The sequence below is a fragment of the Phalacrocorax carbo genome, chromosome 18, assembly GCF_963921805.1.
Source record: "Phalacrocorax carbo chromosome 18, bPhaCar2.1, whole genome shotgun sequence".
Lineage (NCBI taxonomy): Eukaryota > Metazoa > Chordata > Aves > Suliformes > Phalacrocoracidae > Phalacrocorax > Phalacrocorax carbo.
The window spans coordinates 11505250-11779644 of NC_087530.1; the positions used below are offsets into that span (position 1 = coordinate 11505250).

At 51.6% G+C, this 274395-nt stretch overlaps 12 protein-coding genes, 1 long non-coding RNA gene and 2 other non-coding genes across 39 annotated transcripts; 6 read left to right on the plus strand and 9 right to left on the minus strand.

Annotated features, from left to right (window-relative positions):
* Positions 1–7604: 7604 nt before the first annotated feature.
* On the minus strand, positions 7605–10401 carry RPL12 (ribosomal protein L12). The gene is made up of 7 exons (XM_064469209.1): positions 10243–10401; positions 10078–10151; positions 9498–9596; positions 8725–8806; positions 8163–8249; positions 7784–7896; positions 7605–7694 (listed from the first exon to the last, which is right to left on the minus strand). Exons 1-7 carry the CDS (start codon positions 10277–10279, stop codon positions 7689–7691), a joined length of 498 nt encoding a protein of 165 aa, XP_064325279.1. The 5' UTR covers positions 10280–10401; the 3' UTR covers positions 7605–7688.
* On the minus strand, positions 8401–8529 carry LOC135316257 (small nucleolar RNA SNORA65). The gene has a single exon (XR_010375680.1). It is a non-coding gene; the product is annotated as a small nucleolar RNA SNORA65 (small nucleolar RNA).
* On the minus strand, positions 8959–9086 carry LOC135316258 (small nucleolar RNA SNORA65). Its single transcript, XR_010375681.1, has one exon. It is a non-coding gene; the product is annotated as a small nucleolar RNA SNORA65 (small nucleolar RNA).
* Positions 10402–10445: 44 nt separating the features above from the next.
* On the plus strand, positions 10446–38730 carry LRSAM1 (leucine rich repeat and sterile alpha motif containing 1). 5 transcript variants are annotated; one of them, XM_064469194.1, is made up of 27 exons: positions 10511–10569; positions 13075–13137; positions 13690–13867; positions 14751–14921; positions 16516–16572; positions 18209–18253; positions 18715–18792; positions 19664–19732; positions 20444–20528; positions 21761–21882; positions 23086–23176; positions 24132–24262; positions 24980–25009; positions 26052–26174; positions 26259–26398; positions 26859–26903; positions 27927–27997; positions 28723–28822; positions 29646–29733; positions 30482–30556; positions 32083–32163; positions 34447–34542; positions 35129–35227; positions 36026–36157; positions 36578–36659; positions 36958–37106; positions 37623–38730. In XM_064469194.1, exons 4-27 carry the CDS (start codon positions 14850–14852, stop codon positions 37746–37748), a joined length of 2187 nt encoding a protein of 728 aa, XP_064325264.1. In that variant the 5' UTR covers positions 10511–10569; positions 13075–13137; positions 13690–13867; positions 14751–14849; the 3' UTR covers positions 37749–38730. The 5 variants fall into 5 exon arrangements, with proteins under 5 accessions (XP_064325268.1, XP_064325266.1, XP_064325264.1 ...); XM_064469195.1 differs by lacking the exon at positions 13690–13867; XM_064469196.1 differs by lacking the exons at positions 13075–13137; positions 13690–13867 and having other exon boundaries at positions 10454–10569.
* A 4662-nt stretch (positions 38731–43392) lies between these two features.
* FKBP15 (FKBP prolyl isomerase family member 15) lies at positions 43393–69170 on the minus strand. Of its 2 annotated transcripts, none has more exons than XM_064469193.1 (29): positions 69004–69170; positions 67657–67766; positions 67263–67350; positions 66546–66615; positions 65119–65193; positions 63885–63983; positions 63262–63411; positions 62195–62263; positions 60702–60845; positions 60079–60224; positions 59552–59600; positions 58767–58886; positions 58408–58507; positions 57594–57697; positions 56013–56106; positions 55190–55299; positions 54676–54786; positions 53877–53971; positions 53113–53215; positions 49430–49601; positions 48794–48930; positions 48309–48464; positions 47467–47619; positions 47040–47132; positions 46471–46581; positions 45861–45968; positions 44885–45654; positions 44327–44417; positions 43393–43860 (listed from the first exon to the last, which is right to left on the minus strand). In XM_064469193.1, the coding sequence occupies exons 1-29, from the start codon at positions 69060–69062 to the stop codon at positions 43786–43788; spliced, it is 3762 nt and encodes a 1253-aa protein (XP_064325263.1). In that variant the 5' UTR covers positions 69063–69170; the 3' UTR covers positions 43393–43785. The 2 variants fall into 2 exon arrangements, with proteins under 2 accessions (XP_064325263.1, XP_064325262.1); XM_064469192.1 differs by having other exon boundaries at positions 67263–67353.
* A 38-nt stretch (positions 69171–69208) lies between these two features.
* Positions 69209–97100, plus strand: SLC31A1 (solute carrier family 31 member 1). 9 transcript variants are annotated; one of them, XM_064469202.1, is made up of 6 exons: positions 69261–69291; positions 84749–84810; positions 89360–89518; positions 91843–91915; positions 92315–92483; positions 93141–97100. In XM_064469202.1, the coding sequence occupies exons 3-6, from the start codon at positions 89405–89407 to the stop codon at positions 93340–93342; spliced, it is 558 nt and encodes a 185-aa protein (XP_064325272.1). In that variant the 5' UTR covers positions 69261–69291; positions 84749–84810; positions 89360–89404; the 3' UTR covers positions 93343–97100. The 9 variants fall into 9 exon arrangements, with proteins under 9 accessions (XP_064325273.1, XP_064325272.1, XP_064325271.1 ...); XM_064469201.1 differs by lacking the exon at positions 69261–69291 and adding an exon at positions 69788–69905; XM_064469208.1 differs by lacking the exons at positions 69261–69291; positions 84749–84810 and adding exons at positions 69794–69905; positions 72012–72061.
* A 1995-nt stretch (positions 97101–99095) lies between these two features.
* Positions 99096–99743, minus strand: CDC26 (cell division cycle 26). Its single transcript, XM_064468809.1, has 2 exons — positions 99589–99743; positions 99096–99501 (listed from the first exon to the last, which is right to left on the minus strand). Exons 1-2 carry the CDS (start codon positions 99667–99669, stop codon positions 99319–99321), a joined length of 264 nt encoding a protein of 87 aa, XP_064324879.1. The 5' UTR covers positions 99670–99743; the 3' UTR covers positions 99096–99318.
* Positions 99744–99759: 16 nt separating this feature from the next.
* PRPF4 (pre-mRNA splicing tri-snRNP complex factor PRPF4) lies at positions 99760–108350 on the plus strand. Its single transcript, XM_064468801.1, has 14 exons — positions 99760–99893; positions 100590–100767; positions 100974–101160; positions 101379–101466; positions 102265–102344; positions 102609–102702; positions 103653–103747; positions 104062–104120; positions 104757–104880; positions 106055–106144; positions 107281–107403; positions 107561–107668; positions 107754–107872; positions 108049–108350. The coding sequence occupies exons 1-14, from the start codon at positions 99822–99824 to the stop codon at positions 108240–108242; spliced, it is 1611 nt and encodes a 536-aa protein (XP_064324871.1). The 5' UTR covers positions 99760–99821; the 3' UTR covers positions 108243–108350.
* Positions 108351–109570: 1220 nt separating this feature from the next.
* On the minus strand, positions 109571–120230 carry WDR31 (WD repeat domain 31). Its single transcript, XM_064468805.1, has 10 exons — positions 120033–120230; positions 116759–116892; positions 115858–115987; positions 115324–115398; positions 114119–114263; positions 113938–114038; positions 113278–113345; positions 112637–112778; positions 111765–111927; positions 109571–109960 (listed from the first exon to the last, which is right to left on the minus strand). The coding sequence occupies exons 2-10, from the start codon at positions 116803–116805 to the stop codon at positions 109800–109802; spliced, it is 1032 nt and encodes a 343-aa protein (XP_064324875.1). The 5' UTR covers positions 116806–116892; positions 120033–120230; the 3' UTR covers positions 109571–109799.
* BSPRY (B-box and SPRY domain containing) lies at positions 119973–129832 on the plus strand. The gene is made up of 6 exons (XM_064468802.1): positions 119973–120278; positions 121163–121261; positions 121864–122094; positions 123916–123941; positions 125226–125350; positions 129153–129832. The coding sequence occupies exons 1-6, from the start codon at positions 120222–120224 to the stop codon at positions 129677–129679; spliced, it is 1065 nt and encodes a 354-aa protein (XP_064324872.1). The 5' UTR covers positions 119973–120221; the 3' UTR covers positions 129680–129832.
* A 1010-nt stretch (positions 129833–130842) lies between these two features.
* On the minus strand, positions 130843–131737 carry HDHD3 (haloacid dehalogenase like hydrolase domain containing 3). Its single transcript, XM_064468808.1, has one exon. The coding sequence runs from the start codon at positions 131735–131737 to the stop codon at positions 131021–131023; it is 717 nt and encodes a 238-aa protein (XP_064324878.1). The 3' UTR covers positions 130843–131020.
* A 561-nt stretch (positions 131738–132298) lies between these two features.
* ALAD (aminolevulinate dehydratase) lies at positions 132299–140733 on the minus strand. Of its 2 annotated transcripts, XM_064468807.1 has the most exons (12): positions 140645–140733; positions 137084–137229; positions 136875–136925; positions 136253–136349; positions 135612–135747; positions 135056–135139; positions 134706–134794; positions 134353–134408; positions 133553–133640; positions 132977–133063; positions 132530–132659; positions 132299–132434 (listed from the first exon to the last, which is right to left on the minus strand). In XM_064468807.1, exons 2-12 carry the CDS (start codon positions 137194–137196, stop codon positions 132355–132357), a joined length of 1011 nt encoding a protein of 336 aa, XP_064324877.1. In that variant the 5' UTR covers positions 137197–137229; positions 140645–140733; the 3' UTR covers positions 132299–132354. The 2 variants fall into 2 exon arrangements, with proteins under 2 accessions (XP_064324877.1, XP_064324876.1); XM_064468806.1 differs by lacking the exon at positions 140645–140733 and having other exon boundaries at positions 136875–137229.
* LOC135316220 (uncharacterized) lies at positions 132653–137989 on the plus strand. Its single transcript, XR_010375653.1, has 2 exons — positions 132653–132849; positions 132905–137989. It is a non-coding gene; the product is annotated as an uncharacterized LOC135316220 (long non-coding RNA).
* A 2476-nt stretch (positions 140734–143209) lies between the features above and the next one.
* On the minus strand, positions 143210–147389 carry POLE3 (DNA polymerase epsilon 3, accessory subunit). Of its 2 annotated transcripts, none has more exons than XM_064469098.1 (5): positions 147372–147389; positions 145558–145633; positions 144794–144879; positions 143920–144038; positions 143210–143434 (listed from the first exon to the last, which is right to left on the minus strand). In XM_064469098.1, exons 2-5 carry the CDS (start codon positions 145621–145623, stop codon positions 143274–143276), a joined length of 432 nt encoding a protein of 143 aa, XP_064325168.1. In that variant the 5' UTR covers positions 145624–145633; positions 147372–147389; the 3' UTR covers positions 143210–143273. The 2 variants fall into 2 exon arrangements, with proteins under 2 accessions (XP_064325168.1, XP_064325167.1); XM_064469097.1 differs by lacking the exon at positions 147372–147389 and adding an exon at positions 145754–145772.
* Positions 147390–158729: 11340 nt separating this feature from the next.
* RGS3 (regulator of G protein signaling 3) lies at positions 158730–241595 on the plus strand. 10 transcript variants are annotated; one of them, XM_064469087.1, is made up of 24 exons: positions 158730–159033; positions 161115–161258; positions 169485–169535; positions 170354–170412; positions 171095–171189; positions 172080–172148; positions 172950–173010; positions 174981–175071; positions 175759–175826; positions 180047–180152; positions 180873–180978; positions 181262–181601; positions 182051–182090; positions 186538–186728; positions 188648–188731; positions 196354–196465; positions 202802–202842; positions 215863–215985; positions 230553–231200; positions 234626–234699; positions 238510–238611; positions 239350–239411; positions 240059–240225; positions 240316–241595. In XM_064469087.1, exons 1-24 carry the CDS (start codon positions 159003–159005, stop codon positions 240499–240501), a joined length of 3051 nt encoding a protein of 1016 aa, XP_064325157.1. In that variant the 5' UTR covers positions 158730–159002; the 3' UTR covers positions 240502–241595. The 10 variants fall into 10 exon arrangements, with proteins under 10 accessions (XP_064325157.1, XP_064325159.1, XP_064325162.1 ...); XM_064469089.1 differs by having other exon boundaries at positions 180071–180152; XM_064469088.1 differs by lacking the exon at positions 158730–159033 and adding an exon at positions 159073–159112.
* Positions 241596–274395: the final 32800 nt, after the last annotated feature.

A 274395-nucleotide genomic window follows, 5' to 3' on the forward strand; every position in this document is an offset into this window, starting at 1 on the left:
GGGATCGAGGGCACCCTCAGCAAGTTTGCAGGTGACACCAAGCTGAGCAGTGCAGTTGACACACCAGAAGGATGGGATGTCATCCAGAGAGACCTGGGCAAGCTGGAGAGGTGGGCCTGTGAGAACCTCATGAGGTTCAACAAGGCCAAGTGCAAGGTCCTGCACCTGGGTCGGGGCAACCCCCGATACCAACACAGGCTGGGGGATGAAGGGATTGGGAGCAGCCCTGCAGAGAAGGCCTTGGGGTGATGGTGGATGAAAAGCTGGACATGAGCCAACAATGTGCACTCGCAGCCCAGAAAGCCAACTGTCCCCTGGGCTGCATCCCCAGCAGTGTGGGCAGCAGGGCAAGGGAGGGGATCCTGCCCCTCTGCTCCGCTCTGGTGAGACCCCCCTGCAGCGCCACGTCCAGCTCTGGAGCCCCCAGCACAAGGGCATGGAGCTGTTGGAGCAGGTCCAGAGGAGGCCACAAAAATGACCCGAGGGCTGGAGCCCCTCTGCTACGAGGCCGGGCTGGGAGAGCTGGGGTTGTTCAGCCTGGGGAAGAGAAGGCTGCGGGGAGACCTTATTGCGGCCTTTCAGTGCTTAAGGAAGGATGGGGGCAACCTCTTTAGTGAGGCCTATTGTGACAGGACAAGGGGTGATGGATTTAAACTGAAAGAGGGTAGATTTAGACTCGATATAAGGAAAAAATGTTTTACAATGATGGCAGTAAAACACTGGCACGGGTTACCCAGAGAGGTAGCGGAGGCCCCATCCCTAGATATGTTCAAGGCCAGGTTGGACGGGGCTCTGAGCAACCTGATCTAGTTGAAGCTGTCCCTGCTCACTGCAGGGGGGTCAGACTAGATGGCCTCTAACGAAATTCAGATTTTTTATCCTAATGTTTCGTACCCCAGGCGGACATGAATCCCAAAGATTTGGCTTTTCAGGGCCTGTTTTGTCTCAAGGAAATAAGAAAGCTAATTCTCCTTAAAGCGCACAAATCCCTTATGCCACCAGAGCAAAGGTCTCCTGGGAAGGGCTCAGCGCTTCTCAGTGTCCCTTTCCCTCTTTTCTCCTGGAGGTGCAGGTCACCAGAACGGGAAGAAATCCTGGCTTTGGAGCACAAATACAGTTATGAAGAAGATGGATTTTAAATGCGACATTAATGTAGGTTGTTACTATCTTTAACAAGCCCTTTGCCTCCTTTCCAAGAAGCCTGGCTTGGGAAAAATGAATTATTGGCAGAATGGTACCCTCCTTCCAAGCACTACGTTGCTTTGACCAGAGCACGTGCCATAAGGTAGCATGGGAAAGGTTAGATATTCTGCCCCCAGAGAATTTCCCTTAAGCAAAAGAAATCCTTTTTCCAATTATTTCCAGCCAAGTGGGGGAAAATCCACTGTGTGTGTGTGTGTGTGTGTGTGTGTGTACGTACTGTTAGGCAGGACAGCCCCAGGCACCCACAAGGCTGACAGATCCTGAGACTCTCAGGGTTCACGCTGAAGTGGGGGGTCAACACCAGGGTCAACACCCACTTTAAACCTCTTTAAACTAAAATTGCTGCTGAAAGGGGTGCTGCAGTCCTCTGCCAGGCTGTCCTACCTCAGGCAATCATAGAATCATTAAGGTTGGAAAAGACCTCATATCATCAAGTCCAACCGTAAGCATTTGTGCAGCTTTGTCGTGGAATTGCTACATAACTTCAGCTGGAAGGGACCCAACCACCCACCCAACAGGTAGCCAGGACAGCGTGCCCAGGACAGCATCAGGCTGAGCTTCGTGTACCTCTAAGGATGAAGACCCCACCACCCCGCTGCATCCCCATTGCAGCCTGTGACCACTTGTCACAGAAGATTTTGTTCCTCCTTTGCCTTATCAGAATTTGTTGCAACTCGTGCTTTGAGAGGTGGGGAAGGTGCCAGGTTAAGAGCATGAGAAACCACACCTGAGCTGGTCCAGAGAGCATCCAAGCACTGTTCCTAGCTTGAAACATGGTCAACTCCGAGCCAAGGAACTAAAGATGACAAGTGTCTGGGATTTCAGCCTTGTTTCTGCTTCATTCCCTAGTTGCCTCAGAAAAAGGCCCAACAAACAGCAGGAGGAAAAACACAAGAGCAAAACCACAAACTCTCCTGCTTTCTGCTTCTATCAGCCAAAGAGGCTGCCCAAAATTCTGCACTGCCTGCGTGCAGAGCTTGGGGCGGGCGGGGAGCCGAGACAGGCCAGCAAGGGCCTGGGCTGTGGGCAAAGCTGCCCAAGGTACAGCCGATGCTGCAAAGGAACAGACAGACCCATAACAGTTTGTGGGCAAAACCTTGCAGGTTCTGCAGGGAGCAGCAATTCCCAGGGACACCTGGGTCAGGCTTTGGTCACTTTTGCTTAAGAAGCAGGGCCCAGTTCCTCCCTCCACACTGTCAGTCACAGGTTAGGATGTACTGTACAATTGGCGTCTGCCATGGCTGTTTCATCTGATAAAAGCTTTTTTTTTTTTTGTCATGCTTCTCCCTATTTTGCTACTGCCAGTCCTCAATCTCCATGGCCCCCAAGCCACTGGAGCAACGTACCAGCATTTCACCAGGGAACACAGGACAAAATCGTAAATGCACCAGTCAGCCCAGCTCCTCCACCCACTCATCCCCCCCCAAGCATCACTTACCCTCTGCTAAACTGCCAGCCTGGCCTTTCTCAAAAGATCCTGCAACTCCCTTGGTGCTGTTGCGCGCCTCCCTCCCGCCCATGAGCTCAATGCAAAAGTACAGAGGCGCTGCTTCATTAAACATTTCAGACAGCAGGACCATGGTGGAAAATGAATGTGATTTGCAGTTTCTTTTGGCTGGTCTGGCCTTTTAAATCATGCAAGGACAGGCTAGGACACTTCTCCTCTCCCAGGGTCCACCTTCATAAAGTTTTACCTGCCTCACTAGCAGGTACTTTAAGAGATGCAGAGTAGATATGAAACTGAAATCTTGCCAAAGCAGCAGTTTGTTGTCAAATCACATGCACAGGTGATTTCCGAAGATCCCACTGCTAACACAGCACACAGTTTCTGCTTCACCAGCAGTACAAGCTACATTCCTAGGGCATGAGTCTACTGTGTGCTGAGAGGCAGCACTGAAGGCTCAGCCCAAGCCATGCTCCTGGCTTAAGCCAGAGCAAACACAAAGGTTTAGTTTCACCAAACCAGCCCACAACTGCTCTGCATCCAAGCTTCAACTACAGCTCCTGAGGAACTGCAGTACCTTGTATACAGGAAAACACCACATTACTTGCATATACTTAGAAATAAACATTACTACAGGTGCTCGTCTCCTCCTGTTCAGTTTGGGATGGAATTTCACAGAATCCCAGAATTCTAGGTTGGAAGGGACCTCAGGGATCACCTAATCCAACCTTTCTGGGAAGAGCACAGCCTAGACAGGATGGCCCAGCACCCTGTCCAGCTGAGTCTTAAAAGTGTCCGATGTGGCCGAGCCAACCCCTTCCCTGGGGAGATTATTCCAGTGGTGACTGTCCTCACTGTGAAAAATTTCCCTCTGGTGTCCAATGGGAATCTCCCCAAGAGCAACTCGTGTCCATCCCCCTTGTCCTCTCCATGGGACTCCATGTAAAAAGGGAGTCTCCATCTCCTTTGTAGCTGCCCCTTAAGTGCTGGTACATGGGGATGAGATCCCCTCTGAGCCTCCTTTTCTCAAGGCTGAACAAACCCAGCTCTCCCAGCCCATCCTCGTATGGCAGCTTCCCAGTCCTTGGATCATCTTGGTGGCCCTTCTCTGGGCCCCTTCCAGCCTGGCCACATCCTTTTTGTACAGCGGGGACCAGAACTGCACACAGTGCTCCAGGGGTGGCCTGGCAAGCGCTGAGTAGAGCGGGATGATGGCTTCTTTATCTCTGCTGGCGATGCCCTGTTTGATGTAACCCAGCACCCTGTTGGCCTTCTTGGCCGCAGCAGCCACTGCTCGCTCATGCTGAGCTTTCTGCCCACCAGGACCCCCAGGTCCCTTCCCACAGAGCTGCTCTCCAGCCAGGTGCATCCCAGTCTGTGCTGCACTCCCGGATTATGTTTTCACAGGTGCATGACCTTACACTTGTCCTTGTTGAACTTCGTAAGGTTCTTGCTGGCCCACTCCTCCAGCCTATCCAGATCTCCCTGCAGAGCAGCTCTCCCTTCTGGAGTGTCTGCTTCCCCACTCAACTTGGTGTCATCAGCAAACTTCATCAGGCTGCACTTGATGCCGTTGTCCAGATCACTTATGAAGATGTTGAATAACATTGGGCCCAATATCAATCCCTGGGGGACCCCACTTGTGACAGGTTGCCAGTTTGAGACAGAGCTATTTACCACCACCCTTTGGGTGCGGCCTGTCAGCCAGTTCCCCACCCACTGCACAGACCACTTGTCTAGGCTGTAATACATCAATTTATCCAGGAGGAGGCTGTGGGGAACCATATCAAAAGCCTCAGAGAAGTCCAGGTCAACAGTGTCCACTGCCCGCCCCATGTCAACCAGGCAAGTCACTTTGTCATGGAAGGCCACCAGGTTTGTCAAGAACAATCTGCCCTTAGTGAAGCCATGTTGGCTTTTCCCAGTCACGTGCTTCGTTTGACTTGTGATGGCCCCCAGGAGGTTTTGTTCTATAACAGGGATTGAAGTAAGGCTGATGGGCCTATAGTTACCCGGATCCTCCCTCAAGCCCTTCTTGTAGATGGGGGTAACATTTGCCTTCCTCCAGTCCTCTGGGACATCCCCCATTCTCCACGACTTCTCAAAGATTATGGAGAGTGGCCTTGCGATGATGGCAGCCAGCTCTCTCAACACCCTCAGGTGGATGGTGTCAGGGCCTATCAATTTGTAGGGGTCAAGCTCCTGTAGTAATTCACATACTAACTCTTCCTTCACTGATGGTGGGTCTATGTTTGGATCAGCAGGGAATTTCATTCCCAGAGCCTGGGACACCGACAGAGGTGAAGAACGCATTGAGAACCTCTGCCTTTTCAGCATTGTTGGTGACTGACTCACCTTTTCTGTTTAAATGTGGGCCTGTATTTTCCTTCCATTTCTGCTTGTAACTGACATACCTGACAAAACCTTTCTTGTGATTTTTGATGTCTACAGCCAGTTTCAATTTAAGCTGGGCTTCTGCTTTTCTAACTGCATCTCTGCACACTCTGGCAATGCCCTTGTAGCTCTCAATGGATAATCCTCCACTTCTCCATCTCTGGTGTGCTTCTTTTTTGGTTTTGAGTAGACCCAGGAGCTCATGGTTGAGCCAAGGGGGCCTCTTGCTCGGCTTACTTCCCTTTCCTTTATAGGGGATAAACTGGTTTTGTGCTTCCAAGAGAGTTCTTGAACAACTCCCAGCACTCACTAGCTCCTTTATCTTCCATGGAAGCATTCACAGAATCCCCCCCAACTAAGCTCTGAGCAAGGTGAAGCTTGCTCTTCTAAAACCTAGAACCCTTGTCTTAGTACTGACCTTCAGCATGCTCAGCAGGTTCCTGACCTCCACAGTATTTGAAGACTTGAGTTTTCCCTCTTTAGAGAGGCTCCAGCTGATTCAGCACCTGGTACATCTGACACAGCAGCAGACAATTCCCCACTGCAGCCAGCTTCACCCTCCTGCTGCACTGGCTGCTTCCTACAGAGGACTCAGGCAGACCTGGGAAATAACCCAGATGCCATTCAATGCGTTTTAGCAGCCCAGCTAGCTCAGGTACCATACTGTCTCCTACGCACCCCTAGAAGCAGTAGCAGAACTATTTTTACCTCCCCCCAGCTCTTGCAGTGCACACCGCTTTGGAGTCCTGCTCGCTATAGTAGGGCTCCAGCCAGGGAGCTTTCTCTGGGGCTGTAAGTACTATAACTTTGAGAGTCATGTGCAAAACTGAAGACACACTGGCAAGCAAAAAGTTGATCGTGTACTGTCACCACTTTGCAGAGGAAAACGTATCTTGCAGAACATTTTCCTAAGAGCAAGGCTCATACAGGTCAGCATCTTGGGAAGAATTTGATCCCTTTTCCTGTTGGAAAAATGGACCTAAATTAACATTCACGACTTTTTTCCCAGGGTGCTGTTAGGGCTGAAGTAAACTGCGATCATAATTGCTGCCATTAGTCAGCTAAAGCATTCTCATTACCAGGATGATTTCACTCAATTTCTAATGGTTTTCCACAACCTGAAAGATCATGCCCTGCACTCTGTCACCCCAAGGGAAAAGCCAGCCTTTGCCAGAAACAGAACGAGGTTTCCCCAGGATCTCTGGAGAACTTTGGTTCCGTCCACACCCCCCAGCTGTACGACAGCTAGACAGAGCTTCCAGGAGTGATAACCAAGTGTCAAATAGTGACTGTGAAGTAAAACAATTTCAAGGATCAAGCCTGAAACACAGTAACCACTCCAGAGGTTAAACAGGTAGATGTGCTAGAGCTGAGCTTAGGTTTGCTGCATCCTTGTTGGATGAGATCCCCGAGATAGTGTTTGCAAGGCCCTCCTTAAGAGTTTTGCTAGAAAAGCTCATTCTGAATAAGCAAGACTAAACCTTTTGCTCTTTCCTCACAGTGCTTTTCAATAGCTGCACTTCCACCCCTACACCGATCCAGACCACAGCGGGCACAGACACCTCTGACAGTTTTCAATCTCAAGAGAGCATCTTCCTGAAGGAAAAGCAGTTTGCTATTTGCAGGGCAAACTCCTTTTGCGTGCAAGCAGCAGCTTTTCATCAGCAGGTTAAGCTAGCTCTGCCGCAGGGTGCAGTTACTAGCAGAAACAGCTGGAATGCTCACTGCTAAACACAAGTTTTGTGGCTCAGCCAGGTTTTAGGATCTGTTTCTTGACAAGCGGTAGCACTTGATATACAGAACCACCACGCAATGGGAAAGATCAACACTTACAACTGCTTCTTCTTCTTTCAGAGAATCTAACAGGACCTGGAACATATGATGTAGAGCGGCTATAGAGCCTGCTTACCCCACTGCCCCAGTATCACCATTCAAGGAATTAGGAGACCCAAGAGACATGAGACCAGGCCCTGTACAACTCTCTAACAGGAGAGGACCACAGGATTTCACCCATAATCAAGGTACTTGTGTGGTCCCTGGGAGCACTGACTGAACAGCCACACTGTGGATTTCATTTCCAACAGGGGGTAGCTGGAGCCCTCCCATCCCACCGGCACATGCAGCTACTCTGGCATGCAGTCACAAGGCAGGCAAGCCTGCAGAGTTAATTTTCAAGCCTCAATATGTGTTTGTGTCCTGGCTGTAGTGGTTCAGGGGAAGGTGGACCTGTTACTACAGCACTTGCCCAATGAAGGGCATACCTGCTGCTCTGAGCTGCACATTTGTCACTGGCAAGAACAGAGCTCACAGAAAGCTCTACACCAGCCAAAAACTAGCTCTTTACAGTGCGTCTGGGAATGCTGGCTTGAGGAAACCACTTCTCTAAGCTCAGCATTGCTGCAAGCAAATGATTTCAGGGCAACAAATGGGTAACGAGCATGTTCTAGCTTTGAAGGTTGTGTAATAACCATCACCTTGGCTAATGCAGAGGGCAGGCAGTCTGCAGCCCAAACTCACTACTCATGCAGCATGGGCCAAGGACCAATGAAGGCAGCAGCACTGGTTGCAGACAGCTGGGTCTTTTATTAAGTATTTAAGGTGCTACAAAAAACTTGAGGACCCTTCATACAGCAACTTTTCTGCAGACTTAGCTCTGTTGAAAGAAGCAAATATGGCTCATTAGGAGAGTGCCTTGGAGTAAATGGCCTAATACAGCAACTTTGGTCATATATGGATACTTACAGCTGGGCATTCAATTGCACCATTATTGATGTCATCGATGATATCATGTGGGTGCCTGCCATCGATGCTGCAGCCCACAGACTGGGCAGTTCCAAGAATCTCCTTGATCGTCCCTACAGGGGGAGGAGACAATTTGTCAATACTACAGGAAAAAAACTTTGGAGAACACATCCTGCACTACCTTCACCAGAAGGCGCAATGCTGGCGCCCAGAGCCAGCACGTGGTTGCTCTGTGGTGCTTGGTGCCCAAGCAGCCAAGCTGCACGAGGAGCTCCACCACCACATCACAGCTACAGTGTCCTCCCAGGAGTCAGCCCAGAACCTGGCTCAGGCACCCAGAGCAAGCAGGACTCAGGGCAACACCAGCACCAGTACTTACCTGAGAGCTCTCGAGCCAGGGACCTGTGCCGCATCTGCCGCGCAATGTTCACTATCTCATCGAAGCTGACACTGCCGCTGTGCTTTACTGTGCAGCAAGAGCAAGAGCACCAGTAAGTTCATGTGAACACAGGGGGCCCTTTCAGTCCCCCCTGCTTCCTTGGAGAAGCACCATTCCTAGCACTTAGGCCACGTGCAATCCAGAGAGTTTACAACCCCAGCAGGGCTGCCAGCAGCACGCCTGTTCCCAGACTTCGGCACAAAGTTACCCACAAGAAGAATAACTCTGTTTCCTAAGTCGGCATTTTCTGTCAGCTCACCTCTGGACCGTACCAGCCAGTGCAGTACAAGACTGGTACAGTGGCGGGTGGCTGTTCTGCCCCATCTTCCAAGAAATGCAACCCCGCTGGCATGAAAACCGCTGTCTGTACTCTGACATTTAAGTAATTCCCACTGCCCATGGCACTTGTTTGCCAGTTTATCCTGACTAATCTCAGCGGCAGGTACCTATTCCCCTCTTAGCACCAAACCGCATTCAGAACTAAAACCAGATGAAAACTTACTGTTTTTCTGCTTCTTTCTGTCACGAGGAGGCTCCTTCAGAGCTTTGATAATCAGAGCAGAAGCAGAAGGAACAACTTCAATCTAAAAGAAAAGAAATTAATTTCCCCCCCTCCAAGCAGAATTCAGTAGCCAGTGAAAGCGCCCAACGAAGCAGCCGGTGCCTGGAAAGCTACTGCCAGAGCACTGCCATGCCAGTGAGCTCACTAGCAATAAAGCTTTTTTCTGATTCAGAAACATGTTCCCAGCCGTTCGGCACAGGCCTCCCCACGCCAGAAGAGGACTGCTTCCTGGGCTGGGGCTCCCTCTCAGCGCACCACTGGAATATACCAGCCACAGAATTCAGGACAGGTATAGTGGCGGGTGGCTGCAGGACTAGCTGAGAGTTTTTTTTGTTATTGCTTGAAATAATTTTTTTTTCCTGGTCAGATGCTCTGCAGAAGGAACAAGTTATGTGCAACAGGATAAAAGACCAACTTCTGCGCATGGGCAGATCACTCCCGCCGCTCCCAGGCCGGGAGCCTGGCAAGGCCCAGGCTTCACAGACACTGCTGTGGGATTCGAGCCGGAGGTGCTCGGATGGTTCACGCGGGTGTTTTAAGGTCTCTCCCAGAAGACCCCCACACATTTTGCTGTGTGGAACTCATTTTATCCACCTCGGAAGGATGAAGGGCTGAGTCGACCCTGCCGGGATTTAAGCTTGTGGTTTGAGCAAGCAGCGCCCGTCCGTGCCCGACGCTTGCACCACGAAGCCATCCCTGTTGGCGTGGAGTACCTGGGCTTGCCTGTTCTGGATGGTGAGCTTCACCGTGATCCGCAGCCCCTTCCAGTCACCTGTGGCCTTGGCGATGTCATCCCCGACCTTCTTGGGGGACTGCAGCGACAGCGCACGTTACCGCCAGCCCCGCTGCCGGTGCTGCCCTGCACCCCATCCCTGGCCCCGGCGGCCGCCGCTGCCGGCCTCCCGCCGCCCCCCTCCGCTCCCCCCCGGCCTCCCGCCGCCCCCCTCCGCTCCCCCCCGGCCCCGCCAGGCCTCCCGCCGCCCTCCCGCCCCGGCCCCGCCAGGCCTCCCGCCGCCCTCCCGCCCCGGCCCCGCCAGGCCTCCCGCCGCCCCGCGCCCCATCCCTGGCCCCGGCGGCCGCCGCTGCCGGCCTCCCGCCGCCCCCCTCCGCTCCCCCCCGGCCCCGCCAGGCCTCCCGCCGCCCTCCCGCCCCGGCCCCGCCAGGCCTCCCGCCGCCCCGCGCCCCATCCCTGGCCCCGGCGGCCGCCGCTGCCGGCCTCCCGCCGCCCCCCTCCGCTCCCCCCCGGCCCCGCCAGGCCTCCCGCCGCCCCGCTGCCGGTACCGCGGTACGTACCAGGCCCAGGGGGCCGATCTTAGGAGCCAGAGCGGAGGTGGCGCCGACCTCCCCGCCGGTACAGCGCAGGTACACTGCGGGCAGAGCAACGCGTGTCAGCCTCACGCCGCCCAGCCCCACCCCGCTCCCGCCCCGCCCGCCCAGCGCCCCCGGCCCGGCACGTACCGACTTTGATCTCGTTGGGGTCGAACTTGGGCGGCATGGCGGCAGCGCCGGGCGCGGATGGCAGCGGATGGTCGGCACCGGGGAACCGGCGCTGGCGGGAGCGGCGGAAAAGAGAGGCTAGCGGTGCGCCCGCACCGGATATAGCGGCCGAGATCTCGCGAGAGACCGGGGGCGCGCGCGGGCCCCGCCTCCGCCGGGGCGGGCGGTCTTCCGGCCGCCTGGGGGCGCGCGACCCGCTGCGCAGAGCTCGAGGTTCCCGGCGGCCGGGAGGTCACGTGACCCCGCGGGGGCGGGCGGGGCCGTGTCGCATCATGGCGGCGGGGAGCGGTGAGCGGTGCCGGGGGGAGCGGGGCCTGGCGGGGCTGGGTTTGGCGGCGATCGGCGGCGAGCCCCGCCCCTCCTCTCCTCTCCCGGGGGTGCGGGCCCCGTGCGGGTGTTGGACCCCCGCGGGCTCCTCAAGGGAGGCGCGGGGTGCCGTGTCGGCCCGGCCCTTCCCGGCCCCCGCGGGGGCGGCCGGTGCCCGGAGCGGTGGGGGCGGCTGCCGCAGGAGCGGGCGCTGCCCGGGCCCATCGTCGCTGCTCCCCTCACGTACCGGGGCGGGCTGGCAGCGCTCGGGCCGCCAGCACAGAGCGGCTCCGTGCGGGCGGATGAGAGCGTGAGGAGGAGGACGGAGAAGGCTTGCATTTGGAAGCTGTGTGAGACCTGGAAGGGGCACACGCAGGGCGTCCCTAGAGAGAAGAGAGTAGCGGCAATAAGGGAGCGAAAGGACTGGGAGGCAGAGCTGAGCTGGGGAAGAGAAGGGATTTGTTTCAGGCGCTGCCGGGGGAGGACCTTGACGGGGCCAGCACGGCCGGGTTGTTTCAGGGGGTGGTACAGCCCTCAGGACGCCTCTCCAGCGCAGAGAGCAAACCTGGTGTGGGAGAGAGAGTTACAAAGCTGCAGCTCGCCTTCTCTCCCCTTCCTGCTCCAGTGCGTGTCAGGCTGCAGGGCTGGCTGCCACCGCTGCCAGTCGCTTGGTCACCTTCCCCTCAGTGAGCAGGACCTGCTGCCCAGGTGTCTGGTGGCAGCTCTGTCCTTTGTGACTAGGCGGCCCCTCTGCGGGAGCCCTGCTCAGGTCCAGGCGCTGACTCACTGCTGCATTGCTGTGCTCCTGAGCGTTTTTTCCCAAAGACAATAAAATCTTGCTTCCTTCCAGACCCACATCTTGTCTGTTACAGCGCTAGTATTTATGGCATCCAAAATGTTTCAAAAATTGGGGTTTGCATTGGGTCTTTTTATATAGCCGTGTTGCTGCTCTGCTTGGGTTACATTTGTTTGCAAAATTAGGACTTTGTTTTTATTTCACTCTTGGCATCCAAACAGGTGCAGGCTAAAACACGCAGTGGGTGTTCCCCTGCCGTTTCTCGCCCTGTGTGTACATTGCTGCTGGTTCAGCAGGCAGAGTGTCTGCCTGCATGGACTGCTGGCAGCCGCAGGGACACGGGATTTGCAATTCATGGATGCTCACTTACTGATGGCGGGTGCTGCTCCAGGCACTTACACGTAGTTCTTTCAGTAACTTAATAAATAATAATTACATCATATAAAATATGGTCACATGGCAAAGGCCCTTCTCGTTACTGACTGCTGAGTGCTAGCCTCGCTTAAAATTGATGGTGATCAGCGGAGCACACAAAGCCAATGTCATGGAGAGAGGCACAGCTTTGCTGTTGCAGATTTGACGTGTCTTCTCGCTAAGGCACATTTTGACGTTCAAAGGCTGTTCAGTGCATTTAACAAGTCTCTGATCTTTCATCTTTTGACCCCTGATATGATTCTGTCCCTGTTTGACTGTCTGTCCTTCAGCCTGCATGTCTTTATGTATTTTCTTAGGTGAAATTTTACTGATTTTCCGTTATCCACATGGATATCCACAGGTATCTAGCTGTAATAGTGAAAGGCAGGACATGACTTGGGGATGTAGAAGTCCTCAACAAAAAGCTGAACACGTTCAGCAAAGTTACAGATATCTTGCTGCAGGCACCCTTCTCTTTCTGGTTTCTCATCGTTAATTAAAATTTCCTTCCTGTGTTTCTGTCTGTGATGGCTGACCCTTGCTTATGGCTCTTGATTGCTTTCCCGCATTTACGTACTGCAGCTACTGACAATAAACTTCCCTTGCTTTGTCTTCTGAATTTTAGCTCTTACCTCCCCTCCTGGGGAGAGGCGAGTCTGAGGGGCATTTCAGTCGTGTGAACTTGTTAAAAAGATGGCAAATGGGATGGCAGGGAAAGAGCCGTGAAACTGTTAGGGTTTGATTCTAACAGCATGAATTTGTTTGTAGCCACCTTCTGCTGTGTCTCTGGTCTTGTTCCAGCAGAGCGGTATGACAGCAGTACAGCGAGACAGGACATCTTTGCCTCCTTGTTTCTGGAGTCAAAGGAAGGGTGGTTGCTTGGATGCATTTAGTCTGAAGTTATCTTTTGCTTTTGCACTAAGGATTTATCTACATAAACCTCTGTTTAGATTTTGGCAGAGATTTCCATGCACAAGGAACGTTTCTGGCTGTATTCTGTGGCTTCATGCTTTTCAGTATAGTTTGAGACCAATTTGTAGACACTGAACCAGCAGAGAAACGTCTTTTTTTATGTACAACACATGAGCTTGACTGAGCATTAGATTAGCTGCATTGTATAGCTGTGCCATTTACTGGTGAACACACTGGCGAGCTGGTGAAGTATTGACACTTTTGTATTGTTTTTAAAATTGCTTATTAAACAATGTTTAAAAAAGTCATTGCAAAATGAACCTTTAATGCAAGCCTTACAGCGTGTATCTCAGTTTGCATTTCAGGCAGCTGTAGCTCCTGCCTGGGCCCACCCTCTTCGCTGTGTGGTGCTGATCGTGGCTCTTCAGGTTCGTCGTGTACCCCGAGGCTTCTTGCCCAGCCAGTTCAAGTGTTGCTCTTCTGCTCTTCTCTCACCTTATCCCAGTCTTATCTCCAAGCCAGATTCCCTGCGTCAGCTCCCTTTACAAGTCCCCGTCCACCAGCAGCCCCTGCTGGGACTCTTCCTGCACTGCCAGTTTTTGTCCCCTGCTCTCACGCAGCCTCAGATGAATACCTTTTCCTCCTTGATTTTATTGCTAAGCTGGTCTTTGTCCCTCTTTTCCAAGCATCCCAACTGGTACCCATCTAACTACCAGCTGGTTCCCCTGTTTCTTGTCCAGCCTTTGCTTTCTGCCCTTCCCACAAAATCTGGCAACACACTCCCTTTTTCTCCCCTGCTGCTTTAGTCCTCTTCCAGAACTGGCTCCGGATTCTGAACTTCACCCATGTCCCATTCTGATTTCAGAAAGCATCTTACTGCGATCCACTCATTCTGGTTCAAGTTATCTTCCCTTTACACTTGAATCAGCCGGTGTCTTTGCATACAGTCCAGTCAAATTAACAGAAAAAACATTCTCCAGCTCTCAGTCCTGTAGAGACCCTGAACAACCACTTTGGGGAAGATCTGGCTGCCCTGTGAGCCCAGGATGGAGTATGGCAATCTGACCTGGAGACACACAGCCTGGGAGAAGCTCCTAAGTGCCCGGGAGGGCAAATAGCACACCCGGCATGCGGTGGGGGCAGCAGCAATCAGCTCTGGTTTGTAGTCAGTATTTTTTTGAAGTTAGGTTCTTTTAGCTTTGCAGGCAGTTATTAGACAATTGGAAATTGATTTAGCTTTATTTTATTAAAAATATGACTCTATGCTATTAGGTGTTTAAGCAGAATCTTTTCATCTCAGCGTGACTAAAATAGGGAAAGTATTCCTGTGCTACTCTGCTTCTGCTGAGAAAGCAAATGAATCAAGTGTTTTGTTAACTTGAGACAACCCCTAGAGCTGAGAAGCAAAGTGTAGCTTGGGCATCTCGATTCCGATGTCTGGGGTCTCTGCGACGCCCCAGGAAGCTGGGCCAGGCTGTGTGACGTGCCAGAGGAGGCTCTGCTGTCCTCAGGAGTCATTGAGTCCTTTGAAAACAGCTATCTGTATTTTGAACTGCTTTGGGGTCTTGTTTATTCTCACCTGCCATGGAAGGGGAGGGCAGCTGTGGTGCTCTCAGGATTAGGAGTGTTTCACATTTCTAGCCTAGCTTTATTCTAGACCATTTTACTGTTGCTTATTATTGTACCAGAATTGACTTTGAGTTTAAATAGTTTGGGTTTTGTCCCTGGTGCTTCACCTCCCGATACAGTTAGAGCTTTTTCAGTTCCTATCCTAGAGTGGACCCTGCGTTTTCCTGATCAGTCAATAGCCTTTCTCTGTACATGTTCCAGCTTGACTTAATTTATCTTGCATAGGGATGACCAAGACAACCAACTGTCTCAGAGACACGGCAGTGCTTTTGCAGCTTGTGTTAACACTTCCACCATGGAGGTGTGATGGAATCTGCCTGTTTGAACAAGTCAGAGAAGGGCTTACACAAAGACAGTTGCTGAGACAGTGATTTTTAGCTTTTTTCCTTTTTTTTTTTTCCCCACTTATTAGAGCACAGTTCTCTAGTCCAGGCTCCCCAGCAAACGCATACTCCAGGAAGCCTTTATTTATGCTGATCATTGTAAGACGGAGCTATAGTCAAAACTAAAGATGCCACTCTTCTTCCGTAAGAAGAAACCCAGTGATGATGCTCGGAAGCGCCTTGAATACCAAATGTGCCTGGTAAGCAATGCCGAGGTCTTTTCCGTTCTCTGTGTCTAGTCCTGGATGCCAGGTGAATTGGTACATCCCCTGCGTTACCAGTAATCATGTTACTGATCTCACTGAGACAGCAGGTTGTCTTTCTAATGTACATCAGTGAGTTCCTGCTTTCCCTGTCCCCAGAAAAGCCTCCCATCCACAGGTCCCCTTTGTGCCATTTCCATCCCTCTCTGCTGCTGTGGTTCCACGTAACATCCTCCACCCCACCTGCCAGCCTGCATACGGTACCCCATCCCTCCTGTCCCCTCCACGCCCCTTCATTCTTATAGATCTCCCAGTTTGGTTTTCCTACCAAGGAACCTGTGACATCCCCTCTCCCATCATAACTGGCTTTCTTTGTGCCCCTCTCGCTTCTCATTATTTTGTTTCTTCCTATCATTCAGAGGGTTAACTTGTTAGATGCTGCTGTTTGCTTTCCTGGACTAGGATTTGGCCAGGATCCTCTGGGGTAGATCCTCAGCAGGGTGCTGTCATGGCAGAGAGGTCGGCACAACTACCTGCCTTACAGCAGCTGCAGATTTAAAGCTGGCTTTCTGAAAGTGATCTTCTTTTGAATTATTTCACCTATTCTGCTGTAGGAGCTCTGTGGACCAGTGCTGGCATAGGGGATCTGTGGTGGTCTATCCCAGAGGCACCCGCATTTTAAAAGTGGCAAAATTATGCCTGTTGGATGTCTGTAAGGTATTTTGGAAAGGAAGGCTTTGTCACGAACCAATAATGAAACCAGTTTTACTGAATTTATTCAGTTGGAGGGTTTCTGTTCAGCTCCTGTGGGGCTGGGGAGGGATAACTTAATCTGTTCGCTGTGGGATTAGTTCTGTATTGCATGTGTTTAGTTTAGGGTCAGACACCCAGTTCTAGAGACTTAACAGAGGGACTAATGCAAGCAGGTTTGATTGCCTTGTGCAGAACCTTTTATTTAAGAAAATAATTCCAGAGATGCAGTGCTGCTCATGGTGAGGTTTGTCCAGTTTCATTGCCATAGCAGCTGCATTGAATGTAGTTTATTTGAACATGGAAAACCACTTTTGTACAGAAGCAGTGACTCCTTGCTCCCTCTTACACAGCAGAGCTGGCTCTGCAGGTCCCTTGGAAGCAAAAAGGCAGTAGTAGGTTATATTGGTTTCTGTGTACAGTTCAGAAGCAGGTCAGTGTGCTGGGTGAGACATGCCAATGACACAGCAGGCTCTTTATGGGCTAGGATGGCACTGCTGTTGTTCCTAGGAAGTGCCTCTCTTGAGAACTCATCGTTTCCTTTCCATATCCTTTCAGTTAAAATTGCAGAATTAGGTTGTGCTTTGGGTCTTTGTGCAGAAATTAATTTACTGCATCAAAAGGGTTTTTCTGCAGTTTGGTTTCCCGGTTGCTTTGCTTGCTGCACTTGTAGCAGCACACCCTTTGCTCCTAGCATCTCCATTGGATTACACGGCTGCGGCAGAGAACTGCAATTGCATGTTCTAGGGGGGGGCCAGTTGGGTAGTTTAGTCAATATGCAGCAAGAAGCCACGTACTTCTGCAAGGTCTAATTCTCTGGGTGTGTATCTTCTCTCTCCAGGCAAAAGAAGCTGGTGCTGATGATATTCTTGACATATCCAGATGTGAGCTCTTGGAGGTATGTTCTGTACAACTGCCAGTATGAGCTCACAGGTCTGAGTTCTCTGTCTGCTGTTTGTTACCGACTGTCAGATTTAGTATCATGTCTATGAGCCTTGAGACAGAAATAACCTTGTTACTGTTCTGCTTCTTCCTATGTCTGCTGAGCCCTGGCGTTCAGGTGAGGGCTGCTTCTGCTTCTTTTTGTGGGAGATTGCCTGTCCTACCTGGTGCTTCCGCAACATTTCTGTCCTGGGAATCCTTTTTCATTTGACAAGATGGGAAGGGCAGAGTGCCTCATACCTTCTACCAGTACCTTGGTAGGTCCCCAGTTTGGGACCTCATGGCCTAGTTTTGCAAGTCATAAGGGAATTTGTTTGCCAAAGGCTGATGGTTTCTAATCTTAGAGCCACAAAGTCTGCCACCTGCACTTATTTTTCTGTGTAAGTGAAAATCCCTGGTTCCTGGCTGCTGGTTAAGGATGGAAGTCTCACTTCCAGCTTGGCTTATTTTATGGCAGCCAACTAAATTAGAGACAAGCTGTCTGCTGGAGTGTGAACAGCTAGTGACAGATTGCCAGGCTTTCAGAGGAAAGACAGCTTTTCATTCTGGCAGCCAGGCAATTCTGTTAAGCAGAAGCCCATTCCTATTTCACTTTCAGTTTTTATTCATTGCCATGTGTTTCTAAAACACGTTGGTACCTGTGTAACCTTTTGTCACAGGATGCCTGAGCCAAACAAGCTAATAGATACTGCACTGCTCTTTGGGGAGAGATTTGGGACCATCCTGGAGAGGATGGCTGTCTGCTGTGCAGCGTGAAATGGCTTTGCTGAGCTTTTGGGATGTTTTGTTCCAAGACCAGAAGCCAACGGCATCTTGTGTGTAGGTTTGTGAGCTGTGTGGGACAGTCCGCGAGCTGGTCTGGGTAAAAGGGTGGCAGACAGGATGCACACTGAGCCAGCTCCATTGATAGCTGCAGCTGGTCTTGGATCCCCAGCGGCTCCTTTTGGATTGGTACCATAAAACTCTGTCTTGCTTGTCTTCTTTTTAGCCTTTGTAGTTTCAATAAATAAAGTGGGCCATCAGTTTGGTCTTAAAATTAACTCTGGACAGCAGTTTGGCCGATGCCAGTTCCGTGCTGCAGAAAAGGTCATGGTGCTCAGAGCTGGCTGGTGTGGGCTGAATTTGCTGGAACATCCCTTTTCTGACCGCCCTTCTCCTGCAGAGTCTAGAACATATGAGGTCACTCGGACCTGCCTGTTGCTCACCTTTCTCACTTAGCCCACTGCAGCATTTGCCGAGGTTGCAAAACTGTAGAATACATTTGTGTGATGACTAACTGAAAATATGCTTGAACCCTTGAGTCATCTGCACATTGAATATTAAATCAGGCAAGACTTGGACTTCTGCCTAAACCTCAGGTTGTTCCGTGCTGTGCCTGACACTTGTATCGTGGAGGGCCATTGCAAGCTGTTTAAATGGAAGCTGACTGGGAAGTACTGGCGTCCTGCGCGAAAACCAGGGGCCAGTACTTTTAAGTATCACTTGTGTTTTCATTACAGTTAATTATTCACGCTACAGGTGGATACTGTAGAAGTGCTTACAAAGATAGTATCTTGAGAAGTCTGACATGACAATTTTTTAATTGTTTCTAGGTTCCTTATGGGGCCTTTGCAACTTGTAAAGTCTTGCAAAAAAAGGTAATGTTGCAATCAGAAATTATTAGATAGTTCTATTATTATGCTTGAGTATTATTTTTGTGTTTGAAATGACTGTATGTGGTTGTTTATATGTTGCTTCAGAAGAAGTTTGCTTATAATGAATTTGGCCACTCATACAATACTACATAGAGAGCAATTTGGGTAGGACTAATCCTGTCTGTGTGATCTAGAGCTAACGTCTGGCATGAAAGATGAGGTGATTGCTTCTGTCTTGGCCTAGCTAATGATATTTCTCATGTAAGAAACTAGGCTCTTGTTTAGATCTCATATTAAATGTTTGACCTTCTGTGAAAATCCATTTATTATTTTAGTATTTTATATGATACTGGATAAGAAATTAAGCTCTCATACAGCCCCCACAACTAAATCTCAACAAATGTGCTTGTTCTAGACAGCAGCGTCTCTTGTGTTCATGCTTCAATGGGATTTTTCCTCCTCAGGTGCTGATTATTCATACAAATAATCTGACATCTTTAGTTCCAAAGTCCTGCAGCCTCCTGAGTCTCATAACTGTGAAGGTAACTGTGATTCTTAACAGTTAATCTGCAGCTTACTTTCCTTGCATTCTAGCTGCATTAAAACGCACTAACCCAAACAAATCCCTTCTGTCTGACTGTCTTTCCCAACAACTGGTAACAAGATGAAACCTGCCCCTGCCTTCCCTCGGTTTATGTCCCAGGCAGACAGCGATCACTGAGCAGTTTGTATAAAATCACAATGAGTCCCAGGATTCATTTATCCTCTTCATAATCCTTGCATGTCCCCCCCCAGCAGCCTCTCATAGTGGTGGTCAGTCGGGCTGAGTGTTTTTTGGGGTAGATCCATCTCTTCTGCATTGGTGGGTCATGTGAATGTGAACAAAACTGGTGATGGGTGACCATGTGTGATGGGGCTGTATTGCCGTACCTGTCATATAAACACTGAGGGCTTTCAGCTCCTCCACCCTCGTGCTGTGGTTCCACAAGAGGCAGAGTCACTCTGGCAGCTCACCTCTCCCTGTGGAGGAAGGTCTCCAGGTGTAGTCCTGCCCTCTCCCTGTGCCAGCGCTGGTGTTGGAGCAGTTCGACTCACTGATCCTGCAGAAAATGTGTTCTGCCAGGCTGGCTCCATGGAGATGATTTATCCAGTTGGCTCATACAGTTTTGTGGAGCAGCTCCCTCAGTGTCACTCCTTTTCCTAGTCTTTCATTTGTTTATCGATGCATAGAGGCTTAAGTTTTCAAAAGACCTACAAGAATTAAGTACCTATGTCTGCTTGAAAACTTAAGCTCCTTTTCAAAGCGTCATTGGAAGGGAAGTAATTTTCATTGCTAGATAATTCATGACCTTTCATTCTTGCACTGTGTCTTCTTTTCCCAACCTTGTTTGGTGAAATCATCTACTCTTCCAGGTTCTAGACCTGCATGACAACCAGCTGGCATCGCTTCCTGACAATATTGGACAGCTGACATCTCTTCAGGTAAAAGATCTGCAGCTGCATCCCAAGTGTCTGTAAAAAGGGCATGTTACAGGACGGCGAGAATATGGAGTTACTGCTATTTGTTTTGTAATTAATCACAACTTAAATGATGGTACTCATATTGTCAGATCTATCTCATTGACTTGACTGTCACTGTTGAACTGGCTTGTTGGAGAGGGAGAGTGGAAGAAGAGCAGGAGAAGAGCAGGCATGCCGAATTATGTAGTCTCAGCTTAGTGCAAGGGCTGTCAGTCCAAATGCCTCACACTGCCAAGCGGGTGCTATGAGCAAGCAGAGCTCGAGCTTCCTGTCCCATGATTTTCCAAAATATTCAGGTTTTGCCATTCTCCCTGGTGTGATTGTGTTGAGAACACAATGCAGCCTGTTGTAGTGCACACTGAGGGTGCCCTCTGTGTCCCTGTGGGAGCCGGGGTTGGGGGAGAGCTGCCCCGAGCAGGAGGATACCCTTCTTCCCAGTTCCTGCATCTGGGTTCAGCACCTACTGCTGCTGTTGGTTGCAAAGGGTTTCTGACTGCATGTGGTAGCTAGATGTACCCTGTATCCAGTGCTTCTGGAAAACATTTTTTTTTAAACCCAGAAAGTATTGTCTAAAACCAATATCAAGTTGTCCTTCTGGGTCTGAAAGTAGTCCCAACAGCATGGATGTGTAGAAGACCGGAGTCTTGAATATCTTTTCTGTTAATACCTTAGGTCCTAAACCTTGAAAGGAATCTTTTAAAATGTCTTCCGCAATCTATAGGAGACCTTGCCCAGCTCCAGATGCTCAATGTGAAAGGTATGGCACAGGTTTCTTGTCGGTGCTCCGGGCAAAGCACCATTTATTATCTGGGTTGTGTTGAGCTGCGTTAGTAATTATTCCTTTCAACCAAGGCAAGCACCAAATGGTTTACACTATGAATGCTAAGGAAGAACATGAGAAAGATTTGAATTCAAATAGTTGGCAAGGCAGGGGAAATCATCTAAACAGAAAATGGGTCAAACTTGGTCCATATGATGTTTTCATTCAGCCCATTGCCTTTTTTCAAAGGAGAGGAGGTTGCATTGATTGTGCCCAATCTCCACGGCTGAAAGCTTACTTGTGTGCCTGCACATGACCAGCATTTCAGAGCCCCACCTGCCTCATTCCTGCGTTGAGGAGTGCCGAGAGGGCTGAAGGCACTTGTTTTCCTCCGGGAGCAAAAGACCTGCCTTGAGCTGGGAGCACTGTGTGTGTCTTGTAAGAGGAGTCCCAGGTCAGGGTTTGTCCCACCCTAGATAATGATTTAGACCAACATAGAGAAATCTGTCTATGCCAATTGAAGTGTAAGAAAAAAAGTAGGTCTTTGGCAGAAGCAGTTTAGTAAAGCAAGCAGAGCTTGCTGAATTGCAGCTAAGTCTGCCTGGAGCTCAGTCCTGTAAGCCTGTGTAGCCCCACAAGGTTTGCACAGCCCTAACACAAAGGTCACAACTGTACCTCTTTTCAAGTCTCCTGGGCATTTTCCAGGTACATACATTTGGGAGAAAAAGGAGACCTTGTTGCAGGGAGCTGTTACTGAAACAGGGAAGGAAATGGAGGGTGAGGAACTTGGAAGCGCAGCTCAGTTCATTGCCGTGTCTGTCTGCAGCACCTGGCCTCTGACCCCTGGATGTGCAGTCCCACCCTCTGTCTCCTTTCTCCTATCTCTGGTAGTGGCACCAAAGGGAAGATGACTCCATGTTACGAATATTCTCCTGATAAAGACCACAGATCCAGCCTGCAGCAGTGAGCTCAGCTGAAGAGGTTGTTTTGGCATGAGGAACCACTGCTGGACCAGTGCACTTGGGCTGTGTGCAAGTAGATCTTGATGCCCGTTTGCCTTGGTGGGCAATGGCAGCCTTTGGAGTCCTCGGGTGACCCATGATAGCCCCATCCCTGCAGCAGAGTATAGGAAATGAGTATGATTATGGTTTGGTGTTCCAGCAGACGAATTTGTTGGGTCCTGCTTTGCAAAAGTTATATGATACTAAATGACTTTTCTCTCTCTCTAGGTAACAGGCTGAAGGAGCTGCCTGCTACTGTGAGCGGCTTGCGGAGTTTGCGCACTCTGGATATCAGTGAGAACATGCTGCAAGAGCTGCCGCGGGTGCTGGCTCACGTCCGCACGCTGGAGGTATGCGCCCAGCCAACCGTGTCTGTCTCTCCCTTTCGCAGGCTCTTTATGCTGTTGCGGGCTGCTTCCCTTCCCCTGCTCAATACGATAAGAAATTTAGCATTAAAAAGGGGATTTTTTGGGCTTGGGCAGGACTCAGGATGGGGGACTGTAACAAGGCTATACATGGTTCATGGTGTCCAAAATAGCTTTTGCATACCCTTCCGACTTTGATCTTTTCTGATCACTTTCTGCCATGGCTTAATCATGGCAAAAGTAATCCACAGGGAGTGAACCCCCAGGTATTTTCTGCCAGGGCTATCTCTCTGAGAGCACGAATCTGTGGGCTCAGGTTGACTCAGCTGCTTTCCACCAAGGCTGATTCTAAATGAGCAGATGGGATATTTCCGATGAGGTTTTTGCCTCCGTTGCCATGACAGGTCTCTGACTCGTTTTCAGACTCTGTAGGTTGCTGGCTCCCTGGAGGCACATTCAAAATGGGACAAGCATCAAGATTTTTACAGATGTGTTACCTTCTGGCTGCCACCTGCACGTACTAAACTGTGCAAATGTCAGGCGACAGGGCTGACTCAGACACCAGCATGGAGGATGCGAATAAATCCTCTCCTGTCTTGAACACACAACATCAGCTTCACTTCTCTTGTGGGCAGTCTCTGACATGAGGGATCTGTGCAGCTTGCTCCCCTGATCTTGATAAAGTGGTTCCTTTCTGGGCCTTCCTAAGTCCTTCTCTACAGGAGGCAACATTAGGTCCTTCTGGTGGCCACAGTAGGAAAAAATAGCAAGTGGTCCTTCCAGTTGTTCTTACTGGTACCTCTCTTTTCTCCATGTCCTTTGTATCAGCATCCCTTCCATGCATCATGCTTCAGGGCTCCAGCATACAGAAATTAGTAGAAAATTTCTGTAATTGAGAAGTGCTGTGCCCTCTTATGCTGAAACACAAAGTAGACATGTCTGCATGAGGGAGGTGTTCCACCGAAGTACCAGCTCAGGAGCTCCCAAATAAGAGACAGTGGAGTCACCTCTGAAAGGTGTCAAACACCCAGCAGAAATTCAATACAAACTTGTATTTATGTCAGAATTTAGGGTAACATGAAATTATCACTCCATAAGTGAAATTTTGGGGAGTGGCAAGGCTAACTGCAGTTGGAGTCTGGCTGGGCCACCAGAATAACCTGCAGCTCTGTGTGTTCTCTTTTGGAGATGCTGACGTTGGATGCTTCTTCCATGACCTACCCATCGCCTGATATTTGCAGTGCAGGTACAGAGTCCATTCAGCAGTTCCTCTGCAAAGGTAAGCGAGCAGAGTCTGGGGGTGCTGGTGAGAATTTGCGGGACTGCTGTGCTCTCGTTAGCTGCTGTGGCAAGTTCAAAGATTGCATGAATGAAGGACAAAGATTGGGTTGGCTCTGCTTGGGATGGTTTCTGATGCTCTGCACATGTGGCAGGCTGGTCAGTGAGTGTCTTTGCTGGCAGAGAGCAAAACAGGAGTCCTTCCTTGAGACTTGCTTCTTACTGTCACACTGAAATTTAAAATGGTTTTGTTAAAACAGCAGAATAGCTGAGTCAGAACTGCCTCAGTGACCATAAGAAGTCATTGCATCTCCCTGTGATTTTATTTCTTTACTTGTATTTTCTCAAGTGGGAGGATTAGGCATTGTCCAGGCGTAGCTGCCTTGGGACAAGGAGACAGGATCAGCAGTAACTCGCAGTCCCTTCTACCCTCATTTTCTATGAGAAAGGACTTGGGGGCTACAGATAGATGGTTTGTTAACAGAAAGATGAAACCAGATGGAAAACTCAGAGAACAAAGATAATGTACTGTGAGGTTGTAAACACTGAGTTTAATATAGACATGAAGGTTTGGAAGAGGTTTTCCGCAGGGGAGGTGCCTTGCCAGACATTGTGTGCTAATCCCTGAACTAAAAGGATGGTCGGAACGTATTTTAATATGGGCAGTAACATTTGCAGCCCTGCAGAAGTCAACGTGCCTGTACCTGTGTGAAGGAAGTGTTTCTGGCTGAGCAGGTTAGCTTTGATCGTCTTCCTGGTGGGGTGGCACTGTCTCCTCTCAGAGCTTCTTGTCATTACACCTGCCTGAGCTGAAGGAACTCTTTTGGGCACTTGACTGTGTGTGGGGAGAGGGAGCACAGTTGGAAGCAGTCTCACACGCCAGCCAGCCCTCGTCCATGCTGCCAAGAAGGTCTTGAAGCACCAAATATTCTTGTTTTGTGTCTGATACCTTCCAGAGTGTGGAATTGCATACTACCCCCCCTCGCAGTATGTGCTCCCTGTCCTGGAGAGTGGTGGAGGAGGAACGTCAGTGGATAGGGTGGACAGGGCAGTGCATAAGTACTTGGAGGAGGAGAGCAAGTGGCAGGTGAGGCTCGGCTGCTTGTGAAGTTGTGTGAGAGGGTTTTGGATTTGTCTCTCAACTCCATCAATAGATCTCACAGCTCTCTTCCCTCTCATATCCCTCATCACCTTTTCCCCCATGAGATGTGTCCTTCGGGATCAAGAGACCACCTGTGCCCAGGAGCAGGCACAGCACTGTGGGTGTGGGTGGCTCATCTCCCTGACACTTGGGGATGGTGTCACCACTGCTGACTCCTGGAGCACACATCGTAAAGAACTGCCTCTGTCTTTGAAAGCAATGAAGCAGTCAGGGGACAGGGGTGGCAATGTGACATGGTGTGGTAGCATGGTAACACATGCATTTTTCTGGGGGTACAGCAAACTGCAGAACCTTGTGATTCCCAGCCAAGTGCTCAGCATGTCCAGCCCTACCTGGGAAAGGTGAGGCTAGGCATGTAATTGTGATAAGCCGTGCTAATTTCTGTGCTGTTTAGCAAGTACAGAGTAAATTTCTGTGTAACTGGGATAAGCTGTGCTAATTTCTGTGCTGTTTAGCAAGTATAGAGTAAATTTCTTTGACCCTGGAGGTGCATGTATGACTGGACTTTGTGGCTATGTTAATCTTCTTGTGCCTTTGGTTGATGTCTTTACTCAGTTGGGGGAGGATACAATGTGAGCTAATTAATACCTACAAAAAATTGCTCTTGGGAGTAAATGTCTGCTGATGTTGCTTATTTTTCAGAACAAATTCTTGGATTATGAGAAGAGGAAGGTAAGGATGAACCCCTGAAAATGCTTTGTCTGTGGAATAGATCCACTTTTTTTCTTTTTATCCCTCCCTTTATCTGGTTTCTCACCCTAAACTGAGTGTTTTGAGAACTGAGTTCTTGCAGAAAGCCCTGGCAGAGCTGCTCACTCCTCACTGCAGAAGGCAAGTGGGAGCGTGGGGCAATCTGTGCCTGGCTTGTCTGGCACACAGCTGATGAGCTGCAGTCTCTCTCATGAGTGAGCAGTTCCATTTTAAATCAGTCTGTATTTGCAGAGTTGAGTCTGGGGGCTTTCACACCAGGTGGCTTTCTTACGGCCTCTCTGTGCTGAAAGCTTGTTTTTCATGTGAGATGGGCAGACGTGTGTGAGCAGTCCATGCATGGACTGCTCCGTACGTCCCTGCCCTGAACTCCAGCCTCTCTGTGACTCCTACCTTGGTCCTTTGGCTCATAGTGCCACCATTCCTGCTCTTTCCTAGCGTTCCTTGTTTCTGTCCTCCATTCTCCTCACCTGGCTGCATTTTTAGTTTGCTCTTCTTTTTATTTCACTGGTCTTTGTCTCTTCCTCTGTGCAAGGCTCACTTTGAAATAATCAGAAGCTTCTGTCATGTGGTTCACCTCTCCCCTTAGCTAGAGCTGCTCGTAGCTGGCTGCTGCCTTCACTCTGTTGTCTTCAGACAAGGGAGTCCCCTTGCCATCTGGAATTGTAAACGTCCTTAATTTTGGGCTTCCCTTTGGGCGTTTGTCTTGGCCGTTTCAGTTGTATGGGTTGATGCCCATAGACTTCAGCTTTGTGACTTTGAAATTGGTTTGGAGACTGTCATAAAGAGAGCAGCAGCTTCTGCTTCACAGATTTTGGGTTTCTAAGGAGAGAATATTTCCATCCCCTAGCCAAGCCTCCTGTTTGCCGTTAGGTTGCTTTCTTGTAGTTGAGGGGATTACTGTGCCTTGTTATACATTTTTGCCAGAATTTGTTCTTTCTTGGGAAGGAGCAGAGCCAGCATTCTACCGATTTCTGGCATTCATCTTTCTTCTTGCTCCTTTCAGGAAAAAAAACTGCAGGAGAAGCTGGAATTTGAGCGGCGCCTGAACATGGGGCAAAGAGAACATGCTCTGCTTGTGCAGCAGATCAACAGTCAGAAGGATGAGATACTGCAGACAGTGAGAGAAGTAGGTCTCCTCTGGGCAGGCCCCGTACAAGACACTGCCTTTCCTAAACTGACCACTTTCTTCTTTGGTTCTTGCTTTGCCTAGGACCAGATGAGGCTGGAAGAGGGTCTGACAAAGCACCAGCGCTATTTGGAGGAGGAGCGCCTGAAGCTGTTGCAGCAGTTGAAGCAAGCGGAGGAAGGCATTGCCAGCCGTATCCAGAAGCTGCTAGAGGACAACCAGAGGTAGGGTCCCAGGGTGTCTTGCAGTGATCTCTGTCCCTCTGGGGCTTGTGTTATTTTGTCCCATTCTGAGTGGTTCATTTTGCCCTTTCTGAGTGTTATGGAACTGGTCAGGATCGATGTCTGTAGGTGGTGCCTTAGCTGTTGAACTGCCAAAGTCCCATTTAAAGGAAGTGGAATTTGACACCTTAAAAAACTGTGTTTCACACATGTATATGCTATTGGAGTTTTGCAGTGCTGTGGAAAAAATTTGAATTCCTCATGGATGGTGCATATTTGAAGTATTTGAAGGTACCACTGCCCAGATCTGCTGGATCTCCTGCTGGGCTGATGCTGACACAAGGTTGCCAGGCTGCTTAAAGCTGCTCTTCTGTGCCTGAGAAGCAAAGTTGTTTTCTGCCCTCTGGGGGAGTAGGATGTCCTGCTCAGCTTGATGAAAACCTCCTGTTTTATCTTTTTTTAGGCAAAACCAAAGTTCAGACATTCTGAAATCCTTGGAGAATGAGAGGTGAGTCTCCTTGAAATAAGCTCTTCTAAAAAAGGAGCAAAAAGCTGGAAAGTGGGCTGGGACCTTCCTTTCAGAGCATCCAATCTGAATCCACCTTAAGTCAGGGGAGATTCATCTCATACCTGCAGCTGGTTCTGGTCACTGTTGGAGGCAAGACGTGGGCTAGACGTGCCTGGTCTTACCCAGTCTGACAAACCCAATGGGATGGTGATTTTACCTCTTTTTCATCTCTGAATGGTGCTATCTAAGGAGTTTGGGAGCAAAACCCTGTATTCCACTATCAAGGACCAACAGGAATCCTACATCTGTTGGAAAGCAAGGCATTTATGGGGATGATCCAGTAGTGTGTACAGGTTGGGAGGAATACGTTGAAAGCAATGCTGCCATTCAGCCAACACTCTGAGCTAGCTTTGCCACGAAAAGTGGTTATCCTGAACTCTCTCCTGCCTACGTGCTGCCCCCTCCCTTAAGCCAACTGCTTGCACTGTGGCACAGTAAACTGGATGGGACACTGACCTGGCTGAAAATAATCCCTTTTACATCAGATAGTTTTCCAGCCACGCTAATTCCTTATCTGTTAAGTGGCATTGTGTGTGTTTGTGCTGGGACAGGTCAGGGGAACGGAGGCCAGGCTGCTACGTTCAGTGGCACTGCTCACTTGGGTCAGCTTTAAAGTGCTTGTCAAGCCTGAAGAGAAAGGAAAGCCAAAAAAGGGACTAGCATGTTTGGTGAGAGTGTATTCATGTTGCACAGATGTTATGTTTCTCAGAAAGATCAGCTTTCCAGTCTAAAAAGCAATTGTCCCCATGGTTTTGAGCAAAATTTATGTTGTCTCCCATAGACTTAGAGGTTTCTTACCAAGAAATCACTGAGACTTCTGTGTCCCCGATAAGCACATGGCTTTCCTGAGCGGGTGGCAGGGTGAATCTGCCCAGCCTTTAGGCTCTGAGCTGGGTGGGTGGAGGGGAAGGGAGATAGTGCTTGTTTGAAGGAGTGGCTGAATTGTTCTTGTTGGTTCGGCAGAATAAGGATGGAACAGCTGATGGCAATAACTCAGGAGGAGACAGAGCATCTACGCAGAAGGGAAGTGGCCTGTAAGTCCAGACAATTCTGGAGATGCACTGAATAGGTGACAACCACGTGGGAGGTGCTCTGTAACACACACATTCTTGCTGTGTTGCTTGGTGCAGTGGGGCAGAGCTGGAGGGGACAGTATTGCCCATGTACCATAGCTGATCCACTGCTTCCACCTTCAGCTCGCTGCTGGTTCTCCTTGAGGTGCAAGCTGTGCTCCCTGTGTAGCTACAGCGTGTCACACAAGGAGTTTGTGAGATTGGATATAAGCACAAAAAGTGCTTTGTATTTCAGAGGTGCCAAACGGATGTTAACTGATCAGGTTCATGAGGCAGGAGGTGTATGGTAAAGAAGAATGGTGCTAGGGAGCCTTTTCTGCTCATGATGACCATGACCAGATCTGCTGGGGTTGAAAGGGAAATGGTGCGTGTGTTGTCACCCCGAGGACAGGTTACTCACAGTGGGACAGGTAGAGCTGCAGCCCATCTGAGGGTCGGTGGGCAGCACTGAAGAGATGCAAGCCCAGGCGGAGTGGAGTTTGCTCAGCTAATTTCCCAATAAATAGCTACACTTCTTGCAGCTGAATGAGCCAGCTCTGAAATAAACAAAGTGGAAAAAGCAAGGACAGGTTGGAAATGAGAGAGAAGGAACTGTTAATTGCAAGTGGTTGTGGCAGCAGTGGTAGTTGAACACCTGTTGTAGACACCCACTCCTGGCACAGACTGACAGCACTTCTGTCTCCTAGCTGCCATGCAACAAATGCTGGCTGAGAGCTACAAGAACAAGATCATCCAAATGACCTACGAGTCTCGTCGGCAAGACCTTGTCAACCAGGCCTGTTCCAGGTATAGTGGGCGAAGTGTGGGGCTGATGGTACTGTTGTAAAGTCCCTTTCTTTCCAGCAGTCCCTGGTGTACTTCCCATATATTCACCTGGGAACTTCTGCAGCCACTGGAATGCAGCAGGACAGCTGTGAAAGAGCAGCTGACAATGCAGTTTATACATTCTGCTAAATATGGAGGGTGAAATTAGGCTGGTCTTCTTCCTGTTTAGTTAGCCAATTCAGTGTCAAACTCTAGTACAGAACGCCTCTCCTCACCTCCCAGGGTTGTCTCAAGGATACTGTTTGTATATACGTAGGACTTGTTGTGTTGCTGTAGGTACAGAGAGCGTTCTGGCTCGCTCTATTTACAAGAAGGTAAGAAATTTTAATCTGGCAGCATTTGGCACTGAACAGAAACAACCTTGTGTGTCTGTGACCTGCCCAATAGAGGGCAGTGGGCACACACGGTCCTGCCTTCAAGTGCAGGCAATATATAGCTGCGTCTTCTGGGTTCCTTCATCAGCATGCCCTTTCTAGTGCAGAATACCCCCGTGCAAATTCACCACCTGAGCAGCTTGCTGGGCAGCAGCAGCCCCGGTTTGGACTTCAAGCTGTGCACAGGCAGGCAGTGGTGCTTCTGCTCTGGCTTGGTCTGCAGTGCAGGTTTGGTTTGATTGTAGGGAAGAAGGTTTTAAATCCGTCAGCCTTCAGCTATGCAGTGCTTTCACCCATGTTCAGTGACAAATGTCTCCATTCCTGGATTCCCTGTTGCCTGCTTTTCCTCTTGTTTGCATCAAGAGTCTCACACCCAGCAGTAACTCTGTGGCATATCCATCTTCTTGCAGCCTCGCTGAGACTGATCAGAAGTTCCAGCAAATCTTGGCTTGGCAACAGCTGGATCAGAACAAAGCTGTTAGTCAGATCTTGCAGCAGGTAGGCAAGGGAGAAAACCGCTTGTGGGGGGGGGACCAAGGGAAAGCAGCTGCATTCAGGAGCGTGAGTGGATCAGAGGAGCACAGGAGCAACAGCGGCTCGGCTGGGCTCCATGCAAAAGTTGTTTAACACTGGGTTTTAGTGTTAAATTAGTGTTTAACACTAATTTAATATTGACAGACTAAATTTTGAGAATCTCTGGTATTCTAAAAAACTGACATGTGGTTGAAAGAAAAATGTATTTATTTTTTAACGAGACAGCAAATTTTCAGAAAAGATGGCAGCACAGACCGTGGGATGCAAAACTGGTCTGATGATTAATAGAGAGGATTTTGAGACAGAAGTCCTGTCTTTTTGGCAGGTTTGCTGAGTGACCTGGGGCAAGATGCCTACAGGAAGCATTTTCAAAGCCTCTACTCTTTTAAAATACCTCGTTTTGAACCTGAGACCTCTGCAGCTCATCTTTCAGGAGTGCTGGGCAGCCATGCCCTATTGCACAGCCTGGGTGCTCAGTGCCGCTGAAAATGTGTGTTTGAGGAACATGAATATAACTTCTGTGACTGTCTGCAAAGTGGGTTTTATCTTTTGGGCCTGTGGGATCCAAGTCATGGTGTAACCAGTGCACTGTTCCCCAGAATAAACACTGTTCAGGTGCTTGTACATAAGTCGCTGCAGGGTAGCAGGGTTTCTTAGCTCATCTGCAGCTGCATCAACAGCCTCACTAAGGAGGATTTTGCCTGTCCCTTAGATTGAGATGCAGAAAGCTGCCTTTGAAGCTCTACAAGTGAAGAAGGATCTTATGCACAGGCAGATCAGGAACCAGGTGAGTCAGCAACAGAGGAAAGAGCCACCAGCTACTCAGCTCATACTGCCATTCGATGAGACAATTCTAAGGAAGATCGAAACGCTGTGAGCATAGAGCGGGGACTGGAGTAAATGAAGAGCTCTTGTATTGCTAAAAGCTCTGTAACAAAGTGTTGGTGGTGCTGGTGAAAGTACGGTCTCCCAGCTCCACAGGAGGGAGTGTCAATGCAGGTTCTAGATTTGTGGAAGGAGTGGAATTGCTATTGCTTCGATCATCTCAGCACTAATGTGGATGAAGTGCTGGTGAGTGGTCACTAGAGGACAGACGTGCATTGACTCTGTGGGGGTGATCTGCAATTGCAGCTACAGTTTCCTTCAGGTTGTGTACTTATCAGGGCTGCTGTTCCCACAAGTCCACTGCAACTCCATCTAGCACATCGGAATGGCACCTTGAGCCATACGTTCACCTTTTGTTTCCCATTCTCAGCCTGCCTTTCTGAGCTCCATTCTGCAGAAGGTGCAATGCGATAGTCTGGGGGGGAAGAGCAAGAACTGGTGGAGAAAATAGTGGTTGATGCACAAAGATGGGCAAGTGGTGGTGGTTGATGCACGAAGATGGGTAGCTGGTTTCTGACACAGTGCTCCAGAATCTTCCCTCTTCTGATCTGACACTAGCAGAAAAGTCTCAGGTCAGGACTTGGTGGATAAGCTTAAGAGCTTCAATCTATTGAGTCACTCAGTGACCAGTCTCTGCTAGAAGCCTATGGATTGTGCATGCACAATCCAGGAGATGTGGATCTCCATTCCTTGAGTTCATCAATAAGAGCCCTGCAGCTTGCTTGCACTTGCTCTGTAAACAAACGGAATTTGTTCCTTGATACTATAGCTAGTCATTTTACTGTTGAAATCCAGCCCACCCCACCAGCATCCTGCACAGGCCGCGAACAGGCAGGAGCCATGGGTACCACCTGCTGCAGGTGTTGGCAGGAATTTCATGGTCGGTGGCAGACCTTAAGCAACATGGCCTGGGGATGATAGATGGCCTGGCAGATAGGTGAGCTGGGCTCTCATCTTGGCTTTGCTGTGGGATCTTGGGCAACTCACTTCACCTCTCTGTGTCTCAGTTGCCCCACCTGAACGAACATGTATCACTATGGGATTTGCTGGAGCATCTAGAAACCAGGACCCTCCCCCAGTTAATCTGCCATTCGAGTGGTGGTGCTAGGGGGACTTTGACAGGCAGTTGCTGCCTTCCGAAGTGGCTGCACCAGGTTTGGCTGAATGAGCTCATTGCAGTGTGCTTCTAGATTTGAACATAAGGTGTTTAGAGTAGAGAGACAGAGAGCGTGGGACGCAGCTCCTCAGGCAAAAGATGAAGAGTGACCCTAAGAGCATGCATCACGGAAGGGCATTAGCAGGTTCCCCAAACTTCTGGGTGGCTCTGCAGTGCCGTCCCTCCCAGGGCAGCAGTTAGACCTCATTTTAAAAGAGCATAAATTAAAGTCATTTCAAATGTCAGTAAAAAATGTTTCATCTTCTGTTTAGATTAAATTAATAGAAACAGAGTTATTGCAGTTGACACAGCTGGAGTTAAAGAGGCAAGAACTGGACACAGAGACGCTGCAGGTATGTAGGGCTCTGGGGCTGCCCCACCACCCTCTCTCTGCTCTGGGATCGCAAAAGCTCCACTTGCTTCTTTTGCTCCTTGCAGTTTCCAGATGGTTTTATGCTTAGTCATAAGGGTACTTACCCACAGGACACCACAAAACCCCTCTTTGTCCTGGTAATGTGGGAACACCACTGTTACTCCTAAGCATCTCGCTGCGTTTTCAGGGGAGAGACAAACCAGCTGGCCCTGATAGCAATAGGCAGTTCCAGGTTTGCTGGGTGGGGAAGGATTTTGCGATCCAGTTGCTGGCTGTCCCAGAAACACCTGCCTGCTGTGCATCGCATGGCTTCTTACATTGTTGTGTTGTGTTTTGTTTTTAAATACCTGCCAGTGGTGGCTGTCACTTCTCCCCCTCCACTTCTAAGCCTTGTCTCCCAGGCTACTCTGCCCCACCATCCCACCATTTGATGGGTTGACTTCATCAGCAGTCACACACTGAGGAGTATCAAGTTTGGCTTAAGCAGCTTGGCTTTAAGTTTTGTTATTACGCCTTTGCATCAGTTTTTTTCTTGTGTGTGCTATTTGCCAGGTTAGGTCACCTGTTTAGTGAGCCCCAAATCAGTAGTAAACACCATATACTTTCTGAGAGTAGAGCACCCAGCAGATTGGTAAGTGCTAAGACAGGATTGCCTCTGAGCCCTGTGCTGGACACCTTGAAGTGTAAGATTTGAGTTATGCTACCTTAACTCGTGCAGCTCCTCTGTATAATGCTGCAGTGTTGGAGGGCTGATGGTGGGCAACCACCCAAAGTTCATGCAGGGAAGACTGAGGAACCCCAGGCAGATGCAGTTCAAGTGACACAGGACTTGGGTGATTCCTGTTAGGTGACCACAGGAGTCCAGAGGGGTGCAGAAAACGAGACTCTGCCCCAGTACCCACCTGCAGCCCAGCAGGCAGCACGCTACATTTGCAACTTCAGCACTGGACACTAGGAATCAAGGCACAAAGAACTTTGTCTCTCTGGATACACTCTGTCCGTTTGGCAGGCTACAGCCCCATGGTTCCCTGCTGTGATGGAACCCCCAGCGCGCAGGTGGCGCCCACAATGTGCTTTGGCAGAAGCTTTTCTGCAGTCGTGCTTGATACCTCCCATGCAGCAGATGGTTGCTTCCTCCCCCAATATACAGGTGCTTTAGTAATGAGCTTGATAAATCATTGTAAAGCGGGAAGAACCAAAAGCACCCTGAGAAAGGGAGGTGTTTGCACAGGTCTCTTGCAAGGTCAGTTTGGAAGAGAGTGATCCCAGGAGGGTGTCTGCATTGTGGGTGGGCAGGAGAGCTCATCTCAAGGTTAGCTGAAGCTGCCTGGGTTTCTGGTCTGGAGCAGCTCCCACGTGTCATTAGTTGTCCTTCTGACCTCTGAGGAGGTCCTGGTGCAGAAGAGCTTTCCTGCCTCCATCAGGGCAAAGCACCTCTGATCAGCTCTGGGGTTTTGCCTGTGAGAGGCCGGCATTCCTGTCTCCTGCTTAAACAGATGACCGTGTCTCTTTGTAGGGTCCAGAAGCGAATCAATGAAGGTTTTCCCACAGTTCTTTAGGAGGTCAGCCCTGAACAATATCTTGTCCCTTTGTCCATGGCCATCTGAAGTCCTTGTGGCTGATAACTTCTGGCCTCTGCTCAGTTAATGATCCTGCCAGCAGGTAGGAGCTGCCTGGGACTGAACCGTGCAGAGATGCCACATGGTCTGACGTTCCTGAGACAACTGACCCCTCATTTCCCAGCGGTGTGGCCGCAGTGATGATGTACCATGCCGTGGTACCCGGCGATGCTTGGTGTGAGACCCCAATGAAAGCACGCTTCCCGGAGGCGTGGGGAGGTGGTTGTTTTACCTGTCCTGCATACCTGCAGGCTTCTAGACCTGGTTTCAGGTGGTCTTTCTCAGTTAAGGGGCAGGACCATGAACACTTATAATGCCATTGACTGACCTTCTCCTGGAGTGATGAAGAGCTGCTGCAGGCTGGTGTGGTCTGGGGGTGCCCGGCGTGTGCTGGGGGTTGGCACCCTCAGATAATGGTCAGTGCAGGACCAAATGAAATGGGTGCAGCTTGAGTTTGCCATGCCAGCTGCTAGGAGAGGATTCAGGCTGTCTGCTCAGCCAGGCCGAGAGCCCGTGGAGCACAGAGCTTCCACGTTTACTGTGACTGTTTTGGGTATGGTAAGTGCTTTGCTGGCAGTCGGGGCAGAGTGATTGCTTGCAGCTACGTGGTAGGAGATGTGGATGCCAGAGTCCTTCTGTTGCAGGGGGTGATCACAGAGCAGCGCCAAGCACTCGGCTACCTGCTGCAGCAGCTGCTCAAAGAAAAGAAGCAAAGGGAAGAAGAACTGCAACAAATACTGGTAACAAAGGCCCCTAATTAGGTGCTGTAGATGAGGAAGCGCATGGGCTGGCTGCAGGGAGAGAGCCTATGGGTCAGCACAGGAATAACGGGGAGAAGAGAAGAGCTCTGAGGGGTTGTGTCCAGAGCCAGAGCCTAATTTAACTTCAGAAAGTGCTAATGTAAGCTCTCAGGGGCAAAGTTAGCACCACTCTGGTGCAGCATGAGGCACCATCATCATCATCAATCTCCCCTGTCAGGAAAGGGGGCTGTAGGGGGGAATGAGCACGATCCTCTAAGGGCCGTGGGTGTGATCTTGTAATCCTGAAGGCCTCCAGACTCTCCTGAGCTTCAGGAAACCAGGCTCCAGTGTCTGGGGCAAAGTGAGTGGAGGGGATGCACGACCCTAGACTGGCTGTGGGGTGTCAAAGTAGGACCCACCTGCAGGCGGCCAGAAATTCCCATCTTACCATAGCTGAGCCCATCGCAGTGCTCTGAACTGGCCCTGCCCTGCCCAGGCTGTTGGTTTCCCCTCCTGCACTCAGGCTGCCCTGAATACTGCTTGCAACGTGATCTTGGGCTGTTGAATGAATTGATTTGTTTTTCAGCTGGAAATGGAGGCAAAGAGCGAAACCAAACAGGAGAACTACTGGCTGATCCAGTACCAGCGCCTGCTGAACCAGAAGCCCCTCTCCCTGAAACTCCAGGTTGCTGCTGCAGTTAATGCTTTCACTGTAGCCGTGCTCTGCTTTGCAGACCATGGGGCGGGGAGTGAAGGCAGCCTTGCCTGAACCCACAGGTTCAGCTAAGGCAGGGAACAGGGCACAGACCCCTCACCCAGGCTGACAAGCCGGGGGAGACCCTGGGCTGCCCTGCATTTAGCCATTGTGCTCTGAGCATGCCTGTATATTGGAGGTTATGGGGCTGCCCAGGTCTGTAAGGAGCCAACATCTCAGCTGTCTGCCCGCAGGAGCGGCCATCCTGCCATCCGACTGCTTGCCAGGAGCAGAGGGCTCTGAGCACCTTCCAGGCAGGGCTTTTTGTTCCAGCTGAACACATGAACAGCTCTGCTGGGCTCCCCAAATTTCCCAGCAAATCTGAATGCAGCAACTCCTGCCTGTTACTGCCCTAACATATTGAGCCAGGGACTTCATGCTGTTAAAATATCCACGGGGGTGGCCACAAAGGGATGGCTCTGAGCTCTGCCCATGATGCATATCAGCCTGAGTTTGTAAAGCAGGTGCTGTTGCAGACATCAGCTGCCAGAATGGTTATGTTTCATTCTTCCCAAGATACAGCATTCTGAGTTGTGCTCGTAAATGCTGAGGGCCAAAGCTCCTCTGGCTGTTGGGCTTCTGAGCTTTGGTGTCTTCAGGGATACAGTGGTTTGTGCAGGGCAGAGGGCAGGAATGAGCCCAGCGCCTGGCCGCGATGCCAGCCTTCCTGCTGCCTGTCCCCGTGCTTTCTCTCGAGCGAAGTCTGGGAGCTTGCCTTGTGTTTTGCAGGAGGAGGGCTTGGAGAGGCAGCTGGTGAACCTTTTAATCGAGCTGTCTGCTGAACAGTACGTGCCAGTCTTTGCACACCACCGAATATCCTTGCAAGTGCTCAGCACCATGACTGCCAGTGACCTGGAAAAGGTACGAGACAGCAGATACACAGTGCAGGACGAGACTGACTGCGCTGAGCCCTTGCTCTGAGCCCGGCCGTGCACATGGCTATGCCCACGGTCTGGCAGGAGGGAGTGTTGGCGTTCCTGGTGTGTCACCTCCCGGCAGGGAGAGGTGCCAGTGCCGCTCTGTGCCGTGTCAGAGTATGCAAGAGCTCTCCCAGAGCACTTGAAGGGTGAGCTGTAGCCTGGTTCCCTCTTTCGACATCCCTCAGATGCTCTTTGTAGTAAAAATGGCACCTGGGGAATTCCCTTATCTGTTGCCCGACAGAGGTGCGTCCCTTGGCATGTCTGGGACTTGCCAGTGAGGCCCAAGAGTTTGCAGTGTCTTCTTGGGGACATGCATCTCCTTTCCCCTCCGAGAACTAATGGCCCTGCTCTTGCACTGCAGATCGGTGTGACGGAGGCAGGCCTGCAGCGTGCCATCCTCAAGCGAGCTCAGGAGATACTGGCTGTGGCCAAGACGATCCCAGGTACCACCAGTTCTTTTCCACCTGGTCTTTGACGCTTGCAGCAGGTACCTGAGCCTTGAGCGGGGAGATCTGTGGGGCCAGATGCCTCTCTTTGGGGAGCAGAGCCACGCAAGGCTGGTGTGCGAGTGGGAAAGTCAGGGAGCAGTGGCAGAGCTCAGGGTGCACTGTCACACTCGTCCCAACAACTTATTTTTTGGAGCCCTGAGTTCCCATCTGCTTGCAGCCATCCCCATGTGTGCTGGGTGGGTGGGAGGTGGGCAGCTCTCCTGGTGCTCAGACCTCCTGCTTGTGGTTGCAGAGCTGCTGAGGACAGTGGACGCTGAGGTCCCTGTAGCCCCAGAACCCAGTGCTCCCTTAGAGGAGCCTCCGAGCCCTGTGGTCCCAACGGCTCCGCTGCTGCAGTGGGACGAGAAGAAGTCGGAGTGCATTGTCTGCATGGAGCGGGAGGTGAGACCCTGGCACACACGTGATGCTGGAGCAGGGCGTGGGGTGAGGGCAGTGTCCAGCACATCCCCCCATGTCTGTAACCCCAGCCTGGCCCTGGCCAGCGCCTGGATGCTCATGTCTCCAGCTCCTGAGGCTTAGGCATTGCAGCAGGGAGGGAGGCAGGGCAGGGCTCCTTGCAGGCTTGGGAAAGAGCTTGCCGAGCTGCTGTGCTGGTCTGTCCGCACAGCAGCCGCGGGAAGTGTTCGCAGCGCTGCTCGGCCCAGCCCTGGCCTGTGCCCTTCCCTCAGGCCCGTTGCGCTTGTGCTCCGCACAGCCCGAGCCCCGTGTGCGTGCACAGCACTGGGCTGTGTCCAGTGATGGGGATCAGGGTGCAGGGCTCTGCCTCCCATGCCGTGACACCCCTGGGTGATCCCCGTCTCCTCCAGCCCCATTGCCTCCTGTGCTGGAGTACGGCGGTGCTGGGATGAGTGTTCCAGGACAGCAACACTCTGTGTCCTCTCTTCTCTCTTCTCCCAGACCCAGATGGTTCTCCTGCCCTGTGGCCATGTCTGCTGCTGCCAGAGCTGCTGCGAGCGGCTGCACACTTGCCCCCTGTGCCGCAAGGATATCGCACAGCGCATCCGCATCTTCCACAGTGGCTAGGCAGGGTGGAGGAAGGCGAGGCTGCGCGGCACCACCTCGGTCACCCCTTCCTGGGGCAGCGTCCCTCTTCTACTCCATGTCAGTGTTAAACAGACACTCGCACAGCATGACCAGCACTGGCCTCCCCATGCACAGGCTGGCTGCTGGCTGCACCTAGGAGTCTCAGCACCCTCCACATTCCCTGATGGCTTCTCAGCCTCTGCCTTGGGTTTCCGCTTCATCTGCGTCCCCTCCTGCCTGCCCTCCCACCCAGTGTCCTCTTGCCTGGGAGCACTGGGTGATGGAACTGGGTGTCCCTCCTCTCTGGCTAATCTATTTGCCTTCAGACATGCCCCTTGCTCAGCAGGGACGCGGTGCCATCTCCAAAGCCACTGTGACCTTGCAGCTCCACCGCTGTGGCTGGGGCACGGCCGTGCCCCGCATCGAGCGCTGTTGCCCAGGGGTGGGTGAATCTCCCATGGAAGGACGCGGCCAGGGTGTGTGATGCTCTGGGGTGCTGGCAGTGCCTTGCACCCATGTCATGCCAAAGCTCTGGGGAGCGTGTCTGGGGCACTGGTGGGCTGCAGCCACAGGCAGCCGGTGCCAGGGCGGAGTGAGGAGCTCCCCGACCCCTAATTTGTTGTCCTGCTATAGGGGAGAGTCTGCAATGGCCCCCAGTCCAGGACTCGAGGGACCTGCTGTGGCCAGAGGAGCCCAGTGGGATCTCTCAGCCACAAGACACACATTGGGAGCAGAAAGCATTGCTGCTGTCCGACAGCCAGCACAAGCCCAGCAGCGAGCGAGCGGGTGGGCTGGGGCTGGGCCCGGCACAGCTCTGCATGCCCTCGGTGCATCGGCATGCGGTTAGTTCTCTATTGGCATTAATAAGTATCCCAGTCAGTCTTTCGTCTCTTGACCTTGAACTGTAAAATGCAGAGATAAACCAGGCCCCACCACAGCCCTTCACCCAGGAAAAGCTATTAAAAAGCAGCTGGTTTCTGCCGGTGGTTGTTTGCTGCCTTTTTCCTTCTGGAAAGGGGAGGACACTTGAAAGCCGGGGGCTGCAGAGCAGTGGCAGAGCTGCCACGTGCCCGGCTGTCCCAGTGTCACCTCCTCCCTTGTCAAACCAGCAGCAATATGAGGATCTTGGCCTTCTCCGAGGGCGTTGCTTGCTGCAGAGCAGCCCTGGGGACCTCTGGGCTGGGGCAGGCCTTGGACCGTCTGCTGAGGCCACCTCACGTGTGCTGTGGCCGTGCCAAGCATCCCTGCGGGGTGTATGTGCAGGGGCCTGGCTGGGTGGTGTGCGGAAACCCCGGGGGACGTGCCGCAGCGCGGGGCCGGGGCGCGGGGCCCTGGTGAGCCCTTTGGGGACAGACGCCGTTGCACCCTCAGTGGTTGTGTTGGCAGGTCCCAGCCAGAGATTGCTGGGTGCTTGGGTGGGGACCTGGCAAGGGGGCCACGCGGTAGCAGCTGGCGATTGGGGTACAGTGAGGGGACCCCTGGCAGGGGTGCCTGAATGGGGACAGGGAGGCTCTCGGGGGGCTCACCTACCTGCACCCCTCCCTGCTCCCTCTTGCCCAGGCAGGGTGCGGGCAGTGGAGGGGCTCGGCCTTCCCTGGGGTCAGGGAGGAGGAAGGCGCCAGCTGCTGCCCTGCCAGGGGATGAAGCGTGGCAAAGCAGCCCAGAGGTGGCAGGTCCCATGGGAGCCTCTCCCACACCCCGCTCCCCTAGGGCCCACGCTGGGAGCCCAGCGGGTCCAGCTGGGCAGGGAGGAGGGACGCCCTGGGTCTGCCAGCCGCCCCGGGACCTGCTCAGCAGCAGCGATGCCCCGGGGCCATGTTGCAGGATGTAATGAGTGACAGGAGCTCAGGGCAAGGTCCGCTGCCTGCCCGTAAATAAGTGCCAGCTTTTCCCGGCGCGTCGGCAGTGCCAGGCGGCCCCTCGGCCCCCGCAGCCCCGCGCTCAGCCATGTACACCGTGCTGCAACAGCTGGCGCGTCGCCTGGGGATGCGCCCGCTCCCCACCAAGCCGTGCCTTGTGTCACCCCAGGCTGCCGTCAGGCGTTCGCAGTGATTGGGGGTGGGCGGGGATACAAACTCAATTGGGGGGGGGGGGAAGGCACCCCTGCCCTTTGCCCACATCCAACCTCAAGCCGTGCAGGGGCTGTAGCGGTTGCAGCCGCTCTTTGCTCAGCACAACCAGGACCCAAACCCCGAGATGCTGTGCTGGTGGGTGGCCAGGGCTGTCCCCTGTGCTGGGTGACAAACAGGCCCCAGGTTTGGTGCGGAATGAAGCTGAGCGTGACTGGAGGCACTGGGGTGGGGGAGGAGATGGGGTACTGGTGTCCCCCACTGGTGAGCTCATCCTAAACCAAAATAATAATTAAAAACCCCGTGCGTTGTCTTTGGGTAATAATAAGCACATAATTGATTTGTAAAGGGAAATGGGGAAAAAAAAGTAGTTTTATTGGCAGGCGGGAGCAGCCGCTTTCTGAGGGCAGCAGCGTGTGCCGGTCCAGTGCCCACCAAGCGCCCCAGGGCTGGACTGAAGTTCAGCAGGGGGTGGCTGCCCTCACCCCCCCCCACCTCCCAGGGCATGGCCATCACCCGCCTCCCGGCTTCAAAAGCTGTGGCGGCCGGGCTGCGCTCCCCCGGAGCGCCATGGCGGTGGGGCCAGAGACCGGCGGCGAGTGCGGGATCTGCTACGAGGCATATCGGGGTGCTGGGGGGGGCCGAGCCCCCCAGCAGCTGTCCTGCCGCCATTCCCTCTGCCTGAGCTGCCTGCGCAAGCTGGTGTGCCACGCCACCGCTGTCGCCTTCGTCAGCTGCCCCTTCTGCAGGATGGTGACGCTGGTGCCTGAGCTCGCTCTGGGTGGTCCCGGGGTGATGCCAGCCTTGGGGACCCCGCGTGGGGAGGAGGAGGAGGAAGAAGGCAGCGGTGCCTCCTCAGCTGCTCGCCAAGCCACGCCGCACTCCATGGCCGTGGAGGTGGCGTGTGCGGCTCACGCCCCCATCTTTGCAGTGAGCAGCATGGTGTCCCCCTGGGGCCTCCGCCGCAGCTCCGAGGCAGCGGGCGCCTTCGTGCTGGGGCTGCCGGGGCGGGGGCTGCTGCTGGACACTCAGCCCCCCCTCGCCTCCATGGAGAACCTGCGCCTGGGCTTCGCCACCGGCATCCTCGTCCTCATCGTCTCCACCTTCTTCCTGCTTGTCTTCCTCAAGTAGGTCTGGATGGGGGAGAGGGGCTCCTGTCCCGCACCGCAGCCCCGCGCCGCCTCCCCTGGGGCAGCCCGGACAGACCCAGCGGTGGGGCAGGGACTCTCAGGCCACGGGCGGCTCGGCCCCAGCACAGCGGGCAGGGTCAGGGCTGAGGATGGGGCTGGGGGCTCAGCACCTCCTGGGATCCAGCCCAGCCCCGTGGGGGCCACAGGACAGCCGGCAGCCCTGCACATGAGCCCCCAGGGCATCAGACTCTTTAAAAATTAACTTATTGCAGAGCTTTCCTTCACCCCCCAGCATCTGGCTGTGCTCTTCTTGTGTTCATAACGTTCCTGGCACCTCCAGACCTCCCCCGCGGCAGCTCGGCAGGAGTCGCAGCGTGGGGCCGTTCGTGCTTCCTGGTGTTGCAATCCCAGAGACTGGAAAATTCCCCCGGCTGCGCTTCAGTTCGTCTCGTCAGGCAGCAAGGACGGGGTGAAAGGGGATGGGAAGGGTCCCATGTTGCTTTTCTGCAGGTGAAACAGTTCAAAAGCAATTAAAAAAGCTCTTTCCCCTTGAGAAGAGAGCCTGGTGCGGTGCACGCAGAGGGGTGCGGCAGCTCGGCCCAGAGACACGAGCCATTAAAGACAGATGTTGGCACAGCATCGCCTCCCGTCGTTTTCCTGGGTACCCGAGGCAGGGAGAGTTTTGCACCAAGGATGGTGCCACCCTTGCTCTCAGCGGCAGCACAGGGGAGGGGTGAGATGAGCCAGGTCCAGGTGTGGAGGGGGCCCTTGCCTTCCTCCAGCCCCTGGGGAAGTGGGTGTTGAGCCCCAAAACTCCAGCCAGCACCAGCCCCTCAGACACATCCCCCTGGCCCTAAAGAGCACCCAGAGGCAGGTCCAACTCCTTCATGGTCCTGACGACGGTATGTGCCCCCTCCTCAGGATGGAGCGGGCCCAGCGCTCCCAGGGCCCCCACACCTGCTGCCCCCTCAGGGAGCCCAGAGCTTTCTCACGTTCACCCAGCCCGTGCCAAGGCAGGTGTGCACATGGGCACACGGGACAAACATGGCTTATTTTAGGTCCTGAGACAGAGCCAGAAAATAAACCTGGGAGCTACAGGCCGAGGTAGTGGGAGATGCTGCTGTGGGGAAGCAGCTGTGGTACCTGCTCTGCCTACTTTATAGCGGGACAAGCTTCAAACCTCAACTCCTGCACCCCAATCCATGCCCCTGCCCACCGGCACAGCTATTAGCTAGGAGAGCTCCTGCGCAGGCCCCCTGCGGCAGCCCCAGCGCCAGCTTACAAGGGAGCAGGCTGCCACGCAGCCTTGCGAGGTGCCTGAGGGCCCTCCCGCGTACATCGCTTCTCTTTTGTACTTCAGCTTCTTACACCAACACCCTGCAAGGTGACAGCCTCACAGGAGCTGCGGTCACAGCACAGAAGGACCATCGCCTTTCCCAGGGGAAGGGTTTCACAGCAAGAATGATCCCAGAAGAGTTTCTACATCACATTAGGCCTGGGCTGAGGCAGAGCTAAGTCAGTTTTCAAGTGCATAGAGATAGTCAGGCTTGATCTAAAGTAAAAGCCATGCAAGCAAAAAATACAGGTTTAATTGCACTTTATTTTTCAAGAAGTGAAATGCAAATCCCTCAGGTTGTCTGTAAGAGGAAACAAGAAGTGGAATTTGTTAGTATTAGCAACAACCTCTGCTAGGCCCCAGCCACATCGGGGTACCCACGCTCAGACCAGCACAAAGGGGAGCCCCAGAAGATCCAGGTTTCCCACACCATCACATTCAGCACTAAATAACCATTCGGTGCTTTGACTTCTGAAGCGGCTCCCCCGGAAACCCCAGCCAGGTTCACCCCGTGCCACAGCTCAGCTATTCCACAGGCTTTGGTCTCTTCCATAATTTTAGTTGCACTTGGCAGTTTGCACAGCAACTCCAGAGAAGCAGCACGTCACACGTCTGCGTTGCTGCTTTCGCTGTCTGTGAAACACAGCTCAGAAAAAAAAAAAATAATCATCTTCCCCCCGGCCCCGGAGAAGAGGAGCTGGCTGCACAGCGAACCATTTCTGTGAGGCCTCTGCGAGCCTCGGGCTCCTCCACAAAACACAGCTGGGGATTTGGCTTCTTACAACAGCAATTACTAGACACTACACCTGAGCTTGCAGCACGGGCCTAACCGAGCCCTGACGTCAGTAGCCACGTGTGCCGCAGCTCTGAGCGTGCGACGGTGCCGACCCGAACCGCCTCAGCCCCCGGGGTCGCCAACGCTGCCTGGGCCGAGCCGGTGGCCCGCAGGAAACGCCTGCCTGGGGTCTCCTGGCCAAACCTCCCACTGTGCACCGCTCATACGCGGCGAGGAGATGGTGCCGAGTCCCCGGGAGCCACCCTGGGGACTAAGGGAAATGGTCCAAGATGATCTTCACTGAGGGAAGGAGAGATTTTAGTCTTTAAAAAAAAAAAAAAAAAAACACGACCAAAAACCGAAGTAGTTGCGTAGCGCAGGGTCCTGCCAGACTTGGTCTCCTGAAGCACTTTACAGTTTGTATTTGCATAAAGTTTCAGATTAATGAATCACAGAAGTAGGACAGCAACACAAACGTGCACTAAGACTGGGTGGTTCCTTCAGCTCGTCCCAACCTCTGTGCGGTTGCCAGGTCAGAGCGAGGGGTCTGGGTGCCCACGCGCGCAGAAGGAGCCCCTTGCTCCCAGGCCCCTCAGGCTGCAGTGCACGAGCCTGGGAAGTCCCTGGTTGCTCACAACTGACCAACATATGCAGCCTGTCAAGAGCTAAGTGCAGAGGAAGAGGCCATGCCCAGAGGAGGGGGCTCACAGGTTCACCAGCCAGCTCTTCATCCCAACCAGTCCAGATCATCATCATCATCATCACCAAAGAGTGGGGCTGGAGGGGGGCGCCCCTTCATGCTCTGGAAGGCAAACCGGAGGGAAACTTGTCAGTCTTAACAGCTTCCCAGTATTTAGCAATTGCTACATGGTTCTGGCTCCAAAGTTTCTATCAGCTTTAGGGAGATGACATCAAGAAGCCTCATTACTGAAGTTTTTGTACTTTTCATATAATGGCTTAATATTCCAGGAGAGATGCTTACAAGCTAAAAGGGATAGGAGCCGGGCAAGACACTAAAACCCTTCAATTAACCCGGCAAGTCTCACTAACTTCATGCCAGGAGTTTGTCATCACCACCTCAGCCCTGGCAACCCCTCCAAGCTCAAGAAGCAGCAAACCCAGATACTCCTGATTTATAGAGACCGCAGGGAAGCTCTGAACTCAGCCAGCAGGAGCCAGGCAGCCGCCCACTGCCACGGGGAGTGCTTCTCAGACAAGCTACAGGTTAGTGCCTGACCCAGTAGGAGTGGAGATACACAAATACATACCACTTCCTCCTCATCCTCCTCCTCAGATGGAACTCGAGGCTTCAGTGGTTTAGGAGATGCTGTTTCAAAGAAGTTGTCATCCTCAAAGAGACTAGAAGAACAAAGATGATAAAGAATTAACAGTTCGCTTGCAGATGATGGGATCTTGGTTTCAGAAGTTCTATTAAAGAGCGATGGAAAAGTTTTGTTGCCGAGACAAACTTTTAAGGCACGTACTATTCACCAGTGCAGAATGACACTGGGACCTGGCAGCCACCAGAATCCGATCCTAGAGGAACCGCCCGTCCCGCTCTGTGCTCAGCTGGGAACCATTCCCTAGGGGTAGCAGCACCGCTGCCTCCCCCCAGCGCCGAGCCTGCTCCGCAGCTGCCCCCCCGGCAGGGCGTGCCCCGCACAGCCTGGTCTCCGCCGGCGCCCGGCTCGTGCTGCGCAGGGCTGGCACCGCGACACGCTCCTGCCCCAGCGGCGCGACGACGCAGCCTGCGGGCACGCTGCCGCACCAGCCCGAGCGACCAGCAGGGACGCGGGACTGCACCTACCCCAGCAGTCACACCTCACCTGGGATCTTTTTGCCTCTCGCCGGAGCCCCCCTCCGGCTGTCCTGGGGTTTCTCTGATGATAGCAGAGCTCTGCTCTGCTGCGTTGGGTAGTGAAGCAGGCTCCTTCTCAGAGCCACCTCCATCTGATGGGTCTGTGCAGTTCTCTGCCTCGCCATTTAAGGGAGGGGGCTCTAAGCCTCCTACAGGCTCCTCTGCCTTCTGCTCCGCAGTTGGTTCTTCTAGAAGCACTGCCCCACCTGCTTCTCCTGGCTTGGCTTCTAGAACAGAGGGTTCTGCAGCTTCTGCCTGCAAAGACACCCTGGAGGGACTGTCTTCAGTCTCAGCTTTGCTGGTGGGACTGCTCTCCTGCCTTCGCGCAGCTGGGACAACATCCTCATCCACCTCAGGAACAGGCTGTCCTGCAAGCATAGGCTCCCTATCAGGACCCGGGTAGGATTCAGCGGTGGAAGAGAGATGCTCCCCCTGGACCTTTTCATCTTCCAACACCACACTGCTCTGTGCCGCCTGCTTCTCCTCGGGAGTTCTGGGCCTGGCAGACAGAGGAGCAGACTCGCCTTCCTGGTCAGACACCGTGGAGCCTGTGGTTGCTTCCCCAGGATCAGCTGGGAATGCAGCACTCTGTGCTGCACTATGCTGCATGGGCTCTTTGTGGTCAGTCTTCGCTCCAGGCAATCCCTCCTGTCTCACTGCTCCTGTTCCAGAATCCTCCTTTCTGCTGTCATGATCCGCTTTCTCCTGCTGCCTGCTGAGTAGCTGCAGCGTTACAGTCTAAAAAATTGAGTAGAGAGAGAACATAGGTTATACCCAAAACATAAGCCATCACAGATCCTCCTATCATCTTTACTACTGGGCTGCTTTGCCACCCACAACAAATTTCTGCTTCAGTTATTTCAGACTCACAACACACATTTGTTGTTTTGGCCCAAGACTCATTCTCTCACAGAGATCACCTTGTATCTTTATCGCTGTTGTACCTTAATAGTGTTCATGACAACACCCAGAACTGTCCTGCCACTGTACGTCTCTTCCAGCTCAAATTCACCCCGAAGAGACTGAAATACACCATTCATTATCTTCTTTACCTGGAAAAGAGCAAGACAGGAAACAAAGATATGATTCATTAACACGTGAAGCACCGGACTCCAGATCAGACTCTTCTCCAGGTGAAGGAACAATAAACCCAAACATGTAGGGTTTTCAAATAATTTACTTTTCAAATGGGAAATTCCAGTAATGAGGCAGAATACGTCATACCATTTTAATTCAGAACCTTTATACATGCACCAAACCCATCCCTCCAAAACTGAGGCGGGTTGCACCAACCCAAAGCAGACTACACTTATTTCTTATTATTCTTTCTATTTATAAATCTAAACTTCAAATCTGAAGTTATAACCTAAAAATCAAGCACAGTGGGCAGCAGGAAGATCACATCCTTTCTTTCTCTATAGACCCTGCGACTAGAAACACAGTGTTTCTGTGGAGAAAATGTTTTTCCTTCTTATCTCTGCTCAACGAGAAATAACTCAAGGCAAACAGAATAGATTTGCTTAGTAAGGAGAAATGTTGGACAGTCAAGCTCACTTCTTCGGTGAAGTCTGCAGGTGAAGATCCAGCCTGGTCCTTCTCCAGGTCTCGGATGCGTTCTTCATAGCGAGCCTTCAGCGCCACAATATCGGACTGCAGGGTTAAGTACTGCCAAAGGGAAACCAAACGTTAGAGCAGCCCCACAGACGCCATTACCACGAACCTTGCAATGGAGGGGAACCTGTAAACAGTTTAGTGAGGCGTGAATTGCCAAGTGGAGTTTTAAGCAGGGCTTTGACAGAGAATTGTAAAAGCTTGGCTGAAAGTAACAGCACCAAAACAAAGATATCGAACCAAGCCAAAACCCTGGAGGACCCACAACCACGTCATTAGCGCTTCAACTTCAAGTGACACAGAGAACGGGCACAGCATTACTAAGATCCTAGTGAAATGAGGGCTAGGTCTCATCATTGGACTTGTTCTGGTTTGCTGGAAGCAACGTGAAATTATTCCTTCCCTTTCATATTTGGAACTCATGTTCTTGTTATTCTGGACATAGGTAGCCTGAAGCTAGCGACCACTGCAGTTCACATTCAGTCATTCAGCCACTGTGTTATTTGCTTTACCTTCTCTTTGATAGGCTCTAGTTGCTCCAAACGTTGCTGAAACTCAGACAATTTTTGCTCCTCTGCTTTTTTCGAGTGTTTTAGAGCTGCAAGCTGAAAGACAAGAACTAGATCCCCTCAGTTTACAGCCCCTTTCAGCGTCACCCACTTCAGAAGAGTTTTCGCTCAAAAACAGTCACTCAGACCAGTGCAGACAAGCAGAAGAGATCGTAGCTGTTACTTTAGTCCGAGACTGACACCATCTTGCTCTCCCTGGTTCAGAACTGCGGTGAGTAGCCCACCAATCCAACATAACAGATGCAAGTGCAGACACAACCCGTGGAACCCGTGGACAAGACCAAATTCCATAACAGTCAAATTAAAAAGCCAAGCCACAATTAGGTGGGAGAGGACCGTTGGTTATTTGGCATACATTTCAGCCCTTTACCTTCTCTTCCAGCTGGGACACCTGCTGCTGCAGGGAATCTCTCTGCTCACACACCTCCTGGTACTGTCTAACATGCTGCTCCTTGGCCGAGGCCAGCGTACGTTCACATTTGGCTTCCCACTGGGATTCCAGCTCTGCCTGGAGGAGTGATAGCTGCCCATCATGTAAGAGAGAACATTAAGGACATGCACACACAGAGTCTGTATTTGCACAAGAAGTGGCTGAAAGCTTGGGGCTGGACAACATCTCCTGCCCTAGGCTGGAATACCTACGGGCAGACGGCAGCCCTGCGGCTGTCGCCAGCTGCTGCCCACACCCCTCAGAGCTCAACTCCGGCCTCAGGCTGGCCCGAAGGCCTGGCTCAGGCTTCAGATCTGTTGGCACATTTCTAAGCAGCCTCACTCATCAGCAGTCCTGTATTCATCTCTCTACTACGAGCTCAGTTTGGTGCCTCTCCTTGCCTCAGTTTGACACTCTCTTTAACACAGTCTAAACCTGTCGCTACGTGCCAGCCTGCATCCAAGCTGCACCAAACTCTGCAGCCACGTCAGTGGCCTGTGATTTGACTCCAAGAATGACTGGAACCTAGCAGCCTTCCTGCCTCCTCAAATCATGTGCTTCCTTAGAGAGACATCAGTACAAATCCCAAAGCCAGAAGCAGGGCCAGACAAGTATCAGCAAAGATATTTTAGAAAGACAACAAAGTGAACCCTGTGTTAAAGGTAACGCCTAAAATCAAGCAGATAACATTTTAATTCTTCCACTACCTAAGCATTTTCATGACTATCTCCTACCTGTAGGTTCCTACAAGCCTTGTTTGGGAAGCTCCTATGACTCCTCACCTGCTCTGCTGCTGCCTGGTCAGTTGAAGTCCGTGCCTTTTTCAGCAGCTGTCGAAGCTTGTCCAGTTCCTGCTGATAGGATCTGCGTATTTCTTCCATCTCTTCCTCTGCTTGAGCTCTCTCTGAGAGGGATTTCTTCTTCCTCTCTGAAAGATTCTGCAACACAGAAGGACATAGAATAGGCCAGACTGCACCAAAGTAGCTTCTCTTCCTCATACAGAAAGAGATTCTTTGAGCAGGGAATCTTGTAACTTTAAAATCAAGCTGAGATTATTTTAGAGGTAGGAAGGTTAACATATTTCTAGCTAAGATATTAAAAAAAAAATGAAATTCACATAAGCACAAAGGATCCACCAGCATGGGGATGCTTGCCTGCGGACGAGTCAAGATTTACCTAACTTGCATGTTTACAAGCAAGAATATTAGATTAAATTTCAGCAAACAACTGAAACCCTGCATCTCTCTAATGCTGGCACTGGAAATACCCTTTCAAGAGTCTCCTTTTCCACTTTCAGGTCCGTTAGCTCTTCTTCCAATGCCGTAATCTTCATGTCCAGCTGTTTGCGGCTCTGCTTCTCAGCTTTGAATCTGGTCTGAGTGTCCTCAGAGGCTTCTTGGAGCTCTGCAGAAATACACTTTAGTGTAGGTTTCAGAGCTACATATATTTCAAGTTAGTACATTTAGGGACTGAAGGGAAGGAACCGTGTCTCTTGCATGATGAAATCAACAACACTGCTTGCACCTGCAATGGGAACTAGAATTTATCGAGAGCTTCTGTGAATTGGCAATGCTTACACCTCAGCTTTTATCTTAACTTTCCAACCACTGGAGCATCTCTGGTTCCTCTGCAAGATGTCAGACAGTAATGCCAAGAGATCGCTTCTACAAAAGGCATCCCTGTGACAGGATGATTTTGGTCATTGTTTCGACCCACTTTCCTTTTAGTGGTAACAAATACCCTTCACGCATTTCAGCGCAACAATATCCTTCTTCAGTACCCTTGTAACTGATCCTCGGGAAAGCAGGAATAGATACCCCAGAAAAGGAAAACCTACAACTTACAAAAGGGGAAGAAGAACGACACAAAGGAGCTCTCATGGAACAGGCACAAGAAGCCTCACCTGCTAACTGCACTTGCAGTTTGCTGAGCTGCGTCTCATGTCGCTCTGCCTCCTGCAGGGCAGCAGACAGCTGTTTCCGCAGGTCCATCTCCTTCTTCTGGTGGGCAGTCAGCTCCAGCTGCAGCTGGGAGACCTGTGCCGTGGCAGCTGCTAACTCCTCTGCAACTTTGGCCTGCATCACAAAACGGAGCAGGAAAAATGGAGAAAAAGAAGTATACGTGAGTGTGAGGAGGCACCAGAAGTGTTCTCACAGGAAGAGCTGATAAGGTACCGGAGACCTTAGCAGGGAAGTGCTGGGATCCAGCATCTCACAGACATCTCCAAATCGAAGAGGTAATGATGAATTTTTGCCATGTTACTGAGAGTCTTTTGGCTGTAACCTGTCCAGACTGACTAGAAAGTTGCATAAGGCCAGTAACCACCTCATCACCACATTAGTTCAACTCAATGAGTTTTCCTGAAAGGCTTAAATGTGTTTTTAAGACCAGTACCAGTGCCCGGTGGCTCTGCTCAGAGTGTTCGGTCTATGACATCTATTCAAGTAAAAGCCCTGGCTCCAATATTTAATGACCTTCCATACCTTTACAAATCACTGAAAAGCCACGTAAGACAGGCTTGTTCCAGCCAAAAGAGCACCTTCCCTCCAGAGCACACAGCACATAGTCACCTTGAGGTGCCCGCACGGGCAAGGCTGCTGTTTTGGAGCATAGTTCTCTCAGTAATTCGTTGACCTGCTTAGATTTAGTACTGCTCAAAGCTAGTGATCCACATAAAACCAGGTACTAATACAGCTTGTTAGACAACTTGTAACCAATATGTTAGGAGAGGCTCAAGGCATCAAGACAGAGACATACAGTCACATTCCCAATCTTGTTGCATGACACAAAATTCAGAGGATGCTCTACAAAGACAGAACCACACCAATCAGAAACCCTCACCTGCTGCAGGGAATACCTGAACAGCTTCTAGATCTATGCCTACATTCACGTTCTCAGCAAGCTTTCACGTTCTTGTAACTGGTAAGTTCAGGAGAACTGGAGTTCCTCTCTTCTTCATCTCCATAAGAAAACTAAAGCATTTCACTGAAGACTAGGACTACCACCTTCTGGCAGAGAAGAGCTGTGAGCAAAATTCTTCCAACTATGGTGAGGATGAATATGTGCTGACCTTGCGGGATGGGATACTACACTATTAATTTTGAAGAGGAGGCAGCATTTCAACAGAGGCTGGCAAAAACTAGATATACTTTCCTCTTATGTTTCCATAAATGTCTCACTGCAGTTCAAGATACTAACTCCTAGCATGCTAAAACAAAACCAAAAGCCCATGGCATATCTAAAGGCTATTTTAACACTTGCTTTTGTCTTTAATAGCAAATGAAGAAAAATAAAAAGGAAATCCTATGCCAGGAACTGTTACTAGACTTACATTTCTGGAGTGAATGCTTCAGATCTATACTAGTTCAGCTCCAGCCTCCAGCTTTCAGGTACTAAGAATCTTAAGTGATCTGTATCTGCTCTGACAGTTATATGATCATGTCCTATTTCTCCCATGGGGGAGGTGAAATGAGCAGCAGCATGACAAAGTTCTTTCAAAGGGCTCCCCAAGAAAGAGGGGGCCAGTGGCTACACTGCCAGTTATAAAGCTCTTTTCCAAATCGAAGATCTGTGCTAATTTGAGGTCTGAGGCAAATCTTTTAATGCCAATCAGCTTCTAGCTAGTGCAAGAGGAAGCTGGGCTGGCACTACCTAGGGCACAGTTATCTGTCACCTACACAGTCAGCAGACACTGCCTCACCTGGTCCCAGCCCCGATCCACTGGCAGCATGTGCTAGGAAGAGAAAGCAGCGACAGGAAACAGGAAGAGTTAACACAACTTGAAAGGCAGAGGCATTAATCATCATCAGAAAAGCAAAATGCTTCATTACAGGAGCCTAAGACACGCCAGAGAAGCCTTTAAATTATTCCAAGAACTGTAAAAGCTTCGACAGAAAAAAGTAGTGAAGCCTGGCTTAAAAAGAAAGAAGCTAAAGGTATCCTTACAGGTACATTACACACCACAGATGTAGGAGCAGCCCTACACGTGACTACCCTTTCACTGCGCTGGAGAGTGTGGGGTATCACTTATTGTCATGGTACACACAGCCTTCATCTAAAGGTGTGATGTGCTCTGCCAGGATCAAAGATCTACAACCCCAAAAGCAGCATGCTACTAATACCTCTTCTCAGCACTCCAGGGTACAGATGCCTGGCCTGTATCACAAAATAAATGGTGAGTCCCTATTTTTAAGTAAAGGATAAAATAGCTTAAAATTCTCTTTCCTGATTCTGTCTGTCCATGGTGATCTCAGCAACTGCAGTCACAGAGCAAGCTAGGTTAGATAAAAGGAAGAGGAAGGAATACCAGCCTCTAGTTTTGTGAGAGTATTGACTGTAAAAACTAGAGGAAATCTTCTCCAGTGCAAGTCATGGCTTTTCTGGTCTTAGCCTGAAGTCTATTCATGTAATAGTGTTATCACCAGGCAGTGACTGCTGAATTAAGTGGAGTCCTGCTGAAGGTAAGGCCCAAAAGATTCCTGAAGATTATGTCTTAGACTTCTAAAAGATGCTTCCTTCCCAAGTTGCTTATCACACAAGCTGGATGTTGTGCTCCCTGACAGCAAGGAATTTTATTTATTACTTCAGTCTGACTTATTCCTGGTTAGAATCTCTCACACTCCCTACATATTATAGGTATGCAAACGTGGGCTCTCAGTGGAAAAATACAGCTCCCCTTCATTGTCTACTCACACGGCATACAATTATCAGCCATATATTGCTCTGTTCTTTAGCATACTTGCTACCGTACTTTGGAAGGCTGCAGTTTGTAATCTTTAGGTGCGCCGAGTTATCGTTGTCATGCAGAGCAAACATTTATCATCTCACATTTGAATTGGAGATACACACAACTCAGAAGGGGAGCATAATGCAAGACTAAACTTGGTGTAATTTAAGGCAGCAGTGCTTGAGAAAGCATAGAAGACACCATGCAGTTACGGACCTCAAAGCTAGCCTACCCGGGCTAGGCTGTCATGAGTAGACATTACAGGGTATGCAGCCATGCATAAGTGGATTTAACTGGTTTGAAAGCTGTTTCCCAATAGCCCCTTTCACAAAAGCACCAAACAACCAGCTTTTCATTAGTGTGTAAAAAACCAAAAGCGTAAGAAAAGTGCAATGAAGAAACTCTAGTAGGAACTAATTTTTCTTATAGCTTACATTCACTCGGTCAGCTAAATAGCTTCAGAAATGTTTTTATTCCTTTTGTCAGTGCAACTAGGTAAACAAAGTACATTTCCAACTCGACAAAGCCCTGTGACACACGCAATTCCTTGACGTGTTGGCCACATACCTACAAAGTTAACAATCAATCAGATACTTACCTGTAAGATAAGGGTATTCACACTATGACAGCATAAAGATTTACTTCTACATCCTCTGTGCTGCTTTTGTTAAGAAAGCCATGAAAACGTTCACATTGTTTCTCAGAACAACTTTCAAAACAGAAGTTCAGAACTGCAGATGTCTTGCAAGAGAACTGACTTAAGCCTTGACTAACAAGGCTTCAGCACGTTTTAGCGCACCAGCAAGCCCCTTTCCTGGCTGCAGCCAGAGGTCTATGCCTCTGCTCATTGTCACCATTACCTTCTCCTGTTCTGCATGTAACACTCTTGCCTGTGTGTTTTCATTTGTCGTTTGCAGTGAATGATTCCTCTGCTCCATTAGCAAGTTACTTTGTTCGACATACCTGTGAACAGGGGGGAGACTACATGAGCATTTAAGTAAACACATGACTTCGAGCAAAAGGCTCAGATAGAAGAGGTGGTACTTCTAAGCAGTGTCCTTCACAAGTCCCAGATAATTTTGCGTGATGTCCTGCACTAAAAGCCCAATCTCAAAAGGGTAGAATGGGCGTGCCTAGCACAGCAGAGGTTATCTCAGTTTTGATAAGTTCTTTACTTCTTTGCAACAAGTCTAATGTTGCTATCACGCAATCAAGAGTTTTGATAACCTGATATCCACTAACCTTTGCCACTTCCTTAAAAAAGTTATTCCCCTTCTTAAACTGATTGGAACACACACCCCACAGTGGAACTAGGGACACCACGTCCCCTGCAATTTCTTCCACCTCACTAAAAAGCTAGCAAAAGTAACGGAGAAAGCGTGCTCAAAGATGGCATGAAGTTTTTTTCCCCTTTTACACGTTCACATTTACTGTAAACCAGTTTTGGAGATATATCCTGCAGAGAGAGGTGGGGGAAAACCCCACACTTTTAATGGCTTAAAACCCCCCCAAAAAGTATCAGAACATGTCTCTGTGCTAAAGAACAACCCTCCTGGCGATGCCTAACCAAGTATAAGCTAGTAAGTCTTTGCAGATGCAGAGGCTGTACTCTCCCACTCCTTACCTCTGATTCCGCTCAATCAACTCACTGATCTTCTCATTTTGCTCCTCAATACGACCGCTCTTCTCAAATATCTCTTGCTTCAGCCTCTCGTTCTCCTAAAGCATAGCCCAGGATGAATATTCATCTCATTCAGATTTCCTCACAGCAGTACCTAAACCTTTGTTTTGTACCGATCCAGTACAGTGGTGAGACTTGTAACCCCCTCCGGTAACATCACAGGAAAGGAGCTAAGAGAGTAGCTAAGAGGGTAGCTAAATGCGCTGTGTTTAGTGGGATTCCTGGCATGGGACAGTAGTTGCCACACCACATTCTAGAGAGTATTGTGTCTGGTTGACTTTTTCAGCCACAAAACTCAAGATTGTAAGGCTGCTGTCTAGAAAAACTACAAAGCGTAAGACTAAGTAGTGAAAAACAAGTAGGTGGCTCTTGCAACACCGTACTTCAGCTCTGAAACTCCATTCTGCAGGATGCTGTGGGTTAAGTCCCTAACTGTTTAAGAAGGCACTGAATCTCTCTCACATGAACCTTTTGCCAAGGTCTGTTAAATACCAATGTATCAACTCTGGCTCAGAATGTACCCAAACCACAAACTGTTGAAAAGAGCTTTTTTCGGAGGGAGAGGGGTGGAGATCATTGTGTATCTCATGCTGTTACGTAGGTTGCTATTTTTGGCCACACAAAAATAGAACACATGGGTAGATGAACATTTGGGCCAAGCCAGAACAGCTGTCCTCATTAGGAATAGCACGTGGGCTCCAGTTTCTTACGGACGTAGTAAAATAAGGTTGGCCATGCTCACCTGGATTATGCGTTGGATGTTGCTCATGATCATGGAGGCTTCCATAGTAACAGAGGAGATACCAGGCAGCAATGAGCTGTTACCAGCGTTTTGTTTCTTCAACTCCTCCACCTGCAGGGATAAGCCATTCTTAAGCCACATGAAAAGAATTTATGGGTGTAGGTAAAAGTCAGACATCTGCAAAGATCCATTCCACTGTTCCATCTGATCAGCTGTAGGGTATATGCTACCGTATCAACTGCGACACCTCCTGAAGGACAGTGAATCTCTTCAAACACAGTCCATCATATGATATTTAAGACAGTAAGAGACAGCACCTTCCCCAAGCCTAGTCTTAGCTTTTTCATAGTACCTGAATTGCTATCACTTCAAAGTCCAATAATAACATAATTTTCAGGAAGTTACTACATCAGTAACAAACTTGATGCAGGTGTTTAAAGAGAGCCAACTCCTCAGACTACATTTGGAGAGCAAATAGCAGTAATGGAACAAGCCTGTCTATGCCATACGTTACCGTGGCAGCCAGGTGATCCATTTTATCTACTACTTTGCTAACGGCCATTCGGATTTCGGTGTTATGCTGCCGAGCTTCTGCCATCAAAAAGGAAGTAACATCCCCGGGTGCTTGAATGGAAAGGAGAGAGATCTATAGTCACAAGGGGAAAACGCCTGCACACAGACAAAAGCAATGCTGAGCAGTTTGAAGCCTGCCAGATAGGACAGCCACTATCTTCCCAGAAATAAAAGTGACCTGGTATCTGGAAAATAACGATGTAGGTATTTTCCAAATAACGTGAAAAGGCAGGTTTATGACTACAGGAAATTCTTGAGACACATGACAGCACTTCAGTCAACAAGAGGGAAGCACCCCCCACACTGGAACAGTAAACAAAGAGGTAAAAATCAAACAACAGGAATTAAGGTTGGCTTCTGAAACTCTGAACTGAAAAACCGTGCTCCAAGAAAGGTTCAGCTATACTCAAGTCTTCACCAACAAGGATTACCTAAATGGTACTTTAAATGCCTTTAAGTCCTTCTTTGGTTGTACCTTTTTTGGGGGGGGCTACAGCCTCTCACTCAGTAAAGGTCCCTATATGTACAATTACATTCTTTCCCTTGCTGCTAAGTTCCTTAAGGTAAGAAAAAGATGGATATTTACTGGGAAATGTCTGCCCATATTTGGTATCAAAAAAATAAGAATTTGTGAAACAGCACGGCATTACAGGCAGGATGAATATGTACATGTATACTACCACTACCACCTAAATCATCATCATCATCCAGTTTACTACAGGTATTGCAGCCTTCTGAAAAGCACATACTTTTTTTAAACATACCTTGGTAAGGTGTGGGATACATCTGTCCTACAGGCTGCAGCTGAGAAGCAGAGGCAGCAGTCTGGGTGTAAGCAAATGCCATTCCCGGATATGCCTTGCAGAACAAGTTCAATAGATTACAATATGTTTTGATATCTCCCCCCTCCCCACCCCCCACTTAAGTGGTTTTCATGTTCTTTAAGCCCCAGAGCAATGACGATATTTGGAAAGAAAAGAACAGAATTAGGAAGTCGAATTACACAACAGTCATAGTAGAGGGAAAAAAAACAACCAAAGCCACTCTTCTTTCAAGGCTTAGATATGTGTTAAAGCTACCACAGCTTAATAAGTTACCTTCTTCACTGAAGTTTAAGCAAGAGCACATTACCCTACGTTTTGAGAGGCAAAGATCACCATGTGAACAGCTCACTGCAGTTTATTGGATGTACAGTCATCTGAAGTTATGCTAACTCAAACACAAGGCTATCCCCAGGAAAGGTTCAAACAGTGCAACACAACTCAACTGCAACTTTACTGCCTAGTGCTCATTAGAAGCAGTTAAACAGACTAAAGAATGCATTAAATGCTAGGAGTACCTCACTCATAAATCTACATTCAGGCAAGAAAAAAAAATTACAATACAACTTGGGCCAAGTTTCTACAAGAATTCAGGACATCAGGGTCAAACTTTCAAAACAATACATCAAATCACTGTCAGATTAAACCTTTACTTTAATGTCTAGTTTCTATTTCATCAAACAGAAAAACCTATCTTTTTATCTTGTTACTTGCCACAACTTCCTCATTTTCAATAAAAGGAAAATGCAAAGCCAAAGCAATGCACTGGGGTTGGTTCCCCTCCCCGCGTAGTGTTTGTATTCATTATCAAATATTTTCTTCCTCTGCCTGGACCCTTTAAATATTAATGGCGCTTCTATGCGGCACAGGCCGTTGTTTGATTCCCAAACCCTCCCCAAAACAGGTTAAGTGAAAATAACTACAGAAACCATAGGGTAATAAGTTTGGGTTTAGACTTCATAGAATTGTTACTACAAAAGCTTTGTAGTAAGTCTTTGCTACCTGATGTGGCAAATACATTGTGTGTTAAGCCCCCAAAGTTTCCTTGTCAGCAAGCAGATTACATCGCTTTACAGCGGCAGCACCATGAGCCTTTTAGAACGATTATTCTTTTGCTGGATGAAAAATGACAACCCATATATAAGTGTACAAATAAGCTCTTGCAGAAAAACAGACCATGACCTAGAAAAATTGCAATTAAAACGTTTTTGTTTTCACCTGCGCTACAAGTACTTGGAGTTTTTATTTTAGCTACTACAGAGGCAGATGTTAAGCAAAGTCTGGTTAAATCTTAGTTAAAGTTTAAGAAGCTATCAGCAGGCAGAAGATTAGCCCCTTTTTGATTAAGTTCTAAGAGGCATACGATGGAAGCCTGAGAATGCCAAAGCAGAGTCACAAGAAGCAGCCTGGGATTCTCCTCCTTGCACGCTGCTATAGAGTCCTTGCTCCCAGCAACAGAGAAGACAGTAAAACTTATTAGAAAGGACAGAAGTGCCAATATTCTCCTTGATTTCATTTCAGTACCTGAAAACCCTGTGCTCCTCCAGGCAGAGCTGAATGAGGCTGGATCGTTGCAGGTATTAAAGCAGCAGAAGATACCGGGGGTGTAGAACCAGCTGCTTGAGGTACTGAAAGGGAAGGAAGAAATTCAGCATGCCATAAAGTAGCTAGAAATAATTTAACTCACCTAGTGTGAAATGGCCAAAAGAAGTCACTAAACAGACAGAAATTGAACACAAGCCTGCCTGCAGCCGTGTGAAAATTAAATCCAGTCAAACAAGCAATAAAAGGTCAAGAAAAGAGTAACCTTTCACAGAAATTTCACTTCTAGCTAGATTTACACAACCTCTTTTCATTCAAACAAAGGTGGCTCTGAAGTTTACTGACATGAGATGTTACCCAGACTGACTCTAAAGACTGCTCAGCTGACCAGCATCCATCACGGGAAGACAGGTCAGGCCCACTCCAGAGCTGCCAGTTTTCAAACAAAAAAAATTTCTGTTCACTGGGAAAGGATTTGTAACAGTTCCGATCACATGTCTTGGAAATCTCAGTGCCACCTCAGCACACACGATGACAGAGCAGCTCATGCACGGTGGCTGCTCTTCCTCAAGCAATAATGTGTGCACAAGATCACAAGGAAGACATATACTCCAAGGACTTCAGTCTTGTGCTTTATGAATTAGTCTACCTTTGGATCAGCAAGCTTTATTAGAAGCTATCTATCAGTCCCTATTTCTGTTCCTGAAAGGAATCCTCTATTCGAACAGCCCTTGTGCTCAAAGCCTGCAAAGATGTGAATTTCTCTATACCAGTCCCAGGCTTACCAGCATATTACCTTGTGCTGACACTGTGGGCAGTACTGCATGAGCCGGCTGCAACGGCCTCATGGAAGATGAGGCCACTGGTTGCACTGTCCCTCTCAGTGTATTTGGATCCTAAAAAAAATTTTGTGTATTACAATGAACACTAAAGAATGAGTCAACAGTTTGAACCCCAAATCACTTGAGACTAGGCATTATCCAATTAACCCAACTGAACTAGACAGGAACAGTAGAATCATTAAACCATTTTGCCACAGAACAGAGTATGCCTTCCCTGTACAAAGGGAGAGCTATTGCTACGGACTCCACTTCGAGGAATTCACACTGTAGAAAAAGCATCAAAAAAGACACATGTACGTGACTGGTGACGTACCTCTATTTCCGAGTCACTGGAGTCAAGCTGACTACCTGCTGTTCCGGCAAGGAAAGGCAGCATGGGCTGGCCCATTTTAGCCATCCGAGAAATTAGCTTTGCCTTTGCTACATCTGGATTCTAAAAGAAATGTTTGCAGTTACTCTTCTTCTGTCTCTCAGCCCAGGCTTTTCAGACATTACAGAGACATCTATCAGGATTAGACTCTTCCAAATCACTGACTTAATTCTGGTTCTTTCAATTTTTCAACAACTGTTTGAAAAACTAATCTTCAAGCACACACGATAACACTGTGGATTTGCTAATCCAGCTTGCTTTATATACTCTCCTTCTGGGATGACACTGCTGTCATCACATAGAATAATCTATCCCTGCACAAAACACAGCAAGAAATAAATATTTGAGTTAAGGAAGCTGCTTAGCAGCTTTTTCTATCCCACAGCGTGCACACAAAGCCTTCTCATGTAGCTATATAAATTTAAATTGTATGTTCCAATTACTCTTTGTTATCCATTTTAAATTTGTTAATTTATTTGAGAAAACAAGCAGGCTTGTGAGTATCCACATTTGCATTTAACATTAGGAACTGGGACTGAGGTCCTTCACGTTCTGCTAATCCCTTCAAAAACAAGGCCCTAATCTGCTGGTAGTAAGGTGAACATTTGAGAGTGTCTTGCTTGCACAATGTTCACTTTATCTTCAGCAACACTGAATGCAGAGGTGAAACCAACCAAGCTTCCCTACCTAAGGATTCAAATTAGTTAGGAAGAGACAACACCACTTACTGCTAGCTGTTCACTGATGGAGTTTGACTTGGCCCGAACAGCTGGCTCCCTGAAAAGCCAAAGAGGTGTATGTTGATATTGGAGATTAACAAAGATGAAACTGAATGCCCTAAAAAGTATGACTGATCCATTTAGTCAGTTTAAGCAACAAGTGACTATGTAAAATTTGCAATTAAACAAATCAGCCATTACCCAAGACCAATTTATGGCTATACTGCCGCCTGAGATGAGAAAGCTGTTGTAGCAGTACCCACACAGCTTAATCACACTAGATCTCAGTAACGCTGTAGAAGAATGACTGCTTTCATCTGTGCCCATTTCAATTTCTTTAAATCTGAAAGTCAGCATTCAAGCAGAAAATGTCCTGCAAGTCTTGTTAGCATTCCTCTGCCACACTAAAGGCACTAAGTTGGCACACAGAGGACCCACGATTGCCAAACAATGTGCGAATGCAGCATTGTGCTGGATATTTGTGAACATGGCCAACTCTTAACACAGCAAGTTGTTTCAGCTGTGGTGCTTCTTACCCAGGCTTTGGAGGTATCGTAGATGGAGGCAATAAACCGGTGTCTGCAGAGAATCCATCTGAATTGGGTACTGGAGAGGGTGCAGGAGAATCCCTTGAGCTAGCACTCTGTCCATCCGAACCAGAGCACTCCTTTACCAACTTCACCTTAAAAAGCATGTAACAAAAGAGATGTTGTTCTGGGTTCCCAAAAAAGTTTTGAGCAACTTGTTTAGTTTTGATGACTACTCCTTTGTTGAGGTCATGCACTTCAAGTAAAAGCATGCAACTGATTCAGAACTGGAGAAGCTGAGTCTTTAGATACTGTTATTCCTCACTATGAGTATTTCGATTTCCCAAGTGACTCACAAATAAGACAATGAAAAGATCCCAAGACAGTTAGAACAGACCTGTCTTAGTAAACAGCCTAGAGGGATTTTTTGGGTTTAGGGTTTTGTGGAGTGCTTTGGGTTTTGTTTTCTTTTTTTTAATTAAAGATATGTATCTTCCTGAGGTATTTGGTTTATAACAGTTTCTGAGCTGTAGTTCTTGTGCCAACAGCAGGTTTTCACCTTGCAGACAAGATGCTGCCACCCAACAGCCACAAAGCAGAGGTTAAAAAAACACTTGGCAAAAGACACTCACTCTCTTAACTTCCACCTCAAAAACTAAAGTAGAGTCTGGAGGGACACGGCCAGCCACTCCCTGAGCCCCATAGGCCCATGCTGGAGGAATAATGAGATACCTTCGTCCTCCTTTCTTCATCCCCATCATTCCTTCTTCCCATCCCTTTGGTTTTCAGAGACATAACAAAAGAGAAAGCGAACAGTTTGATCAGTGGCATTACGGTTTCTTTTAATTACACTGATTAAGACTGCTTCAGGCACCTGTTATAAAAGATACCAGAACATGTGTAGGGAAATTCTTGTAAAATCCTATTCCTTTTCAGTCTGCAACACTAAGCCTTTGTCTTACAAGTCATAACAGCCAATTATAAATTGCAACATTAACTTAAGACTAAAGATGCAGCTCCTGACACGTTCATAATGAAATCAAAACAGATACAGCAACCTCTAGCATGAAGGCCAGAGGCTTCCAGGTCTCTGTATGGTTACAGATACCTGGTTCAAGTTTTAGATACCGTAACTTAAGCAGCTATCACAGATCACACTGATATCTTGGAGAAAAGGACTGCATGCTGGGCTGTGTGCACAAATTCTGCAGTTGCAGGTGGCTTGCAGGGCACACAGCAGCAACCTCTCTCAGCATTCTGGGAAAGAACAGGACTCCACGTCACTGAGATCACTTCCGAATTACTATGGTTAGACTTACAAAGCACCCGCAGAAAACAGTTGTAGTGATGGAGAAATGAGAGCAATGCAAAATGTCAAACAGATGCCAGCATTTAACAGGATGTCTACAACACCCCGGCAACATTCATAAGACGACACATGTTAAAAAAATAAAGTGTAAAAATAATGCATCTTCAGTAAAGGACAACTTGTAACAGGTCGTATATGAATTATTTGTGTAATGGAAATGACCTGAACAAAAGCATCTCCAATTCACTACCTGATTTTATGGAATAACATAAGGGAGTACCATACCACCTGGACCAAAAAATTATCACAGTCAAAACCCTCACAATTTGACTTCGAGGGTAAAACCACTCTAGGCAGCATCTTTTACTAGATCAACCTACAACTTCTCAGCTTCTTCACCCTCCCATGCCCTTCTCCCACGTGTTGTATCAGAGCTATGTGATGCTCTGCTTCTGAGGCACAATGAGCTCTTCTCAAATTGAAATCTTCCTTTAGAGATAGGGTTCCCTGAGAACAAGGTAATGGATTAAGTAACTTCCAGAAAGACAAAACACACCCCAAAACCCCAGCTCTTGAAAACAGGAAGCTTCCTTTTTACCCAACAAGACAACTTCTTTCTAACACTGCCATTGAGAAGGAGACTCAGCTATACTGCGCAGATTAGGAAGAAAATAAAGTTTGAATGAGTCACTGTTACAGCATGTTTTCTGTCAAATGAGACATATAACAGAAATAGCGTATATGATTGCTGAAGATCTTCAGTAATCCAAAGCTCTGAGACTGCAGTTTTTATAATGAAAGTGCCAGAAGTTCTACCTTGATGACCTTTCCAGATCCCAGCTTTAGCCGCAACAGCTTGTCTTTGTTAACATTTGAGTCAAACACCTGGGGAGTTGAACAAAAACACAAAATACGTGGATTTCCCAACTGGTTCAGGGTTCTGAATGCTACTTTACACATTCCATAAACTCTTAAAATCTCTTATGTGCTATTTCCCACTCTGCTACTTCCAAAATTAATTCTCAGCAGACATAAGTCAGAGATGGCTAGAGTTTCTACTCCATTGCATAGTACAATTTCTTAAAGTGAATAATAGCTGGAAACTCAGACTTTAAAACTGCTTGGAGCTTGATGGTCAGGACAGGATTGGGCCAAGTAAAACACTACACAGCAGGCTTACATCAAGCGGCAAACAACTGTCTAGATGTTCTGTACATTAAACTAAGACACATGCAGCTGAACAGCTCTTTCAGGAGATCAGAGGTAAGCTCTGCTCTGTACCATTGGTACACAGAGAGAAGCCTGCCAGGCAGACCAAAAAAAACCCAAACAACCATAAAGATGAGAAACAGAAAGCCCTTTTTTTATAGTACAAATATTCAACTGCAGATGGATGCAAATGCAAAACCCTTTGCCATTAATTTCACCAATAGTAAAAACATCAGCAGTGTTTTAAAGGTAATGCTTTGAAACATCAAAGCATTTATTTTGCTCATTACCAAACTGGATTGGACACAGCTGTAGAGGATATAAAAGCAATCTCATTCTTTTAACATTTGGAGATATACTTTGTGTCAGACAAGGCATTATCACTTCCTCAAGCTTTTTCCAAAGGAACATAGCTAGCTTCATCGTCCCTTCCCACCATTTTCATTAATGTGTGAGAGTGCTTATGGAAGTGAAAATCATCTCAATAACCTCCTCCTGAACAGTAATGGAATCCCTTATTATTCTACAGGTAACACATATGACCTCACTTATGGTGCCAAAAGTGACTGAAGAAATTCCTTTACCATCAGCACCAATGCTATGCTAGATGTGGCAGGTCCTTTCCAGGGACTATCACACTCACTCAGTATTAGGAGGCAGAGAAATGCCTGTACCTGTCCAAGCCCGTGGTTCTGGAACAGCCAACCCACATAGGCAATCTCCAGAGAGTCTCCCACTCCTACTCCCTGGCCTTCTCCAAGAACAAGATCCTGGTAGAGGACTGAATCAAGTGCTGGGGAGCTGTTACATTTGGCAATGCAGACCTGCAGAAGGAAAGCCTATCAATGTCTCTGGCTGTTAAAACAGAGTGGCAACTTCCACTATTACATTACAGATCTGATCCATTTCTTACTGTACTAATCAAGCCCAGGCTATAGATGCACTTAAGAGGTATTCCATGTTTCTTAGTGCTGAATTTTGCTGAGCTATATAAGTAGTAAATACCTTCTGCTCTACAGAACTGTTGGTCTTACAGTAGCTAAGAATCTTGATTAAAAATCCTATCAGAAGATGGGAGGCCTCAGGGAGGTCTCTATTTAGTGAGCAAAACTCAACCAGGCTCATCACAGATCTGCCTTGATCAGTCATGCAGATACTCAAAGCTGAACTTCAGTGAAAAAAGTACAACTCTGACTTACAGCCTTTCAGCAACAAGGCACTCTCAGAGATACATCTTGATCTGCCTGTTGTTCTAAATAGGCCAGCAAGTCATACCTCCCACAGGGTAAGTAGTTACCTGCTTACTGAAATCCATTGCTGCCTTTTCTGACTCAAACATGATGGACCAGTTTTGTCTCTGATCATCATAGAACGTACTGTAATTGTTGGGTTGAACCTGTGGGAAAGGAAATCAGGCCTACATTGTACATTAAAAGATGCATTCAACCAACAGAAAAAAAATCTGCGCCCAAAAGAAGCGTAAAATAAAAGCTACTAAAATTAAGCAGAGGAAGAATCCTGCTGTATTACTACCCAAGTTCAGAATGCACAAATTAGCTTTTATTTGCATGCTCACGATCATGGAAGAATTATAAAACTCAAATACTTGAACAAATATTAAGTTCTTCATAGATGCTGCAGCTTTCACAAGACGGTGAAAGCTTTCACAAGCCTCTTCAAAGCTAGGTTCTATAATATGTACTGAGATTTTTAAGTGTAAGTAATCTACTTTTCCTAAGTATTGATTACATTGAAACTTCCAGAATCAATTAGAATAGTCGCTCCTTCCTCACTTTAAAAATCCATGTCACCACTAGCTGAGTACATAACCCATTAATCTTTCAAAATGTGCTTATGAAAACTAAAGCATAAGCTAGCATCCTGGTCAGAAATTTGGACTGAAATTCTACTATTTCAGAGTAGAATTTCTGTCTAGCAGACCAAGAAAGTCTATGTCACCTGATGACAAGCTAAGAGTAGTAAATCAACCTACTAATTTTCTGTAAAACTGGTAGAAAACACAGAACCTCCTAAGAGATCCCATTTTGAGGCTTACAACGCTCCAAATTGTTCTTATCAGCAGGAAAATGCTGAGTGTCAAATTTCTGAGAGAAAACATTTCCTTGCTATCACTTCCTTCTGCTTGCTCAGTCATATTCACTCAGTCACTTAACTACAGATTACTAACAAGAGGAATTTTGTTCTTTTTCTATCCATGGTAGGACTGCAAAACTGAAACCATCTCCTCTGTGATCTAGAGGTAATAATACACCTCCTACAGTGTACAAGCTTGCATTATGAAACCTACTGATGAAGTGCTCTGCAAAAGGCAGATGTAACAGTCTCTTGTGCAATACATGTTAGGAGGGGCAGCAGAGCAGTGCTCCCACTTACTGCGACACCTCTTGCTGCGTCGGTCAGATGTTTCGTCTCAAAGGCTATAATCTAAGACTTCAGAAAGCATTTGAGAGTCAACTCCTGTTTGCCGTGAACGATACAGATCATTGGAAACTTTCTCATCAGAGACTTACTGTGAGTATGAAGCCTGGATGGATCCTTGCAGTTGTGATCTGTTGCTGCTGACTGATGTAAAGGAGGATCCTGTACTGGATTCCACAAAGAATTGGGCAGGGAAGAAGAACAAACAGTAGAAACTCAATACATCTTCAATTCTAAAGTGCTTTGTCAAATTGTAAGCCAAAGGCTATGGCATTTATTTGCCAAATACACCTTGCAGCAGCATTTTTCTCAGCAAAAATACTTAACACAATTTTGTAACTTATTAAAAACCCCTTGAAAATATGCAAGCTTTATTTAGCTACAAGAATCAAGGAATTCAAACTAATTATTATGCATTAAGCAAGATGCTTTAACTAATTCCACATTTTTCACAGTTACTCTGTAAAAAGATAGTGCACTAACCCTTCAGTACATAAAACTCATAATACATGATACACATACATAATACATATGGCATACAGGCATAAAACACTGTAAAAGATTGAGCAATAATAAGTTGGAGGGAGCTTTCCAAGTGCTAAACCATGCAGATATTACATTATATTGACATATTTGGCTCTACTAGACATGATCTAGTAAGGAAAAGTGCTTTCCTTTACGCACCTGTAGCAACGGCTTCTTCGCTCAGCACAGCTAGATAGTGAACTGGGAGTGATCTGCTAACTGATCCCAGCTGTGCAGGCTGTGACATTACAAGGCAGCCTGAGGAAGGCTGTGTTACCTTCCTTCTGCTAGCCCTGTCCTTCCCAGCTCCCCCACAAATGCCACACCTGGATGCTTCTCAGACAAGTGATTAAGGAATTAGTTTACTATTTTTTTGTTGTTGTTCTTGCCAAAGCAGATGCAACTTAGTTACACAGCAAGAATTAGGAATTAGGAATTATAGGGGGATGCAAAACGCCATAAATACCAACATCAAGGAGAGATCAGAGCATTCAAAGTATCTTTTAAACACATTGATTTACCAGGCACCCCAGCGCTGTGTTCTCAGATAAGTACTTGGGAAGAAAGCTTTGGGGAGGAGAGATATTTTTGATACCAAAATAATAAAACTTAACCAAAGCATCTCTGTACTATTGGACAGAACTTTGCTTTATATGGATTTCCACATCCACAGATTTGTGATCCAGTTGTCCAAAGACATTCCAAATAAATACCAAAATCACTTCCAAAAACATTAGAAAAGGTGCAGCTCCTGAGACATTGCAAAATATTTCAGGCACACGCTGTAAGAGATCTTACAAACTCGTGGATGGCAGAAAAGAAACATGTTGCCAAGGTAAATGGTTAAGCCATAAGTAAACGCAGGAAGGCGTAAGCAGCAGTGGAACCAAGACCTCCAACATCAGAAGCAAAGACAGTCTGGTGAGCTCAGAGGAACACCGACTCATACCAGAACGCTCTCGGCATGAAAAAGTTAGTGTGAAGTGTTTCTCACCTCTTTAGTAACGTGGTTCCCCACTACAGCTGCTCCATACTTGCCTTGCTTCAAGTACTGCCCATTTGTACTGGAAGACAAGCGAGACATTCAGCTGCAGAACCACCTCTGCCTCCAATTTCTCTACAGTTGCTGAGCTTTGCTTCTTTAGAGTTCAGGTCCCTTTCCTCATGCCTAAAATGTCAGGCAGTCTTTTTTAGCTTAAAGACACTACAACTTTCTTGCTTGCCCACAGATTACAGGACCATACATTATGGAGTTTGGGTTGAAAAGTGCTCTTTTCCACAGATCCAAGGCAAATGAGTTTTTATACGATGGCAGCGTCAAATGGACAGAGAATTTTACCGCTGTCACTCTATGCTCATGCCTCAGTTCTCCACTAAGGAACACATGAGATGTAAGCACGTGACCGAGCTGCCTGGAAACAGTGCAAATGTCATGCCAGCACCCCAGGATGCAGCTCCCTGTAACAGCCAAATCCAGAACTTGCTATTTATTTGACAACTGCATAACCCCAAGGTGCAGCACAAGAACTGCAACTTTCTTTGAGCAGAAACTTTCATTGACTTGTAGCGTTCCTACTGTGCAGGCACACATCTCATCTATAAGCAATGGTCTCCCCACTCATCCAGAAATACCTTCCCTTTACAATTAGGTCTTAATCTCTCAAAGACACAGACTCTGAAAGGTCATGCAGGAAACCACGGCTGCACTTACTATCGATAAGCATGAACTGCAGTGGCCGTGAACACTGATGGTGCTCCTGAAGCTGCTGGGGCCGCAGGAGCCTTCTGGGCTGCCTGAGCTGCTGAAGAATAAGAAGGAATACCTGTCAGTGATATAGAACTGCCACATTTGCTGGCCAGTGGCAATGCCATGACACATTCCTTCCCCCAAGGAAAAAGTACCTCCAGAACAGAGTGGAAAAACAAAGACTGATATTCTAAAGTCACCAAAAGCTACTAGAGTAACCAGGAGCAAAGGAAGAGAGTCTCATTAAAGAAAAGCTAAGTGAATTATTTGCACTGCTGTTCTTCACAAAGGCTCTCACTCTCCCAGCAAGACAAATGCTGCTATGTTCCTTCCCCCACGCTCAAGCCCAGTTACTTACCAGCTGCTGTTTGACCCTTCTTAGGCTGCTTTGGTGCAGTGTACTGGAAGAATTCATTTCCATGGCTTGAGACCGTTTGATCCAGACCAAAGAGAGAGGCCAATCTAGCACTAGAAAGATAAAGTAATTAATTCACCTTATTTAACATGGACTTTATAAAGAACACCATTAATCATAAGTTATATAGGATATAAGGTGTTTACCATCACTTCAGAGACAAACAAAGGGATGTATGTTAAGCAGCTCTATACTAGTTAGCCATTTAATTTTGAATAAGCAGAACTTTTAGATGAAGAGGTTGGGGTAAGTAGTACAGCAGTGCTTCATTTCCTCAAAAGCTACTTAAACAAACAAACAAGGAGTGAAGATACACAAAAAAAGAAGTAACTTTAAAGCAATGACCAGGGCTACCCCTGTATGAGATAGCTGCTGAGAAAACGATGTGACAACAGAAGTCACCATTCAGCACTGGAATTTTTCTTTTTGAAACGTCCAGTAAACTATTCTTCCATTAAGCTTTGCAATGGCAGATGCTCTTCTGTCACATGGCTGACGGTTTAATGCTGCAGGCAAGCAAGTTATTCCTACAAGACATGTCGTTCACAGTTTTACTGCTTTAAGCCCATTTAAGCTCACCTGCTCCTGGTACAAGTGAACAATTCAAACTATGAAACAGAATCCACAGAGGACACCACCACTGTCCGTGGACCTGCAGCACTTTACACGAGCTGTTTTAAGAACAACCATTTACTAGAAAGAGAGAGGGTTAGTTTGCAAGATGTGTTAAACAGAAGATCCTCGGAGAGGGCGAGGAGCGAGCACAGCTGAAACTGCAAGAGCCACGGAATCTCTGAGCAGCAACAAGTTACGCAGCGTAAGAAAAACTGAACGTGCTACACGAATCCCCCCAGGCTGGCACTTCCAGGACCTCCCGTTCCCGTTTGTACCCTTAAGTGAAAGCACCAGCCTTCCCCTCTCTGCCCTCTCCACCACAAGCCGCAGGCCCCTTGCCGGGGGCTCCTCCGCCCCCGCCAGAGCGGGACGGGACGAGGGGGGCGCACGGAGCCGGCAGTAGGTGCGATCACGGGAGGGCAGCCCCCGCCTCCGGCCCGACCCCGAAGGGCTCTCACCGACCCCGAAGGCCCCGCGGTGCCGGCAGCGGGGGGAGGGCCCCGCAGGCCCGCCCGCCGTTCACCAGGTCGGGCAGGAGCAAGGCCCGGCCGTGGGCTGTGCAGGGAGCGGCGCAGGGCCCGGCCCTCACCGCTACGGGGCTTCCCCGGGGCCACCTCCCCCTCACGGCGGCAAGGACGGGAGGGGCGGCCCGGCCGCGACCCGACGGCCGCTCACCCGCTGGCTGGGGACAGGAAATCCGCGTCGTCCTCGTCCGCCACCGCCGCCCCGAACATGGTCACGGCCCCCCCGCCGCCGTCCCGCGATGTCGTAAACGCGTTACACGGCAGCGAAGCGCTTTGCGGCCGCGGCAGGACGGGACCGGGGCGGGAAGGCGGAAGGGAGCCGTGCGGGGGCGGAGCCTAGCGGGCACGTCGGAGGGGCGGGGCCTAGCGGGCACGTCGGAGGGGGTGGGGCTGGCGGGACAGAGGAGCCGTGGACTCGTGGACTTGTGGCGGTCGCGCGGTGAGTGACGTGCTGTGGCCGGGGTGGCCTCGTACCCCGCCGCCCCCCGCACCCCCTCCCCCCATCCCGCTGCCGCCGCCTGAGGGGGCGCGCGCGGCCACCGCCCCCGGGCGCCCTTGGCGGGACGCGGGGCCTCGGCGGGGTTGGGCCGGGAGGGGCGGGGGCCGTCGGGGGCGCCTGAGGGGCAGCCCCGGGCCGGCCCGCCACCTCGGGCAGCGGCGGCCCCGGCAGCGCTGGCCGGCGCCGCTGAGGTGCGGGGGGAGCCCGGCGGCCGAGCGGGAAGTGCCTCCCGAGCGGGTCCCGGGGCGCGGGGAGAGGCTCCCAGCGGAGCTGCCGGCCTTTGCTCCCAAGGTGACAGCCGGGCCCCGGAGCGGCTCCTTGCTGTGAGCGCATCCCACCGGTCCGCCCCGGGCCCCGGGGTCCGGCCTGGTTCCGGGGGACGGTTTGGTTCTGCCCGAGCCCCGGGGCTCCGGTGACCGGCCTGGCTCCAGGGGACTGTTTGGCTCTGCCCGAGCCCCGGGGACCGGCCTGGCTCCGGGGGACGGTTTGGCTCTGCCAAAGGACGCCGTCGTTGCTCTGCTGGTGCGGCTCGGGAGCGGCCCTGCGGATCTGCGGTAGGCTCTGGGCACGCGGGGCTTGGGCACACGCCGCTCACGACCGCTGCAGTGCTTTGGTTCTCATCCTTCTAAGTTGCCGAGGGGTGGCAACTGCTGTGTAATACACCTTCCTCTGAGCGTCAGAATAGCTCCTTGGTTTTAAAAACACCTGAGCTGGCCCTCCTTAAGCGATTTTCCACCTTTGCCTTGTAGCTTGAGAAGTGTGCCTCTTTGGTTGGTGGTTTGTGTTTTTTTCCCCTCTTCAAAAGCTGGTATCTCTAGGTGCTTTGGGAGCTCCACCTCCTTGTCTTCAAGTTCAGCACTTCAGAAACAGATGATGTTGAAATGCAGCAAAACTGAATGCGGGGGAGAGCTAAATGGCAACATGGGCTGAATAATTTCCTGGCTTTGGATGTTTTCTGGCTCTTGTTGGAAATTTGTAATAATAGTTATTCTTAGGATGTCTGAGTCTAGGCACAAATTGCCAGGGCTGTTGGAGCGCTGCGTTTGCAGTAATTTGGGGGGTTTATTGCAATGAGAATACAGCATGGTTGGGATGTCACTGGTTTAACTTCTAAAGGAAAAAGGCATGGGGAAGTATTAAGTAGCTTTTTCATTGCAGGTTGTGTGATTATTTTAGAATTAAACTTCCAAAGGGTCAAAAGCCTCATTTCTGTTAAAAAAAAAAAAACAAATACAAAAAACACAAAAATGCACACACATGATGGTTATACAATAATTTGTTGTAAATTCCTAATGGGAGCAGATAGTTCCTATGTTGATATGGAAGGTGGACACAACCTTCAAATAGGAGGCGTGGTTCCTGTGTTCCTTAGATTAAGAGATAGTTTGTTGCTTTGCCCCTTTCTATAGCTCTATCAAGTTAGGACTCAAGGTGTATTTTTTAAACAGTGAAGACCTATGTGGCTAAGTCCTAGTGTTCCACTTGAATTTAGGGTGTTTTTTTTTTGGCTACAGGTAATGTTACGTCTGTACCAAACTTATTCTTTGTTTTGGTACAAAGTTTAACTTGGACTGTTGGAAGGAGAAACACAACAGTCGGGTGCAATCAAGGATTCCTGTCCTGCGTACAACCTCTTAGCTGAGAACCTGACATGCTTTCCATACTGGGATTCATCTTTAGTGTCACTGAAGTGTGTAGGTGGCTGGTCGGAGTAGGTACTGCAGTACTACGGCAAGCATCACATCGAAGCCCTGTCTTAGCTGCTTCTCGGGTTTTTTTTTTATTTAAGCTTTGTTTGTAGCCCTGTTCTACGTGGGAGTTTGCAGTGGACTCATGGCTTCACATGACTTCACAGTCGTAGATCAGTTTATCCTGTTGGTGCTCAAATGCCAAGCTTCAGAACGCTTAATAGTATGGCATTTTGTGCAAAGGTAGATTAAACTCTCTTCGCAAGTATTTATTAAATTTACTTTAAATCTGTTTGATCTTAACTTGCCTCTGCTTAAGCCTGAAGCAAATAAACTTTTTGCAGTATTTTTAATGAGAAACTATATGTGATCTTATAGGGTAAATTAGCTTTCAGTTTAATGGTCCCAATTAATATAACTTATGATGTAATATTTCCTGAGGCTTTCATCAAGCTTTGGATTATGCATTTTTTTTCCCCATCCTTAAAAAGGGGGCACTGGAAATAACGTGTAAATATTGCTATTTAAAGGCACGTTGGCTTCGTAGCCGTGGACGTGTTGGTGAAGCTGACTGTGACTGCCCTGATGCACAATACAAAATTGAAGTGATGCTTTTTGCTACAAACACAAAAATTTTTACAGGATGCAAGTGTTTTCTTCTTCTACTCCCCCCCCCACACCAAAAGAAAAGAAAAAAAAAAAAGAAAGGATTGAAAATAAGAAAACTAGCAGGAGTTGCAGGGTCCCACACAACTTCATCCTGAGAACTGAGAAATTTTGTATGGCTGTGTTCTACTGAGATTTTTTCTGCTTGTTGGAAGTTACAGAGAATTATTTTAATTTTGTATCAGATTTCTAATCTAGAGCAGCTTTTTAACTAGGCTGAGAATTAGAATAATTTTTCCCAGTAGAGAGGAAGAATTAAATAAACTTTCCAAGGCACTTTTGCATGTTTGCTTTTTTCTTTTAAAGGTATATGCCCTGGCGCTTCCTCTGACTTGCAGTGGTGCGAGGGCAGGAAGGTTTGTGTTTTCTTTTTTTTCCTTTTAGAAGAGGTTTGTGAGGATTCGTTTCTCACTTACCCTTTATGGTGTAACTTCAAGTTTTGGATTAGTGAGACACTCTATCCCTGAACAAAAGCTTAATCCTTGAGAAGGTGTTGAGTATAGTAACCTGTAACAGTCTTCTAGTAAAGATGGATGAGAAGATCTACTGTATTCACACGGTGAGTTTTGAGCCAGGGTCCTAAGGGGCTTCCTTTCAGCTGTCTAGATTTCCAATCAGACATTAGGTCAGAGAGGAGACAGAACTTTTTGTTCTTTGAACTGAAGTGCAGTGTTTTTTCCTTTCCTTTCCATTTTGGTTTCTGTGTTTGCTATAAAGACCCCTCTACCCAACGGGAGCATTTCATGCCTCTGCAGACCTGCCTTCTCCACCGTTGACTGAAGGTCACCCTGAAAGTTAGCAGTAATTTGCATCAGAATTTTGTGAAGTTGAGCTGAAACAGACTGCCAGCGTGAGCGTCTCCAGAAGGCTGCCAGGAAATCACCGGGAGTCTTGGCAATTTTTTCTTAGGGAAGGATGAAAAAGACTCAATCTAGTTTACGTTGCTTTTGTCTGGTAAATCCAATCTTAGTTAATTTACTCCATTGCCTTTTGTTTCAATCTAATTTTCTGGAAATGTTCCCAATCAAGTGCCAGGGGACTTGAGACCAATGATTTTTTCATTAACCTTTTCTTTTCAGCTGAAAGCTGGAATATGCTAATGCAGAGAATAATGGGACTAGTTATTGTAAACAAATTAAACTCCTATTTTGCTGCACTACAAATTAACTTTTTTAAAACCTGTCATTTGTTGGAAATAGACTTTTCTGGTTTAGAAGCCAATCTGGAAGTAGGAGACTGTGATGAAATACCTCCTTTTTGTCCTCTTTCTCTGTTTCTAGAGTCTTCGATGTCATCTTCCCGATGTAGCATTTACATGTTGTTTCTTCCTTCTGTTTCACTAGTTCATATCTGCAAGGGTCTTCTTGGTTTCCAGTGGCACTTGAGCACCTGTAATTGCTAGCTAGAACAATTGCTTGTGTGGAAAGTATTTTAAAATTTTCTTTTTGCTCTTTCACTCTGCACATATATAGTGTTAGAAAATCCTGCAGTCATCGTACCACAGATGTGAATGTCATTTATAATCTGTTTAAAAAGTTGTACGTGCATATAATCGGTTCACTCTAACGTTTCTCTAAATTAATATAGCAGACCATGATAGCTCTAGATCACAGGCCAAACTGTTTTAAGTGATTGAACACCTTCTGTTCTCACTGGATGCTCAGCACATCCTGATATCAAACCTGAGAAGCTGGGAGAAAACTAGGAAAAGAACAGCTGTTCTGCTATGAAACCAACAGCAAGCGCATCAAGCTCTCTCCTGAGACTTTGTGAATGCTGCTTCGCTTACAAAGCCTTCTTTTCCCACACATGCTCATCAGTTATCAAGGATTCAAATCTCATTCCTCTGGTGAAGTACATGAGCTTGGACTATGAGCTTTGTGACATATTTAGCTGATCTTTTGGCTAACCTGGATAAGAGAAATCCTGACAGTCTTGGGTTTTTTTCTTTTTTAAACAATTAATGCATCTCTTCTTGGGGGAAGAAGTGTGTGTGGGAAATACAGTTTCAGGCTTTTTCTCATGTTAGAGATAATTTAATTGGACTTGGATTTGTAGGATTAAGAAGCACTTTCAGGCCACCTCCAAGACGCAGTGCACTTCTGAGCTTACAAGCTAATGCTTGTTAGCCAACTGGCTAGCCTGTTCCTGTGCGAGCTTGGACAAGCCGCTGTTTGAAAGGTATATGGCTTCAGCCTCCTGATGGAGATCTTGTCCCTGTGACCCAACCTGCTCCTTGTCCGATTCCTTTCAAATGTGAATGTGCTCTGTATGGGGAAGCGGGAGCTGCTCTGTGCCATCCCGGTGCGGGCTGAGCACCTGGCCTCAGTGCGCTGTGCAGCTCGGCAGCTCCAGGCAGCTTCCTGAAGCTCCTGGCTGGGTTCCTCCATGTTGTGTCTGGACAGAGGCTGCACCAGGGATGCAGTTAATCAGTTACTGCCTGAGTTACCTTTTTCTGCTCTGAAAGGTGTTGTACTAAAGAGACTTTATGACATATTGTCACAGCTTGACTGCATTTTCAAGCTTGCATCCTTTACTTGGGAAATAAAAACACTAACAAGTGTGGAACAGACTCAAAAGCCAACGCTCCCAGCAGGCAGGCGATCCCAGTTCATTTTTCTCCAGTCCTCAGGAAGTGACCACAGTGGCTGCTGTCAGTGTAGTGCTCCGTGGGAGAGCAGCGAGATACCATGTGCGTTTCCGACATGGTAAGTCAGTTCTTGTACATCAAAGTGATAAGGGAAGTAGAAGCTCAAGCTCATGAGGAACACACCCAGCCTTGGAATACTGTGGAAGTGAAATGCGACCCACAGTGTTGGTCTGGTTTTCTAGGGTGCCTTTTTTATGGTTCCCTTGTTTTGTCTGAGCTCCAGGTTGAATCGATTTGACAAGGGATTGAGTCATGATTTCTGGGTTCTTCGCCAGAAGAGTTTTATACAAGTTACCGTTGGCCTGACTTCGGTTAAGACATTATCTCACAAAGATGTATTGAACCTTAGTGTTTAAGGTGGTGTCAGGTGAGACTGAAAGATGCTGGAGGCAAATGTTACAGGTACTGTCGAACTGAAGCCTAAACAATTCAAAAGAAAGATGGTTGGAAGTTTTATAGCTGCCCTCATGATCCTGCTACAGGTTTGGCTGTACTTGTAAAGCCATTTTTGTGCTGCTCCCTTCATACAAGGCATAAACACAGGGTAGTGCCCTTGGCTGTAAGATGTCCTGCTATATGGATAGTAAAGCCTAATATGCTTTATTCTGACCGTTTTGCTTCTTTGGTAAGACACACCAGTTTAAAAAACATTTTCACAGTAGCATGACGTTTCTTAATTTGCTGAATTCCTCACGTAAAACCCTCCAGTACCTCACCATAGTAGGATCATGTGCACTGCTTGTCAGTTGATCGCTTTTTGTGCACTCTTGCTTTTGATCTTGCTTGAAAGCACTGCCCCTGCAATATGGGTACTTGTGTTGCAGAGCACAGTGCAGCTATACTTCCTGCACTACTTCTCCTTTGTCACATTTTTTCTTCCATAGCAATTGCTGACACCAGCTTTCCGATCAGAGAGGCAGCTACCCTGTCACTATTTGTCTTGTACACATTGTTAAAGAATTTCTGCACAGTTTATGATATAACTGCCTTGCCATTTTTTACCACTCCCCCAAGATCCTAAAAACTGGCCTGTAGCTTGAAAAATGTCTAATTTCTTCGTTATGGGGTAGATACTAAAGGAAGCTGAGCCTGCTTTGTTACAATATTCAAAAGCAAGCAAAATGCTAATTTCTCTGACAGAAATTAATGTTTTGAAATGTGCTTTGTGTAATGTGTTTGAAAGTCATCTCTGCAAGATGTTTAATTTGGCCAGGGAGTTCTAAAATCTCTGCATTTTTGCAAAGATCTCGTGACGAAGACTCAGGAGTTACTTTCGCTGTTACGTGGAGCTTTATGTGAGCATCCCAGTCCTTGGTCTGGTCCTAACGTGATTGGCTTATGCCTTTGGTGGGCAGCATAGTCCAAGCAGTAAATATTTATCTTGGGTCATATGAAATCTTTGGCTGTAACAATAGGGATTGTCAATATTTTGCGAGGAATGGTTTTGCCCTGAGCAGAATGTAGCAGAAATCCCTGCTGCTTCTGCCCTCACCCCTGTTTTGCACAGCTGGGAGAAGCTGAGTACGGATATTTCCCACTAACAGGGAATGAGTCTGGTTTGAAAGAGGCTGCAGGTCAGGCAATAAATAGGCTTAAAGCGGAGTAAAAGTGATCATAGATAAATCAGAGCAGTAGTTAATGATTAGCCTTTGATATAGATAATGATATGCATTCTGCTTGTCAGCATTATCTGAAAGTTTAGAAACTTTGATCCATCTCAGACTTGTTGCCTGTTTGGAGAAGACTGCTCTCCTGGAGGCAGTAGATGGAAAACCTGTCTCTGGAATAGTAAGTACTCAGCTTTTTTTGAGCTCTGAATCATTTCTGCTTTGGTTTAACAGCTCTGTGGCACTCTGAGGGTTTGAACACTAGATGAAAAAGGCCATGTTTGAAGCTTTTTCTCAGAGTGGTTTATTGTCACTCGTAACTAAAATAAAAAATTCGTTGGTCGCGATTTGTTCTAGCTTTCCATGCCCTAGGGGTAGTCCTGTCACAAGACTGTCATGAGGCCAAGGCACTTCCAAAGGCAAGCTCCTTCGCAGCGAATGGCTTCATTTGATTGCCCTTTCCCTCTTGATATCACAGGAGATCTTCCACCTTGCTGAGTTGACAAAGAGCGAAGGTGGGATTTTATTTCTGCGTTTCCAAAAGTGAAAAATGTAGCAGTGCTCTGTTCTATGGACTAGGGCTATGGATTTGTTCTCCAAACTCTTACAAGTATTTGCATTACTACCTGGAAGCTATTTATATGTCACATGTACCATCCTCTTGCTGTTACCCAAGATCACAGAGCAAGAGTAGGAAAGTGCCTCTGGTGATGTACGTTTTGGTCTTACCCATCTGCTGAAACTGAGATTGACTTCCTGGGCTTAATTAAAAACACAGTGGAATGGATTTTGCTGACGATGACCTATGTTATACTTTGCATTTTGCTCAGAAACAGCTTCAGGCTTCTCAAAACAACAGGTGTTTTGAAAAAATTGAAGCACAAAAGAATTTGATTCTTGGCTGTGGTAGAACCAGCTTTTGTTTTGAGGAAGAATCATAGATGGTGATGCAGAGTGAAATGAACACGCATTTGTTTCCCTTCTGCAAGGAGGCAGAATGTAAGTATTTTTCTAAAAGTCAGTCTTGCGAACTCTTAGGTCTTTAGTGAAAAGCCTAGGTTTAAAAGGTGACCCTGACACACCAGTGTAGGAGTTGGAAGTCCCAGCATACTCCTGTAAGAGCTGACATCAACAACGCGTGGCTATTGCGGCAACGCCTGGCACAGGCTGGAATGTGACAGCTCTAGGGAAGGTGTATGGTTGAGTGGCCACCCTAAAATGCTGCATCTGCACATGGACATGCATCTAAGGAGTAATTGTAGACAAACAGCTACTTAAATATGAAAAGAAAGGAGTGAAATGTACTCCTGGGGTTTTTACTGAAGGAAGCTTTCACATGGGGTGGAAGCTAATGCACAGTGAAGGTGTTTCTCTGTCGTGTGTGGCAGTAGTGGACAGGGAAAAACACAAATGAATTGCTTAAACCAACATGTCTCATATCATATGTGTGGAATGGATTCCTAAAACATAATTAACGGGGAGTTTTGAAGGGTGTTTTTCTTCTTGTCCAGATTCTCAAAACATTCCTGAAAGCCAGTTCAGAACTTGTACAAATGTTGCTTTTTCTGGGCTAAGTCTGGTTATGATGTTGAAAAACAGCCAGAGGGGAAAAATAAGCTTATTTTCCACATGTGCAGGTTTGTGTAAGTGGCTAGGTTGTTATCAGCTGACCCATTAACTTAAAACTATCTCTGTTACCACTGTGCTGCAGTGCCTCAGGCATTGCCTGGGTTCACTGGAGGGAAGATTTCTCACCAAAGGGTTTGTGGGATGTTCAAGATCAGGAGCTTTTTAGTTCAATTACAGGATCTGTATTTGGGTCCATAAAGGATGGCCTTGCTGTCTGGGGCACAGAGCAGCTCCTCACCATCTCTGCAAGAACTGATAAGTCCTTGATGTGTACATGTCATCAAACTACATGTGCAGCTGTCATGCTCAAGGTGTAATAGGGTGCTGACTGGGCAGCCTGCTCCAGCTGAGCCTGCTTGAGCAGGGAGGTTGGACTAGATGATCTCAGGAGTTCTCCTAAACCTCAGCGGTTCTGTGACTGCGGATCTTAACCACAGGTCCTCCTGCGGTGACATGTGGAACAAGGGCAAGCAGGGTAACGATCTGGGAATCTTCTATGAGTCTTCAGGATCACCTGTATTGATGGACTTCAAGCTGTGTTTTACGAGGCCTGTAATAAACTGATGCCATCCATTTTATTAACCTCAGCATTAGTTGTATCTACATGAGACAAAGGTATTTATGTTGCTAGATAGCATCTGTAATCTTGCACCTGTATTAAAGGCCAGGCAATGCAGTTTTAGGGCACATTGAGTCACATCGCATGTTTGCAGCTGAGGAAACTTTTGCTTGCTTACTTGAGAACGCACTCGCTGACTCCTGGTTTCATTTTATGTCTCCTGAGATGATTTTAGTCTTACACAGGGTTTGAGGCTAGAAGGCATCATTTTAAAGAAATCTGGTCAGAGCTGTTTATACTGTTTAGCCTGGTGTGTGTCCTCCCCCCTTCAGCAAACCATGTAGCAATGGTTTATCAGGTGTTAACCTGCAAGGCGTACCCTGTCTCACATCCTGACATATCTAGCGTTTCTTATAGATTGATTGCTTCTCCATGTGGCCACTGAATGGTCACAAACAATGATATAACCCCTTACGCTCTGGACAGACACACCCTTCTTGTGCGAGACAGGTGGGCTCCTTTTCATACATACCAATGGTGCGGGTGGCGTGAACCTGGAGGAATCTGTGTGATGAATTAGTGAGCATGATGGCCAATCTTGTGCACAGAAAGGGGTTGTCTGTTTTTTTTTTTTTCATTTTTAGATTTAAGTTTTCCCTTCATTTAAAAAAAGTCTGTTTTAGGTAGAAGAATGCATGCTAGAAGCTGTTCTTGATTAGGGCACATAAAATAGGAAGATAAATTCTTCACTAGGCCTGGGTTTTCTAAGGAAGCAGCAGTTGTCTAAGATACAGTTCCAAATGCTAATTTTTTTTAGATTAAAATTTTTTGGAAGAGTATTGCAAGGCTCAGGACTCTGTCCCACTTGTTCCTCAGCATTCAGTAAGGCATCAGGCTGTTTCCTGCTCTCTGGCCATATGGATCACATCTCCCTGTCACCATTCCAGTGCTCAGTTGTGTAACGTCTTTGCAGAAACTGCCACGGAGGATAAGGAAGTACCTATTTATTCAAGAAGTTGTGTAATCTTTGAAAATACGGGTCACATTGCACTTCTTTTCTGTCTCTTCTTCCCCACTGCTGTCCCGTTTCTCTCCACTGTAAGAAGGAGGGTTAGGCAGCTTTTCAGCTGACAAGTGAGTGGTAAGCATTTTTTAGTGAGAGGGTCCTCATGTGATTTTGGACCGAACGTCGTGCACGGTAAGCGGGCTGTGCTCAGCTATTCTGGCCTGTTGAGCCACTGGGATTTAAACCATTCTTCCTTATCTCTGCCTAAACACGGCATGGTCCCTGAGTGGAAGGGGAGGCCTTCAGGTTAATCCTCCCTGGATGCTGAATTCTGTGGAGTTTTGTGGCACGGCTATGTATTCCTGTGTCACTGTTCCATACCCTTGATGATCTAGGGAAGAGAGATGAAGCTATGATAAAGTGGGCTGCCAGACTGCAGTCCTGGGATAATTGCTTCAGAAGTCTTTGACATACATAGGGAATGCTGAAGAGGTGCTTCTGGAGATGCCTCCTGGGAATTGCCTTTGATGGAAACTTGTTAGTACTAGCTCTGAATTCATGCTGGCGTTGGCTATAAGGATTTTTAGTGTCTGACATGCTTTTGGTGGAGCCCTTTGGCCTGGATGTTTTATAAAGAAATTTTAAGGTAGCATCGTCTGTCAGTTCTGGCATCTCTAATGCCATGCTTTTCTCTCCAGATGAGTGCTTGAGTCGGCTTTTGTATTTCTCTGCTTTGGGAGCTGTGGGACTGGCATTCACTCCTTAGGTCTTGCATGTTCTAAGTTGCCTCAGACCTGCTGCTCTCCAGAAACTTCTGTCCTCTTGGGTGTCAGAAAAGGAGGACGACTGCCTCCTCCGGCCTGACAGAAAGGAGGACAATAAACAGTGCAGAGCAAATGTAGGATCTGAAAGGCTAGTGGTGGAAGAAGCGAAAACAGGGAGGGGGGGAAATACTGCACATGTACAGAACAGAAAAAATTGTGCTTGTGATGGGCTTGAACATGGCAAGTCGCTCCTCCTGAGTGCAAGGCCTGCTGCAGAACTGATCTTCTCTGGCTTTGTCCTTGGTTTCTGTGCCCAGCGAGAAGAGCTGGCTGGAGGTGGGTGCTTTTTTGTTGGAGCTGGAGCAGTAATGTGAAAAAGTTTTGTGACACTCAGAGATGAAGAGGCAAAGTTTGAACTACTGAAGAGATCCTAATTGTCTCTTAATTGGTATCACCTTTGTCACCATTCGAGTTCACTGTCTGCTGATATAGCATCTCACCTTTCCAGATACTGACTATAATGTTTATTGGTGTTCGTTAGCAGTAAAAAAAAACAACTTGTGGTTGACATGCCTGTTCCTGGCCTCCTGCTTCTGGTCAGCGGGTGGAAGGCTCTGGGCCAAGTGAGCTGTGCTTTGTTCCATGAACTGCACTTCTGATTTGCTCAGCTTATAATAGTCCCTCCAGCTGGGGTTGTCAAAGACAGCCAAGGGTGGAATATGCTCAGATCCTTTGAAAGTGTCCCACTGGGGTCTTAGGTTAATTTGGGCTCACTTGGGTTGAAAGTACTCCTGTTTTATCAGGATGGTAGCAAGTTATTGATGGTGTGGTAGAATATTTCAGTTCATGTAATTTCTGACATCTGTTTCTCCAGAGCTTGTTTGCTGTGTCCTGCCTGGCTGTCCGTTGTGTGGATAAGAGTCATGCACAAACTGTCCTCAGCCCCGTGACAGCTTTCAACATCTGTCTAACACCCAAAAATAACTCCCTTGAGCTACGCTTCTGTGAGAGATGTGCTCTCAGCAATGTCTGCAAAACAGACAAGTGCTGGGCTGCATTTTGCAAGCCTGTAGCCTATGGTGTTCACGGGAGCTGCCAGATCCCATTCCAGTGTCATTCCTGGTATCATGCCCTTCCTACCGTTTTGCATTTGTCAGGGCAAGGACTGTGTCGTATTTGCAACGGCATGAAAATGATCTAGTTGGATGTACCCACTGCTGTATCCTGAGCCCAAAGGCCCATTGCACACCTTCAAAAACGTTTTCATTTTTAGCACTGTATAGGGGATGGTAAGAAGCAGCTTGTTGCTGCTGTGCTGAAGTGGTGGTGTTATTGTCTCCTGTCCTGCCAAGAGTGGGGCAGCCTGGAGAGCAAGTGTAGGTGGCGACCCCAAGATTTGGCTCAACAGTTGGAGGCATGGATAGGTCTCTAAGATTGGAGTTCTTCTTTCAAAAGAAGACTTAATGTTCACTTTGTGGGCATGTGTCCAGGATTCTGTTGTAGGTGAGGAGAGCTCCTACTGATTCCTGAGCTGATGTAGTCCCCCCTGCACTGCTGACCTAGAATTTGTGAGAAAAAGAGACAAACCAAGGAGTGATGGTATTGCTTCTGTCACCTCTTGCTAAATGTCAGTGTGGCCATTGTGAAAGTAATCTTACCTGCTTTGCGGAGGCAGGGATTGAGAGGTGGCCAGCACAAGCAGAGGTGTTTGAACCTGGGCTGTAAGCATCAGACTTCTCTAGCAGAAATGGGGTTACAGCCATGAAAACACTGTCACAGACCTCTTATGCTTCTCAGGGGTATCCTTCATTTATAGCTTTTTCATCTCCTGCAGCTGCAGTATGGCTGAGCAAAAAGCTTGTCCAGAGGGGAGTCTGTCTGTTGCTCAGCCTACCTAACTCACCATTATTTTCTCCATCCGTACACGTTTCTTGCCAGCATTTCTCAGCCTTTCCTCCGATGTTACCAGTCTTGCCGTTCTAGGTTTTCTGCTCTGCAGGATTGTTTTCTGCTGCCTTTCACTTTGTGGGGCCCATTAACAATGACATGGGCTGGCATGATGCTCCGCTTCATGAAGTTCGGTGCATTGTCCTGTGAAGAACAGTCTGTCCTTAGTTGTTCTTTTGCTCTTGTTCAAAGATTTAAAGATTTCCTGAGGAGTCTGCAGAAGCTGGAAGATTAGGAATGATCATTAGGGTCTCTAACAGAAGGTGACCAGATAAGTTTGCTGTAAAAATAAACTCCATCAAAGGGACGTGATTGTAGCCATGCTGAGAGGAAGAGCTCTGGCCCATCCTCTAGTAATGGGGGTTGTGCTAAGTGAATGTGACCAGCCTTGCCTTAGTTGTATAGCCGAGTGTTGCTTTGAATCAAAGCAAAGGACAGGACCTTAAGGGTTGAACTGATGCTGAAACTTAATCAACTTACTTTAATCTTAATTTTAATTAAAAGTTGATTAATGTATATAACTGTGCCAAGCTGCCAGATAACGTTGTGCAGCTCCAGGAAGCCTGTGTAAGCCAGCATCTTACCTGGAATCCATAGTCTGAAATTGGACCGCTTTTTCTCCCCCTTCTGTCCATGAGTGCTCTGCAATGGTTACGTTTGGGGGGTGCAGCCTGTCTCCCGGGGACAGAGCAGCCCTATAATGAGAGGGACAAATGTGTATTGGTACAAGTGTGGAACGTGGGAAAGAAACACAAGGATTCAGTAAGAATAAAATAAGCAAACAGTGGCAGCCAGGAGCCCTGAAGAATAGAGATTTGCAGCTCAGATAAGTGTGAGGAAACAGCAAAATGACTCTGCTTGGCAGGGCTCTCTTGTGATCTTTGCAAAGACCCACAGACCCCCGTGAGTTACACTGGGCACCGAGGAAGGGGCATGTACTCTCAGAGCATGATTACTGCCCCTAGCCTTGTGGTCTGGCTGTGCTGCAGAGAACCTGAACTGAACTCTGGCTTAATCCTTCACCTGCAAACCTCCCTGTGTGGGTGGCATGAGGTTTTGCTCCATGCTCTCCCCATATCCAGCCTCTGGGGTTTGTCAGGATCATGCTGAGAAAGGGCCTATCTCAGCCTGGGCAGATACCATCAGTTGTGGGCATGGCTCGTGAACAACGGAGCATTTTTGATATGCCGTATTCTCTGCTGTCACCTTCAGCATCTGTGACTGTGCTGTAATGGTTCCAGCCCAGGATCCTTGGGGGAGGTGATGACAAGGATCAGTTCTCCTGTGTGGCTTTCTTCCCTCATGAAAAACTAACAGGTTATTTTTAAAAGTCCATTCTTCTGCTTGTATTGTGTACGATAGCTGCCAAAGAGCTGGTCTCTACATGCTGCCAGCTTGGCTGCATCTCCCTTCTAATGTCCCTGCTGACTGCTTTCATCTCTGCATGTCACAGTCTGCCCAGACATTGTCCCCTTTCGAAGCTGAACACAAGATGTTTTCTGTAGTCCTGCTCAGCTCTTTTTTTGCCTGTTGTTCTTCACTCCCTGCACTCCACCCTCTGGCATCTCAAGCTGGATATCCTCCAAAGTACCTGTCTTCCTTCAAAAGCTTCTGAAATCCATCCGTTTAAGTAGCTCAGCTGCATCCCTTCAGCTTACAGGTGGGGAGGGAAAACGTGCCCTTTCTCACTGTGTGTTTTTCTGCTTGACTCCACTGATGTGCCTTGAATTGGTTTGCAAGCTTCTCTGGTCATGGACAAAACCCAGGCAGTACAGACTAACCTGACAACCTGTTAGGTCTGACAACCTAACCCTCAAAATATATCAGAGCTCCTCTCCCAAGTTATTCCCCTTTCTTTCTGCTCTTTTTCTGAACCCCCCCTCTAGTATGTTGAGCTTTTAGGAAGCCTTAAACTTCTGGTAAAAGCTTTTGGTTGGGACTCTGAGGTGGTGATGCAGTACCATGCCAAGCTACACAGTTCTGCTGTGACCTTGCAAACATCCCTTAACTTCTTAATATATCACTAAGAGCTCGTTCTTCAGGAGTTGTGCAAGGGAAGAACAGGTGTGCGATTAAGAGGTGTGCTGGGCACCTCACAGTTCCTCCTGTGTGTCTTGAGTTCCAGCCTGGGGCTGCTGAAGCTGCTGGGGAGAGCTCCCAGGGGAATTTTGGCATAGGAAAACAGCAGTGTGTGTCTGCAAAACACACTATATTACATTACTGAAGAATGATCTGTTTGTTTCCAATCTTTTAAGTGTGTCTATGTAGCTTGACCCAAGAGGGCGCTGGCTGCTGTCGCTGGATACTCAGACAGTATGAACAGGTAGAATTGGCCTGTCCCTCAGCTGTGCTTTTAGGCAGCTCTGGAGCTAAGCCTGGGATCCTGGAGCAGTCATGGCAAGTCCACCCATTTGGAAAGGAAGCAGTTAAAGTTGTCAGGTTTGCCAGGAAACTAGAAGCAGTGCTTAAGTCTCATAATGACTAGCTCAGACCATTCAGTGGAGAGCACGGTTAGAGCCAGTGAACAGTGCTGTAGTGTCTGCAGACTCCCTGCCTCCCCTCCCACCTCCATTTACAGCACTTTAAAAAAAAAAAGGATTGGGCTTGAGACCACAAGCTGAGAGCCAGTGGAACTCAAATAGTCTGCCAGCTAAACTGCTGTAAGTAGAGCACCGATAACTTCTGGTTGCCTTTTCCATTACTTACGTGTTTTATATGTAGCATTCCTTTGCATCATGCAGGACTGAGACATACGTGATATGCAAGCAAGGGATCTTTGCCTTTCCAACTTGCTATTTTTAATCCTTTTCCCTTGGATTTCTCTCAGGAGTTTTCATTTTAATTCTCAGTAAATCTTACCAGGTCTTTTTCACTCCTTCAGGAGGAGAAAGGGACCTTCTGACCCTGTTCTGGCTACCAAAAGCGTTGGTGGAGAGACCCTAGGTAAGAATCACTCCAGCTGAGTTGAGACATAAGCCTGGAGGCTTCTGTGTGGGAGCCAGCCCTGTCGGTGTGCCTGGTGTGCCTGCTGCTGCTGCACGCTGAGCCACTGCAGCAAGCGCCATCTCTGTTGAACAAGTAACTAGTGTAAAGCAGACTGAAGAGGTGTCTTTTAAGGCTTCAGTCCTTTTGGGCAGAGCCAGTGGAATTATTTCTGTTTCTTGCTTTTTCAGAACTGGCACAGGAAAGATGAGGCACTGTTTTGAAGGGAAGAGTTTGCTGCTTTGCTGGGCATTGATTTAGGGCTCTGTTGTTAATCCTGTTAGACTTCTGATTTGGAAAGGGGCTTCATTCCTTTGAATGTGACTGTACGGAAGCTCTGTTTGCACACTGTGTTTCAGACCAAGCTGATTTGTAAAGTACTTTCTGGGAGCTTTGCAGATCCTTCCCATAGTCTGTCCTGTTTGTGCCTGTCCTGTGTTTCTTCTGCATTAAAAGGTGTATCTCCCTTGGGTGTCTGGGAGGCTGCTTGCCACAGGAGAAACTCTGTGATTTACTGTGGAGTGGCAGGATTCTGGATTAACAAGGCAGAAGCAATAGATTGGGAAACTGTGGTGGAGGTTATGTGTAATGGCAGCCATCTTATGGCTGAGACCTGCCTGAGAAGGCTGCTTTGTGTTTGGTGTCTCACCAGGTCCAGCTCGTTTGCCCGTTGTTTCTGTTGTGCACTGGCATAAGATATTTGCCTTTCCTCCCCTTCTCTGTGCCCTGGAGTTGTGAACGTGGCTTCCTTGTACGTGTGAGATGAGACAGCACTGGTTAGATGTTGGTGGATGGTGAACATTTAAGTCCTAATGCTGAACTTGGGCTAAGAGTCTGTCGTTGTCAGATCGTGCTCCTGGCTGCACATCTCCCTGAACCAGCTTGGTTTGCTGAGCTGCTGCCAGGGTAGCATTGTGGCAGAGGGGTAAAAACCTCTATCTGAACAGAGCCTACCTATGTGCTGAGGTCGGTCCTGCTCCAAGATGATGGCTTAAAGTATGAGAAGTCCTGTGTGTAGCTCTGAGTTTTGCTGTTTTCCTGAAGAATCTGAAGGGTCATGTAATGGAGGCTGTGGCTCCTCTGATCAGGTGTGACAGCACTGAGAGGGAAGGAAAGAAGCCCTGGAGAGAATTTCCTCATTCCTCACTCCTGTCCCACCCTCTTTGTTTTCTTATGTGGTAGGTTACTGCAGAGTACAAAAAAATCCTGGTAACACTGCAGCATGGAAGCAGGTGCAGCATGAGATCTGTGCCCTTCAGGTGTGCAAATGCTTTGAAATAGCTGATCCTACTGCAACCACAGTCTGTTCCAGATCCCCTCTCCAGGGCATGCTCAGGAATCCACTCCAGTGCCTCTATTTCTCTCTTTGCAAACACGTGGAGCAGGCAGCAGTCAAGAGATCAAGTCACCCATTCAGACAAAAATACCTGCTGCTGAAGTGCTGGGTTTGTTCAAGACTAAACCTATTTAAAGAATTTTCCATAATAGAAACTTATGCGCGTGGGTTTTTTTCCTCCAGGTATTGAGTCAGACTTGTTAAAAACAGCGCCCTTCTTTTTGTGATATACACAGCTCCATGTCAGTTGGCTTGTCTCTTAGGAGCCTGTGCAAGCAAAGCAGAGATTTGCAGCTTGAAATATTACAGAGCCATTAACCTGTGGCTGCTGCCACCCTAGATACTGTTTTTTTACTCCAAGGCACAGGTAAGCTGTAACTCAGAGAGGGACTGTACTGGGGTGTTCCACTGGAAGTGATTTATCTTTAAACAAATATTGATCCACATGTTGGTTACCTTTAGTAACACAAAAGACAACTGTAGTGGCTCAGCTAGGTTATTTCCTCTTATGCTACCTGATAGTCCATCCTTTTCAGGATCTCATAAAATGTCTTTCAGTGTTGGGTAACTGCAGTAGGGGGCTGGATTTGGTGTTGGAGCACTAGTATAGCCAGGTGGGAAGGAACTATACGATCTACCCCAAGCATGCTTTTTGTAACCTGTACCAAGACCCTGCCCATGCAGCCAGTTGTGAATACTTGACCTTGTTGTTTGTTAATACGCTGTAAGTATCTAGAGAACACATCCCGTTTCTCCCTTTCTGAAGATCAGTGGTGGTAAATTAGTGAGAAGTTGTACACAACCACGAAGGGAGTTTTTAATCTGGTAAACAGTCAGAGTTTTTGTGGAGCGCATTGGAACCTGCAGAGTTTGGTGGGAGCATGAAATCCTAAAGTGAATAAATAATCCAATTAGACAGTCGTCACTAGCAAGAATGTTGTATCCAAAGCAAAAGCAATGAATCACTCAGCTGAAAGAAGAAGAGGGAGGAGACAAGATTTCAGCTGAAGGAGAGGGAGAAGTTCTTAGGTTCCTTCTTTCCTCTTGCAGCATGCTTATCTTTGATCCCATGGTGTAAAGCACTCTGGCTGTTCTTCCTTCCCTGCTGCAAAAGATGATTTGAAGTTTGTGTGTCTTGGCAGAAGATTCTTTTCCCAAGTGTTTGTATTTTGGGACTTCAGTTCTAGCGCTTGACCATTTCGTCTCTGGAACATTATAATCTTCAAAGCTATGCTATATGAGCATCACACCATTTGTTCTGCAGGTATCTTTTGGTAATGCTTTTCTGTGCCAGGTGAGCTGCTTCTTGCATTAGTGTCTCTCTTTTTTTCCTCCCCAGAACATTTTTCTGAGCTGTTTTTCTGGACTTTAAATATTTAAGCACAAACCGGGGACAGCGTGAGCTAAAAATATTAGCAGAAATATGGACAAGGAATACATTCTGCTTTTAGCCAGTGCCATTAGATTATATTACAGGTTAACTTTCCAGGGGAGTTATTGTGAAGTTGTCTTAACACAATAAGAGATTGGCTACAAACTTCACCTGTGCGGAGATGCAGAACATACCCAAGCTGTGCATTGCCGGTGTAGCTTAAACCAGCTGACCTGGGTGCATACAGGTGCTTACATGCATTATTTAATTTCAGTGTTTGCAGGGTGTATTAATTCTTTCTCTGGAGTTCCTCCCCAGCACTGCTGACTTAGTTTCCTTATCTTCCCCAAACCTTTAACTTCTCCTATTGCTTTTTTTAATTTAGCTCCGAAGCCTTTTGAGATCATGCCTGATCTCAAACGCTCTGTGAGGCTGCAGTCAGTGGTGGTTGTGTTCCGGGCCGCTGGTGATTCCTGCACGGCTGTGCCATGAGGTCACTCTCACAAACTGAACCAGCTCCACCATCAGCTGGTTGCTATTTGGGGTTTTGTTTGCTAGCGCTGCTTTCAGTTTAGAAAGTTCTTCTAAAGTTTTATTTCCCCTTTCCAATCTAAATATATTCATACCTATCTGTTCAAGCGCTATGTTGTCTTTTAGCTTAAAAGGCTCTTTTTTTCCCAGTTGTAAGCACTCCTGATGATCTATCTGAAAGGAAGTAGGTCTCCTCTAATTTTTTTTTTAAACTTTAATTTGATAAAGTGTCTGTACTTTGCTTTTTAGTTCACTTGGTTTTACCTGAGTGCTGAACTAGACCAGGAAGGTGCACAGTATTCCAGACAGGGTCTAGTACAGCAGTGTCGGTACTTACTTGGCTTTAGTGGTATCTCACTTGGACTGTCCTAGGGTTGTCTTTGCCTGGCTCTGTCATGCTGACAGATGCTGTAATTTCAGGACTGACTGGTATTCCCAGGTTTTCTCTCCTGTTGCCGTTTCCATCCAGTGGCTTCTCATTTCACACCAGAACTTGTCCCAGGTTCCATCGCAAGGTGGGCTGGGGTGCAGAGTGCAGAAGCCATGTCCACGTCTAACCACGAGGTGTATTTTTATTTTTAACGGAGTGTGTCCAGACATACCTGATTTGCAGTAACCAGATTAGGGATTTGGACTGGCAGCCTTTTGAGTGTTTCTCTCATTGTGTGTAATGTGATTAGAGGGGAGATGTGACAATGTAAAGTTCATGGAAATGAAGTTGGATTGCCTGTGGCTATTGCAGCCCTGTGCCTGGTAATAGGTCTTATACCACCTAACGTAATTTCTTCGTTAAACATGTTCCCAATAAAATGCATAACTGTCAATTAAGAGAAATATTGTACTCTGATCCTTTAGTATATGCAATTTAAAATGGGGCTTGAGATATCTTTGCCTCTTGCATGACTGCAATTGAGAAGAGACTTGGGTTTTTTCCTCTTACAGATAAGAAGTGTTCCTTTATGCTGAGTACTTGTCCCCATGTGCTACTTCAATCAGATTAGGCTGCCTTTCTGGCAAGAATATTTAGGGTGGTGCAGCAATACGATGATGTAAAGCTCAGAGGGACACACCTCCTGAAATTGCCCTGCTTGCTTTGTTGTGTGTTCTCTGAAGTCAGAGTGCAGGACAATGAGGATGCTCCAGAAGTTTATCCAGAGGCAGTAGTTCTCAGTGGCTTGGAGTATTTTCTCTTGCAGTAGCAGTATCCTATAATAGAAACCATATTCTGTTTAGAAAAGAGCTTCTTATTATATTTCTTTTTTGTTTTCTAGGGTCCCACTTTTCTACGTGCCTTTTTGAATATCTCTGTTGTAAAGATGTCTCACAACCACCACATGAACAGCTCCATGATGCCAGCCACGCATCCTCCTGAGCATCACCACTCAGCGGCAGTCCCAGGACATGGTCATGGATCTGACATGATGATGATGGTAAGTGGAAAAGTCATAATTAACCAGAGAGCTTTTCCTTGTCTGTGGTTCAGTGTAACTTGTCATCTTAAAGACTGTGCTCTTGAGAATTGGAAATTAAACTTAGCTTTGGAAAGCATGAATCAATCCAGGTAAAACTCAGACCCTACTGTGGCTCTTCTGGAATGAAGGAGTGGCACGAGGTGATCTGCATCAGGAAATGTATTTGAGAGCTGGAGGTCCTTTGGCAAAGTGCTCTTTTCTGGCAAAATGCTCTTTCTAGTAGCCAGCCTGGTGTCTGCTCTCTAGCCAGCTAAAGGCAGAAATGCAAAGTAAGCATTTTCCTGCAAGAAATGGAGATGAATGGAGTTCTCCAGGCTGTTAGTGTTAGAAAAAGCGTTAGCCAGCACCAAAAGGACTGCACACTAGTGTGGTGGATTGTGCTGACCTGCAGGCGACCAACCTCTGTGCCCTTTTGCTTCTGAACTTTAAGTACGCACTCGGTTTGGGGAGTGAAGTGCTACCAGGGCTTTTTGCCACATTGGCATTAAGACTGTGTTGGTCCTAAATCCCGCTGCTCTAGCTAACTTTGAATTAAACAAGTTCAGACATGTGCATGCTGGCATCACTGAAGCTTTGCAGGGATCCTGGCTGGAGTTTCCGTGGAGATGACTGTAGGGTCTGTGTTTGTGTGTAGCCAGTTCTAGGGACTTTTCCAGCTTTTTCTCTCTCTTCTGAATACTTCTGGATAGAGCTTCAGATTATTAAAACATGACTCTTCGTGGTTAAACTTTGAAAGGAGGGGAGAGAGCGTGCATCTCCATTTCAAATGAGAATATACTCATATTCTGCAAGCCTTCAGTTACAGTTTGCTGGCCAGCTATGTGCCCCAAAGAAGGAATCGGGAATCGCTGCTTCTACTTATATTGCAAACAGTATCACAGCAGGAGAAGACAGGACTAGAACAGCCTTCCCTTTGTGAGCATGGCCAATACAAAGCCCAGCAGTGCTGATGGAACTTGCACTCCAACATGGTCACTGATGTCCTTGTGAAGCTCTTCATATAATCTAACAGCTAAATATTGGCTTCCTCTGATCTGTTACTTTCCATATACGTGCTGTTTCTTTACTGGTGTCAAGTGCTCTTATCTTCAATGAATAGTTACAGGACCCTGCCTTACCCTGCAACTGAAAATTGTGATTAATTGCACGAGATTTTGAATTGGCATTGCACATAAAACTGTCAGGAAGGAAGTAAATAGGTACAGCATCTTAGATTATAGAATGAACGTGTTTTAATGTATGCATATTCCCATTCCTCGCTTGCACCAAGGAACAGGCTGTGTTTCAGCTGTGGTTTATGGAACTAGACTGCAACGCTCTTTGTTTTGTGTGGTTTTTGTTTTAAATATGAAAATGTTACATTCATTAAAGAAATTAAAGTACTCTCTAAAAGGTGTTTCATAGTAAATTCTGTTCTGGGGATAATGAATGTCTCTGCTGATTCTTATGGATGCTGAAATTAATCATAACTCTGATCTTCAGCAAATAAACTTAATTAAGCAATGAGGGGATTTCGAAGAGAAGTTCTTCTAGCTTATTGAGTACTTTACATGTGAAAGCATTGTATGCAGCTGTGGTCAGGACATGCTAAACTGCAATGTATTTACCTGCATGGGAAGATTTATATGAACTCCAGCTGGCTGGGGGATCATTGATGTGCCCCCTTCTCACAGCATTCACTCTGCAGGTTCAGGACCCCTTATTTCCATGCAGGGGAAGCTGTGGTCCTGCTTTATATATAATACTCCTTGTTGTACGTGTATTTAGGCCTCTATTTCCCAGAAGATGTTAAGCTCTGTAGGGAGATGAGCCTGCTGGCACGGTGCAGGATGGGACCAGAGGATTCAGCTATACAACACTTTATTCGTGTGAGCTCATACGAGGCCCAGGTGGGAAGAATCAAGTGCCCTGTACCCCAGTCCATGAGCTCCACAGAGACATCCCCAATCCTTGACTGCTGCTGATGCTGAGGAGAAAAGGAGCTCCAAGAGCAAGGAGAAGGCACTTTTCTGTTGCAGGTACTGCGAAGGACAGTGCCTTCTGCCCAGGGCCACTGCCTAAAAGAGCTGCCCGCTAGAACTGGAACTTGGAGCATCTTTAGCCACGTCTCACTCGTGTGTGTTACACTAGATTTACTGAAGAGTTTCTATGTGTCTATCTGGCAACCAGCCGAAATGATCTAAGTTCTTGTCATAATACAAAACCCTTTGCTAAATCTTGTTGTGAGCTCCGTCTCAGGATGAGCTGTTCAGGCTCATCTTGATGTTCTTTGTTTTGGGCAGGCAATGACTTTCCAGTTCACCTATGAGAATGTGCCATTGCTGTTTTCTGGCCTTACAATCAACACTCCTGGAGGTTAGTAAAACTGTCTCGTCCAGTCCAAACAAAAAGTTTGCAATTAATGAGTGTTTCAGGAATTACCTTGCTATTTATGCCAAAAATATGCTGGCACACTGCTTTGAGTCTGTTTTAAATGGCATCTGTGGGGTGAAAGAAAAAGAAAGATGTTTGCATAGTTCAAGAATTTGACTGGTCTGACCAGCAAAAGTGATTGCTGGTTTCACTTCATGGCCAAAATTCCAATTAGCGTATGGATTAAATTCACATTTACCGTCTGTGTGTGCGTGCGCGCAGTGCCCTGCCATAGCCTGTGCAGTGTGACACGGCTGTTGAATCACACCAGCTCTCTTCTGACATGTTTTGAAGCAAATGTCTTTTGTTGCACAGCTAGAATAATGTTTCCTCTTTTGTCAGAAATGGCTGGTGCTTTTGTGGCCGTCTTCTTCCTGGCCATGTTTTATGAAGGCCTTAAGATCGCTCGAGAGTGTCTGCTCCGTAAATCCCAAGTCAGCATTCGCTACAACTCCATGCCAGTGCCAGGTCCCAATGGCACTATCTTGATGGAGACGCACAAAACCGTTGGGTAAGAATTTAACTTCATTCTAAGACAGTTTTCTTCAGCAGCTGACAAAGGCAAAAACTGGGACGGGAAAAACTTTATGCAGCCAGTATTACTTTCTGCAAAGTATATTGACTCCAGATTGGGACACTGGAGGATGCTGTGCTTGAGTCACTTGGTCACCCTTTAGGGTGGGGGAGAAAAGGAGGAAAGCAGCAAGGAGTCAGATAAGCTTGCTTTTTTTCCAGAGCAGTAACAAATACATTTGGGGAGTTCCCAGGAACAGAATTTGGGTCTTACAGCCAGGGACCCTGACAGAAAAGACTTAGGATCCTTCTGTTAACAGGTGGTCGAAGCCTGTACTCAAAAAAGAAGCCATTCTGCTTATTAAATGTGGCAGTAAAATAAGCTTGTAGAAGTCTGTGTCTCAGCTAAAAGTTTTGTCCTTCCAGCAAGTACCATGCTTGCTTTGTTATTAGTCAGCTCTGTGGGGAAAACCACAGTTACAAGTGACAGATGTATGCAGAAGTATAGGTCCAGCCCGCTTTGTTATCTTCTCTGCCATTTCGTGTCCACCTTGGCATCCTGTCAGCCTAAGAGCAGAGTTTTGTCTTCGGGGATGTGCACTTTCCCGCCTGTCTCTCATGGATGCTGACTGTTCTGTGGGTTTTGTGTTCTCAGACAGCAGATGCTGAGCTTCTCTCACCTCCTGCAGACTGTACTGCACATCATTCAAGTCGTGGTCAGTTACTTCCTCATGCTGATCTTCATGACGTACAACGGATACCTCTGCATAGCTGTGGCGGCAGGGGCAGGGATGGGCTATTTCTTCTTCAGCTGGAAAAAAGCAGTTGTTGTGGATATCACGGAGCACTGCCATTAACACTGGATGCTGCCCAGAAGCCTCTCCACCCCACTGTTCTCTTGAAGTGCAGCCATTACGAGGACTGAATCATTCCTAAGCTGAAAGAGAAACTATACAGAGAAAATCAACTGTGGTTCACCACAAGTTCCTAGCTGGGGTGCAGGGACACGAGGAGCTGGGGTATGCTTGCTCCCCCTTGCTGCAGGCTGGCAGCAGGGTTGACTCTTGAGGGTCCTGCGGTAGCCATTCTTGGCTAGGATTTGCTTTATTCTTAGATTATGCTGTGATTGAAATTAGTTGGTTGACAGAAATGTAGAAATTATTTCTTAAAAAAGAAAACAAAGCATCTTATTTTTAAATTTAAAAGCTCATCTATGAGGGTTTTATGAACTGTAGGTGAAGATCAAAGTTGCCAATGGAGCTCACATTTGCAAATGGCTATTTTAATTTTACTTTTCTTCAATACATACATAATGCCAGGGGAGGAGAGCTCCCTGGCATTGTGGCGATTGGGGCCAATGACACTTTCTGTTGCAGAAGGACTCAGCCTCTGAGGAAGACTTGGAGCTGCACATCAGACACACTCAGGTGTGCCCTGGCAAGGCAGTATTTTGACACAAGCATGTGACTCATGCGTCAGGGACGTCTAGATGAGTCTGTCCTCCAAGCCCACCAGAGTATGATGAGTGTTATTAATCTTAGGATGTATCCTGCAGCTTTACTCAGCTTCAAGTGATAACATTTGGGTTTGGCTGCTTTCACTTCCCAATCATGAAAACATACAGAGTAGACACAGGGCAAGAATTATGTATTTACAGGGCAAAAAAAGTTTAAATAAAGCATTGAACCCCGCATTTATTTCATGTTGAATTGCACTTGGATGGATCTAGAGCTAGACTTTCTGTTTACTAAAACTAATTTGTAAAGGACGCACGAGCTACATAATGATTTCATGACACTAAAGGTTAAATTTTCTGAAGAGGGCATTCCTTGACTGAGATGAAGGAAGTAAAACAACTGTGTTCCTGTAAAGGAGAGACTTAGGGAAGGGAAGAAAGAAAAGACAGGACCACAGCAGTCTTCAGTCTCTTCTCAGGTGAAATTTGGAGCAGCTTGGGCTGATTTAAAAAGTATTCCTGGCCCAAATGATTCCTCTTTGTCTTAATAATCATGCCGTGACTATGTTAGCTTGGAGGTGCAAGAGTTATCAGTGCCAGTGGTGGACAAATGTTGTAGCACAGTAAAGAACTTCCTGTTCAGTGATGTGACTGCTACACATTTCACAGGCAAGACAGGCTGTGACACAGGTAAAACCACCTTACTGCATGCACGATGCCCAGAACATGCTTTGGGTTTTCTAGGGAGCAGTTTTGGTTTAGCGCTGTAGGGAATGTTGTACAGAGTATGGTGCAAAGCTGGAGTCTTCATTCTACTCAGGACGCCCCATCTGTGCCAGTAACTGGCTGAAAGGGAAGGCGGTGGGATTTTCAGAAGGGCACTGAAAAACAGGTGCCACTTTCAGGCTGGGACTGATGTCTGGGATGTGCCGTGAGAACAGGGAAACCCTTTGAGATGAAAGTACCTGGGCACATGCAGTAGCAGTTTTTTCTCCAGAGGTGCTGCTAGTCGCTTTGTTAGCCGTAGCTATGTAAGGAAGGCTGATCTGTGAAGAGGAATTGCGTTTCTTTAGCCTGTAAGCCTTACAGGGTGAGACCTATCCCTGTGTATGTGTGTTCTTCACTGTGCTGATGCTACTACACCAGTACAGAGCCCATCCTTGCCCTACCACCCTCTTTGAAAGGCAGCGGGAAATCTGTTACTGCTGCTGCCAGGATCTTGAACTGCACCATGAAAGTCAACCGGCCCAGGCTGATGCCAGGTATTTATTTGGATACGCTGTTTTCTTTGGACAGTGCAAATAGAGAATAAAAGGACGTGAGCTAAAAGCGGGCTCAGGTTTCTAAAGAGCTTCTTTCTGTAGCAAACTTGCGCCTGGATGAATGAAGCAAAGTTATATTCATAGAAAGATTCTAGCCACCACCTGATGAGAGATGCGGAAAGCTCTGTGCCAGTCTGGTCTTTGAAGGGAGTTATGTCAGTAGCAAACTGCAGAAGGACATGCTGATGCCCTCTCTGCATTTATCATGAAGGTAAAAAGCATCTGTGCCCTCTAAGCAATCATGCCTCTCTGTGAGAGCAGAAAACTGACCCTTCCGATCCCTGCGTGAGAGCTGTGAGGAAATTGTAGTGCTTGTCAGAGAACATTGAAGCAGTTAAGTGCTGGAGATGGTGGTTTATGTTTTGGGAGCTTTATGCTGCAGGGGCTTGATCCAGGAAGGAGTTCGGAGCTGATGTTGCCAACATGGCTCTGATCGGTTTCTCTTGAATGAGGTTGAGTTGTTGCCGTTGCAGAGATGTCTCATTACAGGGTATAGACATGAGTGGTTTGTCTGGTGTCACTAGTTACTTCGTATACCTCTTGCTGTGTCTTCCTCTGAAATAGAACCTCTGCTTGGCCTGATCTTCTTGCTGTCACCTTTTAGCCACCTTTCATTGTATTCAGGTGACCAGACTTGAATTCTCTGATTGAAGTGGTCAGAGATGAATGACTTGGAGATCAGGCAATAGCTGTGGCTTTTACAATATAAATTCAGTTCTCATTAGCTTTTCTGCCTCATTCTATGTGTAGCATCTGTGCCCTTGAAATTGTGTCATGTCCCCCATCCTCCCCACCCCAAGGATGAGTACCTCTGTCTTCAGAGGCTCATCTGCCCACGCTCACACAGGAGAGGCCGCACGGCTTTCTCCAGGGTGCAGGGGGAAGCGAGGCTGACCTCGTGGGGGTCACCCGGGGAGCCGGAACCCAGGCGGGAGTCTCCCAGGTGTCTAGCAAGCACCCCAGCTGCCTTCTGGAACCTGTAAGAATGACGGAGCATTGGGCAGTACCCGTGTTAGAAATGGGAGCCCAGGCTGGGCTCTGGGGAGAGGTGCACAAGGGAAGGTCTGCGGGGAAGGTGGTTAAGGGAAAAGATGGAGGGCTGTGTCCTCTCTTCTTTTGAGCTCACTGATACAGAGAGGCACAACTGAGGAGGGGATGTTGACAGTCCGTGTCTCCCAGCCAGCTTTGGCTGTGCTTTCTTTTGATTCAGTGTTGACAATCCAGAGAAGCCACCCCCCTCCCTGTGCGCCAGCCTCCCCCTGGCCCACCAGGTGCCACTAGCTGCCATGTTCTCGGCCCAGGTCGCTGTTTGCTTTGCCAGAGTCCGGGCAAAACCTGGCCTCCCTACTGATGACTTCAACTGCCTGCTTTTGGTGCAGTCCCAGCCTTTCTACTGGCTGTATTTAAAGTTCTCCTGATAACACTAAATTCGCATTAAGTAGTGTTTGGAGGGAGGTGAGGACTCTATTACGAGACTTGAGTCAATTGAACTTGTATGTCAGGACAGGTGTAGCATGCTTGAAATATGATGTCCTGCGTCTGTCTTTGTACCACGATGTTCAGTCTGCCCCGCTGTGCCTCTGGATTGTCATCCTGGAAGACGCACACAAAGTATCTGGGGTGTGTTCATCAGCTGGCTTTTGTTGGTTGTCTTCGAGTGCCTTTTCATTTTGTCTGGACCCAGTCCCACCAAATCCAGCAGGGTTTCTAGTTTTGTTTACAGTGGACTGTCATTTTTGTTTTTACCCTTTCTCTTTGTGGAGGTAACTTGTTTAATGTTACTGTGAATATCAGAATCTCCTGTATATAATTAACCAATAAAATAGATGGCATTTTACTGTGGTGGATGCATGTTTTGGAAAGAATCCCCAATGCAGAGACTGCAGCTGAAGTGGAGGCTGGTGGCTCTTACTGCAGCATTCAGAAAGTGACTTCAAGAGTAAGTGCCCGTTTTTATCAGCAGGAGGCCCCGCAGCTGGGCAGCTCCAGCCTGGCCTTCCCCTGCCCCTTTTCTCTGGCACGACTCAGCACAGCGTGAGCAGCAGGGGCTGAGCGTCTGCCTTCAGGTGGTTGGGGATGGGAGTGAGGAGCAGCATCCTCTGGGCCTGCCCCGGCCACAAGCACCAAGCCCTGAAGCTGCTGGAACAAGAATGCAGGAGGCCATGGAGTTGCCGTTTGTTTCAGTCCAGTTACACTTTGTGGAGTGTGGGGAAAGCCAGGACGGGAAGATGAATCGGTGCCTCCCAGATGTGCTTTCACCTACAGAGGGAGTAGTCAAAGGATGAGAGTTCTAGGGAGCTGTGATAACAAGCCCCTCAGTGCATGGAAGGTGTCTGTGTACGGCAAGGAATACTAGTCTCCCTCACAGAGATTTACTCTAGATTGTATTCATCCATAGAAGAGAAATGAGTGGCTGGGTTGGTTTTTCTTCCCCTGTGCAACCACCTGATGTCTGGAACCTGCCGCTTCCCTGTCAGACCTGGGGCGTGCTGGGAGCGCCTGAGGAGCAGAGTGGTCCTGGGTAATTTTATGTGGTGTTAGACTGGAAAAGCAGCAGCTCTGCTCTAGGCCAGACTGTGGCCTTTTCCAGTTTGAAAAGTTTTTAAAGTTTTGTACATTTCCCCAGCCCGACCTGAAATTTGATGCACCTACAACACATGAAGCATGAATTTTAACAAGTCTGGCTTGGAGCATTGCTTTAGATACTGAAAAAAAAAGTAACTGAATGCTGTGCTGCAAGATGGTCCGCAACAGTCCCAGCCAGGAGCAGAGCATGCCTCCAGTTCCACCTCTGAATTCCCTGTGGGTGTCCTGGTGCAGGCCCCAGGGCTGCTGGCACCCTGCTCTGCCTCCCTCCCCGGGCTGCAGGGAACAGTTTCCTAAACACCAACAAGCTGCTTCAGTTTTTATAACTTGCTTCCATCGGGTCACCTGCCTGTGTGCTAGACTCCTTTTTGGGGCTCTGCATCACCTCACCTTTCATTACGTGCCCGGCCAGCCAACGGTGGTACAAAGCGCTGCTGTAAATCCTGGTACGTGCTGCTTAGCCTTTCAGAAATCAATGCCCCTTTCTGCTTTTTATGTGATGCCATCTATAAGGAAATAGCTGGTGACCTTTGATCGAAACAACAGGCATCGCTGGCAGCTACGTGAAACTCCATCACAGGGTGAGAAACCAGCGGAGCTGGGGTGACACACCCTGGGCTGAATGAAGTGAAACGGGTAAGCATAAAGGAAAAACCGCTCAATCAGAAAACACAGGATATCGTTCCACGTCCACGTGCCCAGTATGTCCTGCTGCATCCAGGTGTGCAGCCGTTCCCTGCCAAGGGCCTGGCCCGCATCCCAGCTGTGCCGCTGGTTGCGACGCGGCGCAGGGCCACCTCTGTGAAACATCTGGGACGGGCTGACTGCGATCAGGCCTCCTTCCTGACCTCCGGACACTGCTCAGTCATGAAGTGTTGCCTGTCGTACCCAGCTGTGACACCCACTGCCTTCCCGCACGCAGGCGTGTAAAACACTGACCAGGTGCTCCCCAGCATCTTCTCTTTAGTGGGGTCACCGACTCGTAGGGCTAAAGGTTTAAACCAACACGTTCCCCTGGCACCATTTTTAAGATTGCTAAATCAAAAGATTCCCCAAAAGATCCTGCCGCAGCGTGTTACCTCCTCGCTGTACCGGGGCGCACGCAGGCGACGGGAGCAGCGGGGCTTTGGGTGCTTCTGTCCCTGCCTGCGTGGTCGCTGCAGCCGCTTTAAAGCGGTTCGTGTGATTCTTTTTTTTGTGTTTTTTAGAAAAGACGTATTTATTTAAAACAAGACACTTGGCCAAGGGCTGTTCACAGGCGTGTTAACCAGATAAACTTAAAAAAACAAAACGAAGAAGACAACAAGAGCAAAAGCGAGGTGCGGGGGGGGGGGGGGGGGAGGCCCGGCCCGCCAGCCCCGCCCGGCCGGCGGCTGGCCGTGTCCCGTGTCCCTCTCGGCCGGGGGTCCCCGGGGGGTGCCGGTGGCCCCGGGCGGGGGGTTCCAGGGGGACCCCGGGGGGTCCCGCCGCTAGAACTCGAAGGTGCCGAAGTGGGCGGCGCGTCCGCCGGCCTTGGGCTGCGGCTTGTAGCCGATACGGTCGTTGATCATCTGCTCCCGGCTCTTGTGGTCGGTGCCCAGCGCCATGGCCGCCGCCGCCGCCTCCTCACTGGCCGCCGCCGCCTCCGCCTCCTCCCGCTGCTTCTTGCGGCTCTGCGGGGCAGAGGAGCCGCGTCAGGGCGCTCCCGAGGGGCGGCGGGCAGAGCCGCCGCGGGCGGCCGCCGCCGGCCCCGCTCGCACCTCCAGGTCCTTCCGGATGTTCTCGAACTCCTCGATGTCGTCCAGCTTCAGCTCCAGCCGCGTCGGCTTCCGCCGCAGCATCGCCGCTGCCTCCGCCGGCGAGGGCCGCGCGCCGCCCGCCCCGCGCCTCCCGCCCTGCCCCGCCCCGCGCGCCCCGGAAGGGCTTGTGAAGCGCCGGGGCCCGGGGGCGGCGCGGCTCCGCCCCTCTCCTGCCCTCCCGCCGCGCCGCTGCCATGGCCGCCGTGCGGGCTCCGGCGGCGCGCGGCGGCGCGCGGGCCCCCGTGCGGGCCCCCGCGCCTGCGGAGGTGAGCGGCGGGGGGGGGGGGGGGTGTGGCGGGGCCGTTACCCCCGCGGGAGCGGTACCGGCACCCGCGGGCCCCGCCGGGCGCTCGCGTCGCCCTCGGGCCTGTGGGTCTCGCCGTGCGGGCGGGCGGCCCCGCGCCCTCGGCGCCACCGGAACCCGTCAGGGCCCGCGGCCGCGCCGCTCGCGTGTTTTCACGCGTTTTTACAGAATCCTTTGATTTTTCGTGGGAAGCCCGTTGTAACGCGGCTGTGCTGGGGGGAAGGAGCCGCTCAGCCTCATCTCCCTCGGCCTTCCAGGGAGGGCGGCAGGAGCCGGCGGGCGGCGTCGCTCACGCCTCTTCTGGGGCTTCTCCACCAAGATGAGGAAAAGCCTCGTTTTCTAACAGTTTTTTAAAAAATAAAAAAAAAAAAACACCAAAACTCCAGAGCCTTAAAACTGAGGTCAACGCAGATAACAAAGAATCAAAAGACAACATAGTCCAGTTTAAGCGAATTATTCAACATGGTATTTTACTTTTGATCTTTGCGCTTGGGGCACAGCCCGACTTCCCAAGATCAACACCTCACATTCAATTTCAGGGTCTTCATGACGTACATACTAACTTTCTATAGAAGAGCAGTGCTTTTTTGCACAAACAAGCTGTTAATTGTCTCCTTTTTAGCCAAAACACGCTTAAAATTCTGCCCTTACCTTCCAGGCCACCAAGAGCAAGCCCGCAGAAGAGAGCGATGCTCCTCCGCCCAAGAGGGCCCCCATCTTCTATGGCAGTTTGGAAGAGAAGGAAAGGGAGCGTCTGGCAAAAGGCGAATCGGGATTGCTGGGAAAAGAAGGGATGAAAGCTGCGCTCGAGGCTGGCAACATCAACATAAGCAGTGGTGAGATGTTTAAGCACCCTTCTGCCCTCCCCCCAGCTCTGGAATGTGACACTTTCAACAGCTTCTGATCGAGTTTTGAGCGTAATTTAAAATCAAAACCATGAGGCCATTGTGTGGACTGTTGGTGCTTTGTTTGGATTTTCCTCTTTGAGAGGGATCTCTTGTCCAACCCTTGTTTTCAGTCTGATGGTTTCTTTTTTTTTCAGGTGAGGTCTTTGATCTGGAAGACCACATGAGCGAGCGGCAGGCAGAAGTGCTGGCCGAGTTTGAGCGCAGGAAGAGAGCCCGGCAGATCAACGTGTCCACTGACGACTCTGAAGTGAAGGCCTGTTTGCGAGCCCTGGGGGAGCCCATCACGCTCTTTGGAGAAGGTCCTGCGGAAAGGAGGGAGAGGTGCTGTGTCTGCCCTGAGTGTTGTGGACGGGGAACTCTCGATTTATCAAATTCCTGACTTTTTCCTTGTAGTTGGGGTGCAGTGAGTGCTGCCAGTCAGTAGTGCTTCATTACGATGCAGCAAGAGTGCTGAGGAAGAAAGAATGGCAGGTTGTGACTGTTTGTCAGGTTAGCTGAGAATTCACGGAGTGAAAACAACTTAATGTGTTTCTTTCCAGATTAAGAAATATCCTTTCAGTGGTTGGCACAGACGCATTAAAAAAGACCAGGAAAGATGATGACAGGTCTAAAAAATCCAAAGAAGAGGTAATGGTCTCTCTTGTTCTCTCGCTGCTGAGGGAGGTGGGTGTGATACTCTTTGAGGTGCCTTATTTTCACGGTCTCTTCGATGTCCGGGACTCTTGGTTTCGGTCGGTCTGTGGATTCTCATGTCATCCCTTCTTGCTCGTTCTGTGTTGCCCATTTTAGCAAAATGGTGGCAATGTGTTACCTAAATCCAGGAGTGCTAAGCCTGGCTTGTGCTGCAGGCTAAGTCCCGTGCTGCGTACAGCACACAAAGCAGGAGATCAGACGTTTCGACTGTTACTTAGTATAGTGTGTCCTTTATTGTTCTTTTTTTCTTCCCGAGTATGAAGACAAAATACGTTCCTGCTACTGCATCTGTTTCTCCTTTCTCTTTTCCTTCTGTTTCTCCTTTCTCTTCTCTGAGTCCATTTTTTCCTTATTGTTTCTGGGGCTTGCTGTAAGAAGTAAGGACAATTTCTGCAGCTCTGGGCTTTCTTCTTACTGGGTGATGCGTAAGGAAGGAGGGAGCTGTACGTCGTTAAGTAAAAGGGAATCAGTGTTCAATTGGAATATTCTCAAATGAAATGGCAGCACATCAGGATCTGATCTGTAGGGCAGAGGGTTTGACTTGTCTCTCTCAATCCCTTTTTGTAGGGCTTGTAGTTATGCGAAATGCCCTTAAAAAGAGGCTTTAACACAGCAAGATTTAAGAGCAGATGCTGTGGTGGCACTTATGTACTAAGAGGTTATTTAAGGTAGCTGAATGGATGAGCAGTACCGCTTCAGCTTTTTCTTCAGTTTTGCTTTTTTTCCTTGCAGTATCAGCAAACCTGGTACCACGAAGGACCACGCAGTCTGAAAACAGCGAGGCTGTGGCTTGCTAACTACTCGCTCCCCAGGTAGGGAAGAATAGCACAAATGAAGGAGGGAGGTGCAACCTTTTGTAAAATCTAGCTGCTAATCCCACCACAGGTAGTGCAGGAGATTTGAGATCAAAGGAATGGGGAACATACGCTGGTAGGCAAGGCCAGGTTGCTTAGGGCTTGAGTTCTCTGACTGACTGTAGTGCTAGCCCAGTTTGGGGGAGGAAGGAGGAAAGGCCTGTTTCCAGCAGCAGGGCAGGGAAAATACAGGGACTTGTTACTCCACCTTTCCTTTCACAGGGCAGTGAAGCGGCTAGAAGAAGCCCGGCTGCTCAAAGAGATTCCAGAGGCAACCAGGACATCGCAGAGACAGGAGCTACACAAATCCCTGCGAGTAGGTTTGGCAGCTGCTGCTCAGCTGCTGTGTTTACAACTTTTTGCTGATCTCCAAGGAGATCAGAAAGAGATCAGCTGCCCGGAGGTGCATGTAGTTTTCCGTGCTGTGCCTGTCACCTATTGGAAAGCTCTGCTTCTTCTGTTCCCTGATGATATGCATAAAGCATGTTCTAACTTTCTTCAGTGATTCAGAGAGAGGTACTTTAGTTGTCCCCTTGCATGGCAGAGGGGTGAAGAGACATCCCCGCATCGCCTTGCCACTTGCCTGTGAAGCTAAAGGAATTTATTCCTGGTGCTGTCACGGGTTTAGCTGGCTAGGAAGGGACTGCTCACTTTCTTCTTCCTGTACAATGGTCGCTAGTGCACAAAACCAAGGGAGATAATGACCAACACAGTAATGCAGAACATGTTTTAGATGACTCTTGAGATGCCCTTTTCGAGCATGTTAAGTCAGATTCCCAGCTTAACTGAACAGAATGGCTCAAGCACACAGTGTGCTGCCGCTCTAATCCTGTTTACACCCAGAGGCATTAGCTGCCAGAGGATTTACTTCTCCCCTAAGCACACCACACTGCCTGCCCCAGTCTTTCTGGTTGTATTAATTGGATGAGTTGTAGAAAGAGGCCAAAGCTACAGTAAGTTCTCTGTCGAAACTGTAGCTGCAAAGCAGGCCCGCGGGCTTATTTGTGACAAGTGCCACGGGTAGCACCTTGAGACCTACGCTGTGCCCCAGGGCCACGTTAGCTTACGTCGGTCAGGCTGGCTCAGAAGCTCTCGTGCCTGGAGCTGGAGTGGCTCGGAGGTAGCTCCTCCCTTTGAAACCGACTTTCCAAAGGCCTCTGCCTCCTCCTGCCTCCATTTGCCTCCTTCACCTCAGTCCTTGGCCAGGGCTTTCCCTAGGTCGTTTGTACTTTACTCATTTATCATTTTCTTTGTATTTGGTTACAGTCCTTGAATAACTTCTGCAGTCAGATTGGAGACGATCGCCCGCTGTCCTACTGCCACTTCAGCCCCAATTCCAAACTCCTCGCTACGGCCTGTTGGTAAGTTCTCTTTTACAGCACTTGCTGTAGCAGCCGGGAGAGCACAGCAGGAGTGAAGGAGAGGGGTCTTATTGGAGGTCTGTGAATTGTGAGAGTTCAGAAATGCTTTTTCTTCCTACTCAGAACTCTCTTAACTCTGTTTTAAAGCTCAGCAGCGATTTTAATCTGAGTCCATTAGTCCCTATGGCTGGTTGCCCAAAGTGTATTGGTATTTTAGCCAGTGCAGAACCCCCCCGGGTGGTTTTGCAGCTCTCTGTTTGATCTCTTCTTTGATGTTCCTGTCTACACTGACGTCTATTTCTTGTATTCAACAGGAGTGGATTGTGCAAGCTGTGGTCCGTGCCTGACTGCAACCTTGTCCACACCTTACGAGGTAGAGAGTGGCTTCCACTGAGACTCTTTGCTTAGTTCTTTTGTTCCTCTCTGGACTGAGTTCCCATATCTGAATTACTTTATGACTCAAAATGTAGTGTTCTTTAGGCAGATTTTATTCGAATGAAAGCGTCACTCAGGCTTGCGCAGCATGGGCATGTGTCTCATACTCAAGAGGAAGTCCTGGCCTTTCTTTCAGAGCCAAGACCTGAGTTTGTTGTTTCTGTTTCTGAATGATGTTCTTGTTTTGTTTCAAATGATGTTCTTGTTTTGAGCCAAATATCCGCATTTTTGGCCAGGCCACTTAACAGCAGTAAGGTTCTTTGAACAGTGGTCACAACTTTGACTAAATACAAATGTGAGGACAAATCTGTTGATTGACATGTTGAATCCTCACTGCATTTTGAGAGTTACAAAACTTGGTGTTTGATACTCTTAGTTCTACTGGAGTTGCAGTTTAGCTGTTTGCAGGACAGATGTGTTGGGTGGTTACAACGCAACTTCACCCAACCTGGGAGGACGCAGTGAAAGTGTTCACTGGTACCTGACTAATTAGTAACAAAGAAATGCTGTTTTTCTTAAGAACTGGCCAAGATCATGCGGCAGAGTATGAATTTTGATTTTCCTTTCTCTTAAGGACATAACACCAACGTGGGAGCAATAGTCTTCCATCCCAAAGCCACCGTCTCCCTAGACAAGAAGGACGTTAACCTGGCCTCGTGTGCGGCTGATGGGTCTGTCAAACTCTGGAGCCTTGAAAGGTCAGAATAAGACCAGGCATGCCCATCTGCAACACTGTTGTTTTGGGGTTTATGTTGTGTTATTTAACACTGGACTTTTACTGTCCTCCTGCAAATATAACCTTTTCTTGTAGTTATACCAGTGCAATTCCTGGCCTCAGCATCTGCCACCCTCTTCAGCAGGAAAAGAGGTCACCCTGATTAGGGGACTCAAGGTCTGAAAAGAACCAAGTCAGAATTGCTGCTGGGCACTGGTAATCTGCTTTGGGTGATGGATGGAAGATTCAGAGATTGTTTTATTCTAACCTTTTATTTAGGAGAAAATTTCCCCTCTTGGATATTAAGAAATGACCCTTTGAGTTATTGGGAAGCACCAGTGTTCAGAGAGGGACTAACCAAATACATGACCATGCACCATAGCTTTGTCCAGTAATAAACACAAGTGGCTCTGTCATTGCACAGTGGAGTTCTGGAGATTCACAGCATCTGTCTCAAGCCTGTGAAGAAGAGAACGGTGTAAATACTGAGCCCTAGCATCTGCTGTGTTTGACAGATGGGGCCCTGCAGTGCACCTGAGGAAGAGGCAGGCAGCTCTGAGATCCTCAGCTATTTATGCTTAGCTGAAAGCCACTGTTCCTAGTTGCAGAATCATACCTCTGCAAAGGGAGAGGATGTTCACTAGTCTCATGTCACCACGTCTCTTTAGTCGGTGTGTTGGAAAGAAACTCTAAATGCTGTTCAGGTGTTCTGCTGGCGGCTACTGACCTGCTGCCTGTAATTCCGGAGGACTACATACTCACTCTTGTCTCTGCGATTCCTCAGAATAGCTGCATTTGCTGTAGTTCGGGATGTGTTCTGTGGAGTCACGGCAGAGCTCCCTGCTGCCCAGGGAGTCTGCATTTTGTTTCTGCTGTTACTACTTTCAAAGTGCTGTTAACATGGGCCGTGTTAATTTTCAGGAAAAAATTATCCCAGGAGAACTTTATAGCCAACATGAGTGTGGATAAAGGGGTTTCACTTAGAGCTTTAGCTGTGTGAACAAAAGGTAGAATCCAGAGTCATCAGTTAAAACTCTGATTTTCCCATCTGGCTTGTGTTTAATTAGCAGCTGCTTGCTGTGATCATGTTTGCAAAGGCCTGTCTAGAGCCAGCCACCTCTGACCGGTGTCTGATGATTTTTGTTTCTGTTTTTCAGTGATGAACCGGTGGCAGATATTGAAGGACACAGCATGAGAGTGGCACGTGTGATGTGGCACCCATCTGGGAGGTTCCTGGGTACTACCTGGTATGGAGATTTGGTTAATTGCTTTAAGACATTACCATTAGCTGTCTGGCTGGTAGCTCCTCCGCAGAGGAGCCCAGCGTCAGTGAGGGTTGGCCATTCTTCACAACGGCTGGGCTGTTGCAGTGGAAATAACAGTGAGTCATTGGGGTTCCTTTCTCTGCCCCTCATATGAGACCCTGTTGGTCTCTAGCTGGAAATAAAATGCCCACTGAGTTAGTGAAATATCCCATTATCCTCCTTGACGATACATTTATTATTTATTATTTACTGCTGGAGGGCAGGAAGGCTCTGCAGAGGGGCCTGGACAGGCTGGATCGATGGGCCAAGGCCAGTTGTGTGAGGTTTAACAAGGCCCAGTGCCGGGTCCTGCCCTTGGGTCACACCAACCCCAGGCAGCGCCCCAGGCCTGGGGCAGAGGGGCTGGGAAGTGCCCGGCGGAGAAGGCCCTGGGGGTGCTGGCTGACAGCCGGCTGGGCATGAGCCAGCAGTGCCCGGGTGGCCAAGGAGGCCACCAGCCCCCGGGCTTGTGTCAGCCCTGGTGCGGCCAGCAGGGGCCGGGCAGGGATGGGGCCCCTGTGCTCGGCCCTGGGGAGGCCCCACCTCGAATGCTGGGCTCAGGTTTGGGCCCCTCGGGACAAGGAGGGCCTGGAGGGGCTGGAGCGTGTCCAGAGAAGGGCAGCGGGGCTGGGGCAGGGTCTGGAGCACAAGTGTGCTGGGGGGCGGCTGAGGGGGCTGGGGGGGTTTAGCCTGGAGAAGAGGGGGCTGAGGGGAGCCCTTCTCGCCCTCTGCAACTACCTGAGAGGGTGTTATAGTGAGGTGAGTGTTGTCTCTTCTCCTAAGTTACTAGTGACAGGACGAGAGGGAACGGCCTCAAGCTGCGTCAGGGGAGGTTTGGGTTGGAGATTAGGAAAAATGTCTTTACTGCAAGAGCGGTCAGGCCCTGGCACAGGCTGCCCAGAGAGGTGGTGGAGTCATCATCCCTGGGGGTGATCAAAAACTGTGTAGACGTGGCACTTGGGGCCATCGTTTAGGAGACATCGTGGTGTTGCGTTGAAGGTTGGACCTGATGATCTTAGAGGTCTTTTCCAACCTTAATGATTCTGTGATTCAGTTGGACAAATGCTTTCTTTTTACAGCTACGATCACTCATGGCGCCTGTGGGACTTGGAAGCTCAGGAGGAGATTCTCCATCAGGAGGGGCACAGCAAAGGTGTCTATGACATTGCCTTTCACACGGATGGGTCTCTTGCTGGGACCGGGTGAGTTTGCTTTGTGTCAGGACTGGACGTGAAATATTATCAAGGTTTTGTTGCTGATTGATGACAAGTGCCTCAGCAGCTTCTGCTGGTGAGGCTGAGTATACTCTGGCAGCTGCTGAAGTCTCTGATGGGCAACGCTTGGGTTCTCTCTTCCTAGGGGACTGGACGCTTTTGGCCGGGTGTGGGACTTGCGCACAGGACGCTGTATCATGTTCCTAGAAGGCCACCTGAAGGAGATCTACGGGGTTAACTTCTCCCCAAACGGGTAAGAAAAGAACTTGCATGGTTTACATGGGAGCTCCGAGTACAAACCCCAGCTCCCAACATGTTCTTCCTCCACCCTTTGGCAGATACCACGTCGCAACTGGCAGCGGTGACAACACTTGCAAGGTTTGGGACCTCCGCCAGAGGAAGTGCATCTACACCATTCCTGCCCATCAGAACCTGGTCACCGGGGTGAAATTTGAACGTAAGTGCCTCCTGTCTGACGTTCCTCATCCCTGCTCTCCTGAGCTGAAGTGGGAGGGGATGGGGCAACTCAGAAATGCATCTTCATGTCAAGAAGGCCTCTACTGGTTAGCAGAGACAATTTGTCATGGTTTTTATGTGCAAATCTCACTTCTCCCTTCTCCTCCTCTGCTGCAGCCAATCACGGGAACTTCCTGCTCACAGGCGCGTACGACAACACCGCAAAGATATGGACTCATCCCGGCTGGTCCCCTTTGAAGACACTGGCTGGTCACGAGGGAAAGGTGATGGGACTGGATATCTCCCTCGACGGCCAGCTGATAGCGACCTGCTCCTATGACAGAACCTTCAAGTTGTGGACAGCAGAGTAGCTCCGAGGTGCTGCTGATGAACTGGAATGGAGATGTGAATGGCTTCGAACTAAGACTTGCTTTTTTTTTTTATATATTAAAGATAAAAAAAGGAATCGGTTGTTGCAACATGCCGTATGGCAGCTGTCATCGCTGGCTGATCTTGTGTTGAGGTGGTTTTGAAACACCTGTGTTTGCCAGGGCTTGGCTGATGTTCTGCTTTTTAGGGCTTTGTTTGTATAAAAACTACAGCAGATACTGCTTTCTGCTGTAATTGGGAGATGATTCCATCTGCGCCCGCCCTCCCTTCCAAGTTAGGCTCACAGGTTTTTCTCCAGTCTGTTTTAAGCACTTGTAGGTAGCCACAGACCACCTCCAGTATGGTGTGTTGTACAGCCTCTGTAGGCACCCTTCTTACCTTCCATTTTCACAGAGCCTTTGGTAGGAACCTGTGGCCTCAAACTTGATTTGCATTTAAGGAAAGAAAATCTAGCTGGCAGAGTTACGGGAATGTGGAACCCTGCTTCCCCTGCCTCCGCAAAGGTAGTCTCTGTGTGCGGAGGTCTGCACCCCCTTTGTACTCGCTCGCAGTGGATGTTAAAGGCCAGGGACGTTTTTCTTTTCCACATACCACCGCACATCCTAGCTCCTTGAGCCGTCTTGTGAACTGGGCATTTCAAATCTGTGTAGGCATCTCCTGCTTACTTTTTTGCTGTGCTCACCTGAGATGAAACAAAGGTGCTGTTTCACTGTAGGACTGGCTTGTTCTAACTTACACTGTGGGGAGCTTTCTTATTTGTTGTTCTTTAAATGGAGGTTTTGCAAATGCATTGTGGAAAATCAAAACACGTCTTGAATGTGCACCCTAGCCTCTGGGTCTGACTAAGGAATGGAGAAATTACAGGTACTTCACAACACCCAAGTTTGATTTCTGTCTGCTTCAGAAGGAAGAGAAGACCGATTCTTTTCCCCGTTGCCAGCTGGAGAGCAGGACAAGCCCCCCCAGGGTGTTTCTCAGCAGGTTGCCATTCACGGACAACCCTGGCTCAGCAGTTGCCCTGCAGGCTCCCATGTTTCTAGCTGGCTTAGAATGAAATTTTGGATACCAGTGAGTGTTTTGGCGTTTGCACTCATGTAGTTCCTGGAGTGTAAATCCCAGTGCAGGGTTTCTGTCGGTGTGTTCAGCTCTGCTCAACTGGAGCAAGGGGAAGGCGGCCGAGCGTTCCCTGCCTGGTGCCCTGGTGCCATTCAGTGCTGCCCCTTGGCTTCTCACAGCTCATCTCCTCCTCCCTTTGCCCCCAGCAGGTGCAGCGTGTACCCAGGCTTTGTAAATAAAATGCACAAGGCTCTTCCAGGAGTGAGAACTTGGCCTGAACACAACCATGATCTGGCTTTTCTTCTAGACAGCTCTAGGGCCTTCCTGCCACCCACAGACTGAAACCAGTAAATGCCCCTGCCCTGCTGATCACACAAGGCTGCGCTGTAGGTACAAGGTCTCCTGGTGCTTGCAGATGGGAGGGAGCTCTCAGGGAATCGCATCCCCTCCCAGGGCAGTCTCTGCTGGGAAGGTTACTACAATCAAAAAACTGCCACCTCCTCCAGCACCAGGTCCGCATGGTCACTCAGACGGAGTACATGAATTCCTGAGTTCAAACTGGCACAGAGCAGCGTGGAGCTGTCGCAGACGGCCAGGGAGGCCAGCGGTCCTGATCCCTCGAGGCACAAGGTGGCCAGGCAGGCTGGGGAGGGAAGAGAGAAGTCGCTCAGGACACTTGGTTTGCCAAGATGAGCCACGACCACACCGACCTCCCACCTCCCGGCTCTGCCCATGTGCTGCTCACACGAGGAGTGCGAGCTGCACCCCTCGCTGTCCCAGGTCCCCATGTCCAAAGGTGTCAGGACCTGCCCTCTGGAAGACACCCTCCACCCCCATAAGCCCGACAGAGGATCTCCGCATGGCCCAGTTAACATGGATCCAGGCTGAGGTCGGGCTCTGCCCCTTCCTTGGAGAGGATGCAGGGATGGATGGACAGACAGACCCTGCTGGGAAGAGCTGCAGGGTGCATGTGGAGGCACTCCCAACATGCCTGTTTTCTCCCAAATTGCTTACAGTCCAGAAAAATTCTTTCTAAGGGCTGTACTACACTCAACATGCCGTTTTGACAAATCACTAGAAGAGAAACAGAAATAAGATTTACAATATCCAGCACCATGTCAGCCCTTCTGGTTGCGTCTATTCTTAAAAACAAATCCTGGGGCAGTACTCATGCAGAGACACCAACCCCATGCCAAGCTGCTAATAGAGCGGCGTCTAACACAGACGTACAGGCAACTCGTCGTGCCTTACACCCTTCCGAGAGCACCTGAATTAAGGCTGATGGCTGCGAAGGTCACGCAGTTATGAAGGCAATAGGATCAAAACAAAGCTGCTGCCAACCCCGCAGCCGTCGCAGCGTGCACAGGCGCAAGGGTGAAAGAAGAGGTAAGTGAAACAGAAGGTGGGAGCTTTTCTGTGGGAGATCATCAGGTTTCTATTTTCATCCTATGTTAAATAACTGCATTTGGAGAGGTGCTTAGCCACGGGGAGTGTCTAATGCTGATGAGACCTACTGCATTTGGTGCCCGTCTGTGAACCTGAACTGCTTCCCAGGAGGTCTCTGCCTTCTGCACCAGGCGTTACTAACAAGCCTGCTGCTATGGCAGGGCTTGGCAGGTAAACAGGCTTTGTGTCCAGCGGGGGGAGGACTCAGCCCTCACCAAGTACTCCAGCAAGCAGGGTTAACCCCGAAATGCCCGCGATTCTGCTTCAAGAGGATGATCAAAGTGAGGGCAGCTGCTGACCAGCCCTCTATTCTGCACTTCTATTCTTTACATCTTCCATAGAATCACCGAATCATTAAGGTTGGAAAAGACCTCTAAGATCATCAGGTCCAACCGTCAACCCAACACCCCCAGGTCTCCTAAACCATGTCCCCAAGTGCCACATCTACACAGTTTTTGAACACCCCCAGGGATGATGACTCCACCGCCTCTCTGGGCAGCCTGTGCCACCTGGGCACTGCTGGCTCATGCCCAGCCGGCTGTCAGCCAGCCCCCCCAGGGCCTTCTCCGCCGGGCACTTCCCAGCCCCTCTGCCCCAGGCCTGGGGCGCTGCCTGGGGTTGGTGTGACCCGAGGGCCAGGACCCGGCACTTGGCTGCATCTGCTGAAAGTCCTGGAGTTCCTCTGTTCTTTTTATCATTTATCCTTTCACTGCTGAACTTGAACGCATCTTTTAAAGCCACCTTGTCATTACTTCCTTTTAGGTTAGGATGGACACCCATCACCTCCAATGTTATGCACCCAAACACCCTCCTTCCCTGGAGGGTAAGCAGAAGTTCCTGGGTCTGCTCTGGGCCATATCTCCACCCTGCCCTGCAGCTGGATTAGAGTAAAACCCAGAGATTTCAGGCTTCATCGTGCCCATTACCACCAGGAGACAGGAGCAAAAGAAGTTTTTTTATCCTAGGGTAAGGCACACTGAGAGGGCAGGGCCCTCCCCTACCTCCAGTGTCTCGGTCCCAGACCTTCACTCTGCTGTCGTACGAGGACGTGGCGATGCTGGGGGCGAGAGCTGGGCCCCGTGGAAGGAAGACGCACGACGTTGTGGTCTGGAAATGCCCCTTGTACTCACGCACTCGGTTCCTCGTCTGCCGTAGGTCCCACAGCTGCAAGGCAACAGGCAGCCTTTAGAGTTTAGGCTCTGTTACTGTCACTTGCCAGCATGGAGCTGTTTTACAAAGAAAGGAAGGTGGTTTGGGATAAAAAGCTCCTTGCCAATCCTCAGAGTACAATGTCTACTGCCCTTGTCCTCCGCCCATGCTCAGAGTCCTGGAGAACTTCAAACCCCAAAGGATTTTCACCACTGGTGACTATTTGAGGATGTGACCACACCCATTAGAGCTGATGGGCTAAGACTGTGTGGGCAGATAACCACGTCTCCAGCCTGTTCCCATCCTCAGTCCTGCTCTCCCTGGGATGGGTTGATCTCATCCTCTTGATGCTCACACACAGGGCTGAGAACCTGCAGGATTGAATCCCTGGTTTGGGGATTCGAGGTGCCCCTTACAGGCTTTCTGCAAGAACCTTGTGCTCCTCGATGCCATTACTGAAACAAAAACCCAGTGCTTTAATCATGAAGAATACCTGCTCAGATATTCTCTGAGCAGAAGATTTACCACAGGGACAGACAGGAAGACACCAAGCTCTGGCTCTGGCTGGTGACACCAGCATAAGGCCAATGCAGCGGGAACACGCAGATCCTTGGAGTACTAATCTGCTGCCCTCCACTGTATGCCATGGACATTGGAGAAAACAAAACGAAACAACAACAAAAAAAAGCCAGAAAAAGCAGGACTCGCTGCCCAGCAAACTCACGGTCGCCTCGCCGCCCTCCCCAGCGGAGCCACTGCTACTGCTGAGGCAGTACCGCCCGTCCGGGCTCACGTCACAGCACGTCTGAATGTGCCGCTTGGCTGGAAACGTGTGTGCCACCTGCAGCTCCCGGCTGTCCCAGATCCTGGAAGGAAGCGGAGTGGGGAAGGGGGACTCTGATGCATCAGTGCCACGATGGGTTTCCCTCCACACCCTCCCGCACACCCTCGCTGCGCCCTCACGCTGTGCCCTCGCTGCCATCCCTCATGGGACAGTCCCCCTCCTTCCTCCCAGCAAGCCGAGCTCCCAAAGCTCTCACTGCATCCTTGCATTTATCTGTCCTGGATCAATCTTTAGCCAGAGCAGCTGTGCTGAGCTTTCTTTTTTATAAATTCTCCTTTTTACCCACAGTCGCCACCCAGTGCTGCTTACAGCCACGGGTGTCCCCATACTGTCCTCCCCTGGCAAAAGACCACGCTCCAAGACCAGGTGAGCTGGAAGGTGGCTTCTATCCACCCCAGCAGGGAGACCAGGTGGTCATGACAAACAGCCAGAGAAACAGCCCCTTGTGCACTGGCATCTTCCTTAATCTCCATGTGCCCCAGGCTGTAAATCCCTTCTCTGTGGCCACACATAGAATTTACCTGATTGTTTTATCCTCTGAGGCCTGGATGACGTAAGGCTCCCCAGGAACCCAGCACAGGTGTGTGACCTGCAGAGAGGAAAGGATGAGCAGAAGCCCACCTCTGCGTGCAGCCCAGGCTGGTGGCTGCCCATAGATATACAGCCACCAAGCTCCCATCCTCTCCCTCCTCGTGCTAGGTTGTGAGTAAGAAATGTTGGATGAATTTTTTTCTGCTTCCCACCAAAGCAGCTCCCCTACCAGGTTCAATCCCGTCGGGGTTACTGGGGGTGACCTGCAGGTAGGGAGGTGCCAGCAGCTCAACAGGACACAGAGACATGGGAATAGGGGTACCACGAGCACCAGAAGACCATGCCCACACCTGCTCCACTGCTGGGGTGGTACCAAAGGGAATGCAGCTCCCACTGCACAATGTGCTTCCTAACAGCTCTGAGTTAGAGCATTGATAAAGTGCTGTATGTCTCTTGGTATCTTTGTGCTCCTGGATTTGTTGTTACCCGGAGAACGGAGTAACCAGGTGCACGTACAACCTGTGTGGTGCCTCAAAGGCTTCTTGTAGCATCAAGCTCAGAGAAAAATCACACTACATGGTTTCATGTGTGAAATAATTGAGTAGGCAGTGAGGTGCCATGATAGGATGCAAGGAACTAGCGGCTCCTACCAGGTTCCTGGAGATAGTGGCTCTGCCCAGACACTCTCCCGTCTCTGTGTCCCACTTGCACACGGTGTTGTCTCGTGAACCCGTACACAGCTGGGAGGCATCTGCAACCACAAGTTAACAGAAAAAAAAGGTCAAGAAAAGTCAAGGAATCCCTGGGGAACGGGAGCATGTTGTCCCTCACCCGGGCTCACAGCCAGTCCAGTAACAACCAGGTCATGTCCTGGGAAGCGCTGGCTTGGTCCCGAAGTCCCGTGAAGCTCCCACATCATCACTGTCTTGTCCCGGGATGCGCTGAAGACTCTGTTTGAGTCAAGGGCAGAGGCGACCTGCCAAGGACAAGATGAGAGAAGCCGGTTGAGGCTCCCCATCCAGCCTACCTGTGCGTGGGGAGAGCACAACACTCCTGCTGTCGTGTCAAAGCCCAAGACGTGCAGAAACGTGACTGGGGAGAGCCTGACCTTCAAACTCTGTTTTGTGCATGCTGGATGTGCACGTGCCGGATCGCCCAGTGCTCATGCCGAGACTCCTGCTTGTTTCTGCTCTGCCGGATCCCTGCCACAGGCAAACCCTGATGCAGTGGGGCCGCGGGAAACTGCTCAGCCTGAGTGTGATTGCTGCAGCCCATACTGTGGCCGTGTGTGTCGTGGCAGGGAATGTCGGGCAGCTAGGTTGTACAACCTGCTAGCGGGACCCACGTCCTCTCAGAACCACAGAGCTGGATGGTGGATGGGTGTTCTCGGATCTTGTTTTCACAAACCATTAATTTTATGGGAAAAACTTCCTTAAAAACCCACTGCATGGATGCTTTGAGCATTGAGATGAACAAAGCCCCCTTCGTCCCTCCAATACCCACAGCACAGGGACCCACTGGGTCCCCAGCCGGAGGTGCACCGACCACGCTGTGCACAGATTTATAGACCCCTGCATGTTTGCTTTCCAAGTGGCACATTCAGCTTTGTAATCAAGATGCCAGAAGGACAATTAAAGCCCTGCTGTTCCCAGGCACGGCTGATTTGTAGAATAACGACAAATCCAGCAGAATGAGGCCTAAAGAAAAGTGAATAGCATCTCTGAATCAAAAACTTGACCTAGTAATTCATCCTGACTTTTTAATACACAGCCTCTTGGAGGAGAAGTCAGGCACACATCCAAGCCTCCTGGAGCCCTGTTTAGTCTGGATGCAACCACCCCGTGCTGCTTCCCTGGACAGCAAAGTGGGGACCTTGGGAATAACCTAGCACATTCTGAAACCCTGGTCCCTCTTTCTGACGGAGCAAAGCGAGCCCTGTGTGCATGACAAACCATGGCTCCATCATTCCTGGTTCCCCAGTTTCTGACCGGTAACAGTACAGGAGACCCCACTGCACACCATCGGCAGCTGCTCACCTTGGTGACCTCCCGCTCGTGCCCGATGAACCGCTGCAGCGCAGCCCCGGATCTCCAGCTGCAAACAGCCACACTCTGTGGAGGAGCAGGGAGAGGCAATCAGCAGCGGCCACAGGACAGCGGGTGAAGGAGGGTTATGCATGTTCTTGGTTATGTTATACCAAGACCTGTGCACAGTCCAAGCTTGGAGAGGTAATGGGTTCTTCTGGTTTTGAGCTCATACAGCATATACAACTGTCTTTAGAGGCCATCTCTTGCCAGGTAACATCAGAGAAGGGCCAGTCTAGTGACTCCAAGCCTGGGTGAGAGGATTTGATGTGATCTGAGCTCTGGAGAGGTTATAGAATTTGGTTCAATGTGCTTCAGTGTGTGCCCTCACTCTAAGCTCATCTTTCTTTCTAAATTCAGGAACTGACAAAGTTGTTACCATTGACAGAAATGTTTAAAGCTCTCATTTAAACCTGATTTTCCTAACGTGTCAATTCATTTTCCTGCCTGTGACTGTTTTGTGCCCCGTGGCGGGTGGTACCTCACCTTATCCCTTCCTCCTGACACACACAGGTCCGGTTTGAGAGCAGCCACAGAAGTGACGGCCTCCGTGTGCGCAGGGCCGTGCCGCTGAATGGCTCGAACAGGTCCTGTCTCGTCCACAGAGCCATTGGCCCTGCAGCAGGCAGAGAGACAGCGGCAGGAGCTGCAGGGTGCTTTAAGGCCAAGTCGGGGTGCCATTCCCCAGTGAGACCGAGGCCTGGGAGAAGGCACCACTGGTGGGGCCGGAGAATGACCACATCTGCCCTTAGAAAACTGAAGCAAAGCTGTGAATGGACAAAATGCGTCTCCTGGACTAGGTGAGATGGAGTAGACATATTCCACCTCTAGAGCTGGTAAATATTTAGATGTTTACTCATTCCATGCTGGTACAAAGAAGAAAAATTTTGACCTTACCAGCCTTCACTTCTGCTAACACCTTTCAGGCTCTGCTGCTCTCCTTTGCTCTGACACCAGCCTTGCCAAGCAGGTTGAGTCCCCCCTGCTGCCACCCTGCGCTCTCAGCTGATCTCCAGGCAGAGATCAGCCACCTTGCTGCCAGATACTGAATTATTTCATCTTGCCGATGAAGGCTGGTGACAGTCTCTGAAGAGACAATGAAGCAGTTTGGATGTTTGGGCCAACAGGCACCCCTGGAGCTGTTAGCCTTCAGAGCTCTGCCTTAGCCATCACAGAGCACGACCACCAGCCACATTTACATGCTCAGCTTGATTTTGACTTTCAGTCCCCCCGAAGAAGCTGAGCAGACTTTAGAAGCGAGGGTCAAAAATGAAAATCTGATTCATACGTTCAATAACGAAACTAAAACCACGTGCTTGCTATATTCTCTGTTCATTCTCATAACCGGTTTATTAACTTAAGACAGGATCATCTGGAGTTGTTTTACCTGTATTTGGAGGTGTGGAAGCTGGTTTTACTCTGCAGTTTCCCCATAGCCCTGCTAACGAGCACGGCTCCCACCACGGCCAGCAGTGGTGAGCATCACATCAGCATCTCGGGCACCTGCTGCTGGGACACGACCTGTGGGTGAGGAGACACAGCATTACTGGGAATGTGGAGAGGTTTCTGCTTGTTACATATATGGGGTAAGATGCTGATAACACATTATTTACATCTTAACTTCATTCAGAATAAGAGGAAAAACCTCAGAGGAGGAGACATCTAGAGCTCCCTAGTCACACCTTTTGCTTAGAGCAGAGCCAGCTCCAGAGGTGAGGTTACTGGGACCTTACAGCTGCACTTTAAGAACATCCAAGCTTGGTGAGGCCACGATAGAGGTGGAGCTGCTGCTTGTAATTCTTCTGGTGCCTTACACCTCCTCTTACTCCAGTGTCTGCTCTTGACTTCTGTATTTCCTGGAGATCCCAATCTCTGGACTGCTGAATGCAAACACCTTCATACAGCTTGAATTCAGCTGTAAAGCTCGAAGTGGTCTTTCCACAGGCTGAGGAACACTTTGGGAACAGCAGCTTCTATGTCCAAACTCCAACCCCAGGTCCAGGCTGTACAACGCCACCCTGATAACCCAGACGCATTCAACAAAAAAATACTAGCTGTCCAGGCTGAGACCAGCCTGCCTCGTCCCAGGGCACCCCTCACGAGCGGCATCACGACAGCCAGTCCCTGCAGGAGCAGCTGTCCGGGTGGAGGAGCCTTTGGCGAAGCAGGGCTCGGGCCGAGGCAGCACCTCTCCCTCATCCTCACGGGTCACACACTGAGCAGAAACCAGTTTCAATGACAGTGAGTGACTACTTCTTAGCTCAAGACACACTAATTGGATTTAGTCTGTACTAGGTGTACATCAGCATTCCCGTCTTTTGCATCGGTAGTATTTGCTAATAAAAATCAGAAAAAAACCCCACCTGCTTGTTCCAGCAAAGAACAAGCCTGCTTCGAGGCTCTGCCTGCAAAAACTTGGAAACGAACACTGGAAGCACTAAGCAAGAGGGGTTGGGTTTCTACAAAACATTCCCTTTGTAATTTTAGCCTTACAGCCTTTGTGATTAGCAATTAGTAATACCCAGTTAATCTCCGCCTGTTCTATCCATGAGCTTGCATGTTCAAAAGATGTGAAGAATGATAAAATCTCACAGCTGAGAGGAAGCGATAATTTGGCAATTTACTTCATTCAATCAGACCGAGTGTTAAAATCGCTTCAGTACGATAGGAACAAACATGATTTCTCTTTGACAACGGGAGAACTCTGGAAGATGTTTCTCCTGCAAAACAAGATTCTAGGAAAAAACTAAGACGTAAATTCTGATTTTTTAAAATTATGATGATTGCTATGCCTCCCAACCAGCAGTTAGTTTCCCCACTCGTGTGGTTAATATACACATGCAATTGTCCCTTCCCGCACATCAGCTCAAACTGAGCTGGTGAAGGCAGAGAGCTGCCAGCGGCCGCTGGAGGCTGCAGTGGAAGCAGGTCTGTCCTGTGTCTGCGTTGTCCTGCCTCTTGCCCACTGCTAAAAAGGGTAGATTTTTCTGAATCCTGAACAAGAACAGTAGCTGCTCAGCAGGATGTTCATCTGAGGTTTTACTGCCTGGCAGGCTTCCCTACACAGGTTTATCGTGAACCTGGTCCATCACAAAGCTCTCTAATAACACACAGATCCCACAGCAACCCATCCATACAGAGCTACGCCTCCAGAATGCTGAATTTCACGCTGGAGGACCTCCTGTCCTCCCTTCCCCCAAACGCGTTGCTTAACAGAAAACAAAAACTTTTTTACTACATTGTTTTTAAGAAATAACCCATGCTGCTGCCTAAGCCTGTTCAGGCACTGCAGTGAAATCCATGCCATGGAATAAGGAACCTACAGTATCCACAGCAGCGGGCACGGAAATCATAGCAGAGCCCTCTCCCCATTTCCATGGGGTGTTAAATATCCTTTAGAAGAGGAGAGACCCCATCTTTGCAGAGGACACAGGGGCAGCCGAGTCCCGTGGGGCGACCCCATGGCAATGAGGCGGATCCCCTATACCCGGGGATGACCCCAAGGCATTGAGGTGGGTCCCAACAGCCAGGGGTGACCCCACAGCAATGGGGCAGGTCCCCAAGGCCAGGGGTGACCCCACAGCAATGGGGCGGGTCCCCACGGCCGGGGGTGACCCCACAGCAATGGGGCGGGTCCCCAAGGCCAGGGGTGACCCCACAGCAATGAGGCAGGTCCTGACAGCCGGGGGTGACCCCACAGCAATGGGGCGGGTCCCCAAGGCCAGGGGTGACCCCACAGCAATGAGGCAGGTCCTGACAGCCGGGGGTGACCCCACAGCAATGGGGCGGGTCCCCAAGGCCAGGGGTGACCCCACAGCAATGAGGTGGGTCCCCAAGGCCAGGGGTGACCCCACAGCAATGAGGCGGGTCCCCACGGCCGGGGGTGACCCCACAGCAATGGGGCGGGTCCCCAAGGCCAGGGGTGACCCCACAGCAATGAGGCAGGTCCTGACAGCCGGGGGTGACCCCACAGCAATGGGGCGGGTCCCCAAGGCCAGGGGTGACCCCACAGCAATGAGGCAGGTCCTGACAGCCGGGGGTGACCCCACAGCAATGAGGCAGGTCCCCAAGGCCAGGGGTGACCCCACAGCAATGAGGCGGGTCCCCACGGCCGGGGGTGACCCCACAGCAATGAGGTGGGTCCCCAAGGCCAGGGGTGACCCCACAGCAATGAGGCGGGTCCCCACGGCCGGGGGTGACCCCACAGCAATGGGGCGGGTCCCCACGGCCGGGGGTGACCCCACAGCAATGAGGCGGGTCCCCACGGCCGGGGGTGACCCCACAGCAATGAGGTGGGTCCCCAAGGCCAGGGGTGACCCCACAGCAATGAGGCGGGTCCCCACGGCCGGGGGTGACCCCGTGGGTGGTAAGCGGGTGCATCCCGGGTCCCTGTAGATGGGGGGAGCCCCTCAAGGGGGCGCGGGGCGGCCTGGCGGGTTCAGTGCAGGTCCCCACAGCCGGGGCGGCTCCTGGGAAGGCCACGGGGGCAACACAGGTCCCGGTAGCTGGGGCAGCCCCCAGGAAGGCTGTGGGGCAGCCCCTGGGAAGGATCCGGGGATACCGTAGGTCCCGCGGGCCCAGCCCCACGGGGAGGATACAGGGCAGGCAGGCAGCCCAGCCCCGGGAACCGGCCGTGCGGGGCCGCCCCGCCGCGCACTCACCGGGGGCCGGGCCGGGCCGGGCCGGGCCGGGCCCCGCCGTCTCGTCCCGTCCCGTCCCGTCCCGTCCCGTCCCGTCCGGCTCCTCGGCGGCGGCCGGGGCGGAGCGGTGCGCGCGGGGTGCGCGCGGGGTGCGCGCGGAGCGGCCGGGCGGGGCCGCCGCCTCCCCCGCGGCAGGTGCCGGGGCGCAGCATGGCCCAGCGGGGCGGGGGGCCGCGGCCGCTGGCGGAGCGGGCGGCGGCCCTGCGGGTGAGCGGGGAGCCGGCAGCCCCTTCCCCCGGGACGCCTCAGCCGCGGGCCGGGGCCCTTCGCCGGTGCCCACCGGCGGCCGAGGGGAGCCCCGGGCGTGTGGGGAGAGGGGCTGTGCCTGGGTCTGGGGTCGTCCGGCGAGCTCTGGCGGGGCGTGGGAGTCGCTGGTGGGGTGTGGGGCCGTGTGAGTAGTTCCCGTGGGGAGGTGGGTTCTCTCTGGGGCCTCGGTGGGGTGTGGAGCCACGCAGGGTGTTCCCCGTGGGGATTGGGGGGGGTCTTTGTGGGGCTCCTGGCCGGCTGTGGGGCGGTGTGGGGGCCCTGGTGGGGTGTGGGGCCATGTGAGGGGTCCCCCGTGGGGAGGGGGAGGCTCTCCATGGGGAACCTGGCAGGGTGTGGGGCTCCTGGCGGGGTGGGGGGCCATGTGAGGGCGTCCCATGTGGGGATGGGGGCTCTTTGTGGGACTCCTGGCAGGGTATGGGTCTGTGTGGGGGCCCTGGTAGAGTGTTGGGCTGTGTGAGGGGGTCTCCCATGGGGAAGGGAGCTCTCTCTGGGGTGCCTTGTAGGGTGCAGGGCCATGTGTGGGGGTCCCCCGTGGGGAGGGGGGCTTTCTCTGCGGTGCCTAGCAGGGTGTGGGGGCCCTAGTGGGATCTGGGGTCATGCGAGGGGTCCCCTAAGGGGAAGGCGAGGCTTTCCATGGGGAACCTGGCAGGGTGTGGGGCTGTGTGAGGGGTCTCCTGTGGGGAAGGGGGCTCTCTATGCAGTGATGCATGGGTCTAGCTGGGGGCCTAGTGAGTGCTGGCTGGGCAGGCTGTGTGGGGGGCTCGGGGCCACCGTCGCCCATCGAGGCCTGGGCACTGCCGACCACTTTGTTTTTCTTGTTCCAGAACAAGATCGTGGACCGGTGCGAGCGGCTCCAGCTGCAGAGCGCTGCCATCGCCCGGCATGTGGACGAGGTGCTGCCTGCCAAGGACCAGGGCGTCCTGGTAAGTCCCTGCCCCTTCTCCCAGCGCAGGGTGGAGTGTGCTGCCTTGCATGCTCCCGTGCTCGCCATTCCCGGCGGAGATGCTGAGCTCTTGGGGGTCTCCTCTGTGTGCAGGGGTTTTCTCCCTCCTACCCCACATCTTCTGCAAGAGGAGTCCCAGGGGGCACCTGTGATTCTTGCTTCATTTTCCTAAAAAAAGTACACAAACAATAAATTTCTTGTTATTAATGTACAGCTGTCAGACATCCCACTGGGACCAGTGTCTTGCTGATTCCTGATCTTATTTGTGCCTCTCTGTCACTGAGGACAAAAGGCAGGTCTCATGGTGGCTCTGTTGCTCGCTACTCACGGATCCAGGACAACCTGCTGAGGGGTGGGACCTGGTCCCTCATATGTGGTTACTTAGGTCCTAGGGTTAGGCCAGGAGGCAGGTTTCAGACTGGTTGCCCCATTTACCTCTGCTTGCATTGAGGTGATTACTGTGGCTTGGGCTCAATAGAGCAATGTTAACAGGTGAGCCCACAGAAAGCCGGCAGCAGTGGTTGGTGCTCTTGTTGGAGTTGAAGCAAGGCTGATGTTTCTCCTCTCTCCTTGCTCTGGCAGAACGCAGCCAATGCGGCTCGGGAGCTGGTAATCCAGAGACTGACCTTTGTGGGGAATGCATGTGAAAATGAAGAACAGCGGTTGCTGGAGAAGGTGCACGTGGAGGAGGAGCGGGCGCACCAGAGCATCCTGACCCAAGAGGTGCACTGGACGGAGGCTTTACAGAAGCTGGCTGCCCTCCGAACCTACCTGGTGGACATGATCACCAACCTGGATGACCAGCGCCTGGTGGTGAGTGCTGTTCCTTGTACCGAGGGATGGGTCAGTCAGTCCAGAAGTGATCTAGACTTTTTATCATGGATATTATGGAACTTAAATAGGGTGTTCAGCAGCTTGCTGCACTGACAGCAAGGAGGCAGAGTTGGACAGGACCTACGATTGCAGGTCTAGCTCAAGGAACCTTCTTCACCTGGTCCTGACAAGTCCCTGTGGTTTCTCAGTGGTTCCTAGAGCATCTGCTCTGCCCAGTTCTGGTTTCGCTTGCAGTGAGACTCAGAACCATCCAGGGCCAGGTCTCCAAGATCTTGGCTTGAAGCTACTGGCTCTCAGATGCCCTTAGGCTTGACATCCCGGACAACTAGGGGTTGAGAGCTGCTCTTACAGGAGTGAATTGGGACACCAATTTTCTAATGTTCTGTCTAGTTTTAATCAAAACGTGACCCTTGGGAGCACCTGCAGCTCTTCTTGAAGGTGTGCCCTGTTGTCTGGCATACCTCTGTTTGGGTTATTTACTGTGCAAAGCAGCCTGTGCTTCACTTTGCGCGGTTCCTTTTCTGGCTATTAAATTGTCTCAGTTTACCTGAGCGATTCGTCTCGCTGTAGATGCGAGCAGGTAGGCATTGCACTTCCTATTCCGTGTTCTTAGCCTCTGGTTGCCTCATGTAACTTTCTGAAAGGGGAGGCCGCAGCTCCGCTTGGAAAAAATAACTGATCCCACGGTCAGAAGGTAGATGTCTGTTCCTTTGGTGGGAAACGCAGCTTCTGTCCTGCCCCAGAATCTTAGCTGGTTGGGCTGTGGCCTCACTCTAGAGAGTAGAGGATGGAAAGCAAGATCCATCATTTGCCTGTGGCAGAAAACAGCGAGACCCTCAATTTCTCCTTTTGCCATATAGTGGAGGAGAAATAGGGATCATATGTTCTCCACCTTAGATTGTTGGTGTTGCTATTTGAGTCTATCAGGAATCGCTACGTGTCATGCCACAGGAAAGTGGAAGGCACGTAGAGCACTCTGCAGCTCATATTTGAGCAGGGATCAGATATTTCCCTACCAGTTTGCTAATTGGGCTGTACCCTGAGAATGCACCATTGCCAGCAGGTACAGAAACAAGTGGGGCTGATGATGAGGTTATCTGACTCTTGGCTTAGGTCCTCTGCAGCTTCACCCCTTACTGAAAGCTTTGGGGGTTGTTTGCTGCAAGCACAGGATGTTCTTGCAGCCTGCCCTAACGGGGTGGAGGAAGAGGCTCAGGGTGGACCTTAGGGCTGGGGTTTTTACACTCTGGGCAAGGCAGGGTGCAGCGGTAGGAGCTCCCAGATGCAGACAGACTGGTGTCTACCAGAGAGTGTGGAGTCAGAGCTTGTTCTCTGTGGGTCTGAGACTTTCCACCTGCCTCAGCTCTCCCACATGTCTCCCTTGTGCCAGACGATCCAGCTGTACTTGCAGCCTTCTGCTCTCACACCACTTGCATATGTAGCAGAGTAGCGGCAGGCTCTGGATGCTCCCATGCCCTTCGCAAGCTATTTGTCACCCAGCCACCCAGTCCCACTGGTGCAACAGACATTACCCCTAGCTAGATGTAGAAGATGTATCACCCTCAGCCATTCCCACTCATTTTCTGAGTCAGGGAGTAGAAAGTGCTGCAGCTGAAGAAAATGGACATTGGATGCTCCCCCTGCTCCCCAGGGCCAGTGTTGGGGTGAAGAGTGGTTTCTCTGGGTCAGGAAGGAGAACAGTGCTCCCTGGGTCCTGGGTTTACTGTGCCCCAGCCTGTGTTTGGGGTTTTATCGGGGGGGAATTTCAGCTGTGATGACTCTTTCTCTCCTTGTCCCCAGCATGCAGAACAAGAGATCTTCGAGAGGTTGGTACCTGGCTGCTCCTGGTCCTTTCCCTGACCCCTGCTCCAAGCTTGCCTGCACTCTCCATGGCTCCCCCTGTGAGCAGCGTGCCATTGCTCAGGCAGCAGGTGACACCCCCTCTTTCCTTGCTGGAACTGCTTTTGCTGAGGACAAGGACAGAGCACAGAGATTCCAGCGTGGCCTCTCGTCTCTGCTTCACATGCTGTGCTGCAGCTCAAGATGGAGAAGTCTTGGCACCTAGAAATGCTCCATGGGCAACGTCTCCCCAGAGGCATTGCCCGATGTGCTGCCTTATATGGGAGCTTGCTTATGGGAGACCTTCTCCAGCTCCTTAGAAAACCCCCCAGGACTCCCTGGGAGATGGAGCAAGCCTGTCCCTGGCCTGTTGGCAGGAGGTAGGATTGTCCACCTGGAAAGCTGGTACGCTCCGTGCCTGGGGGGCTGCTGGCACAGCATCGCTCGGAGGGGCAGCGCACCTAAGCTCTGCATTCACGCTGCCTCCTTCCCCAACGGAGAGGCTGCATGGAGGGGAGAACCAAGCGCAGGTGTCAGCATTTCTGACAGTCATTGTCAATACTGTTGGACTGCCTTGAGAAGGCAGTTTGGTGGCTGCGTTTTTACAGGCATTTATTTCCATGGCTGCTGCGAGGGTGCTAGCTACCACTGGTTGGACTCTGCTACCCAGAGGGGTTTCAGGAGTATTTTTGCCTGGAGCCTGCCTGTAGAGTGTAAGAAATCGGCCACAGCACATCACCAGCAGCTGGTGCCAGAGCCTTTACTTACAACCATGAGTTCATGTGTGTGCTACAGGCCACAGGAACCCAGCAAATCCTTGCTCTCCTTGCTATGCCATATAAAACCCAGAGTCCCGGCTTGTTCTCCTCTTGTATCCCCTTTTGCTCTGACAGTGAGGCTTTGCTGTGAAAGAGGGGAATCTGATTCTCTCACTGCAGCCTGTTCACTCTGCTCCTCTTGTACCTTCATGGCCGCTCTCAGATGTGTTTAATCTGTGCCTGCTGAGAGAGGAGGATGTTGACTCAGGCTGCTGGGGTTGTATTTTGAAACACTGAGGTCCTTTCAGAAGGGACTGTAATAAAAACCAACCGAAAGTATCATGGGAGGAGAGTTTGTCCAGAAACCCGTGGTGCAGTTTCTCTGCAGCAAGCGCTCCTCTTGCAACTGCACCAGCTCATATTTCTGTGATACTTCCTAGTGATCTTAAACACCTCCCGGCACTGGTCAATAAATCATTGTATTTCGAAATAACTCTTGTGTTCCTTTGCTAGGACAGAGGTGGCGGAGGGAATCTTAGAGCCACAGGAGTCCCTGAAGTTAAACTTTAATCAGACCTGTGTTCAGAGTCCACTGCTGCATCGACTATGGGCCTCTGCTGTTCTCTGCTGCATTGCAGGTCAGTGTCTCGCTCAGGTCTCGTGCTCTCTGAGGGTTCCTGCATGCTCATTCCTGTTGTGCCAAAGCAACATCCTGATGCTGTGTCCTGCCCCGGCCCTGGCGTGTCCTGCCCTTGCTGTCCCAGCCTGTTCCTTAGAGCCCCCCAGCCGGGGGGGCAGCCGCAGCTGTAGGAGACTTGGGAGGCGGGTACAGTGGCTTGAAGCTGCTGGTTGTGGCTAAGAAGCGAACAGAGGTTTGAAAAGACGGTGTCTTATCAGCTCTGTTGATTAACCTCACTTGATTTCTTTTGCTGTTTCCTGGGTCACTTGGTGACAGTGGTGAAGCTGATGCTGCCGTCACAGAAATTCTTCTTTACCACATTTAGCATTGGCCTGCTGCTGCTGTTTTAAAATCTCTTTTAAGAGGGTGAACTCACCCGCGTGGCGTCTGTGAGATGCTGTGACATGCTGGAATGAGAAGCGAGTAAATGCAATAGCTTTCTGATCATAAGCTGAGATTGTGGCTGTGCACGAGTTGGTGGTTTGTTAGAGACGTTTGTGATCTAGTTCAGCTCTTGCTGTACAGCTGAGGTTGCATCGGAGGTGTTTGTCAGGCCAGTGACATGCTCTGGGTATGGTTTTACCAGGTTGGTGTCAGCTCTGTTGAGCAGGGAGAGACGTTCTTCCGGCTGTGATCTGCTTGAATTGCTGGTTGCAAAATGTTTGCTTTTACTCTTGCTTCCAGGCCATTGTTAGGGTGTTTCAAATATATTTTGTGTTCCTCAAAGGTGGCAATTTCCCTGTTTTGAGTCTTTGAGTGCTGGCAGTCATGCAAACTCCTGCAGCTGTACATTGGCAAAGTCAAATGGGTTCTCAGCAGAGCTGTCAAGTCATGCAGGAAACGTTTCCCTAATTCTCTTTGTTGTGACTTTTTTTTTTTTTATGGATTCCTTTCACAATTGTATCCTTGTCAAACATAATGACTCTAAGGCATTCGATCCTAGTAGTGGGTCTGTTGGTGCTATTATTACACTCTGGTTTGGGTTTTTGAGTTTGGTTTTGTTTTGTGGTTACATTTAACACATCATTATTGCATGCTGAGGATGCCTGCCATATCCTTGCTTATCTCAGTAGTCCATAGTCCACCCAGGACCTAGCCTTAGAGATTTAATATTAACTGCAGCGGTCCTAGCTTTCATTAAGACACAGTAATGTTATGTTTCACTTGGTGGTCCCTCCTCCCAAAGGCAGTCTTGTTTATTTGCTTGAAAAAAGTAAATTCCTAGCCTTGACAATTTGCCTGTTGCCTCTCAAAAATTTGGAAACCAGGAGGCAAAAGAATCTCCATTTCACTCTCAGAAATAAAAATGGTTCCTTTGTCTGTGCTTGGCATCCAGGCTTCAGTTTTGCTTACATTTGGGGTTGGCAGCTTCTTCCTTAAACCAAGAGATGATGTAAATCTCCTGGCACCACTGTGGGAGGGATCTTGGTTCATGGCCACCTGCATCTGCCCTGCTGGGGGGCAGGTACGCAGTGATGCTGGCTGGGGACCTGATGGAGGACCCTCTGTGGAGGTGACACAGACTGAAGCTGTCCCAGCTGGCTAAGACCTTGGGCTGCCACATGGTGCCCTTCTGCACAGGGACCAGGTTGAGTCTGGGTTCTGCCTTGGTGCCTAAGTCTAGGTACGAGGATTTTAATTTCAGATGTGTGAGTTTGGAAATAGGAATTTTGATTTTTAAAAGTAGTGAAGTGTGCTGCAGCTAACACATGTGTACTTTACAGAGATGTTAAACATGATAACTTACCTGCTCAGCACCCCTTGTCTCTCTGAAGGCCAGTACAGTACTCTGATGGGTACTGTAGACAGAGAAAACAGATCTTGGAGTGAGATGAATTCTCAGTGGAATTGTTCATCAGACTATACAGGAATATGCAGAGGGAAGATTTAATCATGACAAAACACTTGTCTGTGTGGGAAAATTTGCTGATCTGAATTACTCTGCTGTTACTCTACCAGTGCTTCCCTGCCCTCAGACGCTCCTCTGGAACTGTAATTCCACAAGGAAGCTATGTGGGCATCGTTGGGGTAGTATTCCCTCACGCAGATGATCCCTGAACACCTGAATGCAAGCCCATACCTAGGCTAGATGTGTGTTGCACAATGAGGTTTAGTGCCCTTCTTCTGTCAGAGGAAGATAAAGTCTTGTACTGCTCGTTTTCTATGAATTCATAGCAGTGTTTGGCTTCCTGGAAAGTCAACCTACAAATAGGCGGTGCGGGCAAATACAGCTGCAGAGACCTATGGAGGGCACAGTGTGGCGGGCAGGCACGCTGCAAAGCATTTGGCTGCTGTTCAGTGAAATAAATGATCAAACGAATGAGGTTGTCTGCTTCAGCTAGAAGGGGATGCTGCCTCCAGCTCTTCTTTCTGCTTGGTGTTGCCCGCAATAGCTTCCACCTAACGTGCAAGCACTTCCATGTTGTGCAAACTGATAATTTGGCCTCGATTCGTCTCCTGCCAGGGAGCACCGAGGCACGTGTCGCCCTAGGAAACCCCCTGACCAGCACTGGTGCTGTTCGGTGCTGCTCGGAGGGATGCTGACCTGGGTCTGTGCAGGTGCTGGAGCAGGTCAGGCTCTGGGATGATCCTGTTCAGGGTGCAGTGTCATAGTTTAATTTTTTTAAGGGCCTCATCCTGCCATGTGCTGGATGCTGAGCAGAGGGTGGTTGGGAAATGGCTGGAGCAGGTGTGGTATGGTAGAGCTCTTGCTGGCGGCAGGGCTGGGAGAGCAAATGACTCACCTGTTCCAGCATTGTTTCCCTGGCAGTTTAAGACCTAAAATGAATGAAGTGAGGGTGGGGGAAGGCAGGGCAAGGAGGGGCACCCGCAGGTGGAAACTCAGTCTCCCCAGGAGCAGGCGAGTCAGCTGGGCATCAGCCTTGTCTCTTTGCTTAGTGAATTTACAGAGCGAGGGAGGCACTTGTGCAGTTATTCAGCACTCACACCCCATCTGCAGGCCCACTGAGGGGTCTCACGGCGGGGGGGGAGCGTGCAGCCAGGGCAGGGTGAGCGGTGCGGGGTGACCTCAGCCCGCGGGTCTGAGGTGGAGCAGACCCCTGGCAGGTGCAGGTGTTCTCTGGCGCTCACCCCGGGCTGCAGTTCTCTGGGTTTGCGCCATGGCACACGGGCAGGTGGGCAGCAAAACCAAATCGAATCATGGCCGTGCTCATCTCTAAGGCCTGGTGCCACCCCCTGCGGCTGCCCCAAAAGTGCTCAGGGTAGGTTGGTTAATGACTTGGACTTTACTGGAGGAAAGGGATTTCCCCTGCCCAGCCCTCTCAGTTCTTCCTCATTCCTGTATTACCGGCTTTGCAGGTTTTCTGCAAACAGCCCTTGTGAAGGCTCTTGACTCTGGGGGAGGAGAAATCGGGTCCTGCTCACCCGCAGTGGGGGTGGGAAGGGACAGAACTTACATTTGGGTCTCTCCCAAAAGTGGGATGAGCCCAACCTGCTGAGTTCTGTTTTGTGGGGACGCGGGGCCAGGGACAGAGTAAGATGAGCAGCATCATCTCTGACTCTGCAGGACTTCTAGTGCAAAGGTGGAGAGGTGTCTGGTGAAATCTGGGCTTTGATGAGTCTCTGTGTTGTTCTATCCCTGCCTTTAGAGGGGAGCCTGCAGGGAGCTGCTGTCCCAGCCCCAGCCCCCAACACTGTGCCACCCTGGGGGAGCAGAGTGTGTCTCTGATGGCCATGACTTCTTTGGGCGGGTTCAAGCAGGGGCCACGGAGCCAGCGCTCACTGTATGGCTTCTCTTGCAGGCTCACAGGAGATTCACATTGACGAGAAAACTGCCAGCCCCCAGCTCAGCCTGTCAGAAGACAGGAAAACCCTGACCTTCAGCCCCAAGAAAGCAAAGGTGGATTTGGACTGCCCTGAGCGATTTGACCACTGGCCCAATGCCTTGGCTACTGTGGCTTTCCACTCGGGAGTCTGCGCGTGGAGGGTCAACGTGGAGAAGAGCTGTGCCTACAAGCTGGGGGTTTGCTACAGCTCCCTGCCGCGGAAGGGGTCTGCCAACGAAGTCCGCCTGGGCTTCAACACTGCCTCCTGGGTCTTCTCACGCTATGACAAGGAGTTCAGGTTCCTGCACGCTGGTCACCCGCAGGCGGTGGAGCTGATCAAGTCTCCGGCCGAGATTGGGGTGCTGGTGGACTTTGCAGGAGGGGAGGTGCTCTTTTATGACCCCGATTCCTGCACCATCCTCTTCTCCCACAGGGAAACCTTCTCAGAGCCTCTCTATCCAGTCTTTGCTGTGGCACACCAGAGCATCTCGCTTGTCCAGTGAGCAAAGCATTGCACTCACTGGGCAGGTGAACATAAAATTATATATACAGTGACTGTATATACACTATATGGTACCTTTTTTTGGGGAAAGGAGCACACACAGGGCTACTGGCTTGTGTACAGTGATGTTCAGACAAGACCTGCCTTCAGACTACATCTGTCTTCACGTGTTTTATGGCAGCTTTCCTCTCCTCCTGGAGGCCACACCCACCCTATGTCTGCCAGGGCGAGGGGTCAGGGTAGTGCCCGGTTCTGCTTTTAGGTGAATAATTTAATTCCTGTCCAACCAAGGGCAGTGTTCCAGCCTGATGGCAGGCTTTAGAAAACAGGAGAAATATTAAGAGATACGTTTGGAGAAATGGCAGGGAAGAGGTATGTGGAAAGGGATGTTGCTGGGACGTGGCTGGAGGCACATTTTTGGGAGGAGCCACCCTATGCCTGAGCAGGGACAGTGTGGGGGGCTGTCACCTGTGGGCGACCCACAGCAGGGTAGGGGCACCCCTGAGGGGCTGCAGCCCATGGAGGAGCCCATGTCAGAGCAGAGGAGTAAGAAGCAAGGAGCAGCACAAAGAAACCTAACCTGAGCTGCTCCTTGCCTCGTCTCAGGGAGCGAGGGGCTTGAGTGTAACGTGGTGAAAACCTGGGGAGCTGATGTTAGGCAGGGAGGAAGGAGAGGTGTTGGACCGAAGCTGAGCCAGGAAGGAGGGCAGGAAAGGTGTTTCCCTGTTTAAAATTTGTCATCTTTATTTCTCAATACCCAAATCAGTAAAGTTTGTTAATTGGCAATATATTAAGTGAAAATGCCCAACTCCAGACTGTTTTGCCCATACCAGGAGGCCCACAACTGCCTCCTGCCACTGCTGTCAGGAAGAGGGGGATGCTGGTGAGGTGGCAAAACTGGGATACACTGAGGCGTTCGTGGGTCTCTTGGGTGCTCTGCGTGAGCAGCCCTTCCCTGGGACAGGATCAACTCCAGCTCTGCTGATGCTTGAGCCCCCTCTGGGGTGGCTAAGAAGGGAGAAACCTCACTGCCTGCCTCCGTCCCTCCTGCCAGAACAAGCCTTCTGGACTGCAGCCTTGACCCAGTCCCCAGCTCCATCAGGGGAAGACACAACCACTGACCCTCTTTCAGAGTGTTTCTAGAGCTATGAAAGACAGCAGCAATGCTGAGCATCAGATACATTTTATTGCAGTAACACCCCTCCCGCTCCACAGGCTGTACTGCTCCCTGCGCTCAGAAGCGCTCGCTGCTTTTCCCTGCTCAATCAGCAGCAAGAAATCCCATGCCAGGGCCGGTTAGTTCATGGCTCAGCAGCTGCACTGGTCCTCCTCCGAAACACTGCTACCCCTTCTCAATAAGAGCCAGGAGGTGGCTGAGCGTGGGCAGGACGTGCTCAGGGGGCACCTCCAGCTCCTCGCCCTGCCCGGCAGCCCGGAGCAGAAAGCTGTGCATGCCCACAGCTTGGGCTGCCCTGTAATCCCGGGTGTAGTCGTCCCCAACGTGAGCCGCCTGCTCCGGGGGCACCCCACCAAGGCGCAGTGCTTTCTTGAAGATCCTCCCATCCGGCTTGGCAAAGCCCGCATCCTCAGAGGTGAGGACGAATTCAAAGTGGTGTCGCAGGTTGCACTGGGAGAGGACATTTTCCAGCCGGTTATCGAAGTTGGAGACCACCCCCATGTGGAAGCCGCGCTGGCAGCACTGGCTCAGGGTCTCAGCAGCCCCCGGCAGCACCTCCCAGTTGTGGGCGCTGCAGAAGTCGCGATAGAGGTTTTCTGCCATCAGTGTTAGAACTCCATCTTCGTGCACACCTGAGAGTCTGAAGGTCTGCTTCACCACATCGCCCCACCACTGCTGTGAGCTCAGCCCCTGGCCCCGGCCGTAGTTGGGGAAGCGCCGGCTCTGGGCTCCATACGCCTCCCGGAAAGAGTGACTGAGAGCCTCAGGCCGCAGCTGGAGTCCGTGAGCCCGGGCCTCGGCCGCGTAGCTCTCCCCAACCGGCTGCCGCAGCCGCAGCAGCGTGTCCTTCACGTCCCAAGTTAGTAAGCGGAGCCTAAGCATGGCTTCAGTAAAGCTCAGGACTAAGGGAAACCTAAAACGAAGGTGAGAGCCAGATGCTCTGCTAAAAGCAAGGCGGTGCTGAGCCTGGCTCACGCCGGTCGTGTCAGAGGGGTGTGGGCGCTGGCCCTTTGTCCGTCTCACACCCACTGGTGTCAGTGGCCCCCGTGGGGGCTCAGGCTCCATCTGGGGGCTGCATTGAGATACGGCAGCGGAGGGAAGGCCCTGCCCCGAGTCCCAGGGCAGGGCAGTTGCCCCCACCGTGGGTGCTGCAGCGAGGCCCTGCGTGGGGCTGCTGGGGGTGGGGTGGGTGGGGGGCACCCGGGCTGTACCCACAGTGCGCGGGGGCCGGGTGCACGGGCCGCCCCCGGGGCGGCGGGCGTGGGCGTAACGTAGGGTAACGCGGCACGTTAGGTGTGGGCGAGTGGGGCCCACGCGGGTCACACGGGGCCTGGGGGGATGGTCCGGGGTGGGTCCGGGGCTCACCGGGTTCCCGGCGCACGGGGCCGTGCGCCGGCGGGGCGCGGGGTACGCAAGGTCCCGCTCGCACCCACCTGCCCGCTCCCGGAAGCCCCGCCCCGGAAGTACTGGAGGCCCCGCCCCGGAAGTACCAGGGGGCCTCAGGCCCGTCCTGCCGCCGCCTCCTCCTTCAGCCACCGCAGCAGCTGCGGCGTGAAGTAGGTGATGATGGCGTCGGCCCCTGCGGAGAGACGAGACGCTAGAGCCGCCCCGGGGCGCGGGGACAGGGGACACGGGGTCGGGAAGAGGAGCAGGCCTCGGGGCCGCCCGCCTCACCTGCGCGCCTGAAGGCTGTCACCGCCTCCCTGACGGCGGCCTCCAGGCCGAAGGCCCCGGCCTGCGCCCCATGCCACAGCATGGCGAACTCCCCCGAGACGTGGTACACGGCCAGCGGGTGGGTGGGGTGCTGGGGGAGCGACGGGGAGGCGGGGTTAGCTGGGGGACACCCCTCCCGGTGCCCTGCATCCCCTCCACACGCACCCCGCTGTGTCCAGGACAGCAGGGAGGCACCGGAGGTGCTCTAGTGCCCACCTTGGCCTGTCAAACCAAGTCACATCCCCTCCCTCCAGTTTGGATATCTGAATTGTCCATCCCATGTGAAACCAGCAGTTGTGTCCCCTCCCGTGTGGATATCCAAATTGTCCATCCCAGTCACGCACCTCTCCTCCCCCCTCCTCCTCCAGGGACTCCCTGTGCCTTCACTGGTGTGCAGAAAGAGCTTACGCGAGTCTTGACGTCCCTCACAAGGTCCAGGTAGGGCATCCCTGGCTTCACCATCAGCATGTCCGCTCCCTCACGCACGTCCCGGTCCTGCAAGGGGAACACACGCATGACCCCAGCATCTCAGGGTAGAATAATATTTTCCAGCAAGTCCATGGTTGGTTTTCCCCAGAGGTTTTGACCTGGTGGCTGGTTTTCTGAGGAGGGATCACAGAAGGGTCTAGTGGGCTCCTAAGGGCCACACGAGCCCAGAGGTGGGCTGTGACGCGGGAGAGCTGATGCTCCCCTTGCCAGACGCACAGTGCCTGGGGAAAGCCTGCAGCTGCGTGTCCCTGGACCTGACACCCCACGTCACAGGAGGGTACAGGGTCACCAGCTCCACAGCTCCCAACACATGGCCCTCACGCCCACACTGGGGACCTGCTCCCTCCCTCTCTCTCTCAATTGAGAGGCAAAAGCCTTAGCCATTTTGGCTGGTGTGCCTCCTACCACCTTCTGCCTCCAACAGCCCTGGGCTTGCTCTCCCCAAACCCATGAGCCTTGGTGCTGCCCTGGGCAGCCTGACCCCGGCTCACTCACCACGGCACGTATCGCTAGGCCCCTGGCACCTGGGGGCAGCTGGTAGCATCGCCTGTCTCCGAAGGCAGGTTTGGAGAGTGCAGCATCCCTGGTGACGGGCAAGACAGAGGGCAGGGTATGAGGACCAGCGCAGAAACCTGTGCTGCTCACCTCGTCCAGCTTCAGAAACGTGAGGACAGACTAAGACAAGTGCCTGAGCTATCGGGGCCTGGAAAGGGGGGGCTCTCCTGACCCACCTCAGCACCCCAGGATTGCTCTGGGAGGTCCAACGGGCCCAGACTGGCCCTGGAGCTGTGCTTCAACGCCCGCTGCCCTCCCCATGCCCAGAGTCTGGGGTAAAATCATGTCAGATGTCTTCCTTTTGCTCTTTTCCGAGGCAGGTCCCTCAGGGATGCACCATCAAGGTCAGGCCTTTCTCAGACAAGGACTCTTAGATGAGCTGAGCTTGTCCCTAAAGCCATCCTTTGGGGCAACAGCAGCTCCTGTGACTCCCCCTCCTCACTACTCCTGGCAGCTGCAGAGGCAGCTTCCTCTCTGCCTGCCTTGCCACCAGCACCCAGGATGAGCAGGTGAAGGGATCACCCAAGGTTATCTTCCCACCAGCCAGCCTCTCCTGGGCAAGGTATGCTTGTCTCCCTTTTGCACTGGGAAGTAGGAGGAGAGTGCTCTAAAGCGACCAGCATGGCCCCACCTGTGGCCCAGGCTCTGGCCGAGCCCTGCTCCCAAATAACTATCAGGGACACACCTCCCGGCCAGCCCGGTGCCAGCTGGGGACACTCCTGGCTGAGGGACAGACCCACCTGAAGGGACCATAGAAGCACGAGGCAAACTTGGCGCTGTAGCTCATCACTGAGACCTGCCGAGGAGAGCAGAGCTGTGAGGGCCAGAAGCTCAGTGCTGCATCCCTGTGCTGGAGCAGTAGCAATTCCCTCCCACGGCTGTTCTATACTCTGCCCCATGTCCTCCTTCCCCTGCCAGAGGCCTGGCGCCTTGCTGTCCCTGTGTCCAGCCAAGGACATTCCCTTCCCGTGTGCCTGCAGCACATCCTGGGCAAGGTGGAGGTTTGCTTCCTCCACCGCTTGCCCAGGACCTGTTGCGGTGTGCCTCCCCATGGATGTTGTTGCTGCCTTTGGCACACAGATCCTGAGCTCACCTTGTTGCCCAAGTCATTGGAGATCAATGCCGCCTTCATGGCTGCGATGCGCCCGTCCATCATATCTGAGGGGGCAACGATGTGGCAGCCTGCAGGGAAAGAGCAGACACGCCAAGAAGTGCTTGAGGCTGTGCCCCTGCCTGCAGGGGGTGACCCCAGGGCCAAGGGGCCCCAGGTGCCTGCAGCTCTGCCAGGGCCAGCACACGGAGGGCAGGGGGAGCCTCCCCTGGCTTGGAGCAAAAGCACTCCCAGTTGGAGCTAGGGCCAGTTTGCTTTTGGGCCTGCAGAAGGCAAGAGGGGGTGAGTCTGCAAGGGTCAAACTCAGGTAGTGCTGCCAGGAGACTCCTCACCTGCTTTGGCATAGGCCAGTGCCACTTCTGCCAGCCGCTGGCAGCTGATCTCATTCTGGATGGTGCCGTCTTCACGCAGGATGCCTGGGAGACAAACCTGGAGTTAGGTGAGGGGGTGGACGGCCAGTTGCCTCAACCCCTAGGGTGGGAGCATGGCTCTCGCTACACAGATGCTCAGAGCAATGGCAGGAAACATGTTAAGGGAGCTGGATAAGGACCAGAAAACCAACAACGCAGTCCTCAAAGGACTGGACACAACACGTGGGTGCTCCCAGGAAGGGAAGACAGATGGGGTACACAGAGGGGTGCTCAGACAGACTCAAATGATCAGGAATTGGGTGCCTTAACCACCTGTGCCTCCCACCCTGCTCTGAAAATCTAGAAGTCTCTCGGGCTCAACTGCACCAGTACTGGGGAGCCATGTCTTGGGGCAGAAGCTGGCCAGGCCCCACCAGCACTAAGAGCTCAGCAGAAAATAGAAATAGAAACCCCCAGAGACTCCCAGTCCCGGGAAGGTGGCCAAGGAGCAGCCCGTGACCCCAGGCTGTGCACTCACCGCAGTGCCCGTGGGAGGTGTAGGGGCACAAGCAGACATCACAGGCTATGAGCAGCTCTGGGAAGGTGGAGTGGATCTTTCTGATTGCCTGGATGGCAGGTGTGTCCTCTGCATCAGCAGCAGAGCCCCTCTCATCCTGTGGGGAGAGAAATGCTTCAGCCCGCAGAGCTGAGGGTGTCCCACCAACTCCTGCATGGCAGCAGTTCTGCCCAAGAAATGTTTTCTGAACCATGAGACCATGTAATGGAGCGTGACCACCAGTATGGAAGAGGGTGACAGAGTAGTGCCTCTGAGCAGTGAGTGCAGGTCTTGGGGCCACCTGCAACAGCTCCCAGCGCAAGGCTGTGTCATGGGAAGTCATAGGGGAGATTCTCTCTCAAGTCATCCACCCTGCTTTCTGCAGCACAGAGCTCCCTATTCTCCTCTGCCCTACGGGGATGCACCGCTTGGTCAAAGGGACAGAGGACACCCAGAGTCACCAGGAATATTTCGGGTGTCGCTACAGTCCCCCATCCCCATCCTGCTCTGTGGAGGGGGGCGCAGGCACACCCAGAGCCCCTGAACTGCTCCTGTTTGATCAGGAGACCCCCCTGGCCCCGTACTGCTCTCCCACACCCCCTGCCACTACCACGCACACGTACCTTGTGGACCTTGCTGGGCACCCCGAAGATGAGCACACACTTCAGACCATCTTCAACGAGGGGACGCAGCATCCCCTCCAGCTTGTTGACTCCATACCTGACAAGAGGAAAGTGAAGGGGGCTGCCAGGCACCCAGACCTGCTCTGTGACTTGGATGCTGGTCTGCAACTGATCCACAAGCACTCATGCCAAGCAGCAGCTGGAGGTACAGGGGATGTGTTGCCTGAACATTGGGAAGAACAATCCAGGACCTTATGTCTGGGGCCACAGCACTGTTATCTACCCAGCATGGACACTCTTTGCCCTGAAAGGACCATGCCCTGCCCTTGGGTCCCTTATCTCAGCTTCCTGGTTGCAGATGCAGCAATGTGTTCTGAGACATCGTGAGACCCTGGCACTATCCCTGCCAGTACTGGTACTTTCCCAGCATCCCCAATATGATTCCCTCCACTTCCATGGTGGGCAAATACTCCTGCCCTGCCCGATGCTGCGTGATCCCCATGACAGGGACCACAGCAGGTTGGAAGCATCACCCCTGGCCCACGCTCATCTCAGGCCGTACATCAACCCTGCTTGGGCACAGCAGCAAGTGGCAGGCAGCTCGGAGGGGCGGGGTTCTTACCTGGCTTGTCCAGGGAGGCTGGGGATCGGCTCCACTGCATCAGGGCTGTCACTGCAGGAGGTGGATGAGACAGAGACGTGAGGACTTGGCATGAGAAGGAAGCCGCCACCCCAGGCTTCTCCACAGGGAATCTTCTGGGGAGTCTGAACCCTGAGCCAGTCAACCTGAGCTCGGTCCATCCCTAACCCAGAGAGCCAGAGCTCACTCACGTGACAAAAATGGGGTAGATGAGGTTGGAGGCATCAAAGGTGGTTGCTGTACACTGCCAGGAGCGTAGCACAGGGTGGAAGTAGCCGCTGTGAAGAAGGGAGTCTGCCTGCATCTTGGGCGTTCACTAGGAGGCTGTGGAAGGAGACTGAAACAGCAAAAGAAACCGTCAGGCTGGTTAGCGGCGGTGCCCTGGTAAGCCACAGCTACCGGTGCATGCGAGGAGGGGGCTGAGGTCCAGGCAGCCACCGCAGGACCGTCCCTGTCCTGCTCCAGGCATATGCGGGGAACGTGAGCTGCAGCCCAGCCAGCTTCAGCCCTGTTCTCCTGGGGGCTGCCCCGGCCGGGTGGCTGTTGCAGGACCCCCCATCGGCAGTCACAGCACTTCCCCTAAACAGGGATGATGCCGACTCCTCTCCAGCAAGCAAGCCAATTCTCTGTGAAACCACCAATTTACAGCCACCAGTGTCCTCCCGCAGCAGAACCACGTTCACACGGTTCAACACTACCATCCTCGTCAGGCTCCGTCTGTTTTAGCTTGCAGAGATGTAACAACAGTTTTCTAATGCCGGGATGGTCACGGCTGCATTTGTTTCAGTTTTACTTAACACTATAATTGTGTGATAGAGCTTTTGTATATGGAGTAGTAAAAAGCTGCTCTGTGTAGCACAAAGTATTTGTGGCCAAAGTGTAAAGGTGCAGTTACAGAGAGTACGGGTATGGATGAGAGAGGGCTGCAGGACCATCCTGGAGACACCAGGGCTTCAAACCCTACCGTCACACAACTCCAGTGGCCGCTTACTGCTGGATAAAAAAAACTTGGGAGTTCAGCAAAAACGAATTCAGGGGTAACAAAGAGCAATTACTCAATATAAATAAATCAAGCGTTAGCTATGCTATTGCTGAAACTTTTTCTGTAGCAGTATCTTCTTCTGCAGCAATTAGATCTAGTAATAATTCTGTGATTAGACCATTGAGATTTAAATTTCCACTAGCACCAAATTCTCACCAACATGTGGTTGGTGGGAGCGTGACGGAGGGGGCCGGGGGAAGGCAGCTGCCCCAGGATGAGGCATTTGGCTGCAGCACAGAAGAGAGCAGCTGTTATGGCTGGAGCCTCTACATGAACAAGACTGTACAGGGCGGCTTCAAGGACTTCTGCTGGCTGTGCACACAGGGCCGCTCCCCCCCCACAAACGCCCCACACAGAGGGGCCAGGGGTGCCCTGGCAAACAAATGTCAAGGTCCCTTCCAGACTACTGATTTTATTTTGAGAGCTGAAACTGAAGGGAGGTGGCTGGGAGGAGAGCTGGAGATGGGCTTCTGAAAGAGCAAGTGGGACACCTCTGCTGGCCACCTGGGCAGGGCAGGGCTTCCCACAGGAGACAGAGTGACATGAGGATGGGACCTGTCTCGGGGAGCTGCCCCACAGTCCCCTGTCCCGTCCCAGGAGGGATTCCCCACCAATAAACCTTGCTGCCCCCAGCTCTCTCTGGAGAGCAGAGACAGCCCACTTAGCATCCCAGGACACCGTCTGGGGCAGAAAGTTTTACACCAGCACCCGTGACAGCAGTCAGCAATGGAGCTGGGCAGGAGATGGCTCCACTCTTCTGGAAAACTTTTAATTTGAGGTGCTCACCTATTGTACACACACACCAGACCCTTCAGATATTCTAATGCTGAGCCAAATTGTCAGGCCACCCCTGTGCACAGGGCAGTTGAAACACAGGGGCATCATGTTCAGTCCAGGGCTTGAACCAAGCCTTGTACCCCTAGCAATTATCTCTGCTTGGGGATGGGGGAAAGGCACCTCTCCATTACTTACAGGCTTATGTGTATAAAAACACTGTCTGAAAAAATTGGCTGGTGCTTGCGGGGGTTGCAGACCAGCTGACAGGCATGCTGGTGGTGTCATGGCATCACTTGGCAAGTAATTTTTAGCCCTGGAAAGCTGCTGCTCCAGTCTGTATTTGCAGGGAAGGGGACAGCCCTCGGGTGAGCTGGAGTCGGCAGCCCCAGTGCAGTGGCTGGGCTGCTCAGGCCGCGCTCCAGGCAGGCAGCCATGGAGAACAAAGGGCTCAGTGAATAAAACCCACCTCAAGAATCCAAAAAATGCTTTAAACAGTTAATCCCACAGGAAGAAGGGGACAGGGTGGGACCAGAGGCACCTGACTCTGTAGGGGATAGATAGAGGCCACAGCTCCAGGGAAGGAGGAGACGGGCACCAGGCAGAATTGCAGAGCGGAGATAAGAGCCAGGACGGGTGGGCCCCAGTGGAGCACCCATCTGCTGCGAGGCCCGGGGAGCAGGGGCCCTCCTTACAGCCCCACGTGCAAGAGGAGCTGCTGCCAGCTCCCCTTGCCTGCTCAGGGCTCCTGGTCGGACGGGGGCACTGGGGTGGTACAGCCGCAAAGCCACCGCACGCCCCACAGCCGCCCGACAGCCGGGGAGGGATAGCAGGGATGCAGAGCAAGGACTGCGAGGGACATTGCACCACACACGTTACGCCCTAGAATGGGGCTGTGTCTCTTGAGATCCCCTTAGGGCTCCCAGCAGAGCACATGCACCTCTTTGAAATTAAATGCCCAAATCTGTATTTGCAAAGCAATTTGCCTCACATGCACCAGGGCATGGATAAGGACAAGCGTAAGAGCCCTGCGGCTCCCTCCCAAGCAAAAGGCTCCGCAGCAGAGCGGTTCCACCTGCGCTCCTCCATGCTGGGGCTGCTGGAGGACCAGCCCAAACCCGCAGCACCCAAACCTGCGCCTTCGCCCCGGCGGGCCCACCGCAGCAACCCTGGTGCCCCACTGTATTCGAGGAAAGAAGCAGCTGCAAAATGAGAGAACCATGACCATGCCACCCTCCTGTTTGCAGTAGCACAAACGAACCAAACTTAGTGGACTGGTTGAAGCCAGACCCGACGCACGCTGACGGTGAGCTGCAGGGGTCTGCTCCAGCTGCTGATGGCTGTCTGTCGCTACTGAGACACGAGGCAGCTGTTTTCCAGGATTTTGGGATACAGAAATGCACACGGCCTCATCCTTTGCTGCAGAACTATTTACCTGATGTCTTAGAGACATGAAAGCTCCCAAAATCCCAGGTGGGAGTGGGGATGGACTAGGAAAGCAGAGCTCCCCAGACAGACAACGGACCTGCAGCTTAATTAACAGTCACTAACAAAGGTCAAGGCATTAATGAAGATTTCCTCCTCCAGGTGGAAATCTGGAAATGGGGATGCCCGGGGGGGATCTATAATGCCACCACAGATGAGCGGGGGCTCAGGACCGACGCCAACCCGCACCGCTGCTCGATGCTTCCCCCGCGTTTGCCACGTTACCCACAGTAACCCTGGGGTCACCGAGCAAAAATCGCGCTGCCCTTGCTGTGGGTCACCGCGGGCCGCCGGCGGTGCCCGCACCCGGCGGTGCCTCCCTGCCCGGCAGGGCCCTGGCCCCGGCGCCGTCCCGATCTCCGGGCAGCTCTGCAAGAGGCCGGGATCGGGGGACCGGAGCCCGAAGCCGGGGCGGTCTCCCTGGCTCCGGTGCCCCGGCCCCAGCACTCACCGACCGCCGCGTCCCGCTCCGGCCCTGCGACTCCCCGCGGAGCTCTCGCGATTTGCGTAATCCCGCCCCCGATTAGCGTGGGCACGCCCCTCGGCGGGAAGATGGCGGGAAGTCTCGCGCGGCAGAGCGCGGGAAAGGGCGGGAGGGGGAGTAGGGGTTTGGGGTGCTGCAGGGGGACCTACAGCCAGGTTTTGGGGTGCTGGGGGGCCTGAAGCAGCGCTCTGGGGGACAGGAGCAGGGCTGGGGGTGCTGTAGGGGCATGGAGCCAGGTTTTAGGGTGCTTTAGGGTGCTGCATGGGCCTGCCAGGCCAAGGGAGGTGGGAGCCACGCTGCAGGCCTGCAGCACACGTGCAAGACACAGTATTGTGTCCATCTCATCAGCACTCAGGGGATGCATGGCTTGGGTTTATTGCGCGGTAACATCACCCCCTTGGCCCGCTGTAATGCAAAAAACCCAGAGCCTGTGTCTCCGTCTGTTTTAGCTTGCAGAGATGTAACAACAGTTTTCTAATGCCGGGATGGTCACGGCTGAGTTTGTTTCAGTTTTACTTAACACTGTATAATTGTGTGATAGAGCTTTTGTATATGGAGTAGTAAAAAGCTGCCTCTCCCTGGAGCAAGGGCAAGCCGAAGGCTCCTTCCACCTGGGATACAAACACCAGCACCCAAACCTCACTTCTCCAATAACTGGAAGTCTAGTTCTTTTGGATCTCCACGCTTCCCTTGCTCCTCTCGCACAAAGGCCGGGTTGCAGCAGCCTTTGTCCTCCCTTCACTCTCGGCTGCTCCATAAGCAATTTCAAGGCGAGTTTGCTCCTGCCTTCACTGCACCCTCAGATGCGCGCTTATGCAACCACAACCAGCTCATTTTATCACTGACAGAAATGAGAGACTCCATTTCTATAAAAAATTCTGGCTTTTATTTAGATATTGTTCCCTTCCAGAACACGCACCCCAGATATGTACCAGAAGAGGAAAAAAGAAGAAAAAAAAAAAGGAGGAAAGGAGCTGGAAGGCAGGCCTTTTTGTTATTGGAGATCTTGGGAAGACACTGTCAACAGTCTTCATCTGTTACTGCCTGTACGCCAGTAGAAGGTAGACGGCAGAAAGCCTTTGATTCAGTTCTTTTCAGGAGCTGGGCTTCTGTGTGTGAAGACCCCTTGTGCCAAGAGCGCATAAAGGCAGGTTTGCTCTTGCGGGTACCTCTGTTTCAGTTTTTTGGTAAAAAGGACATACTATTCCTCACAAGTGCTATCTTAAAACTGGATGTCAGCAAAACTTGTGGGTTTTACTTAAACGTACCTAAAACTTTCCTCAAGTTTCCTTCACTAGACCTCGGTTAAGTTCAAATATTAGGTTTATTAGTCTTGAAAAAGATCAAATAATAAAGCTGCTTCCCCCTCACCACCCCCCCCAAAAGGAGCTTATTCCAATAGATACTTTCTCAGAGAAGAAAGAGGCATCAAACTTAAGAACTAAAGTATAAAAGAACAAACCTGTAGGAGTACTGGGAATGCAGCTTGTTTCAACCCATCTTTCTTGAAGGAGGTATTTCAAAAACCGCAGGCCGAGGCCGGCCTTCCTAGGCGGGAACGCCCTGCCCTCCCGGAGCCCCTCGCACACGAGGCAGCACCCCCCCCCGCAATCACTGTTGGAGGCTAACGAGGGACCTCTGCCCTAACTAGTCCATTCCAGCTGGAAAAAAACCCAACCCACCAAACCCCACCACTCTGTTCTACCACATTTAACCTTGCTGCCATCACCGGCCTCTGCAGGAACTGCAGCTCTGCAAAGGGGGCGAGGAGGGGAGACCACCTCTGCTGCCCCGCAACAAACGTACCACTTGACACAGCTGCCTTTTATTGTCCTGATACGCATTTTAGCCATTAATTTTGCTTCAGATTTTTAATAAAATTCCTCTTGGTCTCCCAGGGCATTAAAGACACAAACCAAGCACTTTTGGTATTTAGTTTTCCTTGTAAGTTCTGTGGATTTTGATTCAGGTTGATCTGGGGGAGAAAGTCGGCTGAGCGGAGCACCGGTCCTTGTACGGTTGTGCTGTGTGGCTGCATTCGACTGGTAAAGTTGAAAGACACAGCATCACTGTCACAGTTAGAGCAGGAAGAGAAGGTGCAGCCAGAATGCAGGAAAATGAAGGAAAAAAAACCAAGTCACTTGGATAAAAAGCTTAAATGTTCAGCTTCCAAGCCTCCTGACATCACCATGTCGATTCTAAGCCCCAAAGGTCTATTTGATTCAGCCCCTGACTTGGCTTAACGAACTTATTCAACAGTCTCTCAAGTTCTCCTGGCCAGCTTCTGTAACGAGCATCCCGCATTTCTCTTTTTCCTCTATTTCAGAGCCAACCCAGGGGAAAAACAGCCCAGTCCCGTTCTTGTCTGCTCGGGACCCGGGGAGGGTGCCCAGTCCCCCACACAGGGGAGGAGCCGTCCTTCCTCGAGGAAAGCATAGCGAAAGTCCGGTACGTAGAAGTTAAAGCCAAAAAGGGACGGGTCCCAGAGCAACAGTACAAAGCTCTACTGGAAACAAGAGGGGACACAGCAAGGTTGATTTACAGCGTTTATATCCCTCCAAACAAAACCCAGCCCCTGCATGTCTCATCAGCAAGCTCAGTTGTCCACCTCTTCCTCATCATTTTGCTCTTCTTCCTCCATCCTTTCATCATCATCATCATTCTCTTCCTCTCGGCTCTTATCTTGCTCCTCTGAGTCTGTCTTCTTGTCTTTATCTTTCCTTGCTTCTTTCTTTCCTTTCTGTTCACGCCTGTAAACTGAAAAAAACAAAAAGAGAACACTGAGGAATTGCAAGGCAGCGTTCCCACGGCACGAACAGTGCAGGAGCTGAAGTCCAACGTCCACTTGCTCTCCAGGCTTACAAGGGGAGCAGTGAACTCAAAGCAGCAACTCACCCTATTGTTTGAGCTGTGCTGACCAGCTCCATAGGAAATCAGGTTAAGTTAGAGCAGAAAAATGCTGAAAAGGACGCAGCAGTTCACATTTACAGGCAGCACCTAAGGCTTTCCTTAGATAAAAATAGGGGAGTGACAGCAGATGAGACTTTCCCAATCCTCATCAGTTGTGAAATAATGTTATCCCAGTCCTGTTAAGGTGCACATTATTTATTCCCCAGGCAAACTGCAGTGTAGGATGCTGGGCAAAGAGAAGAGAAACAAGACAGGCAAGTAAGTGTTGCTTGTCCAGTGTTGGAGGAAAACAGGACTCGGTGCTGCTTAGACTCCCCTGACATGAACAATACCTTCCAGTGATTCTTTCAGAGGGGCTACAAATCGCTGAAACTCCATTTCCTCCATGGCAGAGAGAACATCGCCAGCATTCAGCGTTTTCCTCTTCCCTTTCATGGCAAAGTTATTTGCACTAGTCAAAAAAGAAGGAAAATAGAGTTAATTGGTCTTGTCACCAATTTAGTCTTGTTTATATAAAGTGGCAGCAACTTCAAAAAAGAAAAAGCCATCTACTAAACATCCGGGGATTTTTTTAATCACTTACTAATAGTACTTTAAGATACCTTCATGTTTATGGTGACTGTGCTTTCATCTAGTCGCACTGCTTTCCCACAACATTAGCTTTCTGCCTGCTTTTCTCCAACTGGGTGGAAGGAGAAACCCTGAACACAGGCTGTAAGGTGACAATTCCCCAAAGCCACGTGAGCACTTGACACCAGAGAAGCGACTGCCTGCCACTTCTGCCCCCGTCACGACGAGAGCCTCCCCAGAGTCCTTACCGTGTCCTCTGAGGCCAGCTCCAAGGCTGGCTGGGCTGGCGCAAGCTTGCCCTAAGGCGACTGCAATGTGAGCAGCTTGGAAAGTCAGCAAAGGGCTTTCGCCTTTGCCAGGAGAAGCCACGCAGCCGTACTTGAAGGCTAACGGCGGTTTGGGACCCCTCCTGTCTCTGCCACCACTGGGGCAGAGCCAAGCTGCCTCCTTCACGGGTTGTTACGGGCAGTCCAAACCCAACCGCTGCTGCTGGTAGACTGGGCTGCGCTCAAGGTTGTTTTAATTATACAGAGAGGCGATACCAAAAGAAACGCTGGGAAAAGATCTCCAGGATGGGCAGCAGAGCGGTGAATTATAAATCAACTGCACCGGTCATCTGATGCAACAAATTCTTACCATGACGTTGCGTAGAGCACAAACACGCTTGCCGCTCGAGATATTGCGCTCCGAGCTTCTTTGGAAATATTTACTCCATCGGGAAGCTGAAAAAGAAATTCCACTTCTATCAGCAGCTGCTCTAAACGACTTAAACCCGCACAATTCCCGTGTCAGTTCCGCTACGGCGTTCGGAGGTCTCAGCACACCTGGAAGCTAAACGTGGATCTCGGATGCTGTCGCTGAGACTGATGCCAGCGGAAGGAGCACACGGCTGCGCTCCCGCTGCCCGGGAGCAGGGTAGCTCCTGGGGCAGCGGCGGGCCCGGCCCGCACCGGCGCTGCTCAGCCGGTAAATACCGCCTCCCTGGCGCAGACCGGTCACCCCGCGGTACCCAGACCCGTTCTCTGAAGTCTCACGGCTCAAGACCAAACGTATCGTTAAATTAATGACCGGGGATCATTCTAGATGCTTCTCGGGCTTCTGCTCCGATCCCGCGGGGGCTGGGGCAGCCGCCCCCCGCGGGGCTCCGCTGCCTTCGGACGTGGCTCTTGCTTGGAGCGTCGCGGCGGGGTTTCGCAGGCGGCCCCGGCCCTCCGGCGCCGGGAGGGGCCGCGTCTCCCCGCAGGCGGCCGCGGCGACCGGCAGGGGCGGCCCCGGCCCCAACACCGGCGCCGGCCCCAGCACCGGCACCTCCGGGGCAGCACAGCCGCTGACGGGACGAGCCTCGGTTCCCGCCGCCCCCCCCCCCATACCGGCGCCCCCCCCCCCGTGCCGGCACCCACCGCCTCCTTGATGATGCGGGTGATGACGGCGTTGGGCAGGTTCAGGTCCTCCGGTCTCTCCGCCATCCTGGGCCTCCTGCAAGGCAAGCGGGGCGTCACGCGGGGCGGGGGGGGGGGTGGCGGTCCCCGGGGGGGCTCGTGCGGTACCGCCCGCAGCGGCCGGACCGAAGCGCGCGCTCCGCCGCTGCCCCCTCACCTCTGACCCCTCCCGGCGTGCAGCGCGGCCCCGCTCGCCCCGCCCCGCCCCGCGGCCGCCGTTGCCTGGTGACGGGGCGGCGGCGGGAAAAGGGGTGGCGGGGATGGGAGCGAGCGAGCCCGCCGGCCAGTCAGCCTGCCGGCCTGCCTGCCTCCCTCCCTGCCTGCCTGCCGGCCTGCCTCCCCGCCGGCCTCCCTCCCTGCCTGCCTGCCGGCCTGCCTGCCTCCCTCCCTCCCTCCCTCCCTGCCTGCCTGCCGGCCTCCCTCCCTCCCTCCCTGCCTCCCTGCCTGCCGGCCTGCCTGCCTCCCTCCCTCCCTCCCTGCCTGCCTGCCGGCCTGCCTGCCTCCCTCCCTCCCTCCCTGCCTGCCTGCCGGCCTCCCTCCCTCCCTCCCTCCCTGCCTCCCTCCCTCCCTCCCTGCCTGCCGGCCTCCCTCCCTGCCTGCCTGCCTGCCTGCCTGCCTGCCTCCCTGCCTGCCGGCCTCCCTCCCTGCCTGCCGGCCTCCCTGCCTGCCGGCCTCCCTCCCTGCCTGCCTGCCTGCCTGCCTGCCGGCCTCCCTCCCTGCCTGCCGGCCTCCCTGCCTGCCGGCCTGCCTCCCTCCCTGCCTGCCTGCCTGCCTGCCTGCCGGCCTCCCTGCCTCCCTCCCTCCCTGCCTGCCTGCCTGCCGGCCTCCCTGCCTCCCTGCCTCCCTGCCTGCCGGCCTCCCTGCCTCCCTCCCTGCCTGCCTGCCGGCCTCCCTGCTTCCCTCCCTGCCTGCCTCCCTCCCTGCCTCCCTCCCTGCCTGCCTGCCTGCCTGCCTGCCTGCCGGCCTCCCTGCCTCCCTCCCTCCCTCCCTGCCTGCCTGCCTGCCTGCCGGCCTCCCTGCCTGCCTGCCTCCCTCCCTGCCTGCCTGCCTGCCGGCCTCCCTCCCTGCCTGCCTGCCGGCCTGCCTGCCTGCCTGCCGGCCTCCCTGCCTGCCTGCCTGCCGGCCTCCCTGCCTGCCTCCCTCCCTCCCTCCCTCCCTGCCTGCCTGCCTGCCTGCCTCCCTGCCTGCCTGCCTCCCTGCCTGCCTGCCTGCCTGCCTGCCTGCCTCCCTCCCTCCCTCCCTCCCTGCCTCCCTCCCTCCCTCCCTGCCTGCCTCCCTCCCTCCCTCCCTGCCTGCCTCCCTCCCTCCCTCTCTGCCTGCCTGCCAGCCTCCCAGCCTCCCTGCCTCCCAGCCTCCCAGCTTCCCTGCCTGCCTCCCAGCCTCCCTGCCTCCCAGCCTCCCTGCCTCCCTGCCTCCCAGCCTCCCAGCTTCCCTGCCTGCCTCCCTCCCTCCCTGCCTGCCTCCCTCCCTCCCTGCCGGCCTCCCTCCCTGCCTGCCTGCCTCCCTGCCTGCCTGCCTCCCTGCCTGCCTGCCTCCCTCCCTGCCTGCCTCCCTCCCTGCCTGCCTCCCTCCCTGCCTGCCTCCCTCCCTGCCTGCCTCCCTCCCTGCCTGCCTCCCAGCCTCCCAGCTTCCCTGCCTGCCTCCCTCCCTCCCTGCCGGCCTCCCTCCCCGCCTGCCTCCCGGCACACGTGTGCAGCTGGGAGCTTGGAGCGGCGTGGGGGGGTGGGCTGGGCCATGGGGGCGGGTGTGTGCCCTGCACCCCCCCTCCCCATTACCTGGAACGTGTACATTCTTCTTGGACGAGATGGAAATAGTGCAGGAGTTAGCAGTGGTTAAGAAAAGATCACAGTTAGGAGCGGAAACTAACACCTGAGGATCTGGGGGTGTTCAAGGCAGTACCTACAGCTTAGGCCGGACGGAGGGGTATCAGCAATGAGTGCCTCGTTGACAAGAGCCTCCTAAAAGAATACAGCTCAGTAGAACTTCAGGGACTGACAGTGGGAACATCCTGCTACAAGGAAGGTTGTGAAGATAAGGGAAGGCCACAACTCAGTCAGCAGCGATAACAGGGAACATCTTGCCCAGAAGGCGCTGAAAAACTGGACAATTGCCAAAGCCCAGGACCTGGCGGGGAAGGTCATTCCGGCGGGGGGAGATTGCGACCCCCGACTCAAGTGAGGGATGAAATGAGTAACCCCCCGCTCCTTTTGAGCATGGGCAGTGAATGAAAGTCACACCGTAGCTTTAAAATTAAGCAGAAATGACACAGACCAATGGAAGAAGAGGATGCTCAGCCAGGTCAATGATTATGTATTAGATAGGCATGGTGCGTTAAGTGCCGTGTATAAATGTCAAAATGAAGTCCAGTAGGGGTCCTTGATTTGTGGGAATATTCCACCTTGCACAGAATAAAACAATGTCTCCTCTCTAAACATACTTTGTGTGTTTTGGGAGTTATTTTAAATGACAGGTAATGCCCCCACCCCCAACGGCTTCTGGTCTCCCTGCAGTGCTGGGGATATCCTGAAGAAAATGGAATTTTCCGCTAAGCAATAATGACCCGTGTGAGCCTGGCAAAACAGAATCTGGCAGCCAGAGAAGGGAGCTCAGAGAGAGGGAAGCGTTTGTTTTACAACTATATCCTTGAAGAGCTGAGAGACTGATAAAAGGGAACATCCTGCCTCAGAAGATGCCAAAAGCTGGGTGATGAAGTGTATAGTCAAGGAGGACAACTAATTGGGATGTTGGTAAGAGCTAAAACTAAGTGTCCTGTAGGTGAACGATCCTCATTATAATACTAAAAATCACACCCACAGGCCAGAGAACCCCCGACTCAAATAAGCCCCTCGCTCTCTGAGCACGCACGGCAATTTAAAGGGAGCTGTACCTCTAAGGTGAAATGAGAAAGAAACTAACCCATGATCAGCTGGGGAATATTGGCTGTTACAGACACATTCATCTGCAAAATGCCTTGTAGTGTCTTTTGCGGAGTTACCACCTAGCACTCATCTGTGCAAAGATGAAGTGAATAGAATACCTCCGCTCTGTGTGTAGTTTGGTGTTTTGCACCCTGGGTGAACGAACCCACTTTTTGGGAAAACACTGGGACCGGGAGGGTGCGTGGCCAGTGCGCGTACCTTCGGCTGAGCCGTCACTGCCCCACAGACCCCACCCCCTGCCCGGCCCAAACTCCTGCTAATATCGCAAGACTTTATCGCTATTGATAACCTGACAAGGTCATTAAAGTAATGTAATGATATAATTGATAAATAAATAATGTCAGCCCAGAGCGCAAGAAGGGGTACTGTGTCAGGGTGATAGCTGAAATTGAGAACAGTGACTGACAAGGCAGCTTTTTTCCATAGGAAGCGTTTGTTTTCCAGTAGCAAAGGCAGTATTACTGTAACGGGGATAGTTTACAGACACTTGTGAGACAAGTGTATAGGTAAAGGTTATTGTTGGGGTCAGGCGTCACAGCGTGCTGGGGTTTGTATGCAGCATTTTGGGTACGCAAGGGTCAGACCTGAACAAAGGCTTGTGTGCGCGAGGGCTTGGTGACCTTCCCAGTTATAGTGATTGGATTAATAAAAACCATCACTGTGTGTACAAACCATGTCTCTCAAGTCTCATTTTTAGCACACTTCCATGGATTCTCTTCTTAACTCTATGGTCACTTTATGGCTCTCGGAGGTGAGATGCTGCAGCGGGTGATGCATTACTTTTTAATGATGGCAATGACCGATTGTAACTGATCCATTTGTAACCGTAACAGATGGTGCTGCGGACGGGCTGTTGACTTGCTGCTGTTAGGAGAGCCCTCAGAAGGGCTCCTAAACAAGCTGCTGCAGCTTGTTTTGTCTTCTTTTTTGCCCAAGGGTGAGGCTGTTTTGGACATGATTTGAGAACCGGGTTATTGTCTGTCGAGGGGGTAGGATGGGGCAGGAACAGGCCCAGAGCCAGGGGTACAGCCCAAAGCTCCCCCGCTCACCGGCAAAGCCCAGGCACTTGCTATCGAGTTGTGTGTGTCTTCCTGGTATAACAGCCTCTCTTCTTTCTTGGCTGCCTTGGTCACTAGTACAATAACAAGTAAGATGGTTTGTGCATATATTTGTTTTTAATTACAAGTCAAAGTACATCTATTAAAGTAGTAATCTGTGCTTTCACGAGGTACAGAAGGACAATATTGTCTCATACTTTTTACTTTTCTGCTCAGTCTGGCTTAGCCAAGCCACTGCTCGTGTGTCGCTGTATTTATACCTGTGCCACAAAGTGCAATTTTTTTTGTACCAGTGTAAAATGTGACCTGTGGTAGTAAGCTTGACCTCTGCAAGTCACATTTAACGTGTTTCATGTTTTACACGTGACAGCTAAATGAGACCAGGAAGCTGTTTTAATAGAAAAGCTCTGGAGCTACAGGATATAAGGCGAGGCTGTCAGCCCACCGTGACCTAGGATGTACCCACACCTGAGGACAACCTGATTCCTCCACAATTTTGTTCTGTTAACTTTATTCCACACTGTATACATCCTCAATATTTTGAGTTTTTTTTCCTGCTAAGTTAATTTGCACAAATTTTCTGTTTTGCAGAGTATTTACATAGATGATACCATCTTCCTGCTCTCCCTGCTGGAGTGGTTGGAAAGATGACGACTGCAGATGTGAGCCAGTGGGATGAAACTCTTTGTGGTACGGTTACTTGTCAACATCCACAGTGCTGGGATACACTAAAGAAAACTGAGGATCCTTGCATCCGTTTAGGAAACTCAATTTTTAGAGCCTTTTGGAAAGGGAAGGTAAAGTTACGGGTAAATTCTGATTTTCACTAAAGAAGGGAAAAGAGCATTCTTGCTCTTCAGATAACTAACTTGGAGTCCTGATGAAGTTAAGGCAGTTTTGGGGTTTCACATGAGGTAGCTAGTCAAGCTGAACACTGTTCACAGATACTTAGATTTTTAAAGCTGGAAGTGTTCTGCAGGTTGCCTAGTCTGGCCTGTATAATGGGTGACCTCACCAGAATTTATCTCAGTAGCTTGTTCAAATAAAGCCTCTCAACTTGGATAGCTGACATCAAGAAAGAGAAATGTGTTACTTTTTCTTGGCAGGAGAGTATTTCCTACCACAGGAAATGAGTTGTTAAATTTAGGTGCTCAATTTCCAACATGATTTTTTCCTCATGTATATACGTGCATATAACCGCACTCACTAATGATTTTATTCCACCTGTGGACCTCAGCAACTGGCTTTAGTTTAGTCCTTGTAAGTGACGTTTGTGTATCAGCTGCCTGGAGCTTGCTTTATGTACTCACTGATGGCTTTCTAGTGCGTGCCTGTAGGTGTGAGCTCCTGTTTAACCAAGTGATTCATCAGTATTATACCAATCTTGCAGTCCTGTCCTTAAAGGGTATTCTGCTGGCTGTCAACAAGGACTGGCTCACTATGGGTAGATAATTAAGAAGAAAGAATGGTTATACTTGCCTTACTACAATTTCTCAAGATACACAGGAGTCTGACCACGTGCCCTCCCCTTCTGTAGCTGGAGAGAGCCCTTCAATGGCAATTCTGAGCAGCAAAGTGGCTGTTGGGGTTGCAGGAACCTTCCTGCCCTTAGAAGGAAGGGTTGAGGCTCTGCAGGTGCGGTGCATGGCTCAGCAGACACTGTGGTGTGAGAGATGCATTTTTGGCACTTAGGCCCTGGGAATGTGCTCTGCATGTAGGAAAAATTGTGGTTGCTATAAGGTAAATTCTTGTTGTTTGCTTAGCTAGAAATTCTGGCTATTGTTAAATGGAACCATTGTGGCAGTGCACTCTAGAGATTGTCGTTATCAGATCCTCGGTGTTCATCTTGTAGTTGCTTTACTTTTCTTAGATGAACTTCCAACACAGAAAACAGTAAACACCTCCCCCAGCCATCCTTCAAGGAGGAAGATTAGACGTTCTGGGGGTCACAGGACTCCCTCCGCCTCTCCTGCACCCTCTCTTCTGCATTCTCTAGTTCAAGAAAGCTCAAAACACGACACTGATATCAAGAGAATTACACTTAAGGTCTATCTGTGAGTTTAAAGCCTGCGGTAAGGGTGGGCACTCCAATGATAGCCTGCTTGTTTTTCTCAGAATTTCACAGAAATGTTAAATTTATAGTTGGGCTGCAGTAGGCACAGAGCTTACTAAGAACACACTGTTAGTACAGATGGGTTTGAATCTAGTTTGACTTTACTTTTGTGAAAATGATACTTCAGTATCGTCATGGCCAAAGAAGGAAAAACTAAAATAACATCAACAGCAGATTGTTCCTGTATAGAGCAGCGACTGTGGAACACCTATATTGTTTCCATCATTTTTGAAGCCATATTACGGCAGGTGTGATACAAGTCCTGTAATAAAGAGGCTGTTACTGCAATAGATTATCCTCATCCTCTTCTAAAACTGAGGGAGGGAGCATGCCAGAAGGTGGTATGCATGCAAGTTGATGTTCTGATCTGAAAAACCTTCACTCCAGGCACTGAAAACAATCCTGTGGGGTCTGCTGGGAAAGGCTCCCAGGTTGCAAGATTAAATGTAGGCATAAGGCTCTGTGAGGGCTTGAGCCTGCAAATCCTTAAGTGTTTCTAACCCCTGCAGACCTGTGAGTCATTTCACACCTCTTTCCCCTCATTAGTGCTCACTGGATCCACCCTAAGCTGCTGGTGAGAGCAAGTTGTCACTGGAAGTCAGTCCGAGGGGCAGCGGAGTGCTCAAGCCCAGAGTTATGTGTGTGCCCTATTGGCTATCAGTGGTTGTAACAAAACAGCAAGAGGCCAGATGTTCACAAAGCTGCATGCAGGGACACAGCTACACAGCTCAAATTGGAGCGGCTTCAGTGGTGCTGGATGTTGTTGCAGGGATTTGCATTTAGTAGTTTAAATTTGTCTGGGGACTTTCCATTGCTGCTCTGCTCTCCCTTTTTTTTTTTGTTTAATTTTTTGGTTTATTTTTGGTTTTTTGTTTTGTTTTGTTTTGTTACAAAAGAAGAATGAATTTTAAATACTTGATGGTATCCTTTTGCCCTGGTTTCAGCCGGGATAGAGTTAATTTTCTTCATAGTAGCTAATATGGGGCTGTGTTTTGGATTTGTGCTAAAACCAGTGTTGATAATGTGGAGATATTTTAGTTGTTGCTAAGTAGTGCTTATATTAGTCAAGGACTTTTTCAGCTTCTCATGCTCTGCTGGGTGCAGGAGAAGTGGGGAGAGGAAGGGACACAGCCAGGACAGTGACCCCAGCTGACCCCAGGGATGTCCCACGCCACACGGCGTCATGCTCAGCACATAGAGCCGGGGGAAGAAGAAGGAAGGGGGGACATTCGGAGCGATGGCGTTTGTCTTCCCAAGTCACCATTATGTGCGATGGAGCCCTGCTGTCCTGGAGATGGCTGAGCACCTGGGAGGGAGTGAACGAATTCCTTGTTTTGCTGTGCTTGTGCACGCTGCTTTTGCTTTACCCTTTAAACTGTCTGTATCTCAACCCATGAGTTTTTTCATTTTTACTCTTCCTATTCTTTCCCCCATTCCACTGGGGGGAGCGAGCGAGCGGGCTTTGTTGCTGGCTGTGGCTAAACCATGACACCTTTTTAAAAGCAAATAAGCTTATACTTTGTTATTATACTTCCTGAATTTTCAAGTGCATCTGTCCTCAAACTTAGCTCTAATGTCTGGAATCATTCCATCTTTTCTTTCCCTAAAGACAAACCAGGCACTGCAATGAGGAGCCCTGTTCCCAGTGGAGTGCGCTACCATGTAGATGTCACTCACACATTTCCTACCTCAGCTCTTCTAAGGGTAGATCATCTCTGACTAAGGCCTCCCAATACAGCAGTTTCATCCTCAAAATGTCCTCCTGGGATCATTTTTTTACCATAAAATAATTCAGCAGTTTTGACTATCAAAAAAATTGCCAGCCTAAAATTCTGTTGATTGGATGGACTTTCCTATCTGACCTAGGAAAGGTATTTGGACAAATTACGTGTACCAGTTAAGGAGCTATTTTCAGCTGCCCAGACCAACTATTACATTAATGCTAACTTTGTTAATTCACTTTGGAAAGTGCTTTGAAAAGGAAACCTGTTGGGTAACCTCTGATTTGCCTTCCACACTGTTCATTTGCATTTGTTTCCCCATGAATCTTCCTCCTATTTGTATTGTGGTTCAGAAAGACCTATTTTTCCAGCCTGAACCCTGCAGCAGGGTCAGACATTATCTCACCTGGACAGATGAACCTCATGCTCTTTAATAACATTGTAAAAGTGAGTGCTTTCAGCTTGGAGGGAGAGGAGCGCCTTTCTGACTGTAGATGATATAATCATTGTGAAACAATATATGCAATAATCAGGCTCTGCTAATTGATTCAGAATGCAATTTAATCCACAGAGGTGGCTTAAAGTGGCCACATTAAGGCTGAACTAACGGTGTGCTGCCACCCAAATGGGATCCAACTCCAGTGGCTGCAAAATGTACAGTAAATTTGAGTTGACCCTGTTGTAGCGGAAAGTCCTTGAACTGAAAATTGTTAGGGGCTGGGCAACTCTTTTGGGAAAATGTCTCGTGCCTGCTCTATTCTTGTGTTCTCCCCTAGGTCTGTCAGAAACAGGATACTGAGCTCCACAGACCTTTGCCTGACCCAGTACATCTGCTTTTATCTTCTTAAATATTCTTGAATTCTATTAGGAAAAGTTTCTTCACTGAGAGGTTGGTCGGTCATTGGAACAGGCTCCCTGGGGAAATGGTCACAACCAGGACTGTCAGAGTTCAAGGAGCAACTGGAAGATGCTCTTGGGCATATAATTTAATTTTAGGTAGTCCTGCAAGGAACAGGGAGTTGGACTCGATGATCCTTATGGATCCCTTCCAACCTGAGAGTTCTATGTGCCCGCTCCCATGCAGGGGCAAAACGGGGGAGTCAGGATCATATAGTTATGGGAGAGAAAGAAGGCGGCTGCCCTCTCAGCAGCAGCCTTCAACTAAATTAACTTAATCTGAACACAGAAGTGTAGGAGAAGCTTAGTATGTTTTATTTTACTTTGTGTTTGTGCAGGCTAGAAGTGGGGCTTACCCAGGTGATGGAGATCTCTGCCAACAAAAAGGGCAACTTAAACCTTTCTGTTGTGTCGTTTCTGGCATTTGACCTCTTGTCTCCACCCATCATATGCCCTGACCAAATGTTTGGTATGCCGATGCCAGAAATAGTTAATTTTCTGTGAAATTTGTGAGCTAAACTGGCTCACTGAGAGGTTGAATGGTGCCAGGCCCTGGAAAGCAGTGCCCAGGTGCACAGTGCAGCTAGCTGATAGAGCAGCTCAGCTACTTCATGCAGCTTCAGAGTGTGCACACAATTCAGCTCAGGTGACAGGCAATAACTTTTTAAGCTGTTTTAACTTAATTTGATCCATGTGACCATACTAAGGCTAAGATCATCATTCCCAAGAGATCTTTTGCTATATTCAAACCTACCTCTTTTATGGGAAGTGTCACTACAGTTTTTAAAGACCAGGCTTGATTATTATATTATTTTTATTGCATTAAAATAAATAAGCAAGCAGTGGATTAATACTTAGCATTTGTCAAAATCCAGTAATCCACAGCAGCACTGCAGGCTCACAAAAGCGTAACTCTTGAAGTGCCTAATCGTACCCTGTCTGTATGCTAACTTCGAATGATTAATTTTCCTGAGACGGCGGCTTCTAAGCAGGGTTACTGTTCAGACAGTGGAAATCTGGTTCTTAAGTTGGTCCCAAATAAGCATGAAAAATATCAAAAGCCTGAGCTGAAGCAGTGTCAGAGTGAGTAACATATCCAGAGGTAACCACTGCTCCAAGCAGCAGAGTGTTGGATCCCAGCTCTGCGCAAGGCAGCAGAGTCTGAGAGCAGGGACTTAGCATCGCAGCCCCAGAGATCAGGTAGCCCCAGTGTCTGCACAAGAGCTTCTCGGTGGTAACAGCTGCTCCAGCGACCTGTGGGAGCAGATAATCCTTGTCCAGGATTGCTCTTCCTCACCACTTGCTGTTGAAGTTTTTTGCTGTACTTCCACTGTATTTATTTTTTTGCATATGTTTCTGCTTGACCTATAGGTTGCCTTCTTGATCGGATGTAACGGGCCCTAGGGCTGCTGCAGAAGGATGTTCAGATCACATGTCCTCTAAGAGACCTGGAATGTCTCACAGTGCTACTTTGGCAGCCCAGAGGGCCAGCCGTGCCCTGGGGGGCACCGAGCCCTGCATCGCAGCCGGGTGAGGGGGGGGATTGTCCCGCTCTGCCCCGCGCTGGGGCGGCCTCACCCCGAGCGCTGTGGGCAGCGTTGGGCGCCACAGGACATTGAGGGTATAAAGCTACTGGAGAGTGTCCAGGGGAGGGCACGGAGCTGGGGAAGGGTTTAGAGGGGAACCCGTGCGAGGAGCGGCTGGAGTCCCTGGGTTTGTTCAGCTGGAGCAGAGGAGGCCGAGGGCAGCCTCATGGCCTCTGCAGCCCCCTCCCGAGGGGAGGAGGAGGGGCAGGGCTGGTCTCTGCTCTCTGGTGCCCAACGCCAGGCCCCGAGGGAACGGCAGGGAGATGTGCCAGGGGAGGGTTAGGCTGGGCATTAGGGAAAGGCTCTTCCCCCAGAGGGTGGTGGAGCCCTGGCACAGGCTGCCCAGGGAGGCATCATGGCACCAGCCTGGCGATGTTCCAGAAGCACTTGGACAAGGCCCTCAGAGACACGGTGTGAATTTGGGGCTGTCCTGTGCAGGGACAGGAGTTGGAGTCGATCATCTTTGTGGGTCCCTCCCAGCTCGGGACATTCCATGATTCTATGATACTTGTCACTAGTGTAATCGAGGGTTCAGAGCGCTTGGGGAGCAATGGTGCTGTGCGTGTATGTAGTGCTGTAATTAGCTGTGCTTTTATTCAGGTTAAAGCCTGTAAGGTGGGTATATGGGTATGTGGTAAACACCTTGCCTATGAAAGTCCCACTGCCTTAAAGAAATGCAAAGTGAAGGACAAAGCCTTGATGTGGTAAGATCATGTGGTGTGTGTGTAATGATCCTGAATTAGGTGTGTGCCCAGCCTACGGCTATTCTGCAGGCTAGAAGTGGCAAAAGGGAAAAAGGGGGAGGGGGGAAAGAAGAATAAATTAGTTTACTGTTACCCATTGGTGCTATGGGGCCAGTATCTCCCCTCAGCCTTCTGAATTGGGCTGTGCTGTGTTCCTGAGGGTCACCCAGGGGTTGCTCTGATTGCCTGTATCCTCTGTTGCTGCTGTTTCCTCACTACAAGGGGTGACAGTGGGAGGGTCTGCCAGCCCCTGTTGGAGACGCTTTGTACAGGACATTTCTGTAGTGCTCAGGAAGCGTTGCTGTGCTTTGAAGGGATCCCATCCAAATTAACCTAGGATGTCTCCCCTTACCAGCCACAGGGCAGGCGAGGGAAGCAGCCAGGCAGTTTCTGCAGCCTCAGAGTGTTCAAGACAGGTGAAACTCTTTCAGGTGAAAGAGTTGAAAATAACACAGGTGAAAATAAAAGAAGAGCTTCTTGCTCTCCCACCTGTTTCTCTGCTGTCTCGTGGAGAGGAGATGATTTATGGAGTAGCTCCAATACAAACCACAGCCTGGTCGTAGCTGCCATAGTATGAACAGTTTCAGCCACAGTTTAGCCTTAGCTGTAGAAAGGGGTGAGGGGCAAGATGAACTGTTTTCAGAGTTCAGTAAGCTTGGCCCTGCTGGAAGATGGGCACAGGAACAAGTAGCTGTGCATGCAGGCTGTCCTGTGCTCTGCATTCCTTGTGAGTAGCCATGGAGGTTTGTAACAGCTCCTCCTCACGTGGAATTTGTTACGGATCCTTTGCTTGCCCTAGAAGGATTCGTTGTGCTTTAAGCCACGGACATCCCGAGTTCTTCCAGCAATGCCTCACCAGTGCAGAGGCCAAGAACTGCTGTGGGTTAGACCCTCTGCATGTTCAGGCAGTTAATTTTTTGGGGAAGGGGTAGAGAGAGAGATTTAGAAAAGGGATCAGCCAAATAAGTTTGTTACCCAAAGCTATGGGTGAAAAATGCCAAACATGTCAAGTCCTATAAGGATGCAGAGACAAGGTTCTTGTAAAACTGATGACATTGCAGACTCCAATGTCTCAGCAAAGCAGCAGTGCTGAGCTGAGCTATGTGTTGGGATCCCGCGCTGGCCGTGGGAGACACTGCAGAAGGGGATGGACGGCCTTGTGCAGTGGCCAGGAGCAGCTCACGAGGCAATTGCTAACATTGGGTCAATGCTAGCTTAATCCTCGGTGCCGCGTCCGCTCCCTGCTGGGAGGCGCAATTTTGCAGGAGTGTGGAGTCCCAAATGCACCTGCCTTGAAAGCCTGCCGGTGGTGTGAGCAGACGGAGCTGCAGTGTGGCGAAGGCAGCAGCAAAGGCCGTGCTGGGGCACGGTGTGGCTATTGGCTGCAGTTGGCTCGCAGATTTGGGCTCCAGCAGGTTGTGCAGACTCTGGGATGTGAGCGGAGAAGGTGCGGTGTTTCTAAAGATACCCTTGCAGCAAGGGAAACCTTTCTTGGGTCCCATCTCTGCTGGTTTCCTCGCTGGCATTTTTCAGGGAATGATTCAGCTGTGCTGGCTGCAGAGGTGGTGTTAGGGGCAGGAGCAACTCAGCTGTGCCCCGTACTCGATGCTGTAGACCTGGGGGAGAGGGGGCTGCAGCCATCCCACTGCTGGAAAGTGCTGAGGTTTATGTGTCTGCCCTACAGGGCAGACTTTGCTAATCCCAGAAATCTGCCCTCAGGATTGCCCAGAAATAGCCCAAACCCTTTCTGTTCTAATTGTCCTTCCATTTGGGAAGCCAGGTAATTTTTCCCAGTCTGATTTAGTTTCTTTAGTTTTAAAGCTAGCTTCAACCTTGTGGGTTTTTTGTTACTCTTTTGCTGGAATAACTGTCTAAGCACATGTTTGGATTTGAATATCCAGCCACAGGCAGATCCTAGTGCTGGCAAACTGAAATTTGTGACCGAGAACTGTGTTAAAATTTAAAAGAAGGTCATTAACTCCCAAGCCAACCAGCTGAATGTGCAGTTTGCTGGAGACTGTAATAAAATGCAAAAATGCAGGTTAAGGTCAGTCCCCAGAGGTTTGAATGTTAAGAGGGAAGTTAGAAAGAGTGGTACCTCGCTGTTGGGAGCCAGTAGAGAAGGGGGCTGTTGCATGCGCCACCACCACCATCTCTTCCCGGCATGCAGTTTAACTTGTAACTTCCTAGTACTGGAGCTCTGGTCCCCTGGGACATTTATATACTGTTTTTCCCCCTCCTTTACAGTGGCGGCAAGGTCAAAGGCTTGTGGCAGCTAAATCACAGCTTGAGCACAGGACACTGGTGCTTGGACATTGCTGGAGAGAGTGACTGTCCCACATAGGAGTCATGGAGCAGCTGGGAGAGCCAGGGCTCACGCGTAAGTGCTCAGATGATTTCTCTGCTAGTTTGCAGTGCTGCTGTGTCTCCTGGGTGAAGGATGGATTATGTCTGTGCAGGTACGTGTTTATCACCACTGAACCAGATCCTGGTGCCTGGAGGAGATGAGGGACTGCATCTCCCACGTGCCCTTTGTGGGGTGTTGCAGATGCCCAGCTCCTTGTGGGATTGTGTCTGATCTCAGGGCTCACTGGTAGCACCTTGTGCTGCGGGGTGGAGCAGACTTGACTCTGCTGGGTTTGAGAGTTAGGAGCGATTTTTGCAGCCAGTGAGCCTCAAGCCCTCTGGGAGGAGGGTGTGGGGGACTCTCTTAGCCTCGGAATCCCAGACTTCCACAGAGACTCTTCTTTACTTTTACTTTTTTTTTTTTTTAATATTATTTTTACAAACCCTATCTCATGGGATTCTTTACCAAAATGTGTGACACTGCCCGCTTTAGATAGAGAGACAGTGCGTTTTGTTACTTTCCTATTTGTCTTTCCCTTTGCCTCTTAAAAGCATTTTGCAATACAGGCGTGGAGAAGGCAGGCTTTGTGTGAGCCTGGGGAGCTCCTAGGAGACAGGGTGGCATGTAAAACACCTCTCGCTGCATGTGCTGGGGAGAGCTGCAGGCTTGGCAGTGCCGGAGAGGAGCGATACAAGCCGTAGTCTTGATGCTGTTGTGGGGATGTGCAGTGGAGGAGAAAAGGACATGGCAAGGCTGGGCTGGTACGCACTCTGCTTGCATTTAACAGAGGTTCAGGACACCTGGGACCGACAGGTCTCTCTTGCTTTTATGTATGTGTGTGTGGCGTGGCTCCATCATGGGATGAGGGACGCTGCTCTGCCCTGCTGCCCTCGTGGGGGAATTAACCTGTGACTCCGCAGCTCTCGGGCTGTGTTTGCACTAGGTTGGCACTGGGTCCAAGGAACTGTTGGAGCGGGTCCAGAGGAGGACACAAAAGTGATCCGAGGGCTGGAGCCCCTCTGCTATGAAGAAAGGCTGAGAGAGTAGGGGTTATTCAGCCTGGAGAAGAGAAGGCTGTGGGGAGACCTTATTGCGGCCTTTCAGTACTGAAAGGGTGACTATAAGAAAGATGGGGGCAACCTCTCTAGCAAGGCCTGGTGTGACAGGATGAGGGGTCATGGATTTAAACTAAAGGAGGGTAGATTTAGACTGGATATAAGGAAAAAAATTTTTACTATAAGGGTGGTAAAACACTGGCACAGGTTGCCCAGAGAGGTAGTGGAGGCCCCATCCCTGGAAATATTCAAGGCCAGGTTGGACAGGGCTCTGAGCAACCTGAGCTAGTTGCAGATGTCCCTGCTCACTGCAGGGGGTTGGACTCGATGGTCTCTAGAGATCCCTTCCAACCCAAACCATTCCATGATTCTAAGGGCAACATAAGACACTTGTGCTGCACTAATCCTGCACTTCTCATCTCTGTGGATCCTTCCTGGGCAGTTGTTTCTGATCCTGAAGGGTTACTGGCCCATGCTGGTTCCTCTGCTCTGTGCTGTGGCTGGGAATTCTCTCCATCAAGGCTCCCATATCTGGATCTGTGCACTTTTGTCTCTATCAGCATGGGATCCCATGGCAGGTTCCCAGGTGGAGGTGTGATGGCGGTCAGTGAGGAGGGGCAGACTGGGGCTGGTATGCCATCTGCAGGGTGCTGGCCACAACCATCCAGTTCCTCCCTGTGCAGAGCCTCCCTGCTGCTCTGAGCCAGAGCATGTCAGCAGGTTGGGAGCTGGATGTGAGCCAGAGCTTTGCAAGACTTTCCCTTGCCTGTCCAGTGGCAGCTCAGCATCTCTAGTGTCCTGGAGAGCTACTTATGGACTAATGAAGCCCTGATAGGGCTGATCATCTGTTTTAAATATAATAAAATGTAACAGCAGAGCCTCTGGGATGCACTTGCTGTGTGGCATGTAAAGCACCATGGCCAAGGCTGCAGCTGAGACATGTGCCAGGTGTGACTCCCTCTGAACATGGGTCTGTGTTCTGCTGTGACACTGGACCTAGTGAATTGCCATTGCTCCTCTCCTTTCTGCCCTGTTCTCATCTCCTCTTTTCTCTGGCAGGGACAGGGGAGGATCGCCGGTTGCTGGAGTGTCTGCCAGCCCTGACGAAGGGGCGATGCAGGGCTATACGAGTCTCCCTGCGGAAGGAGCGGGGACCATTGGGGAGCAGGAGGAAGATCAGCCGTGCACAAGTGAAGGGAAGAGGTAAGTGATGGGGGTGTGAGAGGGGCTGTGGGCCGGCTGGGAGCTCAGCCCTGGCCAGGAGTGTGTGGAGGGGTGACCATGTGGGGGAGTGGCAGGGGTGCATGTCCAACCCCCTGGACTCTACAGAAGATCCTGTCCTTTTCCATCCCTGAGAGGTCAATATATTTAGTATTCCTTCAGTTGGATGTGGGCTGGAAAATGGAGGTACCTGCACAGCACTTACAGCAGCCATCCACACTGGCAGCACGTCTGCTCAGAGCCTGTGCTGGGCTGCACCCTTGTCTCTCCCGACCTTCACTTCACTATTGCCCACCTCTGCCTGGGCCCAGGGCAGCGGGACCTGTGAATTGGCCACTTCCACCCAGAAGGCCTCTACAGGGCTGACCCAGGCTCAGCACAGGCCTCCCATACTGCTGTGGACCCTGTAGCCTCACGGCAGTGCTACGAGGAACCAAACTCCTTGAGCGTGGCATTTCCTGCAGCATGGGGTGGTGTGGGAGCAGGTCCCCTCTGCTGGGGACTCTGCTGGAGATCAGTCCCCCATGGGGCGCTGCGCTGTGGGGAGCAGGGCTGCATGGATCCGTGGGTGGGAAGCAGAGAGTTCTGGGACAGCCCAACCTTTGGCCAGGGTCTTTTTTTTTTTTTTTTTTTTTTTTTTTTGAGAAATCATATCTCCATCATTCCTCCACACTCTCCCGAGCTTGTGCTGAGCTCTGGGTGCCTCCCAGTAAGCTGTGGCATAGTGTCCAGAGCTGGTGGGTGCATCACCAGCTCCCGGGTGATGGAAAGGACTGCTCTGGGGTCTTGCAGAAGTGACCCCATGAGCCTGGGGGGCTTCTTGCCTCTTTCCTTGTCATATGAGAGCCAAGCAGGTAACCCATGCCGTGCCATCCCTCCCTTTCTTGGCTCACCCCCGCAGACCAATTATCTTGCACCCTTTCCTTGCAATAATTTCCCCAAAGCGCTGTGAATGCTGCTGTCCCGTGTTGCTCCGGTGAGACAGTTCCCCGAACAGCTGAGCATGTGCTAGCAAATGCGATGGCATTAACAGTCACAGGGATTACTTACAGCCTGGCACACTGCAGAGGAGAGGAAAGGTTGCTCCTTTTTGCAGGAGCTCATTCCTAGTGCATCAGCTGGGTGGCCATGGGACGGCGCTGGCGCGGGTCTCGGGTCCGCAGGGGAGGGCAGAGGGCTGCCCGCATCCTTGCGTGTGGCCGTGGCACGGGGCTCAGGCCTGTTTGCCGAGACAGGTGCAGCCCCCGTTCAAATCCGCGGGACCAATGGGAGCCGCGCCGTTCAAACGTGCGGCGGTTGGACACGTGTCCCATGGAAACCCGGCTGCTGTCGCTCCCTGCTTAAACGGCTGCTTGGCTTTCCTGGGCTAGGCAGGGAGGGCTCCAGTTACTGGCTGATTAGAGGTGTCCTGCCATGGAGCTCGGCAATGTCCACAGAGTCTCGCTCTGCACCCGCCGGGCTGACCCCCTGGGAGCTTCTTTCTACCTCTCCACGTTCGGTAAGCATTGAGCTGCAGCCCCAGGGAGCCGGGGGTGCACGCAGGAGATGTGGCCGTGGCCCTGGCTGGTGTGGCACGGGGAACTGCAGCAGGTCACAGCCAAAGCCCGGTGTGGTATGAACGGACTGGAGAGCTGCTCCCCAAAGGCATTAACGCTGAGCAGCAGCCTGCTTGCTTCTGCCTCGCTGAGCCAGAATAATACGTGGCTCCACTGAGCTGGCAAACCGGGGAGCGCCCTGAAACCAAGCTGCAGCCACCAAGGTGCGCTGCAGCAGCCAGCCAGATGCTGATTACCCAGGTCGTTTTGCCCCCTGGATGGGCATGAGCTGGGATTGCTGTGTAGGGCTGGCCGGAGCTGTGGCCCCCCTTAGGGCAGAGCCCCATTTTTTCCTTATTTGCTCCTTGTGGGTCTTTCTGTGGCTGCCTCAGTTTTGCTGCATGGGCTTGAAGAAGCCCATGGGCAGTGGTGGCTTGGCTCTGCGGGCTGGAGCCGGCCCGGCGATGGCTGGGCTACAAGCCATCTATACCCACCCTGCAAGCAGGTGAATTTGGCAGCAAATGTCATGGCTGTTGCTTGTGGTGTGTGATGGCTTGTCAGCAGCCGTCTCACGCAGAGGGAATTGGGGTGCCCCCCCCGGTGCTACTTTTTGAGCAGCAGTTTTCTTTCAAAGCTTCTGTTTGCTTTAGCGACCAGGGCAGGCAATCATGGAACGTGCTGTTAAAGAGGCTGCAGGGAAGCAGAGAGGGTTACATGAGTAGAGCAGGGTGTCCCTTCCCTGGGCAGCCAGGGATGCTGATCCTTGCTCCTTTCGGCTTGTAAGTGTCAAACTGCTGAGGACACCCTGAGAGCTGAAATCCTCCTGTCTTGGTCTGTAGGACTTATGCATGCCAAATAATGTGAGTTTTGTGGTGCCTCTTGGCTCTGTAACCATGTCCAGGCCAAGCATCACCTCCGCAGCCGCAGTTCCCTTCATGGGCTGACCATCACTGGCAAGACATGGCGTTGTGTGCTCTGAGCAGGACAGCAGTGGCAGGATAGGGCCAGCACTACCCTCTCCACATGGGTGACCAAGGAGAGGGTCTTCAAAAGGCCTGGTGCCAGGGCCCGAGGCTGTAGATGGTGATCTCAGGGTGCTCTGCCTTGTGCCCATGGGGACCTCCCGCCCAGGCAGTTATGTGATGCTGCTTTCCTCTGGTAAGAATCCCCTCTGGTGTGTGCATCGATGGCTGTTGGCTGTCCCAGGCAGGGCAAAACATGTGTTTTTCCTACAATAAAACAGAAAAGCATTTAAGGAGCAGAAACCCAGATTTTCCGTTTGGCGAGGATCATCCATAAGGAACAGATTTTCCTGCCTGCTAGGTCTGCTCCCGAAGGCCAACATTCATGTCTCCTTTAGCCTGGCAAATTTCTCTCATGGGTGGGAACCTGTTTGATTACCTTCTTGTGCTTGTTCATACCTGTTTCCACCCTGTTCACCTTGTGCCAGCTTTGTTCATCAGCTTGAGTTGCCTCTTCTGGCCCTGGGGGGTCCAGATGGACGGGGCCTGGGCGCCCTTGCCGCTGCAGCCCTGCAAGCCCAGCTGAGCCCTGCTCTCTGTGATGGGGTGCACACCCAGGAGCTGCATGTGGGTCCTGTTGTGAGATGAGCTGTCTGCTCTTTTGTCTCCCTCTGGCCTTTCTCTGCACTTACTTTCATTTATATTAACCTTTATTGAACACAGGTCACCTGGACAAGCTGTGTCAGGGCCTCTCTGCTGAAGCTGTTTCCCTTAGTTCATGTTAGGGATGTATCAAAAGAGATAAACCCGGGGCATAATGTTTTTCTGACCCTCTGATCTTGGAGCAAGGTGGCAATGCAGCCCAAGAGCTTGCCTTCACAGGGGTTGTGTTTCTGCCTACCCAGGTCTGGAGGAAGGTTACTGCTCCGTGCATCCAAGAAAATGTGACTGCTGCCACTGAGCTGGTCTGCCCAACAACAGAAAATCCCTTCCACCAGCTCAGGCTGGATTGTCTCTGCTGACAGCAGCTTGCCTCTCTGATCTGGCCCCATACAAGCACTGGAATTGCTGCAAAGCCAATGAGTGCTTCCCCAGCATAGCAGGCTGGGACCCCTTTGGGGCCAGACAGGCTGGCTGGGGTGGGTTGGGGTATGCGATTTGTCCCCTTTGTATGCCTTGGAGATGCGTGGGAGCAAATGCATTGAGAGAGAAATGCCATCTGTTCCTCATGGGAAGGATACTTCCAAATCCTTTCTACTAGGGGGCAATCTGTGGTACTTCTGAAAAAGGCAGAACTACCCGTTTTCTCCCTGGCTTCCTCTCCTCTCGTTGGTGCTGGTGTAGCCTGAGGCAGGGGCTGTGGGCGCTGTCTGGGCACCAGAAGCTGCAGTAGTGCACACGATGCGTGAGGCTGCAGTCCTGTCTGACCCAATCCCTTGCTGTGCAGAAGCCTTGTCCCCTTGTGCTGCCCCGGGAACTGAGTGGTCCCAGCCATCCCCAGGCCAGGGCTGGGTGTGGAGCTTCCTCCCCCCGCATTACCCAGCACAAAAGCTTCCCTTCTCCTCCCCAGGTCCCCAGGGCTCTTTCATTGCTGGGCTGACTCCTCGTCATGCTTGGTTAGACGGCGGCATTTTGCTTTTTTGTTGTAACGGTTGTTACATGCTAATAGTGGAATGGCAAGAGGGTTCCCACAGCATCAGAGGTCTGGAGGTCGCAGAAGGCTTAAAGTCCTAGTCCAAAAGGCTAGGCTGGCATGATGAAACTTGGGGACAATATTCTCACTGTTATAAATCAGTATCAGCTTCAACAGAACTGTCCTGATTTACCCCACCTGGCTCTTGCTTTAGTTTCTTACCTTGCTCTCACTTGCACGTGTATACATGCACATAAAGACATGCATTTTCACATGTGCACACACATGTGCTGTTTTCACACATGCAGATGGACACATGGACACACGTGTGAGCTGGAGAGAGGTTTGAAAATTTTATGTCAATGTTTTTGGAGTGAAAAATGAGATATGAATTTTCTGAATTGTTTCAGGTTAAACAAGCTGATAAGTTATCCCCACCCCAGGAAACCTAAGCCCTTGGGTGCGTCTTTTGCAAAATGAAATGTTGGTTTTTAATTTGAAAGATGTTTAGATGTCTGTAAATTGTTTACAAGTTTATTTTGTTTGTTGTGTTTTGTAAGCTGGAAGACAAGTGAAGATCAGGTATCTTACTTTGGAATAAATGATCGTGCTAATGATGCTTTCAATCTTTTGATTCTCTGGGGGCATTGGGAAATGTTCAGTTTTGGGTTGGTCCAGAATAATTACAGATTTCAGACCCTGCATCACCCCTAAAATCCGCACATCCTATCCAGGCTGGCAGGTGGCAGCTCCTGGGGAGCCCCTGTGGGAAGGTGTTCAGCAGGGCGGAGTCTCCATGCCTGAGAGGAGCCAGTGAGACGGGGGCTGGCAGCCCCCAGTAGCGCTTCAACTAGACCCTTGCAAATGCCAGTCTTCATGCTGGTCTGAGTACTGTGGATAGGTTTTAGGGCTGATGCAGAGTCACTAGTGCATGGGAAGGTGAGCGTATGACTGTAAGTAAGCTGGCAGAGCAGGGCTGCCACCCTGGGACCCGTGCCCTTGCTCGGCAGGGTTTTACACGTGCGGCTCTCCCAGGTGCTGGCCTCCTGCGCAGTGTCTGTGACTGCCTGGGTTTTCAATGCTGGGAATCGGTTGCTGGCAGACAGGTCCAGGCAGTGCTGAAAATCACAGGTTGCAGCTCTAGGTAAGAGGTGGGAGCTCAGGGATCTGGCACAGGCATTTCAAAAGGCAGTGGGAACTCCAGGTTGGATTTGAAGCTGTGTAAGAGCTGGATTTTATTCTCAGCTCTGCTGAAGGGCCCCCACCTATGCGCGGAGTGGGCTGTGAGCAGTGTATTCTTCTGCAGTTGTGGACACTGTGTTTTCAGGTGGTGACTTTGCCTGTCACCAGCCAAAGGTGTGTTTGGGATGCTCCTTCCATTTTGCTTTTTCTTTGGAAATAATCCACCCATCTTGTCCTTGCACCTCTGAAGAGGGGTTTCTGGATTCAGTGGCCCACCTGAGCGCCCCCAGCCTTTGTACCTGGGCTCCACAAGCCATAATAGCTTGAGTTAACTAGTGCTCATGAGCCCAGAGGTTGGATCTGCCTGCGCAGTCCACACTGAGAACAATTCCCCAGCAGGATGCTCAGGCTGAGCTGAGTTACTCTGGTGTGGTCCCTGTGGAACCCTGATCTGACACTTCCCTGGCTCCATCCCTCCCACCTCCTCCCTCTGCTCCGACTCCTCCCTTCCTCTCTCTCCTTAGGCAGCTGTTGTGGTTTAACCCCAGCCAGCAGCTCAGCCCCTCGCAGCCACTCACTCACTCCCTCCCCCCTGGTGGGATGGGAGAGACAATTGGAAGGGAAAAAGTGAGAAAACTCATGGGCTGAGATAAAGACAGTTTAATGGGTAAAGCAAAAGCTGTGCGCGCAAGCAAAGCAAAACAAGGAATTCATTCTCTCCTTCCCACCAGCAGGCAGGTGTTCCCCAGGAAAGCAGGGCTCCATCATGCATAATGGTGACTGGGGCAGGCAAACGCCATCAGCCTGAGTGTCCCTCCTTCCTCCTCCTTCCCCAATCTCTCTACGCTGAGCCTGACGCCATGTGGTGTTGGACATCCCTTGGGTCAGTTGGGGTCACTGTCCCAGCCGTGTCCCCTCCCAAGCCCTTGTGCCCCCCCAGCCCAATTGCTGGTGGGGTGGGGTGAGGAGCAGAAAAGCCCTTGGCTCTGTGCAAGCCCTGCTCAGCAGGAATGAAAACATCCCTGGGTTATCAATGCTGTTTCCAGCACAAATCCAAAACACAGCCCCGTACAAGCTACTATGGAGAAAAATAACTCTGTTCCAGCCAAAACCAGCACAGTAGCTTAAAAGGCACTGATGGGTAGAAATGTTGCATGCTGGGCTGCTGTCTTGTAGAGGCGGGCTCTGCAGCACCCATGAGGGACTGCTGGGTCCCATGGTGAGCTCTTGCTACTGTGCTGTGCCAGTCCATGTGGGGAGAAGCCTCCTCCTTAAGGGCTGCCTGTGGAGTGGGTTAGATTCTGGTCCTCCTTTAACAAGTCAGATCAATCTCCTGCTCCAAGAAAGATCCTGTCATTTGCTCCAGGCACCAGATCTTGGCACTCTGAGCTCTCTTTCTCTTCTATTTTGTTCTCTGCCCTGTTGAGGGGCACAAGTGGATGCCCGTGTGCTCTTATTAAGATCTGCTCTTTCGGCCTGTTAATGACTGTTGGAACCACCCTGCCTTTGATCTCTTGACCATGCTCCTCGCTCTGCTCATGATGGCGATGTGCTGCTGGTCCCCTGCATGGCTTGGAAGGCCTGGCAGTGGGGAGCTGGGCACCCCAGGCGGGCAGGTCCTGCTTCCTGGCTGTGGGTAAGGCAGTGCATTGGGAGCAGGGGAAATCTCCACCCAGACCAGCTCTGAAGTCATGTTTCTTTCATGTGGCTTCTCAAGGCTCTCCCCTACCACCACCTCCTCAATCAAAAGCTCTCGGTCCTGTTGTACAGGGAACCAGGCACTTCCCCGGAGGTGCTGCGTCACTGGGAGCCAGGGGTCCTGCTTGGTCTGAGCCCCCCGGGGCTCTGTGGTAGAGGGGTTGCAGGATGGTGGAGCATTGCTCTTCCCTGGGGATTGGCTGCCTCTGGCCTCGTTGGCCACCTGTGTCAAAACACATGACTGAAACCATTCTTGTTTAATTGTAGATTAAAGCAAGTATTGACTCCTGGTTTTAGGTGATTACCTGTCTGCTCACCAGCCCATACTGTCTGGGATCCCCAGGAAATGCAGAAGGCTGCAATGTGGGTACTCTTGCCGTGCTTTGATTGCTGGGGGCTGGGTTTGTGCTGCGAGCAGTGCTGCATTAGTCCTTGTCCCTGCATCTTCTCTGCTCGATAGTGCTGGCAGCAAAAAACTGTTGCTGGACATGACAGTCAGTGAAGGGGTTTTTAAGCCTTTCCCATTTCCCCAAAACCGCTCTGGAGAGATGAGGCAAGCAGGGAGGAGGCGTGCATGAAGCAGGGTCCCACAGCAATGGATGGGTGAATGGAAGCAGGTCAGTGCCACGGCCCAGGCTCCCCCAGTGGAGCCAGCCTTGGCTGACCCTGTGCCGGCATGTTCCTGCCACCAAAGGCATCGGTTATCCTTGGCATTCGTCCAGGCCATCTGCAGCTTGGCCCACTGTCACCTTCTGCAGGGGTGACAGCCCCTTGCCTGCACAGAGGCTCAGGGGAGAGGCAAAGGGGAAGTTGAATCTGGGCTGGGGGCAGGATTTGAGCATGCTGCATCCCTCTAAACAAGGGCTAATTCATCCCACAGCCACGGTTTCATCTTTCCCCTCTGCCATGGGCTCGTGCCTCCTGCCATCAGTTCACTGTGTGCTGAGAAAAAAGTATTCAGGTTTTCCCAGAGTGTTTTTGCATCTGGAGCTGTAAGACTTTCTTGGTAGCAGAAGATGTTTCCTCTCACCTCTTTCCCCTTGGCTCCCTGAGCAATGCCCCTGTGCACAGGGGTGGGGAAGCAGGATGGGTTTGGCCCCGTGCAAGCCTCAGAGCCGCAGGACCCCTGTGCTGCTGAGTGCCAGGGGTGGTGGGCGAGCCCTGCCTCCTTCACTGTCTCTCCTCTCCTTTCCTCTAGGCCAGCTGAAGCTGTCCGTCGAGGTGCAGGGCCGGATCCTGGTGCTGCACAGTGAGTATCTCCCGGGGACACATGGTGAGGGCCCCAGAGCCATGGTGTGGGCAGGAGGAGGCCAGGTGATGTGGGATGATTTGCCTTACTTTTTCATTCTCCACCCCAATGTCTTCAAACCCAAAGCAGACCTGGATGGAGGAGGAAGCTCCTGGTGCAGCCTGTCCTGGAGGAACCTTGCAAACTGCTTTGTGAAGCACCAGAGGGTCTTGCAGAACCCCTTTCCCCTTGTGCGCTGGGGTTTCTGTCTGGCTGACCATGTTTGTCACTACTGCCTTGCCGGGCTTGTTAGGAGGGAGCTTAGCCTCGTTCCGACAGCCCGTTCTGGGCTACCCAGACTCTGCTGCGCATCTATTGCCTCCAGCCACAACAGCTGGGAAGTGCAAGGTTCCCAACTGTCGGCGGCAGCAGCGCAATGCTGAGTCCCTGCCAGCAGGGCTGCCATCAGGATGTGGCCATTCATATTTAACTTGATGATACATTTGGCTCTGGGGCAGGAAGCCCAGAGCTGTGTGAAGTCAGGCAAATGAAATGCAATTTGCCATCCAGACCCTGAACTGCATCTGCTGCCGACCTCACCCACAGATGCTTGTATTTACAGCATGGGTATATTAAAGAAAAAAAATACAGTAAAACCCTTCACCTCTTTGTGGGTGCCCAGTGAGACCAGGCTTCTGGGAGGTGTGCACAGGGTCCTGTTGGGGTAGGAGGTGGGTTTGGCCCCAGAAGGAGGGAGCACTGCACAGAGCAGAGCGCTACGGCATAGGAAGATGCCTTCCCTGCTGCTCTGGGGCATGATCATTTCATTTCCTTTCCAGTCATGGAAGCAAAAGGTCTGATGGGAAAGGAGTACCAGGCATGCGACTCCTATGTGAAGGTAGGTTCTCCTGGGGCTTTGCTTGGGGAATTTTGTGCTTTGTTGGGATTTTGTGGTTGGCTCCTCCAAGCATGTCCTGGGCTGCCTGTCCCTTCCCTGTCCTCCTCTGTCCTGCTCTGGCCGAGCATCTGCAGCATGCAGGGAGGTGGCTGGTCTCTTGCCCAGTGCTGGAGGGTTTTGTTGGCATGGTGTCTGCATGGAGCCAGAAAAGCAGAGGACAGGACCCTGCTAAGGGCTGTGTCAACCATTTGTTGCAAGAGCATCCCACTGGGTGCCCAAGGACCGGTGGGTGTAAGTGTTTGGCTAGCACAGTGTGGCCCTGGGCTCTCCTGGAGGTCACCTTGGCAGGCTGCTCCCACTGTGGTGTGCACAGCGCAGGAAGTATCTCCCCTACAAGGGGGCTGCAAGTCAGAGACCAGCCAGCAACCTTTGTGTACATCTGTCCATGATTCTTCTGCTCTTTTCCTTCCCTCCCCTGCTCTGAGGAGTTTTGTAATGCAATCACTTGACACACATAGGGTAAAGTGATCTAAACCACCACAGGCTCAGCTGGATCTTTGAGGCTTAGCCATCCATGAAAGTGGCTGTGCTGGTCTCCTGCAACTACAGTGGCAGAGCTGGCAGCTGTGTGCCAGTGCTTGCTTTGAGAGTCCTAACACACTGCTTGTTTTCCTCTATGAAGATGTCGATTGTGCCAGATGCTGACTGGAAATGCAGGCAAAAGACGAAGACTGTGCCAGACAGCAAAAATCCTGTCTTCCATGAGCACTTTCTTTTGTGAGTATGACAGGGTAGAGGTAGCTCTGACCCATTTGTCAGTGCCTTGTTCACACTGAGCAGCGGGGGACCCACGTGGCTGCTGTCCCAGGGTACCCTCTCAAAGCCAAGACCCTGTGTTTCCTTTTACATTATGATCTATAATAAACACGCATCATGCATGAGCAGGTCTGCTGCTGAGATGAGGAGTGACAGACATTATTCTGCTGTTTTTTATAGCTGAAATGCCTTGAACTTTTGGGCAGAGCTCTGCAGAGGCTCTTAAAGCTGTTGGCACACAGGATGGCAGCCGTGCTCCCGCACGGTTGGGCAGGAGTTGGGCAAGCACACTCTATTTCCTAGACCTTGCCCCTGCAATAGTATGGCGAGCGAGGAAGTATCAATGAGGAAGGTAAAAGGATTTCCTATGGCTACGGCATGTCTCTGCATGGGAAAGGAGCTGTATGGCTTGTTGTCTTCCAGTAGAGCTTGTCATTGCTAGCTAACCAGTCTGTGTCAGACCTCTGCCCGCACGCAGCTTTTGATGAGGATGGTTGTTTCAGAGCATGAATTGTGGCTTGTTCCTTGCATTTACCCTTTGTTGTTGGATGCGTGTCTTTCTGCAAGATTACTTTTCCCCTTAAACCACCTGAGCGGTGTCCCTAGTGCCTGCTCAGGAGAGGTCACATCCTTTTGCAGTTGCCTGTCAGGAATGTGAATTAGTGCAACAGTGGCTTGTTTGAGGAGGTTACTACCTGGGGTGACGCTGCAATGCTCTGTGCAAAGAATGGAGGAGGAGGTCTGGCTCTGAGGAGGGTGAGGGGTCTCTGGCTGTGAGGGCAGCCCTTGCCAAGTGCTCCTGGGGAAGATCAGTGCTCACAGGCTGTCACTGTCCCCTCTGCTTGTTACAGCCCAGTGCAAGAGGAGGATGAGCAGAAACGTCTCCTGGTCACAGTCTGGAACCGAGAGAGAAATTCCAGGTAAGTGGCTGCCAGCTTGCCACACAATCTCTATCAAATGGGGCTGGCATGGCAGCTAACCTGCCGTGTGCTCTGGCTACCCTGCACGAGCTCCTCCAGTGCCCTGGGCCTTGAGGGCTGGCCCTGATGTAAGGCTGCCCTGCATGAAGGCTGCGGGCCGGTGAGGCAGGAGGAGCTGAGCAGCGGGGCTGGGACTGGGACCTGCTGGTAGGGTGCCCCGGCCGGGGTCGTTCTCATGGGCAGCCTGTGCTGCTGAGCACCACGCTGTGTGCAGGCTGGTGGAGAGGAAATCCTGCCCTTGCTGCTCTCTGTCGGCATTGCTGCTGCTTGGTAGCCATCACCTGGACCAGCGTTTAAAACTCCTGCAGCCACTCACGCCTGCACTGCTGGCTAAAGTCAAGTGGGGCTGGAGCGTGGCTCTGGACTGGGGACCTTCCCTACCTCTGGGGGCAATGCAGTGAGGAGGAAAGCCCAGCAGCAAGGGGTCTGGGACCTCACAGGCTGTGCTGCCTGCTCAGGCAAGCGGCATCTGCCTCCTTGGCCAAGCTCCTGCCAGCGTCAGGTAGGCTGGAAGTGACCAGGATGCTTCAGCCCAGCTCCTCCTTGCCTCTGCTGCAGCTGAGCTGTACGGTTACACCATGCTTGCTCAAAGCATGGAGCAGGAGGCATGTCCTGGGCACTGCCCAGGTGCTGGCATTGGTAGGGATGTTTGCGGGGTCCCTGCAAAGGGGTGCATGTGGGGAGCTGGTCCCAGGGCAGTTTTCAACAGGTGTGTGCTGATGGTCTCCGGCTCTCCTGCAGGCAGAGCGAACTGATCGGCTGCATGAGCTTCGGCGTCAAGTCCCTCCTGTTCCTGGACAAGGTACCTCCATGTGGGATCACAGCGTGTGGGACTAGGGCCTGGCTTTCTCAGGTGGGTGGGTGGATGTATCGCACCCTTGGGGCAGCAGCAGGCTTCTCCCACTGTGGGATAAAGAGGCTCTGAAGGTGCCCAGGGAGTTCCCTGGCCCCATTCTCGGTATGGATGGCCACTCTGAGCCTGGTGTTGGTGTGACTGCTGGAGGCAGGGGTGGGGAGGCTGTTAGAGGAGGGATCCTAGGACAGGGGGTGTCACTCCCTTCTGCAGGGACACAAAGAGAAGAGCAGCAACTGAGGTGCAGAGAGGTGGCCCCAGCGAGTGCTGCCTGCTCTGCTCACAGCAGGGCTGCCTGGGGGACAGGAGACGGGGCCAACCTCGCTCAGCCTGCTGGCATGTGTCACTGCTGGGTGGTGGCTGAGTGGGTGCGGTGGTGGGGGGACACTCCTCCTCTGAGGAGTCTGCCTGATTCCTGGTGCTCAGCAGCCAGGGCTTCACCAGCTGAGGTGGTGGTGGGGAGAGGGCAAATGCAGAGGTCTCAGGCTGTTCCTGGAGGCAGTGGTGCTGCCAGGCTGTCTCTGTGCCAGAATCCATGTTGCAGATTTGGTCACAGTACTGCTGCCCCAGCCTGGCTGCTGCTCGGTAATACAGCTTTCACATCAGCTGGGTTTGCCTTCCTAAAAAAGCCTGCAAAGCTACTGCTGTATATGACTCCTGCCGACCCACTAAAACGTGGAAATGTTTCATCCCAGCCGCCAGTAGTTAGGGGTTTCATCCCTGGACAGCCCTGGTCTGGTGTTGGCACATCAGAGTACCTTGGCAAGCTGGAGAGGGCTCGTGAAGGTGTTAATACATCACCTGAGGTTGAAATTTACACCCTAGCAAGAGGTTAAAAAGGAGCTGTTTGTGGCAATGACCTGAGAAGAGGGTAAGAGGTAGCTTGATCATGGTCTTCTCTGGAATTTTAATGAGTGAGGTGCAGCTTTTTTATAACAGTGAAGATAATTAGGCAGAGCAGCTCTACACTGCAGCTCTCCCCAGGAAGAGCCTCTGCTCTGGTCATATTTGGCCTCCCCAAAGACATCCCCTTCTTGTCAGATTTTGGTAGTGAGTTTCACAGGGTGTCATTGTGTGCAGAGAGGATGGAGGGTTCATGTGTATAGCATCCACGCCCAGCACCCTACTCTGGCAGGGACGGGAGGAGGATGCTGGGGGCGTGTGGTCCACCTGGGACATCAGCTGGGGCTGAGAGGAGTTGGCCCTCTCTCCTGGGTGCTGCATGATGCTGCTGGGTATCTCCCCGTCTCCTTAGTTTCCTCACTGTGGATTTAAAACACTCATTTTAAAATGGGATCCTTCCTCTGGCCACTGGGACCGTGGTTCCTGCAACCCCAGCCGATGCCTGGGCTGGGTCCAGGGTGGTTGGTCCCTCCGCCTCCTGCTGGCTGCCTGGGCAGCAATCAGAGACGGCGGCAGTGCCCTGGAGGAGAGGGATTGCCAAAGTCAGCTCTGCCCTCTTTCCTTCCCTGGCTGCATGGGTATAGGACAGGGGCAAAGGAAGCCCCACTGAGAAGCACACAGCACTGCTGAGGGTTGGTTTAGGCATCCTCCTCTGGTGCTAAGGCGGGAGCTGTGTGCTGCCTGAGAGACTGCCAGCGGCTGCAGACATGATATGGACAGTTTTACTGGAGACTGGTTGTTTTTCTGTACCTTGTCTCCCTGTAAAAACCTAGAAGCTTGTTACTTCAGTGATGCTTGGTCCCTCCTTGCAGGGGGGGTAGAATTTTAGCTGTTGCTGTATCTTAAGAGAAGGAGTCCAGGCTGAGCCTCTGTGTGTGAGCATGTCTGGCCAGCCCCTGTGTACTGGCCTGGGGCAGCTCCTGCAATGGGACCCCTCTGGGGCTATGGGCAACCAGACTGAGTTAAATGGGGTGAGTATCTGCCCCTGCATTGACAGCTTCTTTCCTCCCACCCAGGAGATCAGCGGCTGGTACTATCTCCTTGGTGAGGAGCTGGGCAGGACCAAGCACCTGAAGGTGGCCATGCGGCGGCTGAAGCAGAGCAGAGGTGTGTCTCCCCACTGGGATGTCCTGGGGAGTGTTGGCAAGGTTTGGAAGAGGAATCAACCTGGTGTCCGTCCTTGTGCTGGCATGGAGCAGCCCCAGCCCCATGGCACCTGTGCCTCCATGAGCACTTCTCAGCCCTGTGGTGCCTAGTGGGTACCAGGATCCCAAAAGACTGATGTTGGGGAAATCTTGGCTGGTTCAGCAGGCTCTGCACAGGCACTGAGCTTTCCCTTTCAGCCCTCACTCCTGCTTACCTGGGGCTGCCTGGGGCTCTCTATGGGGACCCCAACTTTGCAGCCACATCTCTCCCTCTTCCTGGGCCTTTCACTATGCTGATTCCTGCCTCTCAGACTTGGGGCTGATCACATGGCTGGACTCTGGCTCCTGGGGTCTGTGCAGGATGGTGGGGAGCTGCTTCTGCCTTCGTCTCCTTGCTGTGCTGCCAGGGTGTGTGGAGGAGGACGCATTGGCACAGAACAGGTGAGAGAGCAGTGCCTGTCCCAGATATGCAGCAACCCCACAGCTGCTGCCATGCAGCACTGCACCAGCCTGGAAGAGATGTGACCATGACATGTAAAGATCTTCTATGTAGTGTGTAGACGCGGTGTAGGGGGAGAGGGATTGTCAGGAGACGTGTGCTGCCAGGCTGATATGGCCTTTCCCTTTTTTTTTTTTTTTTTTTTTTAAGAGCTGATGCCAGGAAGTCACAGTGCAGCGCAGGAAAGCCAGGATGCTGCAACCATGAAGCAGCTGAAGGTGGGTATGCCAGGGCTATGACCCTCCAGGGGTGCGAAGACATTGGGGTCAGGAGCTGGCTGGCAGTGGATCCTATATGGAGGGGTTTTCAAATAAGCCAAGGGACAGAGTATTAGCAAGGGTGATACTGAGGTGGGAGCTGTGTCAGTCTCCCTGTTGACACCATGGCTTTTATAGGGAATTAGTCCCTATAAATATAGGGAATTAGTCCCTATAAATATATATATATATATATATATATATAAAAAATTAGTCTATAAATAGATTGAGCACCAATTGGTGGAGGTGAGTGATGTGGGTAGTAACCCCACACTCGCTCCCTATTGCCATATGGGGACCTCCTGTTCTTCCAGTGTATTGCCACAGAGACAAAGCACCAGCCATTGACTGGGAGCGATGGGGAGTGGGAGTGATCGGGACAGGGCTGGCCGGCTGCCTGCCACACGGCATCAGTCCCTGGCCGTCTCCGTGTCTCCGTGGATGGGTGCGTCTGCTCCCCTCCTCCTTTCACGGCCATTTGCTCTGGGAAGGGAAAGGCCCATAGTGGAGCCTCAGTGATTTATAGGAAAGGCAAGGATGGGAAATGGGAACACAAACACATAGCCTGCGTCGGAAATTGGGCTTAGCCGGCCCCGTGATTTATCTGTGCCGAATTCCGCTTTGCTGCTTCCCTCAGCTGCATTTTCAGTTATTTGTTTTAAAGCGTAGGATTGAGCAAGACAAACAAAGCCAGCGCCCCTCTCCTCCCTTCCTCTCCGGCAGTCGCCACTGACTTGAAAGATGGTGGCTGGGAAGGAAGATCAATCCTCCTTCCAGCTCCAGCCTGGCGGTGCGGCAGGCTGGGACACTGCGCCCGGGACAGCCCCCGGCAGCGCCTCCGACAGCTGCCGTGCTGCCAGACCCCCTGGGAGCACTGGGGCTCCTCGTGCCCCCTCCCTAGCCTCCCCTGGCCCTGCCACCCCAGCTGCCGAGCAAGGGAGCCCAGGGTTTAGGTTTCCTTGAGCCTTCCCTCTCTTTTCCATCCCTGTGTAGGAGTATGGAAGGTGCTTTCTTCTCTGTTGCAGCTCCATCTCCAAAGATTTGTGCCACAGCACTGGCAGTCAGGGCTGCACGGTACAGACTGGCCAAGTCCTGCTTTGTGCCCTGCTGCTGGCTGGGTTAAGAGTTTCTCTTTGTCTTTAATTCTAAAATTACACCACGGGTGCAATTCAGTTGACCCCTCCGCTTCCCGCTCCGTGACTCTGACAGCAAAAGCATGGGGGTGTGCGAAGCCTCTGGGTCTGTGCTTTCAAAAACAAACTCTGCTTTTTCTCTTTTAAATTTTTGTTCTAAAAAATCTCTCTTTACGAGTGTAACGAGTGCAAGCTGTCTTGTTAATGAAGTGAAGCTCGCACAGCCAGTGCCTGTGAAACCCCTCTTTAACATCCTCGATGTGTTTGTGAGAACATTGCAATAACAAAGTGCTCCGTGCGGCTGAAGAATGCCGCGGGAACAAAAGCCACATCAACAGAGCAGGGACTAGGGAATACTAAATAGTTGACAGGAATTTTAATATAAAACTCTCTCTCTTCCTTGTCAGTTAGGGTTTTCAGGAAGCCCTCTGGCTTATCGTAAAGCGGCATACAGCACAGACAGGGGCTGGGGAGGTGAAAGGTGGCTTCCTGCCATTCTTCTCTGGAACTGGGTTCCCATGGGCGGTCATGCCAGTTTGACTGTGGTTTGTTCCACACTTGTGTGATACAAGGAGATCGGGATTACGGCTGCTTTGGGGGACTGGATTTTCATGGGCTAACGGCGAGTTTAGGGTTTCTAGCCATGAACCGCTTCAATGGACTCTGCAAGGTGTGCTCGGAGCGGAGATACAGACAGGTCTGTATCTCCTGTGGAAAAAAAAATCTGTGTGCCAGCATGTGTGTGCGCGTTGCTGCAAGTCTTTGTTAAGTTTATGAGTGTCTGTGGGGTTTTTTGCCATTTCTGGGCTGTGTGTGTGCTGTTTCTAGGCCGTTGATTTGCTATTGCTAAAATTTTCAAATTATAATATTGGGAATCTAAGGCAAGCACCTTCACATAGGTGTCTCTGGCTGACCTCTGCCCGTTGCTGCAGTGTGTAAATGGGGAGAGAGGGAGAGCATTTACTGTGTAACCTGAGGGTAGCGTGCTGCCGATGGAAGCGCTAAGCTGTGAGGTCGTGTCTCAATTTACCACTCATTAGAGGAGAGGCAGGCACAGCAGGCAGCTGAGCCTCTGCCAGGCCGCTACTATCTCTTTTAAAAATTGTTTTAATGTGAATGTATTTGGGAATCAGGTGTTGCGTGAAGCTGATTACAACCAACGGCGACCTGCTTTATGAGAAGCCGATTGCTGTGCTCTGTGAAAGCCAGCGCAAGTTCCCTTGGAGCTGCTCGGTGTGCGATGCCGGGTGCTGGTTTCGCTTGTGCAGGTCCCAGTGTCCTGCACTTTCGAACACAATGGGCTGGGGCTCCCAGCTCGTGGTCAGCTTTCTCCACACTCCTGTGCTAATCTTTCATGTCATGCTAAAGCTGCAGTGGGGGACAGTGTATATTGGGAATTGCACAAAGAACCAGCTTAACTAAAAATGCTCACTTCTTATCAGGGCTATAGTGACCGGCTTATGCAGGAATGACGCCCTGCTTTGTATTAATGACAACTGACTGTGATTGGTGTCTTAGACCTCCTCAATTCTCTATTTTGACAATTCCTCCTGTGTTTTTTGACAAAGTTATGGGTACAGCAAGACTCTGTGGTGCTGGGGTCTCTCTCCACCCTGCCACCCACCTTTCCAGCTTGTGTCGGATGTTCATATTTCTTAGTTCTGTGCACAAGGGCAAAAATGGACGTTCAGCTCCCTGTAATGGCCATGGTGGTGGGAGCTGAGGAAAGTGAACCATCAGCAGTGAGAAGCTGCTGTTTAGTGGCACAGGGAAGGTGTCTCCATTGGCAGTGGACAAGAGTCAGTCAGCTCAGGAGTGGGAGTCTTCTTGGCATGGGGGAAGCTTTGGGCTGGAAAGTGGTCATGGAGTCTCCATGGTGGGAGAGATGCTGGGCTGGGTCCTGAGGTGCTGGTGGTAACATTTCTGCAGGATGCAGATCCCCTGTGCTTTGTATTTGAGATGTGAGATTGGTTCAAAGGTGCAGAGCCACAGGCAGCCTCCTCTCCTGTTTGAGGGTCCAACAAACTTCAGAGAGAAAAATACTCAGTGTAGTGGGACTGGACCTACTTTTTGATCCTGCCTTTTGGATCAAAAAGTTTCTCTTTTGGAGCCTGATTTTATGCTGAGCAATTGAGTGGGGACAAGGTGCAGAGAAGTGAAAGCTCTGCGTGTTTGCCCTCCTATGGTAAAGGAGTGAGGAATAGTTCCCCTCCTTGGCAGCTTCTGCTGAATTCCTCATCTTCTTTCTGACTGTTCTCAAAATAGTACAGGTCAGATGTTGGATTTTTTCTTTTCTCTATTAGTAAAACAAAGATATTGATGAATGTCTTGGGGGGATAATCAAGTATTTACAGAAACAGTCATGCTGAGCTGCTGCTGGAAGCCAACATCAAAAAAAGAAATATCTCTTTATTAATAAGCTCAATGCTTCTTGAATCAGGAGGAGAAATGAGCCTAAATCAACACAGCATCCATCCTCTCCAAACTCAGCGAGAGATAACATACTCACCCCAGCTAATGTGGTGATGCACGCAGAGCCTGCTCCAGCACAGCCGCCTTGCAGACCGGAGCGCGCTGACCCTCCCAGCGTCCTCCGGAGCAGAGTGCTGCTGTTCCTGTATTACCCAACTGGAGGTGAAATGTTTAAGAGACTTGCTTAGAGAAACCATGTTAGAAACCAGTGTCAGAGCCAGACAGCCAGGTTTTCCTTTCTAATGGCTTATCAGACCTTTCCTTACACTTGCAGGAGTCGTAAGGGGAGACCTGCGTATGCTCAATAAACACTCATTTTGCGGCGTTCCTCTCTGTTGATCCTCAGCTTGATTTTGCATTGCTTTTTAGCACCCTTTCACTGCAGCAGGAGAGAGACCTGTTGTCCATGGGGTTCACAGAGTGACAGCATTCACTGTCACGGTTCCTTTGGGCTCTGTGACCCCTTCTAAAAACGCCATGTGCTTTGTGCTTGTAATTCCAAAGGCTGTGGGGCGGTGTGTGGGTGAAAGGGGGGATGCTCGCTGATCACACAGCAGCTGCTTTCCCACTTAACAGGGTGACTCCGGTGTCTCTCTTCAGATTACGATCCCTCGAGGAAGCGATGGGTTTGGCTTCACAATCTGCTGCGACTCCCCAGTCCGTGTGCAGGCGGTGGACTCCGGTAAGAGATCAAATCATTTTTATCCCTCTTAGTTTGAATGAATGACTCTGCTCCTGTTTTGCTTCCCAGAGCATGTTGTGATTCAGAAGCTTCTAAGTCTGCAGGACTCTGGTTACCTCCAAGAAACTTCACTTAATGAATTCTCTGTTGCCTCTAGTGAGGTCTGAAGCCACTGGGTTAGTGCTGTGTCACTATTTTGTCAGTGTGTTGTGGTAACTCGAGAGATTTTTGTTCCCTTCCTTCTCCAATCTGAGAACTGTCCATCTGGTTGGGAGACCTACGGAAAGCATCCAGGGGTGCGTGGGTGTGTCAGATGGGCACAGAGGGGAGCAGGATCGTGGGGACCCTCAGTTGCCTGAGTAGATCTTCTTGGTGTGGGTCTGCGGGGCGGACTTGGTGTATCTGTTGTACCCTGGTGCTCCCCACTGCACACCAGGAAACACGGGAACTTCATGCAATAGCTCTGAGAGAACATTTATGACTTTGTTCCAGGCGCTCTGTGTGTGTGTACGTGCATGTTGGAAGATGAAGCTCCAGGCTAGCTGACCCCTGCTTCGTTTTCAGGTGTGGGTGTTAGACGAAAGAGATTGGGTTTGGAGGAGTGAATGATGCAAGCTGTGAAGTTACTTGGGTGTCTCCTAGCCCCAGGGCTTCTCCTCCCCCTCATACTCTCAGCTTTCTGTCCAGCAGGTGACTGTCATTTATCTCTTCTCTCCTTAGGTGGCCCAGCAGAAAAGGCAGGTCTGCAGCAGCTCGACACAGTGCTGCAGCTGAACGAGCAGCCTGTGGAGCACTGGAAATGTGTAGAGCTGGCACACGAAATCCGGTGAGTATTCACCCAAAGCACCAGTGCAGGGCTCTGGGAGCGAAGGTTTGAGGGAGCCCAGGGCAGGGTAGCAGGAGCTTTGAGTGCATTCTGGAAAGGGAAGGCTTTGAGGGATGCAGGACTCTGGGGTAGAAGAAGAAAGGATGCAGGGGCTGGGGAGGGCAGGACAGGGGCAGAGGCATTAGGGGAAAGGAGGACTGCAGGGCTCATGGCAGTCTGAATGATCGGGGTGCCTCATTCCCTGTTGCTCCACCTCTGACTTGCCCCATGCCATCTCCTTCAGGAACTGTCCCACCGAGATCATACTACTGGTCTGGAGGCTCGTCCCACAGGTCAAGTCAGGACAGGAAGGCATGATCCGCAGATCATCCTGCAAATCTGCCTACGACCTCCAGTCACCACCCAACAAGCGGGAAAAGAACAGCACCATGCCTCCGCGGCCTGAGCAGCGCCGGAGCTGCCACATACTGTATGATGGGAGTGATGGGCTGGTGCTGAACAGCTGGGAGAGGTACACGGAGATCGGCAAGCGGAGCCAGAACACCATGCCACCCCTGTCCCGGGTCCCCTCCACTGCAGACCAGAACTACATCATCTTAGCACCTCTGAATCCAGGGAGCCAGGTAGGGCTGCTTCCCAGCCCCATGCTCAAATTACTGCACGTGGCTGTTGGCTGGGCTTTCTGGGTCCTCTCTTGCCTGTGCTTCAGCCTCATCAAGTATCATCTCTAAATATTTGCTAGATCATATTCCATTTTTACAAGCCAGTCCTGTGTCTCTTGGTGGAACTTTCACTATTTTTCTCAGACATTTACCACTAGGACTGTAGAGCTGGCATAAATGACCTGCTGCCTCCTCCCAGGGCTCACTCAAGCGGTAAGGGTATGGGTAGTGTTTCCACTGCGTAGACCACAGTGCAAGCCATTGCTCTCATCTTCTGCTGGCAATAGGGCAAAAATGATTTTCACCTCTGGAGTGAAAGCTTTGGCTTTGCTGGTTTGGCATGCTGAAATTTGCAGTTGGTGGTTGTAAAGTCTCTCTCAAGCCTGTCCTTTCTGGGTTGTGTCTTACAGCTGCTGAGGCCCGTCTACCAAGAGAACAACGCTACTGTGGGTAAGTTGCTGATGGGCTGAAAACGCTGCTCAGAGCACCCAGCAGAGGTAAACATGGGCTTTCTGGCACTATTGAATCCTTGCCCTCAGCCCTGCAATGGAGTCCCTCATGTTTTGAGGACAGTGGCAGAAGCCTGGGGCTTTTGGGTAGTATAATCTTCCTGCTTCCTACAAACATAAAAGCAAGAACCCTACCTTCAAGCCCAGAGGAGGATGCAACTGCTAATGTCACTGCATAAGCCTCAAAGTGGGAAGAAGGTCTCTGTGGGAGCTCACAGAGTGGCTGTAGAAGGGAGGCTGGTGGCAGGGACTTTCCATCAGGGTCATGATGAAAGCATAAAGCGTGAAAGTGCTAAGCATTGTTGTTGTGTCCGTTCCTCAGATGAGTCTTTGGCCTCTCTGTGATATGTTTAGCTTCTCGTGCACGATGCCTTGCTGGGGGTGCTCTAATACTGTGGCCTCTGCTTTGAGTTTCATTTTATTACCAAGGGAGTGAGAATGGCCATGACTCAGACTTGTACAGGCGTTAGTGCAGGTTGAAGTGCCAGGTTTGGGAAGCACTCATTTCCTGAGCTGTTACAAGGCCTCTGGCAGCCTCTAGACCAGCTTTCCTCAAAAACCCTTTGAAGCATATTTCATTTTCTGCAACAGGTATGCTTGGTCTTCGTGGTGAGCTGGGTATGGATGGGCCTGCAGGAAGAGTGGGGTGAGGTGTGTGGCAGGGCACAGCATGAATCCTGAGCTGCAAGGCAGGGAGCAGAGGCTAACAGAAGGTCTCCCTGAACTAGATTTCATTGGGTGACTGTCATTTCCAGTGGGAAACTGGGGACAAAACCAACCCAAAACCAGTTTGGCCTAGAGATACTCCCTAAGGTGCTGGGTGCTGTTGAACTTGCAACTGCGGTTTGCAGCACGCCCAGCTCCATGCAGAGCCACCTCTTGCCAGTTCATTGGTTCAGGAGCTTTGGGAGGCCACGCTTGCACCCTGCTCTGTTAGGATGCCCTTAGGATGAGCTGTGTGTCCATAGCAGAGCTGACCTCCTAGGCGTGGTCTTGCAGGAATGCCTTTGTCTCAGCAGTCTCTCCCTGGCATGGGCACAGCTATCAGTACAATTTCTAGCTAGAAGGTTTTGTGCTGCCTGTAAAGGTGGGGCAGTGTCCATAGAAGGCAGTGTGGGGCTGGCAAAGCCATGGTGGGGAGCAGGAGGGAGTGGCGTGGGTCTGAGGCCCCTGTGCCTTGGATGCTCCCAGCCCTGGAGCTCTGCGGCAGAAGAATCTTCTGCAGCTCAACTGCATGGGGTGTTTTGCACCACGGGTAATTGCAACTCTTTCCTGCTGTTTGCGGATCCTGTGAAAAGATGAGCTGGACCACGGGGGCTTGTTCTTACAGCAGGGTGGAATTTGAAAGACTCAGGCTTCACCTGATAACAATTCTTCGTGATTGTTTTCAGTTTATTTAAATGTTAAGTCTTCAGAGGGAAGGACGCACTAGTTAACCTGCACAGCGATTAAGCACGACGGTGCGGAGATGGCCACCAGACACTCAGTGGCAGGACCTGACACTTTGGGCAGGCTGGATGCGTTTCTGTGCCAGTGTGCAGAAAACAGGACTTGTGCAGGTGATGAATTCCTCTGATAAAATGAGGTGATTTAGGGATAAGAGGAAAAGCAGGTCATGAAGAGTGCAGACAGATTGTATCTGTCCTGTGTTGAGCTGCCTCTCATGTTTTGATTTTATCTGGCAGTGCAACCATGAAAAAGGGAAAAGAGAAAATGTCAGGATTATTGCACTTAGAGGTGGAAACAATGTTTTGGGTCACAAGGGCCAGCCCCATGCAGAGGCAGGCTGTTAAAGCAAGCAGTAAACAGCAGGTCTGGACTGCCAACAGAGCACGGTCTGGCTCTGCTGGCGTTTATCTGAAAGTAAATGTGCTATTTCCTAATACTTAATGGAATATGTAATGTTGGGTAGGTTTGTATATTTGCTTTGGACAAGACTTTATCTGCTCTGAGCCACGTTCAGAAGTGTTTTGGCTGATTTCTGCTCGGGAAGGTTATGGGTATCCATTACAGTGCAAAGGCAGAAGCCACTGTGCAGAAAGCTGCTGTGGTGGGAGCAGAAACACCTGGGGCCAGGTGGCTGGAGGGAGGGAAGCTGGGGGGTCTGTGCTGGGACACCCCTCTAGCAGGGGGCTGCAGGAGGGTTTGCTCATACATGTTCCTGAGGTATTGCTGTAGGGGAGAGTCCTGGGCTAATGCTCTGTTTTCTCCCCTGGATATATCAAAATCCATGCAGATTGTTCTGCCTGCTGGACCCGAGCTGGTTTCATTCATCAGCTTCAGGGGGGAGGGAGAAAATACTTCAAATTTTCAGTGGGGCTTCTTTTGAAGAAGGCATGAAGTTTTGGTTAGAGACATATTCAGTTCATCTTGGAGTTGCAAGTTTTAGGACAGAGTGCAGGTTGCTGGTGCTCAGTGGGACGTGGTCTGGGGTTAAGTGCTCTTGGGGAACATGAACCTGTCCCACCTTCTGTCCCCAGCATGGTAGGTGCTGCTGCTGTGTTGGGAGTTCATGTACGGCAGGGGAGATGTGCACTGTGCAGCTGGGGACCTCAGGGATGGCCAAAACTGTATGCTGGGGTTACCAGAGAACGCTGAGGCCCTTGGGTCTAATGCATTAATGTTATTAATGGGAAATACTTCACAACGGCTCCCTGCTCAGCTGTCTTGCTGTCCCAGCACACCTGAGAGCAGAGCGGCCCAGCGGGCAGCAGCACGGCAGCTCCTTCCCGGTTCTGGTCCTTTGTGTTGGTCTCATCCTGGCTTCATGTGATGGGTGTGGGGAGGAGGATGCATAAAGCCATCCTTCGCGCTGCCGTCTCTAACAGATCACCCGGCAAACCATCCAGTCGCTCATGGCTAGTTGTGCATGCAGGCACCGGCTCCCGGCAGTCATTGTGCTGCTGCTGAGAAAATGGTAGTTTCTGTCTAGGCAGAGCATCCTCAGAGCACCCCACATCCGTGCCTGTGCTCGCAAGACAAAACGCTGGTGGGAGCTTGCTGGATGCATTCAGAGGCATTCCTCTGGTCTGGGAGGAGCGGCCTTAGAAATCCTATATAGCAGCAATTGCCCAGCACTAAGGGAAGGAAGGACTCACCCATGCAGCAGCTAGCAGGATCACTGTTGATAATGATCAACAATGCTTTTAATCGCAAGATTATAAATTATATTAGAGATTCTGGGGCTGGTTTGACATACCACCTAATGTCCCCTAGCCTCTAGTGATGCAGACTGGCAGGTGTGGAGTCACCATGGTAGCTGGTGTTGGCTTGTTGGGAAAAGTCATAGCTCTGCTTGACCAGCTGAGGTGGGAGGCTGCAAAGGAAAGCTTCTGTGTAATCCCTCCCCTGAATGAGGAGAATGGCTTTCTGCAATGAAGAAACAACTGAAAAAGCATGCTGCTTGGTCTTTTTCCAGCACTGAAATATAATACTGAGAAACAGTGGATGGTGTGCCATCCTCATGGAAATGAAGTAATCCTTTGTAAATACAGCCACATGTCTGAGTAACCGTCACATCCCTGGGAGTGATTTGGAAAGGCATGGATTGATCCCATGTGCATGAATGTGTTTATCAGTTCTGTCCCTTTCTCTGACACATCCAAACCTAGTATCTTCTAAAAACTGTTATTAACCCACCACCCAGCACCCCATGACATGAAATTCCTGCACTTTGCTACTCTGATGCCCAGAATCCAGAGCAGGCAGGACTTGTGTGGATAAAAATGTCCCAAGGTTTAAATTTCCAATGTTTTTGACTTTTTTTCCTCCCACCCTGAGTCAGTCGCAGATGGATTTCCCCTCCTTGGAAAGGGAAGGGTTCAGTGGTGCAGGCAGATATTCCCCGACGGTGGGAACCTCCTTGATGCTCCTGTGATTCAAGAATGACCATTTGAAGTCATGTTCAGGGTTGTACTGTATTTCTTATTTTGTACTTTCAGTACTGCATAGGGAGTTCCACATAATAGTTCCACATATCTTCCTCCAAAGTACCGCATTCATAAATTGTGCAGAAGGCAGCATACACCCGAACACAGCTTGCTGTGACTTCCTCGGGTTTTTGTTTGTACCCACATAGATGTGCTGCTGCTGCGATCCGCTTCAGTCCTTGGTCCAGCGAGTAGCTCCTGACTGAGCAGAAATGTCAAGGGACCATCCCATTTTACATTAGGAAAAATCAAGGCAGTACTGTTATTTCATGAATCCCTGGGAAACTTTGGTAGCAGAGTGATGAATGTCCCTGCAGCTCTCAGCTCCAGCTATTCCCCTTAGGCTTCAGATGCCCTCCTCCAGCCTGCAAGAGCAGGAGCGCAGCCAGCAGCGTGCAGCAGCTCTGCAGGAGCTCTCCTCTGATTCTGTGTTTCTTTCTGCTTCCTCTGTCGGTCCAGGAAATGCATGTAAAGGGAAATTGCACATGGGGTCTGGGAGAAAATCGAGGCTGATGAAGACTGTGCAGACAATGAAGAGCTATGGAAACTACCAGAACTGTACCATAGTGAGGCCACACATCCCGCACTCCAGCTACGGCACGTACGTGACGCTGGCTCCCAAAGTGCTGGTGTTCCCTGTCTTTGTGCAGGTAAGCACAGCTGGAAGCGAGGTGCTAAAGATCTAATGCAGTCAGTGCCCGGCACAGCAGGTTGTATCAGAGGTTGCTGCTGTAGGTTGGGTCCAGGCTGTCATGCAAGGTGGATGTATCTCCCAGCAGTATATACTGTAAATGCATGGTTCCTGCCGTCCTCGGCTCTCTCCTGGAGCTGGCTGTACTCAGCGCAGTGCTGGGTACTTTCTCAAAGGGAATTGTGCCCTGCCCAAGAGATTCTCTGTTGGATTTTTTTCCCTTTTCAGCTTTCAAATCTGCTTGCTTGAGTCAAGAGAAGGTATCCCAGCTTCTGGGCTTCAGCAACCAGCTTCACATAATTGAAGATCAATATGGTTTCTTCCCATATGTTCTTTGTGCTGTTAAGTATAGTGTGCAAACAAAGGTTTTTTAGTTTAGCTGGTGGCCAGCACTAAAATAGGAGCATAGAAGCATAGAATGGCTTGGGTTGGAGGGGACCTTTAGAGGCCATCTAGTCCAACCCCCCTGCAGTGAGCAGGGACATCTGCAACTAGATCAGGTTGCTCAGAGCCCCGTCCAACCTGGCCTTGAATATTTCCAGGGATGGGCCTCCGCTACCTCTCTGGGCAACCTGTGCCAGTTGAGGTTCTCAAGGCCAAGTGCAAGGTCCTGCACCTGGATTGGGTGGACAATCAGGGACAAGGATCCAGAGCAGTAATGGTTTGATAGAGGATGTTCTCACTCCCCAGTTCTATAAATGATTGTCTTAAAATTTAGCCTTGGATTTGGTGGCAGTACCTCTAACTACCTCTGTCTTCCATTTTGTCCTTCATATGGCTAGAACCCCAGAAAACATAATCCGGTCCTGTATATTTAAGTACATTACTGTGGAATACCTTCATTTCTGAGGCTGTGGGAGCCCTCCTCCCCTGCTAGCAGCAATGACAGTCATATCAGCTCAGACTGGTGATTTCCTTTGGTCTCAAATCCACAATCCCTGCCGTCTGTCGCTCTGGCCTGAGCCAGCAGAGTGCCTGGGGGCAAGTGTGTGGCTGGGCTGGTGCGGGGGGCAGGCTTATGCTCACCTCCATCCTCCCTGAGGGCACCTGGGTGGCTGTTCACGTTAGCACCAGTGCATTCACCAGCCCTGGCTGCGCGCACAGTTTGCCTTTTTGTAGGAACACAAGTGGCATTTCTGACTCTTTATTTCCAAAACTTGTGGCTTAGATTGAGTCTGGGGCGTTTCTGCCACTTCAGGAGCTGTTTTTTTGTGTTTCGCACTGTCTCCTACTCCGAGGCCCCCGTGTAGGTATCCTCACGCCCGCTGGCCGTGCTGCTCAGGAGGATCGTCCTGGGCTGGTTTTGCAGGGCTTGTTCTGCCGTCAGGACAACTGAACCTGTCCTGTTCTCCAGCGTTAGACAGAGGAGGTGCTGACTGTGGGGCTGAGTCTGCTGTGTGGCATGAGAAGGGGCAACCTTCTTAAAGTCGCTTTAATTTATTGTAAGAATAATCCATAAAATCATGTAGCAAATATTCTTGTCTGAGGGACGTGAGAACCTACTGTGCTACCATTGTGGTTGTGTTTCCTGCTAAAAAGCACCCATAACCAAGCCCGCACTGTGCAGAGCAGTTAACGTACAAATAGGCGAGCGGATGATTGTCTTTTTATAGATGGGTCTGACGTAGGTGTTAAGTGTAAGGCTTTCTTTTTATCATGTAGTTGGACTGCAGACTTTCTGTCCTTTTGAGTGCAGTGTGGGGTGGCATCTCCCTGAATGAGTTACAGCTTGAAGTGAAGACAAAGTGGGTTTGGTGGGTGGAAAGTTTTTCTGGCAAACCACGGTTCCAGTGGAAGGTTTGACTGTTTCTTCCTTTTTCTTTTCTTCTTCTTTTTTTTTTTTTTTTTTTTTTTTTTCCTTTCTCCTTTCAAACATAGCCCCTAGATCTTTGCAACCCAGCCCGGACTCTGCTTCTGTCAGAGGAGCTGCTTCTTCACGAAAGCAGAAGCAGGACTATACAGGTAAGACTCTTTCCATGCTGTCTGAGCTTTCTAAACATGCTCTTCTGCAGTCTCATATAGTAGATTGAGAAGGGAAATGTTTTATTGTGCGGTACTTATATTAATATGATATTTGGAAAAACTTGTAGACTGTTTATCATGGGGTAAACTAAATATCAAAACTCTCTTCTGCTAGAAATCAACTCTTTTTTTCTTGTCGTCCTTCATGCCTACAAAGAAGCATGCCAGTTACAGCCTGGCAGTTGAGGCCACCGGCAGACTCAGGGAGATTGAGAATATTTTGTGCCAGGTTAGAGAACTAGACAGAGAACTTGTTACAGGGGTTTTCAGAAATTTAGTTCCCAAAACAGGTCACGTGTCCAAATTCCTCTCTCTTCTTACTTCAGGTTCTTTTCTGCAATGTTACCGGAGGGCTCTTAAAAATCTGGGGAAACAGCTATGCTTTGGCTACATGCAGAACCTGTGTATGTGACAACTTTCAACATCCAAACTGGCGCAGTTTGGAAGTGTTGATAACTTCACTTGCATCCCGTTGTAAAGTCTGCAAAGCCCTGGTATTTGGGACAGAGGAAGCAGCAGCTGGGACAGCCCCCTCACGCATTGCGCACTAATGCTGAAGGAAACTGCCGTTTCTTTTGGTGCATTTTCAGATAACTTCACCACTGTACAGAATAATCTGGTTTTTTTTTTTAATTTGGTTGGAGTGAGCAATGTGTCATCTTCCCAGAGCCATAGAGGAATTTTTACTTGACTAATCTTAGTTTCTGGGTAACAGCTCTGGGTGGCTGACAGCAGAATACCAGAGACATGTCATATTGCTGTACAAAACAGTACGAGATTGTGTTATGTTAAGTGACTCCTCTCTCCTTCTGTTTTTCAACATGTAATTCATCCCTTGCTTTGACTTGAGTCACTTTTTTTTTTTTTCTCTTTCTGCCAAAGTACATGAAAAATTGCTTGATCTATTAGGAAACTTGTCACTGATTTGTAAATAAAACTCTTTCCCTGCCTGTCCTGCTGTTCTTTGCTGCTAAAGGTCTTCTGGGTACCTGCATGAATGAAAATCAGGTAAACATGTGGCTGTGTAGCGCAGCTGTGCTCTGATGGCTTGGAAATATGGTGGACAGCCTGAAGTCAGGATGCTTTTCCTGGGTGGTTTGGAGTTGCTTGCTTTTAGGTCAGACTCAGGTCTGTAGTAGCAGCCAAACGTGCAATAATTATGAATACCTAATGCCGTTTGGAGCCTGGGTGGAGCATGTGTGCGTATGGGGGTGCTTGTATTTAGACGATGGAGAGCCTGAGGACAAGCATGTTTGGAGGAGGTGTGCTGCTCTGGCTCCCAATGGCCACGTTAGCCATTTCAGAGACCCAGCAGGATCAGAAGGAGGATGTCTCAGGGAAGGGACTCTGCTTACGATGCCTGACAGATGAGTGTGAGGCTGGGAGAGGACTTCCACTTGGAGCTGCTGCCAGGAAAGGGCAGGATGCGGTACACTGGCCAGGAATGTGAGACTGGGTTTGAGAATGATGGTGCCTTGAGGCTGTGATGTCTGTGTGAGCCTGGCAGAGGGGCAAGGCAAGAGGTTGTGACTAAGCATAGTGAAAAAATAGAAGCAGTGAATAGGGAACAAGCATGTGGCAGCGTGTGCTTTGGAAGGCAGGAATCTTTCTCTTGGTGTAAGCCCAGATGTGGTGCTGAGCCCCATATTGCCAGGAGCTGACAGTTGTAGGTAGCAGCATCGGCACATCAGCCATGTCCCTGGGAAGGTCTTTCTCACGTCTGCAGTGTGTCACAGGGTCACAGCAGGCTTTGCAGACCTTCAAGGAATCGGTGCAGGTCTCTCTGGAAAGCTAGAGACTCCCCATTTCCAGTGGAGCAAGGATTCTCCTTTGGTCCTGATGGGCTGTGTGGTAAAGGAACCCCAATTTCTGAAGCCTGGAAGACCTAAAATGGCCTGAACACAATGGAGTTTCCCCTGGTACAGAAGGGCTTTGACTTCTCTTTTTGCTGGACTTGAGCTCACTCCCTCTCCAGCCTTCTCTGCTGCCCAAACTGAGGCTATCTTGTTTCGGATCGGTCCTTTCTTCCTTGCTCCATGTGGTTTTCCCTTTTCCCATTGCTCCTTCCACCCACCCTCTCTCAAACTGGACCACTGCTCCTGTGGTTTGCAGGACTGTTTTCTGCATGTTATTCTGCTTTGGCTAAGTGGCTCGAGAAGGAGGGTCCAGGTGCGAGGACTGGAGATGGAGGTTGTTTCTTTTTTTAAAAAAACAAAACAAAACAAAAACCCCAACAAACCCAGAATCTTTTCCCCTGGGCACTGCATCCTCATCACTGAGCAAACTCTCTCCCATCTCCTGAAGGAGTCAACCTATCTCTCTGGAGGCTTGCCAGGATCTGTCCTTTCCCTGACCTTACCTCTGGGGCAATCCTTATTCAGGCCTTAATCACATCCTGTCTAGACTTTGTTGCAATTCCCGCTTTTATGGTCTTCTGAAATCCCTCCAGCCTGTGGAGTGCCAGAGGAACCAGCATGATGCAGGCGATTGTGCACAAGGTGTCGAACGTGGCCTTTGTCCTTTTTGGTCCACCAACATCTCTGATATACCTGGAGGCAACTCTCCAAAGGCCTGAGGAGGCCACACAGCATGGACCATGCTCACCCCCTTCTCAGCTCTCTTTTCTGCCATCCCAGCAGGGTCTGCAGATCAGGGTGGTCCTCCCTTGACCTCTGAAAGTGCCCAGCTCTGCCAGGAGTCTGGAGGACATGGACCGGCATGCCCAGGTTTTATGCTCTTCTGCGCAGGGCAAGAGGCTTTTCTCTCTTATCTCAAGTGTTTTGCTGCAAGTTCCTGGCACTCCTGGCCTGGGATGGGGTTGGCAGGTCCCTGTTTCAGGGAGTGGCTGAGTTTGGCCAAGACAGTGAGTTGACCAAAACCCTACTCCCTGGCACTGGTGTTTCAAGATCTTGTTTTCAGCCTTTTTTAAGACACTTTAATTTGGGTGAGAATACCAGAAACTTGCATTTACCTCTTCCCTCAACCACACTAGACCCACTTACTCTGTCCCTCTTCTTCTTCTTCACTGCCTCTTAATATTTTTTTCTTCCTCACTTTTTACACCATTTTCCCCATCTGAACAGCCACTGTTTATGCTAGTGTTTGAGGGTAGGTGCATGACCCCTTGAGGTCTTCAGTGCCTGCTCTCCCCTCATGTTCATGGTAGAAGAATATTTGATTCAGGTAAGCCAAGGTGAGGTTCAAGGTGGACAGCTAAAGTCTTCACCATGGATCTCCTTTTGGCAAGGGTGGTGGTATATTTTCATCAAAATCTAGCTGGGTGTATAAACTCCTTCCTGAGTGTATAAATTGCTCACCAATAATCTTGGCAGAAAAAAGCGTGTGAGGTGGTAAAAGCAGGTAGAGGCACTGGGGGCTAAAAGACTGCTGAGAAGTCTTGGAGAACATGCATTTAATATGGATACACCCAGAAGTAAAAATCCAGGAGCAAAGGGGCAGGTCGTGTTTAGAAAGTTAGGGCTGTAGCATGGAAAGCAATGACTCAAAGGCTTTGGTGTATCACTGAAGGGTGGTGAAGTTTCCCTGGCCTGGGAAGTTCATGCCCATCTGCAAAGTGCCTTGCCTGTGTATGTGTGCCTACCCCACCTGCAAAGCCTAGATTGCTTCTCTTCTCCGACCAGGGCTCATCTGACTGAGATGCTAATGTACAAAGCTATGATAACTGGTTTACTTTCAGTCATGTTCTCCTATTGCTCTGGTCTGTGTGAAAGCTGAGTGAGTAACTGCCAATGCAAAGCTGCCGCCAAGAAAGCTACAACTTTGAAGCATATGATCAGGGAGCACTGAATAGAAGTGACTGGGTGATACCACCCTGTGTGTGGGAAGCTGCGTCATTCTTGGTCTGGTGAGTCCAACAGTGATGTCTGCTTGGCAGGGGATACTGAGAATATGGATGGTCTCACAAGAGGGCCGCAAGGATAAATCAAGATCTGAAAAAACTGAGGAAAATTAAGAAAGCTTCATCCATTCAGCGCAACGGAATGAGTGGGGATGCTCGAACTTTGCAGATACAGCCCTCGTACTGGTATCACTGGAGTTTCTCTTTAGGGTTGCGCCCAATTTTTCTGGAGAAGAATCCTGTACTGGTAAACAGAAAATGTGTGTAAATCAGTCCTAGGGGTGGATACCTGTATTAAGAGCTGGATGATAGGATTTCTCTAGCCAGCTGCAGGCAGCATTCGCTGGCCAGCGATGCTGGGGATCATCACTATGTTCTCATTTGGCATCTGAAAGCTCTGTTGTAGAAGACCTGCCTCTGCTTCACTCTGCTTCCTCAGCTCCCGCTGTTTTACTGGGCACCACTATCAGCCCATTGCTAGAGGGAGAGAGGGCAACATCTCAGAAAGCATCCACTGGCTCAGGCTTCTCCCGCCGAGCGCTGAGACAAGCAGGCAGGGTTTGCACGGACCCGTCATGCCAGTCTCTCTGCCGAGGCACTGCTGCAGCTGCAACGTGCAAACGCCTCCCTGCCATAACCTGGGTGGCAGTGGCTCTCTGCACATGGGTGAGCAACAGAGGATGGCGTTAGGAGAGTTAACTGTTCTCAAGCTTGAATGTGAAGGTACTTTGGCTGCAAGGCTTAATTTCTGGGCACCTTTTCATAACACTTTTGTTACCGTATTTTGCGTTACAAGACATGGTTATTGCTTCCTCCTTTCTACGGTGGGGCCCTGTAGCAGCCCCAGTGTTGATCTCCTATTCTCATCTTGGGGAAGCACGCTAACCCGCTGCTTTCCACCTTCCTTCTGTAACAATGCTTTGCCAGTTATGTTCTGTAGCTAGTCAAATCTATGAGCAGAAGAGGCTTTGCTGTTTGCCATGGTGTGAAGCACACCCAGATGAGCAGTGTCTGAGACATCACTGTCAGCCCCTATGAACACTTTTTTTTTCCCCTCTAAAGTCTGTGTGACGACTGCCATGTGGCCTTGAACACTCTAGTATAAAACAGGTGTGCCTAGCTCTGTCTTCAGAGGAGTCCTTTCATTATGCCAGTTGTTTTATTTCTCATTTTGGTGTAGGAAATTAGTTCTGGGAAGTACACAAAGATACTCTGACTCTCCAAGGAGCAACTCTGGTGGATTCTGTGTCTTGCCTGGATGAACTCAGGTGCTGTGTTTCTCTTTTGTTTGCTCTTTTTCTTTTATGAGCCCTGTGATTTTTTTCATGGTAGATACCAGATCTGTTTGCAGAGGGCTGTTAGAGACATGTTACAGCTTGTCAGTGGTGTGATGGCAACCCTAGGTAGAGCTTCAGATTACTCACTCCAGTCTTCCCCTCCTATGCCTGCTGGCTGCTGCCTTGGGGTCATCCATGATTTGAGTTTCCCATGCTCAGATCATGCTTGAGTTCTGCAGCTGGGGTAGGTGCTCTGCCCCGCAGAGCCAGTCCCACTCCCACCTCTGTAAGCAGGGTCCAGTGGAGCCCTGGGTGTTGCGGCACTGGGGTGTTCTGGCAGGCTCTGGCTGTGTGGGTGGAAGGAACAGCCTCATTTTCTTCCCCCAGCAACCTGGAGGAGCAAAGGGATCTCTATAAACTGTTCTGTGTGGAGCTGCTCTAAAATCAAGCATCTTCCTGGAAGCAGCATCCAATAGAGATGCTCTTATGTAACCTACACGGGCTGTGCCTCTGTCTCCTCCACATCCTGAATTCAATATGTCTGTCTTACCATAAAAGCACAATGTTACCTGTAAATAATTTTCCTGTATTTCTGTTTCCATGATTCCTTATTTAAGTCTTTGTGGATTTGAACGGATTTTTTTTTTCCTGCTAATTCTTCTATCCCTTTTTCTACCCTTTAAACTTCTGTGTATTAGGTCTTCATTTTCTGTCCTCGATTTCCAGCATGGCCACTTGCTGATCATGCTTTTATCTCCTTCACTCGGCTGAGTTGCTATTCTCAAAATCCCTGAACATCTCTTCTTTGAGGCTGAGAGACCTGGGATGGCACCAGACATGCCCCAGAAAAGTTACCTTTTGGAACAAGATGGGCATGGGAGAAAGTTTATAATGCAGTTTTACTTCGTTGTTCCTTGTATTAATAATGTCAGAAGTAATGAAGAGAGTGAATGTGGGCACTAGGCCAACAGTGTGTTGAGAGGGATTTTCCAAATACTACAGAGGTAAACAGACACTCCCTGGTTTTATTGTCCATTAAAGCTATGCCAGTACTGTTGTGCTTATTAAGAATCCCACAAAAATGAATTTGCACAGCAAGGAGAAATCTTGTGGCAATTTTTGGTTGCAAAGTCAGATGCTTCTGCCCTGACGTGGGACTCACCACCATGTGATAAAGTATTATCCAGCTTCTCCCCTTCCTGACGTTTGTCTGTCAGCCACTGGGCATGGAGACAAACTGTACTGGCAGTGCGTCCCCGTAAACAGTGACTCAGTCCCTGTCCAGAGCAAAGTCACCTTTTGAAGGGTGACTTGGTGGTGGCAGCGGTGCCGGCTCCCAGTAAGCACCTGGGATGCTGGGTTGTTTTCTGCTTTTGCGAAAGGCTTGCTAAAAGGCCACAAAATTGCTGTTACTCAGAGTTGCAAAGAGCTTTCCCTTCGCTGTGGGAGGTTTTTGGGAGCATCCCAAGGAGTGGTTAAAAGCAGCCACGTGCTTACAAGCTGCGCCCTGTGCTGAGAGCAGCGTGTGGCTTGGCAGTACGCAGAAGCTCCAGCATCTGATATACCCACTGGCATGTTGCAGCCGCTTCCAGGCATCTTCTAAGTTTTGCTGCATGCCCCCAACTTCTGACAGGCTCAAACCTTGGCCGCTGGCACAGTGATTCCACCGAGCTACTCACCTCCAGTAGGCTTCTGGGTTAAGGAGCTCCATTACAGTGGAGAAGCTTATTCTTCTTATGTTAAAGATCACACTATTCTGTACTGATTGAACTAAAGACCTCAGGCAAGAGCCAGAAGCAGAACAAAATCTACCTTCTGAGTAGCACAGAGCTGGGCAGACACTCGGTTCAGCATTCGCCTTCCACCCATCAGCATGCTTTAAAGGTGTTAAATTTGTTCTCTGCAACTGCTCTCGTGGGTTCTGCTGTTGTAAAAGCCAAACTGTTATTTTCTCAAAGGGAGCAAAATGGGGCGTGCAAAGACTGAGAACAGTGAGAAGCTCTTTTGTGAGTGTGTTCAGGGAGACCATGTTTGCTTTTAGGTTGCAACTTCTCCAGTGTGCTGGGATTAGTTGGCAACTTATTCCCTCCTCCTGCTCCTCTGATTTATAACATGTAAATGGGAAGTGACACGAGAGAGCAGAGAGGGTGTGTTTGCGTGGCGTTAAACTGTCGGGCAGGTTTATCCCTCTTGTCACAGGACTCCACAAGCCTTGGTGGGTGGCTGCCAAACCTGGGGAGCCTTGTCCAAAGCTTGCTGGGAGCACCCTGAGGGGTGTAGCAGTAATCACCCCCTTGGAAAGGGGTGCCAGGGCTGCCTGTCATGGCTGGTGTATCTTCCCAGGGTAGAGGATCTTTCCAGACGCTGCCTCAGTACCAAGAGATGAATTCCTTATAGCTTCTTTTTTGCTGCTCTTGTGCTTGCAGGTGACCCTTTTTGTCTACTCTGACCTGCTGCTCTTCACCAAGGAGGACGAGCCTGGGCGTTGCAATGTGCTGAGGAACCCTCTCTACCTACAGAGTGTCAAGCTCCAGGAGGGTGAGTGGCTGCAGCAGCAGCTGGGGCAGTTGGGGCATTTTCGGGGCTGCCAGGTATAAAAGTTTTTGGCCAGCAGCAGGAGAGCACCCCACTATCCCATTGCTTCCAGTATGTAACAGTACCATCCAAGCGGTGCTGCCAGATCGTCATTCCTTGGGGTGCAGGGCCAGCATCACCCTTTCCATACCTGCATTAACCCAGTCCCTGGAAGCTCCATCTCCAGGGACGCTTCAGGAGCACTCAGGTAGCATCAGTTTCCAGGGCTTTTTGTGTGCCTTTCTCAGGGATTTTGGGCTGGCATTCCCCAGGGTCTTGCTGTGCTGAGCTGTTCCCCTTGCTGGTGTTACACTGCCCACAGCGGGGGCTTGCCAAGGCTGAGAAAGGGAAGTGAAGTCTTGAGGTTTCCCTCATGGTGCCTTGAGAGAGTTGAGAGACTGTCTCCAAGGGAGTCTGGCTGAGCCCTACTGACCTTTGCTGTGCTACTTCTCCCTTCAGCCACCCACGGTTTTCCCCCACACTAGCATCCCTCCCTCATGCACACATCCCATTGGTGAGGAAAGAGCAAACACTGGCCTTGGTGGGAGGCTGTGGACCATGCCCTTACTCTCTTCACCTTGGCTGGGCTTTCACATCCAGCTGAGGGCTCAGGGTGGGCTTCTAGGGCAGGGGTTTGCTAGAAATCAGTTATTTCAAGCTGAAATGCTAAGGCTGTACAAAAGATGGCCTCTAGCTACTCAGGGTCAAAAGGCAAATGAATGAATTGCTCTACCACATCCTATTTGCTACAGTGGAGCCACTTCTTGGCCCCTGGCCCAGTCGCACCTTGTTCCTTCTTTGGTGCAGTTGCTTTTTGGGTATGGGCTTGTTCTGTGTTCAGTCGCCAGCTGCATCAGCCTGGGGCCGGTGCCCCGGTTCCTCCTCGAGCCGAGGCAGCGGATGTTGCTGGACTAGGACCTGACATGGGAAAGCGTGATTAGATCTTTTCTATGGTGAGGTTGTTCAAATATTAAGTTGTCCAGAGAGGATGTGGGATCTCCATCCCTGGACCTGTTCAGGACTCAATTAGGCATGTCCCTGAGCACCCTGATCTGGGTAATGGGCAGGGGCTTTGATTAGAGACCACCAAAGCGGCCCCTTCCAACTTGAATTATTCTGTAACTGTATGAGCTGATGTTTTCTGCAGTCCTGTGGCCCCGGCCAAAAGGGATTAATGCAGACTTGGGCCGCTTCTCCAAAGGGGTCATTTTCTGGATGAATTTTGCCATGTCCCATGACTTTCCCCAGCCAAGCTTTGAGCTTTATGGATGACCTGCATCTCTCCATGTGCCCCACGTTGTTGTGAGACTCAGCACAGTGCTGTGCTGTGCTGGACACCACAGGCTGTCTGTCAGTTGTTATTTCCCATTTCCAACAATGTTTCTGCTCCCAGATTAATTCACTGACCTATTTAGTGGGGGCAGAAACATGGTGAGGGAGATGGGGTGCCACAGCTCGAGCCATTTAGAAAAGTCATTGAAGCTTCACTGGGGTTTGTTGAGTTTGTTCTCAGCACTGCTTATTTCTAAGAAACAGACAAAAGAAATTGCTCTTTGTTGATGTGTTTGTTGGTCAGTGTCTGCTCCCGGAGCACACACACATGCAGCCCTGGCTGCTCTCAAAGGGTTGAATAACCCTGCTCTTGTTCGTCTCCTTGAAGAAATTGGCTTCCCCAGCGCTGGTCCCGGCTCTGTGCACAAAGGTCTGTTTGCAGCTCGGCACAGGAATGTGCCTCCTAACCTCAGGCGGAGTGATTGGATTTTGTGAGCAATTTTCTGCCACTTATTTCCTTGTTGCCATAATAACTTGGCAGGATCACATCTGGAATAGCTTAACAAGCCTCTCTGAAAGGGATGTTTGTCTCTGCAGTGCTGAACCGTCCCCTGTGCGCCGGGAATCCAACACAGTTGGTTTTCAGGCCGCTCACCCTCCTGGTCTGGGCAGGGTTGCTTCAAAGGCAGGTGGAACAAGCAAAAAAGATGTCCATCACTTTTGGCAGGGATTTTTTGTTGGTCTCCTAAATAACTGAATGGCACATTAATAGGAACAGGCGTATTGCTGAGTATAACAATTGAGACATCTCCGGTACGCTGAAGACCATTGTGATGTTTCCTGTTTCTGCTGCTTGCTGCACTGTGCGAAAGCAAATCAGTATAATCTGCTTTACAATGCTCTGTCTTCCTGCTTTAGAAGCTGAGCATGCCTGATGAGCACCACGCCGGCCAATGTTTCCAGTGTGACAGGGCTGGCTTCCTCACTAGATACTGTGGGAATTTCCATGCTAAGGCCACTGCCTCACTGGGAGCCTGGTCCCCCGGGTGGGTGTGCTCGGCTTTGGGACAGGGAAGAGTGTTCCTGTTTTGCAGCCATAATGAGGACCCTCAGGCTGTGAGCCCCATCCCCAGCCTTGATCCTGCAAACAAGGACTTTTCATGTGCTGCTTTGCTGTCCCCAACATCCCAACCCACCGTATCTCACAGAAAACAGCTCCAACATAGTCACAGGCCAAGAGAGGGATTTATGAGGCTTCTGTCCCACCACAGCTTCTCCTGGCTGCGGAAAGAATGCTGGGAAGCACCCAGGGCTTGCACCCTGCCACACCTCCCCAAGGACACGTGCCACAGAGGGTGACAAGCTAGTCCCCTTTTGGAAGCCAGGTTTGGACGTGCACAACAGCCTTCCCCATGCGCCCAGGGCCCTGCAGCACCCTGTCCTGTGAGCTCCTCTTTGGGTGCCGGTTGCAGTCCTGTCCTCGCCGAGCAGAGGCGAGGGGCTGGGGAGCAGGGTACCTGTCCTTGCCGTGGGCATTGCCATGGTGGCATGGGCATTGCTGTGGTCCCCTGGGCTGTGCAGGGAGGCTGTGGAGGGGACCAGGACCATCTTCCCTCTTTTCCCATCCTTTTGACCCAACACCTGGCATGCACCACCCAAATCCTGCAAAGCAGCGGGTGTTTTCCTTGGGTTGCACAGGGAGATGGGCAGAGCTAGGCCAGTGCTGAAAGCTGCCGCTCTGCTGGGAGCTCCGTAAATGCCTGCCCCATGCGTCAGCATGGGTGCGCAGGATGAGGCTTAGCCGGAGAGGGGAATGTGTCCCCACAAAACTCGCACCCTCCCCTTGCCTGTGCTGAGCGCACACAGCAGCCCAGCCCCGGGGCAGGGACGAGTCAAGTTACTCTGAGAGACAAGCCATTCCCCGTCATAACGCATCAGGAAGAAACTGAAGTATGTTAAAGTGAGCTTTTTTCCTCCTGCTTATTTCCTTTTAGTGTTTCACTAAATTTGGCCGAGAGTATGTGCTGTTCAGCTGTCAGAAAGGGTGCAGACGTAGGGCTGTGTGGGGAACGGAGCCCCAGATTAGCCTGGGCAGCTGGCTGCTGCCTCCCCGACATGAGCTTGTGCCTCTCCCCTGTGGTCCGCGGTGCAGGAGATGAGCAATGCACTTCACGCAGCTCCAGGACGCAGCAGGCTCCAGCATGCCAGCCTGACCCTCCGGAGACTGGAAAAAGCTCCAGTGGAAGAAATCCCGGCAAACCTGGTTTGTGCTGAAATCTGTGCTCGGGTCTGCCCTTCCTGGCTCTGCCATCGCTCCCCTGCCTCCCCTCGTGCCTCGCCAGGCATTGGCACCGGCTCAAGCCCAGCTGCTGGTCTGGGCAGCCAGTCTCTTACCTCCCATTTGTTTTCTCTGTAAAGGCAATTACTGGTAGAAAATGGGATTTAAGCAGTTCCTTAGCCTTGCTAAGGGAGGCTGGCGCCCTGCTTTGTGTGTCCTGTAAGCACAGGGCTGCTTGGCCATGTGTAGCAGCAAGCCTTGGAGGGACAGGGGACGGGAGCTGCTGGCAGTGGAGGTTGCTAGTGCTAGATTCATAGCTCAATGGAGAGGAATTTGTAAGGGAACTTAATTCTGACGGGTTTGGGCTCTGTCAGGATCACTTGTTAATTGCAGAAGGAATAAACAGGCCCAAGAGAAGCAGGGTCATTCCCAGGGTCGTTACATTCCAACGTCATCTTTCTTTGCTGAGGGTGCATGTCTCCAGAGGGTGACTTGTTCCTCAGATCAGCTGGGAAGGCTGGGTTAAAGCTCCTGAGGGAAAGTGGCTGGGACATATCGGTCTTCCGCACTCCGCTTTGCAAGGCAGCCGGGAGAGCTTTGGTCATGGTGCAAGAAGGAGCAGGGAGCCCAGCTGAGAAGATGGGGTGGTTTTTGTACTGCTGACCACTTGGGAAACAGAAGCAACAGGAGGGGATGGTCGACTTGTGGTGTGCCAGCAGCAGGCTCAAATACTGCCTCCAAATCCTCCCTCAAGGGGCAATGTACTGGCTGAGGGACTCCCATCAGAGGCATTGGCTTAGCAAAGAGAATGCTCCCCAATCGTCCTGCTGGGATTTATGGAAGAGGGTGCTGGGAGAGCTCAGGCAGAGCTGTGGAGAGCAGTGAATGGTTCTTCTGTGGTGCAGAGGTGAGACACGGGCTTCCAGCCAGGCCCATTCAGCATGTGCTCTCAGGGCCCAGCATTGCTCCCCTCTGGAAGTGAAGATTTGGAGGGGCAGCACTGGAGCCCTTTGGGGCCAGACTGGGGCTCTGGGGCCAGACTGCTCCCCTGACCCTCGCATCGCCCAGGGCGGAGAAGACTGAAGTTTATGAAAACACACAAGGACTCATCATCCAAGAGGTCTGCAGCAGCACTCCCAGTGGCTCTGGGCTCCAGCAGCCAGTGTGGCACGGTGTCCTGGCGTCCCCTTAGTGATGTTCCAGCCCATATCCTGCAGCATGTGTTGAAAGTGAAGCTGGCAGTGGAGGCAGGCCTGCGATCCCCCAAAGGGCAGCTGGAAGAGACACCCAGCAAATGGCTCCAGGACATTGCATTTCTTCATCGGTTTTGCATTGCCCATGGAGTGACTCAAGAGGCATCAATGGTACTCAGCGCTTATCTTGACGTTTGGGCTGCTGCCTGCCTGTGGCAGAAGAATTGATTTCCTCTGGGGAACAGGGTGTTTCCACCGCTGTACAGAGCCTGTTCTCATCGTTAGCACAGCTCAGGCTGTTGAAATGAAGCAGACCTTGTGCTGATACTGCTTTGAATAGGATCTGTGGTCGTGCCCAGACTGCAGATCTGATCTCACGGCAGAGATAATGTCATTAAAAGAGTTATGAAAGCTGCAGCCCAGCGGTGCTGCATGATACCAAGGGAAAAGCTTGTGCAGGGCACACTGGTGTGAAGGAGCGAGCTGGCTCCAGGAGATGGGATGTCCTGCTTCAGCGTTGAGGTGACCCTGTCCTGTGGCAGCTTCACGTCCTCCTGCGAAGCTGATGTATACTGGGAGCTGGCTTCCCTTGGGGCTGGGGACACTTGTGTCTCACCAGCAGGGATCAAAGACCAGGGCAAATCTTCAGTAATGCCTTTTTGTTGGGGACAGGGAATTCTAGGCCTCCAGGAACCAGCCTGGTGGAGCAGCTGGAGCATGACACATCCCCTGGGATAGCTGGCAGCAAGATGGGGAGCTGAACTGGGCTGCTCCATGACTTAGCAACACATGGATCGCAATATTGGTCATTGTATTGCCTCCAGCACCTTCTCCTTTCCCAAAGCTGTGGAAGCGCAAGTCTCTTGGCCAGGTGTCCTGTGCAGTGCCGCACTGGTGGGAGCTTGGGTAGTTTGCCCTCAGCCCGATGGAGCAGGATGAGCTCTCCTCCCCCGCCCCATGTCAGCTGCCCTGGGGTTTGGCTCCATCTCCTTGGAGAGGCACCGACCCCAACCACTGGCACTGATGGAGGCTGGGACAGACAGCACTAGACAGAGCTACCACCAGCCTTACCAAGGGCTTGGAGCAAGAAGTTGGGAATGAGCAAGGATTTAGGAACAGGAGCTGCTCTAGTTAGTCCTCCTGGGGACAAAGTGCCCACAGAGGTAAGATGGGAGATACCCGACCCCGGTGCCCAGGATGGCTGCCTGGGCACTGCAGGGCCTCTTCAGCTCCCAGGAAAGAATCGGGATGCACATGCCGTGGCAGGTCGGGCAGAAGAGCCTCTGAATGAAACAAACCATTTTCCAAAAGGGCAAACCCAAAGGAGAATCCGTGGCAGGGCAGTGAGTCCATGCAAGATACCATGCAACGGAGCCTGCTCAGCACACGGCCCCTGCAGATGCAGCACACATCACTCCCAGATCACAGCCTGGTACTGTAGGATGACAACAATAAATATTCATTAAATGCTGTCTCTTAGCCAATTCCTCTGCCAGTATCTCTGCTTGCAGAAATGCAGTTGTAGCTTAATTTTGATCCTGTTTTTCTTCTTTGTAGGTTCAGAAGATCGGAAATTCTGCATCCTTTACCTTGCAGAGGTGAGTGTTGCTGTCTTCCAAATTGACTTTTTAGTGGGAGCCAAACACGTACTAACAACTCTGATCCTTTCTGCGGGGCAAGAAGCACTGAACGGGCTGATTCTAACTTCCTTTTTAATTAATTTGCCAGAGATCTGGAAAGGAAAAGTAACGGCTGTAGCCAGAATATATTAGTAAGAAGCTGCTAAAAGGAATCTGTGCACAGGGAGGCTGGGCAGCACTGAGACAGGTTTGCTTTTCCCCTTCCCTCTGTGTTGCAGTAGGTGGATCTTCCGCACTGCATCTCACTTTCGATGATATTGGGGCTCTTTCACCTGGGGACAGATTTCCTTGCACTGGTTTTGATTATTTTTTATGCATCTTGCTTTTCTTGTCTTCAAGCACCCAGGTTTGAAGCCCTCAAATAAAATAAGGAAGCTCAATCTAAAAGCTCATAGCATCATAGCTCTAAAAACATACGTGGTGTTGCATGGCTAAATGCCCTATGCAGATTTGCAATCACTCAGATGTTGGCACAGTTACATTTGTGTCGTGAAGCAGCCAAGGTGACTGCAAAATTGGTTCACAGTGACTGGACCTCCCTAATCATTGAATGCTGTGGCTTTTATTCCTTTTCAAGTGACTTTACTGTGTTCCTGGTTTCAAGGCCTTGTATTTTCAGGGGTGGAAATTTGGATCTGGGAAAGATCCCCAGGGCGTAGAGGAGAAAGGCAAACATTGCTCAGCAGCACCACTAAATAATAAGCTATTGTGAAAGTTGGATGAAAACGTTCAGAATGAAAGTTGTTCACCTTGAGTGGCTGGGATTTGAGCCAAAGCACGACCTGCCGTGTAACCATCGGCTGACGAGCTCTCTCTCACGTTTCCCTCTTGTTCCTTCCTTGTCTCCTCTGTTTCTTGCTGGGGTGGTTGGGCAGGAGCTGCCTCCTTGGGGGTTTGCTTGGTGCGTGTCCCAGTGTAACGTCAGACCTGTGTGATGTCTCCCTACGTAGCTAATCCTGTGCTGTGACTCAGAGAGGCTGTGACGGGTGTTTGTCAGTGACATCCCGACAGCAGGATGAGGCACTCCTGCATTTTCTCATGCATTTGGAAAAATGCATTTGGAGCCTGACATTTAACTTAGAAGCTTTGAGCCTCTGAGTAGAAGTGACTGAAACAGCCGGCTGCGTATCATGAGATCTTGAGACGTGAAGACTCCTCTTTGTCAAGATGTAATGAAATGCTTGGCTTTCTTCTGAGGGGCTTAAATGGCTCTCACAGCTCTGATGATTGAGGTCTGTGACATCCATTGAGGTTGGCATGTAGTAGTTGTATAGAAAATGTGGAACATTTGCTTTCCTACATGCATGTTTCCCCCCTCCGAGAGGACAGTAGGTCTGGACCGGCCGCGCTTACGGGATTCTGCAAACCCCTTCTTGTGCCTCCTGCCCGCCCGGCGTATTTCGGAGCAGGTCGCAAGTGGAGTGGGAGCTTCCCGACCCGCCGTGACCAGCAGGTCTGCCACATGCCCATACCCCAGGAGTGGCTGCTCATACCCTGTGCTATAGCAGCCCATGGCTTTCAGGTGACACTGGGGCAGCCCCTGGCTCAAAGATGGCACCCTGCCAAGCAGGACGTCCCCCGTGCCACCCCTTCCCTCACAGACCCCACAGGCTTGCTTTGAGGCTGGTGGTCTGCTCTGAGCTGGGAAGATCAGGCTGATGTGAGATCCTGCCTGTGGGTATGTGGGGAAGTGATTCTTGAGCCGCGTGGTTTGGCTGGGTTTTTCCTGCAAGGAAGGGAGAAGGTGGCTTTTTTTGTGTGCACCGTGAGTGCATAGCGTAGATAAAAACAGCTGGCTTCGAGGTTAAGGGGAGAGTGCACTTTGAGCCTTAAGTGTCACCAGACTCTTCAGCAACGGGCAGTTTTTGTTCAAGAATGGAAGCTGAAATGCAGAGAGGGGGATGTGCCTGTGAGTCAGCAGTGAGCCAGGGTAGGATGGTGCCTTCCTGACTTTCCCACAGCTGCTCTTCTGGGAAACAGTGACCTACAAGTCACAGCCCTGAGAGCCACGTGGAGTGGGTGACCAGGCTGCAAGGACACAGGCTGGTGGTTAAAGCATGAGAACAGAAACCTCTCACTTTTGCAGCGTGGGGGTTGTGTGGCTCAGTGAACTGTCCTCGGTAGGGAAAGACCTCAGGTGAACGGAGAGGGCTCTTCTTAAATGATGGGATGCTGTCGTGGGAGCCAGCCTGGGAGCATTTAAGCATCTTCCTGCAGGAAAGCTAAGAAGAGAGTCACCTTCAGGACATACCTCTCTTCCTCTCTGCATTCACTTTTTGGTAGTGAAGCTTTAGTTATGGGGTTGTGGGGGTGTCACTGGGAAGTTTTAAGTCTTGGCAGCCCATGGGAGAGAGGGAGGGGATGGTCCCCCTCAGAGGTATTCCTGCAGGCTGGCTGCACACAGAGGCGTTGTGTGAGGGGTTTGGATGCCTTGCTGGGCTGCTGGGAGCACCAGTTTGTGGTGTTAAAGTTATTTTTGCAGTGAGGTGGATTCAAGGCATGGCCTGCTGTCAAATGAAAGCTGGGATTCAGGCCCAGTGAAGTGGCAGTCTCCTGTTGCAGCAGTATGTGGGGCTGTGGGAGGGTCTCTGGGCCAGCCTGGTGTAGCTGCCACCATTGTCTGATGGATGTGGTGTCCACTGGGTGCTGTGTTCCCGGCTTTGTGACCTCCTTTTGCCCTGGTGCAAGGCTCAGCCTCCTTCCCGACTGTGGGAATGAGGCGGTTTCCCCCTGTAAGGATGGCTTCCCATGGAGAGGGTTGGCTCTGCTTCGGGGCCACCCTCAGTCTGCTGGGATTCAGGGTGGAGGGAGGCTCGGGAGGTTGTCTCTGGCAGGGTGCTGTGCTGGCACACTCCTGGCACCCTTTGGGTCCCAGCAATGGGGTGCAGCAGTGCCCTGTGGCTGTCCTGCTGCCCACCCCTGCGACTGCTTCTGGCAGCTAGAAAGCTTTGCATAAGGATGCATAAGGGAAGGTTGCTTGTGTGGACATGGCTTTTTTGTCCCCTGTCCCCCTGAGGGGTCTCTCTCCCTCCTGATCTGCTCCTGTCCTGCTCTTTGCAGCAAGTGCTCCATCCCTGGGCTTGCCAGCAGTGCTTTACCCTACCAGGAGCCTTTTGCTGGCTAAAGTCTGCCAGCTGGTCCTCTCTGGGGTGGAGGTGAGGGGTCTGGGAGGGTTCGTGGTCATCATTATCTGAGCTCTTCTGTCACCCTGATCTGGACAGACACATATGTTGCACTGCTGTGACGATGTCTGGGAGGTTGGTAGAAGCTCTCGTACTGCTGTTTCTTATCCACAAATCATTTGCAATGAGCTGTAATGTATTTAGTGCTGCTGTGAGTTGACGGGGAGTCCACGGGGCCGGGCTGACTTTGTTTGCTGCAGGAATAGCTCTTTGCCAAGGCCTTGAGCTGCTCCTTCTCATTTGGAAGGTTTGTGAGTAATGTTCTGACCCATAAGGTTGCATTTTTGCATTCGGATCTGGCATGATCCAAAATAAAATTATGTTTCAATGTCTGTGAGTTGCTTAATTTATTTTAAACAAGAAAGAAAATTCCAACCCTCAGGGAAACTGGAGTGTCATAAAAACCTACTGCTGGTCATCCTGTCTACTCGCATGTAAATAAATCACACCATAGAGTTTAAAAGCTCTGCATTTTGATTATTTACAGTCAGATGGCAAACAGTAATCTTATAACCCGGTGTAAGTTAACAGCAGAAGGGGTGTTTATTTTAAAATCTCTTCAGCGTATGAATTGCAGTGCTTGGAGGTCCCAAGTGCAGGTGGCCCCAACTGTGGTGGGGCACGTGGCGTGGCCTCCTGGAAGGGAAGGGCTAAATATAGGTTGTTGTTGGAAAGAATGCAGAGATAGAGGAAGGTTCTCCACTGAGCTGTACATTCTCGGTGTTTTTGTTCCTCGTGGTGGTCATGGGGTAGCAGCACATAAGCAGTCCCGGATTTTGGAAGTGAAGGTGGTACCTTTTGATCTGAGGAATACTGTGTAGAGCTGGAAGCTTGTCTATTTTTCTGTTTGCCAGCTGGTATGTGAAAAAGTACTACCAACAAACGCAAACCTGGTCTAGTGTATGTTTCATTTCAGTATTTTAAATCCAAATGAAAATGTGTAAATTTGGTTGAACAGACCCCATCTGTCAAAGCTTTGGGCTGGTTTGGTGTGGATCCACGCTTCTGCATCCTAGAGAATCTGGAGTGTGGGAGTTTGGCCCCGTTTCCCCCCGGCCCGCATGCCATTCCCTGCAGGGCTCACACACCTCCTATGACGATGTGCAAAACCTGTCAGAAGAAAACATTTAGTGCGTGGTGGGGATCGGTAGCCTCACAGGGAGCCAGTCCAGAGACAAGAATGTGGTCCAGGGCTGTATTCACACCCTTCCCTGCTCCGGAAATGTCCTATTGATAGGAAACTGCAGATCAGTATTTTATTGCAGTGTTAGAAGTTTTTGATTCGAACCCAACATGTTCAGACCAAATTGACTGAAAATCAAATAGCTCAGTAAGCTTTTCATTTGAAAAGCACTAGCAAAATTGATCTTTTTCTCTGGAACTTTTCATTTGCAGACACCAGAGTTTCTCTTGGGAAACTGCTCCAACAGAAATCTTTCCAGTAGCAACTTCTTTGCCTGCTGTGATGAGCACATTTACAGACCCAAGCAAATTAATGCTGCGGATCTATGCTTGATCTTGTTTTGCCTTGGAAGTGCGCATCCTAACTCTGCATGGGAGAGCCGCTAGACCAGTGTCAGAGAAATTACACTGCCCCTCCTTGTGTCCCCCACCCCGTGCCCTGGCTCTCTGCAGACACATCCCTGCACCCGCAGGGTCCCCCATGGGCACCAGTCCTGTTTGCATCCTCAGCTGCGTCCCGACTGCCGGCAAGGGTACACTTTGAACAAATGCTCTTTAAACTGGACCACGACTGTAGTGAGGGGCAATACTGTAGCTTGTATAAATGTGCTTAACTTCGTAGTCTTCACTGGTGATGTCCCAGCTTGGTCCATAGGAGAATTAATTTCCCAAACTGTTCTTTGCTACTCCCAGGACTAAGTATGACTAATTTAATGCCCTTAGGGGTGTGGCATTGCCCATTCCTGTCCTGCAGGGAAAGAGCAAGGAGGTTCCCATCTCCATACTGGGAATCTGAATGCTGAAGAAGCGGTTTACTGATGGTACAGAGGACTTCAAGGCTCAGGACACACTGTGACAGGGCAGATATACCCCTGGGTAATTCTGAAGTCAGCTGTTCTGGGCAGCAAGGAGCTTTTTTGGGCACTGTCCTGGCAGATCCAGAGGACTCTTAGGCAGATGATTTGGTGATAGGGAAAGGGCAAAAGGGTTGGCCAGGTGGTGATATCAAACCAAGTGAACAGCTAAAGTGAATTTGTTTAGTAAGGAGCTTAAAAAATAATTATGAATGAAAAAGAGATAAAGAGTAGAAATGGAGCACAACTAGAGCAGATGTCCTCACCAGCTCTTGGCTTGATATAACACAACACCTGGCCTGAAAACCTAGAAAGACAGGAAATTGCTGTGGTGCTTAATAAATAGTTAAAAACTCCGGTCTGAAACCTCAGCATCATCATCTGTGAGCATCGTTCTGCCAGGGAGGGCTCGGGGAGCCTGGCTCCTGCTTAACTGCAAACAATCATCATTGGTGTGGTAGAAAACAGCAAATCATGCCTGATAAAGTGTGCGCATGGCTTGAAATTTGGGGAAGTAGGAGATGATAAGGAGGATAGTTCAGTGATAGAGAAGTGGGACTTAGTTGTTAAGGTGAGTGAAAGCTGGTTATGAGTTTTCATGTGATCATGAAAACGAGAACTGTACATACAGGTCTGCGAGGGTCAGAAGTGACTGATGAAAGCTTGCCGGGGGAAGGACAATCAGCAGCCATGAGCAGCAGAAAGGCGGCATCAGTAATGATAAAAGTTTGGGATTCCGTCAACTTTCCTGTTCCGTTGTTCTCTGACCCCAAAGTGATAGCCAGAGGACTTGCATTTTGGGTTGAATTTGTTTCTAACTGAAATGGGATGGTTTTGGCAGGGGACCAACGCACAAAAACTTGTTCCCCTTTTCCCTTTTCCCCGCATTAAGGAGGATCTGGTGCCCTGGGCTCAGCTCTGCTGTTGTGGTTTCCCCCTGTCCCAGGTACTCTGCTCCCTGGCAGGGCTTGAGCAGCCTGCAAGATGTCTGATCCCTCCTTTTCAAATGCTCCATCTATACTTTTGGTTCTTAAGTACAAAGAAATACCCCAAAAATGCAATGACAAATAGGCCAGTTTAGAGACATGAGCTCAGAAAACCTCAAGGCTGTGAACGAGACGTGGAACCAAGAGCTGTACCCAGCTCTGAGCCCAAAGCAGTGCTGGCCAAAGGGCCCAGTCTGCGAGCCCTCAGCACAACTTGCTGCAGGAGGGTTTCAACCACAAGAATGATTTAGGAGTCCCTCAGCCTTGCCTGAACAAAAAATCCTAATTTTTTTGCTGTGACAGTCACCCTGCAGATGCCAGAGCACTGTAGGTTGGAGGTATAGTGGGTTTTGAATTCCTGGTAAGAGAAAATCAAGGGTCAACTGGCATCAGGTGCTGTGTGCAGGCTGGGAGAAGGTAGAAGAGATGAGGGTTTGTCTGTGGACTATGTCTTCTGTTGAAATGCTATCTCAATTTCCTCAAATTCATAATAGGAAAAGAGATGGTATTTGTCAGATGTGTGTGTGGGCTGTGCTATTTGTCGGATGGGCTTGTTGTACTGCAGTCAGGTGAAGGATCCTCTGGGCTATGGTGGAAAGGGCACTGCAGACAAGGTTAAGTCTTGGTGTTAAGAAGACAAGGTAATAAGACAACAACTAACAAGTGTTGGGATTGGTCACACCTGAGGACTTCAAGTAGAGAAAATCTAGACGCACTCCTTGCTGCCTGCAGTTTTATTACATGAATTTGAAGCGTCTTAGAGACCATCAAGTGCATTCCTCTGCCTTCCTCTCCCTTTTCAGCATACGGGGGGACTCCCTCTCCTCCAGCCGCTCTGCTGGTGGTGGTCAGGAGATGTTACCAAATGAAAAATCCTCTCCTGCTCTCTGGTGTTTCCTTTGCTGCCTGCATGTCTCACAAGCAGTGGCTCGTTTCTGGGATGCCGGAGAGGTTCACCAAGAGGGGCTGCATCCTGCACTGCAGTGCACCAGCATGCGTCGCCTTGTCACCCAGCTCATGTAAAAGCTGGATGCTCAATGTGCACACACTGAATCCCTCTGCCGTGTCACACCTACAGCAACAGTTTAACTCTTTCCTGAATAGAGGTTTCCATTTTCCTCCATCCAAAGGATGGCAGGTCCCAGCCATGGAATTTCTCTGTGCATGACGCCAGGAAGACGGAGCTGCAGACTGAACTGCAGGTGCAGCGAGATAACATCAGACCAAGACTGCCAACACTTTGAAAAGTGCTTCTGAAGGATGTTGTGACATGAACCCAAGTACAGATTCCCCTAAATGTCAAGGCATTCCTGAAGTGCAGCCTTACCCAGCATCCCCATGACATGCCCCAAATTTCAACTGCAACTGAAAGGTTCATCTGGTCCAAGTCAGAGCTCTGCTGGCATGCACCTGGAGCCAGAGCATGCAAAGCGATGGCTGCAGAGCTGGTGGTCCGGCTGCTCCTCCGTGCAGACAGATCCCTGGGCTCTGTCTCCTCTGCCAGTGCCCATTTACCTGGGTTAGATGTTGTGGATTGCCACCAGTAGCAGAAGCCCCGGGTTGGCAGAACCCAGGCCTGAGGTGTACCCCAGGGCAGCTCCTGGGCACTGACAGCTCCCAGTTCTGGTCTCTCTGGGCAGAGCAAGGAGTGCTTGTGTCCCAGTTGGACGAACAGATAAACAAGGCACTCTGCTTCCCTGGCTTTGTGAACCTTTACACAGTTCAACCTGAATCTGAGTTTTGAGATGACCACAAAATGTGCTTTTTGGAGCAGAAGTTTTAAATCTTTTTTCCCCCAGCTTTAATTCTGTGGTCACATTTCCCAGATGGTGGTAAAATGAAGAGCTCTTACGATGCGGTTACAGTACTAGAGAGATTTTTAAAAGGCCCAGGCACCAGTGGGGAATTCTGGAGGGGAACTGCTGTTCCCTGGGGCTGGCTGCACAGGCTGGAGCTTGCTCTCTTTGAGGCTGCACCAGGGGAAGAGGGATGGATAGCTCTGGGGCGGTGTTTGCAGCGGGTGGGTGAGCTCAGTGCTGCTGGGGCTGCTCAGCTCTCAGCCCTCTCGCCTGAAAGGAAAGGGCGTTTGCAGAATGGAAAGGCAGTGGACCTGCTTTTTCTGTGGACCTTCTGTTTGCCAGGGTGGTGATTGCACGGGGAGCTCCATGTGTGGCTAGTCTCAGGGCTGGGGAGTCCTGTGAAGGCTGTTATATGATAAGCCACTTAAGGACAACCTGCTGGCCTGCAAAAACAGACTGAGCCCTGTGTCCTTGTTGGCTGCTCCAAAGTGGGTGGAAAAGGTTCTTCAGGTTGGCTTTTCCTCCTGGAGGCTTAGCATCCTCCAGGCTGTGCCATGAGGCAGTGCTCCTGTGGCATCGCTCCTCCACCTTCTCCCTCCTTAGCAGCAGCATCTAAGTGCAACAGGGTCTGACTGGCCTGGGGTGAGCTGGAACCACTGGTGGCTCTGCACCATGAGGGAGCAGGTCCACTTTGCTATCTTGGGTCCATGGGTGTCTGTAGGACAATGAAAACCCATTTCCTAAGTGCCAGCCCTTGGGGTCACAAGGAAGGATGGGCATCTTTCACCTTCATCTATAGAGCCTCCCTGGCCCAAAAACAAGCCACACAGCAATGAGCCATGCTTCTCTGCAGAGACTGCTGTGCCCCACAAACGCAGCTCCACAGACATCATCTGCTCGAGCACCCATGAGATCCTGTCACCTTTTGGTCACACCAGCTTTCAATAGGGCCCCTGCTGTTACCGCCAGTGTGTGTTTCTTGGGCACCACCGGTAGTGCCCAGCAGTCCAAAAACCACAGGAAGAGACGTGGTCCCCCACAGCCCCCCCCCCCAGCACCACTTAGCATGGGAGCAAACTGAACTTTCTCATCAGACCTAGCTCCATGGGTCATGAAATAACCAGCCAGCAGTTGCCCATGTTTTGTGCACAGGATATTCCCAGGGCTTGCTGTTTCACCGGTGGAAGGTTTGCTCTGCAACTTAAAAGCTATTGTAGTCTGGAGTCCATTTCCGAGGTACTTCCCCTCTGGGATCTCTGCTGGGTTTGGCTATGGACCAACGCTCTGAACGTTCGAGGCCAGGGGCTGGACAGAGCTGAGCTGGGCTGCAAGCCCTGTCCCTGAACCACTTTGCCGTAAACCTTGCAGAGGAGAGGAGCCCGAGGAAAAGAGCAGAAGTGCATCCCTGTGATCTGGAGGGGGAACATCCACCCAAGGACCTGACCACCCTCTGGGAGCATGTCTGCTAGCACGAGCTGGGGGAGGCAGCAGAGACATGAAAGCAGCCCCAGGCTAGGCTGGTCACTGGGTCCAGGGCTTTGGAGGTGTCAGGCTGAGTCTGACTCATTGTTGTTATTATATCTTAGCTTTGCAGTGCCATGTAGGGCCACACTTGTGTACCAGATGCTGTTGTGCTGGGTCCTGCACAGAGGGGCATGGCTGTAGCATGGGCTATTGGTGTGCAGGGCCTGGGGGCCCTTCCTGTGATGAGGTGCCATTCTCCAGGAGGTGCTTGGCTGACTGATGGGCTACAGAGCCAACAGTCCCTCTTCAGTTGGTGTCTGTAGGGGTAACCAGGAGCTCTGCCTGGCCGGACCCCTTGCCTGTCACCTCCCCGTGCTCCTGGGTGCTGTGGGGCTGGGGCTTAGCCTGGGGCAGCATCTGCAGGGGTGAGCTTTTGCTGTGGAGCAAGAGAGACCTTTTCCTGCTGTAACAGGGCCCATTTGGGGCTTGCATTGCTGAGTCTGGGTTCTCCTCTGCAGCACATGCCCTGTGTTTTCCTCCTGCTCTCCCGCAGGCAGCACTGGCGTGGGGTCCGGTGCTGGCACGAGGTCCAGCACTGCCCAGAGCTGTGGGCTCACTGGAGGCTCCCGCGCCAGCCGGCTCATAACACCTGCAATAACATGTTTTTCAAAATGCTGGGGTGAAGGCAGTCAGAAAGCAACTGGCAGCCACTTCAGTCGCTCGCTTTATCTGGTCGCAAACGCCCCCTTCACGCCATCTGCATCCTCCTTTCCCAGCACTGTGAGATTAAACCCTGTTTTCTCTTTGTAAATATTGGCAGGCAAAGCGGCAGCCTCCCTGAATAAAAACAATAGCGGGGAGGCCGGTTCCCAGAGCGAGCCCGGAGCGAGGCAGTGTGCACAGGGCACGGCACAGCCCTGGCGTTAGCTGACCTCCCTGCTCCACGTCCCCGGTGCATGGGAGCGCTCAGCTGGGCAGCTCGGTCCCCTGGCAGGGACTGCGCTCCAGGGACGTGTGCCACAGAGAGAGCTTTGTCCCATATTAAAATGTCAGTCCTTCAGATACCTGTTCTCTGTCTGGCTGGATCCCAAAGGGCTTCGCAAGCAGGATCCTGTGCTTCAAAGGCAGCCGGGGGTGCTCTGCCCCTGCGGGTTGGGCTGGCTCTTTCCCAGACACAGTTGCACATTATCTGCGGGGAGCAGGTTGATGGAAGAGGGAGAAACAGAGCTCATCCCTTGGGAAATGTGTGTTGGAGAGGTTAAATATCACCGTGAAGGAATAAAGTGCTGAGATCTCACTGCTGTAGCACAGAAGTGATAATGAAATATGTACAGACTGGATAAATGAAATTTTGGGTGTTCATGTCCCCCTTCAGCCTTGCCAACAATACCCAAGACACACATCGGGATGGCTGACTCTCCTCTGCCTTTTGAACCAGAGGGCAATATCCTTTCCTGGCTTTAATATTCCCAGGCGGCTGGGGCTGGGGAGTCTTGCCGGCTCACTGAGGCTGAGCAGGAAGGAGAGGGGCACTTTGCTCTAAACAGCCAGTACAGGCTGAGCATCACTTTATGCTAAATTCAATCAAAGAGATGGGGATTATAATTGAATCAGCAAGGGGCTGCAGAGCAGGGGTAGGTGAGCTGTACATCCGTCACGAGGAAGGGGATATGAGATGTCCTTGGAATTGCTTTAAGCCTCATGCTAGGGGAATTGTAGAAGCTTGGTAGGGATGAGGGTGTGCAGTAGTTACAGCATCAATACGGGCACTGGTTTCCTTGCAGCTGCGCTGATGTCTTTTTAGGCTGAGGTGAGTCCTTGCTGTCATTCACTTCTGGCCCCAAGTGCAGGGCAGGGAAATGCCAGCCCAGATTTCCAGCCCGGCCGATTGATACCTATCCTCTCCTCTGAGAGCAGGAATGATTAGGTACTTTCCTGGGGATGAGGGGATATCACAGTGGTACAGCCTGGTGATCTGCTGGCGTGGGACTGGGAGACACTGAGACATCTGGGATGCGAAACAGCCCTGTGATGCTCAGAGCGTCACTGCAACTCAGAATCTGGGGGGTAAGGGGGAGCGCCACCGCCTTGTGTCCCTGAATCACAAACCTCTATTCCATTTTGATAGCGCTCGGTAAGCCTGAGCATGTATTTTCAATGGTCAAGCCCGTTTCTGGTGCAGGAATAGATGTGGCAATGGCCAGACGTAAGAAAAATCAAGCCTTCTCTTTCCTGGAAGTCTCCTTGGAGGGGTATAGGACTGAACTAGAGATCTCTTTTTCTAGAGGTGGAGTGGGAGGTTGGTTCATTTACTGCTTTAATAGGGATTTTGGATTAAACATGAATGAATTAGCATCCAATGAAAACAGTGTTTTAAATGGTGTGACTAAAAAGCATTTCCCCTTTTGGTTGTGTTGTGTCTCTGGAGTTACAAAGTGCAAGTTCCTTAGTTCTTTCTGGGAAAAACAGGCTAGAGGAGACCTGCCCTTCTGGAAGGAAATCCTAGGGGGAAATGAAAGGCCTTTTTCATGCCCTTTAGTGCAAGGGTCTTTTTTCTTTGCAGTTCTGTCCTAAAGTTCTGCTTTTTTTTTTTTTTTCCTTTTCATATCTGGCCACAGAAGGAGATGATCCAACAATGGGCTTTTCTGAACCGTTTTTAAAGTGAGACCTGCAAAATCCCAGTGGGCAGCAAATGTTACTAATGCTTCATTTTCATCACAAGAGATGAGCTGCTTAAGGGCGGGGAGACACTTACCGAGAAAACTTGATCGGAAGGTTTCTTAAATGCGTGGGATTTGACCCAAAGAAAACATGTCAAAGAGGAACAGGTCCAGGTCAAAAAGGGTGTGTGCAGGGAAGGGGCTAGGGCATGAGGAGAGGTGGGGAGGCTCTGAGGCTCAAGGTGGAGCTCAGCTGGGATGAATTCCCATCATTTCTCTCAATTCTGTCCTCACTGCATCCTGCTTGCAGACAGTGCGTGAGCATCATCCTCAAAACAACCCCTGATGCATGCTCTAAGTAAGGAGCAGACCAGGCGAGGCTGGTCTGGAGCTTCTGAGGTCTGCCTTTCTCCCAGCCCCACCCAGCCCAAAGGCGCTTGTTTTCATCAGTTCATGCTACGGCACCTCGCTAATGTTTGCGTACAGCAAAGAGCAATTTCCACTCTCTAAATTAGCTTAATAGGCACGTTTCCGCTGTGGTGGCACAGGGTGCAGAATTGCTGGTGCTCTGCCCGTGCCTTACCACTCTGCTCCCACTTACGAAAGCAAAGGCTGCTGCTCTGCACCACAGCAGCCTTTCACCCTCTGTCTGGAGGAGATTTCACTGTGAAGCCAATTTCCCATCTATTTTGCTTTCTCGTCCCCAGAGCGCAGGACACCAGTGCAAGCGCTCCTGTTTTACTTACATTCATCTGATCCAGTGTGTTGGAAGCAAGTAGTTTGCAAACAAAGCTAGGGCCTGCAACACACAGCTAATGACCTTCTCTCTGCCTGTGTTTCCTTTACGTCAGAAGTCGGAGTGCTTATTAAGTTTGGAGGCTTACTCCCAGGAGCAGAAGAAGAGGATCTGCTGGTGTCTGGCTGAGAACATCACCAAGCAGCAACATCCGGCATCAGCTCCTACAGAGAACAAGGTAAGTGACCCATGGGGAAGCTCGAAAACCCTGCTCGGAGCATCGCGGGCTCTGTCTGTGGTGGGGGCTTTGCCCAGTGACACTCCTGCCGGGCGAGCTGCTCCGGAGGCCGGGTTTTTTGCCAGGTGAGGAGCGATTTTGTATTCAGGCACTGCTGTGTCTGCAGCTTCCTGCCCTGCTCGGGGAAGCAGTTGTTGCATTTGCATCTGCTGACCTGAGTTGAGGCAGACTCCAGCGAGCAGATTGCTTCTGACCCCTCCCAGCATCTGTATTTGGACAGCTGAGGCTGTGCAGCCTGGTGTACAGCCTTCTCTGAGAGCTTGGCTCTAGGGCAGGACTGAATGCAGAGGGAGAGGTTCAGGCCGTGATCTCTGGGTCCTGATTAAAAGGCTGAGGTCATGGGAGTAGTGGTGCGAAGATGTGCTCCTTCTGTGCACTTAGATGGGCTCAAGCATTTGATGTGAAACCCACCGATGGCCTCAAAGCACAGAAAGGTCATTTGATGAGAGCTTTTTTTCATACTGAGCAAGGCAGCAGCAGCGCTTTTCCCACACCGAAGAGCATCAGCCTGGCCCAAGAGCATTGCCTCAGCAGCGCTGGCAAGAGAAACGTGTGTGTGGAGTGGATTCAAAGCACTGCCAGGCACACCTGCCCCGCATGGATTGTAGTTAACATCTCCCATCTGCCTGGCTTCGGGGCTGGGGCTGCCACCGAGGAGTTGTCTGGGACAGTGGCAATCTCTGCTGGAGACGTCTTGGCCCCTGGGGAGTGAGTTTGGACCATTGGTGGGTGACCCACTGCTCTCTTCAGAAACACACTGTGCTGAGTGTTTAAAGAGCTTTAAGTGAGGCAGATAGGAATCTCGGGTGTAACACCACCGGGATATCTCCCTTTGGCTGGGGCATGGTGGTGGAGCAGCTCCTGCCCCACGTCAACGTGTGGATACAGCCTTGGTGCGTGGTCTGGTCTGGCTCGAAGGCAGGCGACTCACTCTCACCGTACATGTGGGCAAAAGCAGGAGCAGGCGCCTGCGCGGCTGCCCGGATCTGAAGGCAGAACGATGTGGCTTTTGCTCTGCAGCATCCCAAACTGGGTCAGCACAAACATCTCCACAGGAGACGGAGCGTCCAGATTCCTTTTTCTGCATGTTTCAGATGTACTAAAATAGCAACAACATACAAAGCCTGAGAACGTAGTTACCAACCAAACCTCTAGAAATGTAAATAGCCCAGGGCAGCTAATTCAATGAGGCGACCAGACTCTGCCATGTCTCTTGTTTTCCTGTGGTGCGCCTTGCTGGCAACGACACTGCCCGGGACAGGGGGTCCGAGGCAGTTCGGTGTAGGGGGGATGCATGTGATGGGGCTGCTGCCAGGGGCTTGGCATGGCTCTGCTTTCGGCTGGGTGCTATAGAGCTGTGGGCTGCAGGATCCTCCAGGGCAAAGCTGTGCAGGGAGATGTTCAAATCTGAGCATCTCAAATATATCCTAGAAGGGGGGATCTTGGTGGCTGTCCATCATGACGCGTGCTCTGGGACCATTTGGGTTTTCAGGTGATATTGCCGTTTGCCCTCCCCACCCCAGACTCTGTGTTCATGGCAGGGCATGGGATTTTGGCTCTCTGCTGGATTTAGAAGCCCTGTTACCTCAGAGCAAAGCCTTGGAGAGTATCTGCTCCCCATGTTATAGAAGGAGCCTGGCTACTGAACAGGTGAAAAAGTACTCTAGAAGACAATATAAACCTTTATAAGGCTTTTCTGTGCTTCAGTAGCCAAAAGCGTGCTCCTTGGGTGCAGTGGAGAGCCAGCGTGGGCCCTCCAAGGCTGTGACAAGGGGGAGCTTGTCTCAGCTTGCCAAAGCTGATGGAAATCCCACTGGTGGGGTATGGTGCCGGGAGGGAGAAAAAGAACATGAGAGCAACAGCCAGGTACTTAATTGAATTCATAGCACCATTTCCCATCCCAGCAAGGGATAAACTGCCCAGGCTGCAATTTTAAAGCAAACCTGATCCTGAAGTGCAAGAAGAAACAGTGTGGGGAAGGGGGAGCAGCCCTGCGTGAGGCTGCAGCTCCCGAGCGGACAGGCAAGGATGCTTGGTGGGCGTGCAACCTCGGAGCAGGGTGGGAGGCGCACACGAGGCCAGGCTGTGGGCAGAAGCCCGACACGGGTGAGCTGCAGATGGGGCTGCTGTGACCAGTCTGCACCACAGCTGGTTGGTTGGGCAGACGTCCTCCGGGATGCCGGTGCAGTGGGAGGCAGGAGCTGGGAAATCAGTCGCTTCTTGCGAGGGAGAAGTGATCCATTATCTTTGCTTGTTGCTTACAAGTCATTTGATACTAGGGCTATTTAAGGAAACAGAACAGTGTCTGTGCTCTGTGAACAGACAAATTAAGCTGGAAATATCAGCCTCTGCATGGCTGATTTCTGCTCCAAACAGGAATCTGATTTGCAAAGCCTTCAAAACTGCTCCAACTTGGCAAGACGCAGGTCATCTCTCTGCGGCCGGAGCCCAGCCGAGGGTATGTGGGCTTTGCTGTGTGAACAGGACCCAAGGGCCGGTGCAGCCTCGGTGCCAGGCAGAGATGTGCCATGTTCCAGCTGTGTGCTGAGCTGGAGAAAGGGACACTGTCTGAGCAGAGAGTGGCTCCTCCGCAGCCTCTGCAGCTGCTGTACCAGAGCGTGGGCTGGAATGGTTCTCCCTTCAACATGTTAATGCTGGTGTTAATGCCATCCCTGAGTCTTACCCAGAAGAGATGGCTTGTGGTGGGGCAGAGGATCCCTAGCGGAATGGTCACATCTAGAAAGGAGGGGCTGGACTCATTGAACTGGTGGAGTTGCATGGTGCCAACTTCTTGGAGCTGTGGGAATCAGACAAACTTCACTGAGTGATGAACCCATCCTGCTGGCTGCAGCTGGTCACAGGAGCTGTTCTGTGGTTGTTTTCTCCACCTGCAAAGCCTTCCCCACTCTTGTCCTTGGGTCCGGGTCTGCCCTGGGAGGCTGCTCCCTGCCCCTTGGCTGTGCTGAGCAAGGATCTGTAAAACACATCACCAGGGTGAACCAGCTTGGTGACAGACGTCCCCAAACAGGGAGGAGTGGAGTCTGGAGGGGAGCTGGGGCTGGCGAGGAATCACAGTGCGGGCAATGTGATTATAGCGAGAGCAGCTTTACAAATTAATCGAGTTAGCGAGGCTGCCTCCTTGGGCCAAATAATGACCATCTGTGCAGAGCACAGTGCTTTTTTTAACCTTGCATCGCTGCACTGGTCCTGTTTCCAACCCGGTCCCACGACAAATTGCATTAGCACAATTGAAGAGATGGCAAACTGCAGAGCAGGGGCAAAGACGAGGCGCCAGGGGCTGGAGCTGCTCCAGCTGGTTTGGCTGCCAGGGAAAAGATTAGTGGCACAACACCCTGCTTATAACGAACCTGCTACGACCATATGATTCTCATTGCTTGTTTCTTTGTGTCTTCCACACTCAGAACGGCTGATTACTCTTCCGTCTGACTCCGTGACCTGAGATTACCTCGGAGATGATGGCTGGCTGTATCTGAAAGATGTAGATTATCCTTAAGCTAAATAATTGTGGACACTTTGTGGCGTGGACTTTGGGCCGTGGGAGTCCAGGACGGGCACTCCCTTTGTTTCCCATGGGAGGTGGTGGATCCTCAGCACTTTTCAAAGCCCCGCCGCCAGTCCCTCTGTCATGGCTACTGACGGTGCGAGCAGGCGCGGACCGATCCTGCGCCCCAGCCCTTCCTGGCAACGCTGGCTCCGGTGCTGGGAATGAGCCGCCGGCGAGTGCGCGGCTGGGAGGGACTGGCCGGCCCCTTCCTGAACGTTCCTCTGGTCAGGAAGGGCAGGGCTGTTTCTCTCACTATTTACAGCATGCTTGACAAGTGCAAGTAAATGTGCTGTCAACAAGAGCAAACGGCGTGTAATCAAGGGATGATTGAAACCAGGGCCGGAGCGGTGGTGCAGGGAGGGCTCTGCGGAGGGCTGCCGCGGCGGAGCTGCAGGTGGAGGGGTGGCCATGATTCCCCGTGCGCTGGGCCCGGTGCCTGCAGCGTGGGGAAGGGTGAGCGTGGGTGACCCCTCTCTGTCCCATGCCCTGCCTCCTCTTCCTTGCCCCGAGCACCGTGGTGCGCCCCAGGCACCCGCCATGGCGTGCACTCACATCCCTCTGCAATACCTGTTCCCTGACACCTCACCGCCTTCAGCAACACCCTTCCTCTTTACACTGGGTCATCTCCAGACCGTCCTTTGCATGGTGGCCATGTCCACCTTTGAGTTGGCACAGCCAAGGGGCTACTGGCATTGGGGTGGCTGTGACAAGCACTTGGGTGGGAGACAAATGGGGTGAATCTCTCTCTGACTGGGGTGCTTCACTCAGTGGCAGTGTAGTCAGAGTGTGATCGGCTGTTTGATGGGGAAGGAGGGGAGAAATTTGCACTTTCTCACTTTGTTTTTGGCCCAAAGTCCTTCAATTTTGGGCTGGGAACCTGCTGCCCCATTTATGTTAGCTCTGCTCCAGAGGGTCCCGCTCACCTGCTGCTGTGGGGCAGGGAACGGCCAAGGGTGCAGGAAACCTGGAGCTTCATCAGAGCCTGCTTTTCTTCCACGATGCCAATGTGAGAAGCTGGGCAGGGCTAAGCACATCACAACAGCACCCAGAGGGCCAGCCTGACCCCGGCCAGACTCCCTCCCAGGACTTCGTTCATGCTGTCAGTGTGCCAAAATGAACGAGAAGACCTTGAGGTTTATTCTGCCCAATAAGGGTTAAAGGAGCAGCTGGCAGTACTTATGAGCCAGGTTACAAAAGGAAAGCAAATAAGTGTGTTGTTCCATGCCAGTGAGCACAGGCCGGCTCTCACCTTGGGCCAGAAAAACTTGTTACTGGGGTCAGCCAAAGGCTGCAGCAGTAATGCTGTGAACTCGGGAGGCTGCGGGACCAGAGATGCTGTTCCCCTGTGAGTCAGGCTGCAGTTCAGCTCCGTCCACTTAAATGTCTGGAGGAAACTACCAGAGGTCCCTTTGCCATCAGAGCGAACGGGACCCTTAAATCCGTGCTGGCAACCTTGATGTACGTGTGGATCTCACCCTTGGGACCCAATAGGCCAAGAGAAGGACACTGTGTTGACTAATTCAGCTGGGACAGGAATTGAAGAGGTAGCAGTAACTGTGAAGCAGGCTGCAAACATAAAAGAAGCAGATGCAGTTTGAGCTACCCCAGATCGATCCATCCTGAGCCATATTCTTGCTGAGTTTGTAGCCTTCTTTCATGGGAAGAAGGCCCAAATGCAACCAGGGCATCAAAGGCTATGTGGGGGGATTTTACAACTCCCTGTGAGGCTTCAAAGCACATCTCAGACACGCTGTTATGAATTTAGGGACCCTCTTTACGCAGTAGCTTGACTGTTAGCTCCCTGTACTGGAGGTGAGCCTGGATGAGTGCTGAGGGGTCCTAAGGCTGGTCCATCACCCTGTCATTCCCTTCTTGCACATCACTTGGTTTCCAGTCCTAAGAGTGGGGATGGGGTGCAAAGCCCAGGGAGGCTGGGATTCACCCGGCTGTTCACGTGGGGCTGGATGGGGTGCTGGGTCTGGGTACTGGCCTTTTTAGCATCTCCCTCTGCATGGAGCCCTGGGTCCATCAAGCCTGGTTTCCAGCCCTGCCTGCTCTTAGTGCTGGCCCATGTGTTATGGAGGTACCTGGGGCTGCCAGCCCAGGACCGCCACTTGCTCGGCCTTGGTGCCGCTGGCTCACGGGCTCTAAAGGCATGTGCGTGCCGGGAGTGAGTGGGGAGGAACGACTGGGCAGATGGGCCAGCTGAGAGCTGCAGCTCCAGCTTTATTTGTTTGTTTGCTTAGCTGGACTCCAAAGCCATTAGGAAAGCAGATCTCTCCCCTCCAGCAAACACCAGCTCCTGTCTCTCTGGTGCTGTGTGATGTTCCCCCAGCCACATCCCACGCTACCAATGATCCTTCCCTCATCCCCCCTGAGCAGGAGGGCATGGGGGTGTATTGGGGGTGTGAGGAGCCACTGGCACTTTCATCATGGCCAGAGGTATTTTTAAACCCTTGAAGGTCTGTTTCTCATGAACCCCAGAAGGGTTGGTAAGAGCAAGCATGCTCGCAGGAGTGGCGCCGGTAGCCCAGGGGGGTTAAGCGGTGTTGAGATCATTTGCTCAGGGTGGTCAAAGGCACAGCACTAAGCCAGTGCTGCTGTGATTTCATGAAGGTGCTGGAAGTGCTTTGGAGCAGCGCTGCCTCTGAAGGGGGAACGCTGCCTGTGCTGGGCAGGGCTGGCACCGTCCGCTTGGCTGGAGTGCTCCTCTCCTCTGCCCAAATGATGCCTGTTTCGGGTAGTTGCCGATGCTCTTCCCTCCTAGCGTGGTGGGGGGCTGCAAATGTGTGGCTGAGCAGACTCTGAAGCCAAGTTCAAGTAGCTCCTTCAAAAGTTACTTGAACCCTGAAATCTTTGCAAAGCCAAAGGATGTGTTTGAAATGCTGGGGCACTCTGACTGGTGATGCCCAGAGCAGTCTGGGAGTGGGAGGCATGGCTTCATTGCGCCCCTGTGGGGTCTCCTGGGCCCTCTGTGAGCCTTGGTGTCCTGCCCCATAACAGGCACTTCCCTGACGGTGTGGCAAGGCAAGGCTTGACAGCACGATTGCGGAAGTGTGTTTGGCTTTGGAGCTTCTCTTGTTGTCTTTGGCACCACTGGGATTCGTCTGCTCTGTGCGCGGCTCTGGGTACGGCCCTGACAGTGCCAGCTGCAGGAGAGCTGTTCTGAAAGGTCCTCTTCTCTACAGCGTTGTTTCCTTACTGTGATCTGTGCCAGCAGCACAACAGCTTCCAGTGCCGACCTCAGGGTCCTGTTGTGAGTGACGCCAGGACAAGTCCTTCGTGATGGCTCTGCAGTGGCTGAACGCATCAGCTCAGGCTCCTGCTGTCACCTCCCTCATCTTGCACAGGGGACAATGCTCTGCCCCTGCAGATAATGCTGTAGAGAGAGTCTCCTGCCAACCAGTACCATGTCCTCCCTGGCAGGGAAGGGAGGCTGAGGGTTGTGGGCTGAATGCCAATGACAGGATCTGCTTCTTCCTCACCCCTCTGCTTTTTTACTGCCAGGGATATTAATGACCCAGACATCATCTCTCTAACCTCCAGCACCAGGTCCCACCTTGCTCACCCAACAGAGGCGGGATACCCAGGTCGAGGAGGCTGCAGGCAGTAGCTGATACCTGGCTTGGGCAAACTGGAGCTTCATTGCCAAAATGATGGGCACAGTGTGGTGGGTGTGTGCAGGTTTGGATGGTGGCTGGGTTCGTTCCTGCCTGAGAGGGGCCAGGGAGCCTGGCTGGGGGTGCTCCAAGTCCTGGGGGCAGCTGGGCACCCCCCATGTGGTGACATCCCTAGGCTGTGTACCCACAGCCCTGCTGCCAGCCAGGTGGCTCTGTGGAGAGGCTGGGCACAAGACTCACCGGGCACAGGCCCCTTTGCCAGCGCAGGCAGGATAGGTGCTCACCACAGCAGCCGGGGCGGCCGTGCCGTGCTGCTGCAGTTTGTGATGACACTGTGTAGCTGAGCTCAGCTCCCCGTCCAGCGAGGCCACGTGAGGGAGCTTCTATGTCTCCTGTACCACTGCAATGCTGTGGCTACCTGCAAGGAAGAGGAGGCAGCACAGTTCCCCTGCTCCATCCCAGGGGCATCCACAAGCCTGCAGCTGTCTGGGAGCAGGGGGACACATGTGTGCCCAAAGTCCATGCTGGAGGAGAGCCAAGCACAGCTTGTCACCTCAGCAGCGAGGACCCATCAGCGAGTGGTGGCTGTGGTGCAGATAACCACTGGCAAACAGCTATGACAGTGGCTGTGCACACACACACCCACCACTGTGCTGTCTCTCTGCAGCCATCAGGGCAGCTTGCCCGTCTTGATCAATAAAGTGTGATACTGGGAAGATACACATCCAGCCAAGGCAGTCGGATCCCCAGCCCAGTGTGTATGGGGGTGTCAGGAGAGGCCACTGGTTCTTGTAGAAGAGAACTGGCAAATGGTCATGCGTGGTCTGCCCCCCAGATGGAGACCGTACACCCTTGTACATATTTTTTCTCCCTCTCCCTGCCTGTTTGGGTAGAGCCACTTGTAGGGGATTGCAGTGCAGAGGGCAAAGTGCCACACTGCAGAGCACCTCCCGCTTCAGAGCTGCTCCTTTTCTGTAGAAAGTAGTTTGGGAAAAAACCCAGCTGTGAACCTGTAGCAGAGCTTCATTCAGCAGGAAGCACCAGAATTGGTCTGTGGCTTGGTGTCGCTCAGGGGCAGGACAGGAGAAGGGGACCCACAAAGTGAACGTGGCAGGTATCAGGGTGATACATAGCTCTTCCTCATGGCAGGTAATGGTGCCTCCAGGGATCGCCAGCAGAGCCATAAATAGCATGAGGGGCACGAGGGAACAGTGTCTGGGAGAGGCTGGGGCGGCTTCAGCTGCTGCTTGACACAGACATTAATAACTGCAGAGGCAGAGCCAAGTGCTGCGCTAGCATCTGCCGAGCCACGGCTGCGGGCACATGTTGGGGCCGGGGCCGCTGGAGGGAGATGCCGCTCACTCGGCCCATACAGCGGGGATGCCACTGAGAGCCTCGATTTGGTAGGTTTTACTTTCTAAGTTTGCAGCCTGTGGGCTGTACCCTTCGCTGGGCAGGATCCGGCCGCAGGTCGAGGAAACAGCAGCGCTGTTGGGAGCGCTGGTGTCCTTTTAGATCACAGGCGTCTGTTCTATTCCCCGCGCTGGTCCTCCGGCACCCCTGTGCTGGGCTGGACCTTGCTGTCTCCTGGGGAACCTGTGGCTCCTGCCCGGCTTCATTCACTGCCAGGCTGCGTTGGAGGGGTTGGTAACGGGCAGCATCAGGGGGAACGAGGGAGTGTTTGTAGCGACGGGGACTTTTTGATGTTCCCTTGCAAATCTGGGCTGTGTATGGCTGTACCATCTGCATCGGCTGGCTCTCGTTGCGGGAGTGGCATTGCCGTGTGCCTGGAATTTCTGTTCCAGGGCTTATGGAAACCTCCTCTTTACTGGCGCTGGGGAAAAACCAGTAAATTCAGCCCTTACCACTGAAATCGCAGCTGTGTGTGGGCTCATAGCCTCGATAGGGATGAGGGCACTGGGCAGGGGACAGGTCGGTGTCCAGAGCTGGGACTGCTGGGGTGGCTGCAGTTTGGGGCTGGCAGCTCGGTGCTGCAGTGGTAGCAACTCTTTGTTATCTCCAGCTGCTTGGCTGAACTACACAGCGTGGGGAGGTTTTGTCGCAGGTTGTTTGCTGACACCTTCAGCAGCTGATCCCAAAATGTGGGTGCAAGCTATACCTGGAGACTGGGCTCCCTCCTGCACACCCTCTGCTACGGGTAAGGATGCTGCCTGTGATTAAGCATCGGCTCCTGTTTACTGCTGTGTTGCAGGGAGCGGAGCGGCTCTGGGGAGAGGTGCAGAGTGCGGCCACCGCAGCGGCAGGGCTGGGCGATACCTCAGTCAGGCCCCGTTTGCAAAGCAATCAATTGGGAATGACAGTAATGGGCTAATGGGATTAGTGGAGGCTGCTGACACGGGATCATTTCCTCCTGCAGAGGAGGACTTCTCCTTCCAAGGCTCTGAGACCTTTCAAGCCCAGGGTTTTTTGGGGTGGTACAAATGCTCACACCACCACGGGTGTCTCATCAGAGGCATATATCCACCCTTGCCGCCCTGCCCTGGCACACTCTTGGATCCTGCTCTTTGGGTTTATACATCCGTGCTTGCTTTTGCTGTTACGTTAATTGCTCTGTATCAATTATTCATCGATTCAGTAATGAAGCAGGGAATGGGTAGAAAACCCTGCTGTGCAATGAGCGCTCGGCTCTGACCAGCCCCACAGGGCCACCGTGGCTCAAGGAGGGCAAGGAGCAGAGCTGCCTGGGGATGCTCCTTGTGAGCACTTTCAAAATTACTCCCATGAAAATTTTCTCAGGTTTCGGTAGTTCTGCTTCGCGTTTCTGGCTTTGGTTTCTTCCCCTCAGCCCCATGCTGTGTATTAGATGCTGCTTCCCGTAGCTGTGTGCTTACACAGAGCTGTGTAAGAGCTGTGTGCTCTTAATGGTCACTTTTTAAGTCTTGGGGTGCTTATCACTGATGGTTTTGGTAGAGTTTCACAGAGCCACTTAGAAGTTTCTGATCTGATGCACCTGGGCACAGTTTGTCCCATGCTTTTTAACCCAGGGTTTTTAACCCTGAAATTGTAATTTTTTTCTTCCACTTTGGGAAAAATCTACTTTGGAGATGTCGGAATTTCCCCGGGTGATGTAGGTGCTGTTTTCCCCACATCCCGTCTGCCCTTGGGGGGGATGTTACCTCTGCACAGGGAACATCCTGCCAGCAGCGAAGCTGGCAGCATCCTCCCCGGAATCCCCCTGGGGAAGGACTTATTCTCATTTCCATGGAGTTAAATGCTTTTGGGGACAGGTGGGCACCTTTGAGCAAAGGTAGATTTAAGGGCAGCAGGAGCCAGAGAGGTTCCTGCAGGGGACTCACAGAGGATGTGGCTGCCATGGTCTGGGGACAGCCCATGAGAGCAGCTCCTCCAGCAGTATCTTGGGAGGTCCATTAACTCCTCCCGGGGTGAGAGCGCGGTCGGAGCAGCGTGTCCTTCGCTCTCCCTCTCAGCTCGACGTCCAGTACTGTGTTACCTGCAGGGACTTTCCTGCTTGTCCCAGTCCCTGGTTTTGGCTGAGGAGCTGCCTGGGTGCAGGGCGCTGCAGTTCTAGGAGCGTTTAGCCTCCTCTTCCCCAGTATTACATCGAGAGAAAGAATTGCCTTGTAAAACCTGAGCATCCGTGTCAGGAGCCAGAAAAGGCTGAATTCAATTTTCTTGTGTCCAGGCTTTACTTGAGCTACAGTGGCTCCATGACTGCGAGGAGCAAAGGCTTTGAAATAAGAGGCTGAGCCCCTCAGAAAAAAAACCCTGACTCCCCAGAGCTGGGGGTTTAAGGGAATGCCAAATACCATGGCACTTCTGGCAGCACCAGGGGAAGGCCAGTGCAGGCTTCAGCTCACAGCTGTGCCGCCTCTGTGGCCGGTGTTTTCCCAGCTGGAACTCCCGGCTGTGGGCCACAAGAAAGGGCATGTTATTTAAAGAAATGCTGGAGAAGTCGAGGCCACGCCGACGAACCTGCATCTGTTCATTGAAATTTGCTTTGCTGGCGTCAGAGCAGCAGCAATCAGAAAAACCTGATCGAATTACAGACCAAAGAGCAGAGTGTTTGGAGTACTTCTTTCCTGTCTGGGTTTCAAGAAAACTTTTGAGTCGATGAGTGATGCCCAAAGGCAGGGGGAGTCCAGGCAGTGGGCTACAGGTGCAGAGGTTGTGGATGCTGGAACAGGCAGGGCAACATTTGGCTATTTTGGGGTGTGTTGGGGCTTGCTCAATAGGGAAATTGATACTGGGGACTCCATTGCTTTTGCTCTCATCTCAGACCAGTCATCTTCCTTCTCTAAAATGGCCCGTGATAGCTGTCCTGGGGCTTGGAGGCAGCCCTTTCTTCTACTTTCTTTTCCCCTTCTTGGGACATGCTGCCTTGGCCACCTAATCTGAGATAGAAACTGAAACAGTGAAGTGTGAGGTCCTCCAGGGAGGATGTAGTAAAGCCCCTAGGCCATCCCAGCTCAGGACAGGGAAACCCAGATGTTGAGAATGGGAAGACCAGCGTGTGGAGGGCAGGGAGACCCTGGTGTTGAGGATGAGAAGATGCAGATGCTGAGAACAGGGAAACCTGCATGTTTAAAGGTATTTCCATTCAATCTCCACCCCTGGTCCCTTTGTTGCAATGAGCTCCTCTCCTTGTTCCTGCTCTGGCTTGGACTTTTCCACAGGTTGCAGTCCCCTAGGGGTGTACCTGCTCCAGGTAGAGCCTTATCTATGTGCCACAGTCTCTCCAGAGGTACACCTGCTGTGGCATAGACTCATCCACAGCCACAGTTGTTCTGTGGTGTGCCTGGTGTGCCTCCAGCCATGATGGGGCTTGCTGGCCAGCTGTGACGGTGTTACTGCCGCTTTCCTTCCCTGTCTTTCCCCCACCATCAGGTGATGTTTAGCAGAGCTCAGCCATGGCACTGTCTGTGAGGACAGGATTTCACAGCCCCGGCGACGCTTTCAACCCGAGATGGAAACCTCACTTGGTGATGAGGCTCCTGCCCATATCCTCTGTGCCACTGAAGAGCAGCAGAGTCTCTGATTGAATTAGTGCAGGGATTTAATTTAATCCCCAAATGTCTCTCATTTTAAAGGAGCCTGTTCATTTCCTTCTAGGGCCTTATCTGATGTGAGCAACCAGCAGTATTAAGCAGAAGGACTGGACAGATAGGGAGCTGCTGGGGAGGGGGAGGGCTTTGCCGGAGTGAATTGAGGGCTGTGTGGGTTTTTCCTCTAATTATTTCATGAAATAATGATGACAGTGATTGCAATACAAATAAGACAAAATGGCATCATTAAAACACACGCTGGTGCAAATAGCATCCTTGCACAGCAAGTCTGGAAACATTCCCTTTTTACAAGAAATAACCGTGGAGGGAGTGAAACAGCCCCAAGGACAGGGTAAGCTGAGATTTGCTTTGTGCCTCCCACCAAATCCAGCTGTTTTGGGGACAGGGCAGATGTCACAGATGGGACTGAGGACATTTAGTCTTCAGACTTGCTGGGGAAGTTCAGGTGATGCTAAATCGCTGCCTGTGGTGTGTCAGGCTGGAAGGGGATGGAGCAGGTCATCTCTCTGCTCATAGGTGTAAAGGGGGCCTTTTTGGCATGGTAAAAAAGGCCAAGGCACAGGCAGACATGGGTGAGCTTCTGTGTGTGATGCCCAGGAGGCAGCTGGCTGTGGCGCTGAACCCAAGCATCTTTTTGGAAATCTGGTCCACTTTTTGGACCCGTTAGCTCAGACGGGTGCCTGTGGATGCTGCCTGGTGCCGTGTGGTCTCTGTGCAAAGCGGATGGTGCTGAAGCTTGGGCTTAAACACCTTCAGGGTGTTTCCTGGGGATGACAGCAGCTCTTGCAGCCTGACATCTGCAGCTCCCTGGTGATATCCAGTGGCAGGTTATAATCCATGTGCACCAGTTCTGCAGGGCGAGGAGGGGTTTAGCAGCAGGTTGTCTGTCCCCGGGGCCAGCTCGCAGGGGTCTGCTGTCACAAGCTGGGACCACCATGGGGATACAACCTCCACCCACTCGGTAGCTGCCTCTCTTCCCACTGGGATGTGAGGCTGGATGGGCTAATTCCTGGGGCCACTACTCCTTTTGAAGCTGAAGTCAACCTGATTTATACAGGGGTTGTGGCTTTGATAGCTCCAACTTTGTGATTGCCATCAGGCTCTTCAAAATGCTTGGATCTCAACTGGTGACACAGTGGTATATTTTTGCTGGGTGACTTGTTAACTGGGGCTGGTCCTGTACAATAACCCCTACCCCAGCCCTGCAGGGTCTGCCTAGGTGGGAAGCGCTTCCCAGGGGGAGGATTTCTCTCTGCTTTGGTCTTTCTTTCCTGCTGAGCTGTTTTTACCCCTTTGGCTCAGATGGGGTCTGTGCAAAGGGAAAAAATCACACAGAAGGGAAGACCCAGCTCTGGCTGGGGGTGCTCATTGCAGGCTCCCCCTGCTCACAAAAAAACCTTGGAGGTTTTTTTCCCTTGGGCTACCCCAGGCTTTTCCCTTTTAAAGGGCAGAGCTTGCTCAGGAAAGCCTGGAAAGCCTGGCTGCAGAGGAAAGCTGGCAAAAAACACCCCCTAAGGCTTAAAAAACCCAAAGGGACTGGGAGGAGTGGTTGTGGTTTTGCAGGGCCACACTGCACAGGGCACGGCAGGGCGGCCGTGGGGAGCCCCACAGCCGGGGCACCCAGTCAGGGAGGCTGAGCTGCCCGTGGCCGCGACTGGGCTGAGCTTGGGCAATCCGCAGATGAGCAAAGCCTGGCGCTTCCCTTCTGTGTTTAATAATGCAGTGCAGGAGGGGCTGGAGCTGCCCGACAAGAGCTGCTGGTTATCTCTGCTGCCCTGCTGACCTCAGAGAAGATCTCTGCAGGGCTGAGCCCCCCAGCAGCTCCCGGGGGGACTGGGGAGCCATCAGGGTAAGGATGATGTTACTGGCTCTGCCTCTGCAGCTGGAGCCGAGCCTGGCTGTGCTGGCTGTGCTGCTGGGCTGAGCCACCTGCCACCGGCCCCCCGCTTTCCTCCAAACCCGCCAGTGCTGCCGGCTGCTGGAGGTGGGAGCTGGGTGGCCCCATCCCACTCTGGCTCTGTAGCCACCAGCTCGCTGCTGGTGGGGGAACCTGGTGCTCCAGGGATCAGGACCAGGACTGGGTGCTGTGGGAGTGATGGACCTGCCACCACCTGGGGACAATGCTGTCTCACCCCACTGGAGCATTGTTAGGGCTGCACAAATTGGTGCCAGCCTTGTGGTTGGGGTTTAGGAGCGGAGAGGCTCCCCGGGAAGGTGGCCAGTGAGAGAACTGGGGTGCTTCTGCTTTCAACCTTCTTTATCTTCTCTTCTGGGCAGATGCTGGAGACGGACGCTGAGAAGCCGGGGCAGATGCACTCAGAAGACGGGAAGGCAGCAGCGGGTGATGCTCCTCTGGCCGCAGAGGCACCGGCTCCTGCCAAGCCCTGGGAGGCTGTGGGAGCCACCCAGGATCCTCTCCTGGTGGAAAAGCAGCCAGTTGCCACCGAAAAGGGAGAGGAGCAGTCCAGCTCCCTGCCAGCCTTCATCATCCCCGAGCTGCGGCTCGACAGCACCTTCAGCCAGAGCGTGGCAGGCATGGCAGGCAGCACCACGGATGGCGAGGATGAGGAGGAGGAGGATGAGGAGGAAGAGGAGGATGAGGAGGATGAGGAGGAAGACAGCGATGAGCACTACTTGGAGAGAAACGAGGCAAAGCGCAGCAGCATGATCGAGACGTCGGGCTGTCAGCCTGTCTACACGCTGAGTGTGCAGAACTCCCTGCGGCGCCGGACCCACAGTGAGGGCAGCCTGCTGCAGGAGGCCAAGAGCCACTGCTTCACCTCCGACACCACCCTCAACTGCTCAGACAGCCAGGGCACCAAAGACCACTGGGCCCTGCCCTCCCCCAGGACCCTCAAGAAAGAGCTCGCCAAAAATGGTGGCTCCATCCACCAGCTTACCCTGCTGTTTTCAGGCCACAGGAAGGTATGTGAGCTGGTGCTGGCTCCGTGGGGCAGCTGGTTCCTGCTTGGCCATGGGGATGGGGGAGCTCCTGGGGTGGAGGTGTCCCAGCATGCGGCCTGTCTCACAATGGCCATGGAAAAGCTGTCATCTGAGGGGCCAGGAAGGTCCCTGCCACTGGCAGTCAGCTGTGGGAGATGCGTAGCACCCGGGGGATGTCACCCAGAGCCAGCATGCTGGTGCTGTGGGTGGGCATCTCCCACCAATGCGTCCAGAACCTATGGGATCCCACGTCCTGGAGAATCACTGCTGAGACCGGTGGAGGGAGAGGTGCACCCCAGGTGCCTGCTCCTGCAAAGAGCTGCTCGCAGCAGCTGGGAGGGGGAAAAACCAGGCTCCAGAGAGCCCCTGGTGACAAAGAGTCCCTGGTGTGCGCAGGGATGCCAGAAGCAGTGTGGCTTTCTGCCCTGGCCAGCCTCTTGCAGGGCTCTGAGCATTGTGGAAGGCCTGTCTCAGGAAAAGGTTGAGGTCAGCAGTGATTTCTGACCCTGACATGCAGAAAGGAGGAGCAGCGGAGGGCCGTGCAGCAGGAGCTCTGCGTGGGGCTGGCCTCTGCTCAGGGGGCTGGCTGGCTGGGGTGCTCCATGTGCCTCCCTGGAGCAGAGCTTGCCTTGGCTGTACTTGCTGTACTGGCATAACAAATATTTACAGGAAACAATGTGCCATTGCAGAGATTGTGTGTGAGAAGTGTTGCTTGCCCCACTCTCCCTGGGTGAAGCCTGGCTGGGCGCTGAAAGCAGCTGCCTGCCTTCCTGTGGCGCTGGCCCAGCACCCTGCTCTGCCCAGCCATGCTCATGACAGCTTGGTCTCTGGCAGCGACTGTGGGTACTGCTCTGCTCAGTGCTGCATTGCTTGGCTCAGGTCCACGTTGCATTGCTTGGAGTCATGTTGCACAGCTCAGGACCTTGTTGCATGTCTCAAGACCATGCTGCATGGCTCAGGACCATGTCACACTGCTCGGGACCACCTTGCAGTGCTCAGGACCACATTGCATGCTGCTCCACAGCAGCTAGCTCCTGGGCAGGAGAGGCTAGTACAGAGCCCTGCGTGCCCCCAAGCATAGCTGGATGATGGGGTTAAACCCTCGATGGAGTTAACCCTCTTCCTACCAGGCTCATGCTGCTTGAAAAGCCACCTCTGATGCTGTTTCCTGGAGCACTTTTGTGCTGAGTACCCAGCCAAGTGGTAGAGTGTTCTTTCAAGCCTGACAGGCTGGTCAGATCATGCTGCTGTGCAAAAGGGTAGCCCAAATCCTCTTGGAGGCTGATGCTAGCAATTGTGGGCTGAGGGGTTCAGACCCCCTCCCAGATCCTATCAAGCAGGGTCACCTTTGTGGCAGGGACACCCCTGCTGCCCGGCGCAGATGCAAGGGTGCTGGTGTCAGTGTCAGTGCCTGGTGAGAGTGTCCCGTCAGGGCTGCCAGTGACAAGGCTCTTGGAAAGAGGTTTCACAGTGCCGCTGTGCGAGCAGCCTGGGAGCACGCAGCTCTGCAGCCAGAGGCTGCTGCGGTGCTGGCTGAGACTGGGCGGGCTGTATGCTCGCTGCTGGGGGGAATGTACCCCTCTCCTGCTCCTGCTCCGCAGACCCCCCAGCTGTGCTTTCTGGGCTGATCTGGGTGGATGTTTTTCAGTGGGGGCATTCTGAGCTCCTCCTGGATTCGACTGCCCAGGTGCAGATGAGACTGGGATTTTTTGGAGCAGGGACTGGGGCAGCCTGTGCCAGTGGTGAGGGCAGCGTGGCTGCTGGGACTCCTTGTACTCCCACTTGTAGCCCTGCAGCGTATGGCCGCTGCCTTAACCCCCTGCCCGTATGCCCCCCTCGGGCACTCCCTGCCTGCTCCCATTGCCCTGCCCCTCCGTCCGCCTGTGGAGGGGCCAAGGCTGCCTGGGGGCCACAGCAGGCAGGGGAGCCTGCATGGTGCTGGGCCAGAGCATGCACGGGCTTTCAGGCTACTGCCATCCTCCTGCCTACATTTGGAGGGACTTTTGTCAGGCTGTGTCTTTTGCCTAGTTTGGTGAAACCCTCCAAGGTTTCTGGAGCTGGAGACTGATATAAAATTCCCCTATGGATCCGCTCCAGTGGCAGCACCAAGCTGCCAAGCACCGGCGATACGTGCACCCAGTGGCCTTGGTGGCAGGTCCAGCGCATCCACCAAGGTGCTGGTTTTTTATTCCTCCTCTGGGAGCATTTCAGAGGAGCTCATTTTGTTGGCCCTTTTAACGCCGTCATGGCCCGTGTGCCTCCCCACTCCCCTCCTTCCCTTGGTTGAGGCTGGGAGGTGGTTGTTTTAAGAGCATATTGCGGCTGGGAGTGCTGGGACTCCTCGGGTGAGCTCTGCTGCTGCCTTTTGTCCCCAAGCGCAGCGGAGCCTCTCTGGACAATGGCAGGAAATGTGCTCCGGCTGCGTGTCGCCCCGGCCAGCCTGCCTGCCGGGGCCCTATCTGGTTGGGGAAGGTGCTTTGCAAGGGCTGCATTGTTTGGGGCTGATAAACTCCGGAAACCTGGGCGCAGAATGGAAGGAAATGTCAAAAACCTCGAGCCCAGGGCTGTGGGGCTGCGCAGCAGGTTCCCACGGCATGGCCACGGGGCGGCGATCCTGGAAAGCACCCCAGCAGTGCAGGGCTGAGCTCGGTTGTGGGGTCAAGCTGGCCGTGAGCATCTTCCAGTCTCGCTCAGTAATGGATGAGTTGCTAAAGCTCCCAAGCTATGGTGGTTCCAGAGGTTCCCATGCCTAGCCCCAGGCTTCATGGCTTGGAAGCTGCACGGATGCTGACCCGAGCTCACGGTGCATCCAAAGTTCCCTTGGTTTGCCCAGGCTGCCCCAGGGTGGTGGATGGGGAGTGGAGACCTCTGGGTGCTCCTTGGACTTGAAAGCTGCCATGATACAGTTCTGTTATGGCTGAACTGCTCTAATTTTTCCTGCCTTGGGACTGCTGGGGGACCCCTGATTGATTTTGGGTGCCCACCCTGGGTCTGGGGGGACCAGGTGCCCTGCGGGCTGGGGAGGGGTCCAGTGCCCACTCAAGACAGTAGGAACAGGAGCATCAGGAATAGGGATGAGGGTGTGGTCCCCATAGGAGGTACCACTGTCAGCATCTTGAACCTGGAAGGCTACCTGCAACACCAGCCGTGGTGTCTCCTCAGATGCTCCAGGAACACCACGACCCATAGGATGGGCAGGGGTGAGGCAGGTTCCCATGCCAGAGAGGAGCTTGTCCCATTGCATTGCCTCAGCCAGCCGTGGTTGTGGGGAAGGAGTCCTGTGGATGTGGTGGCTTTGGGCTGTGGGGTGCAGAGACCACAGGGGATGCTGGCAATGCTGGTTGGTGGCACTTGGAGTGCCCGCACTGGCATGATGATGCAGACGCTGTTTTTCTGTTCCCTCCCAGCTGAGCGGAGCCGACCCCGAATGCAGCTGTGACGAAGGGGATGAGACCTCCCGCAAGAAAAGGAGCAGGAGCCTGTAAGTGTCACATTGTGGTGGCATCAGAGTGTACCAGGGCTGTTTGCTATGGCCAAACACCTTGTCTGAGGCCTGCTGGTCCAGGCAGCCCTCAGGGTCCCCCTGTTTTGTTTGCCCAAGGTTTTCCAGGAAGAAAGCAACAAAGATGCATGTGAACTAAGGTTTCACTTCAGACAGGGAGTCATGATTTTCAGGAAGAAGGGTGGGAGGCGTGCTGGGGGCATCACACAGCCCAGCTGGGGGCAGCACCCTGTTTGCCTTGCTTTGACAGACAGGGAGAAGGAGCCGGCTCTTGCCAGTGGTGTGGGGAAAACAGCTTCCCTGGTGCCAGCAGAGCTCTGCTCTGGCAGCACTGGTTTTAGGGAGAGGACATGCAAGTGGTAAAGCATGAGCTGGGGGCCTCCTTCCCACTGGCTCCATGCTGGGAGGAGGAATGGGGAGGTTTCCCACCGTGGGATGGGATCCAGCCCTTGCAGTACATTGCAGCGTGCGGGCAGCGTGGCAGGAGCACCGAGTGCAGGGGCCACCGAAGGATGCTCGCAGTCCCTCCACCTCTCCTGGTAAGGCTTTGGGGGATGCCGAATAGTGGATCCAGGCAAGGACGAGGCAGCTGTGGCCTCTGCTTCCCACGAGTGCAGCTGTATCTGGGTGGGGGCAGGCGTGCTGCCAGGGCTGAGTGAGGATGTTTTGGAAGGAACCATCTCCGGTTTTGCAACGCAGGATCCGGCCGGGTGTCACGGCCGCAGGGATGCCCGGGGCTGGGTCTTCCCCTGCTCACTGAGGCTTGGGGCAGGTGGAGAAGTCACACGTGGTTTGAGCGGCTCAGGGGGTGCGAGGGGGCCGAGCGTCCTGGCTGTGCACGCAGGCTCGATGGCTTCTCCACTCGTGTTGCCTGCCAGCGAGTGGCACTGTTGTCCCACACGCTTCCTAGCTGCAGCTGGCTATTTTTACCTCTTTTCATTATTACACACCCCCCCCCCCCCCAAACACTTGAAATTAAAATTAATCCCTTGCAGTCTGCAGTGGGGACGTCCCTCCATCCACGTGTCCCTGCTGTGGTGCTGAGCTGGGGGAATCGGGCTGGCGGGGGGAGGCTCAGCCCCCCCAGCTTAGCGGGGTCAGGGGCGGTTGCAAAGAGGGTTTTCTCCTCACCTTGAGACTGCGCTGGGGAGCCTCTCAGCATCGCACCAGCTGGCTATTGGCTGCGCAGCCTGGTTGCCAGCCATCCACGGGGAGTATTTATGGTGCAAGTGGCTGGGGTTTCGCACTTGCCTCCCCTCCCGGCACTGGCACACTCTGCCGGCCCAGTTCACTCGCCGGCGCTCCCCGATGTACCACGCGATGGTGGACTTTTCCGAAAAATACCTGGAAAGGTAGGACTTGAGCTTCCTGCAGGGAAAGGTGATGCGCTTTGCAAGGGATGGGTGATGTGCAGGGTGATGGGACTGGATGTGGTGTATTGGCAGTGCCAGGGCACCAGGTGCAGATCACTTTATAGGGGTGATTCCGGAGAGAAACTAGCACTTTCTTATGAAACACTATTTTTGCTGTGGCATTTTATACCGTAGATCGGCCACAGCTAAGGGCTGTGTGTGCCTGTGGCTGCCACAGACTGATTTCGTACCGCTTGCTATTTATTTACAAGTGTGTGCAAGAGAAGCAGCGGGTTTTAAGTTGGGGAACTTCCTTAGGTGGTTCTTGCTGGCGTATTACAGCTGGCAAATCTGCCCACGAGCCGCAATCAGCTGCAAACCCCAGAGCCTGGTGTGCGGCAGGGCTACCCACTGCAGCTGGCTGGCATTGTGCAGTGGACTGCGTGGGTGGAGGCAGCCCACATGTGCTGGGGCACACACAAGGGCTTTTCAGAGCTTTGAAAGCCCCACCGGGCGCCGAGCTGCAGCGGCTGCTTTGCTAAACTGGGAACACTGCTAAAATTGTTGCTTGGGGCTGCGTGGGATGGCCCGTCCTGTGTGGTGGCTGGGCCTCAGCTGCCGGCGTTGCTGGCAGCATGGTAATGGGAGGCAGATGGTGTTTGGAGCGTGAGGCTCCATGTTTGGATCCGCTTTTCCCACGTTAGCGCTGAGCCGGTGCCTGGCAGCTGGCAGCAGGGGGAACGCGTGTCCTGCTGGGACCGCAGCCCAGATGAAGGCAGGGAAACCACCCATGCCCTCCGCGAGGGCACGGACAGCCCCGCGGGGGTAATTGCCCTCTAAAATCCTTCTCCGGCTCAGGGTGCTCAGCACCTTGCAGGACTCAGCCCTGGGGTTGTTGCAGCTATTTTCGTCTCTGTTGATTGCTGTATTTTACCCTCCTGGGACTGGAGAGAGCTGTGGGTCCAGACAGCATCACCTGGGGTGGGGTACACCCTTGCCTTGCATCACTCCTACGCCCCTTGTGTCCCCAGCCAGCTCTGGGCATGGCTTGGCCAGGTAGAGGTGGCTCCTCCAAGCACCCTTGTATAGACCCACTGGTGTGGGACCCGTGGGAGGTTGCAGAGAGCAACCTGGCCATGCCACCCATTCACCCTGGTGGCACCACCAGCCTCGGTGCAGGATGAGCATCCCATGCCACCCTGCGTGTCTCCTGCACCCCTTCGTGTTGTGGTGTCATGCAGGGGGTGTGCCACGAGGGGACAGCATCGTCCACGCCTGTCCTTGCCTGTCACCTCTTCCGCCTCCTGCTCCCCTGCCTTGGCCCCTGGGAACCCCTCGCAGGGCCAGGCTGGGGCTCTGCTGGGGGTCCCACTTTCCCGCGGCACTTGCCAAAAGTCTTTGTCCCGCTTTGTCCCGGTGACAGTTTCCTGGGGGAACCGGGAGCCCTGTCTCTGGGTGTCTGTCTGTCCAGGGGTGGCAGAGTGGGGACCTGTGCAGGGTGGCGGCAGGGGGTGGCTGTGCCCCAGCGCTCCTCCGCATCGCACGCCGCCTGTCCCACCCCGCCCTTTCGGAGATGTTCCCCTCGGCCGTGCCCATCCCGGGCTGGCGCCGGAGGAGTGTGAGGGCCAGCGGCTCACACGGGGGGTCCCAGCCCCGCCCCTACACGGGGGACACGGTGAAGCACTGCTGTCCCACGCTGCTCCTAACCCCACGTAGCCCCGCCGCCAGCCCCGCGGCGCCCGCGCTCTCTGAATAGCCCTCGTAAATCCCCACCGCGATTATTTTCCCCGCCGCCTCTTGAAAGGCCCCACTCTCCGCCCTCGGTGCCGATTTTTCCACCTTTCCTCGAGTTTCCCCAGCAGCGGCAGAGCCGCCGGGCCGGCAGCGGGGCCGGCGCCGCCCCGCTCACCCCGCGCCCCATTTAAAGCTCCTCCGGGCTGAGCCCTCCCACTTCCGCGGGGCCGCGGGGCGGGGGCGCGGGGCCGCGGGGCGGGGGCGCGGCGCGGGGCGGGGGCGGGGGCGCGGCGCGGGGCCGCGGGGCGGGGGCGCGGGGCCGCGGGGCGGGGGCGCGGGGCCGCGGGGCGGGGGCGCGGGGCCGCGGGGCGGGGGCGCGGGGCCGCGGGGCGGGGGCGCGGCGCGGGGCCCGCCGCAGAGCGCCGCAGCCTCCGGCAGCCGCTGCGCGGGCTCTCCCAGCAGCCATGCCCTTCTTCCGTGACCTTTCCAAGCCCCAGCCGCTGGAGTTCCATGCGGAGATGCTGCTGGGCGTGCAGAGGCCCCACAACGGCAGCCTGCAGCGCCGGCACACCATGAAGGAGTAGGTGGTGGGCGCGGGGCGGCGGGCGGCGCGCGGGATGAGGCTGCCGGCAGGTCCCCTGAGCGCCGGCTGTCCCCCCCCAGCCCCCCGCGCCCGCCTGCTAACGCTTGCTCTTCCCTCTAGAGCCAAGGACATGAAGAACCGGCTGGGGATTTTTCGGCGGCGAAACGAGTCCCCGGGAGCCAACCCCTCCAGCAAGCTGGACAAAGTGCTCAAATCACTCAAGTAGGTGCCGTGAGCGGGAGGTGCAGGGACTGGGGGCCGTGGGGGCTTCGGGATGAGCCGCACCGGGCTCAGCGTCGCCTCCAGGGAGGCTGGGGTCACCCCGTTTGGGGAAGCTGTGGACAAACAGTTTCTGGATCCGCAGGAGCATTACCAACGTTTGTTGGCTGAGAATTCCCCCTCAGGCGGGTGGGAGGTCGGTGCCTGGGAGGTGGCACGGCGGTGGTGCGGGCTGGAAATTTCCCTGACGGCTGCTTTCTACCGGTGCCTGTATGTGAAACTTTAACTGGCCGGAGGATGGTTTGAAAAACCGCTTTGCTCTGGAGATGCTCCAGACAGCCAGAGACGAGCCCTCCCTGCTCTTGCACCCGGTGGCTTATCCAGCTGCTTGAATAGGGCAGCTGAAATCCCCGCTGTCTCAGCCTCCTCGGCAGTGCCTGGAACTTTTTCTCATTCTTGCTGGGACGCCCCAAGCAGCACAGCTGCCTGCACAGCCCTCTTTATATCGGCATTTCTTCCAGCCGGTCTAAAGGCCGAGATTTCCTTCCAGCAGACCCACCGCGGCGCTGCCTGGTGCAAAGCCTGGCTCTGCCACAGATGCTCCAGCGATGCTGGTGCCGACGTGGGAGCCGGGGCCAGCCCGGTGTCGGCTGGAAGTGTTTTGCTCATGCTGCATCGTGGCAGGCGGCGACCACGGCTTTCGCAGCTTCACTTTGCCAATGTGTTGTCCCTCTCCTGCAGGCCCACTCCTGAGGAAGCTCTCAAGTGGGGGGACTCCCTGGAGAAGCTGCTGCTGCACAAATGTAAGTGTTTGCCTGCCTCTTCCGCCTATTTGCTACTGGGGGGGTATCCAGACACGTGCATGGATAAAGCTGGGATTTCCTATGTTAATCCCTTCTGGTGTTTGGGGGTAGACAAAGAGAAATGAGGCTGCCCCTTGCCTGCACCCCTTCTGCTCATGCCTGGCCCAGGAGGGATTTTGTGATGGGGCTGCAGCCCCCCTCCAGCTTGGGGAGGAAAAGGCAGCAATTAATGTCTGTGTCTGATTCAGAGCTGTGCAGTGGGTCTGTGAAGCAGGAGCTGCATTAGACCATTCCCCTTCTTGTGTATCACAGCTGGGGCACCCCACGTCATGGTCACATCCTATGCCTGACCCCCCATAGGGATGGCCGGGGGTCCTCTCTCTGTTGCTGCCCCCGCTCCAATCCCAGCCTCTCTCTTTTGGCTCTCCATGCATGCAGCTGGGCTGAGGACTGTGGATTCAGCACATGGATGGCTTGAAATTGCTATGCTTCGTCTGGCAATGCCATCGCTGCTTGCTTTGCACAAGGGCTCACGAGGGGTTTTTAGGGGACCGTGTAGGGAGGTAGTTTAGGCTGCGCCTTTGCAAGGCTGCTGGGCTGTTCCCTGCCGGTGAGCCGGGAGTAGAGACGTGTCTCTGTCCCTGCAGACGGACTCGCTGCCTTCAGGGCCTTCCTGCGCACTGAGTTCAGCGAGGAGAACCTGGAGTTCTGGCTGGCCTGTGAGGAGTTCAAGAAGATCAAATCCCAGTCCAAGATGGTCTCCAAGGCCAAGAAGATATTTGCCGAGTACATCGCCATCCAGTCCTGCAAGGAGGTGAGGGCTGGCTCCCATGCCGGCGTGTGGCTCCGCGGCATGGCAGCTGCCGGCGGAGCTGCTCACTGGCGCTGCTCTCTCTGCCTGCAGGTCAACCTGGACTCCTACACGCGGGAGCACACCAAGGAGAACCTGCAGAACATCACCCGCAGCTGCTTCGACCTTGCGCAGAAGAGGATTTATGGGCTCATGGAGAAGGACTCCTACCCCCGTTTCCTCCGCTCTGACTTGTACTTAGACATAATTAACCAGAAGAAAGCCAGCTCCCCACTGTAGACCCAAGGACTCTCTTGGGGCAGGTTGGGAGCTGTGTGTTTACATGAAATCGGGCAGCGGAGGCCTTCCTGAGGGATGGCAGAAATGTGCCTTCCTGCTGCCGTTTGTGCCCCCAAGCCGTATTCCTGCAGCGGACAGGTGCGGGGCAGCTGAAGGCACCGAGCATGAGGCCAAGGGGACCAACAAGCCAAGCAGTCTGGTACTGCTCCATCGCCCCATCTCACCATCGCTGGTACGACGCCTTCGGGGTGACTCCGGCGTGGATTTTAGCCAGGAGGGAAGCTCCCACAAGACTACTGTGAAGCACGCGCCTGAGCTGCGAGTGTTGCTGGAAGGCGACGGGTGATCCCCTTCGAGGAGGAGGAGAACTGACTGTTGTGCAGGGCTCTGGCAAGGGGACAACAGCACCGACATGAATATCTTCCCCAGATAAAAGACTTCTGAACTGGGCCAGCCCCACAATGCTGCTGTGCTTCCCTGTGCCGGTGATGCCTCCCGGCTCCCCCGAAGCAGATCTCGCAGGAGCCCGGCGCTTCCTTCGCTCGTGGCGGGTGCCCCCGGGAGCAGCGAAAGCCGGGCCCTTCCCTTATGCTGGAGGTGTGCAAGCCGACTGCCTCCCGCTCCCACCCCTGGTTTATTTATTGACCTCCTATAGCTGGACGCGTTGCTGTGTAATAGGAAATCCTCGTGTCCTTTCCCGTTCCAAAATTACAAGTGCAATATTTGTGTGTGTCACGGCGGAGTTCTCCAGTGGAGTGGATGCCTTTTTTTCTGAGTGCGTACAACATTTTCTAAGTTAGCAGGTTTTATCTGACAAAATGCGTTCCCTAGCAGCGGGCCGCTGGGGGAGCCTGGGTGTATATATCATGCCCTGACGACGGAGGGTTTGGTGGTGGAGAAAAGCAGCTCTGCGAATCAGACGCTCTCCTAACTCTGGATAACAATATTGTGTTTTGAGGAGCGGGGGTTATTGCTGAGCCTGGCAGAGCTGGACAGACTGCCTGCCTCCAGGTGCCCATTTTACAGTGCGAAGCATCTCTGCAGCTAGCAAAAATACATTGTCATGGTCATAGGTAAATAAAAGGAGAATATAATTTCTTGTAGCTGCCTTTAATTCGTGGCATGTTTCTCAGCGCTGGTAGAGCCGGGAGTCCCCTGCTTCACTGAGGAGTGTAAGATCCTGTTACTGCATGGCTGAAGATGGGAAAATCTAGTTCTGTGAATTTCTGAGCTGTTTTTCATGATGGAGCGGCTGCCAGATGCTCATTAGGTCAGGCCCGAGTGTAGCCCTGCATGAACACAGAAAGTTTTGCCCAAAATGAGACTGTTCCCAGGGTTAGTGTTTACTGTTTAAACATGGTGGGGCATGAACCTCTGAACACGGAAATGCCCAGAAACATAAGTGACCCAGTGTAGCTCCAGGTCCCTCGGGGGACACACCAAAAGAAGCAACAAAGAGCCCAACAGTGCTATTTCAGGTCCCAGCTGCGTGGCTCGGCAGGGCTGCTCCTTCCCTGGCAAACGCAGCGCTTCGATAACTCTGGTGTATGATGCAAATGCTTTGTAAATGTCGTTCACGGAGCGCTCGGCAGTTGAAATGTCTCGTGCCCATCACCTGCTTGTGGTCGGCCTTGGGTGCCTCGGAGACGTGCTTACGGTGTCACGGGGCGGTGCCGTGGGGCAGCGTGGCATAGAGGTGCTGCTGGTGATGCCCAGGGATGGAGGCGGTGTGGCTGCCCCAGCAATCCCACCTGGGCACAGCTCTCCCTCGCAGGTACCATCACTTCTGGGGAACTGTCTCCCTCCTTAAGGAGCTAGCAGGTGATGGCCAGGTGGGGAAGCTGAGGCAAAGCTGAGGGCACCCCTCAGGGGTCAGCTGAAGGCAGCAGAGATGGTGGAACACCTGTGTGGCTCTCCTGGGGGTGCTTTTGGCGCCCTGGGGTCAAGGCGTGTGGGCCAGTGTCCCAGCTGCGACCCTGTCACCGACCCTGGAGCTGCTGGGACCCAGCAGGTCGATGCAGCCTCCCTGCGAGTGCTGCCGCAGTCACCCCAGCTTCTCTGAGCCAGACCCCCTCTTTCTCCCAGCGTTGCTGAGAGCCTTCATCTCCCCTCCTTCCCAGCTGGGAGAGTTTCCCGTCATATCTGGCCTTGACAGAGATTTTCTTGCTCTTTCCCCCTCCTCTCGGTCACCTGCATACTCTTGACCTCCCCTCGCTGCGTCCCAAGCCATCAGTGTCAGGGAGCTGTTACTGCAGGGTGACTTGTTGATACCCCCCCCCCCCCCGTGTCCCTGGGCTCCCAGGGACAGCGTGCAGAGGGACTTGGCTCAGGGGCTTTGTGGTACTGGGCAGCTCCGTACCTGCTGTTAACCTCCTCTCTGCCCTGAAGGCCAGCGAGCCCTCCTGTGGCTGTCGGTGATGCACCCAACCCACGCAACCACCCCGGGTTTTGAGCCTATAACCTGCCTTGCTTATGTGAATTATCCGAGCCCATCCGGGAGGGCAGGCAGCAGGGGCTGGCGCTGCTGTGGGACATGTGGTGTGGGAATCTGATGCGTGTCTTTGAATAAAGAGCACCGACCTGCCTGCAGACAGTGCCCGCAGGGGACAGAGGCACTGCCGTGTGCAAGAGGGAGGGAACAGGGGACGTGGGGTGACTCCCTGGAGAAAACGGAAACAGCCCTGCGTGAGCAACAGAAATTTGGTTATTGCTGTAATTTATTGAATTTATTGAATTTATTCAATATGATTTATTGAATTATTTACAGAATGTATTGCTGGCCCACCAGGCTAGCGTGAGTCACTCTGCCAACACCATCCCCGTGTGCTTGGGAGGCGCTTGATTTCTAGGAGAGGCAGGACTTGGGTGGGAGGTGGAAATGCCAGGTGCTCGTCCCATGTACTCCTGACACGGCCAGTGCCCTCTGTTTGCCCTCTGCAGCAGGACAGTTCTCATCATGGACCCTGCGGTGACACTGAATCCACAGCTTTGTCACCTCTGGGCTGCAGGAGAGGAGCTGTGCCATCTTCTCCAAGAACTTTTTGCCACAGAGTGAAGGGTATGAGAAACTTGGAGCATCTGGATGGAAACTGGATGGGGGGAGATCAGCTCATGGAGGGGGTTTGTTCATGGGGGACATTGGTTAGGATGGAGATACAGCCCCACTGCCCTGAGCAGCTCCTTTTCCAGGTCGGATGAGGGGACGGGGAGCTGCTGAGGCTGTTATGGGAGGACTGAGCTTCCAACACAAGCAGGAGGAGGACAGAAATGTCCTTATTTACCACAAAATAAGATGTCCAGGACAAAATCCAATCAGGCTGCAAGGAGAAGAAATTATTGAGTTGTTGATGCCAATGCAACGAGCCTGGGCAATGAAAAATGGGAATTATATGTTCCTAATTCCTAATCTGAGGCACAGCCTCAAAACAACCAGAGTTGCTCACAGCCAGAGGGATGTTCCCAGGGAAGCAAAGCTGAAATTGCTGGGGGTCGCCTGGTTGAGAATGGCCCTGGGGGAGGGAGAAGTGCCCTTTTGCAGAGATAAAGCCATTACCTGCACCCCAACCTGCCGCCACCGAAGCCATGAAGGTGGTGGGTGGCATGGGGTGGTGACAGCGAGAGCCACTGCCTGTCTCGGGTTCGTCCCAAAGCCCGTGTGTGTGCAGGCAGCTGCCTGCGGACATCGCTGCCACCGCGCTACCGTTTCACACAGTGACTGAAGGCAATTTCCCATGAGGAAACCGGTGCCTTCCCAAATGGGGAGGATGCTGTACAGGGCCTTATCTCAGCAGATAACAAGGATTTATCTCGGAGCTAAAAATTACTGGTTGCTCAGTTTCAAACAGTCACAAATCAGCTGTGTTTGTTCTATGCAAACAGGGTAAAGTCCATGGAGACGCGGGTGCGCTCGCTTCATTCGCAGGACGAAGCTCACCAAGCTAAAGGTGTCCATGAGGCAAAGCACCCCAGGGAAAAGATTTAGACTGGAAAATGGGAATAATCACCAGGAAGTGCTGAATGCTTTATTAGGTTGAAAAAAAATGCCATGACCCCATAGGTGAAAAAGGTCAAGGCTGATGGGAAGAATGTCCTGCGGTCCTGGGTTTAACTTCATGGTTTCCCCACACCTTCAGGGTGTGATGAACCAAAAGGTCTTGGGGAGGCTGGTAAATCACTTACCTGTCCCAGGTGATGGGCCTTGACCTCTCAAGTGTCTCTCGGCTCAGTATTTCATCAGCCTCCTAATGTACCAGCCAGAGCGTTGGGCTCATCTGTGATTTACAAAAGCAAATGAAGTTCTGAAAATAGCAGCTACATGAAAATATGGTTCAAGTTGCCAAGCACTCCTTGGATGAAGACTTATTGGGAGAAGCTAATGAGCAGCGTGGGCATCCCACGTCGGGGTTTTGCCCCCTCGGCCAGCACTGGTCCTCACCCGCACACAGGTGAGCGGCCGCAGCCTTTGGGGAAGCGTGATGCTTTGCAGCCAGCAGCACTCAGGTTGAAAGGGGGGTCTCATTTCAGAGCTGGCTAGCATCTGTGAGTATAAAGCCTTTCTCTTATTTCTGCAAAAAATGAAAAGTTTACCTTTTTACAGGTGTGCACCATGCCCCAAGACACCCAGCAATGCACAGCTTTTACTGGGTTTTTCCAAGGCACCCATGTTGGAGTACAAGCATATCCAAATAAACATAACTTTCTACTAAGCAAAATAATTCCTTGGACCCCTGATTAGACAAATATTCTCAGAATAGAAACAAGGCTACTTCAGAGCCATAGACTAAACATAGCTCAAAAGCTAGTTATTGAAACTGCAGACACAAGAATTTCCCTGCCCTGGTGAAACAGCTGACTTGCTCTGCAAGTCATTTAACCCCGCTCAGAAAGTTACTGAGGCTTATCAGGAGCACACCAGACTCATGTGGGCAGCCGGGGTGCCCAGAAGCTGCCGGAGGCCCACCACAGGAACACCTGGTCTTGGGCCATCTGCATGGTGGGGCTGGAAATCAGGGTTGGTCTGGGTTTGTTTGGGGACTTCTGCTTCCACTGGATTAGATAAGGGCCAGGGGGGTGCAGGGATGTACTCAAGGGCTCCTCTCCTTCCAGACGATGATCCTGGGGCTGGGCTCAGAAAAGCTGTATGGGGCAGTTGAGGGGAGTCTCTGCAGTGTGATGGGGGGGACCCGGCTCAGCACTGCCCTGTGCAGGGTTTCATCCTGCTCAGGGGAGCTGCAACCAGTGATGCCCTTCAGCTGCATCATTGACTTGAGGCTGTAAGGACAAGTGCCACCAACCTCTGTGGGTGGCATCAGTCATGTCACTCCTAAACAATCCAAGAAGGCAAAGAAGGAGAAAATAAAGTCTTCTATAGTAAAAATAAAAACAGTCAGACTCAGATGTTGTCTGTCAAAGAAATAAAGTAAGCTGAGCTGGGCTGCTGCCAGGACAGGAAATCCAGCGGCTGTAAGAGTCCCTTGGGTCCCGCTAATTCATTTGGGAATCATTGTTATGACCCTCTTATTGCTCATTTTCTGGTTCTTCTCTGCATTAGGTAATTTTTACTCAGTTCATCCAACTCACACAGTCCCTGGTGCTGGGGAAGGCAGGCAAATAATGCTGACTCTCAGCCAGCCTTGATGCACTGGGAAAGGCTGGAGAAAAGGATAGTGAAAAATACTTTCCTCTGCTGCTGAGCAGACCTGCAGGGCAGTGACACGAGGGGAGGACGAGGAGGACCTCCTCCCAAAGGGTGACCCACTGCCAGCATCCCCCACCCCATTTTGGGTACCACCGAGCTGTGCACAGAGCATGGGCAGAGCTGGAGGTGATGAACTGGATTCTCTGCCTTGGAAAGATCCAGGACACCCCCCCCCCTTCCCTGCCTTCATCCTTTGGCAGAGGGTGAGGAAGAGGGCGGTGGGGAAAAGGGAGAAGAGCCAAGTGGGAGCAGGTGGGGACCGGGGATGGGGTGTTTACACAGGAGCCATTTGCAAGTAATTTCTTGTCCCTTCCTGAACTAATGGGGCAATTACTGAAGGACACACGTGTTTCTCACGGAAAGTTCCACCCAGCCCGTGCGTCAGTTCATCGGTGTAGCAGCCCTGTTCTCCCTAACGCAATCACAGTGTTTCCAGACAAAGACAAGTGGGTGAAACCTCCTGCTCCTGGGACTGGGGACAGCAGTGACCGGTCACAGAGTACCAGACAAACCTCCAGGGCAGATCAACAGCTCTGCAGCAAATGGGCTTACGTGTTGAAAGCCGATCCGCAAAGCCGAACAAACACCCCTCTGCTCTTTGATGTAACTCCTGTGCTTGACACTAGATGTCTGGATGCGTGCATCTGATTTTGTACCCTGTTCCCTCCAACCAGCTCAAGAGGGATGTGGAGAAATCAGAGGGGGTGCTCCAGAGGCTACTGAAGTGGTGGTGGACCTTGGCACAGGACCTCTGTGGAGGGATGGAGAGAGATGGGTTCTAAGAGCATCCTACCACTTTGGGAAGGACAGCCACAATGATGATGGAGCCACACTCTTCTTGGTAGCACCAGGTGACAAAATAAGGGGCAACAGCCACAATGTGTGACAATTTTCAGACCTGCAGCTTGGACAACAGGAAAAATATTTTCATTGTAAGGCTGATACAGTAGAAAAACAGGCCCCCAGAGAGGTAGGAAGTCTCCATTATTGGAAGTGGTCAAGACTTGGCCAAAGTCACAGCTGACCTGATTGAGTGCTGGCGATATCCCTGGTCTGAGGGAGGGTTGGACTGGACCCTGAGGACGCACCCCGGCACACTGAGGAGTCTGCCCCTTGCTTTGCTGGTGGACATGGGCAACGTCTTCCAGGGCACAGGCACTGAGCCCACGGGAGCTGTGGGACAGAGGTGCAGCAGGCTGAATTCCTCACAGGAGCAGTGGCGATGAGTCTTGTGCTTTTCTACAAGAAAGAAATAAATTTCTATGGCTTGGGGACAGGCCCATCATGTTAATGTCTGAGCTGAGGGAAGAGCTCCTTCCTTTCACCCTCTGACCAGCTCTGAAGCTGTTTGGCTCTGGGTAAAAGATGAAAGCAGAGTGCCAAAAATTGGGGTGGACTCGCTGTGGGGTGGTGACGTGGAGCTCAGGGTGACACCTCTGCTGTCTCCAGCTGTTCTCTGATCAGGCAAGCTCATCTTAAATGATATGATTATGAAATTTTGATTTCCAGATTACTGTTTTTCCCGAACTAATTTTAAAAATCTTTTTTTTGGCCCCACAAACATGCCTGAGCAGCACCCTGTTATCTGATAAGGGATCAGACATGGGATGGGGATACTGGATGGCTCTTGCAGCTATTGCCCAACATATTTAATTTAATTTGCCATTTGAATGCAAACAATCGACTTAATTAACTAGATGATCTTTCAGGGGATGAAAATGTTGTTACAGGTAGGAAGTCTGATAAGTTAATACAGCCAATCTTTCCTTTTCTAAAATAAATAGAGAGGAAGGAAGTAGGGTGAGAGCCCTTGCAAATCAGCTTTAACATAGTGTCAACATTTATGGCTAAGCCATAAAATAGTAGTTCCTGAAGCACTGTCACCACGTTCATTAGCTCAGAATTATGGACACACTCATTACTGCAGCTTCATTACAGCCCAGGAATTGACTCCAGCAATGAGTGTAGCAGGTTCTGCTGTGCCTGTACTCATTTGCTGCCAGGTGTCCACATGTCAGGGAAGTTATTTCCTGGGAGTGCTCTCCACGGCTCTGCATGTACTTCCCACCAGCTGAGGGTCAAGCCAGGCTGATCACAGCGGACTGGACAATGTTCTGGGTCCGTGTGGGTGGTTTTGGGATGCCTGGCCCTGCAGACCCAGCATGGGGGCTTTGAGCATGGTTGCAGACTGATCTTGCACAAGGCAATCCCTTATGTCCATCCTCTTTCTCTCCTACACAGCAAGGAGCCTGAGGAGCAGCTTTAGGGCCACCACCTGAAGATCCAGAGAGGTCCCAGCTTGGACCTGCTGGTCCATCACTGCAGCCAAAAAGGCTTCAAGGGCACTGGCCTCTCTAAGGAGGAGTGATTTAGAGGAATGAAAGTTTGCTGGGAAGTGTAGTGGTCCTGACTGGCTCTTCATTCAGACACCTTTCTGTTGTCCGGAGCATACAGGTCTCCTTCTGAGCTGGTCAACCAGAGACCTCTGCGGTCTGCTGAGAGAAACAGACCCCATGAAAAAGTTATTTACTTGCTCCCATGCCTATACAAGGTGAAGTGGCTAATGTCCTGGCGTGCTGCTTTGTCCCCATGGACCAGGACAAGCGCTTCAACTTCTCCTGGATCTGGAGAAGCAAAGCCTCCCGTAGAAGGTGAGAAGATACTTTTCTGCTGGTGTTACTGGCCACAGAATGTTTTGGAGGCCAAAATGTTACCTGTTAGCCAGCCTGAGTACTGTGGAGGGGGTCAGACACTGTATACATTTGCCAGGCTCTAGTTTTAAAGACCATTTGTGGTTGGTCTGTTTTCTGGGTCCATCTGCTTGCTCTCCTCCATTTCTGGGGATGGCTGAAGTTCGCACTTGCTGGGTAAAGACAGACTTGGGCCAGACAGGGCCTTTTTACCCTCAAGGCCCTGGCTCCCCCACCACGCTTTCATTTCTTGGGTGGGATTTTTGAAACCGTTAAATATGTGCTCTTGTGCTTGGCTTGAAATCCTCTCTGCTCTGTGCTGAGGTTCTCATCTTCACGTCCAGGCTTAGCTGAAATTGGGCTCAGCCTGCCTGTGCAAATAATTTTCAGGACTGCAGTGAGGCGAAGCACCTAACCAAACCTCACTGCAGCATCTCCCTGGCAGCAGCGCTGCAGGAGGCTGTGGGACTCAGTGGGGGGGACAGGACAGGTGGTTCAAGTTTGGGTTGCAGCAGGCAAACATGGGCAGGTGACCACAGACAGAGGGAAAGGGACAAAGATGTGGTTTGCTCTCAGCCACAGAGGTGGAAATAAGAAGGAAATACTGTCCACAGATCTGCTTGGAGGTGTTTGGCTGAGCTGGTGATCACACCACAGCACCCACCCTGGAGCAGGCTGGGCCCTGAGGCTATTTTTCCCTCTGTGGATTGAGAAGCAATGCAATTCCTGTGACCGATTCTTTCCACAGCTGTCACAGCAGTGCAAACAGATACACGGGCACTCAGCTGTCGCGTGGAGGAGTGTGGAAAATGTTCATCAGGTCACTGGTGTGGCTTGGTCAGTCCTGCTGCTTCACACTCGAGCAACCAGGAGACGGAAACAGGAGCTCTGGCAGGCGCTCATGTGGTCATGACTAGGTGGAAGGTGGTTGAAGCAAACGTGCTGGTGGCACAGACCTCCCAAGGGCATGCCCATTGGCACGATTGCTCCATCCCCTGGCACCATGGCAGAGATTGGCCAAACTCAACCAACATAGGGGCCCTCCAGCACCCACTGCATGGAGCAGCTCCTGGTCCTTTCTGGGTGAGGCGGACTACCCATTGCCTGATGCTGTTCTGCAGTGTCTGTCTGCACAACCCCCCCTCCAAACCTATTGCCCGTATGTTGGATGCTGGGCAGAGGGCTGAGCACTGAGGAGCTTCTCCCCCTGATTTAAGGCAGGGAGCTGAGGCACGGAGACCTGGAAGCCAAAGGTGCTCAGTGTCTGGGCCTCGGCTGTACACGCACCAAGCAGGAGGTCACCCGGCTTGTGTCCCCATGGAAGGTGCTCCATGCCAGGAGGTGCCTTGCTCACCAACCAACTCAGTCCCCAGGGAGCTGAACCAAAGGGGTCCTGTGAAAAATAATGCTTTCCTATATCATGTGGCCAGCTGGGTCAGTCCCCCCCAAGAGCCGTACTGGGGCCAGACAGGCAATCTTTATTCTGCAGTTTTGTAATTGCTCCCTGCCTGTCATCACATCCCTGAGGAGTCATTTTAAAGCACTGTGTTTTTTCCCCCAGCAATATCCTTGCTGTTGGTTTTCAAAGGCATGTGGGCAGCTGTCTGTGTGGCATCATGTTGGTCCCTCCATGTCTGAGCCTTCAGACTGACTGCTGGACCTTGCTGGTGGCCAGCCCATGCTGGGAGGCAGAAAGGGGCTGTTCTCCCTGCATTAGAAACATGTGCAGAAGAGATGCTCTGCTGGTGGGTTATCCACGTGTAGAGGTGGGCCCAAAAGACACAGCGGTGGGGCAGACTTGGCCTGGAGGCTTTGGGACAGCCTTGGTTTCCTTGCCAAGCTCCTCTTCTTGTCGTCCTTTCCTGGCCCTATTTTCTCCAGCTGCCTTTGGCCTGTTCCTGGTTCCTCCCCCCGACAGCTGTGGCTGCTCCCCATGGCCCGTCTCTGCAGGGTCCTCATCCTTGTCTGGCTCTCACTGCTCTGCACAGAGGGTCTGGCTTCCATATGGTCCCTGGCATTTCTTCTCTTCTTCCTCCTCCCTAGTCCTCCTCACCCTGTCCGGCATGCCCTGTTGCCCCTGCCTGCCTCCTCTTCCATCTCTGCCCACAGACGTGGGCTCTGAGCCTCCAAGCCGCTTATGATAAAAGTAAGAGCTGGTGAATGCAGCTCTTTCTTACCACGTGAGACATGGGGACTTCTCATGCTGGCAATGCTGCGAGGTCCTCCCAGCACGGCAGACACATCTGGGCTGGCCGGGGACGCTGCTGGGCATGTGCCGCAAGTTTTGCCTGCAGAGGTTTGTCTTCAGAGAATCATGGCCAAATTTCAGGTGGGGCTCAGGAAAAACAGCAAGCGCCTGGGTCCTGATCTGAGACCAAGCTCCATCCCTGGCACTTCCTCCAGGCACCCCAAATTCAAAGCTGTCTGCTCTCAGGCACCCTATTTGCTCTACTCCAAAACCATCCTCCTCCTGTTCCCCACCTTTCCATGGCTGCACGAAGTCATTAATAAATATTAGACTCCTGCTACATGAGGAGACAGTGGTGGAAACCCCTGGGTTGGTGAAGACATCGTGCAGAGCCCACTCGACTGGTCTGTGCTCTCTCCCGTAGAACTGCGCCTGGTTATTTCCAGCTGCGCCTTTTGGAAGCCTTTGGTGTGTTTGCTGCGTTTAGCTCTGGCAGCCCAGTAACTGCTCCTGGCAGGGCTGCCGCTCCTCATTTTTCAGGAAAAAACTTAAAATGCTTCAGAGTGTCAGAAGAAAGGCCAGCTAAGGAAAAAAACAAAAACCAAAAAAACCCCAGAAAAACAATCCCCAGTCTTTTTCCAATCAAACTACAGCATCGTTGGGTTTTTGTTTTGTTTTGTTTTGTTTTTTTAAAAAAAACCCCTCGTATCTCCTTTTTTCCTGGAGCAGATTGGCCCTGCAAATGCACTCCCCATTGTGCTGAGCTCCTAAAATAACTGCAATTGTCAATGGAAATAAAGCCCTGGGAGAACCACTCATTCCTGCCTCACCATCCAGCCCGCCTGACATGCTGCAGACCCCTGCGCCAGTTACAAATCTTTGCCGTGGCAGTTCCTGTGTGCTTCAGATCGCAGCATCGCTTTGTGAGTGGCCATCCCAAGACATTTACCTTCAAAGGCTGGCATAAATCAAATGCAGCACAAGGACAGCAAACACTGGCTGCATGGGCTTGTCAATGTGTCCCAGCAGTGTTTAACCTCTTCATCTGCAAGGTCGGCAGTGGGCCTTGGCCAGGGCGTTACACATCCCGGGTCTGCACTTGGGTGTGGGGTATTTTTCAGGCTCCACCTCATCCTACCATGTGCAGCACAGGGAAATATAACCCTTGGTTAAGCCAGTGGTGCCCAGACTAATTTATCTGGACATGGGAGTGCTGAAGATCCGCATGTTCCAGGTCAGGAAAACTAACAGTCATAGAACTCATTAATCTCTTGAAATCCCCCAAATAGTTGCTTGTTGTTCTTTTAAAATGACTTTTCACAAATCTTTCCTAACTTCCTGCTCTCTCCCCGGAGAAGTCACTCGCAAGCCCGGGGGCTGAGAGGCTGGGAGGGGGCACACACCCACCTCCGGGTGTTGGAGCAGGGGCAGCTCCGTCAGGCTGAGCCGAAGTAGGTGGCTCCGGAGGTCCAGTCTGCAGTGGAGGTACCTGGCTTCGTGCTGAGACGCCTCCCCGAGAAAGGAGAGGAGAGGAAGGAGAGGGTTGTCCTGCTGAAGGATGGCGGAAGCTGACCCTCCCGGGAAATGTCCTTTTCATGGTGGCACAGGTCTGCAGTCTGTGTTCTGGAGATGTACCCAGTGAGCAGGGCTTTGTTCTGCTCCGTCTGAGCATGGCTCGCTGTGTGGATCCACTCCAAAGGGCTGGGGGGGGGTGTCCCTGCCCACGGCTGCCTGCAGCATTTCTGGGGCTTTCAGGGACGTTCCCATGGAGCCATGGCCCCGTCCCACAGTGGGCAGCGAGTGCGTCTGGGCTCTGCTCCCACCCCAGCTCCTGACCTGTCCATGGGGGACCCCCAAGCACTGAGCAGGGATGGCTCAAGCCCTGACTCCCTCTTCCAAGGATGGCCCTGCTGCCTTCTCTAGCACAGGCAAGGATATGTTTACAGGGGGCTATTTTAGACTCCCATTTCAAAACACTACAGAAATCGTCTGAAAATGCAGAGTGAGGACCAGCCTCTGCTGACGTCCCCAGGGAGAATGCCCTACTTTGGGGTTGCAGCAGGTCTGGGGCATGGCTCTGATTTCCCATGAAATCAGGGGGCTCTGCCAGGGCTTTTGCAACTGGACCGCACTGCTATCAGCAGCGCTGGGAGCCGGGGCCAGTCCGGGCTGACATCATTCACAGAGAGCTGGAGCTTTTCACCATGTTTCTGCAGCTTTATCAGGGCTTGCTCTTCATCCCTTCTTGGCTCATCCTGTCCTTTGTCCCACAGCCTCCCTTCCCTGCAAGATGGGAGGGCAGCCTGGCACGGTGCAAGCTTTGGGGGAAGCATGGTCCATGGGTAGAGGGGTTGGCATCAAGTATTGTCCCCCCGGAGGTCTTTGAAAGGCAGGGGTGCAGCTCTCGAGGCATCAAATTGTTGAGTTTTCTGCAGGGACTGGTTTCACTTTATTTTGAGGGTTTATGGGTCACCTTTTCCACCAGTTTCTGCTAACCCAGGTGCGTGGGGACCCATCGCATGCACAGGAATGGATATACCTGCTCTAAATGCTGGGGAATCTCATGGAAGTGCTGGGAGGTGGCGTGGAGAGATGGGCTTTGTCCTAAGCTGTCCAAGGTACGTATGGATGTGATGCATTGTCAGCATCCTGAGTGAGGTGAAAGCCAAGGACAGACCTGCCTGTAGGCTGTGTTGTGGCATGTGCCACCACCCTGCTGTATGGGCACCAGCAGGGTCTTCACACCTTGCCCTGGAGCGGTGGGGCTGGCCCTTTCCTGGTGGACTGGTGTGATGAGTTTGGAAGTTTGAGCCTGAGTGACTCAAACCCAGAGGTCTCATCATGGCCAGTGCTGAGGCCTTGAACACGTCCTCCACGAGCAGGTTTTGTGCAGGCCACCCATGTCTTTTCTTGTCTTCCAGCCAAGGTCCTTGGGAGAACAAGGCACATGGCCAAGGGCTGGAGGGCTCGCTGTGGACCTCTAGGAGCAGCTTCTGGTGATTTCGCTTCTCTGACAGTTGTATTTCCCAATACAAGGGGTAGAAAAACCGGCTGTGGAGAGAGCAGGGGTGGCTGCTTCCAGCACAGCTGCCCCTCTTTCGGGGGTGGCTGCAGGGAGGAGGAGACCTGGGGGCTCTGTCACCCATGCAAGCCCAGCCGGCATGAGGATGACGTTCCCCTACGCTTCCGTCCGTGCCCTGAGCCTTCTGAAGCAGTTGTGCTCCTCCTGGGAGCAGTTTCTAGTTTGGGACTGGATCCAGTCTGTTGCAGCGTGTTTCTTAGAAATCGCCCCAGCTTCTGTTTTAGTCATTTCCTTGGCTGCATCGCTCCTGCCTTCCAGCTCATCTTCTGCTGCCAGGGTTGTGTTCGCACACTCTCATTTCTGCAGTCCCTGATCGCTACTACTCATGCAACGGCTACGCTACGGGCTGGTGTGTGGGTGGGGGAAGATGACAGTGATGGGGCATTAGATGGGAACGCACGAGGGTTAAGGGCTGAACCCGCTGGGTTGCCTCCCGTGCTGCTGTCCCCAGGTGACGAGGCTTCTCCTGGACACGATTGAGGGTGATGTCACTCTGAATGCCCAAACCCTTCCCATCCTTTGACCGTGCCCTTGGGGTGGCTGGCCTGCAGCAGCATTCGTCCAAAGGTCAATATTAGCGTGAGGCGTAGGTGCTGTCGTCCAGGGCTGGGCGGGGAAGGGAGTGGCAGTCCTATCAGGTCCTATGTGGTGACACTGTGGGATGAGTCACAAGTGACACAGCATGCCCAGGTTCACAGGGATTTGGTGATTCAGCTCCAGAAGCCTCTATTGCTCTGCCTCCTGCCACATGGCCAGGTCCTGGGACAGGACGTGGAAGTGTCCCTTGACCTGAAGAAGACCTTCAGCAAAACCATTGCCAGGCCAACATGGTGGTGCCAGCAGGATGGGCACTGGCCAGGGCTGGGGGACAAAGACTTGCACCAGGCTCCCAGCAACCATGCTGATAACTCCCAAGTAAATGCTATTGGAGGTTGTCTCCTGACCACCCTTCAATGAAATGCACTGATCAGGGGCTGTTTCTCCTTAAAATGATGGGCTATAAATTGAGGTGATGCCTGGCAGCAAGGTAGTGCAGGGGCTGAGGCCAGGGTCAGTGGTCTTGAGTGATTCTCAGCTCCTGAGCTTGCTGACATGAAGACACAGTATCATGATCGGTCCACCCCGATTGAGGGTTTGCTGCACTGGTGCCAGCACCTCCTCCCAGGGCATGGCTGAGAGGAGCTTCTTTTGATCAGCACGTGTGGGCACTTGGTGGGATTTGGAACAGCAGGTCCTCAGCTGATTGAGGAGGCTTTGTGGACCATACACAGAACAGCACCTTGGCTGGTAGGTTGGAAGAAAAGGGGATGGGGCTTTCTCAGCTGAAACCACTGAGAGTCTGAGGCAGCCTCATGGTTAGAGCAGGGAGAGGTGAATTCTGGTCACCACTCCAGGAACTTCCAGCACCTTCTGTGCAGCCTTCACTGGGAAGTGTTTTCCAGTGTGCTGTCCCAGCTCTGCACAAAGGGATGCACTGCATGCCCTCCTCCATGGCTCTGTGCTCCAGGAGGGGCAGCTGAAAGGGACCACTCCAAACATGGGTGACTCTTAGCCATGTGACCCAGCAGTGCGGGCAGGAGACAGTGCTGTGTGCTGTGGATGCTCCCTCATGTTGGACCTGCGCTGGACTGATCTGATAAGTCTGCTGAGAAATGCAGCTGCTCTGGGATCCACACGTGGTGTAATCCCAGAAGTCCCTTGCCAAACATTGGCAAAAGACCCAATAGCCCGAGTGAGACCTGAGCCCACCTCTGGTGGCAACACGCTCCTACCACCATCCCCCCAGCTGCTCTCTCCTCCACCTTCCGCTTGCTGCTGGGGGTGCTGCTGCCTCTGTCCTGTCTAATACCTCTACTGCAGTCCATGGACTGCTTATCCTGGGGCTGTCCCTGCAGCCTGCTCCTGACCTGCTCCGTTTCTTGGCTTTTTCTGGAAATGTGAGCCAGGCTCGTGGGTTTCTGCAGGGTGGAGACTTCATCACATCGTTTTCTCATATTCTGCTGATGGCAAGTCTCAAAGCCTTTGGAGGTAAGGTTTGTGTTTGAATGTTACCAAAGCAACCCCTGGCAGGCTGAGGAGCCTAGCCTGTCTGTGGCCACATCTGTCTGACATCTGTTTCCAGGCAGTTTGTACCTGTGGGCTTGCTGTCTGCTGAAGCACAGGGCTCTGCTCTGCAGGGTCCCCTTCCGAGGGGTGGTACCTGGGTTGGAAGCCAACAAATGGCCCTTGCATTTGATTCCCTGTCTGCCTCAGGAATTGGACCAGGCTCTGGAAAGTGAATTTACAGAAAAAGGCTGAACTCAAAGTAACGAACTTGGGTACAGGCAAAGGGAGTGGGACAGTGCTGGCCTCATATGGCCAGGTTCAAACAACGGGCTCTGCAACAGCAGAGCTCCTGCTGCCCAGAAATTATATGCATTCAGATCAGTGACTTGTACCAGACCTTTGGGTTTCCATGTCAGTCCTTTCTTGGGACCTTGAAGCAGTTGGGACCTTGGGACCTTTGCAGCCCTTTCCAAAAGCAATAACCTTGAGCTTTGGAGCTAAGCTCCAGCTAGGCACAAAATGAAAATCACACTTGGGCAAGAGGCCAGCACAAGGCTCCAGAGCATCCTCTGATGCTAACCCAGTGCATGCAGGGGAGATGACTGGGAAATAGCTGTAGGATTTTGGGTCTGTTTGTGGCTGGGACCTTGTGGGAAAGTCCTCTGTAGCTGTTTGACTCACAGCAGTTTTCCAAAAGAGCTAGCAAGCAGCATATGCCGTTGTGCACATGCAGGAACCAAATAAAGCCAGGTCTTGTGTCTGCAGGGGAGGAAAGAGTCCCATTCCTCTTGCTGTTTCAGTTCCCAACAGTATGGAAGTGATTTAAAGCACATGCCATGAGCTGCCGAGGTGGCCTGCCGTGGGAGCTGAGGGTTGCCCTGCTCTTACACCCAGGCAGGGCTGCCTGCGCCTCGATGGGTGCCCGTGCAAACCGGTGGGCAGTCTTAGTGTATGGGGCAAGGTGGCCCCCTTTGCCCCATGGCAGGGCCTGCAAGTGGGGTGCCAGGGTGGGACTGGCCTTGCCAGGCTTCACCTGTCTCATGCAAAAGGAGTCCTCTCCAGTGGCTGCACTGCTCTGGGCTGTCTTCTCAGCACTGCAGCGGCCAGGCTGGTTGTACAGTGAGGTGCACCTCCACCCTGGGAGACGGAGCTGGTTCCTGGCTTGCCAGAGCAAACAGGGATGCGTAATCCCTGTTGGGCAGGTGAGAAAATTGCTCAGGGCTGCAGGCAGGAGGAGGAGGGCTGAGCTGCCTGTCCTGCCTGCCCTACCCCACCTCACTGGGGCTCCTCCAGAGAAATGTGCTGCTTGGTCAGGTTGATTCCCTGGGATATGGTCGCCCTTCATGCTGGTTTTGAAAAAGCAACATTTCTGGTGGCAAACAGGTCTTCAGCTATGTCAACATGCCCTGGACTGCAAATTGGATTTACTGTGAGGGATGCAGAGGTAAAAACTTCTAAGGATGGCTTCTGGGGAGGAATCACGTTATTCACAGTCACTTTCAGAGGAGGATTCCTCAGATACTTCACAAGGGTAGAAATTTTATAAAAGCTATGTTTCAAAGAGGTACTTGTATATGATGTGGGCCTCTGAGCTGGAGCAGGAGAACCACTGTAAAGGAATAATTATTAATTTTTAACACCAGAAACTCAGGGGATGGGAAAAAAAATTACCCTCAATTTCTTTGGGCTCCATCCCAGCTCATGAGGATACACTGGAACCAGCCAGAACAATTAATTCTGCATTTCTCCTGAACACACTGGATGTTCCCTTCTTCTGCAGAGGCTGCAGAAGATAAGAGCCATGACCTGGCACCGGCTCTGAGAGCTGAGGAATTTCTAACCTCATTTTCTGATAAGAGCTCTGACAAAGCCTTCATTGGGACGGTTTGAGAGTCTGTTTTGATGGGGTACTGTGCAAGGTCAAGTCGTTTAGCAAGGACCACCCCACACTTGTGCTGAACAGACCGAAATAGTGATGGGAAACAAGGCTATGGCATTACAGACCCTGCAATTCACGGCAAGGAACGGGCTCCCCCCTTGCAGTTTCAGCAATATGCAGGTCCTGCTCGCCCAGGAGAAGCAGAGGGAAGGAAGGGTGTTCGGAGATGTAAAACTGCTGAATGAAACATGCACACTGTTCCTCTGCAAAGGGGGAGGGACTGCTACCCCATGGGTTGGTGTCACCCATCCTGGCCAGCAGAAATGGGCTCCATGTGTCTGAGGCAGAGCAGTATTTGCTGGCTTTAGGTTTGATTAGCACCTGGAAACTGCAGAGTAACAGCCCCTTCCCCCCAATTTTTTTTAACAAATCCAACCTTTGCATCTTTGTAAGGGGAACCAGCCTGCTCCCCTGAGGAGGCAGAGGTACAGGGAGTTACCTGGCCGAGGACAGCTGGATGCGTGCCATCTGCTGCAGATCGATAGCCTGGTTTTGAGCTCCAGCTTCCCATGCGTGCTGCATCAGTGCTAGCGTGATTCAGCTCAGTCCAGCAAACTGACTTGATTGCTTTTTCCTTAATATAGCATCTTCAAAGATGTCCTTTCTGCACACAGCTCTGTTGCAGAGCTGAGCTGACCGCTCTGTGCTCTCTCGGTTGGATTTCTTGGGGCAGACAGCTCGTGTAGAGCAGTGCAATGACCCTGATGTTAGGACAAGTCGTGTGGTCCAGACATATGCTGAGTGGCAAGAGATGCCTGGCTTGGATGTCAGGGGAAAATCCTTTCTACTGCAAGATGCAGAAAGAAGCCAGAGCCAGCACAGGACATGCCAGGGCCATGCATCACCCCCTGTGCTGTGGTACCATTGAAAGGTGTTGGAAAGATGCCGCTGGCTGATAACTGTGCAGCAGCTAGTCCTGTTGAGTCCTGGAGAGTGTGGTTTCCACCCATTTGTATCTGCCTATCCAGCTGAAAAAGGTCTTTGCATCGCCAAAGGACTGGCCATTTGGTGAGAACTTATGCAGAAGAGGACAGGGAGTCATCCCCCTTCCAAAGCCCTTGGTGTGTTTAAGGGGCAAGAGGAGAACATATGTGCCTTGACCTGCTAAACAAACAGGCACACACATGAGAGGCTACAAAGACTGGGTCCCACCCTGCTCTGTGCTGGCTGATGGCAACTGCAAGGAGCAAAATGCAGTAGAACACCTGGGTCCCCAGGAGCAGTCCTGTGAGGGTTGCAAAAGGGGCTCTGGCAGTGGCAGTGCTTTCTGCTGCACACAGGCTGCTTATTTAGGAGCTGATCCAGCAAAACACTTGAGCACAGAAGTATCATTGAGTTCAGAGGGACTGTGCACCTCCTCAAAGGAGGTACTTGTGTGTTTGAGGCTGTGGACCCATGTAAGTTTGCTGGATCAGGGGCTTAGGGTGTAACACAGACTGCAGGATACTGAAATGCTTCAGGGTTGAGATCACTCTTGGCCCTGTGAAATGACTGCGGAAGATTTATTGACGTTTATCTTCATTGCTGCAGAAAAATGAGTGGTGTGTTTGGGCCAGAAAGCAAAAATCAGGCTCTTGGAAAAGCAACACAAAATGCTTCCAAATCTGCCGTGTACTTTAATGAAGAGTTTCCCCCACCCCAACCCATGAAATGCTCCTGCAATAAAGTCCCAGCTGCGCAGCTGGGGAGCGGGTGGGCAGGACCACAGGAGCTGCGTCTGGAGTCAGGGCTGCCCAGAGGGGCTGAGGCTGTCTCTGATGTGCCGCTTCCCTGGGGACTGCCATGGGGCATGGAGACCCGGTAAGACCCTTCCTCTGCAGGTCAGGGGCCAGGATACCCCATCAGAGGCTGCCCTGGGAAGGGGGAGTCACACTTGGCTTCCCAGATTGCTGTGAAGACTTCATGTCTTGTCCTTCTTGGGGATGGACCTGGGTAAAGCATCACCATGTCCTGGGCAACCTCTGCCCTCCAATGACAGGGTTCAGAGCAGCTCAGGGGCTTTTGGCCATGTGAAGTGATGGCCTTAAATTATATGCAGTTAAATAGCATAAAGGAACAGCTGGAAAAATCTGTGGATGAGAGAAGCAGGTGGAGTAGAGAGTGGTCCACAGGGCTTTAGTTGATGGGAGGCCACAGCTGTTGTACGCACTATTTGTAGGATGGTCCCTGGGCTTGGAAAGGGGGTGAAGAGCACCTCTGAGACCTGCTTGGGCATGACTGATGCTGACCTGGTTCCCTGTTCTCCTTCCTGCCAGGTACAGGGCGTAGCTATGGAGCAGGGCTGGAACTCCACTTCCCCCCCACTGGTGCTGGGAGGGCTGAGGGCTGGTGGCGAGGTTGGACTGGGGGTGAGGAAATGCTGGACCTCATGTCAGGAGGCTCTTTGGGGAGTGGAGAGGTCCCCAAAGTTGGGGTGCTGTGGTGGATGGAGGAGGTGGTTACAAGAAGGGTGGTTGTGTGTGTTTTCCATGGCCACTTTGGCCTCCAAAGGCCAATCCTGCATCTGAGCAGCAGAAAAAACATCTGGGTGATTTGGAAGGCACAAATGTATTGCCTGAGTGGTCTGAGACAGCCAACCAAACCAGCGTGACTGATGCAGGCTGCTTGACTGGAGGCTGTTCCTACCATGTGGCTTGGTTTCCTTGGGCTGTCCTCCCCATCTGCAGAGAGGTCTGAACAACCCCCAGAACATGAGACCCCACCCCAGACGCTGCTAAACACGGCTTTGAGGAGAGCCCGTGCTGATCCCAGCCCCTTTCGGTGGCTCCCTGGTACGGAGCCCTGCAGTGCCTGTCGATGCCTGCAAGGGAAATGTTTGATGAGCACCTTCAGGGGAGCTGAAATGTGCTGCTGAGGGGCGTCTGTTCCCCAGAGCCGAGGGGGGTAAAGGGGGCTCTTCTCCTTCATAGAAAAGCCACCCTGGGCCTGACGTCCTTAGCAAACATCTGGAGATGCTCTTGAAGTGTGGTCTCTTGCTTCTGCATGTCTGAGCGCTTTGCTAATTCCTTTTGCTGCTTTTGCGATGTCTTGTTGCTTCTTGCTCCAAGGCATATTTTTAGCGTGGAGCTGCATCTGGTCTGGCTGTGGCTCTCCTTGTGAGTCCTCTAGCGCAGATAAGGAAGCAGGGAGGAAACAATCATGGCCTCAGTTATTTTTGGCTATGAGAAGATCCTTATGAACAGCATGACTTTTTAATAAACAAAATACCCCTTCATTCATGGTGAAGGGGAAACAATCGGTCCATTTATCCCCTGCACTAACGAGGCTGCAGAAAGGGAGCTAATGGGAGCTCCGTTGACGAAGCAGACAAGGGGCTGCAGAACAACAAAGCTATTCTGGGAAGGGCAGGAAAGGCTGCTGGGATGGGAGGCTGAGTTTCCTCTCTGTCCTGGGGTCTGTTCCCACCCGCTGGTGCTGCCTCCCTGGCCGGCTGGGAGAGGGCAGAACCATGGATTCCTGCAGGTTGGAGTCCACCCACCCTACGCGGCCTGATTTGGTGCTTTAAGTGGTTTGGGGGATGTACAGCCCCTCTGGGTCTCTTCCCCAGCCTGGCACAGCATGGGCGGGAGGCTGGGGCCACCAGCACTGCTGCTGATGGCCATGTGGGTTTGCAGGGATCTCCCTGCACTGGAAGGTCTCAACCATCCCAAGCTTCATTCAGGCTGGCTGTTGGCATGGGGAGCCCCTTGGAGCCTCCTGCCTGTCCTCACAGACCTAGTCCCCCCAGTGCACCCCACAGACTGGGAATGACTGACCTGCCCATGGGGTCCACCAGAGCTTGCCTCTGACCTCTGCAGCTCTGCCTTGGCTTGGCCAGACCTTGGTCCCTGCCCGTGTGCCTGGACACTCGCCCCTTGGGTGGTCCTGCAGTAACCTGTGGTTGGAGGCAAAAGGACCCAAAATACAGGAAGGGCCCAACTCCCAGGCTGGATGCTGAGCCAGAAGTGAGGGGATGGTGGTTTTTTGGAGGCTGCTGAGCACAAACAGCCCCTCTGCTATCCCAGAAGGGCTGCAGGAGGTGCAGGCACCCTCAACCTGACTGGTGGCACCTGGCAAGGCTTTCTTGGTCCCTCTAAACCAACGGTCCCACCATGTCTGTGCTGGAGGGCTGGAATTTGCAGCGCCATGGTCTCTCCCTTTCTTGCTGATGATTCCCTGAGCAGACCTCTGCAGTAGGGTGCACAGGGCATGATGGCACGGGTGCTGGCAAAGGGAGCTGGGGGTGCCCTCTGGTGACAGCACACTGTGTTGGGGCCCTGCATCTGGAGCGAGGTGTGGCAATGCCAGCCAGTGGTGACAATGTGACTGGAAGGGTGGCAGGTTGGCTCTCTGCAGCTTGCTGCTGCCTGGGACTTGATCTGTGATTTCAGACCAATATGCATGCACTGGTTTGAACCCTGTGGGCTGGCACAAGGGGAAAAAAAACCAGTTCCCATGTTTCCCAAAGGGCTTAGAGGACAGACCCATCTGCCAGGTGGGACTGCACCATCTCATGGCTGGTGTAGACTTCCCATAGGGCAGCAGAATCCTGCCTCTTGTGCAGCACTGCAGAGGTGCCCTCAGGATGTGGTTTGGGGAGGTTTAGGCTCTGCAGTAAGAGGAACCAAAGGAGGCTGGGTGGCTGCTGTGGGTGGCACAGGGACATTGGCCAGGAAAGGGCTGACTGAGGACAGGGCCTCCTTTGCCACTGCCTCCCACGGGGGGGCTGTTCAGCTCCCACACGTGTCATGCCCTTAAAAAATAGGGCCGATAACATTATTTTGCTATTGGTACTTCTGTTGAAGCAGACTGGATTCTGGAAAGCAAAAGTGCAGCCACGCTCAGGGCAGGCAAAATCTCTGTATTGCTGTGCTTGCTTGCCTTGGTTGTCTGGAGATTTTAGGATACCCTGTGATTTTCTTTTCTGTGCTCCACAAGGGAGGTTGGCTCACTGGGAATGGCTCCTGAAGGAAACAGAAGATTAGGACATCTGATAATTTTGTTTAATGGTGAGGAACACCTGTTCTGGGAGCAGGCTGCATGGCCCTTGTTAACGTCCTCAGGAGGTGCCCTTTTTGTCAGTCCTGAGTCTGGCATCAAGACGTTACGGGGCATTGGCTCTTTACTCCAGGAGCAAGAGCAGCAGGAGATGGGATCTCCACTCCCAGCAACAAATTCGGATCACTGCTGAGTTGCTTGACTCTTTCCTGTGCAGTTGGCCAGTCTTAAAAGAGGAATAAAGTCTCCTCTGGAGAGATATTGCAGGCTTATTTATAAACATTTTCAAGCTGAAAATCTCCTGATTTTCATCTGCAGATGAAAGGGGCTGTTAAACTGCAAAGCATAGTCTTCTTGTAGACGCGTTAACTGTTTGTCTGATACACAGCTCAATTTAGCCTGCTATGTGGAACCTTCCAACTCGTTTTGATTGCTCTGAGAGATGATCATTGCAGTTGGAAGGACGTACAATCTTCTGCAGCAGTAACAATACATTGCAGCAACCAGCCTCTTCCTTGCAATCTCAGTTCAGTGGTGGTGTCCAGAGAGATAGCTGTGTTTCCTGGAAAAGGGTGCACCTTGGAATAAGAAAGGCCGCTATACAGGATGATAAAACCAGGTTTTTCTTGTATTTGCATGTCAGAAATGGGACACTAGGGTCTTTGGGCTGCATGGGCAAATTATCTGACTTGACACAGGCTTGGCATCTTTGCTGGAGGAACAGGTAGACCCCAGACTCACAGACAGGACCCATGGCAGTGCAGGACCACCTCTCAGGAGTCCTTAGCTGTGTCATCCAGCTTCTTCAGGCATTTTCCATGTGCTGCCATGTTCATGCCATGTGCTGCCATGAACAGCTCCTGCCATGAGCTGTTTGGGTGAGTGACAGCTCTTCCAGTGGTGACCTCCTCCCACGTGACATCTGTGTGACAGCTGCTGGAGTCTGCCACAGTGGCTGGAGGAACAGGAGAGGGCAAAGAGAATTCAAGTAGGGCCCGAATTGTTATCTGTTTGCATCTGCTTAGTCCTGCACTATTCTGGGAGTCTTAGATGTGGTCAGGGATCTGGAGGAGGTGGGGAGAACTGGCAGCCAGACAAGCATGACTGGAGCTCTTGGGATGCATTTTCCAATCAAGTGATCCCCCACAAGCTGGGTAAACATCCTTTATTTTAAGCAATGCTCCAGCAGACAAAGAGATCCTGTCATTGTGCTGTACCGGCTCAGCAGGTTCCAACACCATCAGGCCGTTGTTCAAGTTCCAGCTCAACCCAAATCTGACCCTCCCAGTACAATCCACAAAAATAACCCTGACAGACTCAAAGCTGCTAGGTTAGCTCTAGAGGGAAGGGATATTTTTCTTGTTTTTCTCCCAAAAAGGTAATGAATGGGGCAATGGCTTTTAGAAACATCACTGGCGGTGCGAGAGGGCTGAACCCAAGGGGCTGTGAGACTGCAGCCCCATGGCACAAGCCTCGTGGCCACTCTTCCCAGCAAGAGCAGGTATTTCCCATCAGAGTTGGGATGGTGCCTCTGGTGCTTCTGTGCCTCTCCAGGACAGTCTTTTCTCCCAGTCCTAGCCCCAGTGTCCCCTCTCTGAAGCCTCTTAGGGTGCCACATGGGAGCTGGAGGAAGCCTGACTTGTCCCCCACTATGGGGGGATTTTGAATGGCTGAGCCCCTGCCTAGAGGTTCCTGGGTCAGTCCTGATGGCCAAGCCATCCAAAGCTACCTCCTGGCTTTTGTAAAGTGCCCCATGGCCAGGAGGATAAGCACAACTTTTATCATCTCCTGCATTTTGCCTTCAGCTGGGGATATTTGTGCTTGAACATGCCCTTGTACCAGACTGTTTCACCCCATGGATGTTTCTGTTCCTTCTCGCTCAGCTCCCACCGTGCTGGCTGACCTTCTGCCCCGGCTGGGGAGGAAGCTGTGCAGTGTAATGCAAAATACCAGGTGGGAAATAAGACCAGGATAGGAAGAATACTGCCGCTCTGTCTGTGGGGGAGCAGAGTAACGTACTCCTTCCTCTGAGATGCTGGCAAGAGGCCACCTCTGCAGAAAGGAAAATGTATTGTACATCCATGTCCAGGATGAGACCTGGGGTGACGATACAGCCACTGGAGATCAAGCATCCTGCAGTTAAGGCTAATAGCTTGGGCAGCCTCATGTGTGAGGTGAACACTGTTACAGGTCAGGGTCTTGCCTGGGACCCAAATGAGCCATCATCTGCTCCTCCTGCATATTCCAGGCTTGAGATTTGCTAGGCCAGGAGGGACCAGTGGTTGCACAGGCTGGGCTTTTACAGAGTAAGGCTTCAGTAACTCCTCCCTTGCAGCAGCTAGGGCATGCCTGTTACAAAGACCTCAGTGGTAGATCTCCAGACCATTGTACATCTGGTATGGTCACGTTAGGTACTGTCCTTGGGTATGTTCATCTGGGGAGCTGTATCCAGGCCAGGGCTTAGCCTGTTGCCTTAATGCTGGGGTTTAGTGTAGGGTTCATGCACATAAACATTGTCATCTAGTGCCTTCAGAGAAGACCTGGATTGTCCTACCTGACTTGCATCTTAAGATCAGATCTACAGGAGCCCTGGGCTGGGTCATGGGTGCTTTAGCTACCCTAATGTGTCTGAGACAACACTGGGTGCCCATGTTCAAACACCTGATTGGAAAAGCTGGAGAGTTTGTGATCAAGGTAGGTCAGAATCTGTAGAATCAGCAAGGTTGCTTGGTCCTTCCAGGTCATCCTGCCTCAGACAGGAAAGGAAGGGCTCTCAGACTGAATGGGCAATAAACTTAAAACAGAGGAGAAGAAATATTTCTTCATTCATCATGTGCACAGCCTGAGGAATTTACTGCAGAGGGGGGCTGGTGATGGATGCTGTCTTTGGATTGGAAAAGAGGTTGGAGCCTTTAACGCTGCATTTCTAGTCCCACAGACTCCCAGAGGGGTAATGTGTCTCCTGGCCATGAATGAGGAAGAGGGTATCTCTGGGATCCCACGGCACGTGATGACTGGATGGGGAGTAAAGCATCATTTCTCTGCAGAGTGACGCATCAGCTGGTGTCACAGCATCCAAGGTCAGTTGAGGGTCAGAGGCTCTCACCCCACTGTCTCCAGACAGTGGGAGATGGCTGTCACAGCTGGTCTCAGGACAGCATCATAGGAGCCATCTGGATTAGTCCCATTTTCAAGAGTGCACAAAGTGCGGTTGCTGAGTTATGAGTTTTTTATGAAAGATGGGGGGGCAAAGTGGGGAAGGGTCTGAGGTAGAGCATGAACATGGTCACTCAGGTGGAGAAGGATATTTCCAATCCACTTGTTGATATGTCTAGTGAAGTGCAAGGGCAGTCGATAGACAGATGTGTGGAGGTAGGGAGCAGTGCTAGAAACATCTGCTAATCAATCACGGAAACAAGGTGTCCCTTGGGGAAGTGGGTAGGTGGTTCCTGGGTCTTCCTTCAAACTCATGTCAGAGAAGGGAATTTATATAAAGGCAAGGCAGTGACCTTAATCCTGGGCCCTGCTCAGTGACCGTGAGCTTGGGAGCAGAAAGCCTGCACAGGCGCCTTGGCCACGTGCTCAGGCTCTGCATGGATAGCGGAGAATGAGAGGAGCCTTTGGCTTATCTTGGTACAGCCAAGCCTAGCTTCCTTTCATTTCTACCTCTCATTAGACCATTTGTGAATACGTTGCTCCTTTTTTACTCTTGAGAATAGGTATTTGCTTGCACCATGAACCTGGCTTATGCTAAGATGAGGAAACAGTGGGCCCACTGCTGAACAAGGAAGGGGCCCTGGCAACACAGGATGCAGAGAAGGCGGAGTTACTGAGTGCCTTCTTTGCCTCGGCCTTTACTGCTAAAGCTGGCCCTGAGGCATCCCAGCCCCCAGAGAAGAGAGAAAAATCTGGAGAAAGAAAGACTTAACATCGACTGAGAATCATTGGGTCAGAGATCACCTATGCAAACTGGATCCTCGCAAATCCATAGGCCCCGACGGGATGCACCCGTGAGTGCTGAGGGAGCTGGCAGATGTTCTTGCTGAGCCACTCCATCATCTTTGAAAGGTCGTGGAGGACAGGAGAGGTGCCCTCTCGAGGACTGGAGGGTGGCCAATGTCACTCCAGTCTTCACAAAGGGCAAGAAGGAGGACCGCAGAAACCATAGGCCAGTCAGCCTCACCTCCATTCCTGGAAAGGTGATGGAGCAGCTCATCCTGGAGGCATCATCTCCAGGCATGTAGAGGACAAGAAGGTTATCAGAAGTAGTCAACATGGATTCACCAAGGGGAGATCGTGCTTGACCAACCTGATAGCCTTCTATGATGGTGTGACTGGCTGGGTCGACGAAGGGAGAGCAGTGGATGTTGTCTGTCTTGACTTCAGTAAGGCATTCAAGACTGTCTCCCATAGCATCCTCATAAACAAGCTAAGGAAGTGTGGGTTGGATGAGTGGACAGGGAGGTGGACAGAGACCTGGCTCAACAACAGAACTCAGAGGGTCGTGATCAACGGGGCAGAGTCTGGCTGGAGGCCTGTCACTAGCGGTGTTCCCCAGGGGTCTGTGCTGGGCCCAGTCCTGTTCAACATATTCATCAATGACCTGGATGATGGGACAGAGTGTAAACTCAGCAACTTCACTGATGATACCAAGCTGGGAGGGGCGGCTGATGCACTGGAAGGCTGTGCTGCCATCCAGCGAGACCTGGGCAGGCTGGAGAGCTGGGCCCAGGGGAGCCTCAGGGAATTCAGCAAGAGCCAGTGCAAGGTCCTGCCCCTGGGGAAGAACAACCCCCCGCACCAGCACAGGCTGGGGGGGACCTGCTGGAGAGCGGCTCTGCTGAGAAGGACCTAGGAGTGCTGGTGGAGAACAAGTTGACCATGAGCCAGCAATGTGTCCTTGTGGCCAAGAAGGCCAACAGTATCCTGGGCTGCAATAAAAGGAGCGTGGCCAGCAGGGCGAGGGAGGTTATCCTCCCCTTCTGCTCTGCCCTAGTGAGGCCACATTTGGAGTGCTGTGTCCACTTTTGGGCTCCCCACATTAAGAAGGACGTGGAACTGCTGGAGCAAGGCCAGGGAGAGCTGCCAAGGTGATCAGGGGACTGGAGCATCTCCCTTGTGAGGAAAGGCTGAGAGACCTGGGCTTGTTCAGCCTGGAGAAGAGAAGGCTGAAGGGGGATCTCATCAATACCTATAAATATCTAAAGGGTGGGTGTCAGGAAGATGGGGCCAGACTCTTTTCAGTGGTGCCCAACGACAGGAGAAGGGGCAATGGGCAAAAATTGGAACACGGGAAGTTGCACCTGAATATGAGAAAAAAACTCCTTCCCTGTGCGGGTGCCAGAGCAGGGGCACAGGCTGCCCAGAGAGGCTGTGGGGTCCCTTCCCTGAGGCATTCAGACCCCACCTGGACGCGGTCCTGTGCCCCCTGCTCAAGCAGGGGGCTTGAATGAGATGCTCTCCAAAGGTTCCTTCCAATCCTGCCATTCTGTGATTCTGTGTAATGGTAACTTCCCAGCTGGCTGCCGGACTGTGAGTCATTCCATCCCTCGGGTCCCTAAAATCAGGGACCCCCCTGCAACCACAGCAGGCTAACACTGTCTACTGTGGAGAGGCACAAACTGTGCCCAACCTCTGCTCTGGGAGCCCAAGTGCGGCTGCTGTACAGAAAGGGTGCTGGGATGGGAGAGCTCCTTGACGTAAGCAGCTGAACTGCAGTGCAGGGGCAGGGCAGCAGGGTGTTGTGGTCTTTCTCAGGACCTTGGATTCCCTCTGTGAAAGCCTTTTGGAAGCATTTTAGCTTAGGTGTGAGCCAGTAGGGTGCCAGGGACACAGCAGGTTGGGCTGAGACTGCCTCTGCTGTCCCCGTGAGTCATTGCTGCAGTGCACAGGGCACATTGCTGCCTCTGCTCACCCTGCCTGGCACTGGGAATATTTCCAGGGGCTGCTCAGAGGTGGAGGAATGAGAAGATATAAAGCTCAGCACTTTGCAGAGGTGATGGAGCTCTTGGCACCTGTGGGGAAGTGGGTCGCACCAGAGCTGAGCCGTGATGGACCATTGGGGTGTAGCACTATGGGACTGGAGGTGCAAGGGAGGGTGTGGATGGAGAGGGGCCGTGTCTCTGGCACAGCCTGGGCCTCTTGCTCCCGCGTAGCCACTTCCAGCTGAGCATCTTATGCAATGCAGAGGCATGTGATGCCGGCTGACCTTCTCGGCTCCGGGTAGCCTGGGGATGTCTCAGTGCAGAACTCAGTGCTGCCACCATAGGCATCAGAGAGGAGGATGTGACAAATATGCAGCCAAATTCCCACAGTCCTGTTCCTTAGTGTTGTCCCATAGGGACTGGAAGCACTGAGCTTGGAGAGGAGTCCCAGGAGCATGGGATACATGCAATGCAATCCAATGCCAGGCCTTGGCAGGATCCTGGTTTTAAGTGTTTTGTGCCATTCTAGCACGGGTGTAGGGAAAGAGAGAAACTGCAGACTTTCCAATATTATGCACCAATCCATCACCTTTCTTTTGTGAGCAAGGAGACAATTTTAGTAGCGATATGCTCAGCCCATTCATGTTTTCTTCATGGATCCCATGTGTCATGAAGGCAAGTCTTTCCCTGCCATCACGAACCAAAAAACAGCACCTCTGATGAGAGCTCAAGCTGAGGCTGCCATGCAGCTTCTTGTCCTCACACTGGTGCTGTCCTCTCCAATTCAAAATGGAGGCAAAAAGCAAGTGAAGGCATAAATACCAAGGATTCCCCCAGATACTTTAACATCCATAAAGCATTAACACTATTAACCCCAGAAAAGAGTGTGAACATTGTATATAATAAAGCACCAATTGTGAGCATCATAATGACAACTGGTGCTTTTTCATTCGGCTTTCTGGATGCGATATAGTGGACAAAAACACCCCAGCAGTGCCGCAGCAGGGTCACAGAGACAGCTACTGCAAGGGCTGAATTCAAAGGAAGGGATTTCACTGGGTCCCTGTGCTGGGCGAGAGGTTTGGTAAAGGGTTTGCAGTTAAAAACTGTGGGTCTTTTACCATACAGGAGCTGGTACAGCACAGGAATGTCGCTTCTCATCCATTTGTCATGTAGTTTGTTAGCTTGTAGGGCAGTCCCAGGCTTTAAGGCTGTCACATAAACATGCCTTCCTTGTTAGGGTATTTTGGATCCAGGTTTGCTCCGCCCCGAATGCGGGGCTTTCTCAACCATGCGCAGAGCTGAGCTTCCAAGCATATAACTTTTAATGTGTAGAGAAAGCCCCTTTCGTATGTCTTCCTTCACTTACTGCTGCTCTGCCAATTAAAACTAAATGAAAACTGTAATGCCATAAAATCTGGGAAACATCCAGAAGAGGAATTATGAAATCATTTCCTCTTAATGTAAGTTAGTAATCAATCTCTCTCAGTGAAACTACTTGTAATTTTTGTATAATTACACTGCTTCTCATGATGCTAACTAAAGATCCACAGCATATTTCCTACCATGATTCTGACTTATTGTTGCTTTTGATGTATGAATCTTTTCTATTTCTTTTGAAAATGAATAAGTGTAATTCTATGGTTGGTTTGATACACAGACTCTAAATGTTTATGTATTTCAACAGCAGTACTTTGATGTTCCTAAGCTTTATATAATTGCAAATCATGACTCCCATCATACACAGCCTCTGACTCTGCTTCCTACACAGAGATGGGCACTTGTGTCTTCGTTCTTGCCTGGTGACTGGTCCAGAACATATCTAGCAGTACCAATAATGCTGAAATAATAAATACCTAAACTAGTTATTGCATTATAGCACCAAGGAAGATTGCATAGGAGCAACAGTAGCACACCAGGACTCCGAACTGAACCCCTGGCCTCTGGGGGTGTTACTTCCTCAAAGTTATTGGGCAGCTAGTTGTAGAGGAAAAGACGTGTCTCAGAGATGAGCATCTCTCATGCTGGATTGCGGGATGCTGGGCTGACTGGGGTGTTTCTGCTAATGTGCTGGAAATGCAGGGTGGGACCTAGATGCTTTCTGCCTGGGGCGTTCTAAACTCAGAGCTCAGTTCAAGAGCTAAGGTGGGGCACTGCATTGGCATTTAATCAGTACTTTGTACAGTATTTAGAAAGGTGGTGTCCCAGACTGCTGGTAGCATTTACTTCCAATCAATAAATGCAGATTTTTATGCTGCTTGGCACATCTCTCACCCTGGACTTCCTGGGTTTAATTTCTGTCTTTTTTCCTCAGCTTTAATTTCAGTATCTGTCACCTGCTGAGACCAGCCAGAGGCTGAGGCAAAGGAGAAAAAGTGAGTTGGGGAGGGAAGAAGGATGGCAAATGTGTGAAATTATAATTTATGTCCTAGAGCAGAGGCACAGGGGCAGCTCTGAGGTCTGGGAGTTGGGAAAAGAAGGAAGAAGCCAAACCGACCACAAATTATAACTGTTAATAAACAACAGGAGGCAAAAATAAAGGTGGTGGTTGTTGTTGTAGTCATTATTATTATTATCACAATCATCAATAAACCCCTGCCATCCCTAGCTACAAGCACTCTGGCCCCACAGCTGTGACTGCATCCGCCATGGACTGTGCCAAACACTGTTCTCTCCAAATCTCTACACAATGCCCTTGACTGGCCCTCGAGATCAGCCTTGGCCTGGCTTCCAGGTGTGGGGATGGTCCCTCCGCTCTGCCCAGCGACTTCAGCTCTGAGGCTGCATCTCAGCACCACAGGTCATCTCACACGTGAGTGCTCAACCCTCTGTAGGGAGCCAGGGGGTCTGCTGGCATTTCTGGGTCCACTTGTAGTATCTCTTCCAATTGTTGGCAGCCCATCTCTGCTCTTCCTCCAAATGACTCCTACTCTTCATCCACTTTGCAATTTATTAGAAGAGATTGGTCTGTGGTCTGGGTTTCTTGTTCCCTCACGCAAGTCATGCAGTTCAGAAAAGCTGCTCTGCTCCAAGCTGGGGAGCAGGTGCTCAGGTCCCCAGTCTCCATGTTTTTCAGGCCAAGATACAATTTTAACCCATAATGATTTTAACTCAAAAGAAGCGATTAGCCCTCTGTATTTAGTGTTGGTGCAGCCTCACTGTCAGTACTGCGTACAGTGCTGGGCTCCACCATTTAAAAAGGATGCTGAGGTCCTTAAATGTGTCCAGAGGAGGACAGCAAAGCTGGTGAAAGGGCTGGAAGGCATGTCCTGTGAGGACACTGGATTTGCCTAGTTTGGAGAAGAGTCGCATCAGGGGAGGTTCAGACCTGACTTTAGGAAGCATTTCGTTAACGCAGGGGTGGTCAAACACTGCAACAGCCTTCCTGTAGAGGTGGTTGATACCCCAAGCCTGTCAGTGTTTAAGATGCATTTGGGCAATGCCCTTAATACCGTGCTTTTACGATTGCTCAGCCCTGAGGCGGCTGGGTAGCTGGACTAGATGATCTTTCTAGGTCCCTTCCAACTGGACTATTCTGTTCTACAACTGAGTGAAGTTCTAAATCCTAAGGAAACCCCAAAATGTTGGCATTAACCCCAGAACAGATACAATGACAGATTTCCACTCAGTAACACCAAATTGTTTCTTTTTGTTAATGTCAGAACATAAACATTAATGTAATTACAACTTTATTTAGCGTATACCCAGAGCATCAAATTTAATGTGCTGTATTACTATTGAATTAGGATATTATTTTACTATTGAATTAGGATATTATTATTAAAGCATTAATTTAAAAGACTGAAATGCATAACCTATAAACTCAAAATGAAACTGCCTTGCCACAAATAAGAAATTAGAAATCAGGCATTTTGTTTTGGCCTGCTCTTAAGAAAAGTTTTGCTTCCAGCATGACCACACTCTTCAGTGGGAAACTTTCTCCCAGAACAACTTGCTGCTCTGTGGTGAGGTTGTATCCTGAAACCCATTTTCCCACATGCTCTCTTTCTTGCTTTGTGGCTCCACCTGAACCCCAGGGAGGGTCTCAGGAGGGGGGTCGGTTCACTCTCTAGTCCCGCAGCTACCTCTGCTAGCGGTGGGCAGGCTCCTCAGCACAGGCTGGTTTAGCTGCACTTGAAAGACTTCGTGCATCTCTCTAACACTTGGCTAAACGCCAGGAACCTCCTCTGCAGAGCCTGGCATGTCTTCAGGGCTTATTCAATATTGTGGTCACCTTTCACTGTCCAGTGCTTTTCCAGCATACAGCCTGAAAAATGAAGTTTTTCCATGTGGCCATGATCTGTGGAAGAAAAACCTTTGCAGCAAAGATATAAAGCAGCTGCCTGCCTCTCCTGGATGACAACCATATTTATCAGATGCCGAACTCAGAGGAGTGTTTTATTTCTGTTCCTACTGTAAGGAGCAGCCTTTTCTTCTGGCTGCAGAAGTCAGGACTATCTCCCCATGCTTTCACCATCCATCCCACCAGTTTGGGGCCAAGATGTGGTGATTCAGCAGTGTGGGCTGGCAGCAGGAGCCATTGCTACTATGTTCACCACAGAGCACCAAGCGTGGACACTGTAGACCTGCCTTTGCTCTGCTCTGCAAGGGTAGATTAAGGTTGAGTCCCAGGCAAGACACGGCTTGGAGAAGCTGTTTTTGTAGCAGTTCTGGTCTTGGGGAGAAAGATCCTGAATTCAGCACTTGCCTTTGGCAGTGGTGTTCACCAGCTGCTTTGCCAAAGGGATTGGCTGGTTTGCTGTAAATAACTCCTGGAGCCTGACTGTCGTGTCCAAGCCTCTGACGGCAAAAGATGGTAATTGACTTCTAAGCGCATGATCTCACTGGCTCCTGTCCATTGCAAAAATACCTCGTGAAGAACCCATTGATCAAGAACTGCCCTGTATAGTCGGGTCACTTACAATCTCTAACAACATACATACAAGAGCAGCCAGGCATTATCTGGCCACAAAACACTGCTGCTGAAGGATATTTGGAGTCCAACAGAATCCACATGACCAGCGAAATTGAGAGCTGAGGCTGGAAGCCTCGCTTCTGCTTCAGCCCCAAGGACTATCCCAAAGACATGACTTTCAGGGCCTCATGCCAGGCAGAGAGCATTGGCCAAGGGTCGTCTTCCCTTGCTCTCTCTTCCTTAAGATCTTTTCTACCTTCTGTAGATCCTTCATGCCAGGAGGTCCCTAATTCCTTCCCTCTTCTCATGGTGCTCTTATATCTCACAGCAGTTGTCAGCAGCACTCCTGACTCTGCTCTGTGAGGGCTGGTGGTAGAGGGAGGTTGCTCTGGTCACTGCTTGTGCTGCTTCTGCCCTCTCTGATAATTTCCATTC

What these genes read in the sequence shown, in the direction of transcription:
- RPL12 (XM_064469209.1), bottom strand. Translation starts at nt 10,279, where the DNA reads ATGCCGCCCAAGTTCGACCCCAACGAGATCAAAGTCG. An exon ending in CCCCAACGAGATCAAAGTCG is followed by an intron (nt 10,152 to 10,242) that starts GTACGTGCCGGG and finishes CTCTGCCCGCAG; the next exon opens with TGTACCTGCGCTGTACCGGC. An exon ending in CAGAAAGAAGCAGAAAAACA is followed by an intron (nt 8,250 to 8,724) that starts GTAAGTTTTCAT and finishes CTTGCTGCACAG; the next exon opens with TAAAGCACAGCGGCAGTGTC.
- LRSAM1 (XM_064469196.1), top strand. Translation starts at nt 14,850, where the DNA reads ATGCCACTCTTCTTCCGTAAGAAGAAACCCAGTGATGATGCTCGGAAG. An exon ending in GTCAACCAGGCCTGTTCCAG is followed by an intron (nt 28,823 to 29,645) that starts GTATAGTGGGCG and finishes ATCTTCTTGCAG; the next exon opens with CCTCGCTGAGACTGATCAGA. An exon ending in TGTGGCCAAGACGATCCCAG is followed by an intron (nt 36,660 to 36,957) that starts GTACCACCAGTT and finishes TTGTGGTTGCAG; the next exon opens with AGCTGCTGAGGACAGTGGAC.
- FKBP15 (XM_064469192.1), bottom strand. Translation starts at nt 69,062, where the DNA reads ATGTTCGGGGCGGCGGTGGCGGACGAGGACGACGCGGATTTCCTGTCC. An exon ending in ACGATACCTCCAAAGCCTGG is followed by an intron (nt 59,601 to 60,078) that starts GTAAGAAGCACC and finishes TTGGCTTTTCAG; the next exon opens with GGAGCCAGCTGTTCGGGCCA. An exon ending in TGTCCCAGCTGGAAGAGAAG is followed by an intron (nt 47,133 to 47,466) that starts GTAAAGGGCTGA and finishes CTTGTCTTTCAG; the next exon opens with CTTGCAGCTCTAAAACACTC.
- SLC31A1 (XM_064469203.1), top strand. Translation starts at nt 89,405, where the DNA reads ATGTCTCACAACCACCACATGAACAGCTCCATGATGCCAGCCACGCAT. An exon ending in GATCTGACATGATGATGATG is followed by an intron (nt 89,519 to 91,842) that starts GTAAGTGGAAAA and finishes TGTTTTGGGCAG; the next exon opens with GCAATGACTTTCCAGTTCAC. An exon ending in GAGACGCACAAAACCGTTGG is followed by an intron (nt 92,484 to 93,140) that starts GTAAGAATTTAA and finishes TTGTGTTCTCAG; the next exon opens with ACAGCAGATGCTGAGCTTCT.
- CDC26 (XM_064468809.1), bottom strand. Translation starts at nt 99,669, where the DNA reads ATGCTGCGGCGGAAGCCGACGCGGCTGGAGCTGAAGCTGGACGACATC. An exon ending in ACATCCGGAAGGACCTGGAG is followed by an intron (nt 99,502 to 99,588) that starts GTGCGAGCGGGG and finishes TCTGCCCCGCAG; the next exon opens with AGCCGCAAGAAGCAGCGGGA.
- PRPF4 (XM_064468801.1), top strand. Translation starts at nt 99,822, where the DNA reads ATGGCCGCCGTGCGGGCTCCGGCGGCGCGCGGCGGCGCGCGGGCCCCC. An exon ending in CCTGCGGAAAGGAGGGAGAG is followed by an intron (nt 101,161 to 101,378) that starts GTGCTGTGTCTG and finishes GTTTCTTTCCAG; the next exon opens with ATTAAGAAATATCCTTTCAG. An exon ending in GCTAACTACTCGCTCCCCAG is followed by an intron (nt 102,345 to 102,608) that starts GTAGGGAAGAAT and finishes TTCCTTTCACAG; the next exon opens with GGCAGTGAAGCGGCTAGAAG.
- WDR31 (XM_064468805.1), bottom strand. Translation starts at nt 116,805, where the DNA reads ATGGGGAAACTGCAGAGTAAAACCAGCTTCCACACCTCCAAATACAG. An exon ending in TGTCAGGAGGAAGGGATAAG is followed by an intron (nt 115,399 to 115,857) that starts GTGAGGTACCAC and finishes GCTCCTCCACAG; the next exon opens with AGTGTGGCTGTTTGCAGCTG. An exon ending in TCAGAGGATAAAACAATCAG is followed by an intron (nt 112,779 to 113,277) that starts GTAAATTCTATG and finishes GCTTCCTTCCAG; the next exon opens with GATCTGGGACAGCCGGGAGC.
- BSPRY (XM_064468802.1), top strand. Translation starts at nt 120,222, where the DNA reads ATGGCCCAGCGGGGCGGGGGGCCGCGGCCGCTGGCGGAGCGGGCGGCG. An exon ending in TGGATGACCAGCGCCTGGTG is followed by an intron (nt 122,095 to 123,915) that starts GTGAGTGCTGTT and finishes CCTTGTCCCCAG; the next exon opens with CATGCAGAACAAGAGATCTT. An exon ending in TGTTCTCTGCTGCATTGCAG is followed by an intron (nt 125,351 to 129,152) that starts GTCAGTGTCTCG and finishes CTTCTCTTGCAG; the next exon opens with GCTCACAGGAGATTCACATT.
- HDHD3 (XM_064468808.1), bottom strand. Translation starts at nt 131,737, where the DNA reads ATGCTTAGGCTCCGCTTACTAACTTGGGACGTGAAGGACACGCTGCTG.
- ALAD (XM_064468806.1), bottom strand. Translation starts at nt 137,053, where the DNA reads ATGGACCGAGCTCAGGTTGACTGGCTCAGGGTTCAGACTCCCCAGAAG. An exon ending in TGCCCAGCAAGGTCCACAAG is followed by an intron (nt 135,748 to 136,252) that starts GTACGTGTGCGT and finishes CTCTCCCCACAG; the next exon opens with GATGAGAGGGGCTCTGCTGC. An exon ending in CCAATGACTTGGGCAACAAG is followed by an intron (nt 134,409 to 134,705) that starts GTGAGCTCAGGA and finishes TCTCCTCGGCAG; the next exon opens with GTCTCAGTGATGAGCTACAG.
- POLE3 (XM_064469098.1), bottom strand. Translation starts at nt 145,623, where the DNA reads ATGGCGGAGAGACCGGAGGACCTGAACCTGCCCAACGCCGTCATCACC. An exon ending in CCCGCATCATCAAGGAGGCG is followed by an intron (nt 144,880 to 145,557) that starts GTGGGTGCCGGC and finishes TTTCTTTTTCAG; the next exon opens with CTTCCCGATGGAGTAAATAT. An exon ending in GTGCTCTACGCAACGTCATG is followed by an intron (nt 144,039 to 144,793) that starts GTAAGAATTTGT and finishes TTTTTTGACTAG; the next exon opens with TGCAAATAACTTTGCCATGA.
- RGS3 (XM_064469087.1), top strand. Translation starts at nt 159,003, where the DNA reads ATGGAGCAGCTGGGAGAGCCAGGGCTCACGC. An exon ending in AAGAAAAGGAGCAGGAGCCT is followed by an intron (nt 234,700 to 238,509) that starts GTAAGTGTCACA and finishes TCTTCCCTCTAG; the next exon opens with AGCCAAGGACATGAAGAACC. An exon ending in CCATCCAGTCCTGCAAGGAG is followed by an intron (nt 240,226 to 240,315) that starts GTGAGGGCTGGC and finishes CTCTGCCTGCAG; the next exon opens with GTCAACCTGGACTCCTACAC.